Source organism: Acanthochromis polyacanthus, chromosome 1 (genome assembly GCF_021347895.1).
Source record: "Acanthochromis polyacanthus isolate Apoly-LR-REF ecotype Palm Island chromosome 1, KAUST_Apoly_ChrSc, whole genome shotgun sequence".
In the NCBI taxonomy this organism is placed as follows: Eukaryota; Metazoa; Chordata; class Actinopteri; family Pomacentridae; genus Acanthochromis; species Acanthochromis polyacanthus.
In genome coordinates, this window is record NC_067113.1 from 59813611 (window position 1) to 60090718 (window position 277108).

The 277108-nt window shown below is 40.4% G+C and overlaps 6 protein-coding genes and 1 long non-coding RNA gene across 16 annotated transcripts; 1 reads left to right on the forward strand and 6 right to left on the reverse strand.

Moving 5' to 3' along the window:
- Positions 1-28410: 28410 nt before the first annotated feature.
- LOC110966054 (ATP-dependent DNA helicase Q1-like) lies at positions 28411-29451 on the reverse strand (the record flags this gene model as incomplete). The annotated part of the gene is given in 2 exon segments (XM_051951732.1): positions 28411-28642; positions 28644-29451. Coding segments are annotated over 2 exon segments (786 nt in total), but the record flags the coding sequence as incomplete, so codon positions are not given.
- A 9789-nt stretch (positions 29452-39240) lies between these two features.
- On the reverse strand, positions 39241-171791 carry kcnc2 (potassium voltage-gated channel, Shaw-related subfamily, member 2). 9 transcript variants are annotated; one of them, XR_007944996.1, is made up of 6 exons: positions 170480-171791; positions 60060-60993; positions 54288-54458; positions 42913-43561; positions 42344-42438; positions 39241-41076 (listed from the first exon to the last, which is right to left on the reverse strand). XR_007944996.1 is itself a non-coding variant. In XM_022215293.2 (5 exons), the coding sequence occupies exons 1-4, from the start codon at positions 171032-171034 to the stop codon at positions 53858-53860; spliced, it is 1713 nt and encodes a 570-aa protein (XP_022070985.1). In that variant the 5' UTR covers positions 171035-171791; the 3' UTR covers positions 39241-42438; positions 53849-53857. The 9 variants fall into 9 exon arrangements, 4 of the variants coding, with proteins under 4 accessions (XP_022070985.1, XP_022070984.1, XP_022070982.1 ...); XR_007945044.1 differs by lacking the exon at positions 42913-43561 and adding an exon at positions 53849-53910; XR_002596715.2 differs by lacking the exon at positions 42344-42438.
- On the reverse strand, positions 48394-53842 carry LOC127536415 (uncharacterized). Its single transcript, XR_007945415.1, has 2 exons — positions 49276-53842; positions 48394-49132 (listed from the first exon to the last, which is right to left on the reverse strand). It is a non-coding gene; the product is annotated as an uncharacterized LOC127536415 (long non-coding RNA).
- Positions 171792-200425: 28634 nt separating the features above from the next.
- On the reverse strand, positions 200426-216244 carry ccdc107 (coiled-coil domain containing 107). Of its 2 annotated transcripts, none has more exons than XM_022215741.2 (6): positions 215878-216244; positions 211341-211555; positions 211185-211254; positions 210970-211060; positions 207145-207254; positions 200426-204804 (listed from the first exon to the last, which is right to left on the reverse strand). In XM_022215741.2, the coding sequence occupies exons 1-6, from the start codon at positions 216017-216019 to the stop codon at positions 204410-204412; spliced, it is 1023 nt and encodes a 340-aa protein (XP_022071433.1). In that variant the 5' UTR covers positions 216020-216244; the 3' UTR covers positions 200426-204409. The 2 variants fall into 2 exon arrangements, with proteins under 2 accessions (XP_022071433.1, XP_022071432.1); XM_022215740.2 differs by having other exon boundaries at positions 211341-211558.
- Positions 216245-221737: 5493 nt separating this feature from the next.
- Positions 221738-228795, forward strand: glipr1a (GLI pathogenesis-related 1a). Its single transcript, XM_022215738.2, has 6 exons — positions 221738-222277; positions 224102-224350; positions 224483-224595; positions 226695-226780; positions 227081-227107; positions 228632-228795. The coding sequence occupies exons 1-6, from the start codon at positions 222107-222109 to the stop codon at positions 228784-228786; spliced, it is 801 nt and encodes a 266-aa protein (XP_022071430.1). The 5' UTR covers positions 221738-222106; the 3' UTR covers positions 228787-228795.
- Positions 228796-229476: 681 nt separating this feature from the next.
- krr1 (KRR1 small subunit processome component homolog) lies at positions 229477-241852 on the reverse strand. Its single transcript, XM_022215737.2, has 10 exons — positions 241749-241852; positions 240560-240735; positions 238927-239061; positions 238132-238257; positions 235867-235950; positions 234481-234537; positions 231318-231488; positions 230489-230566; positions 230107-230203; positions 229477-230016 (listed from the first exon to the last, which is right to left on the reverse strand). Exons 1-10 carry the CDS (start codon positions 241822-241824, stop codon positions 229868-229870), a joined length of 1149 nt encoding a protein of 382 aa, XP_022071429.1. The 5' UTR covers positions 241825-241852; the 3' UTR covers positions 229477-229867.
- An 8570-nt stretch (positions 241853-250422) lies between these two features.
- Positions 250423-271989, reverse strand: LOC110945865 (uncharacterized). The gene is made up of 19 exons (XM_051954494.1): positions 271877-271989; positions 271732-271790; positions 271562-271622; positions 267681-267835; positions 267520-267584; positions 267315-267408; positions 266288-266551; positions 265339-265632; positions 262895-263146; positions 260008-260322; positions 259811-259920; positions 258438-258657; positions 258141-258293; positions 256133-256323; positions 254973-255124; positions 254591-254848; positions 253061-253214; positions 251456-251585; positions 250423-250563 (listed from the first exon to the last, which is right to left on the reverse strand). Coding segments are annotated over exons 1-19 (3054 nt in total). The 5' UTR covers positions 271879-271989; the 3' UTR covers positions 250423-250438.
- Positions 271990-277108: the final 5119 nt, after the last annotated feature.

A 277108-nucleotide genomic window follows, 5' to 3' on the forward strand; every position in this document is an offset into this window, starting at 1 on the left:
TCTGTGCTAGTCATAGATTGTCCATAACAAACACCATTGTTACGGCCACCAGTACTGGTGTACCATTTTGTTTTTAGGTGGTGTCCTGTTGGGCCTTTGTGTGGGAGAAATTTGTTTCCTCTCCTCCTCCTGTGTGTGTGTGCTTGAGTGGGCGTGGCTTTCCAGCAGAGTCAGTAGCTGTGTCTGTGGATCTGCAGCAGTGATTAGATCCTGGTGCTGGGGCTGATTGGACTGCTGGGAGGATTGCTGCCACCTGAGAGCCTATCTGGAAGTTACAAATACCAGCTGCTGCAACCTGCTCAGTGCTCTCTGGATCCAGCCACCCTTGATGAAGCCGCCCGCTACCAGCTCTGTGTGTCAGTGTGATAGACTTTGAGACTGATTCTGTGGTAGGGGTTAGACTTTGAGACTGATTCTGTGGTAGGGGCAGGAAGCCCAAAAACTTGTTAGTGACTAAGCTTCGGTAACCGTTTATTCCAGGAACCCGTGTTTAGAGTTTGCTTTATAAAATTAGCGTTTTATGTTACTGGGAGTTTTAAGTTACTTTTGTTTGCTCGGTTTGAAAAATAAACTTTTGTACACTTTTGAGGAGTTTTCCCGGTTGGCTTCATTGGGAGTGTCTGAGTCCAGTGCGTATCATGTTGTGTTCATGGTTCCCCCAGACTAGGGACATAACACCATGTTCGAGCATAAGGTTGCTCATAAGTGTACTTGGGACCAGAGCACCTTAGGCCAAAGGTTGATGATCAACTTTATAGTCATATCGTCAGACCTGCGGCCATATGTTTTGGACACTCGGGTGAAGAGAGGTGCAGAGCTGTCAACTGACCACCACCTGGTGGTGAGTTGGATCCGATGGCGGGGAAAACTGCCGGACAGACCTGGTAAACCCAAACGTCTAGTGCGGGTGAACTGGGAACTTCTGGCGGAGGACCCTGTCCATAGGGTTTTCAACTCCCACCTCCGGAAGAGTTTCTCCTGCATCCCGGGGGAGGTTGGGGACATGGATTCTGAGTGGTCCATGTTCAAAGCCTCCATTGCAGAAACAGCTGCTAGGAGCTGTGGTCTGAAGGTCACTGGTGCCTGTCGCGGTAGCAGTCCAGTGGTGAGGGAGGCTGTCAGGCTGGAAAAGGAGACTTTTCGAGCCTGGTTGGCTCGGGGGTCTCCCGAAGCAGCTGACAAGTACTGGCTGGCCAAAAGGGCGGCAGCTGTGGCCGTTGTGGAAGCTAAAACTCGGGTGTGGGAGGAGTTCGGGGAGGCCATGGAGAAGAACTTTCGGTCAGCCTCCGGGAAGTTCTGGCAGACCTTTCGACGTCTCAGGAAGGGGAGGCAGGGCTTCGATCAGGCTGTGTACAGTCGGGGTGGAGAACTGTTGACCTATACTGGGGATATCATCGAGCGGTGGAAAGAGCACTTCGAGGAACTCCTGAACCCTGTAAACACGTCCTCTATGGAGAAGGCAGAGCCTGAAGACTCGGAGGGATCTTCATCCATATCCGTGGCAGAGGTCGCCGAGGTAGTTAAGAAGCTCCTCGGTGCAAGGCGTCAGGTGTGGATGACATTTGCCCTGAGATGCTGAAGGCTCTGGACATTGTTGGACTGTCTTGGTTGACACGTCTATGCAGTGTTGCATGGGCATCGGGTACAGTACCTGGGGAGTGGCAGACCGGGGTTGTGGTCCCTATTTCCAAAAAGGGGGACCGGAGAGTGTGTGCCAACTACCACGGTATCACACTTCTCAGCTTCCCCGGGAAAGTTTACTCTTGGGTGCTGGAAGGGAGGATCCGACCGATAGTCGAACCTCGGATTCAGGAGGAGCAATGCGGGTTCCGTCCCGGTCGTGGAACAGCGGACCAGCTCTTTACCCTTGTGGAGCTGCTGAGGGGGTCATGGGAGTATGACTTGCCAGTCTACATGTGTTTTGTGGATCTGGAGAAGGCCTATGACCGTGTCCCCCAAGGGGCTTTGTGAGGGGCACTGCGGGAGTATGGGGTCCCGGGTTCGTTGCTACGAGCCATTTGGTCCCTGTACGACCAAAGTGAGAGCTGTGTCCACATACTCAGCCCTAAGTCAGACACGTTTCCAGTGGGTGTTGGACTCTGTCAGGGCTGTCCCTTGTCTCCAATCCTGTTTGGGATTTTCATGGACAGGATTTCACGGCGCAGTCCTGGTGGGGAGAGTTTTCGGTTTGGGAGCCTCAGGATCGCATCTCTGCTTTTTGCGGATGATGTGGTTTTGTTGGCATCCTCAGACCGTGATGTCCAGCACGCACTGGAGCGGTTTGCAGGGGAGTGTGAAGCGGCAGGGATGTGGATCAGCACCTCCAAGTCCGAGGCCATGGTTCTCTGCCGGAAACCGGTGGATTGCTCAATCGAGGTTGGAGGGGGAGTTCCTTCCCCAAGCGAGGGAGTTTAAGTATCTCTGTTAGGATCTGCTCCAGCTTCTGCCCTTTTGTCCTTTCCCACTCTTCCTCCCTTTTCCGTCCTTTCCTCATTGTTGCCCTTTGGCAACAATGTGTGTGTTTTGGCTTGTGTGTCTCTGTCTCCCTCTGTCTGTTGTCTTCCCCTTCTGTCTCTCTCCCAGTCGCTCGCCCCCTGGCTCTGTCACCTCATTACTTCATCACTCTCAGCTGTTGCAATCAGCTCAATTCAATCCACCTGGTCTCCCTCCCCTGCTATTTAAGCTCTGCCATTTTCCTCAGTCTTTGCTGGCGTATAGTTGGACACGCACCTGGTTTCAGACTCTGCTCCCCGCTTCTCCTACACCTCCGGATTACTCAGTTTTATGGACTTCATCACTTTCCTCCCTTTTTGTGGATTTAATTCTTTTGGATTCTGTTGTTTTTTGCATGGACCTAAGCCTGTTCGCTTCCCCAGTTTTTGATGCCCTTGTGTGTGAGTTCCTCCCCTTAACATTATTGTTTGCTTCTGTTAGACTTTAGTGCTTCTTCCTCAGTCCGGTTCTTTGTTATTGTAATTTTGATTTTGATTAATAAATCCCTTCTTTTCATTATGCCTGGTGTTCTGTCAGTAATGTCTGTGCCTGGGTTCTCCACACCCCACAATCCTAACAATCTTGGGATCTTGTTCACGAGTGATGGGAAAATGGAGCGAGAGATGGGCAGGCGGATTGGTGCGGCGTCAGCAGTAATGCGGGCGTTGTACCGAACCGTCGTGGTGAAGAGGGAGCTGAGCCGTAAAGCGAAGCTCTCGATTTACCAATCCATCTTCGTTCCAACCCTCACCTATGGTCATGAGCTTTGGGTAGTGACCAAAAGAACAAGATCGCGGATACAAGTGGCCGAAATGAGCTTCCTCCGTAGGGTGGCTGGGCTCAGCCTTAGAGATAGGGTGAGGAGCTCAGACATCCGGAGGGAGCTCGGAGTAGAGCCGCTGCTCCTTCGCATCGAAAGGAGCCAGTTGAGGTGGTTTGGCCATCTGATTCGGATGCCTCCAGGGAGACTTCCTTTGGAGGTTTTCCGAGCACGTCTGTCTGGGGGGAGACCCCGGGGTAGACCCAGAACTCGCTGGAGGGATTATATATCTCGTCTGGCCTGGGAACGCCTCGGGATCCCCCAGGAAGAGCTGGAAAGCGTCGCTGGGGGGAGGGACGTCTGGAACGGCCTGCTGCCTCCGCGACTCGGCCCCGGATAAGTGGAAGAAAATGGATGGATGGACAATAAACTCAGGATGTAGCTTCTCAACGCAAGAAACCAGGCTGCAGTTTGTGTTTACACAGAGCAGAGAGAATACCACGTTGAAGAAAATATCTATAGTATGTCGACATCATAGACTGTATAAGAAAGATGAACATATAACAACTGTGATATCACACGCTGGTTTCTGGACTGAGAAAGTGAAGGACTTTGCGGGGGCAGCAAGGCCTAGTGGGTTGACCGGCCGTCTTGCAACCGGAAGGTTGCCGGTTCGATCCTCGGCCTGTCATGTCGATGATGTCCCTGAGCAAGACACCTGACCCCTACTTGCTCCTGGTGGGTCGTGGTTAGCCTTGCAGGGCAGCTTCTGCCACCAGTGTGTCGGTGTGATTCAGAAATCTTACAAAGAAAAAAAGGACTAAATTGTGGGGGTGTTTCTGAATTCCATCAATTGCTGCCACCTGCTACATATTTAGGTTATGGGTAACCCAAGAAATTAAACTTAGTTTTTTTTTTTGGCTTGTTTTATTGTTGTTTTTTCTTTTTTCTGGATTTATGGTTTTGTGACTTTGTTATATTACGCGAAAGACATTTGAGTTGTAATGTTTCCATAGAAGTGCAGAACTCTATAGCTCACACTGAGTAAAAATGTGAGGAGCAAAAAAAAAAAAAAAAAAAAAAAAGACAACAAAATAACCACCCGCAAACTTGGAATTCATAGGGTTAAACAACCTCAATCAAAATGGACACCTCTTACATCTCCTCCCACATCCCCTTTTCAAAAGATGTCATTTCAGTGGCAATTTTCAGACAGAATTTATAAAAACACAAATCTCATTTCACCAGGACTTTTCCACTATCTTTGTCTACTCGGATTACATATTTATTTCTCTGCTGGTGCACTGTATTCCTCTCTTTGTTCCATCCCCTGTTTTCATGCACTCACTCACTCACTCATACACACTGAGCCTGAGTTGGTGCCAACTGGAAAAGGCCCAGAATCATCCGAAAGCTTTCTGTGAGGCAAAGTTGCCACTCTCAAAGCGATTATGTTTCATTACAGTGGAAATGGGAGAACAGGGTTTCCTGGCGCCTCAAGATCAATAACCCCACCTCCCCCTCTGCACACACACAAACACACACCTTAATACCTGCTAGTCTCTGTGAAAATGCTGAATCTCCTCTGAGGGATGATGCTGATTGTTTATTCTTTGCTGATATTTATCTTTATACGTGTTCATAATTTCACTTCAATTGCATTACTCATCAGCTGATTTAATTTGTGACTCCTGTGTGTATTTTGTGTCGTCATGGGGTGCTGCAGGCAGGAGTGTGTTTGGTGTGTGGATGTAGGCAGAGCTGCCTTGTTGGTCGAGGGGTCACAGTGAGTCAGGGTCTGTTTAGCCGCCGCTTGCATCTCGTTCTGTTTGTACTGACTGTAGGACGTAATCTGTAACTGATTCCAACATCAACTCCTAATGTGGAGCACGGACACAGATTTTTAATTAGCATGTACTCATGTGATCTCTATGAACCGTTTCCTTTAAAATCTCATCGTGTGATTATCTATAAGGTGTTTTTGTGATACAACTAGGATAGAAAAACAGGGCAAGTACAGTAACTTGGGCACATGACCAGGCTCCTAGTTAGTTTATGGCTGTTTGGCTGCATTTAAATCACAGCCATCTGAATTATTCACTTTTCCAGGGAGGGAGGAGGGGAGGGTGTGGGAGGCTTCTCTGCTGTAATTAGTGCTGTTCTTTAACCCAGCATAAGGCTCCAACTGCTATCGAGTACATTCGAATTTATCTGAGACCCGCTCCTGGCAATAATCCAGCAGATAATTAAGAGCAGTAAAAATGGATTCTGTGAATTACAGCTCCCACACCTTTAATTCTATATTAAACATCCATTTTCTAACCCACTTTGCGTTTTATCTCCCAGACGTGAGATGACTAATGGATGCTGCTGAGCCAAGAGCTTCAATTCAAAATTGTAGTTTAGTCCAATTGTTAAAAATTGTGTTTCATGATTAAAGTGAAAAGCGTAAAGCAACACGACTGTAGTGTCTACAGTAGGTTGCTGATGGGATGTTTTGAAACTTGTGCAAATTTCACTGTCAATCAGGGAAAGAAACGCCCACGCATACGGCTGAAAAGTTAAAAAATTTTAACTGTCTGAAACCAAAGCAGTTTCTGGATGTTTTTGGCTCCTGTCACATTATTACTTGGTGTGGGTTCATTTTTCACTGCAATAAAAACTCCTGCACCTCTATGGAAACAGCACAACCAAGACTAAAAACACAGAACTTAAAAATGTCTTCTGTGCAATATGGCACATTTAAAATGCCAGAGTTTTTACTTTTATTTTCTTGATTACATTGCTTATTTTGACTTTAAAAAATGAGCTAGAGTCAATTGCCAAAACTGGAAAAATAGTTGGCTCTACATAATAGATACTTTATTTCTTACATTTTAACTTGTTTTCATACTTATATGCTGCACTAGAGGTGAAAGTCTCTGAATCTTTGTCATGTAACTGTAGATTACAACTGAATCACTAACAGCTTTCAAGTTGTGTTAAGGAGCTCAGAATTTTTAATTTTTTTAAGGAGTTTAAAGTAAAAGATTTATTTCAAGGTAATGTACAAAAACTCAGTTTCAGGGTCAGAGGATTAATTCTGATAAATCTATTTTATCAGAAGTAAAACTGACTGTAAAATAATATTTTTTTCATTTACAAACAAAATGTTGGGTTTTAAATTCAAAAGACGCTTCAACCACTGATCTATAAATAAACCCTGGATGTTGTACTGGGCTGCTGAAGCTGAGGTAACCGGATATACTAAAGCGGCCATCTTGCGAGCCCCAAAACAATGCCCTGCTGTGGTCCCTCGCTGGTTTAAACAAAGCAATCCCATGCACTTGCACGTGTTATTCTTTCTCGATATTTTTATTATTTTACAATGTTTCATACCATTTATGATGCCGTCTTGTGCAGCAATTAACTGTACTTACAGAAAAGGGACAGGAAAGGGGAAAATCTTTCATAACTAAGTTGAATTTATAGTTTATTTTATGTCATTTAATATGTCAGTCAAAAGTCCTGTACAAGGTACATTTTCCAAGCATGGCAGAACAGAGCCCCTTATTATAACCTGTTACTGACAATAATTAATCATTCTGATTGTATTATTTTTTAAATATGCTTTTTAATAAATATTTAGACATATATACCTATAATTATAGAATAAGTTATATTCTGATATAAAGCAAATTATTAAGAAGTAAAAAATTCTTCTTATAATATATATATATATATATATATATATATATATATATATATATATATATATATAAGCGTGAAGCTAAGTCTTTATTTCTATGTTTTGTGACAGATTTCCACAGTCAGCCAGAGCTATTAAAAAAGTGGTTAGTGAACTTGAGAAGGGAAAACTATTTTCCTTCAAAACATGCAGGGCTATAGCCTAGCCGCGCTAGACCCAGCTCTTAAGACACAAGGGTCTGGGAACGCTCGACAGGGAGGGAGGCGGGCTAAAAGGTTGTCTTTCAAATCACTCTGCAGCAATTGGGAAGGTATACAACCAATCAGTGCAACGAATAGGCTGACGTAGTTCCTAGAGCGCCGGCGGATTGTGGCTAAGTCCCATTAGCTTCCCAACCAGAGGAGCCAACTGGTATATTAAGGATTTGCCATATCCCATCGGCATAAGTCCAAATACGTCTTTCTTCTCAATGAAACACTTCAGTGCCGTCCTTTGTTTATCTTTCAAGTTGAATTTTAGCTTCAAATCTTTAAGGGCTGTGGCCAATGCTGAGTCGAAAGATAACTGTTTATTGTGCGCCAGTTGTTTCTGTCAGAATCGTCGCGCCTCTGTCGTCACTGAGTTACGCCCGCCTTCTGACTCTACACTTCATGGTGATTGGTCCGGCCAGTTTTAGGAGCATCCAACCTCGAGCCTTATGGAGGGTAACTAGACCCACCCTGGCAGAGAATTAAATTCGTTGCCGTGGGTTGTCTAGCGTGGCCAGGCTAGCAGGGCTATGTTCTGACCATTTTGAGGGTCATTGGTTTGACAGAACAGGGCAGACAACAAGGCTGCACCAGGGTGCTGTGCCAACATTATTTGATTTTTCTCAACATCTTATAAAGCCTGTAAGTAGCTTCTAGTTAATTATATATATATATATATATATATATATATATATATATATATATATATATATATATATATATATATATTAATGCTTATTAAGTTAACAATTACATGTGTTTTACATTTCAATGTTTGGTATTTATCAGAAATCCTGCTGGTATAATTATTATTTCACACTGTCATTAAGTAATTATTGCTGATAATCACTGACATCATTTCACACATTTGCTGTCTAGACGTCATAAAACAATAAAGTTCCTGGGTTTTATTTACATCTGAAGGGTCATTAATTGTCATGAATGCAGGTGGTGTGAACCCATGCAGCAGGCGACAGAAAGGCAGGATAAATTCATAAGAATTTATTAAACAAAATATTAAACAAAGAAGCACTCCATAAGGGAGGCACGGGGAATTAACAGGAAGGGATGAAACTAAACTAAACTAAGGGCGATGGTTCGGGACCGTGATGGAGGGTTAACTAAACTAAAACAGGGAGAGGAAACTTATGAATATCCAGGGGGGTCAGGGCGAAGGCAGAGCAGATGATCTAGAGGCGGGGAAGTGGTGTGGATGACGGGGCAGACTGACTGGGACAGATGCTGGAGGTTGCTGAGCAGAAGAGGGGTGACGATCAGGCGAAGAATCCGTAATTCCAGTGAGCGGGGTGCTAGCGACAGAGTGCGGCATGTAGCGTGCAGGGTGTGGAGTGTACGAGGGATTCCGGGGTGAAGGGTGTGGACGGAGCCGGCGAGGTAACTCACAGTGAATAGAGTCCAGACGACGGAGTGCGTGTGACGAGGTGCAGCATGTAGCGAGGTGGCAGTCGAGGTGGTCCTATAATCCAGAGAGCTGAGTGCTCACGGCGAGGTACAGCGTATAACAGGCATCAACAGGATGCGGGAGGTATGTGGCAATGACGCAGCAGGGAAATGAGGAGAGCGCCAGGCTTTATACTGAGCTGATTGTCTATTGCGCTCAGCTGTGCTTCTCCCCAGCTGCTCCTAATTAGACGAGTCAGCGCACTGGCACAGGAGAGGTGTGACATTAATAGAGACTTCCTAAACTAACTTTCAACATATCACCAAGTATGTAAAGGGCTATGTGTAGAGTGTTGGCTTATGTGCAGCTGTATTCCTTGCTATTACTTGTATATAATGTATAAAATTTTAAAAACTGTTTAGTATCACATGAAGAATGTATGAAACGTGTTTTTATCCTATGTTAATTATAGTATTGTTGACTTCTGTTGCAAATCCAAAGTTTAAATATTTATTTTTGTATGTGACTTGAAAACATATATATACTGTATATATATATATATATATATATATATTACACCATTTTTTTCCTGATTATGTGTATATATAATAACTTTTCATTGTGCAATTGTGGTAACGGATATTTACATTTTTATTTTCAGCCTCAGAAAAATAGGAAACCACCAGCTCGCAGGGAAGCTTATCCTAGTGAGATGCCCCAGGCACATGGAGAAAATCAATGTTCCCCCCAGAAGGAAGGACCAGTCTCAACACCAAGTACATCAACACTGGATTACAACTACACAGTTTGAAAGCAGCCCCAGGACACTGAAAAGAAGGTTAGATCATGCTGTAGACAATCTGGAAAATGCAAGAAAAAAGTTGAAATTTTCCAATCAGAAGGTACGCAGGTTAAGGAGACAAGTTCTCTCCCTTAAAACACTTGTCAAAGAAATCCGACAGCGAAAACTCATTACAGATGGAGGGTCAGAAGTGCTTGAAAAGACCTTTTCTGGAATACCTCGTGAGGTAATGAAATGGCGTCTAGCTAATAAGGGGAAAAAAACAAATAATAAAAGCTGATGATATGACAAAGTTTTGGGCAATGGGATGTGTAAATGTAATGCCTAAATGTCCTGTTACCAATAGGTGGCGCTATGACTATTTCCAAATGTATGAGTGTGGATGTCTTCAGACTGGTCCTAGTGTCCAGTACATGAAGTTTGGGGCAGATAAGATCTTTTGCAGCTGAGATATGAACACTTAAATTTTCATGGCGAAATATCAAACTTTGCCGCGCCGCCACAGACACGCCTTTTTCTGACACGTCACCATTTTTTCTGGGATTCATCATCAATGTGTTCAGGCTTATGTCACCACATCTGAGGTGAATCTGGCCAACGGACTTACCATAGGACATGAATGTTTAAAAAATGTCAAAGTCCTGATACCACAAGGTGGCGCTGTGTCTGTGAATGAATTTTGCTGTGTGGATGTGATCAGGGCAACTCTCTGATCATACATGTAAAGTTTCATTCAGATTGGAGCATGTCCAGGAGATTTACACAGCATTTCCTGTTTCATGGCGAATGATAAAATTTCTACAAGCCGCCACGACCACACCCTTTAACTATGGAGGAAGATTTTAATAAATTTTTCTGAGAAAGGCCTGCTGTATGTACTGGCAAAATTTCAGATCACTAAGACTTACCTCCGAGGAGGAGTTCATCATAGATTATGTACAGTTAACGCATGATGGCGCACTTCCTGTTGGGTTTAGAGCATGGCTGTAATTGACTTTTTTGCGTTTCCTGATGTGCTGCATATAACTCCAAAATTTTGTAGCTCGAGATCAAATGTCCTCTGCGTTGGCCTAATACCACTTTTTAAAATTTTGTAGGGGGCGCTATGGAGCCATTTTGGCACACACCTCCACATGCACTAAAAATATGAAATTTTTCGCCAGTTCTGATGTGTGTACAAATTTTCATGACTTTTCGAGCATGTTTAGGCCCTGAAAAATGCAGCTGTTTTGGCAGAATAATAATAAAGAAAAAAGAAAAAAAACTCTAGCATTTCAATAGGGTCCGAGGCACCGCTGCCTTGCACCGACTGTCCAAGGCACCAGCGGTGCCTAGGACCCTAAATATTATTTGAATTTTAAACAAATCTGTTCTTATTCATTTTGCATAACCAGAAAACAGTTTCATTGTGCATATAGTACTGTACAGTACTAATTACTGTAACTAAAGCAAGTGTCTGTTTTTTTTTATAGTCTAAGTAGTTTGTTAATTTTTTTGCCTAAAGTTGAAGATATCTCTAATTCTCCCCTCTATATTATAGACATAACTATAATAAGCTGAAGACACGCAGAATTTATTCACAAGAAATAATAGTTGAGGCTGTTATTAAGCAGGCCTTCACATAAAACTACATGCTTAAGCCAAAGCCCGGGACTCTGCAGTACTACTTATTGGGACCCGCAATATGGCGGCTAGCCCAGCCCCGCTTGCCTCAAAGTTTAGCTGCCGGCTTTGTCGGATGCAACATCCAGGGTTTATTTATACACACGTGGACAAAATTGTTGGTACCCCTCAGTTAAAGAAGGAAAAACCCACAATTCTCACTGAAATCACTTGAAACTCACAAAAGTAACAATAAATAAAAATTTATTGAAAATTAAATAATCAAAATCAGCCATCACTTTTGAATTGTTGATTAACATAATTATTTAAAAAAAAAAACTAATGAAATAGGACTGGACAAAAATGATGGTACCCATAACTTAATATTTTGTTGCACAACCTTTTGAGGCAATCACTGCAATTAAACGATTTCTGTATTTGTCAATGAGCGTTCTGCAGCTGTCAACAGGTATTTTGGCCCACTCCTCAAGAGCAAACAGCTCCAGTTGTCTCAGGTTTGATGGGTGTCTTCTCCAAATGGCATGTTTCAGCTCCTTCCACATATGTTCAATGGGATTCAGATCTGGGCTCATAGAAGGCCACTTTAGAATAGTCCAACGCTTTTCTCTCAGCCATTCTTGGGTGTTTTTGGCTGTGTGTTTTGGATCGTTGTCCTGTTGGAAGACCCATGACCTGCGACTGAGACCAAGCTTTCTGACACTAGGCAGCACATTTCTCTCCAGAATGCCTTGATAGTCTTCAGATTTCATCGTACCTTGCACACTTTCAAGACACCCTGTGCCAGATGCAGCAAAGCAGCCCCAAAACATTACTGAGCCTCCTCCATGTTTCACCGTAGGGACAGTGTTCTTTTCTTCGTATGCTTGGTTTTTGAGTCTATGAACATAGAGTTGATGTGCCTTACCAAAAAGCTCCAGTTTGGTCTCATCTGTCCAAAGGACATTCTCCCAGAAGCTTTGTGGCTTGTCAACATGCATTTTTGCAAATTCCAGTCTGGCTTTATTATGAGTTTTTTCAGCAGTGGTGTCCTCCTTGGTCGTCTCCCATGAAGTCCACTTTGGCTCAAACAACGACGAATGGTGCGATCTGACACTGATGTACCTTGGCCTTGGAGTTCACCTTTAATTTCTTTGGAGGTTGCTCTGGGCTCTTTGGATACAATTCCAACGATCCGTCTCTTCAATTTGTCATCAATTTTCCTCTTGCGGCCACGTCCAGGGAGGTTGGCTACTGTCCCGTGGGTCTTGAACTTCTGAATAATATGAGCCACTGTTGTCACAGGAACTTCAAGCTGTTTAGAGATGGTCTTATAGCCTTTACCTTTAAGATGTTTGTCTATAATTTTTTTTCGGATGTCCTGGGACAATTCTCTCCTTCGCTTTCTGTTGTCCATGTTCAGTGTGGTACACACCTTTTCACCAAACAGCAGGGTGACTACTTGTCTCCCTTTAAATAGGCAGACTGACTGATTATGAGTTTGGAAACACCTGTGATGTCAATTAAATGACACACCTGAGTTAATCATGTCACTCTGGTCAAATAGTTTTCAATCTTTTATAGAGGTACCATCATTTTTGTCCAGGCCTGTTTCATTAGTTTGTTTTTTTTAAATAATTATGTTAATCAACAATTCAAAAGTAATGGCTGTTTTTGATTATTTAATTTTCAATAAATTTTTATTTATTGTTACTTTTGTGAGTTTCAAGTGATTTCAGTGAGAATTGTGGGTTTTTCCTTCTTTAACTGAGGGGTACCAACAATTTTGTCCACGTATGTAGATCAGTGGTTTCAACTCATTCAGTATGGTCTCCCAGGATCAAACTGAGGCAGGTGTTACTGATTTGCTGTTAATGAATTAGTTGGAGTAACTCCCTACTTTCCAAGGAAGAAAGAAGTTGTTTTTTTAAATTATTGAAACAAAGCAGCATCAACAGTCATACAAGAGGTACGAAGAGTAACAAAAAAGACGTACAAGATAGAAAGAGAAAGAGTAAATAAAGTATAAATAAAAATAACAAAATAAAAGGAGTCTGTCTGCATGAATGTCCAGTGGGTTAGGGGTTGTCCATGAGTTTGATATCTTCATTCATGTTAAAAAGTTTCACAGCAGTCCGTTTTTTCATATGTTTCAGTGATGAGAAAAATAGAGACATTTCTTTATGAAACATATTAAAAATAGGTTTACATTTTAGAAATCTGCATTTGTGTATGAAAAATTTCCCTAATATTACAATGACATTCCCTAACATGTCGAGCAAAAAGTTATTAATTGCAAATCCATACAAAATATTTTCACATTCAAAAGCAGGAATTGGTACATAGTTAGATAACCAATGATGTATGTCATCCCAAAAGGCTTCAGAATACATACATTCATAGAATAAGTGATCTGTAGTTCCAGTGTGTTCATTACAAAAGGAGCAGTTATTATTCTCAAAACCAAATCGTTTGCTTAAAAAAAATCAGCTGAGGGATAAATTCTATTCAAAATTTTGAAATGATTTTCTCTCATTTTGGGGGCAATAGGAAATTTGAAGAATTTAGATCTTAAAATTTGAGCATCTTTTTTGGAGAAGGAAGAAATAAGTTGCTGCATGTCTCCTCTGGTAAGTTGCTTTGATGAACGTGTTGTGACTCAGTCGGCCTGCTAAGGGCCAGTCATGTTCAGGCAGTTTTGTCAAACATGTACCTTTTATACCTATGCAAACTTCTCCAAAAATACTCCTTATCTGTTCTGGAAAGCCACAACCAATTGTCTTAAGACCCAGTCAGGATAAGAAATTGTAATCGTATCAAAAGTATAATTACCTCCTTATTTATGTTTCTGCTAGGTTAACATTATTTCTGCTTAGCTCAGTGTGACCTTGGTTTCAGCTCAAACAGTGCAGATGAACAGAAGTCATGCACTTCCAGTCTTAACACTTTCAATGGGCTCCATGAGCTTCCATTGGGTTGCTGCTTTCCATAGGATTATTTTGTGTTTTCATAACTTCACTCAACATGTTAGGTCTTCCAATCTAATTGTTTCTTCTAAAATCTGATTTGCACATCCTTTTCGTCTAAATTTAACATTTGTTCAGTTTTAAAATGCCACAACAAACGATGCAGTACAAAGTTGTAAAGATGCTGGTTGAACAGAAGCAGCTGCTGAGTTAAAACAGTGTCAGACATCTTCTAACATTTAAGACTCTGATTACATCAGCTTCCAACGGCATCAAAACTAAACTGATTAACTGTGACAGTGCTTTGAGTGTAATGACATTTTAGAAGTGGCAGTAAATATGAAAAGATTTACTGGACTGACAAAGCCGCTGTGACAGTAGTTGATGACATCTATTGAATGTCAACACTAAACATGCTACTGCAGTTTATGGTTTTCTGTAATATCCGCCAATATCCAGCAACTTTGCACAGCCACTGAAGAGGAGTGGACCCCCCCCCAATAAAACAAAATTGCACCTTTCAGAGTGGCCTTTTATTGTGGGCAGTCTAAGGCACACCTGTGCACTAATCATGGTGTCTAATCAGCATCTTGATATGGCACACCTGTGAGGTGGGATGGATTATCTCAGCAAAGGAGAAGTGCTCACTATCACAGATTTAGACAGATTTGTTAACAATATTTGAGAGAAATGGTGATATTGTGTATGTGGAAAAAGTTTTAGATCTTTGAATTCATCTCATAAAAAAAGGGAGCAAAAACAAGTGTTGCATTTATACTTTTGTTGAGTGTAGAAAAGGCTCAGAGAGAGAAAGAGAGAGAGAGAAAGAGAGCCAGAGAGAGGGAGCCAGGGCAGGACTCTGACACTGATCTTGTTTTTGTCTGCTAACGAAGCCTGGATGATGCTGGTGGTTTGATTGGAAACATATTGGTCGGTCCTGACTGTTCAAACAGAGATCTGGGTGTGTCTTACTGATGTAGCCTTGAGCTATTATAAGGAGTCTTCTACTGCTCAATTCTTTAGTTATTTCAAAATTCAGCTCATAGATTCAATGAGAAATTACACAATCAGTGAAACGTTATTTTCTTGTCCGTTCAAATAATGCTCTGGAGGGTATGGTTCCACAATGTGTTCCAACAGTACTTTTATTCAGACAGAGGGGGTTGAAGTAATCAAGAAAAGTTGGGACACCTGTAGGATTTGGTAGCATCAACTTTCAAGGTTTGATCAAGCTCCATTGCTGCTTAACAGCTTTAAGTTTAAGTTTAAGGCCTTTTTGTAGAATTCTGAAATGTACATTATTTTTTAATTTTGGGTAACCTTACCTTTTTTAAAAAAATTCTCTGGCAGTTCACCACTTACCTTTGTGCAATTTCAAGCGATTCATTGGACTTGAACTACTTGAATTTCAATAAAAATTGGAAAAATTGGGGCGTTTTAAAACCTTTGACCTGGTGTGAACACAAAGACTCAAGAGGCACCAGGGTGAACTGGTCACGTTAAATCCCAGCCCTGACTGAGAGCTTGGTTGAGGACTTATACTCTCCAGGTGTGATGATGCCTGTGGCCAGTTGGCTGAAGGTAGAGGAAACTGTGGTGACCCAATCAGACAGGTCTGGAGGCGGTTAGAACTAAGGCTGGAGTGCAGATTTTCAGCATCCATGGGTGGACCTATGCAGGCCATCTCTCTACACAAAGGCCCAAAAAAATCCACCACAGAAGCAAGACTTCACACAATCACCAGTGGCCGTAACATTACCAAGACTCAGGCATTTCTTGTGTTTCTGCTCCTTCGCTCTACCTGTTGTGTTGAAGCTTTTGTCAGCCAATGATAATCCAGACATGCAGAGAAAATACTGCTCTTTTCAAATCTTTAATAAAGGCCAGCCAACTTAAATGACACACAGGCTGAAATAAATGACACGAGGTCTGTGGATTCAGCGAACGGCAGCCACAGACAACTGATTTCGCCAAATTTAATCACATACTCAATTACAGTTCTGGATTTCAGTGTGTGGAGAGACTCTGATGCCTGCTTGGATTAACATTCATATGTGGTCCATTACAGGAGCCCCTCAGCCCGATGACAGCTTAATCGCCTGCTACTTCATGGACTCATGAAGCCACCATGTCATAAACGACACGGCCGAAATCGTGAGAGTAGTGGAAAGATGAAGATGAAATGAGCAGGCTTGATAATACAAAAATAATTCAATTTATTCAGCATTCAAACACAGGAGAAAATTGCCTCAATTCAGTTTAATTTCCCTTGTTTTAATGCATGTAGTCATTCATAGCTGTGTCTGCACCACTTTGCTCCCTCCTGTGCATACAGATGAAGAGTCCAGCAGCCATTTAATTTATTCATCGTGGAGCACGCCCAATTCCACTTATTTACTTTCTCATTCCTTTGTAGTGTGTCAGCTTTTAAATGTTTTCTGCTAATTACACGTCAGCTGAGAGTCAATGACTGTGAGGAGATAAGCTGAGAATAGATGCTATCAGGCGATTTCAGCGTTCTCTCAGTAATTTGGCGCCTGAATGCATCACAGCACAAATAAACAATGAGACCCAGAGACTCTTGTGGTGTTTAATGTTTTAGTCCAAATCCAGTACTGGGATGTCTGGTTGCATTAGGATGCTACTTAAGCTGCACTACAACAGTATTCACAAACACAGTGGATATTAAATTTTCACAAATGTATAGTGCAGTGTTTTTTTTCCATTTCGTTGTTTGTTTTCAGAAAACGAATAACCCATTTTAATCATTTTTTAATGCTCTGTTTACTTGATGCATATTTTGCAGTCAAATAATGCAAATTTTATCAATATTAATATAAAGTGGAAGTAAAGATGCACCCTATTTCCTCAGTAAAATCAAGGCAACAAGGCAATAAGCAATAAAAGTATTTACATATGGGTCATTCCAGAATTAGAGGCCATTTACGTCTCGCCCATTAAACTTCAAATAAACCATGTACAAAATACTAAAACATGCAGTTGTATAAATTTACTTGCCCTGACACCAAATCTAAAAAAAAAAACTAGGAAAGAATAATGTTTAAAAATGTTTTTAAAAATTAAATAAACCGGGAGTTCCTCTAAAATACCATTTTTCTCTCGTCCCACTCACTGAGGACCAAATTTAATCTCAAATAAAACAGTTCACATGAAATTTAATTCTTCATTTTTTTGGTATAATTTTTTCCATTGATGTTTCGTGTAATTGTTGGAAATGTTTTTTATCACCATAATATTTTAAATAATAATTATTACAACCCTATTACAAACCTTTATAGCTGTTAGAAGATGAAGAAAACAGTGAATCACAGATACACTGTAATTAACATCAAACAGTTTTCTAAAAATTACACAACCAGTCAAAAGTTATAACATTGTCACCTCACATTATCAGGAAAAGACAAATTATTTTTACTTTTTACTTGACTATTTTCCTTCAGTCAGTTTGTCACCTTGGTCAGCAGTAACAGCTAAATATCTAGCTTCTACTGCTGAGAAAAAGCTAACATTAGCATGGATTAGCAACCCTGTTCCTGTGATTAGAGTAGAGTTAGCAAACAACAAAACATGGAATAAAAATGGTACCATTTATGTGTAAGCTGAGCTAATCAAGCCTTTGATAGTTTGCCTATTAATGATGAATATGGAGCAAAAACTTGTAAAAGAGAAGATTAATTTTTCAAAAATTTGAAACCCAAATGCCCTCCAATTCTGGAAGAAGCCATGTACACTGCCGTTCAAATGTTTGGTTAACTTAGAAATGTCCTTATTTTTGAAAGAAAAGCAGTTTTTTTTTCAATCCAGATAACTTGAGATGAATCAGAAATCCAGTGTAGACATTGTTAATGTGATAAATGACTATTCTAGCTGGAAACAGCTGATTTTTAATGGAATATCTCCATAGGGGTACAGAGGAACATTTCCAGCAACCATCACTCCTGTGTTCTAATGCTACATTGTGTTAGCTAATGGTGTTGAAAGGCTAACTGATGATTAGAAAACCCTTGTGCAATTATCTTAGTACATGAATAAAAGTGTGAGTTTTCATGGAAAACCTGAAAATGCCTGAGTGTCCCCAGACGTTTGAATGGTAGTGTATCTATGTTTGTTATGGAGTGAATATAAATTAAATGAGGCCATTTAAAATTTTCCGTTTAAGATATTGCTTTTATTCAATGTCTACTTAAATAACGGACCCCAAAGCAAGGCCACTATTTTATTAAATGGAATTTACCTAATAGAATATTTTAACTTAAAATTTATTTCAGTGTAATAAGAACACAGCAGATATAGACCTTTGTTCATCGATCTATTGGTTAACAATCATATTAGTAGATATATTATCAAATAGATGGATGTTTTGTAAATGATTCAGAAAAGAAAAAAAATTGTGATGTTTAACTTGAAAGAAAGGTGGAATAAAAAGCATTAATGATGGCTCATTTTCATTTAGTAAAGCTATTGAAGCAGCACACACAGCATCAGGACCTCCCCGGGGTTGAATGCATCATTAATGTTATTTAATGCACCTGTAGTTTTACTGCTTTGACATATAAAAATGTCAGCAGCAAAAAGGGTCTGTAAATGGGAGTGTAACGGTCCACAAAATACTCATTTAACAGTTTAATTAAAATGACACAGTGTTCAGGGTGGTACAGTGACAGACATACACACCAATTAAACACAGCATTAAAGCCCTTAGTGTCACCAAAATAGCTTGAACCCTTTGGGTATGTTGACAATGGGAAGTTGGCAGTAGATTCTTTCATTCCTGTTGGTTGTAGGGTGAGGTCACCATGGACTGGACTTGCTCCTTTGGGTGCTTGATCAGTTTGGGATCTTGAGAGTTTAGAGGTCAGCAGCTTGGGCTCTTTGTCGTGCTCCTCTAGCTGTTCCAGGACACACTGTCCTGCTGTCACCGCTGTAAGTAGTGCTGTTGCTACGGCAGTGTTTAATCATACGAACACCAGGACCCGAGGTTTCCAAGATTTGCATTGTAACATGATGATCATTGTTATTGAGGTCATCTGTCAGTAGTTTTAATGTTGTGACTGGTCAGTGTGTATAACGTGTGCAATGAATGAATTTACCTCAGTAGTACTCATGATGCAGTGTTGTGTTTGTGTGTAGTGAGGGTTTGTGTGCATGTTTGTAGCTGAGATGAATGAATGGCAATATTCTACCCTGTAGTTACAGTCTTACATTGTCTGATTAAACGACCATGTCTGAGACACAACATTATGATCACTGACAGCTGAAGTGAATACCATCGATCACCTAGTTTTAAAGCAACGTTCTGCTGGGAAACCTTGAGTCCTGACATTCATGTGGATGAACCCTATCCTCATGTAGTAGACATAGCTAGATGACCACGGGTATTTTAAAGCGCTCAACCAAAACCTTAAACGAACCAACAAGGAAGAAATAAAATGAAACTGAACATGAAACAAAAATGAAAATTTACAGATGTAAGTTGTAAAAGGATTTGATGTCTTGTGTCTCACCTGGAAAGCAGGTGAGAGCAGACAGCAGCAGCAGAGACAAACTATTGAAGTAAAGTCAGACAGTTTGCGGCAGCCTCTAGTCCGTACAGTGTTTTACCGAAACAGTCACATCCTGTTAGGATCTGATTCTGATTTAATAAAATGTTGTAGTTTTAATTAGGGTAGCAAATTGATACAATCTGTGATCTCTGTTCATGGTTCAGCCTCCATCCTCATGTAAATCAGAATCAGATCAGTTTATATTTCAGTCCACTGAGCAGTTCTGTCCGTCTCAAACTAAATAAATAGACTGGAAACATTAACAGTCAAATACAGAGGAAAGAAATACAGGACAACAGCTTTCACGATGCATCTGTCAGACATTCAGACTGTCAGACTGTACAGATATTATTACTTTTATGCTGTTGAATACTTGAATAATTAAATCAGACCACAGTTAATATACAACAGATATGTGTAAATGTACTGTATGCAGTATATGCTAAGATTTGAATATTGTGTGTCATGTATGCAACACTCATGTCTCTCACCTAGTGATGAACTGCTATACTTTCAGTTGTTTTTAGAGATGGTAACTGCTGCTTTGTACTCGTGCTACATTGCGTGACCTGTGTTACCAAACTTTCTGCAGCACCACTGCTATGCACAACAAAAGTGAACGTACAGCCCTGGTGGTGCACGGCTTTGAAGGCTAACCTACTTGCATGCTACAGCTGACAATCCAACAACTGGTTCACTGCCAACACGTTCCAGGTGGAACTGGTTCCGGGAGTGTGAGCACGTAGTCATAAATAGACTTCTGACAGTAACTGTTTGGCTCACAGGGTGATCTCACTTAGAATACATCCTGTGTCCCAACTACACAATATATGCATCCATCCATCCATTCTCTATACACCGCTTTATCCTCATTAGGGTCATGGGGGGTGCTGGAGCCTATCCCAGCTGACTCAGGCGAAGTCAGGGGACACCCTGGACAGGTCGCCAGTCTGTCTCAGGGCTACATATACAGACAAACAATCACACTCACATTCACACCTACAGACAATTTAGAGTCATCAATCAACCTCAGCATATTTTTGGACTGTAGGAGGAAGCCAGAGTATCCGGAGAAAACCCACGCATGCACAGGGAGAACATGCAAACTCCATGCAGAAAGATCCCAGGCTCACCCCGGGATTTGAACCGGGGATCTTCTTGCTGCAAGGCGAAAGTGCTAACCACTATAGCCCACACTATATACAGTCTTAGTAATAGCTGCAGTTTATTTATATCAGGAAATTATAGCCTAATAAAACAAGTGCAGCTGAAAAAGAACCAAAGTGACTGCTCAAAGGAGAAACAGCACAGGTTTTTCACCATGACTGGCTGAAAGCAGTGACACTTGAATATTTACTGTCAAACTACACTACCAGTCAGAAGTTTTAGAACATCCCAATTTGTCCATTTTTTTATTGGAAATTATGCATGTTCATGTCTCATTGTACTCTGAAATGAAAGCACAGAACAAATAAGCAAATGAAGTTAAAAAAAATCAATTTAGAAACCAAAATCAAAAGTACCACCTTTGGCAGATATAACAGCTGAACACATTCGTGGCATTCTTTTCACAATGAAAACCAAATATTCTTCAGAAAATTCTTCCCGTCTCTGCAGCAGAAATTCCTATAAATGTGTGGTTCTTGTAGGTTCTTTGCTTTCACTCTTCTGTCCAGTTCATCCCAAACCAGCTCCATGGGGTTTAAGTCTGGAGACTGTACCGCCACTCCATGTTTTCCAGCTCACCATCTGGTTCTTTATCCTAAGGTAGTTCTGGCATAGCTTGGACTTGTGTTTTAGGTCCTTATCTTGCTGTAGGATGAACCCCTGACTAACTATTCTCATACCAGAGGGTACTGCATGGTGTTGCAGAATGACGTGGTAGCCGTTTGGGTTCAGGGTTCCTCTCACTTTATACAAGTCACTGACCCTGGATCCAGTAAAACAGGCCCAGACCATCACACTCCCTCCTCCATGTTTGACAGTTGATGTCACACACTGAGGTACCGTCCTTTCTCCTACTCGACAGCATAAAAAAAATCCTGCGTGATGAACCAAAGATTTCAAATTCTGATTCATCAGTCCATAAAACCTTCTTCCAGTCTTCAGTAGTCCATTAGTGGTGTTTCATGGCCCAGACAAGCCTCTTTTTCTTATTCTGATGTCTTAGCAATGACTTTCTTGCTGCAGCTCCACCTGTCAAACCTGCAACTCCAAGTCTTCTCTTCACAGTTGAAACTGAGACTTCTTAGTACAACCACTATTAAGCTGTGCTTGAAGCTGCTGTCCTGTGAGCCCCCTATGACCAAGCTGCTGACTCTCAGAAACTTGTCTTCTGATTCTGTTGTTGCTTTGGGTCTTCCAGACCGCTTCCTTAATTGTTATGATGGTTTGTCTCTCTTCTATTGTTATTTGTCTTTTCTTCACCATTTTTATAGCAACACACTATGGTCTGTGGTACAATACTGTTCAGATAAGGCTCTGGAGGGTGTGGTACCACGGTGTGTTCCAACACTACTTTTATGCAGACAGTGCGGGTTGTAAGTAATCAAGAAAAGTAGGGACACCTGTAGGATTTAGTAGCACCAACTTTCAAGACTTGATCAACTTCCATTGCTGCAGAACAGCTTTATGTTGTTAACCCATTGCTTGTTCCCTGAAAAAGGCCTTTTTATATTAGTCTGAAATTATTTTTGGGCAACTTTGCCTTTTTTTCAACCTCTGGCAGTTCACCACCAAATTATTGACCAGTAGTGTAGTTTAGACAAAGAACTGGGTCACAAGTACAGTTTGTTCAACCTTGATGTCAGGTAGAGCTGTGTGTTAACTCAGTACAACGAAATATGAATGGCAAAAAACCCAGATCTTTTTATAGTATCTTGGATCATCACAGAAGAAGAACAATAAAAATATCAATAACAGCATCCTAATTATATAACAGATGATTTAGTCATAGTTTGGTTCATGGTGCTTCACTGACATGGGTGTCTAGCCTAGCCGCGCTAGACAACCCACGGCAACGAATTTAATTCTCTGCCAGGGTGGGTCTAATTACCCTCGGTAAGCCTCGAGGTTGGATGCTCCTAAAACTGGCCGACGAATCACCATGAAGTGCAGAGTCAGAAGGCGGGCGTAACAAAGTGACGACAGAGGCGCGACGATTCTGACAGAAACAACCGGAAACAACTAGCCTAGCCGTGCTAGACAACCCATGACAACGAATTTAATTCTCTGCCAGGGTCGACAACAGTCGTTAAGCTCCATTAGCACTGACTCTGAATAATCTTTCTGTTAACATGTCTGTAATATACTTGAGCTTCACTCATTGACTGTATTAATAAGGCTTCACCGAAAACTCCCGCATCCTCTGATTTCCGGTGCTCTAGGAACTACGTCAGCCTATTCATTGCGCTGATTGGTTGTATACCTACCCAATTGCTGCAGAGTGATTTGAAAGACAACCTTTTAGCCCGCCTCCCTCCCTGTCAAGAGTTCCTAGAAATTTTGTCTCAATAAACAGCAAGGGGAACTTTCCTCCACATTTCAAGGAAACAAGGCCGTTGTTAATTTAATGAGCTCCACCGGGACTTTTCCTGCTATGATAAGTCAAAAAACTTGTTTGTGAAGTGTCTATAGCAACTAAAATGTACACAATAATGAGGCAGATCAGTGATGAAATGATCACTTCCACTATTTCAATGAGCGCTCACAATTTTCTTGAAATTTACCATTTTCATAGAAATGTAATTTTAAGAAGATGCTTTCTCCTCATAATGAGATGGTGTTAGGTAGCAAAAATAACAACATATTTCTTTTTGCAAAATCCATTATAATAGTTGAAGTTAACTTCAGCATGTTTTTTTAAATATATATATAGGATTAGGCACTTTAGTAAAGAAATATCTGCTTTATCACAGCTTGGACCTGCATGAAGATGAAATGATTCACTGTCTCATTTGTGTTCTTGAAGAAGATTTTTGATTTTAAGAATTAAAATCCAGATGAAGGGATTATTCTATATAAGCAACAAATTGAGTTTGTACAACCATTTCAACACACATCCGCATCAACATATAGCAGAGACAGAGCAGCTTGTGTCCATTTTTTGTAGCTTAGAATTAACTGTGAGCACTCAAATCAAATCTTACAAGAAAGGCTTATTGTTGTTTTGCTGTTCCTGCCTGTCCAGGGTTCCCTTTACCATAGATGGGCTTAGGAACAGGGCTGAACTGTTTCCGTGGAGTCAAAACTTCTTTACACTGACTGGGAAAAAACCAAGACAAACTGGAGGGGTGGCTTGATCTGAATCTGAAAGGTCAACGGGCAACAAGATTGACCTGCCAATCGACAATCAGTGTTTGGATGAACTTCTTGGTGATCCCTGTGTGGCAGATTCCCATTACAGCTCATCAAACAACTCATTGGATACTTCTCTGTGTCTGTCGCCACCTCTCAATTCAATTTAATTCAATTCAGAAAACTTTATTTGTCCCCTGGAGGCAATTCAAAGATGGAAGGGAGGATGTCTGGATGGAAGTTACAGCGATCAACTCGTATACACTAGGTAGGAACTCTTGTGGATGTTAAGTATGGAAAAAGCAGATGAAGACATCTATCCATCCATTATCTGTACACGCTGAATCCGCATTATGGTTGTGGGAGGCTGGAGTCTATCCCAGCTGATTTTGGGTGAAGGCAGGAGACACCCTGGAAAGGTCACCAACCTATCACATATAGAAAAATCAATCACACTCACACCTATGGACAGTTATGGAAAATTAACCTGGGCATGTTTTTGGACTGTGGGAGGACGCCGGAGTACCTGGAAAACATCCACGCATGCACAGGAAGAACATGCAAACTCCATGCAGAAAGATGCCGGGCTTATAGGTACACCATTTATATCAACAGATAAAACAAGATCATGTCCCATTCACTACAAAAAAAACACTACAATTGCAATAAAGCATACGTTTACAACAGCCTTATAACTTATGTACACTTCAGTGGCATAGTGTGTACGACACTATCAAAAACTGAATGCAAATCTAAGTAAATCACTTTTTTTATTTAGCTCTCAGTGGATGCTCCAGTTGCCTGTTGATCTGCCAAAATCCTAAAATGTAGATGACTTTTTTGTGTGTGACGTCAAAGATACCAACTAAAAGCAATTTGTATTTAATCCTGCTCCTCCTCATCTATTTGCAGCTCCTCATAACATGTTGCATATTTCATTGAGTTGAGAGTAGCTCCACCAAAGAGTGATTTCCAACATTTGTAAGTTTAAACTTGCCCCTGTCAAAATATTAAGCATTGAAAATGCCTTTTTGGCTTAAATTTCTACACTTAAAATTGAGGCCATACAGCTTTTCTGAGCATTTTTAAAATATCCAACACTAAAAAGAGACTCATCAGGTATGGTAGCTGCTGTGCGAGAGCTTAATTACGACGGAGGGAGGAATAGCTCGTCAACCCCTACGAGATCACAAAACCAGCGTGCTAAATTTAACTTGCTGATAGGAGTGCTGCTCGCGACGCCTGATGCAACGGTGTCCACAGGCTTACCTTAGCTCGACTGGCTCATTAACACTCTGCCGGGCGCACGCTTCCTATGATCTCTCACTGTGTAATGACACGGAGGCAGCTCAGCTGGATAAGAGGCTTCGGCTGATCAATGGAAATGTCTGACGTAAAATATTTAATACTCCATATTCAATACCCCCCCCCCCCCCCCCCCCCGGACCTCCTTCTTATCATCAGGAATCTATGGCTCAGCATGAAGGTGTTTCACCTCTTGAGTACGTTGTGTAACTCTGAGTACCTTAGCCTGTTGAAATTTGTGTTCGCCTTTCTACTCGATATGTTGTAAATCTTCACCGTTTGGTCGGCCGGTGACCTCCCTTGTGGTTTAGCAGAGGCATTTAGAGGTGATTTTGGCAGCAGTACAGGAAGCAAAATAGGCTTAAAGTGAGAGGAGCCCTGAAGATTTATGTTGCTTTACAACAGCTGACACACTCATCTTCATTAACAAGACATTTCTCTGATCTTAACGGTTTCATTCTGTCTCTGTGTATTTATTTCTCATTTGTGGTTACAGTCACAGCTCACCTTACACCGCTCTGCTGCCAGCGTAAACTAAACCCAAACATACTCACTTAGACAGGTGCACTTTATAGAATATATTTTAAAATTCTGTGCACACGGTAATGACATACCAACAAAAAAAGGGCAGTCACAAAAATGTCTTACTGCCTGGGGATCTATTCAGAAAGGGCCACTTTCTCTCTTGAAATAAAAAGTAATTTTTTTCCTCCATCAGACAATATGGCCAGTTCTGGTCCATTTAAATCTCAAGGGCCACACTAGGGCCAGCTGTGACTTTGGAGGGGATGATTAAATTGACCCTGAAGTGCTCATTTGAGCAGTGGGAGGGTGCAGGAAAAATTGTGGGGAAGCAAAGTCAGATAGGTCATCTAAAAACATTTCAGTGTGTTTATTGTGCTTGCTTTGAGACGTGACACAAACCACATTGTCACCACAAGGTCACAACTTACACACACCTGTCTTCGTTGCATAGAAATACACTGATCAGTCATAACTAGAAATGTCCTAGTCAAGGTTTTTTGCAGCCAGTTCACTATTCCAGTCCAGTCCAGTCCAGTGCACATGTGTTACATCAAGCTGGGATCAGTAAGGATGGCATGAACAATGTGAAGACCTGAACGAGTCTGGCATGAGATGAACTTTGATGGCAAAATGTCTGGGTCAGATTATGACCGATGTGAGGGAGCTGTTATTAGCATATACACTGGTTAGTACCTACCAAAAGAGGCTCAAGAAAGAATATCCAGTTAGAGGATGGAAGAGAGTTCCAGAGGGTAGGAGCAGTGACCGAGGTTGGGAGGTTGTGGGGCTGGAGCAGGTCAATGAGGTTCTGGCAGTAGTTGACCATTTGCAGCGGGTTCTGTTGACCAACATTTTCCATTACGACCATGGTGCTGATCCTGAAGGTATCAGCAAAGCCAAAGTAGAACGATGCACTTTGCTGGACGGTCATCTCGACCTGCACGCCCACTCTCTTGGTAATAGTTCTTGATGGACTTGCTGATTGTGTGGTGGATAATAAATCTGACGTTAGGCTTGTTGATGCCCATACCAAATGCTTCTGTAGCTACCACCTCCTGGATTTTGTTGGAGGTCGATCTGCGGTGAACCTGAGACTTATCACCAGGGTTCATGTTAGCATGATACACACGTGGACAAAATTGTTGGTACCCCTCAGTTAAAGAAGGAAAAACCCACAATTCTCACTGAAATCACTTGAAACTCACAAAAGTAACAATAAATAAAAATTTATTGAAAATTAAATAATCAAAATCAGCCATCACTTTTGAATTGTTGATTAACATAATTATTTAAAAAAACAAACTAATGAAATAGGGCTGGACAAAAATGATGGTACCCATAACTTAATATTTTGTTGCACAACCTTTTGAGGCAATCACTGCAATTAAACGATTTCTGTATTTGTCAATGAGCGTTCTGCAGCTGTCAACAGGTATTTTGGCCCACTCCTCATGAGCAAACAGCTCCAGTTGTCTCAGGTTTGATGGGTGTCTTCTCCAAATGGCATGTTTCAGCTCCTTCCACATATGTTCAATGGGATTCAGCTCTGGGCTCATAGAAGGCCACTTTAGAATAGTCCAACGCTTTTCTCTCAGCCATTCTTGGGTGTTTTTGGCTGTGTGTTTTGGATCGTTGTCCTGTTGGAAGACCCATGACCTGCGACTGAGACCAAGCTTTCTGACACTAGGCAGCACATTTCTCTCCAGAATGCCTTGATAGTCTTCAGATTTCATCGTACCTTGCACACTTTCAAGACACCCTGTGCCAGATGCAGCAAAGCAGCCCCAAAACATTACTGAGCCTCCTCCATGTTTCACCGTAGGGACAGTGTTCTTTTCTTCGTATGCTTGGTTTTTGAGTCTATGAACATAGAGTTGATGTGCCTTACCAAAAAGCTCCAGTTTGGTCTCATCTGTCCAAAGGACATTCTCCCAGAAGCTTTGTGGCTTGTCAACATGCATTTTTGCAAATTCCAGTCTGGCTTTTTTATGAGTTTTTTTCAGCAGTGGTGTCCTCCTTGGTCGTCTCCCACGAAGTCCACTTTGGCTCAAACAACGACGAATGGTGCGATCTGACACTGATGTACCTTGGCCTTGGAGTTCACCTTTAATTTCTTTGGAGGTTGCTCTGGGCTCTTTGGATACAATTCCAACGATCCGTCTCTTCAATTTGTCATCAATTTTCCTCTTGCGGCCACGTCCAGGGAGGTTGGCTACTGTCCCGTGGGTCTTGAACTTCTGAATAATATGAGCCACTGTTGTCACAGGAACTTCAAGCTGTTTAGAGATGGTCTTATAGCCTTTACCTTTAAGATGTTTGTCTATCATTTTTTTTCGGATGTCCTGGGACAATTCTCTCCTTCGCTTTCTGTTGTCCATGTTCAGTGTGGTACACACCTTTTCACCAAACAGCAGGGTGACTACTTGTCTCCCTTTAAATAGGCAGACTGACTGATTATGAGTTTGGAAACACCTGTGATGTCAATTAAATGACACACCTGAGTTAATCATGTCACTCTGGTCAAATAGTTTTCAATCTTTTATAGAGGTACCATCATTTTTGTCCAGGCCTGTTTCATTAGTTTGTTTTTTTAAATAATTATGTTAATCAACAATTCAAAAGTAATGGCTGTTTTTGATTATTTAATTTTCAATAAATTTTTATTTATTGTTACTTTTGTGAGTTTCAAGTGATTTCAGTGAGAATTGTGGGTTTTTCCTTCTTTAACTGAGGGGTACCAACAATTTTGTCCACGTGTGTAGGGTTATGACAGGATGTGTCTCTTCTGCATCCCTCTGAGAGAACACATACACGATCCCCGACTGGTCCTTGTATCTGCTCTTGATCAGAGAAGTAATGCCACTTATCGATGAGTCATTGTCAGAATCTTTAATATGAACCTCGTTGTACAGATTAGTTCGATTGAAGGAGGCAGTTAGTGTGGCTGGCTTTGGAACACATAGGATCTTCTCACAGTCCTTGAGGACGCTGCTGCAGACCAAGCAGGGGGACTTTAGGGAACTGCCTCTGCAGGATGCCGAGAAGCTTATAATTTGGCCTGAAGTCATGACTCAACTGGCTGCAGTAGGGCACCTCATCCACAGTGATGCGACTGAGCAGGTTTTCATTGTAGGCTTTCTGCAGACGAGACAACAGCAGCTTGCTCTTAGCAATCCTCTCTGGGGTTACGTACACTATCATGAAAGGGGCATTTGGATCAGTCATTCCAGCCATGACTGTCTTAGCATGGTCCTTGCTACTGGATGCATTCAGCATGACTGTGGACTTCAGATACATGATCTGATCCTCCATCAGGGACACCAGGGGAGTGACAACTAGTGTAAACCCCTTGGAGTAGACTGCCTTGAACTGGTAGCAGAGACATTTTCCCCTTCCAGTAGGCATCACCAAGAACTGATCCCTGACGCTCAAAGTCAGGTTGATAACTCCCAGCTGTAGTGGTCTGAACTTGGAGAGATGGAACAAGTCCTGTAAGTGCTGCTCAACTTCTCTGGACCATGGAAAATCTGCGCCTTCATAGCGTTGCATTTCTTACTTACTTAGTCATTACTAGATCGACTCCAGATGACTTTGATGAAAACATGGGTAAAGAGGCCTCTTCCAGCTGCTGTAGTAGTGCATTTTACCGATACGTCAGCTCAGTCTGCTTCTGCAGGAGCTCTGTGATCTGCAACGCCAACAACTTTAGCTCGTCCTCAACAGAGTCCAGCTCTTCCTGGACATCTGTATTTCCACCATCCATATTCTCTGATTGGTTCGATCAGAAAGACCTTCAGACTGTCACAACTGTTGACAACATTTCCTCAGAATCACAAAGGAGCATATGTGGTGGCTGCTAGAAAGAGAAAAAACAGTTCAACATAATAACGGATGGATGGAAAGGGCTTCACTGTTTATGTCACAGCTGAAGACACTGACAGTGACCCTCAGAATATGATCTGAAAAGCTATTTTGATCCTTTTTAGCCTGCCTGTTTGACAGATCTCAAACCTCAAGATTGGTGTCTCAGAGGGCAATGCTGATCTTTGACTTCTCTCTGTGATAAAAACAGACTCTGCTCTTTTCAATAAATCAATATTGCATATGTATAGATATGAAGACAATTATAATTTTCTTCTTCAGGACCAGCTTATAAATTCCATGTCACCTAAAATACTGTTGTTTTTTATATTTAAAGCAGCACTTTATCCACAAGTTGTCAACGATCATTAAAATCTTAAACGACTTCACAATCTGGCATATAAACAAATATTATGAAACATCTTTAATGTAGCAGAAGAGAACATTTGCATGGTGTCGCCTCCCTCCATCCCTCTTCCTGCAGCTAAATAAAGAATGAAAACTGAAAACTATGGAGGAGTGCACATCAGTATCCCACATACTTACAGCAGTGAAGTGGTGGACAGGATCGCTGAAGGGCCGGTTTCCTGTGTGGACTCACTTCCAACTGCAGTTGGAGTGTCTTCACAGTACAATCCTGGTCTCATCTGTGAAAAATTATTATTTTTCTGTTTTCTCCCAGAGCTGATATGGTATTTACAGCTCTCGTGTGTCCCGGCACTTAGCGCACGCCACTACACGCTGCCCTTGTGGTTGTCAATAAGGGGCTCTATGTCAGCATGTGAGTAATTTAGAGCGTTCCCGTGGGTTTTTGAGTACGCACCTGGAACAAAGCCTGTAAACGGAACCCCCACTCTGCCGCCTGACTCACTCTGCCCTTGTCGGCTACGCCAGTCTCATTACATGGCACTTATCGGGATTTAAATGCCACACCGCAGTACGACAGCTTCACAGCCCAGCATCTTGATTTCATTTACTCAGTGTGTGTGAATATACAAAGGCTGATCATCACTAGAGTGTCATGTCAGGTGTGCTTTTAACAGGACCCCTTAAGGTGGCATCACTGTTATTGTCTCGAGTCAAAAATAGGCCTTGAACTTTGTCTGCTATAATGTGGCAACCCCTGTATTTTCTTCAAACTGCATTTTTTAAACTGTCCAATATCATATCACTTTCTTTTTACTTTTGTGGCTTTATTAGTGTGTTTGGGTAGTTTATGTAATTTGAGACAGTAGCACTGGTACTTTAAACATAATTGAAGTTACTGTAGGAAGTGTTTTTGTATTTAACTGAATGTTTGGGTATATTTAAAAATAATGTACCTTTAAAGTTTTCACTTGGTTTGGAGATAAGGATTGTGAAGCTGGAGTATGAGTTGGCCATGTTTTCATCGAACATGAAGTTCTGACTAATATCTCAAAGAACCCAAATGACGCTCATCTACTGGTTTAGAATTGTATTTTTCGAGTCTACTATGTTCTAGCTGAAATGCTCAGTTTAGCCCCAGCACACTCTGATTGGCCAACTGGAATGTGAGGCATCGTTGGCTGCAGAGGTCAATTCTATATGTTCTATTCATACTACGATATACACGCGATCAGTACGCATCGGCCTGCTACACGGACGGTCATGTTGCCGCACTTAAATCGAACACAGGGCTCCAACACTGAAGATCAGGGACTGAGGATGTTTCTGAAAGCCTGTGATTTTGCACTTTGAACAACAGAATATAGCAGCTGGTTACAGACTGGCCTGTAGCACAATGTGAGTGAGATTACAGTATTTGGTTTGCCAAACAGACATAGTGGACAGACATAGAATAGAAAGTCCAGAGAATTGCAACTGTGTTTGGATGCATGTCCAAATCAACAATAGTGATTCCCTTAATTATATCTCTGTTAATGATGAACTGTAAAGCTGTGGGTCTCTTCATACAGTCTTGCCTCATAATAAACTTTTGTTTTCTTGGCATGTAGGCAGTCAGTGAGCTTGCAGTGGGGACAAATTTTGTGCTGCACATGGACATCTATGGTTGGGGATCCAAAAAGACTTTGTTGATTTGGGTGAATGATGAAATTTACATTCACTTTAGGCTTAAACTGGCATTAGCCTCAGATCTATATAGGCAATGATGTAGCTCTTACAGGGCCAGCTCTACTGAGGACATTATAACTGTGAAAAAGCTGCTCATCCTTTGTTCCACACCAGAGTCGAACATCATCATTAAGTCTGCTGACGACACAGCAGTGGTGGGTCTGATCTCCAACAACAATGAGGAGGATTATTTGATGGAGATCATCCACAGAGTGAAGAGCTTCAAGCACCTGGGTGTTAATAGCACGAAGGACCTGACATGTTCCTGTCACATCAACACCCTGGTGAAGAAAGCTCCACACCGTCTCTACCACCTCAGACACCTGAGGGACTTTAAGCTCCCTCTCAAGGTGCTCAGGACCCATCTGGATGCGCAGCAGCATCCAGTAGGACTTCTTACCTTTGAGGAGGGTGATCCACATGGCTGAGCACAGCATCAGATCCACCCTCCCCAACCTGCAGGACATTTACAAGAAACGATGCAGGTTAAAGACCAGGAAGATCCACCCACCCACGTAACAGACTGTTCTCTCTGCTGCCATCAGGGTGGCATTATGACTGCCTGAAGGCAAACACAGAATGAGGAGGAGTTTCTTCCCGCAGGCTGTCCACCTGCTGAACCTGGAAAAACAGAATCAAGAGACAATCAACTTGCAAATTCTGTTCACTATCCTTTTTGGATTGACCCTTAGCCTTTGACATTTTGATTTTTTTCCTATCTATCTATCTATCTATCTGTCTATCTGTCTATCTGTCTGTCTGTCTGTCTGTCTGTCTGTCTGTCTGTCTGTCTGTCTGTCTGTCTGTCTTGTGTGCTTTTATCTTCTTCACTCCTCCCTCAGTGCCATGCCATGTCTCCCTACTGTCAGGGGTGAGAGTGTTTGTGTTTTAAATGTTGAAAAGCACTTTGTGTTGCATTTTAAATGTAAAAGAAGTGCTATATAAATAAAGGTCGATTTGATTTGATTCTTCTTGTTACTTCCCCATGGAATCGGCATACGTTTGTCCATCTGTCTGTCTGTCTGTTAGCAACATTACTCAAAAACGGACTAACGGATTTGGATGAATTTTTCAGGGAAGGTCAGAAATGACACAAGAACCAAGTGATTAGATTTTGGCATTGATGTAGCTTATAGTCTGGATCCACGGATTTGTTAAAGATTTCTGTATCATTGCGAGATAGAGTCACAGCGTCACTGTAACCATGGCAACAAGTGAACACTACATCAGCTGCCTGCTGACAATCACATGATTGTGATCCTACTACAAATCCACCACTGCAGACTTACTGGGACTTATCCATCAGAAATCAGACAAGGAAAAAGCACTCTTGAACTCTCTCTGAATGCTTTTCTTGTTTTTGTTTTTTCACTCTGGAACAGGTGCTCAATACATTTCACTGTGCGCTATACTGTGTATAATTGTGTTTGTGACAAATAACGGTCTTGACTCTTGACTTTTTAAAAAATTTGCCAAACTTGTCAAAGGCAGGTGCTATGCAAATGTGTTACATGGTGACTTAGATAAATAATGGAAGACAAACCTGGACTTCAAATGAAGTGTTTCAGGCTGGTAAGGAGCAGCGTTTTCTCTGGGAGAGAATAACTCCCTATAGTGTGGACTTTGAACGTTGTTAGTTTGCAGATCTTTTACACACACAAAAAAGATACACACACAAAAGAAAAGCTATAAACTGTAACATGGTCTCTTTGAAACTAGCAATCAGGTCTGATATGGTATTTCTTGGACACATCCATGGCCCACAATAGGTAAAGTTCCTTATTATATATGAGTATATGTTTATGGTATCGTCCTACAGCACTAAATTCAAACATTACAAATTGGAGTTAGCATATAAGAAATCCAACTACACAATTGTAAAGTAAACAGGAATTCACACTGCCAATGCTCTAAGCACCTATAAAACTCACACAGGCAATAAATTAAAGCAAAGATAAGACCTTGGATATCTAGCTTAGGTCGGTCTGGATGAAGTGACTTTCTATGTGTTTCACCAGGCGACAACCAGGAAGTTTAAAGCTGCCACTGATGCAATATTCATGTCACGAATCTGGTATTTTGGATTTTCAGCAGCTGGCACCCCGCACCCTGCCTCCCCCTCCGCTCCCCCCACACAGGGAGCTGGAGGTTAGGTGGGTGAAGGGGAAGGAGCGAAGGGGAGGAGGACAGGGAGAAGGGTCCTGTCCTGAAAAACACACTCCCAGCTCTGGCTGTTTACATCACTTTGGCACGTCTGTGGCTGTTTCCATGGCGACGAGAGTAAAGATAGTCTGGGTGTCTCAGAGATACAGTGCGCTGAGTGCTGCTGATTGCTGGACGTGAGCTGAAGAATGAACAGGGAACACAGGAAGTGGGAGAGGACGGACGGCACCGCTTCACCATTATCTCAGCCTGAACCTGTGGGAGAAATCCAACGCCGGCCGCCAGACAAATGCAAATACTGTTTTTAGGCACCAGCTGCTTTGCTTTCCTTTTACTCTCAACGGGAAATGACATTTAGAGCTAGACTGGGCTAGATGGATGGCTAAAACACACCTCTGTTATTAGAGTAAATGAGAAAGTGCAGCTACAACATCTCCCTCCCCACCGAGGTGCTGCACATTTTACTGAATGGCGTTCCAGCATCAGCTACCTCAGAGAACATGGACATATCTCACATACTTGCGCCATCAGAAGTCAGAATCATAGTATATACTCAGATGCATACACATAAATCTTATTTACATATATGTACATTTTTCATGTCTAATCCAAGTCTGATCTCTAAACAATCAACCTCTACTGCACTGAAGTGTTTTAGCATCTGGTTTGCATCTGTTGCTATGGGAAACGAGACCACCGTAGCTGCATTACAGATCCACGACTTGAATTTGCACTTCGACTCCGCTTGTCTTGTTTTCTGGCTCTTCCTGCAGGAAAAACAAGACTTTCAAAAGAACACACAGACAGTGATCAGAATCGCAGCAGGAGCAGACCGGTAACTGTCACAAATCCTGCAGGAAGGTGGTGGGGAGGAGCAGGACTGAACAAAGAGCCCCGCCGACGGGCTTTATTTTGCTTTTTACAGCCTTTGAATGAGAGAGGTTCAGTTTGGAGTGATGATGTCCACAACTTGTTGGATATCTTCATGTCATTTTAGGATTTTAAGATTACTAATTAAAATTTTGTCCTCAATAAGTTAGATTAACCAAATAACTTGATTTGCTATTATTTCCTTGATTGTGTGGCCAGGGTAGGAATGATGAATGCAAGTTTCTGTCAGCTGCAACCTTTCTTTTACTAAGGTTCACATCCATCCATACATCCATCCATTATCTATGTATCACTTAATCCTCATTAGGGTCACGGGGGGCTTCAGCTCCATTTAGATTAAAGGAGAAGAAAAAGCATGGTGTGTTTAAGATGTACAGGTTGCCACTGTATCACAGAGCATAGCATTCTTAAGTTATCAGTCAGATTATGGTTGTTTTCCAAAAATCAAGAGGGCCAAATTCCAAACTTCCATCCATTCATTATCTATACATAAATATATAATCCTCATGAGGGTCGTGGTGAGGCTGGAGTCTACCCAAGCTGACTGAGGATGAAGACAGGAGATCCTCTGGACAGGTCACCAGTCTGTCACAGGGCTACATGTAGAGACAAACAATCACACTCACATTCACACCTACGGACAATTTAGAGTCATCAATTAACCTCAGCATATTTTTGAACTGTGGGAGGAAGTTGTAGAACCTGGAGAAAACCCAGGCACAGGGAGAACATGCAAACTCCATGCAGAATGATCCCAGGAAGGCAGGGATGTGAACCGGAGATCTTCTAGCTTTAAGCCAACAGTGCTAACCACTATACCACTGTGCAGCCCCAAATTCAAGATCCAACAGTAAATAAATTACAGACTTCCCACTCAACACAAAGCAAAACAGGTGGTTCTAGAAACATTTGTTTGTATTCTCAGAATATATACTTTGCTTAAACATTTCTGCATAAAAATCACATCTTCAACTCAAACTCAAATGCTTGTCTCTGCTTTTCAGGATATTGGTTCTAAGTTTTACAGGATATCTTTCTGAGAAACTGTTTAGGAAACTGGTTTTTAAAAATGCATAACAAAGTTCTGGGAGTTATGGGGATATCAATGCTTTTTAGCTGTTGTTCCAAAATCCTTCAAAACTAATACACGAGAGCTGAAATGATGAGTTGACCACCTAAATGATTAAACCTTGTATCAAGATATTGTTTGTGAAGCTGAAGATAATTTACTCCAAACTGGAACCTGCACTACAAAGCAAGCACAACATAGACAGGTTGTTTTTTATTATTTGGCTTCAATGAGCCTAATACACTCAACAAAAATATAAACGCAACACTTTTGTTTTTGCTCCCATTTTTTATGAGATGAACTCAAAGATCTAAAACTTTTCACATACACAATATCACCATTTCTCTCAAATATTGTTCACAAATCTGTCTAAATCTGTGATAGTGAGCACTTCTCCTTTGCTGAGATAATCCATCCCACCTCACAGGTGTGCCATATCAAGATGCTGATTAGACACCATGATTAGTGCACAGGTGTGCCTTAGACTGCCCACAATAAAAGGCCACTCTGAAAGGTGCAGTTTTATCACAGCACAATGCCACAGATGTGGCAAGATTTGAGGGAGAGTGCAATTGGCATACTGACAGCAGGGATGTCAACCAGAGCTGTTGCTCGTGTATTGAATGCTCATTTCTCTACCATAAGCCGTCTCCAAAGGCGTTTCAAAGAATTTGGCAGTACATCCAACCTACTCATCTCATAAAAAATGGGAGCAAAAACAAAAGTGTTGCGTTTATATTTTTGTTGAGTGTACAGTATATGTATCATGACTGAGCTACCAGGCATGTGCTCTGTTGCCCTCATAATGTAATTCCTGCTAGCGCTAAATTTTATGCTACATGTAGACGTGTGCAGAGAGGTTGTTATGGACTCAGTGAGATGACAAAATTTCTGCCATGGGGAACCCTCATGTGCTCATCAACTGGAAAAGTATGAAACCAGCCAGCAGCCAGTGAACACACATGCTGTTCGAATCATTTCACAATTCAAAATAAAATGATTGACAGTGATCACATTGAGCACAGTAATTAGTTTCAATTAGTTCCAGCAACCATCACTCCTGTGTTCTAATGCTACATTGTGTTAGCTAATGGTGTTGAAAGGCTAATTGATGATTAGAAAACCCTTGTACAATTATGTTAGCACATGAATAAAAGTTTGAGTTTTCATGGAAAACATGAAATTGTCTGGATGAACCCAAACTTTTGAACGGTAGTGTATGTCAACCTATGGTTTCTGAGTCTGGCTTTCAGGAATCACGATGGCACCAGATGACCAATCGCAAACATGAACACATGTAGAACTGCATATTTCTCAGACGAAGAACAGACTAAAATTTTAAACCATTATAAATAATATAAAAGTATAACACAGGCTAAAAGCAACACAGTGGTTGCAGCCAAAGCAGGAAGGAAAGCTGACAAAAAGCTGTCAACTGTGTGATGTTAATAGCCCTATCAATATCACTGCCCCATCATTAAGGCATGGGTAGATCAGACTGTAATTACAACTGTGTATTCCATTAAATGAATGTTTTGCTTAGATGTAGCCTATTCGTCAGACAGTTTGTCTTATTCTTTCAGCTGCAGGCCTGTCAGTGTTAAATGCTTTTGGGAGAAAGTAAGGAACAAATATAAAAACATAATTGAAGCTGATAAGTAGATTTGCTGCATATCTATCGAAGATCAACAAGCATTATCACCATACAAGTGTCTGAAGAACAAAGAAATGGATTTCAATTTGCTTGCAGCTCTAAAATGTCTTTCTCACTAAGTGGAGACAGGATTTTCAGGGACTATGACAATGCTACGTTTCAAGGCTAGATTGGTCAGAAGGTGACATTTGGATATACGATGATCTGTCATCTCATGGAAGAAGTGAACCTCAGTTGTAAAACCTTAAATTTCAGGGTTAAACCTGGAGTAGGGGCTGCACAGTGGTTTGGTGGTTAGCATTTTCATCTTGCAGCTAGAAGATCCCTGATTTGCGTCCCCACCTTCCCAGAATCTTTCTGCATGGAGTTTGCATGTTCTCCCTGTGCATGCGTGGGTTTTCTCCGGGTTCTCTGACTTCCTCGCACAGTCCAAACTGATTCTAAATTGTCCATAGACGTGTTTGTTTCTATATGTAGACCTGTGATAGACTGGAGACTTGTCCAGGGTGTCTCTGCCTAAACGTTGTATAGATAATGGATGGATACCCGTTGATACCCAACACCACTTACTTAGATAAGACTTATTTTAGCCTCTAATGGATGGATGGACTAAATATGACTAGTATTCTAGTGTATATTAGTGATGAGACGTGATTAATAATCTAATCTAAATAATTGGAGGCTCTGTAATTAATTAATCGTATTTAATTGCATTTTTGTCAAATAGCAATATTTGACACAATAAGCAAAGTTTTTCAATTCAAATTAATTTTGATGGATGACTGTATCTATGAATACACATATACGTCAACTTAAACAGCAAAAATGTTTGTTTCATTTATATTTATCTGCATTTGTCATCTACTACATTCACAGATTACTGCAAAGTCGAAGTGCAATTATAGCAATTATATTCAACATTTTAAGACTTTTATAAACTCAAGCACTTTCGATGTCTCAGAACATGGTCTATTAAGAGATGGTTACACTGCTTGCTGGTACTAGGACTGTCATAGTTGATGTGTCCACAGGATTGTTGGTTTCATTGTGTATGTGAAACCCACGGCACTGCATGCTGGTTGCATTGCAGCACGTTTTGACATGTGTTCCAGTGTATCTCCCCAGAGCTCATTTGCATAAAGTAGACTTGACTTCTACTTGATGCAAATTCAGTGCCAGTCAGTGGAGGTCTGGCACCGCAAAATATTCGATAAATGTCTAAACTAGTCATTGTTGAACTAAAACGAGGGCAGATTCAGCAAATGCAGAAATACTTTTTGCTGAAGCGTTTGTGTAATTAAAGAGAAAGTTCGTGGCTGAGCCGCTATTTTGGTCTGACGTTTCTACCGGACTGAAGCTAAAGCACTGTCATGTGATCAGTTAGTAGCACACTCCCTGTGCATCTTTGTCATGGCTGGCAAACAGACTTTAGGTCATTACCGCCACCTACTGGGCTGGAGTGTGCTTCAGTGTTACTGATGTGTCAGAAAAAGTGAGAAAAGTGCGATTAAGTGTGTAATATTCTTTAACGCGTTATTGTTTCTGTAATTAATTATTTGGATGAATTGCGTTAAAGTCCCAGCCCTAGAATATTTATATTTGAATTCAACGTACTATAATAACTGTGTATAGGTACTGGATGGTTGGATGGAAACCTGAAGAAAGCTGAAGTTTATCTTCAATTTCTGAGTCACACCACAGACTTGTGGCATTTGCATTAAAAATGTGATTGTCAGTCATATCTAGATAGTTACTGTTTGAATAATGACTTTAAGTGTGAACTCATACCTGTGTGTTACATTATTCAGTGTATAAATGGAAGAAAACAGGTCACAGGAAACAAAGAAGGACACCATCAGATAAAAGATAAATAGTTTATGTGAATCTCTCACATAGCATTTACCTTTACTCTATACACATTGTTCTGAACGTGATATACAGTATGTCATCTTATTTTTTCTTTTTTTACAATTCGACATGTTTTTTTTTCAGCATGCACTTTAGAATGCCAACAAAAGGCTCCACAAATACAGACTTCAAACTAGAATTTTCCTCACAGTAAAACATACAAAACATGAACTCGGATCAAAATCCTGACAGTTTGAGGACACGATGGAGAAGCACAGCATCAGACTACCATGACTTTTACAGGTAAGAGCAATGTACTCAACAGTAAGACACAAAAATACATGTTCTGGATTAAAAAAAATAAACACCTTTTTTTTTCAAGTTACAACATCATCCTAGAAATACACAAAGAACGGTACCCCTTTGTCAGTTCAAAGAGTAAAGCAGCGTGTGTACACAAGGAGGATTGTGGGTACAGGGTGACACTTGAACAGCTAGCCTACAACTGTGCAGGTCGCAACCAACACGACACACAATATGCTGTGCCACTTGCACATTTGTGTTTTCACTCCATTTTCCATCTGCCTTCGTGTCTGAACGGGCTGCTGAAATCACAGTGTGGATCGGCGCTTTTTGTTTTCGGGTGCTTATTGCAAATCCGATCTGATTGTTTGGGTACATGGGGTTTGCTACTGTGCAGACGTAGCCATTCTAGAAGTCCCGCTTTATAACTTGGTAAACTTCTGCTACACTTTTGCTCCGCCCCCACAGAGGGGAAAAGTTTGGAAGAATCAAGTTATGCAGTATTTTTTTTTTTTTTAGCCACCAGGAGTTATGAGGAATAGTCTGGTAAGAATAATTTGGTTTGTGAAGAGACAAACATCTGCAGCACTAACGCAGGGTAGTTGCATGTTAAATGCACCTTAAGGGGGACTTCTACAACGGCAGCTGCATCACAGGGGAAATCTGTCTCATTCGTGTTAAACCCAACTGGAAGAGTGACAGCTTTGAGTTCACTCACTGGTCTTTGCTGACCTGGTCTTTCAAACTGCAGATCTTACCCTGGAGTTTTAGGATACACACACACACACACACACACACACACACACACACACACACACACACACACACACACACACACACACACACACACACACACACACACACACACACATTAACACACAGCAGAGCAATTAACCTACTGAAATTACCAAGGGAAACGAAAGCAGAGATGACCACAATGTCACATTTATTCAACTTAGCACATTTGTCTCTCTATACTGTATATACTGTATGTAGAATTTCATATATGAATACACTCCATTTTTAGAACACAAAGTGCCTCAACTGATACATCTTAATACACTTATTGCGAGGAGGGATACCACAGCAAGAAAAGTGATTGACTTAGCAACTTAGCAACCAACCACCTTGTTACTTGACTTGCTATCAAAAGACAGATGTGTGGACGGAGCCACTTGGCCCAGGTGTGCTGTGTTGTTGTCATATTTACAGGAGCGATATCTATACAGAAGATAGTCTCTTTAAAGGATGTGTCCTGTTTGCTTTGCTCTCCTTTTTTTTCTCCAGAGTTCAAAAACAGGTAAAGAGAAATCAGGAAATTGTGAATGCAAAGTCCTCGCAGATCTCCTTTTGATCGTTAGATTCCTCTCCTGCTTGCTGAGCCATGAGCTGGGCGGCTGTCAGACAGTGGCTTTTGCGTGCGTCCTCATCCATATTGTCCTGTAGGAGTGGCCTTATGGCTCCAAATGGGGTCTTCCCACTGCAATAGGTCCTCATACTGATGACAGTCTTATCCCACCGTCATTCAAATAGGAAATGAATTGTCTAAATAAAATATAAACACAACTCTAAATAACAGAAATGCATCATCTGTCTGCACCAAATCAGAAGACATTGCCATGCACACATCGGCTGCTTTAGATATATGCACACAAATGAAAACAGTACAAATCAATGGCGCTATATAAGCCAGAATGAGAAAAGCTCTGTTGTATACTGCAGTGGTTGAAATGGGGGCTGATTCAATAATTTGGTGCACAGACAAAGAGAATGTTTGTGAGAGCTTTTTTAATTGTTTGACTTTTTGCCGAGCTATGTGTAAGATGCATCTAGCTGTGAGCCAGTTGCTAAGCAACCTTCTGCTACTGGTATAGACATACTGTAGGGACGGGTGAGGCACAATGCTGCATGGTTATGTCTGCCGTCCCACACCTGTTGGTGTATCGAGGCAATTTATGCCTGTCATGGTGAAAAAAAAGGTCTCATCAATAACAAATGAAGCAGCCTTTCAGCTGAACCAAAAGGCTGCTTCAGTTTAATATGAAATTTGATGTGAGACACTCCAAACTGTTTTAAGCTAATTCAGGTCTAGTCTGTCGAGTTTGGGGATTTGAGAGCAGTTAATAGCCCTTGGCTGGTATGAAGTGCGTTTAAAAGAGGAAAGCTGAAATAAAAAGTCACAGATCTGTTTCTGTATCGCAAAAAATCCACTTTTGAATCATCAGCCAAACCTGGGGGAAAATGCATGTTTTCTCTTTAAAGGGCCATGTTATGCAAAACGCAGTTTTTAAATGGTTTTTGAACTAAATTGTGCATTCCTTGTCTATAATCTCACAAAACATGAAAAACAACTAGCCCCGTGTTTTTTTCCCCTTGCCTTTCCTTTTTGCAGAGTTTACAAAGTGTGTCTCTGACTGAGCTGTTTGGATCCCGTTGTGATGTCACAACAGGATAAGCTCCGCCCCCAACTAATCCCTCCTCCTCAGGGCTCATTTCTGTCACTGACTGGACAGAGTGGATACAGATTAGGGTTATTAAGTTGTTAAAGCATGTTTGGTATGGGACCTTTAATTAAGGCCTTGTTTGTTTAGTATGAAAAATGCTACAAGTTGCATCTTTATCGATGCCTTTAAGAGTGAATGTTTGTCAGAGACTGTGCTCGTCTCTGCAGCCACATACATGTATCTCTCTTTAAAGATTATTGAATAACCCCCATTTTAGCACACAAAAACACAAATCATAATTCATGACCAATGGGGTGAGAGGGTGCTGCTCTGCAATCTGACCCTCACACCTTTTTTCAGACGGTTACCTTTCCGCCATGGCGGTTCCTTCCCTCAAGCCATTAAGATAGAACGCTGCTCTCTGCTTGTGTGAAACCAGTAAAGACAACCTCTTTGCAGTTATCTGTGAGTAAACAACCAGAAACACAACAGCTTTGGTGGCACTCCGTCAAAGAAAAAAAATCAACATGAAGGAGGAGGGGGAGAAAGTTAATCAGAATTAGCAGCAGATGAGCAGAAACCCACATGCAGAGAGAAACGAACACCCGGCTGGCATTCTGTGTGTTTAGTCTCCTTGTTGGTTTGTTGGTGAAAGCCGATGGCAAAATGAGACACGATACAAGTTGAGTGCACCCCTCCCCTCCCATACCCCAACACAATAACGTTTAATTAAAAATGCTCCTTCATGTATATGTGCTGTCGATACAAATCCTCTGTTGGCTGTCTGTCTCGGCCCTCCTCCCCTCGCCACACTGCTTGCAGACGATGGTTACAGGATGATCCATGCAAAAACAAGAGCAAGGCCCAGCAGAGGGTGAAGAGTGACAAACTGCACGTGTGCGTTGTGTGAGTTGAAACAAAATCCTGAAAGACTGACCTTCCATCCCCGCACTTCTTATCTTCTAGCCAAAAATAAAGTACAGACAAAGTCACAGTCGTATGAGGTTAACATGAAGTGACATCTCTCTTTCTTTTTTTGGAAGCACGTCTGTTTCAAGGTATCTAAACATAGCAACATCTAATATCCCTGATTATTAATATGTGTTTTTTTTATTAAATGTTATGGCTGCTACTTCTGAAGCCACCAGTCAGAGTTCTTTTATTGCAATTCTAAAAGTACAACAATATCCAACTAAAGGGAACTCCAAGTGACACAGGAGAACTGACTAGTTACTTAAGGATCTCAGCTAAGCACATGACCTTCAAGGAAAAGGGGACTTGCTCAGGTTGTATTAACATTAGTCTTAGCTACAATGGTAAGTACTTATCCACTAGTCACAATATCTAGAACAGAGTTCAGATATGATGCCAAAGGGAGGCGGTTTGTTAGGGGGTTGGATGTGGGGTGGTTCGGGTCAAAGTGGCCCGAGGTTGGAGGTCTCACAGGATGGAGGGGATGGGGGAGCGAGAGCGCCGCAGCGGGCAGGGTGATCCGTAGGGCGAGGTCACAGGAGACAACCTCAGGGCGTTACCAGCCATGCCAGTCATGCCCGCTATGTTGTTTAAGCTCCGGGATTTCTCATAGCCTTCAGATGAGGGGGCGACAAAAGGTGGTGGTGGTGGTGGAGGTGGTTGTGGTTGTGCAGGAACAGGACATGAACACACACAGGCAGGCAGGCAGGCACGCAGGCAGGCAGGCAACGATCCGAGTCCGAGCCAGCCGAGTGAACCGAGACAAGACAGGAGACAGGAGTGAGACAGAGCAACAGTAACATACTGTATGGTGAGAGCATGCACAGCACATTTCCTGACAGTAGCAGTAAGGCAGATTAAACCCAGGCAAATGCTCAGAATTGGACTGGAGCTGCTTTGGAGGGAGAAACAACCTCATTGGTGGAGTGGGTAGAAATAAAGAATCAGATATTCTGATTTAACATGCATCCAGTCTACACTGTAGACAGATAGTTAGAGCCCATTATTAGTTAGAAATAAGCATAGACTATATATAAAACATGAGTGTGTCCTCTGAGTCTAAAAGTGAAAACAACATAGAAGTGAGCTAAACCTAAACCTACATTGTTTCTAACAGGACTGTCGTAGCTAACGTTAGCTCTGGTGCTAACAGCAACATGTTTTACATTGAGGTGATGCCGTTAAGCTCAATGTGGTCTCGTCTTCCTTTACTGTTCCCCAAACTTCTGACATCACTTAAGGCGTCCTCTACATCTTCTTCACCACGGCAAACAGAGTTTAGGTTCATTACTGCACCTACTGAGATGGAGTGTGCATCAGTGTTACCAGTATACCAGAAATTAGTGAACTCAGAAAGGTGCAATTAAATGTGTTATGTTTTTTACACATTATTTTTTCTTCATTAGTTCATCAAAATGAACACATTAAAGTCCCAGCCCTAGTTTTAGTGCTGGACTACCTTTTCATTTATTCATATCATTGTGCAAAAACTCCTCAACTTCTCAGTCAGAGCTACACCTTGCTCTTTACATGTGATTTGACCACACACAGAGAGGTCCATTTTTAGCAAAATGTCAAACTCGAGTGCTTGAAATGGTTGACCACAAACCAATGGGTTATGTCATATTACCAACTTGGAGGAAACTCGTTTTCCAAATACCTGATTTGTCAAGCACACAAAAACTAATTTTCTCATCGATATCACAATAGGTCATTTAATTTGAAAAAAAAAATTGTTAATTTTGAGTATAATTTTGAGATGGAATCATCCATATCAACCTTCTAATCATATGGTCTAATAACATAACTCTAACATGACTTGGCTGTAACCATCTCCTGGTAGCTACATTTAAATAAAGTTGAGTATTTATTGCAATTTTGTAATAGTTGTGTTTTTTTTTGTTTTTTTTGATTACACTGAGTGCTTCATGTCTCTAGAGGCACTTGATGCTCTTCCACAGAGTCTACAAAGTATTGGATTTCAGCCTAGCTAGCAGGACAAAGCTAATGTGATGATGTCTGAAAATAAAAGAACAAATGCCACGGGTTGTGAATGACTGAACAGAATAAATTCACTTTCATTTTCATTCTGATCTTTTTAAAAAGAAAACTGTTCACTGGCTCCACCCACCAACTCACTCAGCCAATCAAACTGCTTTAACCTCCACAGCAGCTCCGCCCCTGAGAAACACCTGTACAGTTAATAATCCAGAATAAGTAAAGGCAAAACCTTTCAGTTCAATAACAAATACTGTCATTTCTACACATTAGCAAGCATTTATTTTATGGCATCATCATTAGTATTTTATCTCACAAAAATAGTGTGAAGACTAAATTTTGCTAATTAATGAGATAAGATTACGAGTGCTGCTCATTCATATTGACACATTTATTTGAATATGTAATAATCATACACCTTAAAACTATTAGCATGATCACTATGGTTCAAATATTACAGACTAAATCCAGGATACACATACTGATGATGATGATTAAAATGATCTTAATTCAATATTCTGTACAGATTCACACTTTACAACAGCTCAAACTTCCAAAAATGCTGCATGTGACGCACGCTGGCAAATTTGCATTTGGTGCAAATAGAAAAGGAAAAAAAACAAAACAAGCCAAAGCAGACCATTAATGGAGCATGCCAATCAGCTGGCGTAAACACTGATGAGGAACAGCTAATGGAAGCATTGCCTCATTACCGTACTGCATACGCCACCATTTGTTTCTCTGAGAGGAAGGGTGTAAATTAAACTGGGGCTCTTTCAGAACCCCGCTGCAGAACAAAGGGCAGCTTGGGTCTGTGCCAACAGGTAGCAGGTATGAGAAAGGATCCAATATTTTATGCATTAGTGCCAGTGTGGCGGCAAATGCAACCACAACCACCGGCCGAAGCGGCACAGACGAAGGCACAGCTGCTTGGCTGCCTACTCTGAAAATACAATAGTGGCGACGTGCCCTGCTGAGAGAGACCCCACCATGATGTTCCCTGCAGAATATGTGGGTTACATGGAGTTTAACCTGCTGCACTGTTTAAGTAACTATCAACAGGCCATGTACACTACCGTTAAAAACTTTGGGGTCACTTAGAAATGTCCTTATTTTTGAAAGAAAAGCATTTTTTTTTTCCGAGAAGATGACATTAAATTAATCAGAAATCCAGTCTAGACATTATTAATGTGGTAAATGACTATTCTAGCTGTAAACGGCTGATTTTTTACCTCCATAGGGGTACAGAGGAACATTTCCAGCAACCATCACTCCTGTGTTCTAATGCTACATTGTGTTAGCTAATGCTGTTGAAAGGCTCATTGATGATTAGAAAACCCTCGTGCAGTTATGTCAGCACATGAATAAAAGTGTGTTGTCATGTTATGTGTAAAATTGTCTAGGTGACCCCAAACTTTTGAACAGTAGTGTATACTGTATCCTCAGTGCATTCCAAATAAAGCTCCACTCTAAATGATGCATTGTACTCATTAGGATTCTTCTGAAATGCAGGTCGCAATTGCATTTCACAAAAACATTTACAATCTACTGATGGCATTCATTTGCCTGCTGTACAGTTAGTACAGCAGCACTACAAGGCTATAGAGCAATAACACTGGGAGCAGGGCACTTAGCTAGCATCCTGGAGAGGCAGTTAACTCCTGATAGAAGGCAATTAGCTGAGGCTTAACGCTTCTACTTTACAGTGCAGATTAACACAACATTAATGCCTCAAGATGCTGGAGATAAAACAGAGGAATTAGTCTACGAAGCATGCTTCAGGCCCTACATGACGCTCAAATATTATTTAAGTGTGGTCAGAATAAGAATGTGTTTGCATCTAATAAGCCAGAGGCAGCCTGAGCTCATTTCTACTGTGTGGGCTGCTCCATTTATACATTATAGCTCATGACCTTTTCGGCCTTTGAAATCACATGGAACTGAAGTAAGACTTTCTGACGATCCAGCAGGTGTGAACTTAACAATGACCTTTAGCTTAGGCCAGAGTGCTTGGAAGGCCTTTGTGAGTGTGACCTTTCCAAAGATGCACAACACAGAAGGCGACGACTGACGGGCAAATCTGACACCAAAAAAAAGGCTAAATTTGTAGATGCTATTTCTCATTGGAAACAATGTACGCTAATTCAATAGCTAGTGCAGTGAAGCGGTGTGGCTGACAAACTTTGCCGGCAAAGTTTCAACATTGTCCAATCAGAAACAAGAATTACGTTATCCTAATGGTCAACACATAATGCCTGAGTTGGGCAAATTGACTTCTTCATTGCTGTAAAAATTTAAGTTCACAGTAACTATACTATATGGAATTGACTGTTAGCTAAACCCTTTGTCCACGCATCCATTTTTCAGCCCAGTCGGGTTTTGAACAACTCTGTATATTGAAGCAGCAGGCAGATGGCTCAAACTGCTTTTGTGTTACTAGCATGCAACTAGTGTGGACATGCTGACGGGGATTTGCTAAAGGAGATTAAACACTGACATTTAGATGTAATGTTTTGCAGCCACTTTAGTTTAACTTCAAACTGTCCAAATCTACAGCTATTCATTCTACTGTTTGTGTAATGTAGATAACTTTACAGCCTAACATTGTGTTGCTCTGTTGTCTTTGGTAGTGTTTATTGACTCATCAGTGGTTTTCTTAGAGCTACAGCTGTTTAGTCCCAATCCTTTGAGTTCCCTTCGCATAGTGCAAGTAGAAATGCTCTTACTGTCACTATAAACATAGCCGTGGGTTCTACTGTTGATTTCCTACCATCATCTAAGAGTTTGTTCTGTATGGAATGAATTTCCTATCATAATTCAAGAGCATTTTAAATTGATTTGAGGGCAGCATTTATCGATTTCATTCTCAGATTTTGTGATATTGTCTCTCAGAACTCTGCTCTCGCGCTCAAATTTGCTCTGCGCGTGCTCAAACTGTGTCCTCGCACTCGGTTAAGATGGTGCTCGCGCAGATTTCCTGCGCTCAAACTCAAACTCTTCCTCTTGCTCTCACGGAGCTTCTGCTCACGGATCTCTGCTCTGCTCTCAGATTTTTTGTGTATCAACGCTGTCAACCAATAGAAGGCCGGCGAGCTTTGACCAATCAGATTATCCCTGTTTGTATACGGGTGCGTTCGCTGTTTTCCGAGGAGCGTCGCATACGGGCGGGCACTCTTTCAACAGGTTTTATTCACTCCCTACCTCTGGGACTGTAATAAATGTGATTTCTTTTATTTTTTTGACCACTGTTGGAATAAAATATCATTCAATGCATACAACAGCGTCCGAGCTTCTCATTAAAATTGCTATATTGTATAATAATAGCGGCATCGAACACTGCTCTTTGAGGTGTGCTGGTGGAGAAAACAATGTCACTATCCAGAAGCTAGCAGCGGGACAGCAGATGGCTTGCTAAAATGGACCGGCAAAGTCGAAGCGCTCAGGCAAGTTATTTTTATATTAATTTTAATGAAAACTATATAATATTTATTTGATCATATACCTGGTTTTAAATATACATGAACACCATACAAAATGTATTTATATATCCTTGTATTTTCTTTGTTTTGTTTTGAAAACGATTTATATCATTAATAATTGGATCCTATCCTCATCAGGAAGTGGTACTTACATATACTGACTAATGAACACATATTTCTATATAAAACAGTAGAGATAAGTTATATATCAGAGAAAAGGAATATATATAAAAATCATAGATGGAGTATCAACATTCACATATATATGTAAAAGTTATATATATCAGAGAAAATCATACTACATATATAAATCATGTATGTAGAGAGAATAAAATGTAATGTAAATGTAAATTCTCAAGTTAACACAAGAACATGACATCCCTGCCCTAAACCACATTTACACATGTACAAACGTTTTACAGCTAAAACCAATGAAAGAGGACTGTTTTGCAGAGCTTCTTTCTCGTGCTCCCTTTCTGCAGGTCAAGACAGGTAAGTTTGGCAATATGGTGCAGCCACGGACATAACCAATGACAACAAGCTGGAATGATGGTTGTCGATACGAAACTGTCTTTCTTCAATGTGTTCCCCAAGCAGAAAAACCACCTCCATTCCAATCTCCTCCCGAACGTTGTGTGTGACTGTTGACACCTTTGGAGCTTGTTTTGTTGAAGCCTGGCGAATCACCCTCTCTGCAACTCTCAGCACCTTATAATAATAATTTTAAAAAATTATATTTATATAGCGCTTTACACAGTGCTAAAAGACACTTTACAGTCCAGAGAAAATAAAGAACAAAGCAACTTTAACATGCAAATAAAAAAAATATATACAAGATTATAAAATCAAACCTTCACTGTGCCTTGTGATGGAATCAGTAGGCCTCCATTGTTTTTCAGAGCTAGAAGGTGGTAGCTCTCGTCAAATGATGATGGTACAGCATCTCTGACCAAGCTTGCACGGCACACATCACATCACCTTCAAAATGAAAATGGAAGATTTGGGAGAGTCTATACAAAAACATCTTACAAAAGAGGTCAAGAGGTTTTCTTCAAGTTTCTTACAACCTTTCTTCAACAAAACTCCTATTTTTGATGCATATCAGTTGATAATGAACCAAAACTGCTTAAACTGTGAATAAGTTTGTTTGCAAATTATTCTACAGTCAGATGTTCAGTTGTCTGTATTTTTAAGTAAGTGGGTGGGTATGAGACATTAGAGCTAGCTTACTGTTGTTAGGGTGAATTACATGTGAACAATACAGTCTGTGCCACCTGTGTAAAATTCACTGGTCAATGTTATACCAGTAATATATATTTTAGCTTTCCTGTGTCAGTTGTAATCTAAGTCAGTGGAATATGACTTATAAAGTCTCAGTTCACAGACGGGTCAACACCAGCAGTAAACATAGCCTAGCTAGCTGGCCATGATTTCGCTGGTGGGCATAAATACAGCACAGTAATATTCGATTCACAGAATACAACCAATAGTAATGTTCAATCTTACTTGTGAAAAGTAATCCATCGTGCCCTGTTTTCGACGATCCGGCGTTTTGAACACGAATATGCGGCACAGTGCTGTGGCATCTGTTTCTTTCTGCTGCTGAACTGTAAGTACGATGACCGGACCAAGATGGCAGCCGTCCCCGAGCGGCGTCGTGGTGACATTGTTTTCTCCACCAGGACACCTCAAAGAGCAGTGTTCGATGCCGCTATTATTATACAATATAGCAATTTTAATGAGAAGCTCGGACGCTGTTGTATGCATTGAATGATATTTTATTCCAACAGTGGTCAAAAAATAAAAGAAATCACATTTATTACAGTCCCGGAGGTAGGGAGTGGATAAAACCTGTTGAAAGAGTGCCCGCCCGTATGCGACGCTCCTCGGAAAACAGCGAACGCACCCGTATACAAACAGGGATAATCTGATTGGTCAAAGCTCGCCGGCCTTCTATTGGTTGACAGCGTTGATACACAAAAAATCTGAGAGCAGAGATCCGTGAGCAGAAGCTCCGTGAGAGCAAGAGGAAGAGTTTGAGCGCAGGAAATCTGCGCGAGCACCATCTTAACCGAGTGCGAGGACACAGTTTGAGCACGCGCAGAGCAAATTTGAGCGCGAGAGCAGAGTTCTGAGAGACAATATCACAAAATCTGAGAATGAAATCGATAAATGCTGCCCTCAAATCAATTTAAAATGCTCTTGAATTATGATAGGAAATTCATTCCATAGTTCTGACCACATTTGTTCCTGGAAGGTGATGGTTCTCCACTATCCTTACAGGTTTTAAAAATGTGTTGGATTTTTCTTAACCTGATTTTAATAGTTTCAGAAATCTCCTTAGTTGTTTTCTTTGCTTGATGCAGGACAATAATTTCACCATTCTGAAACAGATTAACATCCTTTCCATGATCACAGGATATGTCCTCCAACATGGTTGTTTCAAATAAGTTGTTGCAGCTGAAACATATTCATCACTGCAGTAATTGTCCAGTGGAAGGCTCTTACCTATTTACTTAGTTAAATCCAAGTGGTGACTCTTCTTATGGACAGGCAGTGTACTTTGACCTCAATATTGAAACTTTCTGCATTTTCTTCTTCTTTTATTTCTGCCTAAATTGCTTTAATTCATTGCAACAAATGCTTTTTTTTTTTTGTTGTCATTTTTGGCTCCAGTCACTGGTCAGCTGCAGTCACTGTTACAGTTTTAGACAATGTTAGTTGGCACCAGAGTCTGATTCTGCGCATTGTAAAAGTTTCTGAAGATACAACTCTCTGAGCATAAGGAAGTACTTACACACGTGGACAAAATTGTTGGTACCCCTCAGTTAAAGAAGGAAAAACCCACAATTCTCACTGAAATCACTTGAAACTCACAAAAGTAACAATAAATAAAAATTTATTGAAAATTAAATAATCAAAAACAGCCATTACTTTTGAATTGTTGATTAACATAATTATTAAAAAAAAAAAAACTAATGAAACAGGCCTGGACAAAAATGATGGTACCTCTATAAAAGATTGAAAACTATTTGACCAGAGTGACATGATTAACTCAGGTGTGTCATTTAATTGACATCACAGGTGTTTCCAAACTCATAATCAGTCAGTCTGCCTATTTAAAGGGAGACAAGTAGTCACCCTGCTGTTTGGTGAAAAGGTGTGTACCACACTGAACATGGACAACAGAAAGCAAAGGAGAGAATTGTCCCAGGACATCCGAAAAAAAATGATAGACAAACATCTTAAAGGTAAAGGCTATAAGACCATCTCTAAACAGCTTGAAGTTCCTGTGACAACAGTGGCTCATATTATTCAGAAGTTCAAGACCCATGGGACAGTAGCCAACCTCCCTGGACGTGGCCGCAAGAGGAAAATTGATGACAAATTGAAGAGACGGATCGTTGGAATTGTATCCAAAGAGCCCAGAGCAACCTCCAAAGAAATTAAAGGTGAACTCCAAGGCCAAGGTACATCAGTGTCAGATCGCACCATTCGTCGTTGTTTGAGCCAAAGTGGACTTCATGGGAGACGACCAAGGAGGACACCACTGCTGAAAAAAACTCATAAAAAAGCGAGACTGGAATTTGCAAAAATGCATGTTGACAAGCCATAAAGCTTCTGGGAGAATGTCCTTTGGACAGATGAGACCAAACTGGAGCTTTTTGGTAAGGCACATCAACTCTATGTTCATAGACTCAAAAAGCAAGCATACGAAGAAAAGAACACTGTCCCTACGGTGAAACATGGAGGAGGCTCAGTAATGTTTTGGGGCTGCTTTGCTGCATCTGGCACAGGGTGTCTTGAAAGTGTGCAAGGTACGATGAAATCTGAAGACTATCAAGGCATTCTGGAGAGAAATGTGCTGCCTAGTGTCAGAAAGCTTGGTCTCAGTCGCAGGTCATGGGTCTTCCAACAGGACAACGATCTAAAACACACAGCCAAAAACACCCAAGAATGGCTGAGAGAAAAGCGTTGGACTATTCTAAAGTGGCCTTCTATGAGCCCAGATCTGAATCCCATTGAACATCTGTGGAAGGAGCTGAAACATGCCATTTGGAGAAGACACCCATCAAACCTGAGACAACTGGAGCTGTTTGCTCATGAGGAGTGGGCCAAAATACCTGTTGACAGCTGCAGAACGCTCATTGACAAATACAGAAATCGTTTAATTGCAGTGATTGCCTCAAAAGGTTGTGCAACAAAATATTAAGTTATGGGTACCATCATTTTTGTCCAGCCCTATTTCATTAGTTTGTTTTTTTAAATAATTATGTTAATCAACAATTCAAAAGTGATGGCTGATTTTGATTATTTAATTTTCAATACATTTTTATTTATTGTTACTTTTGTGAGTTTCAAGTGATTTCAGTGAGAATTGTGGGTTTTTCCTTCTTTAACTGAGGGGTACCAACAATTTTGTCCACGTGTGTAAAATGATCAAACAACGAAAAGGTTGGGACACTATGCAGAGTTTTGACAGCAACCCAAGGTGGCACTGTCTGCCGCTTGCTTCTCTCCTGCTCTCTGTGCTGACATACATTGTGTTTTAATACAACTGAATTCCAAACAAAGTTGTTGTATTAATTTGCATTTTTTTTTTAAAATAAATATCTGAATGTTATAGTTCAGATGAGGCTTGCACTACAACACTGATGCTCATTCTTAAAATGCAATACAAGGACAACGCTGTCATGATTTTGATTTTCTTCACGTTTTTTAGACATTATGTTCCTTGTGGTTGAAATGTTTTCAATAGTGAATCTGCCGGCTTTTTATTAAAACTGTGTATAGTCTGTACAAGAATGGGAAGCTTTACCAGCATAGCAACAGTAACTAAGGGGAGCAGGGCTTAGCGAAGGGTCAGATTTCTACATGTGCCTCTTTTTTCTTGCAATTATAGAACAAATACAGTGAAATTAGTTAAATACCATAACTGATAACTGAGAATAGAAGTATCAAATCTGGCATGTCAGATAAAAAGATCAGTGGATTTTATTATCTTAATCTGAATGGAAATTAGTCCACTATAATAAGTAGTCGCTAATTAAAGTAACAGCGCTTGTTGTCAAAAATGAATGAAGAAGTCAAAATGTTTATGAGTTGACAGCATTAATATCTATTCCAGTAGCAGTTTTAATTTCTCTGATAGGTGTATCACCACCTTAGAAGCAGATGATACACTGAGCTATTTCTCCTGGTGCTGTAGATGGGCAGTGAACCTGGCAACGGCCAAAAAAGTGAGACACTGGGTCAGAAATTTATTCAAGTGTTTCCAGGCAACAGGAAACCATGAATAAATTGTGAGGAAAGCAACAGTTCTGAGTCAGCTGCATGGACACGGTTGTCCCTCAGAATTGCCAAAGTCGTCGTGTTGTGTGTCGCTGCTGAGCATCGCAGCAGCAGCTCCACAGGTTACGTTACCTGAGCTGACTACGGCTGAGCATACAGCCTTCCACCCTCCAGGGATGTCGGTGTCCCAGTCACTGAGGACACGGATCAGCCGATGAGGATTCTGATTCATGTCTGTGATTTTAAGATTTTTTTCTATCTTCTAAAATACGAACTGGTCTGACTGCTCTTTCAGTTTCACACTGGAAACAAAAAAACTACATGAAAAGCGAGAGGAAACTAACCCAGACTTACAAGTGATGACTCATGACTCAAACATCAATCAGTATTAATGCACAGTAGCAAGCATGGGTTTCAGAATGATCCACTTAAACAAGAACATTGCATGCTTTTTAAATCACTCTACTTTTATGAAACAACTGACATAATAATTTTGTATTCTATCAGAAATATTTATTCTAAGGCCAATTAAATCACACTGAACACCAGTTGGATTTCCACATGCAGTCACCTGTTTTTCTCATCCCTCCGTCTGCAGGGCAGGTGTAGTCACTCGCAGCAAGCAAGAAACACGTCCCCCCACTCCGGCGGTCCTGTTCCCGGGTGCTGGACCTTCGCATGGGGACCCTCTCCTCTGGGGACATGGTGAGGTCGCTGCCCCCACTGCAGTCTGCTGACAGGACTGTGAGCACAGAAACAGACATGAAACACTCCTGGCAGCCCTTTAACTGGCTCCAGTGGTCCATTTCATATCTACTTTCTTTGATTCACACATTTTATAACGATCTGACGCTGAACATTTCATCAAAGGTCTTCTAACAACACACAAAAATATGATACCTTTGACTGTTCAGTGGAAGCATCATTAATGTCGAATTACAGCGATCCTAAAGAGACAATATTAGATGATAATAGTTATGATTTGTTTTAATCACATCCATCCGTTCATAGATACAAGTTGCCAGGCAACTGAAACTATTCTCCTCCAGTCTGGTTTTTAACCTTGTGCAACTTTAAAGTCAGTAACATTTCTCTGGAAACAGAAAACTTTCTTAGGTGGGAGTTAGTCTAAGCATTTCTTCAGTACATTTCCACAATGAATTTGAGAAAAACATGATCTCTTATTAAAGAGTAACTTGCAGGTTGAACTTTTCACAAAATTTCCCTGCATACTTGTTGGAAGTATTGAAATATAAAGGCACAAGAGCAGTGTTTCTGACAAAGGTCTTTTTGTATTTACAGTGCATCACATTACATCTAATAGACAGCTCTTCAACAGCATAGTGTGCAGTACTGGGTAGTAATGAGTCTGAGTAGGTGAGATTTAAAGAGGTGGTCTTTTTACTCTGCCAAGGAACGCGGTGGAGTTATGTGACTATTGGCGTACATTTGTTTGTCTGTCTGTCTGTCTGTCTGCAACATTTCTCAAAAATGGACAAACAGATTTGAATGAAATTTTTAGGGAAGATCAGAAATGACACAAGGACCCAGTGATAATATTTTGGCAGTGATGCAACTTACAGTCTGGATCCATGCATTTGTTAAATATTTCAGTGTCATAGCGAGATAGCAGCTACATATTTAGGTCACGCTATTCAGTATCTGTACATAATGGTCACAGACATAACACAAGGATGTGCTCAACGCAAGATCTTTTTTTTTTAATCAAGGATTTCATCCGTTGGAAATCATACAACGACTGAGCAGCCTTGGAGGAGTACTGTGCTCTCTGAGTGCTTTTCTTGTTTGTTAATTACTTTGTATTTCACAGTTTTTCACTATGGTAATTTGTTGTGCAGGAAAGTACAGGAAAGTAGGGAGGAGAATGAGGGGTAGACATCCAGTAAAGGGCCGTGAGCTGGAACTGAACCCAGGCGGCTGCATCAGGGACTATAGCCCCTGTTCATAGGTCTAAAACTAAGTTAAAAACAACTCTAAATGGTATTGTGGTGGATTTATAAACATAAAAAAGACCTGGGTTCTGTTCCATTTTCTTAAACATTAATTCACCAACCTGCAAGCTGCTCTTTAAGTTCATGTTCTGGTTGTGACTCAGTAGAAGATAAATTGAATTTGTACTTTGTTGTTGCTGCAATGTCTCTGAAAAAAAAAACTAAAATCATTCATCCATTCTCCATACATCGCTTAATCCTTATTAGGGTGATGGAGGGCTGGAGTCTATCCCAACTGACTTAGGGTGAAGACAGGTCACCTGGACAGGTCACCAGTCTATCACAGGACTACATATAGAGACAAACAATCACAATCACATTCACACGTACAGACGATTTAGAATCACCAATTAACCTTAGCATGTTTTTTGACTGTGGCAGGAAGCCGGAGTACCCAGAGAAAACCTCCATATACACAGGAAGAGCATGCCAACTCCATGCAGAAAGATCCCAGGAAGGCCGTGATAAAAACCGGGGATCTTCCAGCTGCAAGACAAAAGTGCTAACCACTACGCCACTGTGCAGCCCCCAACTAAAATCATATTATCAAAATTACATTTTTCTTCTTGGAATAAAACCTCCATCAACAGTAAACACAAATTCTAAGTACTAAATCTAGATATATCCATTTATAAAATGACGCCAGAGACACACAGTATACTGTTTAAACCAAGGACGGATGCTAACATTAATGTAACAAATTAAGGCATCAATAAAGCTTCTTTAAAACAGGACCACAAATGTTGTACACATGTGAGACCAGCCATGTACCACTAAAATGTTGTAGTTAGTAAAGACTCTCTCTGGGGTGTGATAAATGGAAATATATATTTGCAGTAAGCTGGCAAAAGGGGGTTTGTGGGCGAGGGAACAGGGGAGCGTGGGGTGATGAGGGCATCATTGCAGTCACGACAAATAAAAGCCTCCTGTATAAAAGGCTTGAACCAAATGTCCCAGCAACACCATGCAGCTCAGCAGAGGTCAAAGGTGAGATGGTGTTTAGTTCTCCAGTAGATAATAAATACTCATTGTATTTAACGGTATGAACCAGAGAGAGGTTTTCTACTAAAACAAATCTGCTTTACTCATACAGCACCTGCATATGACATACTTAAATCCATATTTAAAAGATAAGGATGAGATTGATATTTCTAATAGTCTCAACAAATGCTACGAAAAGCAATGATTTTACAATGTCTATCCAGTATCATCTGTGATTCCACAGACGATACAGTGCTCGTCTCTGTAGAAAAACTGTTAAGAGAGTCATCGAGTCGCATTGGGATAACATATTCCATCCATTACAATAAAGGAGGCCAGGGTGATACATTTGTCTCAGCATATAAAGTGGAGCTGTGTCCCTAAGCATGCCCAATAATTGCAGATATGGAGCTGCTCTGCACTTGATTCAAAATACAGCAGCAGTTTCACAACTGGCCAGGTCCATTCTAATCATGGGATAAGCCATAAATTAAATCACTGCGGCTCTTTTATGTGCTTTTAATAGCTTTTGGATGACAGTAGAGGCCTGTGGCACAGTGAAATAAGATATACTAAGCTTTCACTGCAGAGACAACACTGGACAGGAGGATTCATTCATTTTGTTCTTTTGTGCTTAAAATGGAAGCGGTTGATTTAAAAAAAAAAGATTAAATGAAAGCAGTGTGTTGTGTTTATAGGTGAATCTGTCATGGCACATTCTTTACCTCAGTATTTTCTTGGCAATATAAGGCAAGCATTTCACGCTAATCTGTCATTATAGTGTAACCCAAGTGTTTTGAGAGGAAACTACTCCTCTGCAGCTCCTCCCAGCTCAGTTTCAGGCTTTAGAAAATCTAACCCATGACAGGCAGCTTTAGCCAATCACAAGCGTTCTCACTGAACAGATGAGATGGTATAAATAGCAAGAAAGTTCACCAATCAAAGCATGATGTGGTGGCACGTTGGGTTTGATGGAGGACTTTCAATTGGGAGAGTGGCTTTTGAAGCCTGGTTAGGGCCACATATGATTGTTGCCTTTTTGCTTGACTATCAGTGTGCGTTTCAAACCTCTTGTGGTGGGAGGGGCTGAGAACAGAGAGGGAAAACCTGGATGAGGGCTGTATATTTTTAAAGGGTTAGTTAGGGTTTTTTGCATTTTCCAGATTTCTGCTGACTGCAACTTTAATTATTTTTGAAAAATAAGTCCCTGATTCAGACAGAAGTTGTCAAAGTAGACTCTTCATTACTTGGTACCAACTTTCAGTTTTGATGAAATGGCAGTCGTCTTTAGCAAGCTTTGTCATAAGCTAGGCAAATATTAGCTACATGAGGTGGTTCAAAATACTTTCCAGCTGGCTCATTAAAATAGGAATTTTGTAGGGAAAAAATATAGATGTCATACAATCAGCCACCTCCATGACTGCAAATTGAAGCAAATGGGAAGGTGCAAAAGCTGCAGTTCTTCTAACGGCCACTTGAGGCTGGCTCCAAACAAGAGTCAATCCCATTTTAATATGTCCGACTTTACAGCAGATGTAAACATGCTTACAGCCTGTTAGAAAAAAGGTTTCAGTCTCTATAGCTGATTCTGTAATTTATGACAAGTGCAAGGAAGGTAAATTGTAATGCAACTCACCTGTTTAAAATGTATTAAGACTTAAAGGTATGCACAATCAATGATGTGTCTGCTATGAATGATGGGTGGCTCTCATCAAACATAAGGTAGTAAACTGTAGGAGTCAGGTATTGCCAAGACAGCGATGGCTGAAGTCACCATGATGAGCTTCTAAACTGCTCTTCATGAAACTATGGGTCAGACGATGTTTAATACATGATGTTGTTGTTTATATCTAACGTTAAAAATGCATGGCCCAGACAAAAAACAGCCTACTAACCAGATGAGGATCCATGTGGAACTGTCAACTACAGTAACTAATGTTATAAAGAAAGAGGACTGTTTTTGTGTTGTAAAGTCGGGCAAACTCTAGTAATGTAAGTATGATAAGAAAAACTGTGCAGAGGATTGCATTTAATACAACTTCATACATATGATATGAAAAAATCCAAGGTTTGACAGGCCTGCTAAGTCAAATTGTGGTTGCAGATTGAATCTTGGCCTCAGGCCAAATTCTGCAAGCAGACAGCCTTGCAGAATGTTCCAACATTTGGGAACCCGACAGTCTTCCGGAACCCGACAGCCTTCAGGAACCCCGACAACATTCCGGAACTCATCAACATTCTGGACTACAGTACAACTGGAAAACTTTTGTTTGGGAAGTGGACTAGTGAATGGTCAACTACATGTCAGAAATAGTAACATGATACTGCAAGCATAACACTTATCAGTATAATGCAAAAATAACTAAACTGTATTAATCACACAGCAGTCAAAAGGTCATTTTTTTTGCATTAATTTCCCTTCAGGGGTGAATTAACTGATTCTATTCTATTCTATTCTATTCTATTCTATTCTATTCTATTCTATTCTATTCTAAAGCCTTCGTACTAGTCTAAAATCACATATTCTAAAAGCAGGTAACCCCCGTCACATGTAACCAGAATTGGTATGTACTATGTATTAAGACCTTTCACACCAAAACATAAAATATGCAGCAGTCTAAAGGACACTTAATAGGTAAGTAACTCTGCAGACTGTGTTTTAAACGACCTCTAAGGAAATCACACAGGCAGCTAAACTAGATTGATTCTGTTTGTGCATTCAGTCATTCATGAATTATTCTATGCTTATTAAATATAAGTCTCCGAAACCTAGTAAACAAATAGACTGTAAGGAGTCCAGAGTGCATACCTACCCTCAGGAATATCTGCACTAGAATTCAAAGAAAGTCAGTATACGGAGGTCGACACTAATTTCCATCAATATCAGATGTGTCAGAGTAAATTACTGACACGCACCCAGAGGGAAAAACAGCCACCTACAGTCTGAACAACAAATGAACAATCCTTTCTAGAGGAAAGACATGGTCACAAGGACTCTGAATTCTTATCAGCCTGTGCTATTTCACACAGCCATCTCCTTCTTTCTGGACCTTTTGCATTGCCTCTCTTATCACTGTGGCAACTGCAGATGAAGGCTGTGAGGCAGAAGAGCTCGTCTCCTGTGAGGGAGCCGCTGTGGTGCTAGTGGGTCACAAGGGGAAACCATTTCTAGTCTCAGGGGGGAATCTGTCACACGGCCACTGCTTCCTACATGAGATGAGGTCCCTAATGGATTCTCCTTGCTGTCACTACATAAATACCACCCTTGAGCATAATATGAACTCAAGTGCTGAGTGAAGTTCCTCATAATTTTTCCTCCATATGGCCTTTGTCTGGCCAGATGGGCTTACCTGAGCGGTTGCGTTCTAGTACCCTGCTCCCTTTGACGTGGCACAGGTCACCTTGAGTGCTGTTGCAGGTGGTGTTGAGATCAGCTTTGCAGTAGGTGGGGGACCCTCCTTGCACCACCTGTGGGATGTGTTTCTTCCTCTTCTTGGGCAGCTTCTGCTTGGCCATGGCCAGGGAATAGTACATCCCAAAGTTATTGACAATAACGGGCACAGGCATGGCTATCGTCAGCACGCCAGCTAAAGCACACAGCGCACCCACCACCATGCCTGACCAGGTCTCTGGATACATATCACCATAGCCCAGTGTAGTCATGGTTACCACGGCCCACCAGAAGCCAATGGGGATGTTCTTGAACTTGGTGTGGAGGCTTGCAGTGGGGTCATTGGGCTTTGCACCAATTCGTTCAGCATAGTATATCATGGTGGCAAAAATTAACACTCCCAATGCTAGGAAGATGATGAGCAGCAGGAATTCGTTGGTACTAGCCCGTAACGTGTGGCCCAGCACCCTAAGCCCCACGAAATGACGTGTTAGCTTGAAGATACGCAGGATACGAACAAAACGCACCACCCTGAGGAAACCCAACACATCCTTGGCAGCCTTTGAAGAAAGGCCACTGAGCCCTACTTCCAAGTAGAAAGGCAGGATGGCCACAAAGTCGATGATGTTGAGAACGCTCTTAACGAACTCCAACTTCACTGGGCAGAAGGTCACACGCACCAGGAACTCGATGGTGAACCAGAAGACACAAACACCCTCCACATACGTGAGCGCAGGGTCAGTTTCAATCTCGTACTGCGGACCCGAGTCAGGCACGCTGCTGTTCCGCACCGACTCCGTCTTGTTGATGATTTTGTTGAAAGCCTCATGGGTCTCCAAGCAGAAGGTGGTGATGGAGACCAGGATGAAGAACAAAGATGCAAAGGCAATAAACTACAGGGGAGGAAAAGAGAAAAGAGAAAAACACACGTTAATGTCAATCTATCCTTTACATTTTGGGCTATTTGAACCGTGACGGCCTATACAATGGTTGTGGTTACACATAACGCCAAGATCAATCATTTCATTTGCACCTGAGAAAGAGATTGAACCCAGGCAGGTTTAATTAACTTGCATAAATTTGAATGGACTCCAGAGACAGAAGCAATCTATTAGCAAGAGCAACAAATAAACTCACACTTCCCTACGCTCCTGGTGAAAAAGAAACATGGGAATGCAGATGCCGTCAGAATTAATTTGCTGTTGTTGGTATGTTGTGTAGCAGGCAGAAATGCAAACAAGGATGTAGTTAAGTGAACCAACACAACGCTCCAGAGTCAGTGGGGAATAAATAAGTCTTATTTGTGTGCTGTATATATTTTCTGCATTTGCATTTTCAGTATTTACTTAAATCTTTCAATGAGGTTTAGCACAGGAAGTTGATTTGTTTCAAATGTTGGAGTGTTGCAGGATTTACCTGCATTCAAATCATGACTTAAAGTATGAGGTATAACAACACAAACACAGACCAGAAAGACTGTCTACTTCTCATCACACGTTTTATGTTTACATATCGAACAATTCACCAAAAATAGTCTTTTTTATTTCTACTCAGAGATCTGAAGAGGCAAAAGATTGAATTAAAGTAAAAGTATTTATGTCTCGGCCTGGTATTGTGGAACACAAAATTCATGGCTCAGTTTGTACTTTTGGTCTCAGTTTGGAGAAAACAAAAGAAATGCACAAAACAATGTTTTTGTAATTTATGTCAGACTGTATTTACTTCACAGTGTCTCTTTGTTTATACTGTAACAGCTGGGGCAATCAAATGCCAGCGTAACGAACTAAATGTCTTATCGTCTTAGCTCCTTAGGAGAAGAGGGAGCAATCCAACTGCCTTTAAATGATAAGTAACACTCTTTTAAGGACAGCAATGTTTACATTCCGGACAGAGAAGACAGATGGTTTGAGAGAGGAGTGAAGGAAAGTATCTACGTTTAAGTGGAACAGCCATCTCTGAAGAGCGGAGGGATCTATGGCACCATAGTGCAATCCTGACATCTCCTTCCAGTCAGGTTCAAGAACCATTCACACCTTAAATCCAGGTGGTCTGAGAGCATTATTGACTCTTGACATGAGTTCAGTCTAGGTAATGGCCCATAAGTCGCCAGCCACTAAGAACTGAACAAGCTTCTTGGATGAGAGGTAAAGCATCTTCAAGAACCAAAGAGAAGTAAGAAATTCTTGGCATAAAAATCTGAACTCTAGATTCACTGTTTATCTTCTTGGTTTTTTGCCAAACTTCTTACTTCCTTCACACACCCCTCGTTTCTATGAAAGGTTGATCTTTGGTGCTGGATGTGAATGCCGTCCTTGACACATGACAACCTCAAAAAATCCATCCATAGATGAGTAACTAGACTTAAGATCATTTTGTCAAACTCTCAAACACCAAAGCTGTATCTGAAAGATGTTTGTTCTGGACTTGTTTTTCAGTCATTTACTAATAACATATCTGACTACAGTCAAGATTCCTTGGCTGGAACACCTTGCCTTTAGAGTGGAAATCTACAAGGCAACTGGAAAGACTAAAAAAACTTTTCTTAGATCTATAGATCAGCTCCCATTATGACTGAAAAATGTTCCTCATCCCCACCACTGTCTATTTTGGTTCCCATTATAAGACATAACACAGGAGTTACAATGTCAACTTGGCTGCAGATGAAAGCTATCTCTTCTCACTCGCCTCCCTTGTGTTTCTGGGCAGCAGTGTCCAAAGGTAAAGTCAGGAAGAGACAGCAAACCCAAATGGTCCTCTTGGGTGCTGTTTGATTACCCCTACATTCATATTTACTGCCAAAATGAAAAAAATGCAGAAATGAGGGTGTTTTACTGGGACCCTATACAGTCTGTAGCTTCAGGCAAGGTAACAGGGGAAAGAGAAGGCCTGGAATATTCAATTAGTTAAAATGTTATTGACAATGAGGGCAAAAAAGAGGCATAATTGGCAGTGAGCTCGAGGACACTAACAAATAGCATTCATAATTTTTGAGCAAGAAAAGTGACACTAAAATACAATGTCAAAGGTAGAATGCATCGTCTTCTGTTTATTATTAATAGAAAGCTTGATTACACCCTAAAAAGCATTAGTATTCGAAGCTGTTGAAATATAATACTAAATGAGTTTGTTCTTTGAATGGCAAAATAATAACATGTTTATATACTGTAGCTCAGTCTGTATGTCTGCATTAAATGATGAATCAGATATTATTTTTCTCCTTGTATTTGAGTCTTCTTTTGCAAAATGTTTACGGAATCAGCTCCAGATATTCCACTGTCTTGGAGGAACCTCGGGCTGAATTTGCAAACATCCATGGCTTTCTCCAAGAGCTAGACGGAGCAGATTTCCACACACGCAGCCTACTATGCTCCTTCTCCACCTTCCTCCCACAATCCCTCCACCGGTGCGCTCTGCCTACTGAGCTCTGAAGAAGTCGTTTCACACTCTGCCTTGTTTTTGGATTGCATGACTCACGCGCTCTCAAAATATCATTGCCACTATTTGGGTCACCCTGATCCTGAACTGTGTGCGTGCATTCACTCTACAGCTTCTCTTTATATATTATACATGCGTCTTTATTGCCCTGTAAGTGTTTGTGTTCATCCTCCTTGACTGAAGCCGTTTTAAAGCCGAAGCAGGATGCATAATAACACCATCAGTTTATTCAGCGGCGCACAGCTCCATCTACTTTCTCCATCCTGGAACCAAAGATCTCACTTTAAACATACATAGTACATGGTTATACTTTGCTTGCCTGTTTGTGTACACTAACCTACTGAACTTGTTGCACTAGTTAGCAAGTAATATACAGACTGCACTACCTTTTTGTCCAGTGGTTGATGTTAGGATTAGACAGAGATTCTTCTCTGACTACAGACTGATCAATGCTGTAGGTGGAAGTAAACAAACACCTCTTATGCTCTGGCATGTCAGTTGTAAACCCACACAGTAGCATTGTGCAGTATAGTTTATTGTATATTAAGTATTTTACTTCATCTTTGCTGTTTCTAAGAATTATGATAATGACATGGTAAAACAAGAAAAGCACGCAGAGACAGCAGTACTCAGACAAGGCGGTTGAAATCTGGACAAAATCATGGCAGAAATAATGCATTATAGAATTTAACATAGATGTACCCACAAACAAAATGACGTTGTGCTGAGCACAGGCGTGTGTTATGCATGTGTATGTTATGTACAGGTACCGAGTCACATGGGTTAAATATGTAGTGGGCGGTGGGAATTGACTAAGAAACACCCCCACAATTTAATCAAATGTTTCTTGTATTATTTTTGACAGATAAGTCACGATAAGTCCACAGTGGTTGATTTCTACTAGCATCACAATCATGTGATTGTCAGCAAGCAGCTGGTGTAGTGTTCACTTCTTGTCATGGTTACAGTGACCCTGTGCCGCTATCTTGCAATGATACAGAAATCTTTCAATTTGGAGCATAGATCCAGACTATAAGCTGCATCACCGCCAAAATCTGATCACTTGGTCCTTGTGTCATTTCTGACCTTCCCTGAAAATGTCATTAAAATCTGTTGGTCTGTTCTTGAGTAATGTTGCTAACAGAGAGAAAGACAGACAGACAGACGCCGATCGTCACATAATTCTTCCGTTCCTTGGCGAGAGCAATAGAGGTTGTAGAAAAAGTTTCACTCAAAAAGTTAATTTTCGTGCAAATCAAGAAAACTGCACTGACTGCTAACTGCTGCTTCAACTACAACAACAACAAAAATCAACTCTGGAAGGAAAAACTGAAAACAAAAGCTGCTTAATTACATTATTTTAACATGATTGTTCCCTCTAAAAAAAAGCCGCCGTGTTAAAGTTGTGATATGATTTTTAGAAGATTTCATTTCATGGTCTCATGAATTCATGGACTGCAGGTGAGCAAATGTCTTGTTGTTGCTGGCAGCATGTGACTGTCAGATCAATACCTTCAATAGCAATTTTATCGTCCTTTTTCAAGAAGTAATGCAACAAAAATGACTAATAAGATTGCATTTTGAGATTTAAGGGTTTATAGATAGTGCACCTTCAGACAGGATGACCTGGGGCCTGTAGTACTAAGTATGTTGAACAGATCCTGGATATTTTTTTGTTCTGTGGCTTCACCAAATCTAAAATCTGAAGTTAGATTAAGTGGACTCACAAAGCTGCTCATCAACACATTAAGTCAACCCAGAGTTTCTGAATCTAGCTACAAGCACAGTCACACAAAAGGGATGGTGCTGACACCAGACGACCAAACAGACTGGTGTGAAGTTACATATTTCTCACAAAAATAACAAACTATGGGCCTCATTCATGAACGCGTTCGTAGAAAAGCGTTCGTAAGAACGGCTTTAAGAACTCCCAAGAGAAAAGTACGTCGGATTCACGAAGCGTTCTTGACAAGCCAAATCTGTTCTTAGGAGGGAGATGCGCCGGATTCAAGAACAGTCTCTACGAACACCCTCCCCTCTCATTAACATGACATTTACATTGTATTGACTTGTAAATGTAAAAGGTACACCCTCTAAACTTCCTTATAAGGCAGCAGCAAGAGAGTGTTTGAGACACGTGAGCACTGGAGTGCAGGTGAAACTCCGCCCACCAGAGTGATGGTCATTTCTGCAGATGACAGAGCTTCAAACAGCCAATAAAGTCTGACCTGAGACAGCTAAACTTTTATACTCAGAAAGGGTGTGTGTCGTAATAAAACACCCTCTGCCTCTGCTGCAGTGACAGGTAAAACTGCCCAGGCCATGTCCGCCTTGTCTCCCCGGTCAGCGCACGCGTGCACACCGGGGCGCGTGCGCGTGGCGGCGGTCATCGCGCGTGCACGTCGTAGTGGTCATTGCGCTTGTACCTCCCACAGACCTCCAAACATGTTAATGTGACCAAGTGCAGCTTCAAATCTAAAATCTAATTTTGAGTTTAACTGGCACTGAACTATAAAACCATTGATCACTAAAATTCACTTGAATAAATCTAGTTTTAAATTAAATAATTTGTGGTAATATTTGAATCATTTTAAGAAAGAAATTCAAATTTTTGGATCAGTTTTGACTGTAACAAAATTCTAAAAGAGCAGATTTTTTGTGTGTAAGAGTCCTCCTGAGTGTTCTTAGAATTTGTTCTTACTTTTAAGAACAGGTCAGTTAAGAACACGTTCGTGAATGCCAAAAATCTTCTTAAAAAGGCTCTAAGAACAGATTTGTTCTTAAGAACGCTTCATGAATGAGGCCCAATGATCCTAAACTAAATTTGGGGAATTTAAAAATATATCAGCAGGTTAAAAGCAACACAGCTTTTGCAACCAGAGCAGGAAGAAAAGCTGGCAAATAGTAACTATGAGAGTGTGAGAGTTTAATGGGCTTATCAGTATCCCTGTCCCATTGTTAAGGTCAGTAGGTGATGCTTTTATGTTTGTTTATCTGCTCTGGAGCAGGTTATGTTCCTCAGGACCAGACATCAGACATCTCTGATTTCACAGTCAGTGCATATGAAACCACCAGTGACGGCAGCTTTACTGAAGAACCCAGCTGAAAATTCTGATTATTATTTTAATTGTAAGGTGCTCAGGCTGTGACCGAGTTGGTGCTTTCTAATGTGGAACTGCAGACAGGTGACAGTTTAAAGGAAAAACCTGAATAAATGAAGGAACACAATGATTGCTGTTGCTTCCACACAGGTGCACTTCATAGTACAATTAAGCAATTATCATCCAGTCACGCTCTGCAGAATGTATGAAAACGCTGAGCAGGCCCAGTGGATAGCCAGTAGTGATAGGGTGTTTTCACCTTGTGAGCCTGTCGGTGTGTGAGTCATCGCGGCACGATGTGGTTCTGGAGACACCTGCTGCAGCGGAAACTACCTCAAAGGCAGTTTTCAGTACTTTGGCAGGTATTTCTATGTCTGTGGACAGATTTTGCCCATACAAAAGCGAAGAAGAAACAGTCGCCAAACTTTTCTGGTCTAAAGTTGAGATCAAAATGTCCAAATTCGAAGACCGTTGATGGTTGTCTTAACACACGTGATCTCGACTTCTTCTTTAAAACATGCATCATTTCTCTTCCTGTCACTAATTTCTGTCTCTCCTCACCCCTCTCTGTGTCTTCCTCTTATCGTGACATTGACTGAAACCAACAGCAGGACGGCCTGAGCGGTTTCCTTCGGCTGCTAGGATGCTGCGCCAACTAATGACAACTGCCGTCTCATGCTGGGCTGTAATTTTGTTGTGTTCACGTCTGCAGAGCGAGGATATAGCATCTCCCCAGCGCACACCAACCTGTAACAGCTGAATCATGTCACATTACACGAGCCAGACACGAAATGCACACACATGCACTCACTGATGCCCGTTTCTACACACACACACAGCCTCACAAGGTTATTGATGATAGACATTAAAAATGCAAAAGGCGCTAACCTACCATGTGATTGCAAAAGGCACATGCTTCTCGACATCCTGATTCTGAGCACACACACTCTGCATGCTAAATGAGTCCCGTACTTCTATAAATCGCTCCTTGAAGGCAGCGCAGGGCAGATGTAGCACAGACAGTCCATCTCTGAACAATGCAGATCCAATTTAGCCTGAGGACGAGCCCCATTTTCCCGCCATGTTTTTCATCACATTTAAGGCTTTTAGCTTAAGAGTTTTTCAGTCATTGGTGCGGCTGATAATGGCTCAGGTGGCTGTTGCAGAGGTCAGAGCTGTGCCCTTCATGTCTGACGTGCAAAGTTTGCCGTGCAGAGCCACGTGCACGCTGGTTTTTCTCGTAAACAATCATTATCTGATGATTTCACAGATTACCATGAGCTGATGATTGCCTCAGGGAGGAGGTACAGTTTACAGTTCATCCATGACAAGGAGTCAAAGACTGTGGGAGGGGGCAGTGTAGAGACTGATGATTGTCAAGCTGATTGAAAAATCAGGTCATTTTAAAGGTCAGTTCAAATTTTCAGGTACATTACCCACAGTGCAACTCCAGTGATAACAGCTCATGTCAGAGATTAGGATTTGTTACACAGTGGAGTTATGTGACGATCCCTGTATGCTTGTCTGTTTATTTGTCTGTGAACAACATTGCTCAAAAATGTACTAATGGATTTGGGTGAAATTTTCTGGGAAAGTCAGAAATGACACAAGGACCAAGTGATTAGATTTTGGCAGTGATGCAGCTTATAGTCTGGATCCATGGATTTGTTAAAGATTTCTGTATCATTGTGAGATAGCAGCATGTCATCACTGTAACTATGACAACAAGTGAACACTACATCAGCTGCCTGCTGATGATCACATGGCTGTGATCCTGGTACAAATCGACCGCTGCAGACTTATCAGGACTTATCCATCGGGAATGATAGAAGGAACGATTGATAAATTGTGGGGGTGTTTCCGAGACCCATCAATTCCCACCGCCCGCTATATATTTAGGTCACGTGATTCAGTATCCGTACATAATACACACCTGTGCTCAGCGCAAGGTCATTTTTTATCAAAAATTTCATCTGTCTGAAATGATGCAACAACTGAGCAGCTTTGGTGGAGTACTGTGCTCTCTGCTTGCTTTTCTTGTTATACTAGTAATACTAATGTAGTTCAGGAGGTGGCTGTAGAGGTTCTACAAACTTGTAGTCTTTACCCCAACCCAAGCTGACTTAAGTGAAATATATCAGTCGAAAAGTTTCCTGTAGCTTTATAATGTAGCACTATTCCCCTGAACCCTTTATTCAGTGGCTCAGTTAATAGCTGGTTAATGAAGCTGGAGTACCTGGAGAAAACCTACATACACAGGGAGAACATGCAAACTCCATGCAGAAAGAGCCCAGGAAGGCCGGGACGCAAACCGGGGATCGTCTAGCTCAGGGGTCAGCAACCTTTAACACTCAAAGAGCCATTTCGACCCATTTCCCACAGAAAAGAAAACACCGGGAGCCGCAAAATCCTTTAGGCATTTAAAATGAAGACAACACTGCATTTATCGCTTTTTTTTTTTTTTTTTTTTTACCTCTATGCCCTTGTTAATCAGTCATGATTAATTAATTACAAAGCCTCTAAATAGATAGATTCATTTTTTAATTGTGTCCTTCCACTAATATTTATCTTACTTGGTTAATGTCATTTTTGCTCCTGGACCTCATATGTTACGTTGTAGTGGGTTTACATAATTCACCGCGGAATGTTGAGTGTTGTGGTTGTGTTGACACACGGACTGTTGATGCTGTTACGCTGGTTGTTGCAAAGTTACGTTCCACATGTACTGAGAGATTAATTCTACTGATGTCAGTAAAGCAGTTAGCACCTGTATTTGACACTCCGCCTCAGACTCCAGTTCTTCGGCACTACAACGTAATGTTAGCTGGAACTCAATATTTTGCGAATGTCTATTTAACTTGTAAAATCTATTTATCTATTTATCTTAAGCTAATAACTTTTCTCCGGTAAGTCCCTGCCCTATTTTTCCAAGACGACACTCCTCTGACTCTCTGACCTGCTGCCTGGATGTGACATCGAGCCGTGTTCTTGCGAGTAACATGAATTACCCTATCATGAGTACTTTTGACTCAAAGACAAGACGTGTCTTTCTTGGAGTGGAGCTTTAATATACAGGCTTGCCATTCTTGAGTACAAAACGATGTGAAACTACAGGCGTTTCTTCTCCAGGAGTAAAACAAAAAAAAAGGCATGAAACGTGTGGGAATCGGAAGCTCCGTGTTGTCTCTCTGCATCAGCTTTGCGCTCTCATGTCACAGGCACAGCAATCCGGTGGAGTGACACGTCAAAGTAAGAGCGGTAATTTCACAATAAAATTCTCTATATTAAAATGCATTGAAACGCGTCTGAAAGGCAGAACAATGTATTTTCCAAAGTTACAGGGAGCCATAACAGAGGGCTGAAAGAGCCGCATGCGGCTCCGGAGCCACGGGTTGCCGACCCCTGGTCTAGCTGCAGGGTGAAAGTGCTAACCTCCACGTCACTGAAACTGGATCATATTTATTTTTTAAAATATCTTAATCAGGCTGTTGGATCACAGGTTGTCATTTGACTGATAAGCTACTGAGACAATATTGACATAATCCTGAAAAACATCAACATTTCTTTGACCACAACTATATATTTGTATAAAATGGGAACAATTCTCTCACCAAGCAGATGAATATGAGTAAGCCTCCCCATTTTTACTCTCGTGCTACTATTCCACCAGAATATTTACACCTGATAATCACTTTGTGCAACTCTTTCATGCTGCCAGTATGTTCAAGCCCTTTGATTTAAATCACACCAACACTTTTCTCTGCAGCAATGCTGAGGGCTAAATTGACATTCTTAGTTAGACCGTATGTTGTTTGTTCTGTCCAACACATTTATACTGAGCGGATTGAACGTCTCCACGGGCAACTAGTACAGCTTCATTCTTTAGTGTTGCTTTAAGTGTGACTGGAGTGAACTGTCAAGAATCTTTTTCTCTCCCCTAACAACAAACTATTTGCTTTTGTTCACGCTTATTGGCTCGAAACAACAGACTGGATGAATCACAGTAAGCGGGAGAAGGATAAGACCTTCATTTTGTTTAGCCTCCTTCTGTTTTAGCAGCATTTCATTGTGCCTGAATGTTTTCATGCGTCAGATTAAGCTCAGATTCCTTTCAGTTACTAGAAACCAACAGGAAGAGCTGGAAGTGTCTCCCAGCTAAGAATCCATTATACACGTTCCCTTAAACGCATTATTATCAAGTCAATGCCGTCCTCTCCATTGAGGAAAAACTAGAGGCAGAATAATAGTACAGAAAACAACTGGGAACAATAAGAGACGATGTAACTCTAAATGACAATAAGATGCCTCATGTATCTCTTTTAAATGTACTGTACTAACAGAGTGATTTATTAGGACGGAACAGATGCAGTCAGCAGCCCCTTCACCACCTCCAACGCTGATGGGATGAGACCGCTGTCACAGTCCTGAAGCATCGAGGCCTCCCTTATAATCACATCATTTTTCACCAGACGTCTCCGCCACTCCCTGGAAGTCTGCATATCCACAGCCAGCGGAGGAGACACGAGGAAAACGCTAGATCAAACAGTTTCGATCACATGATCCCCTGGCGGATTACATCTGCCGCTTTGCCTGGAGCCTCCGCAGCCGGTGGTCCGAGGCGCTGACACTGGAGCTATGCAGCTTCAGGCTGTAAACGGTAAGCGATACGCTGGCATGGACATCCCATCTGAACGCTAAGAAAGGAGAATGTTGATGGTCTGTCAGCGATCTGTGATAAATCAAATGTGACTGACATGCAGCCTTTAGTCTACAAATAAAATAAGATCAGCTCATATGTTGTTTATTTTCATACATATACACTGCAAAAACTCAAAATCTTACCAAATCTATTTGTCTTATTTTTAGTCAAAATGTGTCATCTCACTTGATTTAAGATAAATTCACTTAACAAGTGACATTTCAGCAAAATGGAGGCACTTGTTTTAAGACAATGCAGCTTAAATACTTTAAGTCAAGCAATCTTGAAATTATCTTGTTTTGAGTTGTATTTTACAAGACAACTCAAAATAGGTTTAATACGTCTCAGATTAGGAGGTTACATGAAAGCAAAAAACTATTTTTGAGTGAAAAACTACAATTTTTTAAGCATGTCTGCCTTATTTTAAGACATCTAAGCTTGACAATTCTGGTAAAATATAGCTTTAATATAAGTCGTCCCAGCTAATTTTAAGATCTCAGTGTTATAAATATCATATCTTATTTCAAGAAATCTTACCAAGCCATCTCTCACTCGTTCTATTGGCAGATTTTTTCCACTTAGTTAAGTAAAAGTTCCTTGAAATCAGTTTTTTTTCTTGTTTTGAGAGGGGCATTTTTTCCAGCGTATCAGAGGATACTATGTTTTCATAAATAGAGGTAATACAAATAAAATATTTGCAGATGGAAGCCCTAAAATGTGCTCCTCATGTACTATAAAGTAAAGTATATTTGTCTCCATCATTAACATTAATAGCAATACGCACAATGCAACATACCACATACATGACAGCACATGATGTCGTAGCTTTGAAGTCGTTTTGAGGATATTTTGAGACTATATTAACAGATCGATAGCAATTACAACTTTTCCTATAAGGACATATCTTATGTTGCTGTAACTGCGTTGTGCTATGTTGTGATTCAGTTACTGTTGATGAACCATCCTCAGGTTACTGCTGCATTGACTTTTGCTCCGTCAAACAGTCGTGCTTCTTGTGTGAGGAATTCATAGGTTGCACATTTTCTATGTCCCTTTTCTTCAGTGCAGTGATGGAGCGGTACATATTTATTTGCAGACACCATGTTTACATGAAAACACTTCATTTAATTTAGTTTTCACATGTTTGTGGCTGGACTGCACAGTGGGGTGGTGGTTAGCACTGTCGCCTTGCAGCAAGAAGATCCTGATTCGCGTTGTGGTCCTACTGGGATCTTTCTGCATGGAGTTTGCATGTTCTCCCTGTGCATGTGTGGGTTTTCTTGGGCACTCCGGCTTCCTCCCACAGTCCAAAAGGTTAATTGATTATTCTAAATTGTCCGTAGGTGTGAATGTGAATGTGATTGTTTGTCTCTATATGTAGCCCTGTGACAGACTGGTGGCCTGTCCAGGTGTCTCCTGTCTTCACCCTAAGTCAGCTGGGATAGACTCCAGCCCCCTGTGAACCTAATGAGGATTAAGCAGTGTATAGATGGATGTTTGTAACTGCAGGGCCTGTTGCTTTATTTTTACTTGCATAGACCTCACCAGCCCGTGTGGTGAATATAACACATCTCTTGTAGCTTTCCATAGGAAGGCCTGATGATGTGTTCAGGCTATCAGTAAAAATGCACCTCATTACATATGTTTTCCAATGAAAGCTGACAACAAAATGCTGCAAACTGACGTGTTGCTGCGTGATGGAAGTGATACACTGTAAATCAAACTTGAGTTTTCCATTGTGAAGCGTCATTCCGTCACGTCTGTTTTTCTCACCCTTTCCACTTCTTCCACTCAAACCAGTCTCTTATTCCATTCTGAGAATCGGGAAAACACATATTCTTCCTGTTAGCCCTTTCTCTTTCTTTCACTGTGACATGTGCTTGACCAACACTTCCACTGCAGCTCTGTGACAATGCAGCTGGCTGCGCTCGGTAACTTTGTCGCTCATCGTGTGAACGTAAGAATAACAGCAAAAAGCATCGACAGAGGATTCTTATTTCAGGAAAATAAGTAATATTTCAACTGTAATTCATTGCTGTTGACTTAAACTACCGTTTAAAGGTTTGGGGTCATCCAGACAATTTCATGTTTTTAATGAAAACTCACACTTTAATTCATGAGCTAATATTATTGCACAAGGGTTCTCTAATCATCAATGAGCCTTTCAACACCATTAGCTAACACAATGTAGCATTAGAACACAGGAGTGATGGCTGCTGGAAATGCTCCTCTGTACCAAATAGAGATATTCCAGTAAAAATCAGCTTTTTTCAGCTAGAATAGTCATTTACCACATTAACAATGTCTCGTCTGGATTTTCTTTCAAAAATAAGGACATTTCTTAGTGGCCCCAAACTTTTCCACGCAGACGAGCAACTGCCTAATTCATACTTTTCAAAAACACTGCTGTGAACATGATAATGGAAATTCTCGTCATCTCCTTCATATTGAGGTGGCAGCATAAATGTCCCAGACAAAAACTAAGCAAATAAACCTTAAATCACCTACATGGCAAAAGATTAACAGCTGTGTGTGAGTAAATGTACAGTTTTGTAATTTGGTTGAACCAACTCTTCAAAATTACTAATTCCATGAATGATTTTTTGTACTGTCACAGAGAGGTAAATCACATCTCGATTAGCTGTCAAGCTGGAAGATACTTTGTCATATGGCTGTGATTAAGACCTGCCAGATTTCGTGTTTAAAATTAACCCTAGAGGTGTTTGAATTATTCGCCGGCAGCTCCAGCCCTCCCTCACGCAGCTAAAAACAGAAGGACCCTCATAGGTCACACATTTTTCCGTGCATCCCTTCATCTGTTGGCGCAGCAACACGTTGGATGGGCAAACCTTGGCAACCGCCCCGCTGTCTCGGCCAATCAGAGCGCTCGCTGTCCTCACCTCCTTGGGACTGAAACCATCTGTTTGACACCATGATGGAAGCTGAGAGCTCCGATCCTGGCCTGAGACCACCACCCACTGTCCTGCTGCCTGGGGCCTGCTGTGACGTCATCCAGCTAAGGGGACCCTGAGGTGCTCACGCTGTCTGAGAGCATCACACACACACACACACACACACACACACACACACACACGTCTGACATAATTAAACCTGTGGGGTTTGGGGCTTTGAGCTTGTATGTGCTTTGACTTCTGTTTCCGCTTGATTGCCCAGTTATAATTTCAATTTGGATTTAGGGCTTTTCCCACTGTGTACACATATGAAGTCTGCAGACGTGTTAAACTGCATGGCCAACTCTGTTCAGTATGCAAAGACAGCACGAGTGCAACACTGTTCAGAGCGTCGACCCACCTTGAGCCACATTTTCTCCAGCCTCTTTCACAGCTCTTTCGGGTTCTTTAGCTATTTTTTTTTTTTTTATTCTGCCTGAGGATAACAGGTGGTTTGTGTTTTTATTTGCTCTTTTAATTCCTCCTCTAATGGGATCATTAACTATGAGCTGTGGGAGCAAACATTCACATTAACAACTGAAATGATTATGTTCGTTTATCACGTAATGAGCTCAATAACTGCAGACGTATATTTGTATTTAGTTGTTTTTGCTGTTTTACACAGTTCCATAGTTCTATTTCCAACTCATCTGACGACAGTGCAGGACTAACAAACTGTCTCACTGCCTCAATAACATTCAAATCTGGATGTCGCAAAACTTTAACAGCAACAGATCTGAGTTGCTCATCGCTGGTGCTATTAAAAGATTCACTTATGAACAAAAAAACATAAAGCTAATAAACTCTGTCATCTCTGATTGTTGTCTATCCTGAGAATCCCAAGTTAGAAGCATCACTGGAAATGCATTTTACCTTCTTAGAAATGTCAACCTAACCTAAAAACACACCGAAAGATTTACTCATGTTTTTATTTTCAGCAGACTGGACTATTGTAAAGCTTTATTTTTTGGCCTTCTAAGGAAATCTTTAAACAATGAATCCAAAATGAGGCATCACAAATTCCCACCAAAACTAAATGCAGAATGCACATTGATCCAGTTTTAAAAGGCTCTGCACTGACTCACCGTTTATTTTAGATTTAGATAAGATTTCGCCTTTAGTTTTAAAATCTCCTAATGAACCTGCTCCTGACTATCAGATGTCAGATATAATCAGATACATTAGGAATGCCACTTTTACATCCCCAAGATCTCTTAACTCACCAGAGTACACCTGAGGCATACAGAGAGGTCCCAGTCGCTGGAAAAAGCTTCCGGTGGAGGACAGAGCATCTGCTTCAGCAAACAGCTTCAAAGCAAACATTTTAAGACTTGTATTTAATTCAATTCAATTTTATTTATACAGTCCCAGCTACAATTCAGATGGTCTCAAGATGCTTTACATTTAAGTATTTCAGTAGTTTTTATGTAATTTAATGGTATCAGACCTATTTCTGATTATTATTTTGGATGTTTTATGACAATTTTATTTAATTTTATTCCCTGCTTTGATCTATGGCACTTTTAGTTACACTGGTGGTATAATCTGTGCTTTATAAATACAACTAGAACAGCACTCAGAGAGCGTGGTACTCCGTCAAGGCTGCTCATTCCCTCATATGGCATTTTCAGAAATGTAGCTTTTTCTTTTGGAAATGCAGCATTTGTTTATTAGGTATTGATCAGAAATCACAGCAACATAGAACATGGTCATTTAATATAGATGTACCCACAATCAAAATGACCTTGCGCTGAGCACAGGTGTGTTTTATGCATGTGCGAGTTATGTACAGATATAGAATCACGTGACCAGAATATGTAGCAGCCGACGGGAATTGATGGGACTCAAAAACACCCCCACAATCTAATCAGTTGTTCCTTGGATCGTTTCCGCTGGATAAGTCCACAGCGGTGGATTTGTAGTAGGATCACAATCACGTGATCGTCATCAGGCAGCTGATGTAGCGTTCACTTGTTGTCATGGTTACAGTGACACCATGCTGCTATCTTGGTATGATACAGAAATCTTTAACAAATCCGTGGATCCAGACTATAAGCTGCATCACTGTCAAAATCTAATCACTTAGTCCTTGTGTCATTTCTGATCTTCACTGAAAATTTTATCCAAATCCGTTATTCTGCTTTTGAGTAATGTTGCTAACAGACAGACAGACAGACAGACAAACTTACGCCGATCGTCACATAACTCCGCTGGTGGAGCTGCACTAGCCACTGTGATTATATGAACAATTAAATTTCTTGCAATAAATAATGACAAAGGTTCTGCTCACCCAGATCTGTATTTCACCCCGGAACATTTTACCATCTTGTAGCTCAGTTTACTGTTTCCAGCAGTGACAGGAAGCTTTTTTTCAGTAAACACACTCCGATAAACCCACATTAGTTACACAGCACCAACAGACAGACAGCAGCTAGCTGGACAGCAAACTGGAGCATTTACCAGCTAAAAGAGCCAGATCGTTCTCTCAAGGAAGAAAAACTGAGCTGAAACCAGAGTGAATATTGGCATCTGTTGAATTGCCAGAAACATGACTCCAAATGAATGCTAATGATGCTCTGTGTGTTCTGGATGTGCAAGTAATTGTTTGTCCACAAGTTAGACAAAACAGCTTTATGAGTCAATAATCAATATTGTGTCAATGCTATGGGATGTTTTCATTGTGTCAGTGTTATATTCATACTACCACGTGATTCTTCACTGTAACTGACTGAGATCAGGTCGTTAAAGTGGAATAAGATACAAACAAACTCACAAAAATACATCTAAATACGTTGCTGATGGTAAAAGTTCACGTTTTTTTCATATTAAATTACCATAATATGATTAGATATGTCCAAAAGTGCCTTCTGTCTGTCTGTCTCCCACAGACTCTGAGTTCAGCTCCAGCTGGAAGCCCAGACCCCCGGGCAGAGATCTCCCTCCGTCTGCTGCTCTGCGTCTGTCACTCAGTGTTGTTGTGCCTCTTCAAAGCGACTCCCCCCCTTCCCTCAGCCTCACATCATGACAACCCACGGCACTGACAACACACCAGGGAGCCACACTTATCACCTACATAATGACAGGAGTGTCTCTCCACGAATCCGTCCCTCTCACCGGCCCTAATTTCCTTCATGCTGCCTGGTAACCAGCGAACCGGGGCTTGTAAACAAAAGTCAAATAGATTCCACAGCTGATTGTTTATGCGTTTTGGCAACCTGTGATCCCACCAGGTTGGAGGTTTTGGCAGCTGGATGGAGATGCAGACAGACAGGTTCCATCTCTTGTGCTAAATTTAGCTTAGCATTTTACCCTGATACGACACTGATACCCGTAACTTCTAAAGCATGAACAGCAACTGGATCAGCACCTATATCAGTAGCACCTCTATAAACCATGTCAGCTTTCAGAATGAAAAGAGGGCTGTTCATGATGGACAAATGTACAGCACACGCAATGATCAGGCCGTTTGGTGTTTTGTGTGATATTCAGCAAGTCAAGGCCACAGTTTAAGTCCCTCACAGTTAGGTTTTCTGAAGGGTCACCATAATGTTTCCTTCCCTTAACCACACTGCAACTACCATGTTTCACTGACAATCACCTGTATTTTGTGAAAGCCTCCAACACTAATATCAGCATTATGAAAAAGTCTCCAACCCAGCTGCCTGGCTTCTAACAGGGACAAAGAAATGGGAGCACATCGCTCCAGTTGTAGCCTCACTCCACCGGCTTCCTGTTTACTTCAGAATTATTGCTTGTTTTTAAGGTGCTAAATGGGTTGGCACCTTCTTACTACCGCCCGGCAAAACTGCGTTTGCTGGAAGGTATTGTTTTCACCTGCATGGTCTTGCTTGCTTGCGTGTTTGTCTGTAACAATTTGGTTTCCGCGCAATAACTCCATAAAATATTGATGTAGCCTCACCATATTTGGTACACAGGTGTACCATAATAAGACACAGGTCAAGTTCGCATTTGGTGACCGTGACCTCATTTTCAAGGTCAAAGGGGTCATCTTGGTCGCTGGGCGGTCCAAGTTTGGCAAAACTTCTAGTTTATCTTAGCTTTTATATGTCCATCCTCCAGTTTCAGTTTCCAGTTTTGAGGTCGGCCAATCAGATGGTCCCTAAAGTTCACAGATTCAGACTCACAAACAGAGGTGACCGAGCCTTTTCTGTAGCTCACCCAGTCTTTGGAACCGTCCACCTGTTCAAATCAGAACCACTCGGTCTCTTGATACCTTCAAGTGCCCACTGAAGACACATATGTACTCTCTGGCTATTAATTGTAGTTGAGTGTTGACACCCTGATATATGGCATTGTTTATCTTGCTCTGTATATTACAGATTATGTCTTCTTTTCTATTTTGAACTGTAAAGCACTTTGGCCAACCTTTGTTATTTTAAAAATGTGCTATATAAATAAAGTAGACTTGACTAACCTCATCCTGATTTCTCACAAATTCTGACGTAACATAAAGGCAAACTGAGCAAAGGCCATTTTTGGTTTCAGCTGTAGTGAAACCAAAAATGCTAAATGTAAACGTGAAAGAATTGTATTTATAGAAGCATAAAGATAATCCAAAACACAAACTACTAGTGTGAAAAAGTGAAAGTGAAATGTTACCTCCCCGAACATCCAAACTTGCAGGAAAAGGAATACATGGAACAGCTTTACGTAATTAGGATACAAAAAAGCAACTACCCATAGGCTGTGTATAGGCAGAGGAAAAAAGGATGGAATCAGATTTCCCATACATTCAGTGAGAATTGGGATTATTAGCACAATTACAATGTCAACATATATATTTGGAATAGGAACAATAGACTACCATGCCAGGATTGCCGACTCTTACACTTTTGGTACGAGACACTTACTTCAGTCTCCCCTAATAAACATCTCCAGCATTAGTCCATAAACATCACAGACAGCATAGAAAGTATAGTTCTGCTGTCTATAATTCACTAAGGTGCACACAAACCCATTGAGATCAGGTGCGGCGCCAGTGTTGCCAACTTAGCGACTTTCTCGCTAAATCTAGTGACTTTCCAAAGCATCCTCGCGACTTTTTTTGTCAAACGCGACTAACCACGAATCTAGTGACTTTTTCTGCCGTTGTGGAGACTGACAGGAAAACTCTGATCATTCTACAGTTACTGTCCTCAACAAGCAACAGGTGCTGCTGTGAGCTTCTTCCCCTCCCAAAGCACAGGCTGTCAGTCCAGTAACCCCACAGCAGTCCCAGTGTCTGATTAGAGGACACATCCCTCCGCGGCCAGGCGGCAGGTGAATCGCGCATATTTTTGCATATTTCACAACTATTTGCATACTTTGCAACTTTCCGCAATTTCCCCGCATAAAATGGCATAAAACCCCCACATATTTATTTGCATAATCAAGGATTTTTGCCTGCATTTTTCTGGAGGGTCTAATTTATTATGATGTACATGTGAATTTACATCGCCGTTGTTGTGTTTATGCTACGTTTACTTTGATGTGAGTGCACTTTCCTGTGAAAATGGTTTGTGTATATTTGGTTGACACTGTGAAATTATCATAGTTACCTGTGAGGATGAGTATGTAGAGAGTGTTGACATATTTTATTTATTTGTAACATATTGTACCTTTTTATTTTTGTTGCAGTTGTACAATATTATAAATGACTAAGAAGACTCAGTAAACACAACTAAACCTCAGTTGAGCCTGCTGGGTCTCTCCTTTTTTTGTTCGCTGTCTGTCTGGAATTACGGGTGGTATAAGGACATTTTTAAGTGACACCAAACGTTTGAACGGGAGCGTTGTGTTGAACAGGTTTCTAGAGGCCAGGGTTGAATTTGAACAACAGTCTGTAACAGTCTTGGGGTTGAACACAGCCTCCTGACAGTCACATACACGCAGATATGTGGTGACATGCACCACAGCACACGTCTTATTAATAGGTTTAAATCCCCTCCAGGTAACTACTACACACTGTGTCCACGCATGGCTGTACAAATGTCAGCTTTTGACGTCACACATGAAAGTGGCATTTTCTCCACCAGCAGTGGCATCAGTGTATAGCAGCAAAACATGCTGGGTCGCGACACTGAATCCACAAACCACAAGTGGAAAGGATTGGCTCCACATGTGCTCATTCACTATCTCAGCCCACTCACATGTAGAAACAGGCGAGAATTGGCACGATCTAGTGTTTTTTACATATGAATGTACGTCTTTGTGCATTAGAAGTGATGTACAGCATACTTTGGAATGTTGAAACTCTTTGAACTGAGGAATTGGGTAAAGCTCGCCTGCAGAGAGCGCGCCTGAAATGATGGATCTCCTAGCCGTCAGTATATCTGCTTAGACATGCTGTGTGATAACTGAGCCAGCCTGTAGGAGGAGAACAGTGCATGCTGGGAAACAGATATGATGTCTGTATTTGCTAGTTCTGTCACATCAAGCTCCCCATTCTAAAATTAAACAGTGGTTAAATCAACATTATGCAGTGTAGTTAGCTGAATGGCTCATTGAAAGACCATCGTAGCGCATACATAATTAAACCACCAAGTAATTGATTTCCATCTGAGCTTTATTCTATAGAGACGAGGCTGAATGATATTTCTTTTATTAAATAAAGCAGGAAAAAAATAAAGTGGGTGCCTGGGAGGACAGTGATGAGTCTCAGGGAATATCAGAGACAGGGAAGAAAAGGAGGCTATTAATGAATTGTCCCACATTACAATGAAGTCCCCAAACAAAAGCATGTTTTAGTCATACACAGGACTGCACTTTTCCCCCCCTTCATCAGCTGCCGCCATGGTAACGGCACCTTCTCCTTTTTTTTGACAGCTCAAGATGGTGAATCGCAAGTGTGAAGAGAGAGAGAGAGAGAGAGAGGAAGGAAAAATGGGAGGTGGAGGAGGCGGCGGAGGGGAAAATGAATGGTTGTGCTCTTTGGCAGGGAAAAGGGTTTCCCCCTCTCTCTCAGTGGCTGCCTCCCCTTTTCCTTCAATATGATAAAAACAATTTTGTTTGTCTTTCACACAGACAGTTGACAAAACAAGAGCGGGCTTCGCTGTCACTCAACTAAAAAGATGGGTTTCAATAAATTGTTTTCGCCGCTAATTGAGAATCAACAACAGACAGAGGACGGATGTGAGTGGGCGTCGCTGAGAACAGATCCCCGGCTTCTAACCACAAACACAGAAGCGTTTCCACATGACAGGACGATGTGCTGTTCCCCTTGTTCTCTCCGCCACCATCTCCCCGACTCACAGACACTTCCTCCTCGTCCTCATTATACAGCTCACTGTGACATGACAGCCAGCTCACTCGGGGAACCCTCCTAAACCCATAGCTTTTGGCAACCAACCACAAGCCGCAGCTAAAAATAGCCTATCAAAAATTTCCAGGCATTCTAATTTGAATAATTCATTGTCACTTTAAGTCAGCGGAGTCGGCTGTCGGAGGGGAGGGAGGGTGGAAGAACAGACGGATGAATCCCTGCAGCCGCTGTCGACTTCATTTGCACAGAGATTCAAAGGGTCACGACACAGCTGCTGAACGGACGGGGTGATGTGTAACATTTTAAGGGATTTAGTTCACCTTGTTTGAGCACAGCTGCACATAAACTGATGTTCAAAGAAACTGTATCACCTTGGCAATTCACATTCCTGACCCTCTTTTTATTGCTTTTTTTTTTTTTTTTTTTGCAATAGTACAGATATAAAGAAAAGATATTAACAAAAAAGCACTCAGTACTCTGCCAAGGCTGCTCAGTCAAAAAATGTAAAAAAAAATTGATGGCAGAAATCACGACACTATACAATGTGTCAATTTACTATAGATGTACCCACAAATAAAATGACCTTGTCCTGAGAACAGGCATGTGCTATGCATGTGTACGTTTTGTGCAGATACTGAGTAACGTGATCTAAGTATGTAGCAGGAATTGATGGGCCTCAGAAACACCTCCACAATTTAATTAATTGTTCCTTGTATCATTTCCGATGGGTAAGTCCTGATAAGTCCACAGTGGTGGATTTGTAGAAGGATCAAAATCATGTGATCGTCATCAAGCACTTGATGTAGCGTTCACTTGTAGTCATAGTTATGTAGTTGTCATTTAGAGTTAATTGTACCTATTTTGGCTGGTTAGCCGTTACTTCAAGCTAACTATTTTAACTTGTTATATTTTTTCAGATATTTTAACTCTTTATCTTTTAAAAATATATATATTTTAGCTTGTTTTATGGTACTTATAAGAAGCTATTTCAACTTGTTAATCATTATTTGTTAACCTTATCTGATAATTTAAGGTAACAAATTTTTATCTGGTTATCTTTTCATCAACATCATCATCAACAGGCAGCCGATGTAGTGTTCACTTGTTGTCATAGTTACAGTGATGCCGTGTCACTATCTTGCATTGATATTGAAATCTTTAACAAATCCATGGATCCAGACTATAAGCCACATCACTGTCAACATCTAATCACTTGGTCCTTGTGTCATTTCTGACCTTCTCCGACAATTTCATCCAAATCTGTTTGTCCATTTTTAAGTAATGTTGCTAACAGACAAACCGACGGACACACAACGATCATCACATCACTCTGTCATTCCCTGGCGAAGAAATAATCCTTAAGGAAAGGATATCTCAGATTTGACAGGTAGTCCAAGAATATTCTAAAATGAATTGCAACCTTTATACCCCAACTCTGGTTAACAAGACATTTATATCTAAAATGTTATCAGAAGTTGACTGGAGTTGCATCAGTTTTAACATCAAGCCATTATCTATACACTGCTTGAATGAATGAATGAATGAATGAATGAATGAATGAATGAATGAATGTTTCTATTTTGGATATGTGAGAAAGCAAACAATAATAGCCCAACATATCCTAAAAGGAATAGGACGGCACTTAGATTTATTTACTCCTACCACCTCTCCGTCTCGACCATCAGTCACTTAATCATCACCCTGGTAACTCTTTTTCTGGGTTAATAGGGTGATGAACCCTGTACTATCTAGTCCATGATTGGTTAGCGGAAAAGGAGCAACAGTTAATGACTGTAATAAATGCCAAAAATATGTTGAAATGTGAGAGAAAATGTGTTTCAGTCAAAGTATAACTGAGTTATATCTTATTTTAATCCAAGCCATGACCTATCCTAACCCTAACACTAATCAAAATGAAGTATTTCTTTTCGTAAACCTTGTGCTGTTATGTAACTGAGTCATCTTTAAACTATGATATGTAATGCTGTTGGTGGGTACAGAAAAGTTAAATCATCAGACCAATCATGACATCAGATAAAATAACACTTTTGCGTCTTTCTAGAGGGAAAAGACCAACATTTCTGGCACAGTTTGAGGACTTTTGTATTATGGGGAAGTGGTTCTCAGAACTTCAAACCAAATGGCTAAAATTTATTTATTTTTTCTAAATCATTCATGAAAACAATGTGTTTGACTCGGTGCTTTATTGGGCTCATGATGCTATTTACCTTTAGTAAGTAAATGTAGGTATGGTCATTTATTATACACAGGACTAAGAGGTCTAATAACGGTGTACTGTGAGCTCTTGAATATTTCACGTCCTACATGTGTTTCAGTGTTGATCTCATTACAGAACACTGCTGGAGCTCAGCTTAAGGTCTTACCAGAGACATTTGACAGCCGTTTAACAAGGTGATATTACAACAACTTCCTTTCGCTTTGATGGGGATGTCACAGTCTAATAGAGTGACTTGTGTTGACTTATGTTGACCAGTTGTCTAAGCTGTCCATCATTGTTCCATTCATTTAGAACCTTTTTGTCTATTAGTTCCAGCGTGTTGGATAACAAGCTGTTGTTGCAAAGTTCCCAAGCTGTCTCTGGCTCATCATTGGTTTGTTGAAATCCAAGATACTCGAATTTGCAAAATGGCTTCTAATGGCACTGGACTTGATTCTGTGGAGTACCACCTCATCACAAGTGGAGTCGTCACTCTGGCCATTGTGGTCCCTGATAGGCCAATAGTCATTTTTGAGCTTTTTCAACTTCTCCCGACACTGCTTCATTGTCCTACTCTACTGGGCAGTCAATTTGCTCTCAGATCTCCTGATAAACTTTCTCCGTCCAGCTCCCTCTGTATTGTTTGGTTTGCCACCAAATACAGAAAAGTCTCAAACCTCTTCATTCACCCATGGTAGAGATGTGATTGCCATATTTTGCCAAGATCCGCGAAGAGCAATGCGCACTGTCACTGTCGCCAGGTTTTGTTTTATTCTAAATGCCGGGTTTGGTTTTCGTGAAGGAGTCACTCTCGTGTGTCATTACCCCCTGTCCAATCAGTGGCCTGCACTCTGTAGACGTTACATTATTGGCTCGACTCAGCTCGCTTGGAACCCTGGCCAAGTAGGCACTAAAACAGTACGTGGTACCAGGTACTACGTCCTAATAGAAAACCTCACAAACCGAGTAGAGTCGAACCAAGTAGGTGCTAATGGAAAAGTGCCATAAGAAACATTTGATCTGGTGGAGTATGATCTGTATACCTTCGCCTCTGTAGCACTGACTTTGACTGTTTTTTGATCTGCCACATTTTACACAAGAGAACAGCTTCAAAGGCATGAGTCACTTTGACAGTGTCCTCCTCAGTCTTTGTATGGAGAGTTTGAGCTTTCCCACTGGAGGGGGCAGCTTCTTTTGTTTGTCTGTCGACAGCTTACAAGTGGTGTTAGGTGATGGTGTCACTGTTTTAACCATGGATGCTTGGGTAGCATAACAGTGCCTGGATGTTCTGGTGTCACTGGTAGACATTGCTTTATCAGAATTTTTTAATCTAGCTTATGTTATTTAGATATACATACTCATTTCCTATGATTTATGTACTTCTTCATGTTTCATTTGACTGCAAGACAAACAAGGACAATGGAAAGTGCTTCATACATTCAACCAGATCAGAAAAGCATTTACATTTTCTGTTTATGACTTTTAGTAGTCTAGAGATGGTTTTCAATTTAAATGCATTTTCTACATAGAGAATATTAGAAAATGCAATGGGGACTGAGAAGACGGGGTGTCCTTTTAAAAATTAACTGCTGGCGATAAAATGTTTATGCACATCTCTTGCATGAACAATGTTTTGGGCAGCAGTGATGAGTTACATTCCTACTAATAGTACAGAAACTGCGTCTAAAAAACCTGTTTCCTGTCACCACCGTCGTCTTGCATCACTCAATTCCAAATATTTCTCTGCCACTGTTTCCTGTCAAAGCTGCCCCAAATAACGCCTGGTAGAAAGCAAAGAATTTAAGACAAAGACTAAAGGGAGCAGCGGGCAGACAGCATCCGAGCGCTTATCGTAACATCACTCAAAAACCTACAACAAAAGCTTTATTCAACCTCTCCAGTCAGACAAAAATACTCCCGCTTGAAGATCCCGGCGAGACTGATACTAAATATAACCAGCACGCCTCTCTCTCACTGCTTCTCTCTTTCATCTGTTCATCTGCCCATCAATATTTTAGTGCGTCGCCTATGGCACAGACTACCCATTGATTCATGAAAGCTGATGTTTATGTGAGCATGACAGCAGTATAGCGACGTAAATATTAGCAAAGGCTGCGCTGATGCGTTTCGTGAGACTCAGTGTTAGAAGAGTATCGGCAGGACATGGCAGGTCTGATTTTAGTGGTTTAGTTTGGAGATGTGACACTGACTAAAAGTGATTTTTAAAAAGAAGCCCAAAATAATTGGAAACATTAAAATATTAAATTAAATGTAAGAGGACATATAAAGCTTCATGCTTTTCTTTTTTTTTTGTTTATTTTTAAGTAATTGATGATCAGAAATCACGGCAACATAGAAAGTGTCCATTTAATATAGATGTACCCACAAAAAAACGACCTTGCGCTGAGCACAAGCTTGTGTTATGCATTTGTATGCTATGTACGGATACAGAATCACGTGACCTAAATATGTAGCTGACAGTGGGAATTGATGGGACTCAGAAACACCCCCCCAATTTAATCAATTTTTCCTTGTATCATTTCGGATGGATAAGTCCCAATAAGTCCATAGTGATTGATTTGTAGTAGGATCGCAATCATGTGATCATAAGCAGGCAGCTGACACAGCATTCACTTGTTGTCATGGTTACAGTGACGGCATGCTGCTATCTCGCAATGATACAGAAATCTTTAATAAATCCGTGGATCCAGACTATAAGTCGCATCACTGCCAAAATCTAATCATTTGGTCCTTGTGCCATTTCTGACCTTCCCTGAAAATGTCATCCAAATCCATTTGTCTGTTTTTGAGTGATGTTGCTAACAGACAGACAGACGGACAAACTTACATTGATCATCATATAACTCCACGTTACTTGGCGGAGTAATAAAGTGAAGTTTGCGGTCAATGCAAGCATAAAATAAACTATTGTTTTTAATTTCTTTTAGCAGCTGACTGGTGGTCAACATTTTATATTTTCTTTTTAAACTACTGTTGTAATTTTGCCTGGTAATTAGTAAATTTTGTTATGGAGTGAATGCATTTGGAAGATTCAAATGGAATTAAACTCTAAACACAATAGATTTTACATGAAGGCACCCTCCAGTAGTTTTTAAAAAACTATTGTTAACATGTTAATAGGCTGACATCACAGGCAAAATCAACGGCCAGCTACAGTTCATGAGTATTTCCGCTGTAACAATGACAGAAACACAGATTCAAACTTCTGCAGCTTAATAAGTAGCAAACCTTAAGAATCTATCCTGTCAGCTGGCAGGTTGAATATTTCTGTATCATTACTCCTCTTCAGAATCAGATTCAGACTTGAACATGTGCAACTGAATTACTGAAAGAGTCACAGGTGAGCTGGTGTGCTTGAGCTGCACCAGGGGGTAAACAGAGAACAAGGCAGGGAGCTTATAGATCCACACATTATAGAGGAAGCAATGGTGTACAAGCCATCTAAGCCATTTTAAAGCAGAGGAGGATTATTTTTGTGTAATTTTTTGAGTTAAAGCAATGGCCATAGAGAAAATTTAAAAAACAGTTCTCTTTGGAACTGCACCAAAACTCAAAACTCTGACACAAACATATCTTTTATCCCTTCTTTCCTAAACATCACAGTAGGATTGCAGCATCCACTCCCTGTCCCCCAGCCACCCTGTCTCTAAAGAAAACTGTCAGTATGCAAATCATTACTAATCTTAATAGCCCCAAAAAAACGCCATTACATCCACCCGTTTCCCGCTGAGGACACTGACTGCCCATATTCCCAATAAAGGACGCAATCCTTTGATTCCATATTCAAATCCCGCTCCCCAATCCTCAGAGACTAAATGTGACATTAATCACATTTCAAGGCTGTGGCACATCTGAGAGTCCAACATGATAATCTGAAACAGAGGAGGATCAGAGAGACAAGGCTCGAATGGAAGACGAGTAGCCTCATTTGACTTAACAGCCTTGATATTTCAGCGGCTTTTGATTCAGCGTGGCACAAAGCGCTCAAGGCCTGGCTGTCTCTTAAGTTGAGGAACCCCAGTTTGACAACAGGACTGTTGTGTGGGCCGAGACGGACATTTAAGGTAGGGTTTTTTGTTTTTGTTTTTGCTGAAAATGTGTGAAGCAGATTGGTGGAGTTTGTTTCAGATTTGTGTGTAAATCCAGGTTGATTCAACACTGTCTGCTTCTGTCAGGAAAAACATTGACAAGTTGAACATCCAGGTGGCTCAGACACACGCTGTGAAAACCAAGCATCCAAGGGGATTGTTTTTGGCATTAAATCCCATCTCTCACTACTTTGACTACCTTGTTACAGCAAAACAAGTAAAAATAGCACCAACGGATCACAGCAAATGTCTCAAAATATTATACAAAGCAAGAAATATGACAAAATCCGGATAACAAAGACGGGAGCTCGCTAGCATGTGTGTATGGAGGCCTGCTATGATAAAGTTATTATTAGAATGACAACACTGGCCTAATTACTGAGAACCGCATGGGCTCAGTGATATGTAGATGGAAGAAGTAAAGACATTAGTTTTAGACTGAAATTGAGAATTTGATTCACTTGAGATTTGACACTTAAGATTTGACTTGACAATTATGAAGTCAAAAAAGAGCATCAGTTTTCACTTGTGTCAATTTCGACTCATCTCATGCAACACCTGATATGGACTTGTCTTGACTGACTTCATACTTGTAGCTGACCTGAGGCTTAACTTGGACTTGTCTAAACTGACTTGAGACTTGACTTTTATTTGTCTCAATCAACCTGATCCTTGACATGGACTTTTCTTGACTGATTTGAGACTTAACATCCATTATCCATCCATTATCTATACACTGCCTAAACCTTATTAGTGTCATGGGGGGCTGGAGTCTATCCCAGCTGACTTAGGGTGAAGGCAGGAGACACCCTGGACAGGCCACCAGTCTATCACAGGACTACGTATAGAGACAAACAATCACACTCACACTGGGAGGAAGCTGGAGTACTGGAGGAAACCCACACATGCACATGGAGAACATGTGAACTTCATGCAGAAAGATCCCAGGCCAAGACGCAAACCAGGGATTTTTCAGCTGCGAGGGAAAAGTGCTAACCACCACGCCACTGTGCAGCCTTGAGACTTAACATGTTTTAAAATTTTAGACTTCAATCTTGTATCTAGTATCTGCTGATGTGATACCCCAGTTGGACTTCTCTCAACTAACCAAACAACTAACTTGAACTTGTTTTGTCTGACTTGACAATCGTAATTGACCCAAAACTCAACTTGGTCTTATCTTGATCAACCTTAATGTTTTACTTTGTCTTGTGTTCACTAGATTAGAACTTGACTGACTTGAGGCTTGACATTAAATTGTTTCAGTTGACCTGAGACCTAACTTTGGATTTGGCTTAAGTGACTTAATTTGTCTTGAGTGATTAAAGACTAAATAAAGGTCACAAACAATACTGCAGATTTGGTTATCATGTACACTACCATTCAAAAGTTTGGGGTCAGCCAGACAATTTCATGTTTTCCATGAAAGCTCACACTTTTATTCATGTGCTAACATAATTGGAAAAGGGTTTTCTAATCATCAATGAGCCTTTCAACACCATTAGCTAACACAATGTAGCATTAGAACACAGGAGTGATGGTTGCTGGAAATGTTCCTCTGTACTCCTATGGAGATATTCCATTAAAAATCAGCCGTTTCCAGCTAGAATAGTCATTTACCACATTAACAGTGTCTAGACTATATTTCTGATTCATTTAATGCCATCTTCATTGAAAAAACAAGTTTTTCTTTCAGAATAAAAGGACATTTCTAAGTGACCCCAAACTTTTGAACGGCAGTATAAGGATTGCAGTTTAGGTGTATCAGTATACTTCAGGATGAAAACACACTTCATAGCACTGCAGTGACTCTGTCTAAAACAGAAATCAGAGCGCTCTTTTCTTCTGTCATTCGTTTCCAGACAACTCGAGAAGAACATATGATCTGTGTGTGTTTGTGTGTCATGTGTCTGAGCCTGTGTGTGTCCATGAGTGTATACATGCTAGAGTGTAAAAACTGATGTCAGTATCCGGGCTTTTTCCTGTTGTGATTAAAAGCCTAGTTGGCAGGCATTTGCTCAGCCCTCCCAAGATTTCCTGAATACATGAATACATTATTGTCATTTAAAAGAAACAAACATGCAATTATATGGAGAATAGGAATAAAGGAGAGAAGCAAGCCCAGTCAATACATACTCTCTTTGTGTACGACCGAGTCCACACACACACACACACACACACACACACACACACACACACACACACACACACACACACACACACACACACACACACTTTACCTCCCGCTGACTCCTGCAGCCCTTCCCTTCAATCACACCCTGCTAAAAACAACATGTACCTTCTCCAATAAACGAGCCTATTATCTGTCACTTTGCTATTGTTCATGCTCTGACGATCTTCCTGCTCCAGATTTCATTGGCTTTATTTAGCCAAAAGCTACACTGAAGTGGGTCACACACACACAAATAGCTGGGCTGACAGGGTCCGAAGCAGAGCGGTCTGGGGAGAAAGTTCTCCTCCCTCATCATGGTGCAGGTATTACCACACTATTGAAATTCAAAAACCAATGTGAGCAGCAGATACAAATTATCTCAGTTTGCTGTCTGGCATGGCGGTGGGGGAGCAGGTATTGTTGAGCTCCAGCTCTGATAAATAAACCATGGGGCGTGATGTCTTGCACAATGGTTGAAGGTCAAATCCGATGGCTCTGCGACGGCTGTGCAGTTTCATTCAATTCTCATGAATTTCAGAGAAATAAAATGCAGAGTTAAATAGCTTTCTCTGTGCAGGACATGTGAGACAGATGCATTAACCTAAAATGAGGGTCTGTGTGCACGGAGCATGACTAGAAATAGGAAGCAGTGACCGTGAAGGACGGGAAGGGAATGTAAGGAGGGGGGAGTTAGTTATCACCAACTCTGGTGACCTCGGTTCAAATCCTGATTCATGCAATGAATTCTAACAGCAGGTTTTCTATCAAGCCACATCGACACTAAAGAAATCATGCACAGTGTTCATGTCGTGTTTGTCAGCCATCTTTGCAGACTGAAGCGCCATTTTGTTTTGCCATTCAGCAACAATCCATCCTTCGTCATTTCTAGTCAGCTTGGATTCTGTGGTAGCAGCTGTTAGGAGCGGTTCACTGAAAGATTTCAACACTGTCTTTGTGAAAAAAGAATAAACTCAATGTCTGTTGTTGTGTTTTCCATCTACATCAGCAGACTGAGTTTGATTATTTGCCACAGAACTCTGGATATTCACATTTCCGTGATTCCAAACAGAGCCGTGAGAGTTCAAACAGGAGTGAACAAATCAATCCCACATCAAGATCCACTCACACGCTTATTCCACAACTTTTGAGTGTATCACAACGTGTTCATCAGCTGCTGTTTTCTCAGTCAGAAGCTGATAATTATATTGTGTTTTACAGAGGGTGAGATGGACTGGTTATACTGTATAAGATTTTGCTTGCTTAGAGTGGTAAAACTGTGAATATGAATGAATACTTGGTGTAATACTGACAGTTTTTTGAGTTTACAAAGGTTTAAACATATAGCAGCTGTAATGTTCATGGTTTTCTGTTGGTTCTTTATAAAAAAAAAAAACGTCATCAAAGTTATTCTGAATAAAATAAGTTACTTCAGCAAAATAAAATAGTAGTAACAATTTACATGGACATTTCTGAGTAGAATGGAAATAAAATATTAGGCTAACCTAGCTTAAATTAGATAATTTGATCATTTAATATCATCATCAAAAACAGAATTGTCATTAATATTTAGTTGGTTCAATTTGAGGTAAAAAGCAAATCATGCTGGTTGTACTGAAATAGCTGAGTTAGTTGAACTAAAAAAGTCTCATAGGATTCACTCAAAAGTTGGTTGAGCTGGAATTACTTAAAAACATCAATGCAAATTGTTACCTCAATTTTCAAAGTTGAGCCAGCGTATTATTTTTTAGAGTGTAGTTGTGATCAGGACTGATGTTGTTTAAGAATTAAACTCAGTGAAAGTGGAAAAAAAAAAATCTGTCATTTTTTAAAAACGTTTTTGACAAGTAAAAAAAATACCAAAATAAATAATGTGTCAGAATTAATGTTGTTATTATCCTAGACTGGGATTGTCCCCCCAGAATTAGAGTGGCCATTTTATATGTAAAAAAAAAAAGGACTTTTATGGGTTTTTCTTATAAAACAACAGTGACATCATGTAAACAAAGAGGCATTTTAAGAGGTAAAATCTTGAAAACGTATGAATAAAATAGAATTTGGCTGTTATGATCAGAACTCCCATTAATTAAAAAAAAATGTAATATTATATATTTATCTCCATTTTTCATCTGTCTCCTACATTCACAGATTACTGCAAATTCAAGCTGCACGTGTAGCCATTATATTCAACATTTTAAGACTTTTTGTAAACTCAAGCACTTTCACCATCTTGAAAAGTACTCTATTATGGGATGGCTACACCGATAGCCGGTACCAGGACCGTTGTAGCTAACGTTAGCTCTGGTGCTAACAGCTACATTTTTAGTATTGAAGTGATGCCATTGGCGTGAAGTGCTGCGGTGATAAGAAAACGTTTTACTGCACAATTTGAACATAGCCACGCTTTTATCCAAGCTGAAAAACAGAAAAAAAAGAAAACATGTTTTAACGTGCTATTTTTTCTGTAATTAATTAATCGAAATTAACGCGTTAAATTCCCAGTCCTATTCTAAACATTTCAGCTATGGAAAAGATGCTGTTGATAAAATCCTGGTATTCAGCTGACAGCATCTTGTAGTTGTTACTACTACATGAGACAAAACATCTCATTAGTTTGACCATTTAAATCAGCACCAAAAAGCTCTGCATGATGAGTACAAAGGCTGATTTGAATGACATCCAAAGTAAAAAAAAAAAAAAGTTGGATGCCTTTGCCAGGGTTACACCACATGAGAAAGGTTCCAACTGGCTTTGTTCAGCTTTTTTTTTTTAATTTTATTTTCGATGCACATGCTGTCCCCTACAAAATCATCCCAATTATTCACGATTGAATAACTCTATCCAAACAGAGCCATTCAAGTCGTCTGGGTAGAATTCCTGCTTTGCCGTAATGTGTGCTTTTCCCATCGTTATGGATTATAGTAAAGTTCCTGAGTTATTGTATTGTGAATAGTGCGATATTTGTAATTTTTTTTATCCTAAAAATCACAAGTGTATCGTCTGCAGATGTGCCATCAGTTCCACAGACTGGAGTCATGTCTGCTGAACTGAAATGAATCATGCTGAACGGTGGATCTCTCATTTCAGGAGACAAACTCATCGCACGGATCAGCATCATCTTCAGGCCCGTGGCTCTCACCGAGACACGAGGTAGGGAAAGCCACTGTTGCTATGGAAATGAGGAACGTGTAAGTGGCGGCTGAGGAGCACCATGACAAAAGACAAGGCCAGATCCGACAACGCCTGCACCGATCGGCCCTGAGCTGAATGCTGATGTGTTTTGACAATACGACGATTTCAAACCAACATTCAAACAGAGTCTCGTACCTGAGACTCTACATTCATTATGTCTGGCAGCACTCAGTGCCCATTATAAGAACTAAAAGCAGCAAACATTTAGACATTTAGACACTGAATGCATGCTGACACAACAGCCGGCACCAAAGTAAAAGTCTGACAAAATAAAAGTCAAAGATAGCTGCAGTCCACTGGCACCGCTGACATGCTGCCTGGTCACTGGCATGGAATGATTTTATATGTCTTGTGCTTGAGCAGCTGCTAACAATTGTTTCCCATTTGAATGAATGTGCTGATGAATTCCTCCATTAATTATTCAGTTTATAAATAAATAGATGCCAATCACGAACAGACCAAAGCTGACATCTTCAGATTGTTTTGTTTGTCCAACATTCCAAAATCCAATGGCATTCAGTTTACTAAGATCTGAGACAAAGAAAAGACACAAAGCCTCAGATCTGAAACGTCCAAAGAAGCAAATATTTGACTGAAGATGATTTGAACAGATGTTGAAAATAGCTGCAGTTTCATTTTTAGTTGATAAATCAGATAATCTGTATATTTACTTCCACTCTAAACTGTATACAGCAAGTTCTTGAATAGGTAGTTTGTCACGTCAGTCAATCTGTTACAAAGATTAACCATAAAATTAATAGATCGCTCATCTGCCAACTACAGTTCAGGTTTAGGTTAAGTGCAGTTTTGAACCACCAGAGTTCAGCTCTCAGGATACATAAAAAGCAACCATTTGTTAAATCCTTTCAACATCCTCATACTGTCGATATTCTGCTGGTCGTGTCATAGAAATGGGATGCCACTCCATGTAGGTTTGGGTACACTGCAATGTCTGTCATTATTCACCATCATGCATAGAATATATCCTCAAAAAAAAGTTGAATCATGGTTGCTTCGAATTTCAAAACACTTTTCTGTCACGACCCCCGACTCAGCTGCCAGGTAGTGGCAGAACGTCCTTCCCTTCACCCATCACTCTCTCCCTCTGCTAGGTGAGCATGGCTTGTGGCAGATGGACAGGTGCTGCTAATCAGCGGAGCCAGTGGGCGAGCAGGTAGGAGGGATCAGCGCATTACCTCCTCCTATAAAAGCCAGACATTGCCACGACTCGTCGCCGGATCATGAACTACGTATTCCATTTGGACTCCTACCTGCTCTCCTTTTCCTGCCCGGATTCTCCAGATCTCTGTGGTTACCTGCCAGAACGCCAATCCCGGTTCATCCTCTCGCCAACGTCAGCAGCACCTGTCCAGATTCCAACCCACACCTGACTACACGCCACCTCACCCGCTCAGTCCTCTGGCATTCAGTTCCCTGTTTTGGACAATTACTTCCCTGCTCATTCAAAGAGCCAGTTCAGCGTGTAACCTTGTTCCTTGAAAGCTAAGCTTGTTACGGTAATTCTAGCTTCTTGGTAGTTTTTGCTCTGTCCCGAATTCTAGGTAGTCGTGTTAATCCTGTACCTGCTCTTTACTTAACTTTCCTGCCATGGTTGCATCAAGTTTTGGGTCAGTCTTTGCTTATTTGTTGTTCTAGTTTATAGAGTCTGGTTTGAGTTTACCTCCGGTCCTTTAGGGGGCCCTGATCCACACTAACGCATTATATGCTACCATCCTATTTCAGTGATCATCAATATATCACTTCCTGTTGTAGTTTTTGTCTAATAAATAAGAGTAAACTCAACGCCTGTCTATCGTATCTCTGTTGTCCTGCATGTGGGTCTCTGACTCAGCACTGTAACATTTTCTCACTGTAAATGGCTAAAGGTCTATATGTTATTCATAATAAACTCGTATTAACAGCGAAGGTTAACTTCCTTCAAAGCACTTTAAGAAAACTGGACAAAATTGGTTCACCAGCATTATTTTTTCCCGAGGTTTGTGTCATAATCAAACAGTCCAAGATCATCAATCTTCAGAGTCGTGCTTCCAGAGAATTCAGTTCAACTTGCACAGTACATGTAGCACCACTAGACAACATATAAATCAACTGGCATATTAGCTTTTGCCCAGAAACCTTCACTTTCTGAGGTGCTGATTGATTCCACACAGCTCTCATCATGGCTGCATTCAAACGAGTGGAGCTGCATATGTGTGGTTTTCTCATGTGGATAAAAAAAAAAACTTTCCCTGAAAATAGAGCTCCTTCACCAATCAGCTTGATGAAACCACCCAGCATGATGTCAGTCCTCATCTCGCTACTCCATGTTTCTGTCCCAGCTGGGCAGCAGGGAGGCCCCTGTTCAGGACTGATTGCAGGGCAGAGCTGGCACAGTGTAACCCCTCCCCCCTCCTCAGGCGAGGTGAAATTGCAGGTCTCACTTTGCCATTATATTTGGCAAGATGGACGCCCACGGGCGAGCTGTGAGTGAGTATCACAGTTTGCCTTATAGAGGAGTCCGGACAGTGATATAATCCCTCGTGGGATTTACTGTTGACCCACTACAGGTCACACAGCATGTAATACAGGCAGGTTATAGAGTGTCATGAAGGGCTTGAGTTTTAATATTGATGCCTGAGTGAAAGCAGTGGTCTGAACAACTTCCAACATTTGTATGCTGGTGATGTTTGATATCCTTCCTTCCCGAAGCAAAACACGATGAAATTAGAACACAATTTACAAGCCAACATAACTAATATGCTAAAGAAAATAGATTTGTATTCTCTTATCATTTGTCATACATTTCTCTTAGAGAAGGTGCTAATACACACCTGCCAACAGATTTTCCAGAAAATGCGTCATATATTGTGGTATACACCAATCAGCCAAAACATTAAAGCACTGACAGGTGAAGTGAATAGCATCGATCGTCTTGTTATAATGCAATGTTATGCTGAGAAATCTTGATTCCTGACTAAAATTTTGAGTCTGCATGAATCTCTTTAGATCTTGCATGTGCTGACACACAGACCAACCAACAGCAGTTCAAGGGTATCCTTACAACAAAACACCACAATGAGTTTCTCACACGTATTCTCCGTCCATCATGTCCTATTGGGATACCAGCTCAGTGTGTGTTTGTCAGGATTCTGTATTTATTGTGTTTTGGTTGTTACTTTTTTCCTGTTTTCCCTTCTGTGGTTTTGGTCTCTTTGTCTCCCCCTGTCTGTTGCTTTCTGTTTTTGGTTACTGATTGCTGTCACCTGACACAATCAGCTCAGAGTCATTTCACCTGTTGCCCTTCTGTATTTAAGTCCGGTCATTGTGTTCAGTGTTGCTGGCTCATCTCTTGTCTTGGACTCACCTTGTTTCCATCTCCGTTCCCTCCTTTTCCCCTGGATTATTTGCTCACAGGATTACACCGTTTTTCCCCCGTTTGGATACATTTTTGGACTTTGTGATTTTCATTTGGCCTTCAGTTAGTTTGTCCCTGGTGTGTGAGTATTTTCCTCAGTTCTTTAGTTTGCTGTTGTTTTGTCATAGAAGCCATCTCAGTCTTGTTTTCAGTTAGTCGTTGTTTTCTTAAATAAATCTATTTTCATAAATTAAGGCCGACTGTCTTGTGTGTCTGCATTTGGGTTCTCCACACGCCACAGTCCCTGACAGTATGAGCCAGCCACAATAGGACCCAGCAGGCACAACTCGTTTTTCCCGGTGCTATAGTTCAGTGCAAGATGGCTATGTTTGATTATGATAAATATGATTCTTTTGTGGGAACTCGTTTGGCCATCAAGTTGCCACCCAGGAGGCGACATGGTCCCCGAGGGAGGAATTCCCAGCCGTCATCCACGTTTTGTGACTACAACAGCTTTTGGGAGGACGGAGCTTCAGGACCCGATGATTTAGACTCTTACCTGGATTATTTTTCGCCGGAATCTGAACTTTCGTTTGTTGATAAGCCTTCTTTTCCGGGAGATTCTGGACAGAAGCGGGGTTCAGGGAAACCACGTACTTTGCTTCAGTACCTGTGCGACTCAGTAAAGCTGCCCCAGTCGCAGCCGTTGAGTGGGTCGTCACTCCGGCCACAGTCCCCGAGTGGGGTTGCTAGTTCTCACCCCAGCCAGGACAATCCTTTGCCGGACTCTGAACTTCAGCTCCCTGATGAGCCCTCTTCGCGAAGGAAATCTAGACGGAAGCGGGGCACTAAGAGACTCTCCACCTCAGCCACAGTTCCCGAGCAGGACGCCGCCGCCGCTTCAGCCTCCGTTCCGGAACGGCTTGACGCCGCTGCTTCAGCCTGGGTTCCTGAGCGGGTCGACGCCGCTACTTCAGCCTTGGTTCCTGAGCAGGTCGACGCCGCTGCTTCAGCCTTGGTTCCTGAGCGGGTCGACGCCGCCGCTTCAGCTTTGGTTCCTGTGCGGGTCGACGCCGCCACTTCAGCCTTGGTTCCCGAGCGGGTCGACGCCGCCACATCAGCCGTGGCTCCCGAGCGGGTCGACGCCGGCACTTCAGCCGTGGCTCCCGAGCAGGTCGACGCCGCCACATCAGCCTTGGTTCTTGAGCGGGTCGACGCCGCCACATCAGCCTTGGTTCTTGAGCGGGTCGACGCCGCCACATCAGCCTTGGTTCCTGAGCGGGTCGACGTTGCCACATCAGCCTTGGTTCCTGAGCGGGTCGACGTCGCCACATCAGCCTTGGTTCCCGAACGGGTCGTGGACTCCGACCCTGCAGCAGCAGCTCCTGAGTGGGTCGTGGACTCCGACCCCGTCACAGTCGCTGCAGTCCAGAGTGTCTACAGTGTCTATGCAGTGGCAGCCGCAGTCCAGAGTGTCTACAGTGTCTCCGCCGCGGCAGCCGCAGTCCAGAGTGTCTACAGTGTCTCCGCCGCTGCAGCCGCAGTTCAGAGTGTGTCAGCCGTCCCTCCAGACGGCCTTCAGAGTGTGTCAGCCGTCCCTCCAGACGGCCTTCAGAGTGTGTCAGCCGCCGACGATCCTCCAGTGGCACCCTCTGTTCCTGCGTTAACTGAGGGGTGCCGCCGACCTCCGGCCCGGCCGCCAGAGGGTCCTCGTCTCGGCCGCCGCCGCCGACCCCCGGCCCGGCCCCCAGAGGGTCCTCGTCTCGGCCGCCGCCGCCGACCCCCGGCCCGGCCTCCAGAGTGTCCTCGTCTCATCGTCCGCCGCCGCCGACCCCCGGCCCGGCCTCCAGAGTGTCCTCGTCTCGTCCGCCGCCGCCGACCCCCGGCCCGGCCTCCAGAGTGGTTTCGCTGCTGGCCTCCAGAGTGGTTTCGCTGCCGGCCTCCAGAGTGGTTTCGCTGCCGGCCTCCAGAGTGGTTTCGCTGCCGGCCTCCAGAGTGGTTTCGCTGCAGCGCCTTTGCCGCCGTTGCCTGACGGCCTTGGAGTTCCTTTTGGGAATTTATTTTTTTGGTTTTTGGATTCACCAGTGACATTGTTTTTTGGATTTGCCTTTGTTTTTTGCATGCTATGATGCTGCTTCAGACTGAGTTGGACTTGTGTTTTTGCCCTCCGTCCGTGCCCCCTCCACCCACCCGACTCCTGTGTCTCGTTTCCGTATCATCCTGTTGAGCAGCTTCTTGTGAAAAATACACCGATCAGCCACAACATTAAACCACTGACAGGTGAAGTGAATAACATCGATCATCTTCTTGTAATGCAATGTTCTACTGGGAAACCTTGAGTCCTGACATTCATGTGGATGTTTGACCTGCAATCCCCCCACCCCCCATGGCAGCAGCCCTTGATGCTAGTTTTCACCCTCAGCAGGACAAAAACTGCTCAGGAGTTTCCCAAGGAACACAGTAGAGCTGAAGTGTTCACCTGGGTTCCACACTCCTCAGATCCAAATCTTACTGAGCATCTGTGGGATGTATCAGGATTAGTCTGATCTAGGTAGGTCCCACCCTGCAACCCACAGGACCCACAGAATTCACTGCCACCCTCCTGGTGCCACAGGACATCCCCAGAGGTCTTGTGCCCATGCTCCACTGGGTCAGAGGAGTTTTAGCAACAGAAAGGAGAACTACACAATCTTAGGAAGATGGTCATAATGTTCTCCCTGATCAGTATATATATTGGGATATAGTAGACATAATCTGAACTGTGGGGTTGCACAGTGGATTGGTGGTTAGAACTTTCACCTTGCAGCTAGAAGATCCCCGGCTTGTGTGCTGGCCTTCCTGGGATCTTTCTGCATGGAGTTTGTGTGTTCTCCCTGTGCATGCGTGGGTTTTCTCCAGGTTCTCTGGCTTCCTCCCACAGTCCAAAAATATGCTGAGGTTAATTAACTCTAAATTGTCCGTAGGTGTGAATGTGAGTGTGATTGTTTGTCTGTATATGAAGCCCTGTGATAAACTGGTGAACTTCTAACACACGCCTGTGCTCAGTGCAAGGTCATTTTGTTTGTGGGTTCATCTATATTAAATGACCACATTCTATGTTGCTGTGATTTCTGATCATCAAAAACTAATAAACAAATGCTGCATTTATGATAATGGCATATGGGGGAATGAGCAGCCTTGGTGGAGTACTGCGCTCTCTGAGTACTATCCGGTTCACGCATGGCAACTAGAATAAAAGTGTGATGCACAAATTGGAGGCTTAGGGCAAGTCAACATTCTCATTGAAAGCTCCAGCTGCTCGTTCACACGGCGAAAAGGGACTGTTCAGAAAAATTCCACTCTGGTGCCATATTTAAAAGTTTGCATTTTAGGTCACCTAAAACGCCGTTTCTGTGTAAACAGGAGGGGGCAACGGAACAAAACCTTTGCGTTTCATCCTACAACCGCTGTCGTGCGTAGTGGTTTCTCTGATGTCCATGAAGTGCAGATGTTGAAGGAAACGTTCGGTGACACTGACTTGCTTAATAATAAGTTTATTATAAGGAAGAACAGCATCGATCATACAGAGAGACTGCCTGGGAGAATTCCACCAAATGAACCTCTCCGAACAACAAACGAAGGTCACTTTTATATGTTTTGAACAAGTGGAACCATATTACAACATGTGATTCCTATTAGAAGACCAAAAAACAAGAGCTTCATTGATAAACCCCATTGGGAATCCATAGGTTAATTCCCTAGACACAGGAACTCCTATCTAATACAACATTGAGTTCTTTCAGCAAGAAGATACATTCCATTCTAACATATAACACGTCTCAGGTTAATAAACAGCACATGTCTAACAACACATCTAGCATCACATGCCTCAGGTCAGATACTACACGTGTAAGCTGGCCCTTAGTTTCAGTAATAACTCACTGAAGATGGGGTGCTGGGTGTGCCGAGGATGCCGAGCTCACTAGTCGGGATTACATCGTTGACTTAGCAGGGACACAAATGTATCATTTTTTCCATCATATCCGATGCTTTGGCCCAGCGAGGGGTCAACTTAGAGTATCACAGGCAATACTCTGATGGGAACCCTGACCTTCTTTCAGGGTTCTGCCTGGATTGAGGCACAGCAGCTCCAGTGATACACCCATCACTATGGTCCAAATTCTGACGGCTAACCACCATGAATCACATTTCCCCTAAATTGGAATTTGATGTCTCTGCCAAACGGAGAAGACCAGGGCTGATTCTACAAGTCTCCCGGGCTTGACAACCTTAACAATGAATAAATTCATGTTTGATGTAGCTGCAGTCACACTCCCCTCTCACCTCCAGCAGCTCTCTCTCTCTCTCTCTCTCTCACACACACACACACACACACACACACACACACACACACACACACACACACACACACACATGGAGGAAGCCCAGAAACCTCAATGTTAATGCAAATGAAAGTCAAAGTAGTGTTTTTTTTTTAAGGCCTGTGCTGGCCTGGGATCTGGGCCTTGTGACTGATGAGTGGCCCCCGGCCAAATGTGAAACACCTCCTTTTCAACCTGATACACCTCACTTCCTGTGTCACAGGGAAATACAGCATTCAGTTTGTCTCCACCCATGGGAGCTATGTGCAAAATAATTGGCCAGAGGATGAATTATTTATCTGTTTTGGTGTCTTAAGGCCGTGTCCTGACAGTAAATAGAATCATTATGAGGTATGACAGAAGCTGCCTGATATTTCCTACTCCTACTTTGTGTCCATCTGAGTGCAGCGTCTTGGGGATACATTTCAGAATGCAGCGATGGAATTAAATGACTACCCAAACGTGTTGCTATTATTTGGTAGCTAAACACTGACAACGCTTCCCAACAAGCGTCACAAATCAAAGCGTCCTGTTCTGCTGAGATGACCTCCACTTGACAGTCCTGCTAATGTGTTATGCTGTCAGGTACAACAATCAGGAGGCTTTTGCTTCTAAAATGATCAAAGCCTCACATCTGACACCACTACAGTAAATCTATTTGTGGCTCGCCCACTGAATTATTCATACCAGATATATATTCTGGTCCTGACTGATCACTCATGAAACAGTGTCATGTTGAAGCACTCGCTGTATTTGCTGAGGTGAATTTCAGAATTTATTTTTAAAAAACCTGGAACAGCATCATTGTTTAGTAAAGATTAGATTAAACTTCACCACCTCAGTGTCATACATATTCAAAGATCTCAGTAAAGACCATTTATTGTTATTCTCAAATGATATATAGATTTATTTTTGTATGATTTTGTACCTTTTGTCTTTAAGGCATATGCATGATGTCATTCTAAAATAAAATTGAGTAATTTACTCCTATTTATTCCCTTCAATAGGATCATACATGCTATGTTGTCATCAGAATGTGGTGCTTTATTACATACATGTTTCAATATCCACACCACCATGCCTTATAGCAGGGGTGTCAAACATGTGGCCCGCGGGCCAAAACCGGACCACCAGAGGGTCCAATGCAGCCTGTGGGATGACTTTGTAAAGTGTAAAAATTACAGAGAAGACACTAACTGCAGATTTTAAATTTGTAAAACTGTAAATTTTAAATTATTTCTAGACCATGACAAGTTGTTTTGATCATAACGTAAAATACCAGATTGTTCATTGTTCTTTTGTGTCTCATTTTTGTAATACTTTGTCTCACCTTTATGTTGATTTTTTTGTCTGACTTTTGCTGTTTGTCTCACGTTTGTGTTGTTTTGTTTCTTATTTTTGTTGTTTTGTGTTTCCCTTTTGTCTCCCTTGTGTGTTTTGTCGTATTTTTGTAATTTTATGTTTACTTTATTCATTGTTTTGCTTGCTCTCGCTTGTGCTGTTTGGTCTCCTTTTTGTCATTTGTATAATTTTTTTTGTCTATTTTTTGTCTTTTGTCCATTTTTTGTCCCTTTGTAACTTTTTTGTCTAACTTTTTGTCCCTTTTTTGTTTTGTTTCAGGTCATTTGTCTACTTTTTTGTCATTTTGCATCTCATTTTTGTACGATTTTGTCTTGTTTTTGTAGTTTTTTTTTGTCTTTTTTATAGTTTTGATCATAAAGTAAAACACTATATTGTTCAGTTTCAGATACCTGTGACTAAATGTTTTACGATTTTGTAGATGAACTGTGATCTGCAAGTTGTAATGTGTAAATGATAAAGTGAGGCATAATGCTGTTGAAATTGAATTTTTTTTCCTTAGGAAATTTCAGGATGTTCTCAATGTTTTGTAAAAATATAATTCCTTAAATGTGAACATTTTCAGAATGTACATTTCTGCAATAACACAAAGTAAAAAACTGGAGTTGTGGTTATTCACAGGTTTTTACGCTCTGATTTTACTGGTCATTTGAGATTACATTCTGCTGAATGTGGCCCCTGGACTAAAATGAATTTGACACCCCTGCTTAATAGTATGAAAGAAAATTATGTTCCAGTACATAGTATGCCACAAATCTGCAAGTCAACATGTTTTCCAGCCATTCTGACCCACAATCCTCTCCACAGTTACATTACATATGTTCCAGTGTAAACAGGCTTGACCGGCCAAGGTGGCACAGACAGATGACAGCTCATTTCACAGTACAGACCGCCATGGTCAAAGTTTAAAGCACATTATTATGACAACGTAGGATGCGACAACTGTATGCATACTACATGAAACAGAATGTAAGCGCAGCTGTAGTACCTGATAAAGTAAAGGAAAGAAAAAAATGCATGTGATCGGGATCGCAAAAAATGCAATTATTCCTTTGTGTCAGCTGGTAGTGGACGTGTTCCATGCTGGCTATGAAATGGAGACAATGACTAAAGCAGAAACATCTGATCAGCCATATGAGGTAAATGTAGGGCTGCAACTAACGATTATTTTGATAATCGATTAATCAGTTGATTATTTTTTCGATTAATCGAATAATCAGTTTATGCACTTACATTTTAGTTTTGCCTTTATTTTCCAATATAAAACGTACATTTTAAGAGCTTTTAACCATGCTACAATGTCCTAAATTCTTCAAAAACCTATCCAGAGTTGGATTTTAGTATGTCTCAATTAGCAGCAATCAAAACACTGACTCATCAACACATACATGCTCATACAACCATCCAACGTCACAAGATCTTAAATGAAGTTTCACCAAGGCAACATTTATACTTTAAAAACATCTTTCCTGTAGAGAAGCATTTTCTGGGCACCCATGTATTTTAAGCTATCCTACAATAATATCACAAGTAAGGGCTCCAAAAGTAGTGAACTAAATTTAAGGTAGTAATTTGAGAACAAAAAGAAAATAAAAATTTTACTGTTAACTGCATTTTATTTTTTCCAAAAAAACACAGATTTTACCTGAGAACGAGTTTTATAGCTTATTAACATGCTGTGAAACTGTAAACAATACTTAAAATAACGTGCCATTTCAGGATCCGAAATGGAAGTCACATTTTTAAGAGTTTAAAAAAAAAAAAAACAACTGAATATTTAGAGAAAACAAGTGCATTTTACAAACAATGTAAACAGTCTAATGAATGAATCATGAACTTTGCATTGCAATGCAAAAATGTTAGCATGTCCACATGCTCTGGGCTAAGGCTAGCTCTCTTTTTAGAGGCTATATTCCCTGCTGCAGAAAACAGCTGCTCTGCTGGTGCAGTAGTGCTTGGTATACAGAGGTAGGACTTTGCTAACCTTGACAAAAAGGGGTATTTCACCTCATTTGAGTTCTACCACTGTAACGGATTTTCTCCCTTTGAAACTGGCTTCTCACCGAAGTATGTGAGGACCTCCTGTCGGACTTTCCCAGTGAGTACACAGCTGCTGAGTGTGAGTCTATGATGCCGAGTGAACATCACGTGACCTAAAGCAAGGCAACCTATTGGTTGTTTGCTTCTTATCCTGCAGTTCTGGTTGCATAAAACCTACACTGGTTCATTACTGCCACACCTGGTCACCGCGATTACAGGCTGGCTTAAAATATGCGTGAATCATGCTGCTTATGGTAAAAATAGACTTATTAGCCAACTAATCGATGACCAAAATAGTTGACAACTATTTTAATAATTGATTTTAATCGAATAAATCGATTAGTTGTTTCAGCTTTAGGTAAATGTATGCTACATTACAACTTGTTCAAAAAAAAGGGGTTTTCATCTCTTAATATGTCCATTAAGTCTTTTGAGAAAAGATCAAAAACCATCACAAGTGAGAGTAAAGATCCTTTTTTTTTTTTTCTGAAACTGGAAAAGTGTTTTCAAATGTTTCCATTACCATTAGCCTCCTCTAATGAGATATTTTAAAATGTGCATAGAAATACGCTACTGTTCAAAAGTTTGGGATCATCCAGACAATTTCATGTTTTCCATGAAAACTCACACTTCTACTCATGTGCTAACATAACTGCACAACGGTTTTCTAATCATCAATGAGCCTTTCAACACCATTAGCTAACACAATGTAGCATTAGAACACAGGAGTGATGGTTGCTGGAAATGTTCCTCTGTACCTCTATGGAGATATTCCATTAAAAATCAGCCGTTTCCAGCTAGAATAGTCATTTACCACATTAACAATGTCTACACTGGATTTCTGATTCATCTATTGTTATCTGTCGTTATTATTCTTTCCAAAATTACTCACTGACCCCAGAGTTTTGAACGGTAGCATATATTACAGAAAGAGTTGTTCAGGTGATGCATTCTAATCTTTGACGCGCATTTCTCCATGACATATTGTTGAAATTTAGACTGCGCATTTCAGCCGTTCTGCAAACACGCTTCTCTGATGTTTGACATTACATTTAAATGCAGAAACATAATTCTACCCTCAGGCATAGTAGCAAAAATGAGATTTTTTTTCCTAACATTCCTCTTAGAACTTTTTTTCCCTACACATTCGCCTCTACAGCTTGTTGAATAACCTCAGGGTATGATGAGGTGCAACAAAAATAAATTTGTTTGCTCGCTTTGGAATTGCACTAAATCTTCATTATCGGATAACTGAAAAAGTGAGTCTGGAACTATTTATTGTCCAACTGCAAACATGAAGTATGCACAATAATTTTTGCTTTACTAGCTTAGAAAATATGTAACATGCATGGAACTGCAGGCAGACATGCAATGATGATGTGCTTGAATATTCATGGTCTCCAGAGCATCCAACACTGATTTCTTTTCTCACATGTAACCATCAGGACAACATTTGAGAACTATTTATCAGTGACACCTCTTCGAAATTAGATTTTCAAGATCCCTAAAGGATGGATCTTTATGATTTAGCTATAATGGTTTGATTAGCATAAAATTATCATTCGTGGCTTCTGGTGGATGAACGCTTTTTATTTTAAACCATCAACTAGCTCTCCTCAGTCACTATCCTGTGCAGAAAATTGTCAATTGAAAGCCTTTTTAATTTTTTCCTTTAGTACTATGGTCTATATTTAGATCATAACTCCACAGTTACTATTTATTTATGACGAGTTGTCCTGGCGGCGTGCCAAAAAGCTCTCTGAGATGAAATATGCCATCAGTTTAATAATTACATTTCTGTCAGATAGCTGATTAGATTAAAATCCTCAGGGAGGAAGAGACAGAAGGAGTGAGTAATAAAGAGACAGAGAGTACAGGAAGGAACGGTGATAAAACGAGGCAAACAGAATCAAAGAGCAGAGGAAAAACTAGGCAGCAGAAATTATAAACGAGAGGAGGAGAGCCACTGAGGAAGTCAGGCAGTGATGAGAATGAATGCTGCTGCTAGCCGTGGCTCACATGCTGCAACCAGTCCTCGTTTAATAATACAGATAAGATGGAAAGGCTCTCATCGTCCACATCCATTTAGCCAAATTGAACTCTATTGTAGAAAAAAAAATGTGCTTAATGATTCATGAAGCAGCTCCCATTACTACTGAACCAACTTCCACAGAGAGTGTGGGCAGGATAGCAACCAGGAGCTGGACTGTCGCAGCTGGGATGTTTTGACTGTCATTAGAAGGAGAAGCGAGGCTGGAGAACAGGTGAATACAAGTGCACACAGTGTGCACGTGCCAGGGCAGAAACATAAATATTTGGTGGAAAAAAACATGAAATTGTCCGGGTGGCCCCCAACGTTTGAACTGTATTGTATAAGGTCAGTGTTCTTCTAAGAAAACACAGCCACAACTTGTAAAAACCAAACAAAGTCCCTTTATGCTCCTCAGTGACTGACTTGAACCTTTTCATGGTGACGTCGTGCCAAACAGCCGACTGATGCAGCTCCCAGACTAGAGCAATTACAATAATGACATTTATTATTTCCAATATTAAGCTTACATAATAAGGTTTGGAATTATGATAATCTGGATAAAGAGAAAGCAAATCTGCATCAATTTCACTACAGTGTGGCTCCTCATCGAATTAGCGTGTTCACTCAGCCCCAGCATGCTGCCAGGCAACCTGCGCAGCACAAAACTGACATTTGGGAGCAGCCAGCGTTCGGTGTGGCAGCGCTGGAGCATGCAGACAGTCTGGCACGCACTTGGAGCAGACACACACGGCAACACAACCTCAGACACACACACACACACACACACACACAGACTGGTAACCCCACCACCACCCAAACACACACACACACCATCTCACACACACTCGGGCTGCTTCTGCTGAAACACAGAAGAGCAGCCCCCAGCGGATAGATATCAGCGCTAGGCATTCTGGGTGAGCCTATCTGACGTTTCAGATCGAGTTAGGGCCAATTAGCCTGTAGGGAGCGAGAGGAGCCGTCGCAAAAGAAGCTGCTGAGGAGAATCGCACACAAATGACTGAAGCCCTGCAACAGTGACTGTAACAGAGACAACTTCATCACAGCAGCATAAACTCAAACCCTCGTCTTGGACACTAACTGAGCACTGAAACGAAAAATAAATATCCTGCAACACAACCAAGAGTCCATACAGTCACTGACTTAGACACCTAATCCAAAAGTATTTCTCGAATTTGTATTATTTTGTATAATTTCCCCACTTAAATGTTTAAGCTCACTGAATAAATATAAATATTGGACAAAGATAACCAAAGTAGACGCAAAATGCAGTTTTTAAATGACGATTTAATGTTTTAAGGGATAGCAGCTATCTAAGCCTACCTGGTCCTGTGTGAAAAAGGAATTGCCCCCCTTATTAAATCATAAATTAACTGTGACTAATCACATTTTTTAAGAATGTGAGTTCAATTTAACTAAACACATCCAAGCCTGATTACCTCCAGACCTGTACAATCAAGAAATCCCCTGTCTGACTAAATGAAGTCGGCAAAAGATCTCAAAAACGCTGCAACAAAATGATCCAAAGAAATTCAAGAACAGATGAGAAATAAAGTAAGTGACATCTGTCAGTCTGGAAATGGTTACAAAGCCATTTCTGAAGCTTTAGGACTCCAGTGAACCACAGTGAGAGCCATTATCCACAAATGAAGAAAAGATAGAACAGTGGTGAACTGTCACTGCCAAAATTACCCCAAGAGCACAACGACGACTCATCCAGGAGGTCACAAAGGAACCAGGACAGTCAGTGTTCATGACTCAGCAATAAGGAAGAGACTGGACAGAAATGGATCCATGGCAAAGGAAAAAAACACTGCTGACCAAATCTTACACATAAACGTGGGGAAAATATGCAAAAAAAAAAATAAAAAAACAATTGAAAAAGGTGCAAATACTTTTTTTACAGCACTGCATAGATCACTTCACTAGCATTGTTTATGATCAAAGTCTGGCTGGTGAACTAGGAATGAATGATAATGGTTGCTGCTTCACTTTTGTAACTGCCCCCTTCCTTTTCCATATAGATACTGGATGGATGAATTGAATGATTCCAACAATATCCAGTTTTAAAGAGCCATGGCTGCAGTTTCAGTGGTCACCGAGACATAAAAACTGCACGTATAGAATCAGCAGTTAAATCTGCTAAAAGCGTTCAAGCTTGGTGAATTTGACCCAAAACCATTTTTAAAAAGCATTCGGTGTGGTCAGTGAAATTGACCTCACTTTCCAAAAAAATTGATTAGCCACAGCTTATTCATGATTTAACCAGGGGGGCAATTACTTTTTCACATATGGCCAGATAGGGTAGATAGCTTTTTTCCCTTAAAACATTAAATCATCATTTAAAAACTGTATTTTCTGTTCACTTTGGTTGTATTTGAATCTGTTTGATGGTCTTGAAAATTTTAGTGGGGGGGGGGGGGGGGGGGGGGGGAGAAGAATTCGAGAAAGGGGTAAATACTTTCTCATGGTACTGTACCTAAGCAGCAAATCAGACAAATAGTGAGGAGCTAGTCTATTAGGAGACCAAAAAACTAAAAGGAAACTCTTACAATGAATTCTAAAACTAACAGAGGGCAATGAGCTGCCTTTAAAACCAGACTAATGCATTGTCTATGTTTAGTTTTGGTGAGAAAATTGCATTTTGGAAATTAAAAGATGTCTTTGGGAGGCCAGAAATCAGATTCTAACAAAGGTCATGTCTACTGGAAATGGAAGCATGACTAAGTCTTTCAGTGTATTCTGTAGACAAGACATACTGCACATGGGTAATATTTCTAAGATGGTAAAATGCATTTGCAGTAGTGTTTCTCAGCTGGGATTTAAAGAACAGGGCACAGACAGAGATGACACTGAGGTTTGCCTTCTCCATATCCAGCAAATCTGTCATGTTTCTGAGTTATCTCAAGCATGAATCTAGCTCTTTTTCTTGCTGTCAAGAGTCTCCTGAATTCACCACTGTGCTGTTTTTCTCTTATCAATGAAACAAACAACGGCAAAAACACAGTTTAAGCTCTACAACATGAAGATATAGATACTGAACACAGCTACCATATCTGGCTTTCTTTTATCTCGTTTCAGACAGCAAATGGTGGCAGTGTCACATTTTTACAAACAATCGTTGGCTGCAAATTTTAGACAAATTTGAAAGTCCTTGCATGCTCCTGCATGAGTCACAAGTATGGCTTTTATTCAGATAAGCGAAAGGTGCCAAACTCAGCAGGAGAGGAAACTCTTATTCTGCAAAACACACCTTGTATCCTGCAAAATTTGGAGAAAACCGGTGCCACAGTTTAAAGTCTACATGTTCAAACGCATAACTGGCGCACAGCAAACACTTTGTTCGGTTTGTTTATCACACATATGTCCCCATTTTACCTCTTCAGAGCCCAGGACAGACAGATGCAGCGTACAGTAAGGCAGCATGAAGCAACCAGCCTCCCTTCAGTGTGGAGGGATCCACAGACACAGCGAGGTGGAGGTGATCTAAGCAGCGAGGCAGGATGGATAGAAACATCATTTGTTTTCCCTGAAGGTGACTGAGATAAGCAGCACAGCGATGGATGGATGTGTGGAGTGAGAGGGCAGTCCTGCAGATTGATGTTGTGTTAACATGAAATGAATTGCCAGAGGGAGGGAAACTGCATAGTGTTCTGAGATATGATAAGCGATCGAGCAGAGAAGGAGGGTGCGGGTGTGTGTGTGTGTGGGTACATGTATTGTTTGTGAATGAGCAGCTCAAAGAGTGAGTGGCATGCAGTTTAACAGTAGTATCTGAATAAATCTGAGCAGCATTTAAGTGAGAGCTGAGAGAGGAGAAAGCGGTGATAAAGAAGTGGAAGTTAGAGAAAGGGAAAGTGAAAGAGATTCCGAAAGAGAATGGCAAAATAAGTATTCTCACATTACCCAGCCTCCATCTGGGCTCCTGTAGCCTTTCTTTTCCTCCTTTGACTCCCTCTCCCTCTAGTCTTTCTCCTTGTCTGTCTGTCTGTCTCCCTCCAGTGGGTCTGAGTATCACCTTCTGTAATGAAAGCACACACTTCCCCTGCTCACACTCCCCAACTTCTAAATGAGGTCCGGGATCCGCCAAGGAAACCAGCGACATCCATCCCTCCCTCGACTCTCTAACGGGTTTGTGATTTCCAAATTCTCCACGGCCTCAAGGTCACTGGCACCAATGGCTCACGGTGTGTCTGTGTGTGTGTGTGTGTGTGTGTGTGTGTGTGTGTGTGTGTGTGTGTGTGTGTGTGTGTGTGTGTGTGTGTGTGTGTGTGTGTGGTAGGGTTGTAATGATTGAAGAAAGGCAAGACAGACAGGACTTAATTGGTTTTTACTCATCTATTCTGCTACAGATCCATCAGGATCAGGGAAAAGCTTTTTCTCAAGTAGAAGCAGGATTAAAGACAGAAGCACACTTAATGCACTTTTATACCACTATGGTTTATTGTAGAGGAATGTGGTGGAGTTATGTGACATACAGTGTATGTTTGTCCGTCTGTTTGTCTGTTAGCAACTTTACTCAAAAACGGACAAACAGATTTGAATGAAATTGTTGGGGAAGGTCAGAAATGACACAAAGGCCAAGTGATTGTATTTTGGCAGTGATGTGGCTTATAGTCTGGATCCATGGATTTGGTAAAGATTTCTGTATCATTGTGAGATAGCAGTACGGCGTCACTGTAACCATGACAACAACTGAACACTACATCATCTGCCTGCTGCCGATCACATGATTGTGATCCTACTACAAATCCACCGCTGCAGATTCAAGGGTGGGCTATGCTTTCTGCAGGAATGTGATGCATGGAAAAGAGAACATGGAAATTCACTGCAGAGACCATTTGTGACATTATACTCCATGCAGCATCTGCTCCCAAACTGCAGGGGGCAGTGTATCACAGACACACATCTACCTAGTGTACTGTAGTACTCAACTAGAGTAGAAGAAGTTTGCTTTTGTTTACACCACTTACAACATGACATTTTACTGAGTAGTTGCACTTCAGCAGTTAGTTTTAATTTCACGCCATGAATTGTTCACAACCCTGTCGTCATGGTGATCTCTGTGTGATGGATTGTATAAATGCCTGTATTTCTGAACCTCTGCTGCTAGGAGCTCCTGTTCTTCCGCCAGTGTTCCGCATGTCTCAGTCTGCATTGCTAGAAAAATTTGGAGGTGCACAACATGGAAATTTTCCTCTGGAGAATGGCCATGTGAAGGGGCGTGGCTGCTGAAATGATGTAATTCGTCTGTAGCGACCTGCACGGACCTCGTGGACGTGTCAAGCACAAAACAAGCTTCATCAGGACTTATTTGTCTGGAATCATACAAGGAACAATCAATTAAATTGTGGGGGTGCTGAGTCCCATCAATTCCCACTGCCTGCTCCATTTTTAGGTGACGTGATTCAGTATCCGCACATAACGTACACATGCATAACACGTGCTCAGCACAGGGTAATCATTTTGTGGGCACATCTATATTAAATGGCCACATTCTATGTTACTGTGATTTCTGATCATCATTAACTAAAAAAATGCCTAATTTATATTTAAAAAAGCTGCATTTCTGACAATGCCATATGGGGGAATGAACAGCCTGGGTGGAGTACTGCACTACTCTGAGTGCTTTTCCAGTTCCAGTTCCACCTTTTAATCTCAAATTTCTATGGTAACCCTGTTACAAAATACAAAGATTGTGCTGCTTGGGCTTAGAGCAAGGTGAATATCTGTTCACACACATGCATTCAGACTGCGAGGGCCCCTCCTTCAAGTGTGAGCTTGTCAGACTCAAAAAGTGCCATTTGTACATAACAGGAAAAGAGGCTCAGCTTTATGCAAATACCTTCTGACACAGTGTGAGCGACAGCTAGACAAGAGGCAGTCGCGATCATCTTGATACCAGCAGAAACGGAACAACGCCAGCACCGGGACTTCTTCCAGCTCAGACACAGAACTGAAATGCCGACCAGACTTGAGAGATTTGGTATCATTGCAGTACTGAGAAGTTTCAGCAAGTGATGTAATGCAGAAAGAGTCAGCAAAAAATAGCTGGAAACAAAATGTACAACACAAAATGTGTAAGTAACAGTAGTACAGCTAATACGACAAAACATTTCCACATGACATCGTTAGATTAATATCTGATAATTGTGTTGTAAGTATTACCTAAGCCAACTCCATCTGCTGCTAAAAACAGAAAATCAAGTTCAAATTCACAAGCAGACCTACAAGAAACTGTTGTTTCACAGGTGAAAAATTTCTCTGTCTGCTGCTTGTAGAAATAGTAGTAAAAGGTGTAGCAGTAGTAGCACAAGTAGTAACAACATAAGCTATAGCACAAATGAAAATAGTAGTGTTTATACGAACATGAGAGACAGCCATGAAGCCACAAAATTGACAATAACAACTACAGTAGTGTTGGGAGGGTTTCGTTAAAAATATAATCTGACACAACAACTAATTACCTGTTAAAAAAATACATACCCTACCGTTCAAAAGTTTAAGTCACTTAGAAATGTCCTTGTTTTTAGAAGAAAAGCTTTTTTTTCAATGAAGATAACATTAAATGAATCAGAAATACAGTCTAGACATTATTAATGTGCTAAATGACTATTCTAGCTGGAAACGGCTGATTTTAATGGAATATCTCCATAGGGCTACAGAGGAACATTTCCAGCAACCATCACTCCTTTGTTCTAATGCTACATTGTGTTAGCTAATGGTGTTGAAAGGCTCATCGATGATTAGAAAACCCTTGTGAAGTTGTGGTAGCACATGAATAAAAGTGAGTTTTGAGGGAAAATATGAAATTGTCTGGGTGACCCCAAACTTTAGAACAGTAGTGTATATATGGACCTCTTGCTGCTGAGATGCATCCCAACACCATGATGCTGCCACCACCATGCTTTACAGTGGGGATCATGAATTGGTGACAGTTTTCCTAATTGCTAAATGCCATTCTACTCCTAGCAAGCACCTGTCGCAGATGCACTATTAAGTGTGATAATAACCAACTGTAGGTGCAGTGATGACAGAAGAAGCACAGATAATGTAAAAACCAAACTAACTTGGTAGCATTTGTAGCAGTAGTAGAAGCAGTACAAATAACAGAGGACTCTTTGTTGTAGAAAGTGATTTTGCACCAGACTCCACAGTATATCACTGCATAACATGATAGATGGCCAGCGACCAATGAGTTTCTTCTTGTGTAAATGGTGACCAATGAGGCTGTCTTCTGAGTGGAGTGCACGCCACGCTTCACTGCACCTGGAGTAAAAACACCTCACCCATCATCCCCCCTCGACCTCCCTTCAGCTTTCATCCTATCCTAACGAGTTCTTTGCCGCAAACCCTCAGAGACACTGAAGACAGCCTCTCTGTTTGTTGTCCCACAGGCTGGTAAACAACACAAGGATTTTCCCAACTGACTCCTGAGTTCTTTTAAGTGAATGACATTACTGCGCTGCCCTTTGACATTTAACCCACAGGAGGACTGAATCTCTTGTGACACCTGTCAGTGATCCACAGTTGCCCATAGCAACCAGGAGCTACAGAAGCAGCAAACATCCCTCACAAACATTTTAAAGCAAATTGATGATACACTCAAGTGTCAGTAAGAAGAGTTCACTAGTGTGAGAAGAGTAGCAGACATTTTTGTAATCATTTATGTCAAGCTCAGCTCCAGATGCTCTGTCACATTTCAGAAGTCTTACTTCATCAATATAACTACAGAGTAAAAGTCAAGTTTGACATGAGTAGAGGCACAGAGCTATCACTGATCCAAGTAGGAAGGCAGTAAAGCAAAGCAGCAACACCTAAAAAAAAGTATCCACAGGTTTATACATTCCTCTGAATATAACTTGTGGAATATTCTCTGAAGCTGCTTATGTCCTTCTATAGTTGGTGAAAATAGACACAGTGGACAGTAAGTAAGCCTACTGGCATGAGTCAGGTACAGTAAATTAAAAATCAATAAAAAGCCTGCAAGGCCAACATCCTGGTCTGCTCCTCAGATGGTAGTTTGATGCTGGCTGCTCTTCAGAGATCCATTAATGCTCATTGCAGTTACATTTGTACATTTTAATGTCAGTGGCTGTGTACTTTTTTCTATTTATATCTAAGAGCCTACCTACGATCCCTATAGGCTATTTCAGGATAACTTTACTGTCTTTACTTGTAAGTTTTTATGTTGGTAATTAGGGCTACTCATACATGCTGTATCTTGTTTAATGATTATTCTCTTTTTAGAACAGTCTCAGCTAATAAGATCTTGCTGAATATATATGTTCCTGAACGCCTTCTTGTGCACAGGTGACCTGCTCTCATCTTTTGAGCACAACTTTTGAATCATTATAATGAAAAGTAAATCCATCATTTTGATGTAATGTCAGCCCTATGTTGAAGACAATGCAGAAACTGCTTTAACTTCTGTAGCGGACTGCTCTTTGTCACACACAGAAACAGCTAGTGTCATTGGGAAGGGTAAATCCTGCTGTTTATTTTTGATATGTTGAACATTATATAGCGAAAGGGACTTTGTGGCCTTTTTAGCTAAGGAACAGGAGTGTGAAAGTGAGTGAACAAATTAATAAAGATATTACTTTGCAGGAGCTTGACCTGTCTTCATAATGTTTTTGATTTACTATGTAAAAAATATACTTGTTTACAAAGCTCTGGTTCCACTCTTTCTGGTGATATGATAATGACATATCATTGCATGCATATTAACATAAGTACACTGCTGTTCAAAAGTTTGGGGTCACTAAGAAATGTCCTTATTTTTGATAGAAAAGCAGTTTTTTTTTCAGTGAAGATAACATTAAATGAATAAGAAGTCCAGTGTAGACATTGTTAATGTGATAAATGACTATTTTAGCTGGAAACGGCTGATTTTTAATGGAATATCTCCATAGGGGTACAGAGGAACATTTCCAGCAAACATCACTCCTGTGTTCTAATGCTACATTGTGTTAGCTAATGGTGTTGAAAGACTCATTGATGATTAGAAAACCCTTGTGCAGTTATGTTAACACATGAATAAAAGTGTGAGTTTATATGGAAAACATGAAATTGTCTGGATGACCCCAAATTTTTCAACGGTAGTGTACATATTAACAAATCTATGCACTGATGAGTATCTATGAATAAATTTGATGCAATTAAAAATTTGTTGTACAGATAAAAAAAAATATTTCTAAAGGTCAAATTGTGTAGTTTTGTTTTGATATACACTAAACCTTGCTGCAATGAATACTTTTGAGAAGAAAGGATTAAAATTTTTATGCAAAGCGTGTTTGTCATTCTGTAAGCATTAAATAATTTCCATCTTGGAATATACTTATTGACATTTGTTTGATCAGAATCACCACTCTTTGGTCTGTTTGTTCAACATACAAGTAGAACCAGAAGACAGTTAGCTTAGCATAAAGACTGGAAGCAGGTCTGACTTGTTAACAGAAGAAGAAATGTTTTCACATAGCCCAGTTAGGGGCATAGCACTGTCATCCATGGTACAGCTCCTCTGGGGCAAGAAGGGTAAAGGGCCTGGCTCAAGGGCAACATGGAGGTGAGTTATGTGGCTGTCCATTTCTTCTCTGGAGGTAATGACTATCTCATGCACTGCTTGGATTAAGCTAAACTTACAGTTTCCGAGCTGCAATTTCAGAATATTATATGTAACACAATTGCTCAAAATGTCAAACTATTCTGTTACAGCAAATGCGTCACCGCCTCCCATTAGCTTTGCTGGAACATGTGACAAAAATAAATTTGATACAGCACAATAAAAGGTAAGAGAGAAAATGTGTGTTGCTTTGTAAATTTGGGTTAACCGACCCTTTAATGCAACCCATTTCTTGTCAAATAGAAACAATTCATTAGTGGGAAGCAAACGGAGCAGGTGGAATACCTGGAAACTGTGGGACAGAAACGAGAGCATGTTTTGCCTGAGGCTCTTTATCCACCACGGGGACTGAAGCCACTTTATATACACTACTGTGCAATACTCACAGGCACCATTAGACAGTTGGGAAAGACATGTTCTTACGGTAGAGGATATTTATGTCTTTGTGTTTGGCGGAAAATGCCTAAGGGCCATGTGTGACAGGAAAAGATGAAGGAGACCCTGGAAGAGATGGAGCGCCTGGCTCCCCAATCTGGCCTGCGAAATACTGGGCCCTCTGGTTCCAGAAGATTGGCTTGAGATGACTTGGCACTCCTAACAAAGCTATTTCCGTCTTTCAAGCTCCCTTACTTCATCCCGATGACAAATGACCAGCGTCTGACCTCCCGTGGCAGCCATTTTACACCTTAACTCAATTCATTAATGTCCTAAAAATACCCGCATTCGAACAACAGCACACCTCCAGGGGTGTGATGGTGGGCAAGCAGAGAAGCCACGTGAGCAAAGCAGCTTAGATTAACAACAAACACCTGAAAAAAAGGGACATACAGGATTTCTGGATATACATCCAGAACTCACGCTGTGTGTAGCTGGAAAGCACGGCCAAACAGGCATTCTCACAGGGATCTTTGGAGTTTCACGCGTCGGGGAGCTTAGCAGAGCCACGCTGTCTTGTTAAAAAGTGTGCAAAAGCTTTCTGTTCAAAAGGAGACTGAAGAACAGACTGCCAGCAGGATCAATGCCAGGCAGACTTGGAGCAATACGGCCACACATCTCGTCTTACCCTGCCTGGTGAGGGGATATGTACCATTTCAGTGGGGATTATATGGGAGATAAAGAACACGGGGAGAGAATAATGACAAGGAAGGGCAGAAGAGAGAGCACAAACAAAGTGAATGTACACGTCTGCCAAAACAATACTTTAGCTTGCATGTTTTACAAAGAGTTTATAGGGTGAGATGGCCCCGAATCACATGCTAGATTCAAAGATAACAACAGACATTAGCTGAAGAAACAGTCCTGAAGATTTCAAATGCGTCATCACACAAAATGACCATCATTAGCACTGATTCACTGATTAGCTCTTCAAGTGTTCAGTTTCTTGGCACCAAAGATTCACTCCTCACATGTACACACCGCACCAGTGCCCCAGTATCCAGCTGACAGAGCGCGTGACAATGTGGGAGAAAAGAGTCGGGTTTGTTTCACAAGTTAGAACTGAGCCCCAGCCTGCAGAGCGCATGAGGCAAACTGAAACTGTAATCACACCAGTGTGAAAATTGGGTTCAATTCATCCCACAGAGGCGCCACGGTCGCCCCCCAAAGAATGACATTCTAAGGATAGTTTGCGTCTAAGAATATCCTGCTTATGGAAAAAGGTTGTGAATGTAGGCCAAAGTCAGTGAGACACAGAGCGTAAAGAGAACACCAGGAGATTTGCCCGGGCTCGAGCTGCTCCCCCGAGGGTCTGTGTTTTCCGCCCCGGTGTTCTTCCTGTTCCTGACTGATCACCCCGGCTTCCTCCACAGGTGAGGCTGCCTGCTCTGCTGCTCTCTCCACTACCTGAGCTGGGAATACATGCTGAGTGCAGAGCTGGAGAGCAGACAGAGTTCTGAGAAACACAACTGAGAATGTGTGACTGTAGGAGCGTATTAGAGAGCATTTCTGCACATTAGCCATGAGTGAAAGTGGTGAAACCGAAAAGAGATGCTTCCAGAGAAAGTAAAGTCTTTTCTTCAATCAACCTCCTTGCAAAATAGAACTCCATTTAAGACCCAGCAGGTGGTTTAGAAAGTTTTAGTCCATTAACTTTAAATCATGTTTTATTTTCAGTACTTTCCAAAGGTGCACTAATTCAGAATGACAGAGACTAGTTTCACTTCGTACATGGGGGAATGTGCCAAATTAGACACAATTGTTAAAGGTGGGTAATCAAAGATACAGTACATTGCCTGTCATGCTACCCACTTTTCAAAGCTAAGAGTTAGCGTACCATTAGTTAGCCACATTATTGTGAGGTGTTACCGGTCCTGATGCCAATAATATCAGAGTGTAATATTGCCTTTTTTAACTGTTTTCTGAAGGCTCTGCCCGATTTCAGTTGGATTTAACGAGGGTGATCCTGAATGACTTCCAGTCTTTGTAGTTAGTCCTAATCTTCAAATTCTTTCCTCTTGTAAAAGTCAGAAATCAGTTATAAGTTATGATGCTATTAAAATATATTGTGCAAATGTAACATTTTCTGGGGTTCTGTTTTCATACACTAATGTTCAAAAGTTTGAGGTCACTTAGAAATGTCCTTTTGTTGAAAGAAAAGCAGTTTTTTTCAATGAAGATAACATTAAATGAAAGATAAATCCAGTCTAGACATTGTTAATGTGGTAAATGACTATTCTAGCTGGAAACGGCTGATTTTTAATGGAATATCTCCATAGGGGTACAGAGGAACATTTCCAGCAACCATCACTCCTGTGTTCTAATGCTACATTGTGTTAGCTAATGGTGTTGAAAGGCTCATTGATGATTAGAAAACCCTTGTGCAGTTATGTTAACACATGAATTAAAGTGTGAGTTTTCATGGAAAACATGAAATTGTCTGGATGACCCCAAACTTTTAGTGTATGAGACGTGAACCAACTCCAGTGCTGACTTTTCACAATAACTGCACTGTTGTGCCTAACATTTTGCGAAACTTTCTGGTTCCAGTAATGCATTTAAAGTGTTACTTTTTAGTGAGTTCTCAAACATATCCGTAATTTAACACATTATATAAATTAGTAAATGAGATGCAGGTAAATGTTTTCTACGTTTATCCCACTCTGGGACTTAAAGTTAGGTGCTATTTAAGGCTTTAATTTGGAATGTCAACGCTCTGACTGCAAAAGCCCTTTTCGCAATAAATGCAATAGATAATGTTGGTCATTTTATCACGTCTGAGGTTGATCATTTATTTGTGGTGGTGGTGGGTGGAGCTATGTGACCAGTGTACGGCAGAGATTTATGTGTATCAGTGCAACCCTCATTGTTTTCTGAAATTACAATTCAAAGATGGCCTACATTCAGGCCATTGGTAGGCACTAGAATTAACCAGAGTGTCCTAAAAGCTTCACCTGCATCAGCAGATCAGGGTCCAGGGAAGCTTCCAGTCTCCCCTGTCAGTTGCTGTGTCACACACAACTCAAACAGGTGTGCAATCAAAACTACTTTAAAGAATGAAATAAGATGTGATGTCAGCTTTACTTCAGTAAATGAGTTTATGTACCTGGGCAGGACGCCCAGAGACACACACAGACAGATCTGCCAAATGTCAGAGCCCTGAAATCACAAAGTTGATTTTAGCTACCTATTTGCAGTCATAAAATCTGCCAGCGACAGTTATTTCAGCCTGGAAAATTGACAGTAACAGCTGAAAAGGTTGGCAAGCTGCTTTTGTCTGAAATCCAAGAGCCACTGTTTCAAAACCACCAAGAATTTGGAGTGGCACACCTCCTGTTGATATCAGTGTCATCTGTACACAAGCAGTCCTGGACAATAACTAATAAAGGTTAATTTAATGTTAAAAACAAAGAAATCTAACAACAAATGCAAAAGAATCTGTAATATCTTCAGACTTTTGTAGCTTGTACTTTCTGCGGTTATCCCCAGTAGCTGGTAGTGATTCATTTTCATTCATAGAAAACTGCACCACAGTTCAGTTGGAGGTGTGCCAGCATGAGCTTTTTCTGTGGCTCAGCGACATTAATTGGTGTCACCTCAGTTTGAATCGTATTGTTGTTTTCTGGCCAAAAACAATCAATGTAAGATTTAACAACTCTACAAATGGAAAAATGCCAAGAAATGACAGTTTTTCAGTCTTTCAGTGCATCAAGTTGGGATCCAGTATGCTATGTGGGGGCATCAGAATGACATCCACATACAGTAATTAATTCATACACAGCCACACATACAGAGAAAGGACATCCAAGGATACTTGGAATGTGTCCAGCCTCCTCCGTCCCAGACAGTTTCATCTGTCTTCTCACAGCAGCGTACATTATGCCATCGTTACGTGGCGACAGCTGCCTGTCCCAAATAAAAATTGATCCCTCTGACGGGTAATCATCTTATGCCCCTGGCTTCTCTTTGTGATGGCTAAACCTCTCTGCTGATTTACTGAGGAAGACGCTTCCCTGGAAACCATGGAGAGGTAATCATCAACGCCAACTTCCTTTTGTTCCTCTCTCAGCAGATTTGTAGTTGACTACACATAAATGCGTCACACCAAGTGGAATGCTACCAGTTCAGCTGCCATTCGAAGCACTTAAACATTCGACTTTCCACTTTAACAGCTATTGATTTAGGCCTCTTGTATTCATACAGCTTTGAATATTGCTCTTATCTCTGTGTTTGGTGAACCACTGCTGCATTTCCAAAAAAAACTCTGCTCTCATAATACATTAAGAGTCAGTTGTAGCTGCTCAGTGGATGGTTTTGGCAGTTATTACAGGTCAGTCACTGACCTTACGTCACTTTCATTTGGTTCCTTTGTTTGACCTATGGAAAGAATCGTCTGCATTACAAACTCAAGCTAAATGCTGCCAGTGTGGGATTAAACACAATATGACCCTGAATTAAATGGAAAGACCAGAGGGCAAGCTTAGAAGCTGCTGACAGATTAGGATTCCGGGAATGGGATCGAAGTGAGGAAAGAAGTGCTATTTTGTAGTAGCACTTTGTACTTGGCAAGAGTACACAGTGGCTCCGATGTGCCTCAGATCTGAGCCCTGTAGCTATCCTTCTACGTCCTGGTGACAGGAACTCCTCGTACCCCATCCTTACGCAGGCTTAAACTCCAAACTTATCCCTTCTGCCCTCCTTGAAATAGAAAATCGAACTGAACTGACTCTCAGTCTTTGCTTTCAAAATGAAATATCTGCTCCTTAAAAAAACTGATACCTAAGGAAGGAGTACAATACTGAGTAGACTGAGGAAGCACTATAAGTAATACAATTCCACTGTTGAGAAGAAGACATACTTTACAGAAAGTCCACGGTGAAGGTCACAACATTATCATGCACTCCATCCAGTATACAGGTGTCTTCTAGAAGTTCAGAGGCATAAATCAATCTATGAATACTGAAAAAATAAGAAATATCATATACAAATTTAGGGCTACACAGTGGTTTGGTGGTTAGCACTTTTGCCTTGCAGCTAGAGGATCCACGGTTCACACCTCCACCTTCCTGGGATCTTTTTACGTAGAGTTTGCATGTTCTCCCTGTGCATGTGTGGGTTCTCACAGGGTTCTCCGGCTTCCTCCCACAGTGTAAAAACATGATGAGGTTAAACGGTAACTCTAAATTGTCCGTAGGTGTGAATGTGAGTGTGATTGTTTGTCTCTATATGTAGTCCTGTTATTGATCTGATCAGTTATTGATTTGAAGGTTTAATGGATCTATGACGCCTCTTCTCATCTTTCACTATCTGTGTGTTTCTATCCTCTGGATTCATCGATCAGCTGTTTGGTCTAAAATGTGGATAAGAGGTTCATCAAACATCTGGTTTAGTCCAAAGATCTTCAGTGTTCTGTCCCAGAGAAAAGATGCTGCTATTTCTGAAATACAAATGTATCTCAGTTTCAGATTTTAACCCCTTGATGCCTGTATTTATTTACAATTACATAAAAAATAACAATTATTTGTGTTTTTGCTTTCCAGCTGATGCTAAATTAACCCTCGTGTTGTCCTTACCAAAAAATGCCGTTGCCTTGCCTGAAAAAAGTCCAAAAATTCAGAAAACCTTTCCCCAAATTTATAAGAAAATTCCTGAAAAGTTTCCCTCAAAAGTTTTGTTTTTGTAAAATTAAAAAAATAAATAAATTTGACAGCGAAATTCACTGGATTTTTTGTTGATTTTTTTCTGAATGTTCTTAAACATTTTTTAATTTGTTTTTTCCACCAAAAAATTTTCAAAAATTTCCTAAAAAAATGTGAAAATGTGGAAGTTTTCACTGTGAAAATATATATGTATTTTTTCCACATTTTTAAAACTTTAAAACAGGTCAATTTGACCCGCAGGACGACAGGAGGGTTAAGTGGAGGTTGTTAATATCTATTACACATACAGATATGTAATAATAATATTAATAATGATAATAATGATAATAATAATAGTAATAATAATAATATAATTTAGGTCCCACTCACCCACATTTCATGAGAAACCAGTGTTTGCAAAATGTTCCAAGGTACGTATTGAATATGCTCAAACTGTCATTGGGGGAATGGATATGCTATCTCGGTTGCAGTCTGAGTGAAAGTGGCACGATGCAAATTTTTGATGATCAGCATCAAAGGGTTAACTCCAAACTTGGGGAAAATAAAACTAAAATAGCGGTTGAAATTTCCCGCATGCCAGACAGGCTGACTGTGGTGTGCATCAAACAACAACACACTGATATCACAACCTGCCTCCATCCATATCAGACGACAGCATGAAGCAGGCTGTTCAGAACAGGTGCATCCCTCACTAGTCATGTCAACAAATGTCTCTGGAGCATTTCAAGGTTGGGGGCCATCATACAAATGGGAGTCACGTTTGTCACGTCAGTAAAACGCTGCATGACTGTTATTATGTGAGCATCAGGTTGAGAAGGAGCGCTGAGGCAGGACAACAGGTCACCGGATACTCGCCCTCCTCCATAATCACCTCTGTTTGGAGGGGTTAAAAGAAGGCCCATAAAACATGACCTTTTCTGAGGCTCTAATCGGTCCGCTCAGGGGCCAAGCAGCTTCCATTCCCAACATGACAGTTTTACAAGTCCCTTCTGACACCATCACCTGTGTTCAGGGACACTAAACACGCATAACTACAGGCCAGCACAGCCGGGGGAGGAACGGGGGGAGAAGGATGAAGGGCGAGGGGAGGATATCCTGGCACACGGTCAAAGTCACTCTCAAGAACATCAAGAAGGACAGATGGAAGAAGACGTCGATTAGCATCAACCCTGTGTGTCAGTTAGCTTTGATTTTTAAATAAACATCCATTAGGACAGACCACGTGTACCAAGATCCAACAGCTGCATGTAGACCAGAAGATGTGTCATCTTCCAATAGTCAGTATCTATTACTAGTCTTGTATTTCTCTGCCCTCGGTGTGTATTAATGTTGGCTTCAGTTGATTTATCCCTTCAAAGTTTCAAAGGCCTTTAGTTCCCTTTATTTAAAGGCTGAACACAGAGACACTTCATGTCTAAGATCTTTTCAAAATGAAGTCATAATGTTTTTCAGTGGTGTTAGGTGTATTATCCACCATTTCTCACTTTTCTCACATTGTATTAAAATGTACAGGCAAGATATGTGTAAAAATTCTGAATCTCGGCCTCTTATTGTCTACTTGGAAGAGCAGTCTTTCCATGTAGGATTTTTTAGAATAGATTTTTTAAGCAAACTACTCGTTGAGCAGATATGTGTTTATGACTTTTTCAAAATTCAAAATCTTTAAACCAGAATTGCTTCTATTTTCATCTCCTGATGTGCCACTTTTGTTGAAGTTTCAGTTGGTTGTGAGGTTATTTATGTGCTTAATACATTGGACTTGCTCAGTGTCACTAGTTATGCTCTTTTTTGTTTGTTTTGGGATTTTTTTCGCTGCACAGTATTGTGTAATTTTACCTTTCATTATCTTACATCTCTGTGATGTGTGTCTCTTTTCAGTAGCAACCACTTTTATTGTAATATTAAGTATTGCCGTCATATAGCCACTGTCAAATGTTGTGAGTTGCTATTGCTAATACTAGCAAGCCAAAATGCTAAAGAAAGCTAACTAACCAGCTACCAACTGAGGTTCTGTTATATAACTTCACTAAATTATGTAAATATTTAATAATTACTCAGCCAAGGAATGTGGCAAAGTTATATGACAGATCTACAGTTAGTTTGCTAGCGACATTGTTATGCTGTTTTGTATTACATTAAGTTTAAACTGTGTTAAAGGAACAGCTGACGTTTGGGTGAATAGCGATTGCAACATCTCCACATAACAGAGATAATATAATATGCTGATGGAGTATTGTCTTTTATTTTGTGACATAAATAAACAACAGTCAAGACTCACACTGCTAACTGAGGTCATTTAACAAACTACAGATTAGCTCTGTATTCCTAGATTTGTTCATCAGTGTTTGAAATTTAAGTGGTACAACAATCCTGAAATTCAAACTGGTTTCTGGAACCTCGCCTTTCATTTTTATTATGATTTTTGTATGTTTTATTTCAGTTCCATTTAATTCAAACCTTAGGTGCATACCATCCAACATGACTGTTTCGTGCTGCAGCTGCACCGTAAATGACCAAGATCTGCTCACTATAGAACATTTGAGTTTAGATTCATTAAATTTCAACAGATGCAAATAAGGTTTGATCACACACTCACTGAAATCTGGATTTATCCCTACATCAAGCACCTGTGAAAAACTTCTCCTTATTTCAGTTCAACTGTGTCAACAACCTGCTAATTTTCTTTTGTAAAATGCATCTAAAATTGCAATCTTCTGAAACAGAAAAGCAGAGGGGGAAAGGTAACAGTTTCACATATAAGACTGTGATGAAATTTATTGAACTGTCATGAATAATGCATTATTTGTCACCTTACAACAAATACTGATGTCTCTGCTTGTATCCAGGCGTTTTGTCAGAATGACTCAGTTTATTGTTTGGTTTTTCGCTGAAATCAGATGTCCCTTGAAGAAACAGAGAAACATTTAGCAGGTGATAGTATTTCCAGGACAGAAATGCAAGGACTTCAAATCAGGGAGAGATGGTAAAAAGGTCTGCAAGTGAATGCATTTTAGTGAGTAAAAGACATGATGAAGCAAAGAGTGGAGCAAAGATCCAGGTGAAAATGGAAAGCATGTCACCTGGATCCTCTCAGGCCTAACTGTTGGTCCTTGTTACGGCCACGAGTATTGGTGTGTCATCTGGTTTTGGGTGGTTTTCTGTTGGGTCTTTTGGTGGGGTGATTGCATGTATGGATTCTTTCTTTCTTTCGTTCTTTTTATTGGCGGTTGGCAACCAACTTTTAGGTGCATTTACCGCCACCTACTGGACTGGAGTGTGAGTCAAGAGATGGTCAGAAAAAAAACAACTAAAAAAAAAACTATATCCTATTTCCTAACCCCGTTGCCCTCAAATAATTCATTAGAACACCTAATCCTTCCTGTAATGCACTCCCTAAAAGACTACCTAAAGTTAACTCCTGTTTTTCTCTCTGCAACATTTGTATCACCCTCTTTCGCTCCTCCCTATACCTACTGCACTCCAGTAATACATGCTGAACTGTCTCTAACTGTGAACACTCTGAGCACAGGCCTGTCGGATGCTTCCCTATTTTATTTAACGTTTGGCTAAGCCCTGCATGCCCTATCCTAAACTGTGTTATGATAATTTCTTCTCTTCTATATGTGTGGGTTCAGCTGTGGCTGTTTGAGTCTCTCCAGCACCCCAGCTGCCAGCCATTCCCACTGACAACTCTGGAGTTGACAACCCACACTGCAGTCTTGTTCTCCCCGCTTCCCAACCTTCCTGATTGGGCCACCCTCCAGCTCCCCTCCACCTCTGACCAACCAGACATAGCCACTGCCACACCTGCAGGCTATATACATGCAACCATGCTGTTAGTCGGGGCAGCTGGTATCTGTGACCAGTCTGCCCTGGTGCCTCTCTCTGTGTGATCACTTGTATTTTTATGTGTTTTGGTCTGTAGGTATGTGTGGTTGTGTTGATGGGTACCACAGACCACTTTGGTCTGTAGACACTCTTGGTGAGTTCTACAGATGCTTCGGGCTCAGTGAAGAAGCCATTCGTTGTTTAGAGCCTTTGTGAACTGTGTAAACAGTGAGTGTGAGGAACCAGTTTTGTTTAGTTTGTTTTTGCACAATTGTATTACTGGTGGTGGGTGTTGCTGATGTATTTAAGTTTGGCTAAGGAGTTTAGTTGCTTTTATTTGGGGTTAGATAGTTTGAGAAACTCTGTTAGCCTTCGTTTTGTTATATTCTGTTCTTTGATTTAGCAATACTCACCAGTTTGAGTTTTTTTTTATTGTCACTTGTGTTCCATTTGCTACTAAGCAATAAATCCCTTCACCTAAACCAACAACATTGTGTTTTTTTTTGTTGCATCCAGCCAACCCCTAGAGGTCGGATCTCTTTCCTTACATTAGAGAGATGTTCTGCTTCAGGCCTGCAGCATCCTCACTGTCCTCTAGCACTACTTTACTACAACCTTTTAGCCTGACTCTCAGAATAGGCTCTTTATAAATATTTCCCCTCGACACACACACACCTATGACCAAACACACATTAACCTTTTAGTCCCTGAGCCTGTTTTTGAGGCACCTACAGCCCCCGCCGGTGGGGGCTGTAGGGACTAAGGGGTTAACATACTGCCTGAAGGACATCGTGCCCTGAGGAAGTTCTTGACTTACATATGCAGCTGCTTCGACCTCTTATGTTCTATGTTGAGCCAGAACCAGCACAACTCATCAGTCAGTCTGACTGATAGCCCTAACAGCAGCATCAGTGGTTTGTGTGACATTAAAAAGTACCTTTCCTCAGAGGAAACTGGCTAATATCCATGCAAATTGACTGGTATTTCTCTGCACATGAAGGAACATGTTAACAGGAATTCTCCTGAAGTCTCGTCTCAGTCCTGGTGGTATCTCAGCCCAGAGCTAAGAAAGAGGCTTTCACTGAAAACGTTTGCTCTGATAAGAAAGCAGTTGTTTTGGGTCATTGAAGTGGCAGGACTGGAAACTGGGCCACCTCTGGGAAAAATAGACTATTTATCCACTTTTAGTTATGCAGACAAATCACTGTTAAAGCCTCAGTTTGGAGAATCACCTGGTCTCGGTATAATCGAAACAATCTACTGATTATTTTGGGCAAGGAAGACATCATTTTCATGGAAGAAACTTCTAAATGGGAAAGTTTCATATACAGAGATCAGTTTTAGTAGTTCAATAAATCACTAGAGAGGAATGTTAATAGAACCAGAAATGCAGGGATGCAAAAAAATCACAATTGATATTAATCCCAATTAAAGTAAAACAGTACTACTTATGTCATGTGCTACACACTAAATGTATTTAAATGGGCAAGTAGGGTCCTTTTAAGAGAAACTAAAAGGTTTTACAATGACAGTACCTGAGATTACTTTGCCAAGGAACCTGGCAAAGCCACTCACTATTTGAGTGTTGGTTTGTATGTCTGTCTGTCTGTCTGTTAGCAACATTACTCAAAAACAGACTAATGTATTTTAATGAAATTTTCAGGGAAGGTCAGAAATGACACGAGGACCAAGTGATTAGATTTTGGTAGTGATGCTGATTATAGTCTGGATCCACAGATTTGCTAAAGATTTCTGTACCATTGTGAGACGGCGTCACTGTAACCATGACAACAAATGAATACTACTTCAGCTGCCTGCTGATGATCACATGATCAACCACTGTGGACTTATTGAGACTTATCTGTTGGAAATTACACAAGAAACAATTGATTAAACTGTTGGGGTGTTTCTAAGTCCCATTAATTCCTGTCACCTGCTACATATTTAAGTTACGTCATTCGGTATCCATACAGAATGTACACATGCATAATGCACACCTCTGTTCTCAGCACAAGGTAATATTGTTTGTGGGTAGATCTATATTAAATAACCACATTCTATGTTGCCGTGATTTCTGATCATCAAAGACTAATAAACAAATGCTGCATTTCTGAAGACAGACAGTTGAGAGAACAAAAACTAATGTTGTATTGGCACTTTTAAGCAGGTTAAAGCGATGCATGAAGAAGCCCGACTGTTTGGCAGCTTGGTTTAGCTAAAAACAACAATTAACAGGTGTAGTGGTTAGTGTAAGTATATTGATATTAGATATATCATTGAGACATTGAATTAAGGCGGAAAGCCCTTTCGTAGATCAACACTCATTATCAGACAATTTCTTGAGTTTGAGTGAGAATCGGAGGAGCATAAGTTGGATCTTCATGTCTGTAAATACTGCGACCGTTTAGTTTAGTGTACACTAATTGATGTGAAAACCAAAAGGTGTTTGGCTGTCAATGTGTTGGTTTAGCTATGACATCCTAAGACAGTTGTTGGGTTATCAGCTTTAACCAACAACTGCTGAGTCTGTGGACAACTGGATGATTCTTGCTCCTACTTTACATGTCACCACATATAAACAACTCCATTAAAGCCCTGTGTCTTAGAATGCAATAAATAAGACTGTAATAATGTCTCTAATTTGTCTGTTAGGTGTGATATGTTCAACATGTGAAATCAAAGGTTGCAGCGGATATTTTTAGATTGAAAGCATTTAGCGTTTCCTGCAGTTTTATTCTTGTCAGTGTGGAAACACCTCCGAGACAGCATTTTGACTATAACAGGACGCTAAAACTGAGTCATACTTTGAGAGCTGGTAAGGCACAGATGATGACTCACCCACATACTCACTGTGAGGGAAACTCTGGGATACATTTCACCTTTCAACAAAGAAATATCCTAGATATTTCTTTTTTTTTAAAGGGAAGAAAAACATTACCGTCATTGCTTGTGTTGTTTGTGTCTGGTTCAATGTGAATTGGGGGAAAATAGCCATTAGATATTATCAGTGGACAACAGTGAATGCTCCATATCTAGTATGTATCTAAGTAGGATGAGGGATTAATGCGTCTTACTGCCCCCTGAGTCTTCCTCTAAGCATTCTGCATCTTTTCCATCTTTCTGCTCTCCACACTAATCGGTACAAATGGAGCTGAACTGAAGGTATTCATACTGAAACACTTTGCTGCACACATGAAAAAGGCATATGCAGTTGTACCAAGAATAAAGAAAATCTCTGCATCAAATGAATGTGAACATCTCCATCCATCCATCCATTCTCTATACACCGCTTTATCCTCACTAGGGTCGCGGGGGGTGCTGCAGCCTGTGACCATCTCCAACTTTCTGAAAATAATGTGACATACTGCCATCAGAAAGGGTGTTTTCAGCTTCTTGGAGACAATCCCTTACATAGATGGCTAAACAGCCTCAAGCAGAGATGAGCAGGAATCTGCAGAGGCCTAGTAAGGTAACATTTTGATGTATTCTTCAAAAACTCCGACTTCACATATGTTCAAACTTGTAATCTTTCACCCTAGTCGAAAATGATTAAAGTGATGCGACCTAACTAACTAACTTACATAAGTTCTTCTGGAGCCACAAAAAGAATTTATAAGTAGAAAAAAAGCACTTTGATTTGTAAAACTGCTAAGGTTTCACTTTAAAGCCCACCTCTACAGAAACAGAGGCTCTTACTGATCTAAGAAGCACTGGGCAGTGGTGGCTCAATAGCTGAGGCTCAGATATCGAGATGCCATTGTTTGGCCCTTGATCAAGACCCTTAACCCTACCTGCTCCAGGGGCCTTATCATAGCTGACCCTGACCCCAACTGGGATATGGTAAAAGAGAACTTCATAGTGTTATAATGTATTTATGACAAATAAAGGGTCTTCTTCATTGACAGTAAAGAGAAGTTCACCTAATCCAATTAAATCCAATGCAAATATACCCCTTGATATGTGGAACCTCGAAAAGAAAGAAAACACCAACAGTGGCAGCAGCATGTATCCTCAATAAATGCTTGTAAAAAGTTGCCAGTTATGTTCTTTTCCATATATGTCACAGTTAACAGTCTCTGATTTACATCTCCTGGACTATGATTTTGAGTCTGCTTTACTCTATTTGAATCTTGCATGTGCTGACACAGAGACCAACCAACAAAAAAACAATGATATCCTTAAAACAAAACACTACAGTAAATTTCTCGCATGTATTCTCCATCCATCATGTCCTACTGGGATACCAACTTGGTGTTTGCTATGCCAGCAGTTCTTTGCTGTTAAAGGGTCTAACAGCTAATAAACATCTCATCATCCGGTCTAGCAGCTTCTTGAATAAAATACACCGATCAGCCACAATATTATGAACACTAGCAAGTGAAATGAAGTGTGCAAAGTTCTCCTGGGAAACCTTGAGTCCTGACATTCATGTGGATGTTTGACATTTACCACCCACCTAAACATTGCAGGTCAAACAACCTCCCAACCCCAATGGCAACAGCAGTCCTTGATCACAGTTGTCACCCTCAGCAGGACAATGCACCTCGAAACACCACGAAAACTGCTCCGGAGTGGCTCGGGGAACACGACAGAGCTAAGATGTTCACCTGGGTTCCACACTCCATCCATCCATCCATCCATCCATCCTTTATCTATACACCACTTAATCCTCAATAGGATCGCAGAAGGGCTGGAGTCTATCCCAGCTGATTTAGGGCAAAGGCAGGGGACACCCTTGGACAGGTTGGCAGTCTATTGCAGGGCTACGTACGCATTCACACCTACAGACAATTTGGAGTTACCAATTAACCTCAGCATATTTTTGGACTGTGGGAGGAAGCTAAAGTACCTGGAGAAAACCCACTCGTGCACAGGGAGAACATGCAAACTCCACGCTGAAAGCAAATCGGGGATCTTCTCGCTGCAAGGTGAAATGTATTAACCACCAAGTCACTGTGCAGCCCGGTTCCACACTTCCCAGATCCAAATCTTGTTTGGGGTGTTACCAGGATTCGTCTGATCTAGGTAGGTCCCCCTGTACAACCCACAGGACCCACAGAATTCACTGCCACCATCCCGGTTCTACAGAACATCCTCAGAGGTCCATAAGGGGGACCAACACAATATTAGGCAGATGATCATAATGTTATGCCTGATTGGTGTATATAAATATCTTTAAATAATCTTGTCAGTCCTCTGTTCTGCAGCATCCTTAAACTCGAATGTCCACTGAACCTTTGCACAAAGGATGTTGTTTGAATCACTGATACTAAGTCATGTTGATAGCTGCTTTGCATAAGAGCATCTGCCACGTGCTGTTCAAGTAAAAGTAGGTTATATGGACTGTAAATGTGTAGTGTTTCTGCATGTGTCTGCCTGACTGTTGCTGCGAGCATTGCTGTGATGTTAGCGTCATCATGTGATGGTGAGTGTGGAGAGCCAGAGCTGCACAGATGGTGTCAAGGCAGGGCTCCTCCAGTGTCAGGGCCCTCCTGCCGTCTGCGCTCACAGACAGGGAGCAAGAGATCAAAAGGCAGAGCGCAGACGCTTCACATGATGGAGACCACGAATGAATTCGCAAGCACACATTCACATTCTGAGGATGATCTTTGTAAACAAGGTCAGCGGCGTAGAATCAGTCGCAGCAAAGATTCTGTCGTCTGAGCGGAAACTGTTGTGGCAAAAACCCAAGCAGCTAATGATTCAGATTAATTTTCTTATTTCAGTCAAAATCAATGCAAGGTCAAAGATGGCACGTTATTTTACATTTGGTAGAATTCTGTAATTCACTCTTCAGACTTTAGAGGATTTTATTTTCCCTCCAGTATGAGCTGCAAAGTGGTGACGAGCATTAACCAGGGGCTTATTGCAGGTGAAATCACTTCTTGTTACTCCGTGAAAATTAGAACTTGCTTTGATATTTAAATTGCTGTCCATTACAGGAGCAATGCTGCCAATTTGCTACAATTTAATAAGGAGAACGAACGAGTCTCACTAACCAAATTTTACCTTCCAGAAATCTACAGGATTTCCTATTTGCTGCTTTTGCATCATGACATGTAATGCAAGTGGACCTCTAAACTGTACTTTATAGAATTATTGCATATGTCTGCTATTAAGATGTAACCTGCCACCATTTTGTGGAGGTTGCACAGTGTTATGGCTAAAATGCATGCAGCAATTTGAGCAGTCACTGTTCTAAAACTGATGTTTGCTGTCTAATTTACTGTTTTGATTATGGCAAAGTCTTTCAAATGTCCCTCTGGCATGCAAATGGGGACACAATGTCTCTTACCTTTAGTGCTCAGGGTTGTTCATTTTGGCCTCACACCTATGGAGCTGGTTCTGACAGAATTTAAGAAGTTACTTTTTGGTGGAACTTTTAAAGGGAGTGCATTTTGTTAGGTGGCAAGGGAACAGTCTGTTCTTGATGCTGATGCACTGTAGGCAGGAAAATGGGCCGCATGAGAATCTAGAGTGGTTCGATCCGCGTCCCCTCCACGAGCCTGAACCACGACACTCCCAATGACAGACTAACACCTTGCATGTTAGCTTGAGTCTGAATGGGTGAAAACACTTTGTAGAACCTAGCTGAGGTTAAAGGTATGGACCATTTGCCATATGGGACAGGAGGACACATGATAAAAGAGTTTACAATGGGCACAAGAGCATCAGAAGTGGATTGTACAATGCAAGTACATCGCAGACCAGCATGATGATACTCCCTGCCACACTGCAGTCATAGTTCAGGAACGGTTTGAGGAACACAAGGTGCTGACTTGACCTCAGGCAGATCCATGGAAGTCTCACTTTTGCAACTTCCAGGACTTAAAGGGTCTGCTGCGGTCATCTTAGTGTCTGATATAACAATCTTAAGCTGATCTCTACATACGTCTTGACATCTTCTCCATGAATGTGCAAATTCCATCTATGGATCATGACCATGACAGGGTTGCGAGCTTCATACAAAACTAAAAACTAAACCTAATCTAATGTCAATACTTCCAATTTGTGAAATATATCATTGGAGGTATCAGTGATTACTGATAATGCATTGGAGAGAAATCAGAATGTGCATCACCCACCAAAAAACCAACACAAACGTGAGTCATCAGAAATGTGTCTGACTGAGACTAAGACTACAGTAACCTTGACTGGATGACAGATACAAATGCATTCATAAATGACCAAATACTAATTTTTGTTGTTGTTGTGATTATGTCATTGTCAAAACAAACTGCATTTAAAGAAGATGTTGCTTAAAATCCACATTTAAAGAGAAAAAAGGGATACCGAGAGCTCGGGGTTTCCTGTGAGCGATCCAGCCAGGTAGCTGAGAGGTGAATGACAGAGGATGAAGATGAAGCTCCTTCTCCTCTTACTCTTATTAAGATTTCTCAGGTTTTGGAAAGCCACTTATACCCACCACCATAAGTGTGTGTGTGTCTGTGTGTATGTGTGAAAGAGACCCTCTCCACAACTCCACTAGTCTCCTCCAGCACGCTGCTTAAGTGACTTCTAATGGGGAGAGAGTCATGGTTCTTGGCAGAGCTTGGCAGAGAATGAATAGCATAATTGCCTGTGTCTGAGGAGGGCGGGAATACGAGGGTGCTACAGAGGAGAGGGTTATATTTACATGCTGGGTTGTGAGCGTGAGCAGACACACCACGGCATTTAAATCTGACACTGCAGCCGGCAGTAAACCTGCAGATCTCACGCAGCGGCTGATTGTTTTTACTCCCATAAATGCTTGTGCATAAATAGTGGAATGATATTGCACTGAATGGCTCGCACTTTGCATGTAGTGCCAACAGAGTGGAATGAAGGAGAACATGTGGAGCTCCATACTGCTGATTTCAAGCTAATGTCCTCAGCGAATGAGTGAGCGGCTAACGGTTTAGCCTGTGTTTGTGTATTAGCGTTTTGTGTGAATTCCTGAGCTGAGCATTCACTGTTCAAGAGAAATAAAATAAATACCTGCCAATCTCTGAAAAAGACACAGGGTCATATTTTCTACTCTTCTCAAGGTGTTTTCGGGTTCATCAAAGATTTTTCTAACTTTCTAGATGAGTAAACATTTCATTTACTGAGGAAAGAATGAAATGTTGCAAAATAACACTTTTTCTTTCGACTGGAAGAAAGCCTAAAAAACTTTTTAATCTCATGGCTGATCGAATGTTCTTCTATAAATATGGCCATGCAGGCTTTTAACTTACTGAGAGGCCAAAATCTGTTGAAGAGGTGGGCATCTCTAACTGGTTCCAAAATATCATACCAAATATCTGATAGTAAAGGAATCATTAAAAAAGTTTCATTCTTATTGTGCCAAATTGTTCTTAAACCAACCAGTTAATAACAGTGAACTGAACTTATCCTGTATATACCGCTATCTGTCTCAAGATTCAATGCCTTTATTTATCCCAAATACAGTTATGCATAATATAATGTGATGTGTGTGTATATATGTGTATATATATATATATATATATATATATGAGGGGTTCTCGGTTTATGACGTCCTCGACCTATGGCGTTTCGTCATTGTGTCAGAACTGGTTACGTTGAACTAGTCAGTGAACAGAGTGGATTAACACATCGTCACACGATGCTTTGTTTACATTCGCCGGTTGTACGCCACCTGGATTGTGCTACATTTGCTAACTTTTTGTTCTTCATTATGGCTCCCAAGCGTAAGACTTTTTTTTGATGGAGTTCCGACTTACGGCAAAAATCGACTTCTGTCGGGCCATAGCAATGGAACTCCGACAGAAGTCGAGGAGCCACTGTATACATATGTACACCACCGTTCAAAAGTTTAGGGCCACTAAGAAATGTCCTTATTTTTTAAAGAAAAGCAGTATTTTTCAGTGAAAATAACATTAAATGAATCAGAAATCCAGTCTACATATTGTTAATGTGGTAAATGACTGTTCTAGCTGGAAACAGCTGATTTTTAATGGAATATCTCCATAGGGGTACAGAGGAACATTTCCAGCAACCATCACTCCTGTGTTCTAATGCTACATTGTGTTAGCTAATGGTGTTGAAAGGCTCATTGATGATTAGAAAACCCTTGTGCAGTTATGTTAACACATGAATAAAAGTGTGAATTTTCATGGAAAACATGAAATTGCCTGGGTGACCCCAAATTTTTCAACGATGGTGTATCTAGACTGTGTGCACCATTAGTCATGTGAGCTGAATTGTGCATTTTCATCCACTGATGCTTTCCCCTAATAAATCATGAGTCATTTTTCTCAGCTACTCATTTGTTGCTGAGTTGCTTGATTTTCAGGGTTAACAGCACAAATGATGTGCTTGCCTTCTGACATTCAGCTTAGTTTAGCAAACGCTACTACAAGACATTTTGCTAGGACTAGACTGAACTCTGCCATAGCTACAGCAAAGCAGTCACAGTAAACATTAAACTAGAAACCAGATGAGAAGGCAGGAGGACGCTGTGGTCACATCACATGAACAACGGCCTGGTACTTCTCTTCTGTGACAGCGAGCACAACACACGCAGACTTTCAGCCACGACTCTGCTTATCAAGTCATATTACATCTGAATAAAAGAACTTTGCTGCTGTTACAGCAACAATGTTCTGCAACATGCTGCTTCTTCCCACACACCAGGAGAGACTGGCTTCAAAACAGACCCCCTATTCTGGGTTCCTTAGAGAAGATGTGCATTAGACTGTAGTTGTGTGTCCTCACTGGTTAAAAACATAGTAACTATAATTATTAAGTGTATGTTTACGTTGACAGATGAATTACCGAAAGTCTCAATTAAGTGGAAGTACTACTACTGCACTGTAAAAGCCCTGCACTGAAGTGTTACTTAAAGTTAATTATGTAAGAAAAACATATTTAATACAGAAAAACATCCCCATGATTATTCTATTATAGTATGCTGTATTATATCATTATTTTATTACTCTGCCAAGGAATGTGACGTTATGTGACGATCGGCATACGTTTGTCTGTCTGTCTGTCTGTCTGTTAGCAACATTACTCAAAAACGGATTAACGGAATTGGAAAAAATTTTGAGGGAAGGTCAGAAATGACACAAGGACCAAGTGATTAGATTTAGGCAGTGATGCAGTTTATAGTCTGGATCCACGGATTTGTTAAAGATTTCTGTATCATTGTGAGATGGCAGTATGGTGTCACTGTTACTATGACAACAAGTGAACACTACATCAGCTGCCTGCTGACGATCACATGACTGTAATCCCACTACAAATCCACCGCTGTCGACCACAGGTTTTTTTTTAAGATTTCATTCATGGGAAATTGTACAACATCTGAGCAGCCTTGGAGGTGTACTACACTCTCTGAGCGCTTTTCTAGTTACTCATGCATTCATGTAAAAATAGGCTTTCACTGTTGTAGGAAGGCTACCCACCTGAACCCTAAAGAATCTCAATCAAAAATTGTTAGAATATAAAAGGAAGCCAACTGTTTACATGCTCTTCAGTAAATTCCTATATTCTGATCATTTGCTGCTATTGTTGAACCCACATTTAAGAAAGAGAGACAGCTGGACCCTGATCCTCTCTGAATCTAACATAGCATGCTAGATCCCTTTACATTGATGATTTGTCTATGTGAACAGACACAGCTCTTCTACTTCCCGGGAGGCTAAAACCTGGAAATTCCCTCAAAAGCTGAAGGTTGCAAAGAGACAGACATGCTAAATGACATATGATACATAACCAACACTTTATAAGAAACAAAAACACCTTGTGTCATTGTTCACTGGCTGATGATGCAGCCTCTAACTCAGAAGTAGACAATAGATGCATAACATATTATTGTACTTTACACTCACTTGCGAAAAATGGAAAAAAAGGTTATAGGGACTTTGCTCAGTGTTGCTTTGAGCCCGGATCATGTCAGATTAGTGCCAGAGCTCTGACTATATGAACTCTGTGACCTGCAGCAGTCTCATAAACACAGCATGTTAACTTTCATTTCTGAGCAGTGGCTGTCTAAATATTGCAGCGTCCTTGAGAATAGTCTCAGTGACTGACACTTGAGTAAGGCTTAGTCTAGCAAGAGCTCCTGCTTTTTGCTACCGCAAGCTCAAAGTGTAATCCTCCCAAAGTCAAGCTGTTTACCTCAACATCAGACCCAATTCAGCATCTGGGTGAACGTGATATCTGAGGTCATTTAGATAAAACTCACAGTGACTTAGCTCTTTTTCTTTTCACCTCAGCTCTCCTTCCTGCTATTTCCTCCTTTCTCGTGTCCTTCTCATAAAATAGCCAAGAGACTGCAGGTATTTTCAGGTGGTGCTTCAGAAAAGTAACCCTGCTCTGAATTGACTTTGTTCATGAAATATGTTCCAAATAAAGGCAGCACCTCTGATGGATCACCACGGCAACAAGAGAGACTTTCATCTGAGAAAACATGGATTTTTGAAATGAAGTTCAAATTTAGGGTCATTTTTCAGACACACTTTGACTTATAATGATAATTTAATGACACAATTCTAAGTGTTTTTCTGCTTGCTGAATGTTAAAAATAATAAGCAGAATCATTATCATTTGTATCGTCTCAAATCCACTAATTCTGAAATATTCTGCCACTATCTCATTTCGTCCCATTTTGCTGCTGCCATTGCTGCTAAAAAATGATATAAATAAGAATCCTATTTCCCATAAACCTCAACGACTTCTGCTTCTCAGAAATAGAAGTCATTGAGGTGTCAGATGATAAATCCAAACGTCTATTCCCCAGTCGACTAATGCACTCCGAGACTTCAAACTTCACTCATCTTCATGGACATCAGAGCAAATTCTTGCCCCATGCGACAGTATTTTCTCTAAAAGGCTTTTAATGCGATTAATGCCATTCATTATGTATCAGGGCGTGCTGCTTTACATTATATAAGACGAAACCTTTCCGTTCCATTTCCATTAGTACTAATATTAACATTAATCCTTTCACTTCTTGGTTTGGACGAAAATTGAAAAAAAATCTTTGCCTGCCTGAATTATTTGGTAGTTAAGCTTCACCAATCGCTTGCACAAAAAATAGACGTCATCAAATATAAATACTGTACATCTGGACTACAGCCAGGATTGTGTGTTGTTCTGCTTTCACTTTAATTTTGTAGTCAGTCCATCCATCCATCCATCCATCCATCACACCGCTTAATCCTCATTAGGGTCGCAGCTAATAGAACATACACTGCCAGTCACAAGCTAGTCATTCAGTGTTTTTTATTTATTTTAATTATTTTCTGCATTGTAGATCAATACTGAAGACTTTCTTGAGTTGAGTGGTTCTTGCCATACTATGGATGACAACAGCACGGCTATCCACTGCACCAAACCTACCTCTGCTCAACACAACTAATGGTCTAAAACGAAAAAAAGAAGGCAAGTAATTCCACAAATTGACTCTTGACAAGACACACCTGTTAATTCAAAACCATTCCAGGAGACTACTTCATGAAGCTGACTGAGAGAATGCCAAGAAAAAAGCAAAAAGGGGGCTGATTTGAGCAATCTAAAATATAAAACATATTCTGGTGTTTGGTTACTACATAATTCAATCTGTGCATGTATGATGGATTGGGAAAAGCTTGGTTACTGCTTTCTTCCTGTTCTTCAGCTTTAAGTTAAAGTCAGTTTCGCTGGTCAGAAGTGGGAAAAACTACTTTGCTTGACTTTTGTGTCATTTATTGTTCTCTTGGACAGCAATGTCTGATCAGGACTTCTATAATAATGAAAAAAGAATCTGATAAAAATAATTGAAATTGCTCTACGGTTGATTTTCCAGACATATACTACCGTTCAAAACTTTAAGGTCACCCAGGCAATTTCATGTATTCCTTGAAAACTCACACTTTTATTGATGGTATGTTGGCTTTGAGATGTAGACATACTTTGACAAAAACCTTGTAAAAAGTAGGCAGTTGAAGTTTTAAAGACTTGATTCTTTAACTGATGGAGTCTAATAGAAGTCACTATCAAGCTGCACCATTTGAATTGTAGGGTCTGGGATTTTTTTAACCTTACACCAGACTAAAAGTCAGGGTGTCTCTGCCTCTACTGTTTTGATTTAGAACATTATTTTTCAAGTCTCTCTTGTTTAAGTTTCCCAACTCAGAGTGCAACACTAACTAATAACTAGAGAGTGAAACAAAAGGTAAAGCTAAGTCAGCAAAGCACGATAGTTTTTAAACTGTAGGTGCTCTTCTGTTGTGAAGTCAAGCGCTCGCTAAGTTGCAATTTTAAAATTCAGGAAAATGGAGGCAAATGTTGCTGATGGCTACTGTTCCTAAAACGTCATTGTCTTTTTCCTCCATGTTACAAAATGTTTAGAATTGTGAAGTGTTTTTGTGTCACAGTGTTGTCAAACTGTTCTGACTGAGAGAACTCCCCACCACTGTGAACAGGTGGTTCAGGTTTATCTTAGGGGATAGATGCAATTTAAAGACCCTGTGGACACTCTAAATCCCTCTTCAGCTGATGTATCAGTATTTCCACTCAGTCCAGTGACATCATTAATGTTCTCAGTGGTGGTAATTGTTGTTAGTGCATTTTTTTTTCTTTCATAATGTATTGATGTGGAGACACAACAGTACATTTACATTTTCAAAACTGGATCATTTGTTCTCACAAAGGCTCATTCTAATTTCTGTCTGCTCACACTTCTTTGAATGGTGATTTTCCACAATGAAGGTTCTCCTGCAGCTGTGCTCAGTGGAACGCCAGTCAGACTGAATTGAATTGTGAAACTAGGTGGTGGCTTAAGCAGTCATTTAGCTGAGACACGTGCTGCCTACAACGCTTCTCTTCCCCTCTGACAGCAAGCAGCAGTGGTAATTTAAGATATATCACATGCCAGCAGGCATTAGTGGCTGGCACACAGTGGCACGCATCTGCTCAGAGGAAGACTCACTCAGTAGAGTATCCTCCCTCTGCACGGCAGAGCCTGAGAGGGATGGAGCTGTCCTTGGATAACAGCAGGCTGACTGCCGAGAGGCTGCATTTCTCGTGCTTGAACAGTGCTGGAGTCGATCTCTTAAAATGGCTCCTCGGCCTGCGGGAGCAGATGCTTGGTTACCCTCTACGCTGAAATGATCTGATTCCCACAGAATTCAGGTTAACTGTCGAGGAACAGGTGGGAGAGCTGAGGCTGGAAACGAACTGCAGATGTATGTGACAAGAAATGATTCACATTTTAAGCCTTTAGTTAACCTTCTTATCTGGAGTGACACACAACTGGAACTTCTGAAAGCTTCATTTTCTGCCTCATCTTATTCACATTACGGTCCCCAGCAGGCTGTGGAGGCTGAGGGTAGAGACCTTCCCAGTATGAGGAGAAAAATAAAATAAGTAGGGAATAAATCTGCAACAAAAGGGCAGCACAGGGGGTTAGTAAAGCAGATTTTCGGGCACCCGTATAGCTGAGCTGACAACCCATAAACAGGGGCTGTAGTCCCTGATGCAGTGGCCTGGGTTTGATTCCAGCTCACGGTCCTTTACTGCAGGTCTTCCCCCTCAGTCTTCTCCCTACTTTCCAGTCTGCCTCTACTAATCTACCGAATGAAGCCAACAAAAAGGCCTAAAAAATAGATCAATAAAGCAGATTTTCAACAAATAAAAATGGAACACAAACAAAAAAACTATTTCTGGCATTCTATAGTGGATTCACATCTACCTACCAACTGTCGATTTGTAGTAGAATCACAATCATGTGATCGTCATCATCAGGACAAGAAGTGGACACTACAGCAGGCAGCTGATGTAGTGTCCACTTCTTGTCATGGTTACAGTGACGCTGTGCTGCTATCTCACAATGATACAGAAATCTTTAACAAAGCCGTGGATCCAGACTATAAGCTGTACAACTGTCAAAATCTAATCACTTGGTCCTTGTTTCATTTCTGATCTTTCCTGAAAATTTCATCTAAATCTCTTAATCTGTTTTTGAGTAATGTTGCACGCAGACAGACAGACAAACCCACGCCGATCGTCACATAACTCCACCATGTTCCTTGGCGGAGTAATAATACAAAATTAATTATAGGACTTTTCATGCGACCTATATGTTTTTGTCTGACTTTCATCATTTGTCTCACGCTTTTACCGCCCGGCAAAACTGCGTTTTCCGGAAGGTATTGTTTTCAGCTGCATGGTCTTGCTTGCTTGCTTGTTTGTCTGTAACAATTTGGTTTCCGCGCGATAACTCGATAAAATATTGATGTACACACAGGTGTACCATAATAAGACACAGGTCAAGTTCACATTTGGTGACCGTGACCTCATTTTCAAGGTCACAGGGGTCATCTTTGTCGCCGGGAGGTCCAAGTTTGGTAAAACTTCTTGTTGTCGTTTTTGTTTCTCATTTTTGTCTTTTTTTGTCTCATTTGTCATTTTGAGTTTTGCTTTTTTCACTATTTTGTGTTTTTGTCATTTTTTGTTTCGTTTGAGTCGTTTGTCAAATTTTTTGTTGCTTTGTAACTTTTTGTCTCATTTCTTGTCTCATTTTTTGTCATTTTGTTGCTCTCTCTTGTTGTTTTATATCTCATTTTTGTAAGATTTTGTCTTGTTTTTATTGTTTTTTCTAAAGTAAAATACGACATCATTCACTTTCAGATACCGGTGACTAAATGCTTTTCTAGATACACTGTGATCATGAGCTGTAATGTGTAAATGATAAACTCAGGCATAATGTTGAAATTGAATTTATTTTTCTTTTCACTTTGTTCATAATGTTTGCAAAAAAGACAGAATGTACTTTTTGCACTAGAACAGAAGGAAATATTGGAATTGTTGTTATTATGTTATGATTTTACTGGTCACTTGAAATCGAATAGGGCTGAAAATGGCCCCTAAACTAAAATGAGTTTGACACACCTTGTCTAAGGAAACAAATGGACCCAAACTACGTCAGTAAAATGCTCTCACAGCGTATCAGAGCCACCAGATCCCCTCCCTGTAGGGGTCAAGAGTTCATGTTTTTCCTTTAATTTGTCACCCATCTGTATGTAGGAAGTTGATTCATGGATATTAAAACCTTCCACCAGGTGGGACCAGTCAGTGACGTGACCTGCAGCAGCTTGGATCTCTCTACAGCACATGGTTAGACGTCACCGGCTTCGACACAGTCATTTGTACTGTAAATGACTTTCAGAGTGTTATCACTAAACAGATTAATTTGGCAGTCATTTATAGAAAGGGCCGGGGGTAATGTTCTCATCCCAGCTTGATTCCTGCAACGCTGAAGATTTGTGAGTCAATGACTAAATTGCTGGTGTGGGAGTGAATCAGCTTTGTACTTTGACACATGTGCTGGGAAAAAAAGCGCATCTCTCTACATCCCATCACTTTAAGTTGCAAAATATTTACAAGAGACCGAGGTACACTCGAAAGAGCAGTTTTCATAAATTGAAGTAATTCAGGCTACGTGTTTCTCCCACTCATGTTTTGAAATGAATGACTTTACTCGCCACCCACTGAGGGTTTTCACCGGCAAAGGCTGATATTGAGGATGATTTTCATTTTACAGACTAATATGAGTCATATCTGTACATAAACACAACAAATGAGAGATGTATTAAAGCAGCGGCCTCCAACCTTTTTTGCACCACGGAGCAGATTCAAGCAAGACAACTTTCTACGGACCGGTCACCACACACATAACAAACAAGAAAAGCAGAGAGCGCAGTACTCCTCCATGGCGGCTCAGTCGTTGTATCATTTCTGATGGATGAAATCTGTAATAAAAAATGACCTGACATGTGTTATGCATCTGTACGTTACCCAGATAGCAAACTATGGGTGAATCAATGTTGAATCTATGTTGAGACCTAACGTAGAAATTATACAGAAAGCACAAGGTTGATAAAATGTTGAGTCAACGTTGGCTTTTCAACAATAAATCACACTTTACCCAGATGGCAAAAGATGTTAAATCAATGTTGAATGAGGGTTAAGAAGGTTGAATTTTGGTTATGGTTGAAGATTGATGGTTGGATCAACGTTGATTCAACAACATTTTGTCAACATTGAAGTTTGTGTTTAAAAGATACCATTGAATCTACATTGTATTTTGGTTTAATTAAAATGTTTGACAGGTCAATGTTTAATTAATGTTGAATCTATGTTTACAAACATGTAATCTATGTAAGCAAACGTTGACTCAACATTTTATCAACCTTGCGCTTTCTGTACACACGTGGACAAAATTGTTGGTACCCCTCAGTTAAAGAAGGAAAAACCCACAATTCTCACTGAAATCACTTGAAACTCACAAAAGTAACAATAAATAAAAATTTATTGAAAATTAAATAATCAAAATCAGCCATCACTTTTGAATTGTTGATTAACATAATTATTTAAAAAAACAAACTAATGAAATAGGGCTGGACAAAAATGATGGTACCCATAACTTAATATTTTGTTGCACAACCTTTTGAGGCAATCACTGCAATTAAACGATTTCTGTATTTGTCAATGAGCGTTCTGCAGCTGTCAACAGGTATTTTGGCCCACTCCTCATGAGCAAACAGCTCCAGTTGTCTCAGGTTTGATGGGTGTCTTCTCCAAATGGCATGTTTCAGCTCCTTCCACATATGTTCAATGGGATTCAGATCTGGGCTCATAGAAGGCCACTTTAGAATAGTCCAACGCTTTTCTCTCAGCCATTCTTGGGTGTTTTTGGCTGTGTGTTTTGGATCGTTGTCCTGTTGGAAGACCCATGACCTGCGACTGAGACCAAGCTTTCTGACACTAGGCAGCACATTTCTCTCCAGAATTCCTTGATAGTCTTCAGATTTCATCGTACCTTGCACACTTTCAAGACACCCTGTGCCAGATGCAGCAAAGCAGCCCCAAAACATTACTGAGCCTCCTCCATGTTTCACCGTAGGGACAGTGTTCTTTTCTTCGTATGCTTGGTTTTTGAGTCTATGAACATAGAGTTGATGTGCCTTACCAAAAAGCTCCAGTTTGGTCTCATCTGTCCAAAGGACATTCTCCCAGAAGCTTTGTGGCTTGTCAACATGCATTTTTGCAAATTCCAGTCTCGCTTTTTTATGAGTTTTTTTCAGCAGTGGTGTCCTCCTTGGTCGTCTCCCATGAAGTCCACTTTGGCTCAAACAACGACGAATGGTGCGATCTGACACTGATGTACCTTGGCCTTGGAGTTCACCTTTAATTTCTTTGGAGGTTGCTCTGGGCTCTTTGGATACAATTCCAACGATCCGTCTCTTCAATTTGTCATCAATTTTCCTCTTGCGGCCACGTCCAGGGAGGTTGGCTACTGTCCCGTGGGTCTTGAACTTCTGAATAATATGAGCCACTGTTGTCACAGGAACTTCAAGCTGTTTAGAGATGGTCTTATAGCCTTTACCTTTAAGATGTTTGTCTATCATTTTTTTTCGGATGTCCTGGGACAATTCTCTCCTTCGCTTTCTGTTGTCCATGTTCAGTGTGGTACACACCTTTTCACCAAACAGCAGGGTGACTACTTGTCTCCCTTTAAATAGGCAGACTGACTGATTATGAGTTTGGAAACACCTGTGATGTCAATTAAATGACACACCTGAGTTAATCATGTCACTCTGGTCAAATAGTTTTCAATCTTTTATAGAGGTACCATCATTTTTGTCCAGGCCTGTTTCATTAGTTTGTATTTTTAAATACTTATGTTAATCAACAATTCAAAAGTAATGGCTGTTTTTGATTATTTCATTTTCAATAAATTTTTATTTATTGTTACTTTTGTGAGTTTCAAGTGATTTCAGTGAGAATTGTGGGTTTTTCCTTCTTTAACTGAGGGGTACCAACAATTTTGTCCACGTGTGTATAATTTCTACGTTAGGTCTCAACATAGATTCAACATTGATTCACCCATAGTTTGCTATCTGGGTATCTACGTAACAAATCCTTGGATCCAGACTATAAGCTGCATCACCACCAAAATCGAATCACTTAGTCTTTGTGTCATTTCTGACCTTCCCTGAGAATTTCATCCAAATCTGTTAGTCTGTTTTTGAGTAATGCTGCTAACAGACAGACAGACAGATATACAAACGTACGTTGATCCTCACATAACTCCACTGCGTTCTTTGAAGGAGTAAAAATTGTTATTTTTTAAATCCTAGACAAATAAAATTACTTGTTCTTGCTAAATACCTACGTAACAGCTGCATTTAACATGAAGTGTGGGAAACAAGGACAGAAGCGATGGGAAGACGATTTAGTCATTTTTCAAAATAAAACACCCTGCAGACTCCACCGCAAATAAAATATAAAATAAATAGTTTTTATTCTCTTTGCGGCCCGATACCAAATGACTCATGGGCCATTGCTGGTCAGTGGCCCAGTGGTTGGACCACTGACCAGCTGTATCACTGTATTAAAGGACACAATTACTATTTGGACAGTTCAGAGTTGATATGAATCTATTGAGAGACAGCAGATGGTTGAGTAGTTCACCCACTATTTTGCACATATGAACCCAACATTTTATCCCAACCTAAACTATACTTAATTTAAAGACCTTTGTTGCACTCTTTTATAAATTAATATTCTGTAGTGCACTTGCACTACAGAATATTAATTTATAAAAGAGTACAGTGGAGTAGTGGTTAGCACTTTTGCCTTGCAGCTAGAAGATCCCTGGTTTATGTCCCAGTCTTCCAGGGATCTTTTTGCATGCAGTTTGCAATCTGGCTTCCTTCCACAGTCCAAAAACATGCATGACAGTGACCCTAATGAATAATGGTTGGATGGATATTTTGATGCCATAGTCTTAGCACTTTATGCAAGTGTGTTGCTACACTAACACTGGTTTTAAGGAAGAAACAAGCCAATTTATACAACATATAAAATGCTGCTAACCCAGAAATTTTTGTTATTTCAGTCCTATGTGAATGCAAAAAAAAAAAGAAGAAAAAACATGGAAAAGACTAAGACGTCCACAAGAACCAAACTCCTCACACTGAGCTGGGATAATAGAGAATTTCAGAGAGACTGGTCTTAGACTCATTCAGGGATTCCACTGGAACTCCACTAAAGGTCTGCAGATGTGGCCCAACTTGAACCCCTTAATAACGCTGATTATGGTGAATTTGCATCCCACTGCTTTCATCCAGACTGCAGCCGAGATAGTGTATCCATTCCCCTAATGCCAGTTTGTGCATATTCAATACATACCTCAGAACCTTTTGCAAGCACTGGTTTCTCATAGGATTGGTCGGAGTGGGACTTAGTTATTATATATCTGTTCTGATTATTATATATAGATTCTATGTGTAATAGACAAATCAACACTCTCCATTTAATTTAGCACCATCTGGAAAGCAAAAACACAAATAATATATTTTTAAAATATAATTGTAATTAAATTCAGGCGTCAGGGGGTTAACAGTGTCAGTAAGTGTTGAGTTTTTGTGACACTTACTTTAGGCAAACAGGTGCAGAGTGCAGAGCCAGTGGTGAGCTGATGCATCTCCAGGACAGCTGCTCAACAACAACCAGAGGTGTTAAATTAACTCTGATGGGTGTAAAAAGGAAAACACTGTCATGGTGGTAATTGTAAAGCTAAAGTTATATTCCTGGGAATATAAATTTGGATCACAGCGATCTAGAGACAGATGCAAACAACAAAAACTAGATTCTCATTGAGAAAAAAAATAAACGCTGATCTGCGTGTCCAAACATTTTTTCCCAGCCCAGGCTCTTCCAAGTCTGTCCTTCCAGACTACATTTTAAATATGGCCTGTGAGAATGATGTCTGGGTAGGATTCATTTTCTCCTGCGGTGGGTCATTAATGCCAAACCTATGGCGATGAACTGATCAGGGGAGAGAAAAGGGGTTCTCGAGGAAAAAAAAAACGCTCCATTCTATTAAGGGCAGGTGAATACTGAGTCATTTCCCTCCAGCTCCGACTTGTCCTGTGGAACATCAAGATTTTTTTCCCCTCTTATAAAGACCCCTCGGGCGAAATGATCAAGAATGATTTACATTACATGTCTAAATTGAAACTTGCTTATTTGCATTAATTGATATGGATTCCTGTAGAAGGCTATGACAGTGATTAGTGTCTTAAATTGGAAAAGTGTGAGGTTCTTCCATGAGAATTAAAAAGTGGCCACCAGGTACGAGCATTAAACCCCTGCTTACTGAAGGCATCATAAAACGTTCCACATCATGTCCATCCAGCTGCAAATGCCACTGTGTAGCATTTAGTAGTTTTAGTGTTTGAGTAGAATCATCGGTGAGCTGGTGTGCTTGAGCTACAGTGAATGTGGAGGTGGCTAGAAAGAAGCAGGAAGTTCATAGATCATCACAGTATAGAGGAAGCTACAGTGTTGAGTCACATCTAAGACATTTAAGGTCAGAAGGAATTATTCATTGAAGAAAAAACTTTTAAATATGTAACTGTTTATAGAAATTAGTTTTTAAGGCCTTAATCAATGACTGGAGGTAGACTTTGGAGACAGACAACAAAGATACAAGGTGTCATTTCGACTAAATCGAAATTATTTCCTTCTTTATTGTTAAGTTCATCTTGCTATAACACACCAAAACATCCATCCATGATCTAAATACTGCTTAATCCTCATTAGGATCAGAGGGGCTGGAGTCTATCCCAGCTGACTTAGTCCATCACAGGGCTACATATACAAACAATCACACTCACATTCACACCTACGGACAATTTAGGATAATCAATTAACGGCAGCATGTTTTTGGACTGTGGGAGGAAGCTGGAGAACCCAGAGAAAACCCACACATGAACAGGGAGAACATGCAAACTCCATGCAGAAAGATCATGGTAAATCCGGGATGCAAACCAGGGATCTTCTAGCTGTAAGACAACAGTGCTAACCACCACAAAGCAGCCCCACAAAAAAAACAGCAGCTCTGAAAATGGCCCCAGTTGGCTTTAAACATGTCTACAATTTCCCTAAATTACATTCCTGCAATTAAGTGAAAAAAGACTTCACCGGCGCCTGTATAGCTCAGTGGGTTAAGCAGGCGAACCATGTATAGGGGCTGGTCTCCGACGCAGCGGCCCAGGTTCGATTCCTGCTTGCAGCCCTTTGCTGCATGTCTTCCCCCATCTCTTCTCCCTATTTCCTGTCTATCTCTACCTCTCCTGTCAAATAAAGCCTAGAAAAGGCCAAAAAAAAATATTAAAAGGAAAAGAAAGACTTCACCCTGGCAACAAAGACAGAGCATCTTAGGCTATGTTCACACTGCAGGCTCAAGTGACCCAAATGCGATTTTTTTTGCCCCTATGCGACCTGTATCTGATCTTTTCATGACAGTCTGAATGACACAGATCCGATTTTTTTCAAATGCGACCCAGGCCACTTGGATATGTGGTCCTAATTCTGATAGGTATCGGATCTTTTGCCATGCGACTTCAGTCTGAACGGCCAGGTCACATTTATCCGACATATACGTCATTGGTACACGACAAACGTCACTATTCTGCGTTCAAGCAAAACACGTCTTCGGACTGCCGAAGACGTGTGTCTTGCCATGAGTGTTAAAAAGAGGCGCTCACATATGTAGGTAAAGGTCGCCCTTGTCATTCGAAAATTCTGAATGAAGTCCGCATCTGTGAAGCCTCTCACATCACTATCCCACCACTCCTGGCTGCGACTCCGCACCCACACAGTTCTCTGGACAGACGTTGCTGCCACTGCCCCACAAAACGCCAGGGCCAAAATCCTGGCTCTCTTCCTTCTTGACCTTCTCTTTAAAACAATTAAGTTATATATATGCTGGCTCCGGCTGGACAACAACTTTAAAATGGCCAGACATGCTCTACTGTTAGCGTCCATGTTTACTTACGTAAACACTGAACACGCTCTCTGCATGTCGTTGTGTCCTCTTCTGCGCATGCGGGACACTTTTGGGTCGTCTGAGGTTCACACAGGAGATCACATACAAGTTGCATTTAATTGGAAATGTGAACGAACTCACAAAAAAATTGGATTTCACAAAAAAATCGGAATTGAGCATTAAGCCCTGCAGTCGGAACGCAGCCCCTTTTCGTCAATCTCATGGCCTCATTAAGTGTGTAGCTGTGACATCAGAGACTCAGATGTGGTTCCATCTACGTTAGACAATCTGCAATGGCTTCTTTCAACTGTGATTTTAATCTTTAAGTAACTCTATAGTAGTTTTAAGATCATATGAAGTGCAGTCTGCTCAAATCTGAGAGCAGTAACAGTGTTGATAACTGTGCCGAACAGCAACACTTAATGATGAGGAGAAAAACCTCCCCTCCATGGCTCAATATCCATTTGTAAAGACATAATGACACACAGTTTTGGGCAATCTCCTCTTGAAAGTATTTATGGCTGCACTCAAATGAAAAGTGATTCAGGTTGAAAAATAAAAACCTGACAGCTTTGAAGAGAAGTTAACACCTGGACAGTTATTGCATAAAGCAGTCATGAATGTTAAATTCACAGCTTCTTGAAGGTAGAAAAACTGCCAGATGCTGGTGTAGAGAATCTAACAATCACCATGAAGGGCTGTATTTGGTATACTGTTGAAAAGTCAATCAAATGACGACCACATGGACTTTAATGTTTTTCCTGATGTGATGTTCTTCAGACAGAATTCTTGTTACTCAAGCCTTATTCTCAATCAACTGACCAGAGCTGTGTTCTGTCTTTTCTGCATGCATCATTTATCCTGTCAGGGGCCTTGGAGCGTGGAGTCACACAAGTTTAGAAATCCAGACGTTAATTTGTTCTGAAAAGACACGCATGGGGAGCCGGTGCCTTTTGTAGGAGTAAGAAAGTGGGTGAAAGCCTCTTCGGCCGAATGGATTGGTTCTCATGTGGCAAAAATTTCAGTGGATTAAACTTTTGCCCCCATCATCTTCCTAAAATGCGTGTTTGATTCTCTCTACAGGACTCCCCACCATGCGCTATGAAGCTAATTTCTATGTCGAGTATAAAAGTGAATTGGACACATTGCAAATGGTGTTCAGCGAGGCTACTCCATCAGCCTCCATGGATAAGAATGTGAGGTAAATGTCGAAAATGCTTGTCTGCCTTAAACAGCTCAGAAAGCTGTTGCAAGCACACAGCGAGGAGAGAGAGATGTCCTCAGGCGGGGGCCCTTTAACCTCTTCCTTCAGAGACGGGACTCTATCTTTGTACTAGCAAACCCCTCGTGGTCCTTACTGAAGAGCAAGCGCACTCAGGCGTGAATATCCTCCGTCTGCGGGGCCGGTGAAGAGGAGATGGTTGCAGGAGCGGAGGGCTCCGCTGGGTCCCCAGGAGCCTGAATCCAGTAGAGAATTACTAATAGGATTGGTTCTGCTAGGTCTGTATCAGTGAACCAGAGAAGACAGCTCAGACAAAGACTCTGGCGCTGCACTGCGGGGTTGGGGTCAGCTCGCTTTCACTTCAGTCGGTCCACAAAGCTGATTCAACACAACAAGAAATTAATCGTTTGCCTCCGCACCATTCTTAGTCATCTGATATGAATCTGGCACTGAAGCAAAAGTCTTCACATCCATATTCAAACCGTCTTTGACTTGTAGCCACCTTCAGCTGAACTCACCATTTAGACCTTTTCAGCTTAAGGAACATTCAAAAGAACTTTTAAAAAATGCAGCTTTTTTGAATAAGACCTTTGAATGTCTGCTGTAAAAATGTTCCTTCTCTCAGAGCTACACAGACTCAAAGGCATACAGAAACATGTCACCTTTGTATTTCATTAAATCTGAGGTATATTCTTTAATCAATGTGTCCAGCACATCTTGTCCTCAGTCTGTAGGTCGGGATCTTCCTAATGTGAAAATTTTAGACCTCTAACAAGGTTAGTTCTCATGAAACAGTTGGAAGTTGTCAAAGGTGTTCCAACCAAATGCACAGTTTAAACCTGATCCTTGCGCTGCCTAATAATAACCATTTTATACAGTGTTTTTCAGAATTGATCTATCAAATAAACACACTCCCAACAGACTGTACTGTACACTGCAGTAGAAAGCCTACCATTGTGTGAGTGGAGTTGGAAATGGAGGATTGTTTAGCGGAGCATGACGTCTACCCAACAATGTTCTCCCTTCAAACCAAACACGCTGCTATTCCCACGAGTCAAACAGCAAAGCAGACTTAACTACAGAGGTCTGCAGTGTGTTAAAGGTACATCGGTGGAGACAACTGATGTTTACAGCATCTAAAGTGGAGAATGTTTCCTCAGTAGTGTGATTCATATAGAAATTGAAGCTTCGGCTATACATCTGAGTCCTGATTTACACTGTTGCAATAGTATGTCTTCTCATCAAAGTCCCTCTTACTCTCAGTGGTCTTAACTCAAAAATATCCATTCAACATTGCATGCAGATTTCTTCCTCAAGGAAGATACAAAAGGAAACATTTTCTGGAGCTCGACTTCATGCCTTACTATGTGTTTTTGTGCCAGAGGGCAGATGTAGAGCACCGACCCTTCGTATACTTAACTTTTTCTCTCTCTCAGAGACAACCTCCTGGGAGGTTTCTGTTACTGACTGCAGTCGATATGAGGCTGGCAGAGGCAGCATTAACATATATCAGCAGCAGCAGCAGCAGCCACAGACCCCTGACAATAATGATAGCAGTTACATTAACTGTATTTACAATTACAGTTCCAGAGAAAAGAGGCGGCAGGCAGAGTCTAGCAGAGCACTTTGAATATTTCATGTTGGTTCTCTGTGAGCCAGACTCTCTTTGACATGCAGTGCAAAGGACAAGACATGAGTCTGAGGAAGAACAACTGATTACAGACCAGATAGGACTCATTACTGGAGTATTTGTTAGGATAACTGGCTTTTTGAGACCTTTTAACGCTACAAAACATAACTCATTGAAGCTAGAACACTATAAGGTAACTGCATTTAACTGCTGACATATTTAACAATATTACGTTTTTAAAAGTAAGACAGAGGAATCAGGACTTTTGTTGTTGTGGGGTTTCTAATTTTACTCATAACAACAGGTGGCATTTTGCAATGAGATCAATATCCAAGTCGAGAGATATGTAAACTTTTCAGACAGGCACTTTCAAACAGCCATCACTGTTTCACCCACAAAACATTAGTGTTTCCTGAATGGACAGATCCAGGACTCCTGAACAGTGTCTACTGCTGCACCCCGTCCTACCTTTAATCTGTGCTAGAAGCTGCTGCTTCACCTAATTTAATCCCCTTGACAGGCATTATAAAGCGTAACTTCCTAAAAAACCCATTCACTGTTGTTGTTCCAGATGCTTACTCAATCCACCGCTGAAAACAGTGGCTGTCTTCAGGACTATTTTCAGTGGTAGATTAATCTATGTTAGTGATGTAGGCAGTATTTTTGGCAGAAGAATGGCGTGCGTGGAATTGAGTCAAATAAACTACAGTGTGCGTTCATGGTCAAAACGTGCAACAGTTCGGTTCATCGATGTGTTTTTAATCTTTTGGACAGTGGACCTCTACAACACAGAGGAATTAGATATACCAGGCTCTGAACACACACACACACACACACACACACACACACACACACACACACACACACACACACACACAGTACTTGTTAGCTAGAAAACGTCATTGGCTTTGTTCGAGATGAACTGCACTTTGTCTGAAAAGCAGACAAGAGCAGGTAGTAAGCAGCCTTCAGTCCATACAGGAACTTACAGTTACACGCATATGCACTGAAATGGTGTCAGACATGGCTTATACTGAATCTCCAGTAGTTTTGATTATGATAGGGCAGCTTGTTAAAACGCTACACAACAGTTCACTTCAAATATACTTAACAAATATTTAAAAACACAACTGATCTATGTTTCATGATTTATTCTTTATATCCAGACGACTGAATTTGTATTATTGTTTTTACTGTCCAAATAGTCCTGCATGACCAAACAATTCCCTAGCGCTTATACGGTGTTGTGTAGAATGGTCTGACTGCACCTCATTATCAAAACAGCCCCGGTGTGTTTGCATTTCTTTAAACCAATAACAGTGGTCTTAGGTGGAGTTAAGAACAGGATGCACCAACAGTGTTCATTCAAAACAGCAACAACAATATTGTGGTGGTGGAACATTTGCATGCATGGAGGTGAGTGCTGTCAGTAAAGCGGAAACAAATATAGCTGGGTTGTTTTTTTGTAGGATCTAAGCCTTTGGCAAAATGTGAAATTTCGGTTTGTCAGGTTGCTGCCTGGAGGTTCTTGTTTCCTGCAGTGAAGGGGATTCTGAAAACAGTGACATGTAAATAGAGGAGGGGGAGGATGAAGCAGAATGCTCTGCTAATAGCAGGCTAATACCTGCAATTTACATCCAGTGATTCACACTACTGTCCAAATTTCTTAGCATCTGTTCGAACAACAAGAATCAAGCTTTCCCTGTGTTGTTTCCAGATTATAATGTGCTTTTTGACATGCAGAGTAGTTTAAAAAACAAAGCAGTGAAAATAAAAAGCATATGAACTCTCCACATGAGCAGTATTTTTTCCATGTAAACTGCAGCTCTGCCGGTTAAACTAGTAGAATGTTCCTACTCTTGGCGCACAATGGGACTCTTCATTACATGTTCGTTATCTGGCTTCACTTGCATGTACTCCCCTTTCCACTGCTATTTCTTCTGTGTGTCCAGCACTCACTTCGACCACCTCTGCTCCTCGGTGCTGGATTTGGCTCCGCATGTCCCCTAATTGAGCCCCGCTTGCTCAGATGTGGCTGCATTAAACAGTGGATCCTCTTTAAAGCCCGAGTTTTTGAACCAGCGTAAATGATCAGTGGGCAGAGCTGAAAGCCAGGGGTTGATCCAGCAGAGTAACCAGGCGCGCAATTAGGCATCAGACAAAGTTACCAAGAAAGCAGCATCATCCAGTTCATTAGCATGCCTCGCTTTGTAGGGACAGAAGTAAACAAGACATTTCACCGCTTCAATCACGACCAAAGCTCTCAGAGAGGATCAGCCTGCAACTAGTCGCTATTATTACAGGATGACTTCTCTTTCTGTGCTCCTGTCTTCTCCTTGCTTGTGTGACATTTTCGGCTTGCAGCCTGACCCTCGTCTGTGTCTAGGAGTGCAGTTTATTAGGGAGCAGTTTTTTTTAAAGCTGTGAGGTTGGCTGAGCAGCGTTCTGTCACCCATGAGCATACCATGCTATAAATGTGACAGTTGGCAGATAAACAAGAGGTCGTGGAGCATAAACACCTCTCTGAAAACGTGGCCCGACCTTTGCCTGTGAAGTCTGGAAGGCTCTGAGGGCGGGTTTCGACCAAATGTGAGTTAGTCTAAGCTGTGGGAAAGAGTTGCTTCAAGACTTACTGTGGCTTAAAGGAAAGAAAGGTCTGAAGGCTTATTAGATTGCATCAGCCTACAGTTGCTAAGTGACTGGATATCAAACCCTCGACAGAGGAGGCAGACAGAATTATTTTTTTTATTTGACCGGTAGCATATTGGTTCTAGGTAAAAAGTTCAGAATGTTCAATTTGTATAAGCAAGAGGAAATGTAGTTTTAAGCTCAATGATGAAGCATTTTTGCATTAACCATCATTATAAACTGATTCATAAAGGATCTTCTCATATACACACGTGGACAAAATTGTTGGTACCCCTCAGTTAAAGAAGGAAAAACCCACAATTCTCACTGAAATCACTTGAAACTCACAAAAGTAACAATAAACAAAAATTTATTGAAAATTAAATAATCAAAATCAGCCATCACTTTTGAATTGTTGATTAACATAATTATTTAAAAAAAAAAACTAATGAAATAGGGCTGGACAAAAATGATGGTACCCATAACTTAATATTTTGTTGCACAACCTTTTGAGGCAATCACTGCAATTAAACGATTTCTGTATTTGTCAATGAGCGTTCTGCAGCTGTCAACAGGTATTTTGGCCCACTCCTCATGAGCAAACAGCTCCAGTTGTCTCAGGTTTGATGGGTGTCTTCTCCAAATGGTATGTTTCAGCTCCTTCCACATATGTTCAATGGGATTCAGTTCTGGGCTCATAGAAGGCCACTTTAGAATAGTCCAACGCTTTTCTCTCAGCCATTCTTGGGTGTTTTTGGCTGTGTGTTTTGGATCGTTGTCCTGTTGGAAGACCCATGACCAGCGACTGAGACCAAGCTTTCTGACACTAGGCAGCACATTTCTCTCCAGAATGCCTTGATAGTCTTCAGATTTCATCGTACCTTGCACACTTTCAAGACACCCTGTGCCAGATGCAGCAAAGCAGCCCCAAAACATTACTGAGCCTCCTCCATGTTTCACCGTAGGGACAGTGTTCTTTTCTTCGTATGCTTGGTTTTTGAGTCTATGAACATAGAGTTGATGTGCCTTACCAAAAAGCTCCAGTTTGGTCTCATCTGTCCAAAGGACATTCTCCCAGAAGCTTTGTGGCTTGTCAACATGCATTTTTGCAAATTCCAGTCTCGCTTTTTTATGAGTTTTTTCAGCAGTGGTGTCCTCCTTGGTCGTCTCCCATGAAGTCCACTTTGGCTCAAACAACGACGAATGGTGCGATCTGACACTGATGTACCTTGGCCTTGGAGTTCACCTTTAATTTCTTTGGAGGTTGCTCTGGGCTCTTTGGATACAATTCGAACAATCCGTCTCTTCAATTTGTCATCAATTTTCCTCTTGCGGCCACGTCCAGGGAGGTTGGCTACTGTCCCGTGGGTCTTGAACTTCTGAATAATATGAGCCACTGTTGTCACAGGAACTTCAAGCTGTTTAGAGATGGTCTTATAGCCTTTACCTTTAAGATGTGTGTCTATGATTTTTTTCGGATGTCCTGGGACAATTCTCTCCTTCGCTTTCTGTTGTCCATGTTCAGTGTGGTACACACCTTTTCACCAAACAGCAGGGTGACTACTTGTCTCCCTTTAAATAGGCAGACTGACTGATTATGAGTTTGGAAACACCTGTGATGTCAATTAAATGACACACCTGAGTTAATCATGTCACTCTGGTCAAATAGTTTTCAATCTTTTATAGAGGTACCATCATTTTTGTCCAGGCCTGTTTCATTAGTTTGTTTTTTTAAATAATTATGTTAATCAACAATTCAAAAGTAATGGCTGTTTTTGATTATTTAATTTTCAATAAATTTTTATTTATTGTTACTTTTGTGAGTTTCAAGTGATTTCAGTGAGAATTGTGGATTTTTCCTTCTTTAACTGAGGGGTACCAACAATTTTGTCCACGTGTGTAACACAATCACCAAAACCAGACATTGTCCCTTAGCAATCTTTTCAATGACGCACAGGAGTCTTTATGCTGACACTCTAACTCTTAAAACCTAAGTTCAATCTAGCACTGATCTGATTATTTGCAGGTCTCTTACATCTATGAGCCACAACATTGAAACCATCCGCCGAATATCGTGTAGACCCAGTTTGTGCCATTAAATCAACTCGGATCAATCAGGACCCCTGAAGGTGTCTTGTGGTGTCTGAAACAGGAGTGCTGACAGTGGATCCTCTGGGCAGGTGAGGCCTCCATGGATCAGTCTGTTTGGGTTAGGTTGTTTTTAAGACTGCTCTATCAGATTAGCATTTCGGGAAGCAGAGCCGACAGTTTGGGCTCCGTGTCGTGCTCCTCTGGGTAAATTCTTCTGATGGGATGTACCATTGCGGCAGTCTGTAAAGATGTTTAGGTGGTGTTATCTGCCAAAGTTACAACCACGTGAATGCCAGGATCCAAGATCTGTCACCAGAACAATGCCAACGTCGCTTCAGCAGATCAGTGCATAGTTATAGTACAGTATAGCATAGCCCGTCCCTTCATGGCAGGCAATTTATCGCAAAGACATAATTTTAAAAGCACAGCTTCGGTGGTTGATTTACCGAAATCCCACCTACTAAGTGTAAGCCTATTTTTGGCCCACTTTGTATAAAGAATGACATACATCTTGTTGTCCTGCCCCCTGTGACCAGAAACAGTAAATGCAGGTTTGACAAAAGAAGCTTGAGTTCGCAAGTACTAAATGAATTCACGTTCTGAAAGTCTTGAGCCCAAGTAAGATAGTGTAAACCATTTGAAGCCAAGTGTAGTCCAGTATTAACCTCACCTAAGTATTTGACACATTGTCATCAGCAGTTATCTTACTTTAAAGTTACCTCATTTAGCTTTTTATATCTTGGAGCATCAACAGTTTTCCATTAGAAGAGAGTGTGCAGACCACTGGCACCAAAAATGTCTGGATGTAACTGTTTCCTCATATTTTGACCCACAAGCTGCACAAAAGATAAGAAAATCCTGTCAAACTCATGTCCAGAGTAATGTGAATACAATCACATTGACCTCTTCATCTAAGAGATAAGTGAAACAGCAGAAACACAGTTGGTTAAACAGAAAGGCTCTCATTGAACTCAGGCTGCATTTTGTTCATCAGCAACAGTCAGCCAAGTGGGGCACAGACTCAAAAAACACAAATCAGCCTGAAAGTCTGATTTATTAAGTACCTTTTATTGCATGAGTCTTGAGGTTCTGCAAACAGCGCCAGAGACAAGAACTTTCAGTAAATCCATTGTCCTTGGGAAGCGCTCGATCTTTGAGAGTGAATGGATGAGCATTAATTATTCAGCATCAGGCCCAAACAAACGGCATATCAGGCCCCTCCTGGCGGTCAGCGGGCAGTGCAGTCAAGACGGAGGAGAACACCTCTAGCATGCATGCTGATACATTCATAAATACATGATACATAACTCTTCTCTAACCCATTCTAAAGTGCACTCATGGAGCATGTCTTACTACTGTATAATGAAGTATCTTTCAGGGTGTCCTCCTGCTCGAGTGGACATCAAAGAACAAGACCTAACTCCTTCTCTTTGATCCGTTCCAGTTTCAGCAGCACTCCTCAGTCTCCCATCGTGATGACACCAATGTCTATTTTGCAAATCGAGCAATAAAGCTCCTCCAAATTGGCTAACATTGACTCATATGCATTTTGTGAAATCCACCCACCACGTCTTCCATTTTGGAGGTGACTGTCACACTGAGAACTCTTCTTCTCTCACTTTTCCACTACATACACACAGCGCTCGAACACTTTGCATGAGCTGATGACTAACCGTTGTGTTGTTGTTTATTTTTCCAGGCGTGCACCTGCAGGACGCCAGCCTGGATGTCACAGGAAGACGGTTAATGGGTGGGAGTGCGAATGCAGCACTCATGTGAGATGCTGTGTTGAATTAACGCCTGTAGGAACCTTTAACAGGACAGAGAGGAGCGCTGCCATCATGGAAAGTCAAACATGCACTTTGTGTCTCATGCTGCAAAATGCTTCTTCATTCAGATCAGATGCACATCATGCTGACTGCTGTCTAATGTCAGTGGATTTGAAAACAAAAACTTTGAAAGTAGAGGCTGCTTTTCATCTATGAGCTAAGACAGATCTCCACAGGAGTTATTACCCACAATCCATCACTCTCTTATCCTTCAAGTTACACCAACGCAGAAGAAACACAACTGTGGCTGCGCTTATAACCAACAGATGAAAGGTGAGGATAAAAAGACAGCTATTTCGGGGGAAAAAACTATTATTATTCTCTCAACGAGCAGTGGAGTTATGTGATGATCGGTGTATGTTTGTCTGTCTGTCAGTCTGTTAGCAACATTACTCAAAACGGATAAACGAATTTTGATTAAATTTTCAGGTAAGGTCGGAAATGACACAAGGACCAAGTGATTAGATTTTGGCAGTGATGCAGCTTATAGTCTGGATCTATGCTCCAAATTCAAAGATTTCTGTATCATTGCCAGATAGCAGCATGGCGTCACTGTAACTATGGCAACAAGTGAACACTACGTCAGCTGCCTGCTGACGATCAAACTATTGTGATCCTACTACAAATTACCCTCCGGACTTTTTGGGACTTATCCATCGGAAATGATACAAGGAACAACTGACTAAATTGTGTGAGTGTTTTCCCGAGTCCATCATTTCTGTCTTCTGTTACATATATTTTGGTCACACAATTCGGTATCCGTACATAACGTACACATGCACAACACACACCTGTGTTCAGCGCGAGGTCATTTTCTTTGTGGGTAAATCTACATTAATGGACACATTCTATGTTGCTGTGGTTTCTGCCACAAATTTTTTCAAGATTTCAGCCGTCAGAAGTGCTCCAACGATTGAGCAGCCTTGGAGGAGTACTGCACCTCTGAGCTTCTAGTTAATAAAAATGATTCAAGTAAATCTGATAAAATATCCATAAAGAACATTATTCTTTTTAAAACGGGTTTCTAATTGCCCCTATGAATATTCTAACAGTGATTACAAAGGCTTCACAAAGGGGAGGAATCAGTCACAGAGACCCAGTTTAAGGTCCTGAGAGTAACACCGGCATGATGTATGCCAAAATCTGGCACTTTAAATCTACTGCGTAATAATTTAAAAGTCCCCTTGCAAGAGGCAGAGAGAGAGCATGTTCTTCATTTCGGTGGAAAGCATGTCACTGTGTGTGCGGGTGAACCGACAGACAGACGGAGAGAGCAAGGATGGGATGCCGTATTATAGCAAAGACTTTGAGGCGAGGGGTACAATCATACATACTGAAGGAGTCGCCTTCATTAACTATCCAGCAGGCCTCTCAGCTTCTCTTCCTTTGTATGCACCAGGCTCATTCTGCACTTTACCATGTGCTGGTGGTGGATGCTCGCCCACTTACTCACGTGAATTAATATCTGTATTTGCTAACCTATTTCGCGCATTCACAGAAAAACAGCAGTGGGAACAAAGCTGCATTATTTCCCTTATTCATAGAAAAAGAATGCCTTATTTTGTCAAATTTTTTATTGTTCTGCTTATCTCTGGGTAAAAACTCAGCTTGAGGCCAGTTTTGAATGAGGCAAACCAAAACACGAAGCAAGCAACGGCAACATCTGCAGTGGCTAATCAAGCAAGCAACCACCTATTGCAATTGCTTAAAGGATAATAAATTTACTCCAACATCTGTAGATCTTATTTTCTTTCTTTTTTTTTTTTTATCTCTGTCTGTTTTGTGTCAATAAGCTTTTTTCCACTGAATGAACTTGCAGGCCATGGTAGGGTGGCTTAAATCTTTCACATCTAGTTACTCCTGTGTGGCGCTATTGAATTAACCCGTAGAGGCCTAAAAGCACCATTTTTTCTCATTTCCCGTTCGTTTCTTTCATTTAGCTGTCTTTCTCTGTTAATATCGCAAACAGTGATGCAAAATAGAGCTCATAGAGTGTCGTTAACATCCAGTAGCTACAATTTGTCATTATCATCAAAAGTTTGGGGTCACCCGCACAATTTCATGTTTTCCATGAAAATTCACTTTTATACATGTTCTAACATAACTGCACAACGGTTTTCTAATCATCAATGAGCCCTTTCAACACCATTAGCTAACACAATGTAGCATTAGAACACAGGAGTGATGGTTGCTGGAAATGTTCCTCTGTATCCCTATGGAGATATTCCATTAAAAATCAGCCGTTTCCAGCTTAGAATAGTCATTTACCACATGAACAATGGTCTAGACTGGACTTCTGATTCATTTTATGTTATCTTCATCGAAAAAAGCTTTTTTTCCCAAAAAATTAGGACATTTCTAAGCTGACCCCAAACTTTTTAATGGCAGTGTGCATGTACAAGTTGAAATCACAGATGTCAATTACACTATATTGTTTGAGTTTTATTGCTGACAACCAGCTTCTAGGTGTACTGTCACCACCTCCTGGAGTGGAGTATGGGACAGCAGGATAAGGAGATAAAAGAAATATTTCTTATCTGTTTTGTTTCTGTGCAGGGCTTTTCCTAACAAACTCTCTACAAAACTAACCATAGACAACCCTGGCTCACCAAAACTGGACAAACTGGCACACTATGTTACTGCAGTGCATGAACACACGGTGATGACCCACTCAGCCAGAAAACACATCACTAAATATTTACCAGAGCATCAAACGTCTCACATTACACCCTTTAACAGAACCAAAGCTGGTATTGTCAGCGTCTCACTCATGCTAACCTCTCCATCCCTAATTAGCGCAGCTGCAGCGCTCCACACTGCTCCTGTACACCGGACTATTATAGTCAACCAAAGCAGCACAGGATGATGATTGGCGCGGGCAGATTAACATGAACTGGCAGTGGCTACAAACATGCCAGCAGCGTGCCGTCACTGCCCAACTCGGGCCAGCCATTTGCCCTGCTCTCCTACCCGGGTGTCAGGTCTGCTGCTGTTTACACGTCAGACCTCTATTTACTCAGTGAGGCTTTGCCGTCTGTTTTGCAGCGTTTCAGCCGCGTTTTCCGGCTTCTACGACCTCAGATTCCAGTAATGAGTCAGTAGGGGCTTTCCCATGTGGCACCGCTAGCCCTGACTTAACACCTGTAGCTCTGGTTAAAGAGGGACAAAAAGTGAAGAAGCTAAATCATCATGTGTCACCTCAGAAAGCAGTTATAGAGATATGCACGCATGGAAAAAAAAACGCCCCTGCTGAAACCTCTTTCAGGGATGGTTTTGGAGGGAAAAAGTTTCCCCTGCAGGGTAGTTACTCCTGTGTGGCACTACTTGGTTCGACTTCTAGAGGCCTATAAGCCACCACTTTTCCTCATTTTCTGTTCTTTTCTCGTCAGGTAGCCGTCTTTCTGTGATATTGCAAACAACGACACAAATGGACCACATGTGCTAACATAACAAACCTGTCTTGTGATATTCCTACGTACTCATAGAGTTGGAAGTTACATCCAGCAGCTACAATTTCTCATTACTGTTCAAAAGTTTGGGGTCTCCCAGACAATTCAATGCTTTCATGAAAACTCACACTTTTATCCATGTGCTAACATAACTGCACAAGGGTTTTCTAATCATCAATGAGCCTCTTCAACACCACTTGCTAACACAATGTAGCATTAGGCTGATGTAGTTCTGGTTAAAAAGGGCAAAAAGTGAAGAAGTTAAATCATGTGTCACCTCTGACAGAAATCAAAATGCCAGTTAAAGAGACATGCAGACATGGTTCGGCTGTGTTAGTGACACTCCCAACAGATCTTTTTCTTGCATTACTGCCTAAAAACTAACAAGCTTAGCACGCAAGGGGTTACTGAGCAATACGGGTTCACAGTCGAGCAGGTTTCTGAAATCAATCAGTTTCACGGACCGGACGGATCTCAATGAAAACAGGCCGTGCGTGATGAGCCGATGATGTTGCCCATGACAACAGGCAGGCTGAGCGTGCAGCCTGGCTTTGGTATCTTCAGGCGTGCGGCAGGCGGCACCCAGACGGTTGGGTTTTAACCTCTTAAGTGGCAGAAAGCAAGCTGCAGTCTCAGATGGATCATGGGAGGACAGTGGGAGAGGGGGGGAATGCGTGGGTGAGGGTGAAGTGTGTGTGTGTGTGTGTGTGTGTGTGTGTGTGTGTTGGGGGTGGAGGGGGAGACTACAAAGTCAGGCATCAGTTAAACCTCTGCCTCAGAGCTCAGACATGGGAAATGAAAAAGGTGGTGGGTGTTATTCTTCTTTTTTTTTTTTGTTACCATCTCAATCCAGCAATCCGGCCAACGACAGAGATATGAGAGGGACAAACAGAGAGATTAACACAAAACACATAGACAACACAAAGAAACAAGCATGCTCAGTCTTTTTTCTGTTCAAAAACACAATCATAAACATGTAGGAAAACCTTCTCCCTCTTTCTATAGCGTCTCACACGGAGCAGTGAACGCACCTCTTAAAGCGGTGCCTGCAGACTGAGAGTGAGGAGAGAACAGGATGGCTACAACAATAGAAACAGCGTGGGGAGCCCAGAGAGCACGCCTGCATACCGCTGACTGCTGGCACACGACACTCGCGGACGAGTTGGTTAATAGGAACAGATCAGACTTTTGGGATTTGAGCTTACCTGGAGAGACACAGACATGAAAGGCTTCCTGACAGCCACAGACTGCTGCTCTGACATCACCTGTTATGCTGCTAATGAAGCTGCTAGGTGGAGAATTAGTTGTAATATAATTAATAGAAACGAGACCATGACAGAGAGGATGGGAGCAGTTCGTAGCTCTGTTGCAGGGTGAATGTTTTTGCTTGTTTCCTCTCATTAAAACTGCTAAAATTATTTTCCACCATTAATCAGCAATAGAAACTTGAAAGTTTTTGCACTGTTTACTCTGAAATAACACGTTCTTCTCACATTCACCAAAACATTTCAGCAGTTTGCTTAATATTTAAATATTTGTGGTTATTTTTTCTGTTAAAAATAATGATGGTGACCTAAGACTTTAACACTCTGAACCCAAAACCTGTGTCTTTTAATTTTTTTAAATTGTTAAAATTGCCACAATTTGTCACGAAATAATAATCAGACTTTTGATATTCTTGAGCTAATTACCTGGAACGTTCCACTGGAAAACTGAACCAAATCTAACCTTAACACGGTGATATCATTTCATTATTAAAGCTTCAATTAAGCATTAGCCAAAATTAAACTGTCGACAGAACAAAAAATACAATAATCTTTGGTGCAATTGTAAAGCAATATTGACTCAGGTGCAACCAACAGTCACCTGTTGTACACTACCATTCAAAAGTTTGGGGTCACTAAATCTCTTCTTTTTTGAAGGAAAAGCATCTTTTTCCCATGAAAATAACATTAAATGAATCATAAATCCAGTGTAGACATTGTTAATGTGGTAAATGACTATTCTAGCTGGAAACGGCTGATTTTTAATGGAATATCTCCATAGGGGTACAGAGGAACATTTCCAGCAACCATCACTCCTCTGTTCTAATGCTACATTGTGTCAGCTAATGGTGTTGAAAGGCTCATTGATGATTAGAAAACCCTTGTGCAATTCTGTTAGCACATGAATTGAAGTGTGAGTTTTCATGGAAAACATGAAATTTCCAAGGTGACCCCAAACTTTTGAACTGTAGTGTAAATGCAGAGGATTTTTAGTTGAACTGGGTTGAACTGCAGGCAGTGTTTATGCAGAGCAGACAGGACAAGCATGGAAACAAATTATCATGTAAGTAGTAAAATATAGCAAGTGTTTTCTTTAGTGTTGTTGAGGGGTCTTGAAAAAATATTGTACATGGTAATTTTCATAAAATAATATAAGGAATTATTTATTTGTGATTGTGGCATTTTATCTTTGTTATAATGCACAAGAGCTGGAAGTGAGCTCTCTCCATTTAGAGACGAGGTTGTGTTGCTTCCAGAGAGATACAGGGCTTTAAACTGAAGTGGAAAAATGAGGAGGGGGTTAACTGCAACAAATGAATCAGCAACACAAAGCGTTTCCTATTACATTTCTGAGTGTAGTGGAGAATATCCCATCGAACGAGACTGAACAGCTTTGTGCAGAAGATATTGGGCCCATTTTACACAAACATGTACAATGTCTTGAATTATAGTAAGCATGAGTTACAGATTCAGAGCCTTTTTGCAAATGGTGTACGATCAGTGTCATGTACACTACTGTTTAAAGGTTTGGAGTCATCCAGGCAAGTTCATGTTTTCCATGAAAGCTCACACTTTTATTCATGTGCTAGCATAACTGCACAAGGGTTTTCTAATCATTAATTAGCCTTTCAACACCATGAGCTAACACAATGTAGCATTAGAACTAGTGGTGTGCGATACTGCAGGATTTGATATCGATCTGATACCAAGTAAATACAGGGCCAGTATTGCCGATATTGATACTGATACTCCAGACTAACTTTCTCAGTAGTTGGGTTTTGAACACAGGATAACTATGGCATATGATCCAGATCTGGAATGAAGATGGGGTTGAAAATGCTCACAGGGTCTAATGAAAACACCAAATCCCAAAGTGAGGGAAAGCCTCCTTAAACAGCATTCATTTTCTTATTATAATATAAGTATCGATATCATTCCACTGGGCTCATTCAATATCAATACCAACTCTGGTATCGATATTATCGTTATTGGGATCGATATGCCCACCTCCAATTAGAACACAGGAGTGATGGTTGCTGGAAATGTTCCTCTGTACCCCTATGGAGATATTCCATTAAAATCAGCCATTTCCAACTAGAATAGTCATTTACCACAATAACAATGTCTAGACTGTATTTCTGATTCATTTAATGTTATCTTCATTGAAAAAAACTACCTTTCTTTTCAAAATGAGGACATTTCTAAGTGACCCTAAACTTTTGAACAGTAGTGTAATGATAAATATTCATTGGAACTCCAGGATCCACCCACCCATCATTTAACTCAGCATCACAACACCAAGGTTAATATCATTTCTGCTTTTAAAGAGCGCTTCACTGTTCATACTGTCCCCTCTGTGGTGTTAAGGTCAGAGGTGAACTGGCTGAAATTGTACCTTTCCTTTCCACAGACGATAATTCCACATTGCTGTCTCCGAATGTCTTGCCAGGGAGCAGATTAATGCTCTGAGGGACTCTTTCAGGCTCACGCACTCCACATTAGCTCTCTTTGTTCCACACAAACACAAAGCCTTCCTCCTGTCTGTATTAAAGGTTAACCAAAAGCCAGCTGGCCTTTAATTCCACAGGAGACGTGAGACACAGAGGAGCTGCCTTATCTGCATCGGCAAATGTGATTCTCCTGCAGATGACAAAGGTTTGAGGGCGCTTATAGAAACAGATGCTCCTGTGCTGTACTGGTGGCAGGGAAGTGTGGTGCGACTTCATTTGTGCGTGTGCATGCTGGGTAAGTGTCGGTGCAGCGAGACAGATGCATGCGTGTTGTAAACACAAGCATTCAGCTCCATCAACTCTCTCCTGCCAGTAAAGCATCGCCGAAACTAACTCAATATTTACCTCCGCTGCATCCCTGCTAGCTCCTCCGTTAGCAGAGTGATCGCCAAGAAACACTTCCAAGAAATTAGCAGTGAAGTCTGGTGAATGAGAACAAGGAACAACAGACTGGCAGAGTTTGGTCCAGATCATTTGGAGTTTGCATTTTAAAAATAACTCTGCGACTGTGGCTGTAAAGCAGACTCTGAGTTAATGTGGCTTTAATTTCACAGGGAATGATGGAGCTGCAGGTGTGATATCAGGTTAAAAGATGGAGCTCTCCTGATTATAAAATAAAGATTCTGGATTAGTATTCTGTTCATACAAAGAGATAAAATCCCCGCCTTCATCCTCACTGAAAGTTTGCTGACGGAATGAAAGAGGAGGACAAGTAACACAGGTTCAAGTTCAGCGCCAACGCCACCCACACATCCTCCCAACACCTCCACTTTCAGTAGAAACATAGATGGAAGTCTGGAATTGGGTGACAAAAGCAATTAAATACTGGTTGAATCAACAGGCACAACTATGACCAACTGATCCTCTGATTCTAGAAGCTGTGCTCATTGAAATTCTGTAGCTTTTCTAATGAGAAGAGCAGAAAACACACTGCATAATTAAAGGTGTATGTTTGTCTCGTCAAATATGACAAAAAATATTTGATGGAGTGTCATGTAGACAAGCTATACTGCTTTTTTTGTTCAAAAATCGGCGTCACATTAAGGCTCATGTTAGTTCTGTTCACCTGTAGATGATGAAGAGCAGGAGGGATGTAATCAGAGGACATGAAACCAAAGATGATCCGGTTACGGAACATAAATAAAGGTCTAATAGTTGGACTGACAATGAGCTGGTTTCACTTCATTGAAAATGTTTCAGCAGTAAAAATATTTGCTAGGCAAAGAAGATTTTTTTCAATGGGGACTTTGTGTTTATTCTGTGCATTACTGTTCAAAAGTTTGGGGTCACCCAGACAATTTCATGTTTTCCATGAAAATTTGCTTTTATTCATGTGCTAACATAACATCACAAGCGGTGGAACACAATTAAAAAAATTATATTTATTTCAGGCTTTGCAATTAATTAATCATGATTTATCACATTTTTGCCAAATAGCAATATTTGCCACAATAAGTAAAGTTTTTTTAATTCAGCTAAATTTTGGTTGATGACTGAATCAATGAATGGACAAATACGTGATCTTAAACAACAAAAATGTTTGTTTCATTTATATTTATCTGTATTTTTCATCTGTTTATTACATTCACAGAAGATTACTGCAAACTCAAAGTGCATTCATTGCAATTCTATTCAACATTTTCAGACTTTTTGTAAACTCAAGTACTTTCAGTGTGTTGAAAAGTTGTCAATTGTGGGATGGCTAGCCGTTAGCGGGACTGTCGTAGCTAATGTTAGCTCTGGTGCTAACAGCAACATGTTTTGCACTGAGGTGATACCATCGGTTTGAAGTGCTGCGGTGATCAGAAAACTCTTTGTTGTAGAATTTTTATCCAAGCTGCCATTGGGAAGATTTATAAAAGAAAACTTTACGCACAGCAAGCTCAATGTGGTCTCGTCTTCCTTCACTGTTCACAACTTTCTTGTGTGCTGACATGAAAAAAATGCTTTTCTATTCAAAAATCAGGACATTTCTAAATGACCCCAAACTTTTGAACAGTAGTGTACATGTGGAAATAATGCAGGACCAATAAAAAGAAGATACATGACAGTAGCCCTGGTACCTGTGTCATATAGCAATACACCTTAAGAAATAAAGATTGGGCTCAAAAAATATATTGCATCATTTTTTTTGTCGTCTTCTAATGAAATAAAGTTGTATGTCTTGTGTATCCACTTGCCACAGTTATGACCACAAGGTTCTGAGTTGACAGATTTGAACAATTAAGTTGCTGCAGTGTGAAGTGGGTATTGACAGGAACTTGATATATTGACCTCAAGGTGAAAAACAATGTTGTTGCCAAGCTGATTTCATTAAGTTACTTTAGCTTGGCTTTAGTCTTAAACCAACAAACTAAATAGCACTATCATTAGCACACTATAAGTTGATCCAATTACCAATTAAAATAAAGCTTGCAATTTAAAAAGTTTTAGTTTTTGCTAGAGAAACAGTGAAGTAAAACGGGTAAATGAACTACAGGTTACCACAAATTGCAGGGGATAGCAATATGCTTTACCTCTAACACAAAAACCTGCAGGCAAGTTTGAAAGGCATGATTTCTTTTTCAAAAAATGACAAAATATTTCAGCAATTTCACCTTATTCTACTTGTCTCAATTTAAAAAAAGATCAAAATGAACCATTTACACCAGATCCTGTAAAAAAAAAATCTAATTTATGACCTACAGTAACGTGGCAACAATTTCAAGACCATTTGGTTGAACTGCAGGCTGTGTTTGTACAGAGCAGAGAGGAGGCAATAAAAGACTGAGAGGAAACTCATTAAACTGGATCATAAAATAAATGCAAGGTTAATAAACAAAAGAATAAAGGAAGCAGGGTGAAATGTCTTTCTCGAGTTGAGGTGCAGAGTGGAGTTTAATTTGTGGAAGTTGTAAAAATATAAATAAAACATCTATTGCATTGAAGCTGACAGGTCTCTGGTAATGAGGACACCTGGGGACACAATGTTCTGTATACTGATTCCAATTATTTTTTTTTACCTTTTTGTAAAAAAAAATTCTAAAAGAAATTCATGTTTTTTTTTCTTTCTTTAAGTGCAATTTATGGTCTCAAACTGGCATGTCTGAGTTCTCTCTACTTCTAATCATGGTTGTGTTGTTTCCATAGAGGTGCAGGATTTGATATTGCAGTGAAACATGAGTCCACAGTGAGTAAAAAATGTGACCAGAGCAAAAAACAGAAACAAACAACAACAACAAAAAGACAACAAGAAGAAACTATTTAACTGCTATTATCATCATCTGGATAGGAAGTTTCTGCCTGACTTACAGATGGACATTTTTGCTTGCCCTACAAACGCTAGAAGATGCAGTAGTATGCAAGACATCTAGCATGAAGACACAGAGAAAGGAGGATTATGTCGGGCTTGGTAGAGCAGTAAAAATGTTCTTCTTTGTATTACTAAAATTGCATGTTATAATGACTTCAATGTCCTCCAAAACAACCAAAAATAAACTGTGTAAAATGTTGATACTTCTTATCTGTTTTCTACAGCTAAAATAGCCTGGGGTCTGATGCATACAACATGCGTACAGGACATTGAGAACATGTCATCACGTTAATGTTATATTACCCAGTTGTCCCCACTAAACTAAGAACATTCATGAAATATGAAGAAAAAGAATGATGCCAATCATTTATTTAGAGACGTTAAACATTGAATGGAGTCAAACTGAAAGTTAGACTTGTCAATTGGTTTAATTTAAAGGACCTGCATCGGTGGAACCTGTGACATTTTATGTGGCTGTTTGGGTGGAACACACCTTTAAAACTACTTGGACAATGTAGTATTTGGGGTGAAACAAGTCTTTAGAGACACAGATTGTTGGACAATGTAGTATTTTTCAAGGAACAAACCTTTAAAACCACAACTACTTGGACAATGAAGTATTCTGGAGTGAAACAAGCCTTTAAAATGAGGAAGTTCTTGGATAATGTAGTATTTTCTATGGAACAAACCTTTAGAAGCACAGTAACTTAGACAATATAGTATTTCAGGTCAGATAAACCTTTAGAACTATTGATGATGTATTATTTAAGGTGGAGCAAACCTTCATGCATTTACATTTGCATGACGTCACAACCAACAGATATTTTTTTCTTCTTGCAACAAGTCAGTCTGCACGTGAGGAAGTGATTTGGTTTTTATTACCCAGAATTCAGCCACCATAACAGAACACTTGTATTTGGAAACTGTTACGGCTTCTTTCATGAGGTCCAGTCCACACACTGACTGTGAACTACTCCACAACTTTTGCTGGTGTGCACATTTCTACTATATCATCGTGTCACAGATGACTTGTTAAATCTACCCTGAAGAAATGCCATAATTTGCATTTGTCAGTGAACACAGCGCCTCGTTGTAAAACAAATAATCAAAGACAAAGAAGCCAAATGTGGCCTGTAAGTCTGCATCTCTGCTCTTCCCACCATGAAGTACTGCACTAATTTTAGCAGAGATAAAAGTCCCACACATTTCTTTTGTGTTTATCTGAGACTGCCTGGATGCAGTTTAATAATAATTTTTAAAAACGAACCCTGACTGAGATCTAAACTAAAACAGAGTGACTGCGGAAATGACATTTCTAGAGCCCATAAACAAAACCTTTAGAGCAGGGAAGCGAGAAGTGACACAGATACAGGATGTGTGGCTCAAATAATCAGCATCAGTGCAACAAATGTAGGCTCCAGCCTGTGTTTGGCTCAGGCCTACACACCTAGAATCCACTGCTGCTGCTATGAATATCCATCCTGACAGTGTTAACACCTTGTTTGCTTTTGGCAAGCGGGAAAAAATCTGCTTATTTTCAAGTGAGATAATGAAACCAGCTTAGAAATAAGGCAGGGAGTTGGAAATAAATGAGACTTCTCACTTTTTTGGGGGGGGAAGCAAGTTTTTGAGACAACTTGTGAATTAATTTGTGGGGATAACTGTAACATAATGTGCTCAGTGTGCGTGTTTTTGTGAATGAGAAGGATTCGGTGGCTGTGGAGTGAAGTGGGGTCGTGGTGTGTGCGTGTTTTGGAGAGCTCCAGACGCAGCGCTGCGCCCTTACCCTCGCCGCCCTGGAGGAGTACGGATCCTCGAATAGATTCCAGATCACCGGCTGCCACTTTCTCCACAGGCTCACATTCCCGTCGGCAGCCACATCCTCTATGCCCAGCCTCTTCCCAATCTCGTCGTCCTCCTCTCCGTTGTCCACGTTGAGCTCGAACACGTCCAGAGCCTCCTCCGCGTCCCGATGCTGCCGGTATGTCATCCAGCAGCAGGGCTCCACGTCCGTCTCATCGATGCCCCAGAAGGAGAGCTCCTCCTCGAACAGCGGTCCGCACACATCCGCCGGGCAGTGGAGCTTCCCGGTGCGGTAGTAGTTGAGCACGTAGGCGAAGACGCCCGGGTGGCGGTCGAAGAAGTACTCGTTGGTTCGCGCGTTGTACTCGATGAAGCCGGGGACTTGTTGCAGCTGATCCAGCACGGAGTCGATGTCCGAGTCGGAGGCGAGCAGGGCCAGTCGCGTCCCCGGCAGGGTCTTCAGGGTGGTTTTGTAGGTTTCGTGCCTGGTGCCCCCGACGTTGAGGATTATCCTCTCGTTGTCGTCAAACTTGCCCATCGCTCTGTATCAGACATGACTTGATGGAAAGCGGGGGAAGTTGGCGAGTGCAGTCCGGAGGTAACGGCGAGCCTGACGCGCACACACACCCACAGTCCTGTTCACGAGAGCTCCGTGGTGCGCAGCATCTCCGAGCTCACTCATCCGTCGCTTTCGCGTGTTTTCCGGGGGCCGAGGAGGGCGTCCATGGTTGGTTCCGAGGAAAGATGTCAGAGACACGGAGGTCGTCGATGCTGTATCCGTCAGTCCGCTCAGACAGGCTGCTGGCTGGGAGTGTTCAGTGATCTCAACCGGTGGCTCCAAACAGACTGCGCTGCTGCTGATGCTGATGCCGTTGCGCGTCTCCGGCGTCCCTGCCCTCTCCAAGACGCACGGCCGCTCGTCAGCGTCGGGGCTCGTTACTCACAAATGTGTAACGCAATATGCAAGCAGAGATTCCTCTCAGGAAGTAATGCAACGGGGAAAGTTACCCGTTACATGTCTGTTCAGCTGCCTTAGAAAAAGCGGAGCGGTGAGCTTCAGGGAAACTGATCAGCGCCTCTCTGCTTTCACAGTTTTTCCTCTATAAAATCATCTGAGGAGCAATTTTCCAGCCTGAGAAAGTCGTCTCTCTTGTTTTAAGCGAGAAGTCAGTCTAGGAATTGTAATTTTAGCATTCTATTCATCAACAGGTCCAGCAGCTTACGTTGCTCTCTCAGTCTGTTCCATCCTTGCAGTGCGCCATGGCTGCTGGTTCCACCTGGTCTAACAGGGTAAATGGATTATTATACCTTCATTGGTGCGTGTTTAATATGAAAAGAGCTTTTCTTCTCAGCACCTCAGTGTGTGAGAACAGCACTGCCTTGTGTTTTAGAGCATAATGTCCCAATTTTCCTATAAATCATGTGTAAATATGGATAAAACAAAGCCTGATTTGGTCGTTTGAACTTCTATACTGTTGAGGTGACCTTGAAGAGGTCACCTTTATCCCTGACAGCTCCGGACTATTACATGACTGTACAGCAGGAATAATTCTGTTTTCTGATGTGTTTTGTCTCAGTATCAGTGCTATATGTCTCCAGCATAAATCTGTCTCTCCTAGACGAGAAGCATTAGTAGTTTAGTCAGACGTACTGAGGTCAAAGAAGCGACCACAGCATCAGATTTTAATCACGTCAGCGATTAACACTTAAGGAGGAAGCTGAGATGGAGAACAGATGAGAGCAGCAGCAGAGCTGAAGGGAGAAGGTTCAGGCTTTAGCTGTGACCTCTCCACCTGTGTGAATATGATGAAGTCGCACGCTGATGATGGAGCACCAGCGCTGAGCTCTATGTACTAACAGTAGTAGAAGTAATGGTGGTGGAGGTCACACTGGTAGAGGTGTGAAGAAGAATAGAGACAGCAGCAGGAAGAAGGAAGTAGCAGTGAAAGTATGCAGGGCCAGACTGAGCTGATGGAGAATCTCAGGGTAACATTGATTCAGGGCCCCCAGTCCTCTCGGTTTCTATGCGTTGTCTGTATAAGGATTGTGTTTTTGCTCATTACTCCGCAAAGGAACAGTGGAGTTGTGCAACAATCAGCATACATTTATTTGTCTGTCTGTCTGTCTGTTGGCAATATTACTCAGAAACTGACAGATTTGGATGAAATTTTCAGGGAAGGTCAGAAACAAGGACCAAGTGATTATCAAGCCACATTACAGCTGAATAAACCAACTTTATAGCAACACTGTTCTGCAACATGCTGCTGAGATTAGCTCCAAAACAGACCCACTAGTCTGGGTCTCCACCTTCCCTAAAGCAGATGTTCATTAGACTGCAGTTGTGTGCCCTCACTGGTTAAAAACATAGTAACTATAATTATTAAACGTATGTTTACCTTGACAGAGGAAGTATCCAAATCCTTAATTCAGTGGAAGTACTACTACCACACTGTAAAAGCCCTGCACTGATGTGTTACTTATCAGGACTTATCAGTCAGAAATGAAACAAGAAGCAATTGATTAAATTGTGGGGGTGTTTCTGAGTCCCGCTACATATTTAGGTCACATGATTCAGTATCCGTACATAACGTACACATGCATAACTGTTGGAAAATTCTAATAATGTTATGATAAAATGCCCTTTATGATTTCAAACTACTGTATAACTGTGTGACTGTGAACTCATACAACCCAATGTGCCCAGTAAATTTCCATGATTTAACTTTGACCAGGAAAATATAACAAGCTGGTCCTGCAAGCATCCGGTTGAAACTGGCAGCTCAGAAACTGATAATACCAATGTAGCTTGTTTATGTGCCTGCGTGAAAACTAAATTGTTTAGACTTCTTGCAAGTCACTAGTTCAGACTCTGCTCTGTTCCAGTGATTCCTTGTGCAAGTAAAACTTTGCTTTGACTTGAGAGACGACTCTGAATATTTATTTAGAGAAGTTAGGACTCCACTGAAGAATTCTCCTGACAAAAACACACGCCTGTACTCAGTGCAAGGTCATTTTTATTAAAGATTTCATCTGTCAGAAATGATACAACGACTGAGCAGCCTTTCTTGTTTGTTATGTGTTCGATAACCGGTCCATAGAAAATTGTCTTGCTTGAATCGGGTCCATGGTCCAAAAAAGGTTGAAGACTGCTGACATACAGGACCAAGACCTTCTACCCAGAAGTCTGCTGATTTACACATCACCTCCAGCCTCCAAATGTGGACATTTGTTCCTCTTTTGTTTCCTCCAAGTGCTAAATGGTAGCTTCATCACCATTAAATGGGGTATTTTCAGGATACTGAGCCAGTTAGAAGCTGGAGAAGATCTCTACATGGCCTGAAATACGAGAGTGATGCACAATGATAGCAGCTGTTGTATGTTATCATAACATCTAAATTACATTACCAGGAAACTACATCTGAACATTCAGGGGCACTGTGACAAGTTCCTACTTTGTCCAAAGTGTAATCAAGTCTTGAGAACATGTAGTAGTAAAATCAGTACAACCAGGATACAGTAGCAATAGTATAAATAATACTAGAAATAGTAGTAGCAGTTGTATAATATATTTGTAGCACTCACTCTGCAATAGTTTATTGTTGGCCATCAAGAACCCAACATGAACAGACACCTGCCAGTCACAGTCAGTCACAGTCAGTCACTTCCATATTATTGGACCTCCTCACTGTCAGTCACAACACCTGAACCAATCACCAGCAGTCTCTCTCCCACCTGGAATCCACCCCATTCCTTTGTTTGAAGCACATCAGCTTCATTCAGTCATACACAGCAGTGACTTGAACAACGGGATCACCCCACACCACTCATCTCTGGAAACCATTCACTTTTCACAAGCCTGGAAACCTGGAAATCACACCATCAAGGAGGAAGTGAGCTCACACTCTTGCTAAGCATCTTGAAAGCTGTTTAGTATCATGCTAATGCTCATGCCAGTGCTAACAGGCCTTCATCACTGGAACCATGCTTCTGGATTTCTGGATGCCACCCACCTGAACCAACACTGTGCTGAACGTTGGTGAGCAATGAATGGAAATGTGATGAGCGACTGATGAAGATGATGAAGATGAGGATGAAGCCTGTCTGCTGAACAGGTTAGGCTCCTGTGGATGAATTGAACTGATGGCGAACTACCTTGGAACGAACTGGAAAACAGTTTGACAAGATTCACCCCTTCACCCACCCCACTCATTGGCAGGCCCCAAGCATCACAGCTTCATCCCTTCCTCAATGGTGCGGTAGGGCTTGCTTGGATTTGCTCCACCTTGTTTGGATTTGTTTCGTTTTGTTAGGATTTGTCCTTGGACTTGTTTCATGGATGAATTATTTTGATTAACACCATTGGCAACAGTGGAACCACGCTCACCTGAATTAAGAACAGTCGTTGGATTGTTGAATTGAACACGACACAGTCACTTTAAATTGTTAAAAGTGAAGCTGCTGAAGCATGATTAAATTGCTTGAATTACAGGTGAATGATTTATTCTGATTTTCTGTTATTTTTCTGTTGTATTATTTTGATCATTGTTCTATCTTGATATATTCAAGTATTTTCTGTTGATTATTTTTAAAATATATTACCAGTAATCTAATTTCTGTGTCTTGTGTTCATTAATTTTCACACAAAGCTCCCAGAGCCGAACCTTTTCCTTAGCCTAGTCCTTAGCCCACCTAATGGTAGTATGTTTCCATTACAAGTGCTACATATTACAGAGCAGCAGCAGGAGTAGTACAAGTGTCTTCCGTTGCTATAGCAGCAGCAGCAAGAGGGCTAATTGTTAAATCACATTTTGTGAGTATGAAGTAATACATTTATTTTATCCTGTCTTTGAGCATTATGTTGCTTAAATATCTGTGTTTCTACCAGACACTCTGATGCTCGTCCTACAGAAACTCTGCAGTCCTGAACTAGAAGATTTAGCAGATAAGAGCAGGAAAGCAGCTGTCAAGCAGACGGCCCGTCATCTGACAGTCTCCACAGCGAACGAGGAGGAAAGAGTGACATCTTTAGGGAATCCAAACACAGCTCAATCAACACGGAGACACGGCAGGCGATTTGCCTATAATTACATGCATCATTATTCCCTGATGCAAGGCTGTTTTGTAAAACTGCAACCTCTGAGTAACCCAATTACTCATTACTTGTCTTTGTCAAATCTGCAGAGAAACACTCTTTCTTTTTCTGCTTTTAAATTCTGGGTTTGAAAGGAGAAATGAACAATGACACATTTTTTTAATGGTCATTTGTATTTCAGATTGGTTACCGTAAGCGGTTTTGTTTTTATCTTACTTTATGGCATCTTAAACAAAATAATTGGGTTTAAAGTTGCACAGGGAGATGATTTACTGTATCAACTGTAATAAAAGACTCTGTAATTAATTAGTCCTTCTACTATTAGGTTCAGACTGACAAATACAAGGGAGAGTTTTATTTATAGTGGCAGCTGTTCACACTTGTGTCCAACATAATGATTTTTACTAAAGCTGTAGAGACAATTTCCAACAAGGTTAACGTGTTGAACGATTAGTGATCACTGCAGCAGGAAGCAGAAGACACAAAAGAACAAGTTTAATCAGTCTGTACTCAGATCTACAGGGCTTTCTTGTGTTTTAATGCACTGATTAGTCAGTTCTATTTTCTCTCATGGAAACATGTGAGTGGTGGTGAGAACATGAGCTGGTTGAATGTTTGAACAGAAACAGGATGACTGCATGACACCAACAGTGACGAATGGTTTTTAATAATGGTCAGGCTTTATTTATTTACTCAGGTTCCACTGAGCTATTCTTGAGTCCTGCTTTATGAACCTTTATTTGTTCTGTTTTAATCATTAAACACATGCAATGCTTGCCAATAGCAGTTCCTGTCTAGACAAACTATCACTGGGTTGCTTTGAAACTCAAGAATATTCATAAAATATGATGAAGCCACGAAAAACATTCTTTTCTCTATGACTGCTATGTTTGTTAGTGAAAAGGCTTCTGAATACTGAATCTGAAAATATACACTAGACAAACAATTTCCTGTTTTCCATGAAAATTTACACTTTTATTCATGTGCTAACATAACTGCACAAGGGTTTTCTAATCATCACCTCCCACGACCCTGGTGAGGATAAAGCGATGTATAGAGGATGGATGGATATTTTTGGACTGTGGGAGGAAGCCGGAGTGCCCGGAGAAAACCCACGCATGCACAGGGAGAACATGCAAACTCCATGCAGAAAGATCCCAGACAAGCTGGGACTCGAACCAGGGATCTTCTTGCTGCAAGGTGAAAGTGCTAACCACTACTCCACTGTGCAGCCCAGACAAAAATATGCTGAGGTTAATTGATCACTCTAAATTGTCCGTAGGTGTGAATGTGAGTGTGATTGTTTGTCTGTATATGTAGCCCTGTGACAGACTGGTGACCTGTCCAGGGTGTCCCCTGCCTTCGCCCGAGTCAGCTGGGATAGACTCCAGCACCCCCCGCGACCCTAGTGAGGATAAAGCGGTGTATAGAGAATGGATGGATGGATCCTTAATGAGGATCCAGCACAGAAATGTTGCAAATAAATGTATTTTGTGAGTTAGACAGACAAATTTTTTGAAATTTTCTACACCACCAAACCTTGCATCCAGAAGATCCAAAGCAAATTTACAAAAATAATAAATGTATTTGTTTTTAGTGTGGTAAAGAAGCAAACTTCTCAATTATTCAGTTACAAATAATAATGAGTTTGTGAAACCATTGAAAGTCCTGATTATCAGCAGGGCCAATCATCCAATCTGTTGTTTTTTTTTTGTTTGTTTGTTTGTTTTGACAATGCAGTTTTCAAAATATTGATGTGGGTAGTTTTTAATAATTTCCTGCTAAAAACAATTTTTAAACATGTGCTAGCCGCCTCTCAGTCTATAGTCCCTTTGTGATCTGAAGCAGTATCTCGCCCACAGCAGCATCTCATTGGTCACATATCAGTAATGGGCAAACAATGGGCAAAAATCTCTTTTAGTGACACATTTGAAAAACATACGTAAAGGCATTGGAGGTTTGTTTGAGTCATTCAGATTGCCAAGATTTTCATTTTGCAAATAAATGATGAGTGGACTGAACAGTGGATTAGTGGTTAGCACTTTCACCTTGCAGCTAGAAGATCCTCGGTTCGCGTCCTTCCCCGGATCTTTCTGCACAGAGTTTGCATGTTGTCCCTGTGCCTCGGTGGGTTTTCTCTGGGTTCTCTGGCTTCCTCCCACAGTCCAAAAACATGCTCAGGTTAATTGCTGACTCTAAAATTATTCATAGGTGTGAACAGTGTTGGGCAAGCTACTTGGAAACTGTAATGAGCTAAGCTACCAGCTACTCAGTGTTAAATCAAGCTTCACTACACTGAAGCTATGACCCACAGAAATGTAGCAAGCTAAGCTACAGCAATACGGCCAAAGTAGCTTAATACATTCAAGTTACTTTTTTTTCTTACCAAAAAATTTCAGGGACTAATGAAGTCAGTCAAACGGAGACAAGAAAATGCTGACTTATTTATTATTAAACCATCATTTTTGTTCTCAGTGCTCCAAAGTTAGTAAGTTGATACACTGAGGAATATGTGGAGCTATATTTAAAATGAATTAACCTTTTTACATTAGAAATCATTGTTCTGATTTTCTTTTTAGTTTGTATTGCAGACATAATGTATCTGATAATTAAGTTGCAGTAGCTTATATTAACACACCACTTACATTGGAGGGTATAATAGGTTACATTTGATATCATTTCCATATAAAGTAAGCAATATTATAGTAAGACAATTTTATACATAATTTGGGTATTCACATTGGGTATTAAATCAAGTTTTATTTCTTAAGTCTAATATCTATGTAAAATCATTCAATGCTTTCCCAAAGTGCTGTATCCACTACTACTTAACTCAATTTTGGTCTTGAGTGTAAGATTAAGATATTTAATCATTTATGCCATCACTTCTGTTTCCCTTTCTGTTATTTTTTTCAGCCATTTGCTCATTAGTGTTAACAGTAATACTGAAGAAGACAGATTTTGGTTTTACTGTTACCTCGTTTTCTCCCATACCTCCCATAATTAAACTGATATGTATCAGTTTAATTATTTAATCCCCCAATTTATACACATTCACACACTGCCACCACAACCTTGCGCTTAATTTAATTAATTTACTGCCACGCGAATTTTAGATGTTGAAAAGTAGCTCGTTTGTGTGTGCATCTTATACTGCGGTTGACATGTGGTGGTTAGCTAACTGCTGCTGGTTGTGCATATTCGGTAGTCACCTGTATATGGGTTCTCAGATTTGTATTTGACGTCTTTGAAGTTGACAGAAACTTCGCATTGGGTTGGCACAGTAGGTATCTGAAAACAACTTTTCTCCGTTTTTTCACAAAAACTCAAAAACTGAAGCGAGCGTCTGTGTGTGTGTGTGTGGATCCAGTGGAAGGGATTGTTGAATGACGACATCAACAGTTCCTCCGCTTCTATTGGTCGACACAGACATGTCGGCGTTTGGAGAGGATGTCACTGTCTGATCCTTAAAAGTGTGAGATGAGACTGCAGCAGAGCAGAAAGCTCCGCTTCAAGCAGTTCAACATTAATCATTTTTAATGTAGCTTTTTGCGTTCGCTACCGCGCTACATGACCAAAAGATTAGCTAAGCTGTTGAAACGTTTTTTTGATTTTGTAAACAACGACGCTACCACGTCGTTACAGAAAAATGTAGTTAAACTACTAACGACGCTATTTGTAGTGACGTTACTGCCCAACACTGGGTGTGAATATGAGTGTGATTGTTTGTCTGCATATGTAGCTCTGTGATAGACTGGTGATCTGTCCATGATGTCCCCTCCCTTCCCCCTAAATCAGCTGTGATAGACTCCAGCCCCCAGCAGTGTATAGATGATGGATGGATGAATATTAGTGCTATATGTCAGTTATCAGTCTCCTTGATTACAAATAATTGATATTGGCCTCGAAAAGGATCCTAAACTCAGCCATATATCTAGAAACCCTAAAAGAGCTGCTGTAAAATAACACAATAAATCAAATAAAATCCTTTTACAATAACTATAGTTTTAACCGAGTCACACATCAGAGAGTAGAAGATTTAACATTCACCTGTCTGACAGGTAGAAAGGGACCGTTCTACATCACCACCTGTCCGTGTAGTTTCAGGACTTTCAGCCTCACTTGGATCCTGATCACCAACAGAGGTCAGCTCAGGTCACAGCGAACATGAACTCTTTGAAAAACTTCCTCTGTGATAACACTCCTCATTTCCCACTACGTGCTGCTTCTCATTTCAATTTCAAATGAACCAGCTGCTGAATTCTGAAACTGGGGTGTCGAGTCCCTTTAATGTTTTGCTAATGAAGCCATTCATCACAGCAGATGAAGTATTGGGGGTTGCAGTGGGTCAACGCACTGCTTGTCTGGAAGCAGCCATAAAGCTCTGAATGATACAGGAAGCAAACAGCATCCAAAGCCGGAGTCTCTTCCCCCTCCTCCTGCCTCCTTGTAATATCTTCACTAAAAATAGAGCAGCCAGATTGGATCTTTATCGGGAACTGCGGAGTAAAGAGAAAAAAAGAAAAGAAAGGGAAAAGTCTATTGGAAAGGCGAGGTCCTTGGCCAGTCCATTTTACCCAATAGAGCCACAGGATCAATCCCTGAGGGGCCACAGGCCAGACTCACAACCTTGGCTGGTTTCACAAGAGCATCAGTCAGAGATGCAAGAATACTTCAACGTCTGATTAAGTTCAATGTTTTCAAGCAGAGACAAGGAAAACCAGTTGCACTTTATTATTATTTTAACCTAGAGCGAATAAAAAATTATGCTCAGTAACATGAAAATCTCATCAAGGCCACAGCTGAAGGAATTCTCCAAATTCATTACAAGAAGCTCAGATTAATATAAAAAAAATGTCAAGTTAATGAGGCAAAAGTAATAGAATAACACAAGTGAACAATGATCCATAGAATGTAAACAACAAGTAACTGATTGTATAACAGTCTGAGCTTCACAGAAAGGAATTGGATGGTGATAAATGCCATTAAAATGTATTTCTTTCACTATACTCCAAAGGCTGTGGTCTTGTCAGACAGAGACAGCAGAGCTCTCTGCCCTTTCAGTCTGAACTTTCAGTACCATTCTGCAAACACTGTCTGCTGGCTTTATATCTGATGAAGCACAGTACCTCTGCCTCCCTCCCAGAGCTCTGACAACACAATCCTGCTGACTTTGAAGACATCCAGGAACCAAAAGGACACCTCTTTGTCTGAAACCTAAAATAAAAACTCTGCTATTTCAAATGTCGCTTCAGATAATGAGAAAAACTGAAAAGCTTGCATGCTGAGATCTTATTTCTGTTAAAGTAAGAGGGGGACATGTGCTGTCTTTAATTCTTTTTGGGGGAAAAACTGGGTGAATGCAATATTTTCATGAAAAACAAATCAAGAAAATACAAGTAGCATCTCCAGCTGTGAGAACCTTCAAGTGCAATATTCCTTAAATGGGTGCTTCAGTATTCCAGTACTGCACTTGCATATAGAGGGGAGACTCACAAGCGACAAAATAACAAAGAAAAACACAAGATTGAAACAGCAAAAGTTGAGTATGTTGACTTCTACTACCTTGCATGGTACAAGCTTCAAAATGCTCAATCCTACATTCCCTATAATGTCACTGAGTGGCATCTTTTCTGTCTATTCTCTACTGCCTGATGAACATCCACGTTTGTCAGTCACACTGCAGTTTTGTAACTTAGGTTTTTTCCACAAACCAAGATTACAATGTCAAGACAGCAAACACCCTGAAGATGTTTTCATGGCTAAAGTTAAGATGTAAATTGTACAATTTACAGTGTGTTTCTGTTTGCCTTCTTAGTTTCTTTCCTTGAGGGCTACAAATACACTAAACACACGCTCCGCCTCACTTAATTTTTGCAAAGCAGGATTTTTTTTGCCTAATTTAAAATCTGCACATCATCCATCCATCCATCCATCCATCCATCCATCCATCCGACCAACTTCACACTCGGCTGCACACTGCTCCAGTGTGTGATGAAGGTTACGGCCTGATGAAGCCAACAGTATCAAATCATCTGCAAAAAGCAGAGACACGTCCTGAGGTCTCCAACCTGGACACCCTCCTCACCCCAGATGTGCTTTGAGATCCTGTCCATGAACACCACAAACATGATCAGAGACAAAGGGAAGCCCTGGTGGAGTCCAACATCCAAGGGAAATCTGTCCCTTGTCTCTGAGGTGCCTAACAGTTTGCCAGAACTTCCTCAAGGCCAACCGAAAGTCCTTCTCCAGAGCCTCTTCAAACTCCTCCCACACCTGACATTTTGCTTCAGTAGCTGCCACAGCTGCAGCCCTTTTGACTGACCAGTACTTATCCGCTGCTTCTGGAGACCCACGAGCAAGCCAGCCTCCTTCTTCAGCCTGATGGCTTCCGTACTGCTGGTGTCCACCAGAAGGGTTGCGACTTTCCACCGTGACAGGCACCAGTGACCTTTTGGCTGCAGCTCCTAACAGCCACCTCTGCAACTGAGGCTTTGAACAGGATCCACTAGGACTTCATGTCCCCAACCTCCCCCAGAATGCAGGAGAAACTCTTCCGGTGGTGGGAGTTGAAAACCCTGCGGACAGGGGGCTGCACCAGACATTCCCAGCTCACCATCGCTACAGGTTTGGTAATTCCAAACCTGTAGTGAGGGGTCTGTCCAGCAACCTTTCCTGCCATTGGATCCAACTCACCACTAGGTGGTGATCAGTTGACAGCTCTCCATCTCTTCCCCCAAGTCTCTGAGACATACAACCTCAGGTCTGAAGATACAACTACGACGACGATTATCAACCTTTGGCCTAAGGTGCTCTGGTACCAGGTACACTTATGAGCAATCTTATGCTTAAACATGGTGTTTGTTATGGCCAATCTATGACTAGCACAGATGTTTAATAACCTGATTATGCAAATTGTTTACAATAGCATTTATTGAACTGTCCCACTTTTATTTACTCTAATTCTTGCAGCAGAATGGCATTACTCAGATTCATAGTGTGCTTAACTGTCTCAGCTTATTTTAATTATACCGACACAATTTGACTGTCAACACAGTCAGACAGTGGCTAGCTAATTTGTTTCTGCAGGTTTCTGGCACACTATGCAGTTGCTACAGTATCGACTGCAATATTTCCAGCATACTTCAGGCAAATTGTGGACTGAATTAACTTTTTTTTAAAAACAGAAAGAGTTTTTCAAACACATCAGAGACCACAGAGGTTCCCATAGGAATTAAGACTGCTGGCATGTGTACACAGAGCTCTTTGTAAATGAGCAGCAAGTCCTACTTCATGAAGCTTCTAATGTTGAGTTTCTGTACGAGAGTTTGAGTCTGTTAAACATGACTATTTTGGAGGATGCAGCCCGGGATCCTGTTGAAATGTGTTTCTGTTATTTAGCCTGACCTTATCATTGTGAATGGGACAGACAAAGCAATCAAAACATCATTCAGATTATTGCAGTAGTCTACAGCTCAACATAACCAAAACCAGAAGCTTCCAAAATGGCCACACAGTTGAATCAACACCTGTTTATAAATGTGATTTTTACTGCAGGACTGTTGTATTAGAGTGCATTGGGCTCAGACAGGTGAAATATATTCTGAGGTGTGTTCAAGACAAAAGGATTGGGGGACGTTTGGGCTGAAGAATTTTTGAATAACAAACCTCTTTTACAATTTTCTGCTCCATATTCATCAGCAATAGGGAATAAACTATCAAAGGCTTGATTGGCTCAGCTTACACATCAATGGTACCATTTTATTTCCATGTTTTACCCCGCCCCCCGTGAAGTGATTGGCCACCCCGTGTGCCCCCATAAAATTTCGAAGAAAATTTACATTACTGATAATCCGATTTCCGACGCTGCTGAACGCAACTTCATTGTCCGACTGCACCTGAATGCACCAATGACGTTAGTTTGATCTTTTGATTGTATTTGTTTGGATTTGAAGAAGCTTTGAAGACGTTTCCTGATGCTGGAGGAGAAGATGAGCAGCTTTGACATTAAAGGATGGTTTTCTTAGGTAAATGAATTTGAGGTTTAATTGAATTAAATCTTTCAGTCAATGTTGTGTTTCTTTCCATTTGAAATATCTGGATTTAATTAATACAGCTACATTTTATATTATTAAGAATTCTTATTCAGACGCAGCAGTTCATTGAGTATTTCAGAGCCAGTTTTTTTCTTTTCAATTATCTGTATTTAAAGTGATATTATATTGAAATATAATTGCAATGAAACAGAAGCAACATTAATGACGAAATATACAAATAAAGTGCAGCTATTTTAATATTTACAAAAAAGATCTATCAGTTAGAACATGATGAAAGTGCAGCTAAAGTTAAGTTAGCGAAACTACGGATAAGCAACGTTTCCTTTTACTTCCAGAAAAATAAAAGCCTCATATTTGTTATTTATTAAAAAATCACTAAAAGCAACACTTCCAGTTTGTATTAGTTTGTTGGTATTTATCGGTGGAGCAGCAGCTCATTTTCCACATACAGTTTTACTGTCCGTTGTCTTGTTTTAATCAGTTTTCAGTTCAGTAATTCAGTCCTTCGGCTGATTGGACCAACAGACACTGAAGGACTAATAAAATAATAAATGATAATTTACTGATTGGTGCCGGTTGTAATGAACTTCATGTTCAACTTTAGGGTCAGATATAATGTGAGCAGTGAACCCCAGGAGTTGGTGGAGTTTATTTGTGTGTGTTGACCAGAGAGTTAGCATCCAGTGAATATTAGCTTTAATGTGAATTAGCGATGCTAACCGAGCTAGCTGACCAGTCCTGATTAGCAGCTAAATGTAGCATCAAGCTAACGATGTTTGTGTTGTTTCCTGTCAGCAGCTGAAGTGTGTTGTGTTCCTGTAATGTGGTTCAATAAGTTCATAAAACTGTGGCTGGTTGACGTTAATGTAATGTTCAGGAAACTTAAATGTGATGAAAACAGTAACGTTAATGTTCTAGTTGTCAGTAATAAGCTTTAATTTGGCACTAAAACAGACTTTGATAGTTTTAAATGACATCAGTTTCATGAATTTGTTGAAAATTGTCTCATTTGTTGTTGTGATGTTGCTGCTGATTCATTAATACCAGATGATCTGTGCTGAAGACACGTTTAGTTCTAGTATCAGAAGTACAAGAAGGAAAATGGAAGTTTAGTTCTGCTACGTCAAAGATTTCAGGAATAAAATAACTAAATGAGTCTTTATGCATCCAACTTTATTTTAAAAAATGAAATAATGACAGATAATAAAAATATAAATAGCAGAGAAAACCTGAGAGAATATTTTCCTGAAAAGTCTAAGAAGGAAAAGCAGCTTTTTATCCTGAAAGATCAGAATCAGCTCCAACATCTGCATCTGACAGCATCAAGTCAACCAGAAAGAAAAGAAAAAAGAAAAGGACTTCTTTCTGATCACATCTGTTCTGCTGCTCACATTCTTCACCTTTATAGTCCACTTTTAAAAGTTCAGCAGACAGGTGCTCTGCTTTGGAGTGTGACGATGTCATCGGTGATGTGGAGACTGAAGTTTCCGTTTCACCCACAGCGTGCTTTAGGACACCCGGGTCGGACTGATGTTTGAAATACTGACCGACAGCTCAGATTTAACTGTCTGCAGTTCCGTTTTGATGGATGTTAAATTTTCACTCAACGCTGCCAGGAGCTGGGTCTTTACAGAGTGAAAGTAGCAGTTCCTCCTTAAGGTCAGAGATTGCAGCATCTGAGGGCTTCTTCAAAAGAAGATGTAGTTAATGAAGGCGTTCTGGAGCAGAAAGACCACGACCAAGCAGCCTGGAGATCTTAGGCAGCGTCTCCCTCAGGTGGGTGTCAACGTTGTTCACGGTCAGGTCTGTGGTAATCCCGTCAAAAAACAAAACAGAAAAAAATCTAGATTATAAATCAACATGTAACCAAAGCACTGTGTGTATAACACCATAGTCTAGGATGTAGTTCAGAAAATGTCAAAGTATAGTATACTTTTTCAAGAATAACATAGTATGGCCTGTAGTTCATAGTATAGCATGTCAGCAAAAAAAGAAAACAGATTATGTGGTTCAAAAAGCACAAAATGATGGGATGTTGCCTAAAATTCTAATGTATGATATGTGGTTAAAAAATGTCATAGTGCAGTATATAGTCAAAATAGTATGTTATTCAAGAAAACACCAGAGTATATGTGGTCTAAAAATGCCATAGAATAATAGTTCATTGCACAAGTAAAAGTATAGTAATTTTTAAAACTGTTCAAATTCTTAAATGTTGCTAAAAACAACAAAAAAACTAAAACAACAAAAAAAATTACAGTAATATGTCAATTTAAAAAAGCCTATAGTGTAGCATGTCGCCCTAAAAACGTCAGAGTTTAGCCTTTGGTCCACAAAACGTTATTTCCCAGCTGTCTGAAGTAGGTGAGGAGCAACACAAAAACAGTCCAAATGCTGGTTTCCAGAGGTTTAGACGAGTATTTATTTGAAAGAGTAAGTTTACAACAACACAACATGTGAGGGGGTTAAAAGCAAATGGGTGTTAGTAAAATAAAAATAAATCAACAGAACTAAAAGTGAACTTCACATTGACATTGATGGGCATTCCAACCAGGAACAAAGTAAAAGATCATCAATACCAAAAAACAAAAAACTCTTCCTGTTCACCCCTTAAAACCTAAAAACACACTGCAGTAGCACCCTAAACTAAAACTACCAGTGGGTTCCCGTTTTCCTTTCTGAACAGTTCAAAGGTCCCTCTCTATCTTCCCACACATCCACCAACCACTGGAACACATCTCCAAAGTTCTGCTGAAGCTCAGCTTCTCCTCAGAAGAAATGTCGCCAGATGAAGGAGCCTTTTGAGAGGCAGCTGGCATCGTGATTGGACGGTACTTTGGTCTGTTCCAATCCAGCTTCAGCTCCAGAGATGGCAGGCGGGACGAGTCAACGGAGGCCGGGTGGACGAAGGCATGGAGCTGAGTACAATCCAGAAAACAACAGAGGGTGAGTGCAGTGGCTCAGGACCAGAACAAACAGAGTAGCATAGCATGTCTCTGAGAAAACATCACAGTATAGCCTTTGGTATGAAAAAAACCCATCATATACATCGTATATTGTACTAATAGCAAGTCAAAGGAAAGAGACATAGATTGTAGAATTGTAGGCTGACTGATTTACTGATTATCAGTATTTTAATTTTTACTGATTTATGGTAATAAATACATTTAAAAATGGCACTACTTTGACTCTGAACCTTTATCTAGCTGTGGTCGCTGTCTTCTGGAGTGATTGGATTGGTTATACGTCACAAATAAAACTCCTTTAACTTAACATCTGTAAACAAAACAAAAACGTATCAACAAAGTTTTCTGTTAGAGTTTGTGTTCTTCTAAGTTTAACTCCAAGATTTTAAATACTTTCATTTACTGCAAATGAATATCTCCTCCAAATGTCTCACTAATAATCATTATCATTCTTAAAAACCTACAAAACACCCCTCTATACTCGACCACACTTAGTACAGTCCAGTCCCCTTCTATAAATCTGCTTGGAATCTTCCACTTCATGTTTATCAAAGTGGCCTTCTACCTGGACAGGTTTTGTTGGAGCTCATGCAACAAACATTTACTGCACTTTAATATGGATGGATGACACTGAATTAAAATCTGTTTTAATGAGACTGAGTTCAGATGTGTAGCTCTGTCATTAACCCTTTGATGCACAGCATGGATCAAAAGTGACCCATATTCAATGGAAAATGTGCATCTCTTCACCTATGTTATGTATCAAAGGGTTAAATAGGAAATTATTTCTCAGAATTCACAGAGAAAAGTCTGAAATGTTTCCTAGGTTAGCGTCCCACATCTTCTTTTTATTGTTTATTGTTTATTGGATCCCCATTAGTTGTCACTATGGTGACGACTATTCTTCCTGGGGTCCCTAAAAAAATAAGACAATTCCCAAAATAGAAATCACGAAAAATACAACATAAAATATAAAACAAGCAATTAAATTATTCTCATAAACTAACTCAAATCATAAAATAAAAATAGATATAAGCATACATCATAACGTGTGCATGCACACACCCTCTCACACACATCAAATTCTGTGGCTCAGCTAAAGCTAACTCTCTCCAACTTCGGGATCTCTTGAGTTGCTTGTTCAAATATCTTGCTCGAGGTGCTGAAGCTCAGAAAGTCTGAGATATTTGTTCAAAATAAGCTCATTCTGAAGTCTGATCTGAACTGTCCTCTTTAGTTTAAACTTTCCCTAAACTTAGGAGTTAATGACAGAGCAGCACATTCAGACTCAGTCTCATTTATGTAGATTAAACTTCAGTGTCATTCATTGATGTTAAAGTGCAGTTTTTCAGATGTTTGTTGCACATGCTCCTGATCAAACCAGTCCAGGTGGAAGACGATGTGAAGAGAAGCTCCAGAGGATGAATATCACACATTTACATTGGAAATAAATGTCCTTTAATTAGACATTGTCATGCAAAAGTTGGATTTCTCTTTAATGATGTTCAAATCTTTGAGTGTTTTGTTGATGTTGGTTTCTAAATGTTCTCTGACACTCGGCCCCAAAGATTAAAACCTTTTACAGCTCACAACCTGCAACAATTCACACATTATCAACTATCTTTCTGACTAAACTAAGATAAAAAGTGAAAAACTGATTCCTGCGTCATGAATGTAGATCTTTTTGGTTTTTATGACAGTAAACTGAATATATTTGGGTTTGACATTTTATAAACCAAAACAAGAAATGAATTACTGGAGAAAACAATCAGCAGATTAATGGATAAAGAAAATGTGTTTTACAACATATATGGCTGACTTCCTCCAACATTACAAGATACATACAATTTAAAGTCAATATATATAATGCCAATTACAGGTCAAATTGTCTCAAGACACTTTATTTTTATATTTATTGTCATTTAAAATATAACAAAGCAAAAAATTGAAACCTCTGGACTAATCCAATTTATTATTTGGTTTTTAAGAGACTAATCGACGACTAAATTAACTTTCTCCACTAAAACTAATAAACATGAGTTCAAATAGAAGGAACAGTTTTAAATCCTGCAGTCCCACGACAACAATAATGTTTCTCAACAAAACCTAAATCTGCTGGTGGATTCCATTAAAGTCCTAATAAATGATAATCAGGGCCGGCCCTAGGACTTTGGTGGCCCTAAGCAAGATTTTTTTTTGTGGCCCCAAAACATGCACAGGGCAACTACCAAATCACGTGCACAGCTTGTAATTGGGTTAAAACAGACATGCACGTGATTAACAGCAAATATTCAGCCCACTCCTGAACTTCCTTTTTGGAGCCATGATGCCATCTCTAGTGCTACTGCTTTTCCATCTGTGGCTTCTCCAGACCAGTGTAATCGATCAAGTTTGAAACGGTGCCGTGGTGTCACAGTGGCCTAACTTACGCACGAAGCATGGAGTCACCAACTGACTGCTGGTTTATTTTTTCTTTCCTGTATTTTTCCCGTATAGTTTTCTAATAAGCCAGTTTAAATTGATATGTTACCATGATGATTTATGTTTTATTGGAATAAAGACAGGCATGGGCGTAACCACCATCTCAGAAGTGAGGGGGACAAATTTTTCAGAGCGATTTATCATTCTCTTACTTTTAATTGCACCGTCCTTAGTGGCTAAAGAACCACATAATCCCTAACAGCCACAGTACAATACCAGGGGACCAACTAGGCTAGTTCTTTAAACTATAAAGTATAAAACTTTAAACTATAAAATCTAAAGTTTTAGTGGCCAAACTCTAGTTGAGTTGACAACAATGTCCCTTGAACATCTACTGGACGAGTAGCCAAAGGTGCCAAACACTGAACATGAAATGATCAGTACTGCCTGGTTTCTCCCTGCAATAGATATCTTATTTTCAGGAAGTTATAATCTCTCCTTACCTGTAAAGACCCTACATCCTTGTCCCTGCTGCTGGCCTCTGATCCATCTCCTCCCTGACTCTGCTCTTTCTGTTATGGCAATAAACATAAAAAATGTGGTAAGAAAAATTCTGAAATAGCATTAGGAAGAGTAAAAATTGCAGTAGAATTTAACCTCAAAATCACTTTAACCCATAGATACATATTTTTTTCTCAGCCACTTATATTTTTTTCACCTCTGCAGACCCTGCATGGTCAACATTACTGCTGGCCGCCGCCTCTGGTCCATCTCCTGCCTGACTCTGCTCTTTGTTATGGAAATAATCATTAAAAAATCTGAAAATCAAAATTCTGAGATAGAATTAGAAAGAGAAGGAGTAAAAAATAGTTGTAAATTTATACCATAGATAGCCTATTCTTTTTTCTCCTCCCTGACTCTCCTCTTTTGGGACCAAAAGACTTAAATTCACGGAGAGCAATTGTGAGCACATCTTCTGCCCAGAAATGAAAGAGGACTGGGTTTATTCCAAGAATAAACTAATTAGCAGTAATGTAACAGAGGCAACAACATTTAAATTATTGTTAACTAGCTTAACATATTGATATATTGCCACGTTTTACCTTGTCATCATTTAGCTAACAAGTCTAACATTGTTTGCATCCAACAAGGTCACACAACTTACACGGTTTGTTTGGAAAAAACTGTGTAAAGTTTTTTGCTTCTTGCTGGCTCTGGCTGGTTTGCTAAACATTACTCCAGACACACGTTCAGCACTGCTCAGCACAGCAGCACGTCTCCTGTGGAACACCTGCGTTAGCATGCGCTCATGGTGCATTCAAAGACGGCTCGGGAAAACACGTTACTGGATGCTAATAACGGGTTTAGCTGTTGTAACGGCTGAAAAAAGTGCGGGGGGACAGAGGGGACAGATGTGGAAAGTGCGGGGGACATGTCCCACGCGTGCCCCGCGTCCGGGGTTAGATGTTAGATGGCAATCTGTGGGTCAGACCATCAGACACAGTCAATTCGGGGGGCCCCTAGTGGCGGCGGAGCCCTAAGCAGCCGCTTAATTCGCGTATAGGGAGAGCCGGCCCTGATGATAATAAAGTGTCATACTAAAGGTTTGTGGTGCTAAAAATCTGAAAGTAAAGATATCAAGTTGAACATCTGGATGGAGGCTGATAAAAGTTGACCTCCCTTCATTTCTCTGGAGTGACTCCATGGATTTTAGGGATGATGGCTGAAGACCTGCTCTTTTAGTCGTCTTCCTTCTAGTCGCTGTAAAAAGTCACTCCATCCTCGCCGACTTCAACACCTCTTCATGACAAGTTCTTCTGCCTCCGACCTGGAGGAAACTCCAGAAACTCAAGAAAACCTGTCAAGATTCGGATTTTCAAAAAACTCGTTGGGCGAGGGAAGGTGTGGCGGGCTGTGGGGGGAGGTGAGGGGTGGAGGGGGGAGGCCGCCACCCACCTCCCCACCTACCTCCCCACCTGACTCCACCCTGACTCTGCCTTGGCTCCACCCATGTGGTCACTTGGAAACTACAATGTCAAAGGCACAATGAATTTGTATGTTTTTATCTAATCTGCAGCTCAGTGAGTTAAGGGTTTGCCTATGGTGCTGCAGGTTGCCAGTTCAAGACATGGACCTTCTTAAATTTTTTGAAAAACTTAGACAAAAGCAAAGAAGAAAATGCTGGTGGTGGGACTCAATCCTACTACTTCCACTTGGTAGTCTCTCTTCTAATCCCCTAAGCTACTCACTCAGACACTAGTTCTTTTTTTTGCGCATTTATCATCGATTTTTTGTCATTTTCAAGTTGTTTTTTTAAACTTGAGTCTCCACTCGACCGTTTTTCTCAGGAGGCTGGACTTCAGCCTTTGTGCTGGAGGGTTGAACCCTCAGTTCCAAGACCTTCCAAAGCCTCCAGACCTCCCGAGTCCTCAGGACCTGAGCTTTCACACAGTCTGAGGGCTGAAATTTTCTAAGTCCCACAGTAGATCTCTGTTAGATTTAACTTTCAGACAGTTGAAGGACTGATATCTTCTAAGTTCCTGAGCAGTTCACTGCTAGTTTGAACCTTCAGACCAGCCTGTCCTCAAAAGAAAAACGACCACATAGGTCGTCTGTACACACCCGTATTACGACCGTATGTTACATTTTGACGTTTCCGACCTCTAGCGGTTGAGTAAATATCGACACTCGGGTGTGTCAGCTGAAATGTCACCATGAACAAACTTTTAACTAACATTATCCCTGTCCCTATCCCTAACCCTAACCTTAACCATAACCCTAAACCCGTGTTGCAAAAGTGAGAAAAAAGCCGTTTCGCGAATTAAATCCTGTAATGCGTTCGTTTTCCCCGTAGGGGCGCAAACGTTCATACGACCGTATAGGTCGTATTCCGGTGCACGGTGCAAACGACCTATATATATATGAATTTGAGGACTTGTTGTTCAGACAGTCTGAGGGCTGAAGTTTTAAAAGTTTCTCAGTACTTTACTGTTAGTTTGAACTTTGTGGTTAACAGAAGCCTTAAAACTTGTGACCATGAGTCTTGATTTCACATTTAGATCATCCATCTGAGTTCTTCTCAGACCTTAACCTGTGGGTTCTTTAGAAATCCTGAACAAACTTTGATTCTCTTCACTGAACAGTAAAGTTTGTGGAGATCAGAAGGTAACATTAGTTTGATCGATGCCTTCAACTACTAGTAGACTTTATCTGGAAAGCAGTTTTCTGAAATGAGCTCTAAGTCAATCTGTCCACAATCAAACCAAGAACACAGAAAGAGGAAATGTCTGAAGAAACAACTTGATGTTTTCATTTCAGACTAGAAAACGCTTTAAGACCTTTTTCTGTTTTTGCTCTTTTTGATCGTTTTATCGTCTCTTCTGTTTAATTTGATCTTCTAAAGTCTAATTGGTGTCTTTTCAAATGTTTTGTCTTTAGTTTGATTCTTCTTAAATGTTTAGTTTTGCTCTTTTCTCACGTTTTATTCTTTTCTAATGTCTGATTTGACTTCGAAATGTTTTGTCTTTTTAATGTTTAATTGTTGTTTCTTCAAATGTTTTATCGGCTTGTTTGAAAAATTTCCTTTTCTTTTCCAATGTTTAATTTTTCAAATAAATCTTAAAGGTTGTTCTTTTTAAATGTTTTACCGCCTTTTAATGTTTAATTTTCTTTTTAAATGCTTCATTGTATTTTCTGTTTAATTCCGATTTAAAGTTTTATTGTCCATAAGATTTGATTTTCTAATTAAATATTTAATTTTTAATTAAATGTTTTGTCTTTTTAAAGGTTTAATAATGTAGTGTAATTTGTATATTTTTTTAAATGTTTAATGTTCTTCTTGTTTAATTGTATTTTTTAAATGTTTAATGATCTAAAATATTTCATCTTTAATATTTTTGTTGAAAAATGTTTAATTTCATAATTACATATTTTATATCTTCTGTTTAATATATTTTGTCTGTTTAATGGTTTTTAATGTTTAATCTTTTTAAAAGTTTTACTGTATTAAGTTTTTTCCTTTGATTTAATTGCTTTTATATGTAGTTTATTTCTTTAATCTTTTTTTCTGTCAAGATTTTAACCCCAACCTTAAAAATGAAACAAACCCTTAAATCATAATGAAAATATTTCTGTTGTCACAATCACCAGTTATTCAGTTTATCAATTCAACTTTATTTGTTCAGAACCTTTCACACAGATGACAAAAATAAACAAGCAAAAAGTATGCTACAACTATTAAAACTCAAAAACATGTTTAAAAAAAAAGATTTAACATGCTAATGAAATATGTTGTGTTCAGGGGATGGAGGGAGTTTATTGAAGTCTTCTTGGGTTCACACGGTAAATCATTTAATATAGAAACTTGATATTAAGCCTAAGGAAAGTGCAGAGTGACAGAAGAACCAACAATATCTAATGTTTTCTCCTTTAATGAGTCGACTCTTCTGGTGCTTTCAGACCAAAGAACTACAGACTCCTCACAACCTGCTCAAACTCATGGTACAGGACCTCACCACACAGGTCAAGAAGGTTTCCTTCTCATTTCTATTCTGAAGCTCATCTTCTCCTGCACAATCTGCTGACAAATGTTTCTGCTGCTCTAAAGTCTGGTCTCCAGAACTTCCTAAAAACTCTCAAAGTCTCTTCTGCTGCAGGTTGCTTTGTAGAACTGTTACAGAAAACCTCACTAAACCACATGAGGGGCCTCAAGATAGTCGTCCAAATGAAACCGTACAAAAACTAAACTAGCACAACCCAAATGTTAAGTCTCCTGCAGCCTACCAGAGAAGCTCTTTAAACAGAGAATCAGGACAGGAACTCTTACCTTCTGGACAACCAACATTGCTTCACAAACAAGAATACAGAATGTGTCTGACCAAAAACCTCTAGACTCACTACAGCCAAGATAAAGACACAACTCAGCTGCACCAAACCCACTAATCGAAGCACACATTAGCACCGTGTGCCAACTGTGGCTACAGAACCACATTTATCAAGACAACTATCCAGTACAAAGCCCTAAAACACACCAAGAAACACATTAAAGACGATTTTACTGCTGGAAGCTGCAAGCCAATACCTAAAGAACAAATTAAAGCAACAGAACCAAACCTGGTTCAGTGAAGAGAAGCAGAGGAAATGTTTGACTGCAGACATAAAGCAGGAAGACACTGAGCTGCTCAGGTGTTCCTGATAACACCAAGCAGCCACCTGGACAGCCAATAGGAACACAGCTTACTGGAAGTCCAGAGGGCTGGCTTAGTGAAGGAAATGTAGTTTAAAGTTGAAGCAGAAAGTTCACAAAGAAAGTTGAAAACCACCTTCTGATACCTGAAATCTCTGAGTTTTCACACATAGAATGCCTGAACATGTCAAACTGGTTCCATAGTAGAACCATCATTGTAAAAATGTCATAGTATGGTGTGTTGCTCAAAAACATTACAACCGGTTGTCTGGGGTCACCGAATAGTGACACAAAAACAGGACAAACACTGGTTTCCAGGGGATTAGGAGGGTATTTATTTGAAAGAGTGAGTTTACAACAACACAACATGTGAGCAGAAAAATCACAAAGTCTGTCTTTAGTTCAGCTGAAAATATTAGTTTTTGTCTTTTTTATTGATCAAATTTTTCAGGAAGTATATGAAGAATAATTAAAGCTCTCATGTAGAACTCCAACTTCTTTTGGATCCTTGTGGAGAGTTTAGTCTTAGAGTTTGTAAAGCTGTTGAGTTTTTAGAGTCACATGGATTGTTTGACATTCAATAATCGAGTCCTGAAATAAAATCACAGTTGTGGATTTCTGTCATTTAGTCTGGACTAAACAAATAACAGCAGCATAAATCTCAAACGCCATTATGAGGAGTCTGGATTGAAGATTCTCACTTGATAATGTTCAAAACATGAAATTTAGGTTGGTTTAAATGAATATTCCACCTAAAACCTCAGCTAGGGCAGTATGTGTAGCAGCGACAGCAGAAAGAGGTCCTCTCTGGGTGCAAGAACTGCGTCCGAGTGGCAGCTCCCTTTCTGCTCTTTTTTTACTCACTAAACTCAAGCGCCACGGAAGACTCAAGTAGTTGACGTTTCCTGCTGCAACCTTTTCTTTTTCAGCTGTCTTCCACGTCTGATCACTCCCGACCCGGTTTTTGTTGATGTTTTTTACCCTTTTTCTGAGCTTTGACCAATCCAAGAACATGAAGTACATCATCGGCATCATAACCGAAGAAAAAGAAACTTCCAAAAGCCACAAATGCAGCAACTTGATTTCAACAACAGAATAAAAAAGAAGGGCGGTTCAGTAGGGGGTCGGCTGGATCTCCATCAACAGGAATGTAGAATGTCATAGGGGCGGGGCCTACAGGGTGGGGGCGTGGCTACAGGAAGCAGGCTGCAGTCTCACCAACCGCATGATCAAGAACCTGCCCAACTGCTGTGTGGTCCATCAGGATGACTTCTTCAAGCCTCAAGATCAGATTGAAGTCGGTGAAGATGGCTTTAAGCAGTATGATATTAACACTGCTCTGGACAAGGATGCCATGATGAGTAGGATCTACGTGTGGCTGGAGAACCCGGTGAAGTTTGAGACGTCTCCTGGTATTAATAACACCCTGGACACAGAGATGGTCCCAAAGTCTGACCACAAGGAGGAGGAGGAGACTCACATCCTCATTGTGGAGGGCTTCCTGCTTTTACACCTACAGACCTTTGATAGACGTGCTAAACCAACGTTAATTTATTTCCATCCCATATGAAGAATGCTAAAAGAGGAGGTGTTCTAGGAAGTCCACGGTGCCAGACCCCCCCAGCCTGTTCGATGGCCACGTCTGAACCATGGACCTGCAACACAAGAACATCTGCTCACTGTGAAAGATTATTGAGAGCAGCTTTTTGTGATTTCTATGCAGAACACTATGATGTTTGCTGAGCTGTGCACTATTGAATTACTTAAGAATGTGGAATATTGCTGCTGTTTATTATTGTTCTCAGGTTTACTATTAAATGTATAGAGTGCTACTTACTGTATTTTAAAATTTACATTACTGCACAGAACATTTCAGATTATTTTACCACAGATCAAGGGTACAGACTGTCGTTGTTCACTGTGTATTGGGTAGTACTCATTTTGATTGACTGATGAGTATACAGAACCTTATGATGTTTCTGGTTTACAGCTGAGAACTAGTTGATAAAAGTACAGAATATTATTTCTTATTTTAGGTGTGATAATTGACAGTAAACATTCTAAGAAGTGGAAATTGACAGGGTTGTATTTAGTGCTGTTCTTGCACAATATTTGTCACTTAATTGCCCTCAGGATACTGTCGTTGAGTTTACCAGTTTTACATAACTGGCAGATGCTGCAGCTGATGATGCTGTAATTCACATAAACAAGGAAACCAGTCCATCATAACTTGAATGTTAACAGTCCAAAATGAAAAGGTCATATACAGCTTTCCTGTTGGGTTAAAGAGCTAAAAAACAAACAAAAAAAACATGAAAAATACTTTGTAAAAGCGAGAGGTTGGTAGCAGCTTTAATTTTTTCTAACAACTTTTCAGTGACCCCCCCCCAAAAAAAATCTGTTGTACCACCCTGTGCCCCCCCCACTAAAATTAATCTGGATTTGCCCCTGTGTTTTTTGTTGTTGTTTGCTAACCCTACTCTAATCACAGTAACAGGGTTGCTAATCCATGCTAAAGTTATTTTTTTCTCAGCAGTAACAGCTAGCTAGCTGTTACTGCTGACCAAGAGGACAAACTTATGGAAAAAAAGTTTTTAAAAAAAATTCTCTTATCCTGATAATATTCAGAACAAGGTTGCATGCTGTAGAGTGAGATGTTTAATCAAAGCTGACAATGTTATAGGGGGAGTGGGTCAAGAGAAAAATGGCATTTTAGGGGATACTCCAGACTTAATTGGTAATTTAAAAAAATATTTTCAAGCATTCTTTGCTTCTATTTTTTTTAGATTTGGCCTCTGGACAAAAACATTTACACAACAACTGCATGTTTCAGTATTTTGTACATGGATTATTTGAAATTTGATGGGTGGGACGGAGAATTTCCTCCAATTCTGGAATGACCTATAAACAAGACCCATTCATAAAAACTCTGTTCTGTAGCACCACAAACAACATGAATGTCACAGGACACCTCTAATCAGATTATGTGCATATTTCTTACATATATCTGACAGTAAATAACCATTAAAGACAGATTTTCCAGCAAACTCGCAGTTCAGCTCAGTGACATTGAGGTTAATTAGCTGCAGACCAGTATGACAGCTCTTCTCCAATATCTGTTTTCCCTCCTAAACGTTTAAATCTGTGCTGCTCAAATGGAGATAGCTCAGACTGTTTGGTGGATAAACTAAAGTCTATCCCAGAACGAATCACTGCCATGTCATCAGATTGATCAAAGAGCATGTAAACCGTGTCAATAAGCACACAAAGCAGCGCTGAGCGAGCCTTAAACATCTCAGTCCTCACTCATAAACACACTTTGCTTTAACACCCTTGAGAAAGCTTCTGGTGTGATTAAAAGTCCACTGGAGCCCTGAAGGGAGCTGTGGAGGGAATTAGATTTTTTTTGCAGCCCATGCAGACTGCACTGCAAACACTTTTAGCTCCATTCACAACTACGGAGTACAATGAAAAAAAACAAATTATCCCGCTAACCACGGGTCTTTGGATGGAATTAGGCAGAAATCCCAGTGGAAGGAGACTGAGCTGATTAAATGTTGCTTCCCTAATTGAGAGAGTCAAACTAATTTGCGATGAATCCCAGATCTTTTTCCTGTGCTGCATGAGAGGAAGTCATTAATAAAGTCTGTACGTCTAATTATAAATTATGATTAGAGGAGGTGGTTTGTTTCTCCAGAATGCTTCAGAGAAATTTTCAAAATGTCTCAAGCTGATTGGATTAAATTAAGAAGGGAGCTCAGATGATGGTTTGATCTTTATTGCTCACGCTTTAAATATTTTTTTGTGTATTTGACTGTAAATAAATCTGCTTGTGAGCCACCATCCACACAGAAAACACAACAGAGCATTTCTAGACGCTGATACACGCTGCAGAAATGAGCCTTCACCACCTGATAAACAGTTCTGTCTTCTTTTCTGTTGCTGTCGCTGCTGTAATCGTGTTCCTTTAGCGCCATCTGCAGGTTACAGCTGGTGCTTCAGCAGTTCCTTCATGCTGTCGTTGACTCTGCAGACACAAACAAGAGGTTTGAAGGCTTCGAGGTGGAGCATGATGACAGAAATGAGAATGATTCAGTTATATGGGTTCTAATAACCAGATTACAAAACAAACGCCAGGACATTTATTGACTCATGGATGCTGGTGGGGAAAAACACACCACGGCTTCTCTAGAGCTCTTCTCGGAACTGATTTTGTGAGCCCGTTCTTCTGATCCAAGTGATGAAAGTACGTCTTAGAACGATCTTGTCCTGTTAGCAGCAATATTGTCAACAACAGTGAACATAACCTGTTGCAGAGACATGAGATAATTCTGACTTAACTGCACTCTTACACTCAATCACATTCAATAGCATACCAGGCTTCTTTTTTATGTGGAAAGAATGGCCATAGGGGAAGAATTGAAGAAAAGTTTCCAGAGTGGTTGCTATTGGTAAAACCAGTGGAACCAGTAGAGTGATGGGTCAACCACAGCTGTTTAATCTAAGCTGACTACATAAAATGTCACATAGCATAATATTTGTTCTTTGGAGTCAATTATTCTTTGAAGACGCACTAGATTAGGGGTGTCAAACTCATTTTTGTCCAGGGTCCGCATACGGCCTAATTTGATCTCAAAGGGGCTGGACCAGTAAACTTATAGCATAATTACCAAGAAGTAACAATAAGTCTAAGTTTTCCGATGTTTTAGTGCAAAGGAGAACAAGTATATTAGAAAAATCTTTATATGTAGTGAACTGTCCTTTTGAAAATTATATTAGAAGCAACCAGAGATTAAAGTAAGTGCAATTCCAACAACACTGTGACTCAGTTTAACATTTATTTGTGTGCATTGTGCATTACAACTGATCACAGTGATTGTACAATGGCACAACATATTTAGTCACAGGTATGTGCAATTTAAAAACAGTCCTGGAATTTAAAAAAAAATCTAACTTATTAAGATATAGAAATTTTTTGAAGTCCATTTTCCACATCTGGAAAGTAATTGTGAACACCTCAATTAACTCTGCACACCTTTAAATCTTAAGTAGCAGCTATTTTATATAGACAGTTAAAGTAGTCACCTGCCTTGTTTGTGTATAAAATGTATATGTAAAATATACATAAAAAAATACATACATAACATGGATGCATCCATTAGAAATAATATTCCACTCAAACAAACACTTTTGTAGTGAATCTGATGACCAACACTGAATTTCACTGTATTTACTACAGCAAGTTTTCATTTAGCAACTGCTTTATTTCCCCTAGAGCAACAATGTTCAAAGCAGCATTTTACAGGATTTATTCTTGCTTCGTATTTGCTCCTGAAACTTGACATCTTTTAGCCTGCACAAGTGCATCAGTATCAGGCATCATTGTTGTACCAACAACAAATTACATTTTCAGCTTATTCACAAATACAAATTTAGACATATTGAGGTACATACGATTGATCCGATGTGTATTTTCATGTCAAGCAGTACAGCTATTTTAATTTTCATGTTCAAACAAATCAAAATACCAACTCTGCTGACCAGACTGTAGTTATCTTGCTTACAGTGCACGAACTCACAAAATTCCTTGCTTAGCTCAAGAACTCTATTGAGAATCTTTCCTGGACTCAGCCAACACACCTCTGTATGATAAGGAATGTCGGCAAATTCTGAATCTATTTCTCACAAAAAAAAGACTGAAATTGCCAGTGGTTCAAACCTTTAGCTCAGATAAAGTTTTCGGTTTGCATTACAGTGCTCATTAAATGCTCCATTTTTAACACTTTACCACACAGCGTTTCCTGATGGATGATGCAGTGATATGCTGTCAACTCACCAGGACACTTCTCCTGCATCTTGACTCGCATCCTCCCCACTTTTTTCACCATACATCGCCGGTGTGCCATCTGTTGTAAGTCCACAACTGATTAAATTGTGGGGATATTTCTGAGTCCTATCAGTTCCCGCCACCCGCTTCATATTTAGGTCACAAGATTCAGTATCCGTACATAACGTACACGTGTAACACACGCCTGTATTCATCGCAAAGTCATTTAGTTTTTGAGTACATCTATATTAAATGGCCACATTCTGCGTTCCTGAGATTTTGCTACGACTTTTTTCAAGATTTTAGTCGTCGGAAATGACGGCAAGAGTTGGTTAAAGCTTTAAAGAAACAGGAGATCAAAAGTCATACAGACCAACAGCATATTTTTTGGTTTTGTTTTATTTTCTACTAAGGCAAACTGAGTCTGTTCACTCAGCAGCCACATGACACACACAACATTCAACACAGAAGTGTAAATATGCATAAAGGGAATTAAAATATACAAAACAACTATTAAATACAGGCAAATTAAGGCAAAGATTTGCAGTTTCCAAGTTGTGGCAATAAATCTAATGTGTAATGTCAGAAATCAGGAGTGAACAGTGAAAATATGAGGCTGAACCAAACATCCTGCATCTACAGATCAGATCTTTCAATGTAAGGCAATGACTGGACAGTAGTAAGAAGTCATGCTTTGGTTTAATATCACCTCACAATAAATGTTATATTACAGGGGCATCTAATTTGGCTAAATACAGTAATGTCCAGTAATTTTTACCACATTAACATTTGGGCTACTATCACAAAGTTTTATCAAAGATTTGTGCTAATCTGTAACAGACATGGGCATAAGATGTGGAAGTGATCAAATATATTGAGTCTGCCCTAACGTGCTTTTTTCCCCACACCGACCGGCTCGGATAGTCTCAATGAGTGTCCCACAACATACTAGAGATGAGAAGTGAACGAAAACCTCCACATTACCTGGCGATCGCTCTTTGTTGTGGTCTGTATCCAAATCTCAGGACGTTAGAAAGCAAATCTCGTTCCGAAATCGCGCGATAGCTTGCGACAAAACCGGTGTTTTGACGCGTCCTGAGATTTGGATACAGACCACAACAAAGAGCGATCGCCAGGTAATGTGGAGGTTTTCGTTCACTTCTCATCTGTGGTATGTTGTGGGACACTCGTTGAGACTATCTGAGCCGGTCAGTGTGGGGAAAAAAAGCACGTTAGGGCAGACTTTGACGCAGGGGGGGGGGGCAAGTTGCCCCATACTTTTCACTAGCCGAGCTGCTAGCTGAGCTGCTAAGCTGCCTGCCTGGCTAAATACTGGAGCTATGTTGAAAAGTCATTTCTCCATCACTCATATGTATGAAATGACATATGAAAACAGACCCCAGGTTGAAAAAAAACGAAGTTCCCCTTTAATGTTACTCTGGAAGTCATACTCACAGTTATGAATGTGCTGTTTGGTACCTTGGTACTTGGCTCTCCTTTTTAAATCCGGACTTAAAAAACGTCTGTTATTTGGAAATTTAGAGTAGCTAGATGTATGTTAGCCAACAGACAGCATAGAAACAACCACAGTGAGCGCTCATCATTACTATTTCAAATAAATAACTGAAATTTAAGGCAAAGATTTAAATGAAGTCAGTATCGAACAATCAAAACCTACTAAAAAAAAAAATCCACTTTAAAAACAAAAAAAAAAAGCAGAAAAATGTGAGATAATGCATTTCTGGCTGACGAAATGATAGTCAATCCTCCTAAATTCAAATGTCATGCAGTCACGATGTGCACACAAATAAAACTCTAAGAAATGAAAAACATGCAGTTATGTTTTGATGTATAAACAAACATGCCACGAGCCTGAATTCACACCTCCACGATACACGGTTATATTCTGCAGCCTAAACAGCAACCAGCAGCAGCATTAGTGTCAGTCCATTTAAGATATATTTAGAACAAAAACAGGGCATTTTCATAGTAAGACTCCACAGTTTTCTCAAACCTCATACAGGAGTAGTGTGAACTGAATAATCATACCTGGCACTGGTTGGATTCTTTCTATTCCAACAGCAACCTGAGGGTGGCAGTGCAGTACGGTGCAGGATTAAGCTGCAAAAGCCCAAAACTCTCAAGCTCATGTCCTACAGCAGGAATCAGGGAGAAACAAAGTGGAACCACAGCAGACATCTGGAGCTGTCAAGAGCAGGATGAGCACCTGAATGCATCATCAGTACCCAGTAGAAGGTTAAAGGCAGACAGACGTGAAATAACCTCTTGGATTATATGTCATTGAAATGTTTGGCTTCAGCATCCAGGCAGGTGTAAATTTAAACAACTAATAAGTGCATATAAACAAAATCTGTTGTAAAATATTAATATTAATGTTATAAAATGACAACAGAACTGTGAAGGATGGTGTTGGCTCTATTTTTACGTCAGCACAAAAACTGAAACAAGTTGTTATGTTGGGATGTTTCAAACTCACACCCCCCTCCAAGGCAAAGGTTTGTCTCCAGTTTCCTACAAATAAGCTGTTATTTACGGCAACAGATTGTGTTGTGAGAGTGTGAAGCATACTTCACATCATGCATACGTGTTTTAGTACAGCTTTCTGTGAGTAAGACAAGGTGGAGATGAAAATTAAGGTGTCATTCAGGTTGGTTCATTCAGTAAAGGTCAAGTATGGACAAAAATGTGACAACAGAATCCTTGAGAATGGGAATTTCTGTCTGGCCTCGCCTCTAACACCCATATTAAAGACCCTTTCCGATGACAATCCCATTTTTCACCTTGTTAGCATGTCCATATGGTGTTTTTTCTATACTAGAGGATACATTATGAGCCAAACACACAGTCGGCACCACGAGGCAGGGACTTGCAGATTCTGAAAGATTCAATGTAGTGTCAAACATAAGGCCTGCGGGCCAAAACCAGCCCAGTAGAGCGGGGGTGTCAAAGGCATTTTAGCTCAGGGGCCACACGAAGCTCAGTTTGATCTCTAATGGGCTGGACCAGTAAAATCATAACAAAATAAACTATAAATAACCACAACTCCAAATATTTCCCTTTGATTTAGTGTAAAACGGTACATTCTGAAAACATTCACATTTAACAAACTTTTGTTTTTACAAATATAATGAACAATCTGAATTTTTTAAAGAAAAATAATTGCAATTTGAACTATATAGTTGGTGCATAATATTGCTGAAATTGTACTTATTGCAACCTCAGTTTGTTCATACTGCTTTGGTAAATCAATGTGAACATTTTCAGAATGTACTTTTTTTTTACACTAAAATAAAAACATTTGGAGTTGTGGTTATTTATAGGTTATTATGCTGTGATTTTACTGGTCTGGCCCACTTTAGATCAAATCAGAGTGAATGTGGCCCCTGAACTGAATTAGTTTGACACCCCTGTTGTAGAGTTACATCTAACATATAATATTTAGGAACAGAGCTGGGGTTACAGGGGATTACTTCATTTAAGCTTTAATATTGAATGTGCAATCTAAAAAAAATAACATTAATGGTTTCGTCACTGCTATAATTCGATCTTATTTGATTTGGGAATTACAGCTCCACATTTCCTTTAGTTTAGCATTAAGTCACTCAGTGAGCTGTTAGCTAGAAATTATATATTTCTCGCAAACTGGCACCCTTAAAAGTAATTAAACGTTCGTGTTTCCAGTGAACCCATGACAACTATCACTGTGTTACTGTGACACTGACGAAAACCTAAAAACATGTACGTTCGCAGGCAAGTTCTTGGGTACTAAGGATGATCTTGAGGTGGATTCATGGACATTTCTTTGTGGAATATATCCCAGAAAATATGATTCTTCCCACCACCCTGATTACACCTCTAAATCCATAGAGCTCCACAACTTTGGAGAATCCATGACAAAGAGCTTTCTAACATCCTACTAAGACTTTATGTTTTCATCTTTGATCTGACATCTGCTCCTATATTGCCACAAACATAACATTTTAAATTTTCACTCCAATTTCACTGACACCTTTCTACATAAAGCACACCGAGCTAAAAGATGTGACGCCTTCAGTGACGTTATGATTCTGTGCTGGTCTGAGTGACTGGAACACAAAAATAGAGCCCTGTGCGTTTGCGGTTAAAGCACTTTCCTCTCCTAATGAATCTGTGCTGGTCTGAGTGACTGGAACACAAAAATAGAGCCCTGTGCGTTTGCGGTTAAAGCACTTTCCTCTCCTAATGAATGCATTATATGATATGGATGCATGTGCAGACAGCTTGTTGGAATGAAAGCATTTGCCATAATAAATATTCATAATAATCTGTCACATTTCTGTACAGTGCAGAAGTCCTGCTGTGAGTTCACTCAGGCCTGTTGCGTCGCCTGAGGCCTGATGCCAGCTGATCCGCTCCAACCTCCTCAATGTTTGTCTCATACAAGTCTTCTAGAGAAGGCATGAGCTCAGAGTGCTCCAATCCTTCCTCCTCCTCCTCCTCCTCTGCTGCTCTGTCATCCTCCTCCTCCTCATCTGCCTCCACATCCTCTTCTTCGATTGCTGCCTCCCCGTCAGATTCCTCTGGTCTGAGCTCCTTCATCTCCTCACCTTCTGCTGCTGCATCATCTCGAGCTTCTGAATGCTTCTCATAAACTTTTTTAGAAGCCTCTGCCGTTACTGCAGAGGATTGTTTGTCGGCTGTGGCGTCGCTGGCCCCGAGGGACTCGATGAGGTCGTCCAGATTACGCTCACAGGAGGATTCTGAAAGACAGAAGATGACATATTCAACTGATAAACAATACTTAAATAAGAAAAGCAATCGGAGAGCGCAGTACTCCACCAAGGCTGTTCATTCCCCTATACGGCATTGTCAGAAATGCAGCATTTGTTTATTAGTTTTTGATGATCAGAAGTCACTGCAACATAGAATGTGTCCATTTAATATAGATGAACCCACAAACAAAATGACCTTGCGCTGAGCACAGGCGTGTGTTATGCATGTGTACGTTATGCACGATACCTAAATATGGCAGGGGGCGGGAATTAATGGGACTTCAAAACACCCCCACAATTTAATCAGTTGTTTCTTGTATCATTTCTGAAGGATAAGTCCTGGTAAGTCCATAGTGATTGATTTGTATTAGGATCATAATCATGTGATCGTCAGCAGGCACCTGACTTATTGTTCATTTTTTGTCACAGTTGCAGTGATGCTGTGCTGCTATCTCGCAATGATGCAGAAATCTTTAACAAATCCGTGGATCCAGACTATAATCCACATCACTGCCAAAATCTAATCACTTGGTCTTTGTGTCATTTCTGACCTTCTCTGAAAATTTCATCCAAATCCAGTATTCCGTTTTTGAGTAATGTTGCTAACAGACAGACAGACAGACAGACAGACACCGATCATCAAATAACTCTCTTTAGTGGAGAAATAAAGTGATGTCTGAGATGCAAATATAAAATAAACAATTATTTTTTAAGTTATTTTATCAGGTGACTGGTAGTCAAAACGTCATATTTTCTGCTAACAGACAGATAAACAGACAAATCAACACCGATCGCTACATAACTCTAATGTTCCTTGGCAGAGTAAGCCGATAACGGAAATTTCTACTAAAAGCAGGCATTTAAATAATGTAATAAAATTTCAAATAACAATTACCTGTAGACTACAGAAGAAAATGTATTCAAATGTAGAAAAATATAACAGTCAAATAAACAGACAAAAAAAACATGAAATAAGTAACTACATGAGAAAATCCCACAATAAATACCTTAATAATGATCAGAGCTACAACTTTTGAGTTCAGTTTAGAGTGTCATTTTTGTCCTTTGGATCACCTCACATCAGTTCAATAAATCATGTCTCGATGGTATTCATATTTTCAAAGCCCTGACATGGCTGATTTAGTGCCATACCCTTTAAATATAAATGACACTTAACTATATATTTTAATTATTTACTTTATAAGCAGCAAACCTTTCTAAATGTCTGATGAGCAGCCAGATTCACTAACAGAGTCTGATTTGTACTGACATACAGATGGCTATGTCGATTCATGACAGAATATATTTGTTTCATTGTGTATTTGACTGGAATTGTTCTGATTTAATTTGTAGATGATTCTCAGCAGCAACACTCATAAGAGGAAATGGGTAAAGTCTGTGTTCTCCTTTTTACTGGATGCATTAAGCTATTGTACTCAAAATGTTTTAGTATCAATTTTTGATTAGCTATAGCAGCCTGGGTTTTACATAGTATCATTTTGGAATGGAGAAAAGTGGCATTGCAAGTTACAAAAACCCACACATGCACAGGAAGAACATGCAAACTCCATGCAGAAAGATCCCAGGCCCATACACAAACCAGGGATCTTCTAGCTGTGAGGCCACAGTGCTAACCACCGAGCTACTGTGCAGCCCACAATATACATTTTCAGATATCAAATTCCACCAACACAGCAGGAAAAATAAAACAGCTTGAGCTTCGGCTTGCATGCTGTATACTGTATGCCGACGTTTCTGTGCTCTGTGAAAGGATTCATGTTTTCTTTCTCGTCATAAAATGTCAAATTAGATTTTCTTAAGTTGAAGGTAGAGACTTTTCTGAGTAGTTTCTTCAGCATCAACCAATCACATTTTAATACACAACCTCACGTTACCAAAAATGCCCTCACATCTTTACATTTTAAATCAGACGCTGCTCAAAGCTCGTGCTCTGATCGTTGTGCAAATGTGACGTCGACCACATTCACAAGTGTAAAATTAGATGCAAAACACATCTCCACAGACGTGTCTCAGCGTAGCCAATCCAGCTGAATTTCAAATTGTGGTTTATCACAACAAGACAGGCATCAGCGATGACACACAGACCCAGTTTGAAGGCTGTGACTGCAGCATGAAGCATGACTGCATTAGCCACACCTCACAATCTGGCCTGCAGTTGGAAATGCATCATCTGGTAATATAAATATCAGCATCGTTACTAGATGTCTAACTGCACTCACTTTAACCTGATCACCAACAAGTAAAATTCTGAAACTCTAAAATTAGAAGCAAACTGCAGTCGAACACAATCAAAAATACTGAGCCCACCGTTGATGTTGAGGGGTGGACAGTCCATTCCTCTCTTCTTCATCAGGTACCGGATGGTTTGGAGTTGAGACATGATCTCATTCTTCTGGTCCTGAGCCACCGACTTCACACTGCAGACAAACAAAAAGAGAATGTTTTCTACATTTATTCTTTTTCAGAAGGATGGTCTTTGAGTTAGTCAAAAGCAACTCTTCCTTGGCAATATCATAAGCAGTGGTAAGTTTTATTATCACATACAACGCTATGCAGATGATACAACCATCATTGGACTTATTACACACGTGGACAAAATTGTTGGTACCCCTCAGTTAAAGAAGGAAAAACCCACAATTCTCACTGAAATCACTTGAAACTCACAAAAGTAACAATAAATAAAAATTTATTGAAAATTAAATAATCAAAATCAGCCATCACTTTTGAATTGTTGATTAACATAATTATTTAAAAAAACAAACTAATGAAATAGGGCTGGACAAAAATGATGGTACCCATAACTTAATATTTTGTTGCACAACCTTTTGAGGCAATCACTGCAATTAAACGATTTCTGTATTTGTCAATGAGCGTTCTGCAGCTGTCAACAGGTATTTTGGCCCACTCCTCATGAGCAAACAGCTCCAGTTGTCTCAGGTTTGATGGGTGTCTTCTCCAAATGGCATGTTTCAGCTCCTTCCACATATGTTCAATGGGATTCAGATCTGGGCTCATAGAAGGCCACTTTAGAATAGTCCAACGCTTTTCTCTCAGCCATTCTTGGGTGTTTTTGGCTGTGTGTTTTGGATCGTTGTCCTGTTGGAAGACCCATGACCTGCGACTGAGACCAAGCTTTCTGACACTAGGCAGCACATTTCTCTCCAGAATTCCTTGATAGTCTTCAGATTTCATCGTACCTTGCACACTTTCAAGACACCCTGTGCCAGATGCAGCAAAGCAGCCCCAAAACATTACTGAGCCTCCTCCATGTTTCACCGTAGGGACAGTGTTCTTTTCTTCGTATGCTTGGTTTTTGAGTCTATGAACATAGAGTTGATGTGCCTTACCAAAAAGCTCCAGTTTGGTCTCATCTGTCCAAAGGACGTTCTCCCAGAAGCTTTGTGGCTTGTCAACATGCATTTTTGCAAATTCCAGTCTGGCTTTTTTATGAGTTTTTTTCAGCAGTGGTGTCCTCCTTGGTCGTCTCCCATGAAGTCCACTTTGGCTCAAACAACGACGAATGGTGCGATCTGACACTGATGTACCTTGGCCTTGGAGTTCACCTTTAATTTCTTTGGAGGTTGCTCTGGGCTCTTTGGATACAATTCCAACGATCCGTCTCTTCAATTTGTCATCAATTTTCCTCTTGCGGCCACGTCCAGGGAGGTTGGCTACTGTCCCGTGGGTCTTGAACTTCTGAATAATATGAGCCACTGTTGTCACAGGAACTTCAAGCTGTTTAGAGATGGTCTTATAGCCTTTACCTTTAAGATGTTTGTCTATCATTTTTTTTCGGATGTCCTGGGACAATTCTCTCCTTCGCTTTCTGTTGTCCATGTTCAGTGTGGTACACACCTTTTCACCAAACAGCAGGGTGACTACTTGTCTCCCTTTAAATAGGCAGACTGACTGATTATGAGTTTGGAAACACCTGTGATGTCAATTAAATGACACACCTGAGTTAATCATGTCACTCTGGTCAAATAGTTTTCAATCTTTTATAGAGGTACCATCATTTTTGTCCAGGCCTGTTTCATTAGTTTGTTTTTTTAAATAATTATGTTAATCAACAATTCAAAAGTGATGGCTGTTTTTGATTATTTAATTTTCAATAAATTTTATTTATTGTTACTTTTGTGAGTTTCAAGTGATTTCAGTGAGAATTGTGGGTTTTTCCTTCTTTAACTGAGGGGTACCAACAATTTTGTCCACGTGTGTAGCTCAAACAACGAATCACATTACCGAGAAGAGGTAGAGAATGTTGTTTGCTGGAGTAAAGAAAAAAACTTGCTTCTAAACACTTCAAAAACTTGTGAGTTGATTATTGATTTTCGTCACAAGAGAAACCATTTGCCCATTACAATTCAGGATACTGAAGTGCAGATTGTTGAAAACTGTAAATTTTTGGGTGTCACTCTTTCAAATGATCTGAGTTGGAACTCAAATACTACCAGCATTGTTAAAAAGGCTAAACAATGCCTCTTCTTCTTGCGCAAGCTTAGGAAATTCACCCAAAAAAAAGATTCTTTTAAACTTTTATCATTGTGTGATTGAAAGTGTGCTAACCAGCTCCTTCATTGTGTGGTTTGGTAATCTCACCTTGAAAGAAAAGAAAGCTTTGGATAAAGTGGTCTGTTCAGCCAGAAGGACAATTGGCTACACCTTGCCGCTCCTGGAGGCCACATATAAAGCGAGACTCTTAAACCGAGCTTTACAGATTGTAAAGGACTCCTCAGGCCATCCTGCCAGGACCATGTTTGAAGTCCTTCCCTCAGGGAAAAGAGATCGCTCAATCAAATGTACCATGTCTCGTCACTTTAAGAGCTTCTTCCCACAAGCTGTGATCACTTTAAATAATGTATCTTGTTTTTAATATGTTTTTATTTCTGTTACGAACTATTTATTGGTTTTTAGCATTTTATTTTTAGGTATTTTATGTGGCATTGTTTGTTATGTTCTCTGTTTTGTTATTGTTTTACTTTCTTCTGTACTGCTGTTGTTTTTTAGATGTTGACAGTGCACTTTGAGCTCTTGCACCTTTTTTTCCAATGTGGTTTTATACTGCAAATGGCAAATAAACTTGAACTTGAACAACAGTCAGTTATATGTCAGTGGGAGGTAATTTGTTGCCATGGAGTCATTTAGTGGACCGTGGATTCAAACTTGAGTCCCAGAAGTCTATTTTGTTTACACTTTGTCAGCTAACTACCATTAAAAGCATGCTGAACTACCTGTAAGCCGGTCATGTTTGTGGTGTGCACATGATTGTACAGACAACTTTCACTTTCCATTAGTTTGACACCGAAGAATTCTAAAAACCTGATGCTTCTCTGACAAGTTCTTGAGCTACAATGAGGTCTTTTGTTATCTCCAAGTAAATATGAATGCTTATTCTCGCAGAACATCAGAAATATCTACACAACAACATATGCCATAGACTTTTCGAAGGAATAGTTTGGGCATTTTGCCAATTAGACTTCTTTGCTTTTTTAAACACTGAGAAGGTGAGAAGAGAATTTTTCAGATTTCCAATAAGGTGCTCTTTTTATTTGAGTATAAAAAACATAACCAGGTCTGCACAGTGGTCGGTGGTTAGCACTTTCACCTCACAGCTAGAAGATCCCCGGTACACGTCCCGGCTTGGGCCTGGGATCTTTCTGCATGGAGTTTGCATGTTCTCCTTGCATGTGTGGGTTTTCTCCGGGTTCTCCAGCTTCCACTCACAGTCCAAAAACATGCTGAGGTTAACTGGTCATTCTAAATTGTCCGTAGGTGTAAATGTGAGTGTGATTGCCCTCTGCCTTCACCATAAGTCAGCTGGGATAGACTCCACTCCCCCAGCGACCCTAATGGCGATTAAGGCGGTGTATAGATGATGATAGATAAAAAATAATCACCATAAATGTACTGAGGTCAGTGCATTTCTTACACCTTACAGATTTCAGGAACGTGGAACACAATTAAAAACAGAACAACCTGCTGGTAAATCTATGATGCCTGTCTGCTGAAAAAGAAGGGACGGGGCTGGGATCACATTTCAAAACCCAACCTGTGTACACAAAGTATGAGGATGAGGTGTGGTGCACACCTGGAGGCTGCAGCATGTGCAAACTAACACGGATCATGACTCACCAGTTAGTCAGCGGGTCCAGCTGGGTGAGGATGGAGTTGAGCATCCTTTCTGTCTGTGCCAGCCTTTGTTCCAGCTCATTCAACTGGTTCTCTGCGTTAAAACAAACACATACACGAGGTGATTAAAAACCCCATATCTAAATCACGCATGTGTGACCAAAGAGCACACGGACAAACATGCAAATAATAGAAGGCTCTGCGTGTGCGATACACACCTGCCTCCACTGATTTTTTGGCCCCTTTTGCAAATTTGTCCTTTTGTGCCTTGTCATCCGCAGACTTGATCTGTAAGATGAAAACAGCGAGTGATTTCCGTTCAGATTTCTAGATTTTATCAATGGCATTCAGTGTTGCATGTGTATTAAAGTTACCTTCAGAAACTTGTAGGCTGCAAACACTCCAACTCCGATGGCGTAGAGAGGCATCAGTGTGAACACGTAGCCCTTGTTGCTGTTGGATTTATATTTGTCACTCTTCAGCTCTTGCTCCATCCGTTTCTTCATCTGCTGCAAGTTCTCGGGGGTCTGATGTGAGCCGGGGCCGTTCACATTGATGGGCTGACCTCTCACTGCACCCGGGCCTGGACCTGCTGCCACAAACACCACATCGTGAAAGGAGCAAGACAGCGGTGACTCATTGTTATTTCATCCCTTTAGCACAGAATAACATTAGAGCCACTGTAATGATAACAGGAAATATGAACTAAAGCATGGGGGAAACCACTTAAGACCACTGAACTCTCTGTGTTTGTGTTTATGAAACCAGTCTGAGATGAAAGCAGCCATTAGAAGATGGTAAACTGAGGCCATAGAGGGATGGTCTGCAACAATACCCAGACAGGCCCAAGCATTTAAACAAGTTTTGTTAGTGGGTCAATACATAATCGTGGGACTTCTTGCAACATAGTTGACATTTTTGTTGATTTCAGGCCCAAAATCAGCATGACTGCCTATAACCAAACACCACATGGCATTTTAACTGAAAGATTCTTCTAAATATTACATATAAAATTGAGTAAAATATATTGAGATATTGCAGTACACCTGTTGACATGCCATAAATCCACACTTGACTCACACACTACTTTATATTAAATTACTCAGAAAGCCTTGGAGTCTTGCCAGTCTTTTCTTCAGGAGGAAATGACATCATGTGGAGCAGGTCATGTGATCTGGAATCAACACACTTCCTTGAGAGGTGTTTTTGTAACTGGGAACTTAGTAGAAAGTGACTTCTCAGACACAGATACAATTTATTTCCCATATAAAATTTGATATATTGCTTAAAAAGAAATGTCTGTCACGATTATCTCAACTTTAAAAAAAACACAAAACAGTTTTTGATTGATCTCACTTTATTATTGGTAAGTTAATTAGAAGGTGGTTGTTATTAAATTCGGACAGTAACTTAGTTGACATTTTAGTGATATCCAGTCATTTTTTTTATTAATAAGTGATTGTTTCCATGATAAATAATAATGGAATTTGTAAAGACATGATCGTAATGAACATATAAAACATTAGCTTTTTTACTTTGAATAAAAACGCATGCAAGATACATCGCATGGACTTCAAAAGTCAGAATATAAATGAAACATTTCCCACAGCGTTGTATCAAAAGAGGAAGCATCTTGGGCTGTTCTCGAGGCAGGTTGACTCCATGGATTCATCCTGTTGACTCCAAAATTGTGAACCGATTATCGACAACCTCTGCAGAAATCTCCGATTCATCAGACCAGAATATGCTTTTCATCATCAGCTGTTTTGGTCAGACTAGTACTGCCAGTTACTAGATGTCTGAAAAAGCTCTACTAACTGGCGCATATTCATGAAGTGCAGCGTTTTCAGACATACTCAAACTAGCCTGTCTGACGATCACTTCACAGTAAAAGTCACTGAGATCCCATTTTGTCTCATTCTCCTGTTTAATGTGTATATTAACTGAAGCTCACGTGTATCTGATGTATATTTTATAGTAGGTAGTGTCTACAGATACGGACCCGTACCCGTAGCCTGTGGCCTACGGATACGGCACTTTCCCTTATTATAAATATTAATGAGATGTACATGAATATTAATGAGCCGGCTGATGAACGCGGTTTGTGATTGGCTGGTAATCCGACGGACATAAATATTAATGAGCCGGTTTGGTAATCCGAGTGATGAAGGCGCTTCCGTGATTCGAGGTGAATCTGCGTGCCGAGCCTGTCATGTCAGTCATCTGCTGTTCTCTTTTCTATCATGCATAATGTCTTATAAATATCATTATCTGACTTTTTCACGGACAGCGATTTGGGGGTTGAAATCAGCACTACTATTAAAAATAGCAAAACTTTTTATTCACGTGACCCTGTTCTAATAAAGCACAAACAGCAAACAAAACAAATGGCAGAACTAACAGCCAGCAAACGAAAAGTATTTTTTTACCTTCAAAAGTAGCGACAGACTATTACATATTAACAACCTAAACAAAACCCTGATGTATTTTCTACGTCTGGCAACACAGACACTGCACGTCAGTCACTTTAATGTTAGCGGACTCTGTTGAATGGCTAAGTTACATAACCACAAACAAATCTCACAATATCACAGTAAATCGAGTTTGTGGGTTTTTTTAATTCATGCCGAATTAAAGAGCTGCTCCTCACCATTCACGAGTGTTTGTTTCATATTCGACATCCTTAACTTTATCTTGTAAATTAGCGTCCGAAATTAAATGGGAACATTTGCAATGGAGTTCGTCAGCCGCTTCCACCACTGAACGCGGTAAACTACTTAATAGGAACTGGACTTCAAACAATTTATACACGGCGTCTAAAAGCGTAAAAACTGCAATGTCTAAAGTGTGAGAGGAGACGGTGTATTTTTGGTTAAATTATACAATGTTCGCCGTCAAAGTCATTCAAATAAACTGCCTGTAATGTGCAGCAAATAGTAGTTAACCGGCGCCAGCTCTTCAGTGACCTTAGTGTACCTCTAGTACAGATGCTACAGGTACGGGTCCGTACCTGTAGCATCAACCTTTATAGTAAACTGCTACCAAGTGACTCGATGAATAAGTAGGTGTACAGACGTTCCTAATAAAGTGCTTAGTGAGAGTATTAAAGAACATAAAAAAATTATAATTCCTCAATCTCAGAAACAAATCAGCAAATCCAAAAACGAGAAGAAAACAAAAATGTGATTAGCCACAGTCAATTCATGATTTAACAAGGGGGGCAATTACTTTTTCACACAGGGCCAGGTAGGGTGGATAGCTTTTTACCCTAAAAACACTGAATTTACAAACTGCATCCTGTGTTTATTTTGGTTATCCTTGTCCAATATTTAAATCCGTTTGATGGTCTTAAACATCCAAAAAAAAAAAAAAAAAAGAATTTGAAAAGGTGACAAACACTTTTTCACATCACTGTATTCATGGCCTGATGTTGTATCTTGTAAGTTTAACATCAGGCCACAGACAACACAGCTGGGAACAAACGCATGTCAGACACGATACTCTATGTTAATCTGGAGGTAAAAACATACACAGACACTAGATACACATGTGGGAGAAGTCAGTCAGTGCAAATGAAGTCCAAACCATAATAATAAGACATCATGACATCAAATGCTATATGTAATGTGGAGGCTAAGCTTCACTTTAAGACAGAGGTGTCAAACATGCGTCCCACGGGCCAAACCGGCCCATCAAAGGGTCCAATCCGGCCCATGGGACAACTTTGTAAAAATTACAGAGACGGCATTAACTTGTAAAACTATAAATTTAAAATAATTCTTAGACCATGACAGGTTGTTTTGAACATGAAGTAAAATATTAGATTGTTCATTGTTCTATTGTCACTGAGTGTCGTATTCTTGTCATGTTTTGTCTTGTTTTTTGTCTCATTTTTGCCTGAGATTTGTCGTTTGTCTCGTGTTTTTATCATTTCGTTTCTCGTTTTTGTCATTTTGTTTCCTTTTTGTTTTGCTATATTCGTTGTTTTGTGTGTCATTGTTGTCATTTTGTGTTTTTTGTCTCACTTGCATTGTTTGTCTATTTTTTGTTGTGATCATTTTTGTAACATTTCTGTCTTTTGTGTAATTTTTTTGTCTTGTTTTTGTACATTTTTGTCACTTTGTAACTTTTTAAATCAAATTTGGTCTCTTTTTTGTTTTGTTTCATGTCATTTGTCCTATTTTTTTGCCATCTTGTTTCTCATTTTTGCAATATTTTGTCTTGTTTTTGTTGTTTTCTGTCTTTTTTTTGTCTGACTTTTGTCGTTTCGATCATAGTAAAATGTTGTATCATTCAGTTCCGGATCCCTGTGACTAAACGTTTTGTGCACATTTTGTAGATACACTGTGATCAGTAGGTTTTAATGTGTAAATGATAAACTGAGGCATAATGTTCTTGAAACTGAATTTATTTTTCTTCAGAAATTTCAGGGTATTGTTCATAATGTTTTGTGAACAGATAGTTCCTTAAATGTGAACATTTTCAGAATGTACTTTTTGGAACGAAAACAAAGGAAAAATCTGGAGTCACTTGTAGATTATTATGCTGTGACTTTACTGGTCTGGTCCACTTCAGATCAAACTGGGCTAAATGTGGTCCATGAACTAAAATTAGTTGTGTATAAAGATGTGTATATTTGTAGATGCTGACTCTACTGTCTTGTATCACCTGAACTAGTATTTTAGAGCAGAATGTACCTTTAAGGAGAGGTTTTATTAGACATTAGCTGTAGATGAATAACCACAGAAGAAGGATATGCAGTCTGTTCGGTCAGGACTTTTATTTTGAGGGAACTAGCCAGTGCACGCGACAGCTAACACGGAGAGGAGAGGAGTAGCTCGAGACAAGCCACACATGCTAACAGGAGCCACGCTAATGTGAAACAGAAGAAAATAAAGAGACGTTTTCTACCTTTTCTGGTGTAACGAGAGTCGAATTTAGCGTCCTTGGCCGCGGTTCCCCCGCCGACACCGAACAGCCTCGGCAGGACGACGAACGTGAAGAGGACGGCCGTGAAAGCCAGAGCGACTTGTTGTGATGCAGACAGAACCATCGTCCGTGAACCGACGACCGCACCGAACACAGCTGTAACCGAGCACAGCTAACGGCGAGAAGAGGCCGTGAGAGGAGACGGTAAACGGAACAGAACCGCTCAGCAGTCAGGTCGAAATGCAGCGAAAACTACGAGACATTAGAGGCTATGAAGCAGAGACTTCGGCCCAAACAGCTGCTGCTGCTGACAGGAGCTCAGAGACGAGCCTTCACAATAAAAGCTTCAACGTAACTACGTAAAAATAAAGTGACGGCAGTAGACTGCTACTACTACTACTACTACTACTACTACTACTACTGCAACAAGTAGTACTAATAATAATACTTAATATTGTTATTATTATTAATATTACTATTGTAAACTTTTGTTTTTGCATTGTATTGAAGTGCTTTTTGTTTCTTTTTTCTTTCATTAGTGAATGAAATAAACTCAGTACATCAAATGATGTTCTTGTCATAATAATAATATTATATTAGCATTGTTACTATTATACTATGCTATACTACTACTTCTACTATTATTATCATCATTATTATTATACTATAATAATAAAATAATCATAATACAGTTATTCTTCCTTTTCTTCTTCTTCTTCTTATTATTATTATTATTATTATAACTGTACGAAACAATCATAACGATAAAAATAAAACTAATAATCATATATATTTTATGTATTTCCAAAAATGATTTACAACGGCATTAAACCAAAAGATACAAAATTAGAAATATTACTGAAATAATAGCAAATGAGACTGAAACACAACTGCACCAAAAACCAGAGCACCCACAATTAAAATGGAATAAAATGCAGTTCGAAAATACTATGATGTAAATCTAGGACTGTCTAACAACACTCGGCTTCTTCCAACATTCTTGATTATACTGTTCTAGTAAGAAGAGACAAGACAAGCATCTTTACTGTCCTTCCATAAGATGTGGTACATAAGAATGAAACTGTTACACAGGTCATCAAGTGCAATATAATGTTGCAATATAAATGAATAAGAATAATGTACATTATATGCAATACATCGGGCCTACAATTGTGGAAAGTTGTTTTATTCCACAGTAAATAAAATAAAAATGTACCAATGTACCCGAAGAGTCCCCTGCAATAAATAAAAGTAGTGGTTTGAAAATTTTGCTTTTTTAATTAAACCTATTTATTTAATTATGGCATGTATTTTCAAATGTATTGTCTGTTTATTTATTTCAGGATTCATTTCATAGCCATGCATTTTGTATCTCAAAAGAATATTTATTTCTATTTAATACTGAACTGAAGGGTCTGACAGCCAGAGTACAGAAAGTCTCTGATGCTGCATAGTGTTCCTCCTGACGTGAGGGGGGCAAACTGTCCATTAACAGGGTGGGTGTGGTCCCTCATGACCACTTCTTGGCTGTGTAGATGTCAGTGATGGAGAGCTGACTGGTTCTAAGACTTCCTGTCCACAGAGGAGCAGTTGTTGTATCACACTGTGTGGCAGGATGTTATGATGCTCTCCACCACCAACCTGTAGAAAGTCGTGAGGACCAGTGTTCCAAGTCCTGCTTTAGACCAGCAATCATCACCTTGTTCTTTTCATATTGATAGAGAAGTTACGGTCTTTGCTAGAGGAGCTTGAGAGCTTGCTGCACATCTATTTTTTTTGTATTGATTTCCAGAGGCAACTGACTGCTGGAGAGATGTTGGTGTTTCCAGAAACCCTGTGTTCCATTAATACTGTCTAATGTTGGAAGTTGTGGTTGTGTGGTTGATCACACCCCAACACTGATGCTGCTGCAATATGAGAACCATATTATTTCAATATTCCATATCACACCACTATAGGAGGTTGAGTCTCTGTGCAGATGGGATATGTTATAATGTCATGCAGAAGTGCATTAATAGAGCAAGTGAAATCCAACGTAATGTGACGCTAAGATAAGCTGACAGATGCTACAGAGAATAGAAACATTTGCATCTCAGACTTTGCATGATAGCAAAAAACAAATAAGGAAAAGCCACCAGCCTGCTGTGGTAGACAATATTTAACACTTTTTTGGCTCAGGTAACAACATGTGGCACTGCAGTGTCAGCTGTTTTCTATGAATGTCACTCTTGTTTAGTCTGGTTGATCAAGAAGGCCAGAAACACTTTGGTGCAAAATAAATGTGTCTGTGTGACAATAAATCTGTTTTCTTAAATGAAGATAACCTTAAATTATTCAGAAATACAGTCCAGACAGTACTGACCCTTAGATGAATGACATTCTTCCATAAATGACCCTTATAAGAATCAATGTGTTTTTATACCATTTCTGTCATTTGGTTAAGAATAATAATTTGTATTATTATTTGTATTACATTTTTGTCCACATAACAACGATTCCACGCTTGAAATATGTATTATTTTTCATTTTATTATTGATTTTGATCATTGAAAAAGAAGAATATTACACAGAGCAGCAACAGAAGAATGTCGACATTCATTTTGTTGACATTTTTCCAGTTTTCCTCCAGCCGTTGCTGCAAGTTTATGCACTGCATTACCTCTGATATTACCATTGATAAAGAGCTTGGGATAGTAATACACATATTACAATTTCTTTAAAAGTATAAAAGGTAACTTAAAAATTTTAATGGAATGGCATCAAAAACATGTTTTTGGGAATAGCTGGAATTTAAAATGATAAAAACTTTTCATTACAACGATATTGTAAGAAAACGACCTCCCTGGGTCAGTTCTGACTCACTTGTGCAACTAAAGGTTAATGTGGTAAATGACTATTCTACTTGGAAACAGCTGATTTTTAATGGAATATCTCCATAGGGCATATTGGACGCGCATCGCGAGGTGCATTTCCTTGAAAACGACCGATTCGTGGATTATATACCGACTTCAAGACATGTTTTGGACAAAATAGTTTACTGGCTTGTGTCGTCTGGATGTCCAAGGTTGGATTATGGCCGTTTTTTGTGGAATATTTTCATCTGTGTGTAATAATGAACCCGGAAATGTGAGTCGTGCTGTGTACGTTGAAGCCGTGTACAGAGAACGGATGGATGGATATTCGTTTTTTGTCGGACAAATGTGTTTATATTACCCGCTGTGGTAATCACATCTGAAAGTGGTTTATACCGGCGGATTCATGAGAATCTAAGCTTTCCATCGGCGTATAATGTTTATATAATCACGTTTGCAGCCTTCGGACATTCTTTAAATTCCTATGCAAATTAGTAAGTGTACCGCCGGCGGTACACTGAAGTTTAACGGGTTAAAAATGCTGGAGTTTGCAGCACAAACTCCCAGCGCAAACTATATACTCCCAATCCCGCTTGACTTCTCGCTCAGCTTTAGCCTCCAGCATAAGCCCCGGCCACAAAAAACGTCACAATGTTTGTAAACAAATAAAGGGTCTATTGTCCCCATCAGACGCCATGGTCTCTCCGACGGGCAGCTTCACTCTTCAGCCCAATGACACGGTGAAGTATAACGCTGTGCGGACGCGTTCATATGATTGGCTGAACAGTACACCCACCCCCACGTGGGGTGAGTTTTTGTGATTGGCTGAAAGGAGGGAGACATCTGATTGGCTACAGAAACTTCCGTGTTGAAAAAAATGCATTTGTGGATCGAGCTGACGGCAGAGCAGTCTCAAAAAAGATTCACACACAAAAGCAGTTTGTGAATGCAGAAATACATTTGTGAACTTTCTTAATTTATTTGTGGATTGCAGTTTACATTTGTGAACCCCAGTTCACATGTGTGAATTCTTCTGTGTGCATTTGTGGATTGCAGTTTACATTTGTGAATTCTTCTGTGTGCATTTGTGAATTATGAGACTGTTCTAACGCCATAAAAGAGAGGCTGTAACTGTACTGTATGTTGGATCTGTGTTAATGTAAGTAGATAGTTACTGAGGCTGGATCATGTGAGATATTTCTATGAATCAATATTTAATTTGTTTTTCTAAAATCTTGGTGATGGTCGGTACTAGTATATTGTGATACCCAAACAAAATATTTAAATACATTTGTGATCTGCTTAGAATCAGCACCGTGCAAGAAAATAAAACAAACTGCATTTGTGAACACGTTGATCCAAGAAAATGTTGAGATTTATCTTTGATGTGGCAGGAGTCTCACCAGCAACCACATCAGAATATTCATGTAAACCCTGCAATGATTCCAGTAAAACATGATTATGTGGCTTTAAAATTCCAGGAACACTTGTGTTTGGTAAGAAGCTGTATCAGTATATTCCACCATATATTTAGAGTCCTCTTTGGAAGAAAAACTTCACATTCAAGCTGATTCTGATACAGAAAGCACAGCTGGTTGCTACTAGCTGACTGCTGTTTGCATCCACTGCTTCTTTGGATTTAGGAGACTCAGCTGAGAAGAGCATAAACAGTGACAAACTGTTACTACCCCAAGAAGTCCAGCGTGTCTCTGACACCGCTAATGTGGTCTGAATTGGAAGCCACACACTGAAAATCCAATTCTGCTCAGGAGCAGAGAACAATGAGCGAGTTTTGAGAGCACTCTGAGCAGCTGGGGGAATTAACTGAGTTACTAATCGATACCCACAAAATGCTGCACATGATGATCATTTTATGCTTGGAGACCGCAGTAATGGCAGTCAGTGCCTCTTAGAGCAGTAGAGTGCTGAAAACATCCTCAAAGCCAGATGCTAAAACCTCAGTGTGGTGTGCAGATACAGTTACAGCAGCTAGGTGGAGTAAGAGTAACACTGGACTGTACGGAGAAGGTGGCAGGGTGTCTTCAGAGTTACACTGAATCCATCATGTGCTGCACAGCTGAACTAATTAAACTGAGTTTAAAAAAAAAAACAAAAAAAAACTGTGTGCACAAAGGCAGGAAGATGCAAAGGCTGTCTTTGTATCCATAAAACTTGACTACAGTAATGGACTGCATACAGCAGAGTCCAAAAATGTGACACCACATAGACAAATACCAGCAATTATGATGTGGAAAATGAAGAGAAATATTTAAGATTGAGGATGCAATTTCTGGAGCGAAATGAATTGTCCACCACTGATCACCATGTGGCTTTGTTTGCATTCTTGACATGCTGTTTGAAAAATAATAAGCAATATCTTAAAAACTAGAAGAGCCCTCAGTAGATGGCAGAACCACGCCCATGCATGATACTCTGTATCAGTTTTGATCACCCTACGTATCTCCCTTCCTACTTGATCTGCTGACCTGTAACTCCACAACTGAGCAGGGGACCTTAGATTGATCTTCAGTGCCAAGTTTGATCATCCTGACTTCAGCACTTGCAGAGATATCTGACCGGACATACCCACACACACACATACATAAGCAATAAGCAATGCCAGCATCAGTTCTGAGGATTGTCTCTGATCTCTGGGGATATATTGTACCTGGGTCAGACTTAGACTACAGATCAATATGGAGACAAGTAGTCTGCTTCGTCATGGCAGAATAAACAATAGCTAATCTCCTGCAGCGTCTGCCTGTCTAAGGTCATTCTGACCTTACAAAGGGGAAAGAGTCATTTTTCCTTCACATTTGCATGTAACATTCAATCATGACTGAGGCAAAAGTATAAGAACAGCCTCCATACATCAGCAGAGATTCTTAAATTGGGCTTAAATAAAGCGAATGCACAAAAAAATTAGGTAAATAACTGTCGTAGTTTCTCTGATGTCTGTGAAGTGCAGGTGGAGAAGAAACGTCTGTTGACACTGACTTTCTTAATAAGTTTTTATTGAAAGAAAGAACAACATCGATACGGACAGAAGTTCCCTGGAAGGAGCCCACCAATTCATTCCTTCTCAAGTATTGAGTACAAACATGTTTTAATTTCACCCCTGTGTGTTACCCCACTCTCTCCAACAGCTTCATTGTGCACTGTCATAATGTTCTTATTGCCCTCTTTTTTCAAAAATAAACATGGTATTGAAAGTGTGACGTATTTTACTCCTCCTAAAACAGCGCACACGTCCTGTTCCTCTTTAGCTGTTATTTCCTGTAGCCGTCTGATAGATGTCAGTGCGATTCAAAAACAACAGTTTTTGTGCGTTAGCTTGTTGCTGATCTATCCACTGCAGTATGGGCAGCGTGGTGGAGGCGCTGCTGTGGGCCTGGGTGTTCCTGGACTCAGGTGTGTCCTCAGGCTCACTGCCCGACATCACTGATGGGAAGTTCATTGAAGAGTGTGTGAGGGAACACAACTGGGCGCGGTCCTCAGTCAGTCCAGCTGCAAGCAACATGCTCTACATGGTAGGCACAGCTGACTCTTGGATTTCTCACCTTTTATCTTAATATTAGTCAGTGGCAGGGTTGCATTTTGGTAAAATAACCTCCAAACACCACATGGGGGGAACAAATCTAATACAGAAGGACTTCATCATTATCAAACCTTAAAAAGATGCTATAGCTCCAGTTGTCCTGATATTTAACACTATTCTTTAGTCATGGAGTGACTTAGAGCAACACTGTAGCAGCTTAAGACTAGAACGTTGCTGGTTGTATTCCTGGAAACTAGGAAATAAGTGCTACTGAAGACTCTGCTAACAAACAGCGTGTCTGTTCAGTGAAGTAGACGATTAAAGAGTCAGATCACCCAAATAAGCAAACAACTTCATAATTTACCTCTAATAGACAGATACTGCTAGATATGAGTGGATTCACTTGTTCAGGTTTTGAAGAAACTGTCTCTGTGGCTTCATACACACTAATGCATTTTAATTGTAAAATGGTGTGTGAAAACTTAATAAATCTCTGTCCAGATGATTTTTTTCATCACTGTGTCAGAAATAATATCAAAAACACAGATGAAAATGCACATTTACCTACACTGTGCTGGTGTAACGTGTCTGTGTTAACTTCTTCAAACGTCTTCATTTCTGTCTCTCAAGATCCTCGAGTTGTTAAAATAAAACACATTCCAGAAGTCTCAGTTTTAGGCAACCTAAAACGCCAGAGTACAGTAAATTTCAGCAGTAATCCTTTATAAAACAAGGAAAGAACTCAGAGAGCACAGTACTCTGCCAAGGCTGCTCAGTTGTTGAATGATTTCCGACGGATGAAATAAAAAATGACCTTGTGCTGAGCGCAGTCATGTGTTCTGCATGTGTATATTATGTTAAGATACCAAATCGCGGAACCTAAATATGTAGCAGACGGCAGGAATTGATGGGACTCAGAAACACCCCCACAATTTAATCAATTTGTTCCTTTTATCATGTCCGCTGGATAAGTCCCGATAAGTCCACAGTAGTGGATTTGTAGTAGGATCACAATCATGTGATCATCAGCAGGCAGCTGATGTATTCTTCACTTGTCATAGTTATAGAGACGCCACGCCACTATCTCATAAAACAGAAATCTTTAACAAATCCATGGATCCAGACTATAAGCCACATCACTGCCAAAGTCTAATCACTTGGTCCTTGAGTCATTTCTGACCGTCAGTGAAAATTTCATCCAAATCCAGTTGTCTGTTTTTGAATAATGCTGCGAACAGACAGACAGACAAACCGACGCCGATTGTCACATAACTCTGCTGTGGAGGAGTAATAACAACATATTAGTGTAGATACAGATTTCTGCTTTTACCTTAAAATGCTTATTGTCTCAGCATATATAATGCAAAACTGTGCTGCAAGCTAATATCTTGATTTTTTGCAAATTTTGCTTTTTCTAATCTCACCTTCTCTAACTGTTTACTAATGAATAATCCTGAGAGCACAATGCTAAGGCAAAACATATTGCACGTTGCGTACAAAGCAAAGCAAACCTCACAGCTAGCAATGCAAGTTGGCGTTACTTTGTTAAGACAGGTTGGGTATTTAACCGTTTCTCTGGAGAAGGAAATCTGCACGGAACGTATTATCACGCTTGAATTTGTTTTATGGCTCTTGCCCAGGTTGTTTTCTCCTGACTAGACCCTTGCTTGTGTTGCATCGACTCTCAGATTAACGCCACTTTTTCATTCTACTTCAATACTTTCATGTAAAACCGTGGTCCATTTCTAATAAAGATGAACTGACACATCAACAGAGGGAGTCTGCTGCTTCATATTTTCTGTATCTGCCTATCTAGACATGGGATGAGGGCCTGGCCATCACTGCCAGAGCATGGGCAAGGAACTGTGTGTTTAAGCACAACATCCACCTCGGTGATGCCCGACGTGTGCACCCTACCTACCCCTCTGTAGGAGAAAACATATGGGCAGGCTACCCACCGTCATCGTTTAACGTAACAAGTGCCATACAAAGATGGGTGAATGAAAAGCTACACTATGTCTACCAAAAGAACACCTGCACAAAAGTCTGCGGCCATTACACACAGGTACTATTTTTACTATTACTGAAAATGTCCTCAGTCTTTAAGAGATGAGAGCCAGTTAAAAGGAATTGCTGGAGCATGTTTTGTTATCTGGTCAGTGTTTCATACTGTAACTAACCTTATTGTTGTTTCCAGGTTGTGTGGGCAACTAGCTACAAGGTCGGTTGTGCTGTGCAGCGGTGCCCAAAAGGAGTCACTCACTTTAGCAATAAAGACGGGGCTGTTTTTGTGTGCAACTACGCCATATCGTAAGTGAAATACTTCTACAAATCGCACTGATATCAACTCTGCTTTCACATGGGTATTTGTGTATATTTCTGACTGATATCGGATCATTGTGGTTGGTTTAAAGGTTAGGCAAGGTGACATGGTTTCCTGTGGAGAGAAGTGTGTGTGTGGGGGGGGATACAGAGAAGCAGGAAGTGGCCTACTGTTGTGTGCATTAACCACAACCGCCTAGCAAGTGCAGTACAGTGAATGCATGAGTTGGAGTAGAGACAAAGAGAGAGAGAAAGTAAACTGTGCAAACCAGGCACTGACTGGGTTCAGATGTCTTCATTAAGTTAACATTTCCAAGCTGGACTCTTATACACTACTGTTCAACTGTTTGGGGTCACTTAGAAATGTCCTCATTTTTGAAAGAAAAGATTTTTTTTCAATGAAGATAGCATTAAATTAATCAGAAATCCAGTCTAGACATTGTTAATTTGGTAAATGATTATTCTAGCTGGAAACGGCTGATCTTTAATGGAATACCTCCATAGGGGTACAGAGGAACATTTCCAGCAACCATCACTCCTCTGTTCTAATGCTACATTGTGTTAGCTAATGTGTTAACTGATGATTAGAAAACCCTTGTGCAGTCATGTTTGAACATGAATAAAAGTGTGAGTTTTCATGGAAAATGTGAAATTGTCTGGGTGACCCCAAACTTTTGAATGATAGTGTACTTTGGTGGGTGAATTTGAAATGTCTCAAACATGGTAATTTGTGCATATATATATATATATATATAGAAAAGTATCCTAAATACATCAGTAGAAGGCAGCTGGACTTTTAGCCTTCATCTAAGAGGCTTCTTCAGTTCTAACCGACTGTCAGGTATTTATTCTCACTCCCAAATCACATGCCTCATGGCCCGTTAACTACCCAAGACTCATGACTCGAGGTGTGAATGCTTGTGAAACTGCCGAGAGAGGGATCTCAGTGCTGTTGTTGTAAGTACCTGATAAATGATGTAGCAGACCTCCTCCTCTGTTTAGAGACGGCTGTTCTATTCTTTAGTCATTCTTCTCCCGGCAGCATCACAACCATTCACACTTCCCAGGGCCAAAAGAAACCCAGCTGCCTCCTGCTGAAGCACTTAGGATTACCATGGCCTGGATAAGTGAGAATCTACACATGTACCAGACATGATTTATACAACATTTGACTGCGATTATCGCCCGCCATCTCCTCAGCTACAATTTTTGAAAAGTTTTCAAACTGGTTGATGGTCCTTCTCCCTTGCTACTCTGCCAAAATGGTGACCATTGAGGGTGAGCAGCGTCCAGGGTTTCACACTCGACTTTTTGACACACTGCATGCTGCTATAACAGTCAGTATAAGAACACTTATGTATTCAAAAAGCAAATGAGAGCACAGAAGAAGATCGTTTGAAGCATTATTTTTCATGCTAATCATACTAAACTGTTACACATAATACATTTTCTTCCATGATATTTTTCCTATGAGTGTGACTATAATACTTGTACAGCCTGTCTTCATGCCTCTGTGTAGCCAAATGCAATGCAAAATAAAAAGCTGTAAAGTTGTCATCACAGATCACAGACTCAAGCCTCACATGATGCACAGCAACAACATGGGTGATTTGGGAGGATAAATACGTGGGACTCCCTGCCAGTCAGTTAGAACTGAGGAAGCTTGTTGGATGAAGGTGAATCTGATTTAAAAACCAAAAGCACTGAGGTTTACTCTGAATTGGAGAATCTACACAGAAACATTCCCAATTAACTTTTTAGGTAAAAAAGAATTGCCTATCTAATATATGCTACCAGTAAAAAAATGAATGAAATGAGCAAACCTAACAAAAAAGGATCAGAAAATAAGGTAAAAGAGCAGTAAGTACAGGGAGCAAGATGAGTGTGTTTCCCTGCTATTTGCTCAAAAATAGAGAAAAGTAAAACAACGCTAGCTCTATCCTTTAAGCTTCAGATTTTAGATCATGTGAGAGCAAACAGTGGGACAGAAAAGAAAGTCGGAAACATAGATGACTCCAGAATGACAAAACTCTTACTCCGTACAATGTGGAAAAGTAATCTAACTTGGACGATGCCTCCTTTTGCAGTGGTAATATGAGAGGAAGCTGGCCATATGAGTCTAAAGGAACAGCCTGCTCAGGATGTGAAGGCACATGTGAGGGAGGTCTCTGCCGTGAGTATCTAGTCTCTCAGTGATTTTCTTATACATCACTGAAATGTTTGCTTATGTTCAGTTAAACCATATTTTGGTTTATTTTCTTACTTGTGTGATATTCAAGACGAGCTATGACTAATTTTAGGAAGCTACGGCTAAAAAAGCTGGAGTTCAGAGTCAACACTGTTGGAAGCATTGACTTTAATGATCCAGTTTAGAAAATACAAGAAGACAGAATGTCTGTTCAAGGAGACGACAAGAAGAGCTGAAAGAATCTGGCATTTCTGCAAATTTCAATGTGCCCTACTGTCTTTGCAGGTAGCCCTGAACGAGATTCACAGAAAAGTAAGTAAGCTGGAGACTAATTATGATTTGAAGATTGAAATGAAGTTTAAGTGGGTGTTAAAATCCAAACACACACTTACATTCACCAGCCATTCTATTAGGTACGCCTGTTCAATTGCTTATTAACACAATCACATGGCAACAACTCAACCCAAACAGATTGGTCTGAGTATTTGAGAAACTGCTGATCTACTGGGATTTTCATGCACAACCACGTCTGTGGTTTACAGAGAATGGTCTAAAAATGAGAAAATATCCAGTGAACAGCAGCTGTTTGGACGAAAATCCGTTGTTGATGTGAGAGGTCAGAGGATAATGGGCAGACTGGTTGGAGATGATAGAAAGACAACAGTAACTCAAATAACCACTGGTTACAACCAAAGAACGCAGAAAACCATCTCTGAACACACAACACGTCCAACCTTGGAGAAGATGGACTACAGCAGCAGCAGACCACTCCTGTCAGCTAAGAACAGGAAACTGAGGCTACAATTCACACAGGATCACCAAAACTGGAAAACAGAAGATTGGAAAAATGTTGCATCTCCATTTCAGATGCGACATGCTACTTCCAGCAGGATAATGCTCCATGTCACAAAGCTCAGATCATCTCAAAGTGGTTTCTTGAACATGACAATGACCAATGGCCTCTACAGTCACCAGATCTCAATCCAGTAGAACCTTTGGGATGTGGTGGAACAGGAGATTAGCATCATGGATGCACAGCCGACAAATGTGCAGCAACTGTGTGATGCTATCATGTCGATACGAACCAAAATCTCTGAGGAATGTTTCCAACACCTTGTTGAAAGTATGCCACCATAGACTGTATATATAGTGGACATAGCATCTGGCTCCAAAAATGAAGCCCACCCTGAAGTGTCAAAAACTTGCAATATCACGCCGTCCGCTAGGGTTGGCTCCTAAAAGCTTTTGCTCCATAGACCCCAATTCATCACCGGAAAAAATAAAATTTGATAGACTGATTTTCTACAGCTCAGGGTTTTTTTCCCGTTAGTTTTCATGGTCAAAATGAGAGATCAGGCGGCTGATCTTAAAATAAATCAATACTGAACTTTAAATAAATCCTTAAAGTTGGCAGAGCCAGGGGGCGTGGCTATACTTGATTGACAGTCTTGTCTGGAATGATTGACAGATCCTTTAGGGCAAGGCTTTCAGCAGTCTAGCTTCAGTCTGGCCCGCCCATAGACTGGTCCTGCCCCTAGTTGCTCTCCGGTCCAGCCTGTTTGATAGCGCTTTTTACGTCACTGGCTCCAAAAAATCCAAAATAGTGACCAGGAAGTAGCAAACCAACGGGTGACGTCACGGTTAGTTCACGCCTGTATGCCACAAAGAATTAAGGCAGTTCAGAAGGCAAAAGGGGTCCAACCTTTAACAAGAAAGGAGTACCTAATAAAGTAGCCAGTGAGTGTATAGACATGTAGTAGTTTTGCTGTGTGGTAGTGAAAACGTGAACAATGTAAAACAACAAACTACTATAGAAACCTCTTTTCTTGTTTCCAGGGTACAACTGGAGCCCAGACTGGGATCCTGCTATGACAAACAGTGACTCTGGCTATGGAGTCATTCTGATCGTCAGACCCATTGCCCTCATCATCACCTTCATCGCTGCGTTTGTAGTCCGCTATTTTTACCCTGATGTCTTCTGCTACGAATAAAGCTGCCGTTTCCACCTGAACATGGACAGATTTTCAACAGTGTTTAAAATAAGTTTTACTTGTTTTGTTCATGGCTGTACACAAACTCTGTAAAGTCTACATGCACAGATAAAAACCATAAAATGTAAGTCACACCTGACAATCTGATCTGTAAAAATGTAATTTTGATTCGCTGCCAACTTGGTTTTACACTGCTGGTGCTGCAGCGAATAGAACACAGACCAGAACATGGATTAGTCTATTAGTATTATAGAGTAATGCAGTAATCACGTCTTCCATTTATTTCACTTTGACTTGGCTAAAGGTGATGTCAATTCTTCATAACTCTCGATCATAAAAATATGTTCCTTTTTACTGCAGTAAGCAACAAACAGTCCATTCAGTGCAGAAGAAGAGTCTGATGATGAAGAAAAGATAGTTAAAGATGAGAACCTTAACAACCAACGTCATGATGCCCATTATCACTAATAGTTTTCGGTTTTGTTGAGCCTGCTAGGCGTTGGTGGAGACCAAACCAGAGGTAAAAGGAGAGAAACTAAACAACTATTCAACAGATGGACAGAAACATGATGAATGTTCCTCCTTATTGCTAAGAGTAACTGTTTGCCAACAACTCAACCAAATCAACACTGAGGTGATAATATAGCAGTGCTGTTGATCACCCATAAATGTGGATGAAAGTAAGATTCATGCCATTAAAAAACCTCCTTTAATGTTAGATTTCTATCAGGATGAGTGGTCCTCCTCCTCCTGAACACACATGAATCCTAACAAACAAGAAAAATACATTGATAAATATAAACACTATCCATTCAAAATCTGGACAATAGCTAACAGCGGATGGGAAGGATAAAGTTCTACTGTTCATCTTCAACACACTTGGTCTCCACATAGAGAATACTAAAACAGGAGAATAAAAAAAGGGACGCTTTTCTTGACAGAACAAGTAGAACAAAGATGTCTGGGAGAGTTTGTGATAGAATCATTCATCTTGATCCAAGCACACACACTGTCTGCGTGACATCCTGTGCACTTCCAGTCTTTATCTGTCCGACAGACACGGTAAACGTTCATGGGTGCTTTAGCCTTTGTTTTTGTTCTTTTTCTTTTTGTTGCTGGTGCTGCTGGTGGGGGGAGCTGGGTTCACTGGTGGGGCACCCAGCTTCTTTGTTTTGGCTTTTTTCACTTTCTCCTTGAGGGCTTCGATGTCCAGCTTACCTTCTGTAGGGGCTGAGACAGAAACAGTCGACAGGAGAGGTTAGCCACACTTTCAGATACATCTACTACACTCCCAGATCAGTGCTGGTTTTTGGCTTCTACCTTTTATAGTCTTCTTCATGAAAGGCTTCTCTTTAGGAGGAATGAAAGCTTTGTTCCGCTCCTCTTGCTTCTTGGTTAGAGCGTCTGCTTGTTTGACCTGGGAAAGAGGAATGATGACTGTCACATATTTGTAACTTGTCATGGTGATGAAACTCTTTAGTTTCTTAGTATTTAAAGCTTTGTTTAAGTAGCTGCAATATAACAGAGCTGCCTGCAGTTAGATCAGCTAAACTAGCTGCTTTGCAATTAAACTTTCACTACGGAACTGAGGAAAGGATAGAAATAAACTGTGATGAGACCAGACGAGCTCTGTGGCTGTGATATCTTTCGTGAACTCTCACTGCAGCCAGAAGGGGGAGATGAAGTCGCTCCAGCAGCTCACCTTGATTTCCTCCATCTTCTTTCTCCTTTTCACACTTTCCCGCAGGAAGAATTCTCCAGTGGCCAGCTCCTTATCAACCTACAAATGAAGCGCAGATTGTAGGAATCTGGTTTAAACTACATTAGTTGTAAATGTCTCTACATGCAGACAGGTCTTGATAACCATGCGCAAAAGTTCGAGGAACATTCTACTAGGTTCCAGAAGTTTATCAGATGTGTCAGCATGTGAGAAAATGTCTGAACTCCAGAACCTGAATGCAGGTGTGAAAGGCACGCTGTGTTAAAAAGAATCACCTAAATTTCACATTTTTTTAGAGGCAGAAACTGTAAAAACAGAAAAAACAAATTAGATTAGGAACTTTCTGACAGTTCTAACACTAATCATGTGTGGGTTTGGTCAAAATGAACCAATTCTATTTCTAAAATCATGATATTTAATCAAAACTACTTAATTCCGAATACAAATCATTTGCACTCGATTCTGTAATAAGAGAAAAAAACAGTCTCCTCCACACAACTGAGAGGCCGAGTTTGACTCTGCTTGAACTTTTCAGCTGAAATGCAGACTGTGTTTATCCAAATTAAACTTTGTTCCTTCTTTTATAATGGAAGGGTTAACTGTGTGAAAGTGCAAACTTCTCTCTACTTCTCGTCACAGTTGTGCTGTGTCCATAGAGGGAGTATTTGGTATTTCAGTGAAAAATAAGTCCATAGGGAATACAAGTGTAACAGGAACAAAAAAAAAAAAAAAAACATGCAGAAAAGTTCTTGGAGTTCAGGAGGTTAAGACAGTTAAACAGGAATTAGCATTTAAACAAACGTCTCTGGACCTTGCTCTCTGGCTGTGCAGGAGGGAACGGCGTGTACTCCTTCTTCACACTCTTCTTCTTGGGCTCCTTACGCTTGGAGAGGTTCTTGTGGCGGAAGTTGGGCAGGAAGCGTTCCCAGGACTGCACCCGCAGCTCGGGGTCTTTGGACAGCTCCCGTTTGATCATCAGTGTCTGACGGCCGTGAGAGGAGAAGGTTTTACAGGGTTACACTGGTGATGATGTACATTCGAGCTATATTCCCTGCCTGCAGTAAAATGCTGTTTTATTACTCTACTAAGAAACACAGCGGAGTTATGTGATGATAGCCATTGGTTTGTCTGTCTGTCTGTTAGCAACTTTACTCAAAAACGGACCAACGGATTTGGATGAAATTTTCAGGGAAAGTCAAAAATGACACAAGGACCAAGTGATTAGATTTTGGCTGTGGTGCAGCTTATAGTCTGGATCCACGGATTTGTTAAAGATTTCTGTTATCATTGTGAGCATCACAGCATCACTGTAACTATGACAACAAGTGAACGCTACATCAGCTGCCTGCTGACGATCACATGATAATGATCCCACTACAAATCCACCACTGTGGACTTATCAGGACTTATCCAGTGTGCGCCAATGACGTCGGACCATCGGTCAAATCCGATTTGTGTACCAAAAATCCGGTAAAACTTACTACATTACCAGTCTCATGTCCGGTGTAATTTTTTTCCTGTAAATCACCCTAAAGTCGCCGAGAATCACCAAGGGATAATGCAACATCGGGGGACAGCAATTTTGTATGATGACGTTATGTCACATCATCACGTCATGATTCCCGGCGCGCACAGAGTGATTTCCGGTTACAAGTACACAGGGATGGGATCAGCAAGTTCTGATTCCAGCGGAAAGTCGTTGACGGGGGGTGGGTGGGTGATGTGATGTGTGCGGCGGTGGCGGCGCAGCGACTTCTGGGCCGTTTACAATTGAACGACAGCTTGTTAACGTCGTTACCATCTCGCGGGAGTATCAGCGACAATAAAGTGTTCAAACTTGAAAGGAAATCCGCGGATCCACGGAAAATTCCCATCCCTGAGTACAAATTCAAGTTTCTGCAGGAGCGTGTGAAAGTAGCGCCAAAACGAAGCTGAGAGCTGTTTTTCTGGTCAAATTGGACATGTATGGTGAGTAATTCAATGGTAAAAGTGGATGGTGGTATAGTAGAATGGTGTGGGAGGGTGTAGTGACGGTGACAGTGCATGTAGATGGTAATTTACCAGGTGTATAATGAGAGAGGGTGGATGCTGAGTTAGATTTGGCTGTTGCTATGAGAGTATGGTAGGTTATTTCATGGATTATGGTATTACATACCATAATCCATGGTATGGTATGCATAAAATATTCGGTCCAGTAAAAACTGTTTCGGTCCAGTAAAAAATTACTGTTTACTGGTCCACGGTCCAGTAATAAATTGTGCCCATTCGCGCAGACTGCTTATCCATCAGAAATGATACAGGGAACAGTTGATTAAATTATGGGGGTGCTTGTGAGTCCCATTAATTCACGCCACCCGCTTCACGCGATTCGGTATCAGTACATAACGTACACATACATGACACAGGGCTGTGCTTAGTGCAAGGTCATTTTGTTTGTGGGTACATCTATATTAAATGACAACATTCTATGTTGCCGTGACTTCTGATCATCAATAACTAATAATTAACTGTTGCATTTCTAAAAAAAAAATGTAATTTCTGACTATGCCTTATGGAGAAATGAACCTTCTTGGCTGATAATTGTGTCCTTTGAGTGCTTTTCTAGTACCACTGTGTTTAAATCACTTTTATTAGTGGTAATGGTTAGACTTTATGGTTAGCTAAGGCTGTTTAAGTTTAACTGGAGGTTTAATGTTATGGCTGTAGCCGCCTCACACAGAACCACAAGAGGTTGTGGCTGCAGATATCTGGCAAGCTCACGTTTTGTAACTCTGTATACACACATTTCTTTTTTATTGGCAAACTTGTTCCTGTTTTTGGTACGAAGATTACATCACTTAAGGACATACATGAGACTTCACACAGCTCCCTCTGCAGACAACGTATGCACAAAATGACCGTTCTGCTTTAATGTTTTAACAGCAACATAATGGTACTTATTCAGTTCATTGCTTCAGGTGTGCTGAAATGGAGTGTTGCATCGCTATGGCTGATTTACTGCACCACTGCTCTGTTAAGCTACAGATGACACCACTGATCACACGAACAAAACACTTCCTGCATGTCAGTATGATAACATCTTACTCTGAATGGAATGGTAGACGCTTGTGGTCAAATAACTGCAGGAGACACAGGAAATGCTGACAGTGTTATTGATGCTATCCAGACTTATCTGAGTAAATTTTATCTCGACTCCTTTTCAGAACTTCTTGTCGACTGTTGAATGGATACAGTGGTTTGTTATTACACCTCTGCCACATCATGATAAAGGAGAGAAAACAGTGAGGGCTGATAACAATGAACTTGGGCATTAAAAAAAAAATCAGACGGTGTTATGTAGGGCTGCAGCTATCGATTGTTTTAGTAACCAAGTATTCTATTGAATATTCTGGGGATTAATTGAGTAATCGGATTCTGCGCTGGTCATTACAGCATCAAAAGAGGAAGTGAGTGCGCTGTACAACATAAATAACCATTTTGATGGAACATGAGTGAACATCTGCAGTGTGCTGTACATATATAGTATAGTACAGGGGTATTATACATACACAGTATAGTAAAGGAGTATTATACATATATAGTATAGTACAGGGGTACCTGCAACCAATCTCTACAGCTCAGTGCAGTTTGTGGGGCAGATTCAGTCTCTCGTGATTCAGCTGTGGCTCCTGCATGTCTTAAATGTATAACAGCAGCTTCATAAAGCTCTTTCATTAACACGATTCAACCAGCAAAACTATAGAGCTAATAGACAGACAGTTGCTTTGAGCACAATTAGTTCTGCAGAACATCTGTTCCTTTTTCATGCCCTCAGCTCCAGGTTGAGCCAGCCTCGGCGTACAAACCCAGAGAGACTTTCTCAGTCAGGAGGTCAAGAACAAGGATGGAAAACATCTTCATTGGGCATGAATGTCACAGTCTGTCTACTATTATTGTTTTTAAACTGTGGCCACATTTCTGTCAGCAGAACTCACCTTGATGTTGTAGATGGGGTGGATGTTCTTCATCGTGTCCATCACCACTTTACGCACCTGAACAACAGAGGAAGACACGACAAAAACTGTTATTTGAGTATTCAGGCACACACACACACACACATTGCACGCTAGTTCTGCTGTGGTGTGTTTTGAGCTGTGATCCGGTGCATCTCCGCGGAGTGGTTAGCAGCTCATTTGCATAAAGTAGACTCTACTTCTACTTTATGCAAATGTGATGCCGTGAGCAGAGGTCTGACATGGTGAAACGTTCATCAAACGTCTAAACTAGCCGTCGTTGAACTGAAATGGGGACAGAGTCAGCAGCTTATTTCCTGCCTCAAATGCTTTCAGTAATATTTGCTGCTGAACTGTTTTCATAACAAAAGAGAAAGTTTGCTGCCGAGCCGCCATGTTGGTCTGACAAATCTGCCACACTGAAGCTAAAGCGCTGTCATGTGACTTGCTAGTGACCCGCAGGCAACCTGCTCACGAAACGGCCGATTTTCAGATGCGATGCGTTTCCATGCGAGAAAAACGGATCCTGTGGATACAGAACATCAATCCGTCAGCAGCTGCAGAGCTTGTTGAGGCTGAGAAAAGATGAATGTAACATTAAGATAAGATAAACTTTATTTATCCCAGTGGGGAAATTTAACCGATACAGCAGCTCCAAGAAGAAAAAAATTGTATAAAGGCCGTGCAGAATAAATTAGAAACACACTGTGCAAAAACGCAGAGATTACTGTTGTGAAATGAGTCTTTATGAAAAAAAAATCAGCCTTATAAAAAACTAAATATTGAAATGAAAAATAATTTGAAAAACAAATCAAGCCCTTAAACTTCTGAAAATAATGAATCTTTCTAAGAAAATTCTTGAAAAATATTTGTACTTGTACACAATATACAATTAATTCATGTGTTCCCCCCCCCCCCCCCCCCTTTCTACTGTTTATTTATTCATAAATAAAGTTCTGTTGTTGGTTGTAAACTTATTTTGTTTTCTTGGCTGGGTCCTGCACTGTACTGGAACCACCCAGATTTCCCAGCAGGGCTCATTAGAGTTTCAGCTCACCTCTGCCCAACTTTTGGCAGAGCCTAATTAAACCTGAGGGGAGTCTGTGCTGCACCTCAACAGAACAGCAGACTCAGAGTTTTAGATGTGAGACGTTGCTTTTGCTCCGGGATGTCATAAAGGACAAACACACATTTATTAATCCCGTCACCGTAGACACATTTTCAGGGGAACCATTCATCTTCTGAATTCACTTTTAATGGTGCTTTAATGATTGTTGCCCTCGGATCACCTCTTGAAGATTATTCCTCCAGCCCTTATATTCACCACCAGGCTGCTGTGGACAGAGCGAGCCCCTGTGATGCTCTTACCTCCTTCAGGCCGCTGTAGGGCCCCAGGGCTGACACCGTGTTTCCCTGCACCATCACGTAGCAGTTGGTCAGCAACTCCAACGCCTGAAGAAAAGAAACAGGAAGACAAAATACAGCATGTAAGTCAAGGCTCAAAAGAAAGGATCTGTTAATAATATTGCAAAGATGCACTCATGCTGACGATGAGGCTGATGACAAGCAATGTTGCCACCTAGTGACATTTGTGTCAAAATGCAGTCTACATGTTCAGTGAGCACAAAACTCTGAGGCTTCATTCACACCAATATGAGACACTTCTCTGGCCCAGGAGCAGAAACACTGAACCCTAGAAATTTCAGACATCAACTTGTTTTTAAAATATAACCCCAACCTTTAAAAGGCATTGGTCACATTTCAAACAATACTAAATGCTTCTTTGACGTCCCTTAGTTCTGCTGCTATAGCCCTAGGCTGCTGGGGGATCTCTCTGGATGCACTGAGCCCTTTTCTCATTACCTTTGTGTTTACTCTGTATACATCAGTATTCCATTGCATCCATTTTGTGTCTCCCTGTGTCCTTTCTCTGAGTGTCCCTGGTTCTGATCTGTGGTTGCTGTCCCACCAGCTGGTCTAGTCTCCATCATGTCCACTGTGGGATACTGCTGCTGTCCTTCCTTCAACCCACTGCTTCCAGCTGCCCATTTCCACCAGTCTACTCTGCATCACCCTTACTATACTTGATATGCTCATCTACACACTGTTTGCATCTTACTACCAGCTATATTTGCAGTGTATTTAACGCCAGAACTTTGCACCATAACAGTAAACTATGAATCAATTTCAATCTTAGCTTGTTCTCTCTATCATTTGTGTTTCTCACACTACACATGTATGTCAGTGTGTGTTTTAGGTTTCCTTGTCCCTCTCAATCATCCGGCCAGCAGCACATAGGATCCCCACATGAAGAGCCAGGTTCTGCTCAAGGTTTCTTCCCTTTAAAGTGAGTTTTTCTTGCCACTGTCGTCTTAGAGCTTGCTCCAGGGGTTCAGAAATATGGGCTCTGATAAAGCGTCTTGAGACAACTGAATTGTAATCGGTGCTATAGAAATAAAATTGAATTGAATTGAATTCAGCTGTGAATCACGAACCAGACTGTGTTAGTAGATTTGAAGGTACTGATGATTATTAGGACAAATGAACTTGTTAACAGACACTAGAGGCAATTTAAGGTGGAATCTTTAGGTTACGGCTTCCGTTTTTTCAGTGCTGCTCTGTGAAAGGTGCATTTTGTCATAATATTAAATGTAAATCCATCATGTTACCCTCTCTGTCAATACCCAGGTATGCACATTTTGTCATCCTTTGATTTCAAACTGCAAATTCTCAAAGAAAGACCACCTGAAACAACACTAACCACCACATGCTGAACCTCCAGCTGATTTTATCACTTGTCTACATAGCACACACTTTGTACATTTATTGTACTTCATTTCCACACAAGGTGGTTGGCAGACATTGAAACTGTGATGTAACTCAGTTTTGCATCAGTCTCTGCCTGCAAACTGCTCATTTCAGCAAACTGCATCCATGTGGGAAGACGGAAAGGACTTACAAATAGTTTGTATGTCACAGAGTTTTTTTGGTTTATGCTTAGAATCTAAAAATAGCTTTGCCAGTTTCCTTGTAATATATTTCTAGATCAGGGAGAAAACAATTCTCAAAGCTTTTCACAAAGCCTCATGTGGTCTTTTCCTCCTCTAAGCCACCCTTGAGAACATTTGGTAAATATTTCCAGCATGAACATAACCTAATGCTGGTATATCTGGTGTCTGGATAACGTCCAGAGATCAGTAGACTTCTTTGTTTATTTTAACAGAGGGTCACTATCATGGTTGGAAAGCATTAAAATCTTCTTTGGCTTGTCGAGCTACAATTCCAAACAGTGTAGAAACCATAACAACCTAAGTTTAATAGTATGGGATGCACTGATAATCCCTGAAGAAAGTCTGAGATCTGCTGATTTTTCTTGTTTTGCTTTACCAGCAAAAAGAAGAAAAACTGAATCCCACCAGACCTCCAGGTAAAACACTATAAACAGTAAAAAGCTCCACTCAGTCTCTTATTGACTCTACAGACACTTGCTAGAAAACTCAATCCCAAAGATGTACGACCTGCATGCCTGACAATAAAGACAAATAAAGACAAAAAGGTGCCTCTGAGCTGCTCCCGGACATAAAACGATACAAAACGTGTTGGAAGAAAGCTGAGCTCTGCTGTGGGACTTACTTTCAGGGTGGAGCCTTTGGGGCCAATCAGGCGCTGCCTTCTCTTCACAAACCGTTCTCTGTTCCTCACCATGGTCCCAATTTTGATGATGTCACAGGCCACGTCGTCCTGTAATATCCGCACGGCCTGGAAGCAACAGCGAGAACAAGAGAATCAAACACCACGATGACAGCAGCTCCTCAAAACAATAAGGAACAAATCTAGACCCGGAAAATGCAGCTAAACTTCTCCTTCATCCACGCATTCATCACATCCTGAACTGACAACTGCAACAGCATTCTCTGTGGTTCATCTTCAAAAGTCCTCAATAACCTTCAGTATATCCTGAACTCTGCTGCCAACACATCCATGACTACACCGACCTGACCGCTTTCAAATCACTCATCAAAACCCTGCATGTTCAGAACTGCTTTTAATATACAGTCAAGCCTGAAATCATTCATTCATTTTGACTTAAAGTTATTTTTATTCAACCAGCAAGTTTTTTTTTTGATTGGAAATGACACGGGTGTTTCCCAAAAGATAATAGGATGATGTACAAGAGGCATCATTGTGGAAAAAAAAAAACATATTTCTCAGCTTTTAATTACATTTAAAAGTAACTTCAAGTCAAAATTTGCTGGGCTTCACTGCATAATATTAATTTATTTTTATGATGTCTTTTATGACTCGTTTTCTGATGCTCCTGTGTTTTAATGTTTGCTGTTTTTCTAATTATGTAAAGAGACATTGAGTATTTTCAAAAGCGCTACACAAATAAAACATATTATTTATTAACAGAGCGGAGATCATTACCTGTTCAAACGGGACGCTCCTTGCCAGCAGCTTAATGAGATCTCTGGCTCTAACGATGGCGTACGGGTCAAACGTTTTCTTCGTGGTGCAGACGGTCATGCTGCCCTCAATCAGGTCCAGAGACGGTTTGATGTACTACAAGAAAGGACAAAGTGTTGTACTGCCAGTAGGAATCAGAGAGCATTAAAAGTTGCTGGAAAAAATAAGTTACAGATTTCTGGATAAAAAGCATCTACAGTCTAACTTAAAATGACTAAATCTACACAGGAGGCAAAGTGCCAGCAGCACATTTACACAGCAGAAGCTTCAGTGCTTCATGTGTGTCTACACAGGAGGTGTAGTACTTAGCTACACGTCGCCTGCGTTTGGTGCAGAACCAAACACACAGTCACTGCTCTTGCAGATGAAAAAGAGCAAAAAATAGACTACAAATATGTATAATAAGAGTAAAACCTGCTCACACAGCCTGTCATGACAGATGGATTAGTCAATATGGAAACATGTCAGTTCCATCTGACAAATGCAGGTCAGACAGGAGAAAAGCAGAAAAATTATGTGGACCCTCTGCTTGACAGCAGGAAATAACAAAACAGCATCAAAATGACACCGTAAACCACAGGACCTCAAGACACTGCTGGCATAAAGACAAAAAAAAATCTAAATTCAAGTATGACAATAAAATTTCAGACCTGGAATAAAATTGATCAAAATATATTAAATGTGAAACTAATTTATGTAAAAAATAAAGACTAAAATAAACACTGTCGGGGTCTGTGTTAATAAAATGAGCAATTTCAAGAGATCAGCTAGGCTCTACTATATTATAACGCAGATAATAAAATTTGAAGATTGAAACAATCCTTGAGACAGGAGAATGTCTGGTGTATAGGTGCAGTCAGCACAGCTAAGTCTTCTTGTTTTGTAGTTTATTTTCATGTGTGCAATAATAATAATAATACAAAATCAACAATATAATCATAAATTTACATCAAAATATGTCATATCTAAAAGGAAATGCCATTTTTTAAAATCATAATCACAATTCCAGTGAGTGTCTCTTGCTTTCAAATATAGATACAGAGCATAATATAGGAAATATAAAAGAAACAGCTTAAAAAGATACCAGAGTGAAGGGGCATATGTACAGATGTACACTAAAGTACACAAAAGTTTGGGGTCACCCAAAAAATTTCATGTTTTCCTTGAAAACTCACACTTTTATTCATGTGGTAACATAACCTCACAAGGGTTTTCTAATCATCAATGAGCCTTTCAACACCATTAGCTAACACAATGTAGCATTAGAACACAGGAGTGATGGTTGCTGGAAATGTTCCTCTGTACCCCTATAGAGATATTCCATTAAAAATCAGCTATTTCCAGCTAGAATAGTCATTTACCACATTAACAATGTCTAGACTGGATTTCTGATCCATCTAATGCTATCTTCTTTGAAAAAAAATGCTTTTCTTTCAAAAATAAGGACATTTCTATGTGACCCCAAACATCTGAACGGTAGTGTAGATTAATGCATAACCAATGACATTTCTATTTCTATTTCAATGACATATTGTGTCAAACACGACTGATTTTATGCTTGTTGTTGCAGGAGACAGTTTGTCCAGACTCTTACCTCTTCCCCTAAAGCCTTCTCTACCAGTGGCCAGCACTCTTTCAGGTAGGCTTCCCTGTATTTGGGGAAGAGAGTAGCAAAGCTGCTCTCCTCCAGCAGACCGCGAGGATTGTCATCCTTGGTGAACGCTGGCTCCTTCCATCCATCAGGAACAGTCAGGAGCTCAGATTCATCCACTGCAAGGACACAAGGATCACAATCATAGAAAAATTATAATTTTATCTCTTGACAGCAATCGGTCATTCACTGTGTTCATATAGAGGAAACGGTCACTGCATGTCCACTTAATGTACAATTAAGCACAAAATCATTCATATCCAGAACAAATTTTGAGTTATACTGATTTTTTTTAACTGATGGACAATTAAAACAAACATGTGGCAAAACATGGGAAGAATTGGTGTTAGAGATGTTAATGAAGAATTTGAAACACTTTTACGAGTCATCACCTCAGTCAAACGCTTTTCAAAATTGCTAGTAATCTTTCTGAATCACTCCACTAGGATTTTGTTCCATTCCTCTTTGTGACGATCTCCAGGTCTTTGACGTTGGAAGGCTTTACTGCTGGTTTTTGGATGCTGCTTGTTAGTAGCCAGAACGTGCAGCTCTGTCTCAGTGATTCACTCTTAGCAGCAAATCACGAAGATTACTGGTTTTGACATGATTTGCAAATGACTAGTAACTCCGCTGCACCAGTTGTTCTCTGTTTATGCTAAAGCAGGGTATCTCAAATGTTGAGCTGTATCCTAAAATTACCTTTAAGTGCAATCCATTGTAGCTTTAGGTCAACATGTAGACAGACGTTCTGCAATAGTTCATTTACAAACTGTGGACAATAATGTAAAATGCAGAAACGTGCATCTGCAATGTGTGAATACAGCAAGACAAGAGGACAGCCAGGCTTTCTTGCGTATTTGACAGTTTCTTGATATGTTATCAGTAAATTTACGGTGTCAGTGGTTTGTCTAGTTTGAAATCCAATCGTAGGCACCGAGGGAAAACAATATTTATTAAAATGATGGTCTGTTTACAACACGAGAGCTCACTTGCTAGCTTAAGGCTAACTCATGCGTGCCTCGCAACTGGCAAGTCAACAGACCAGTTAACGAAGAAAACCCGCTCTGCTTCACAGTGAATGTCAGCTGGTGGTCCGATAAAGGTTTTTGACTCTATAGTATCCATAACTCACCTTGGGTTTTAGTCTTTTGGGATTTTTTTCCTGTTTGTGCGTCGCTCACGCCGTCCGCATTGGAGGAGGACGCCATCTTTGAGCAGAAGCGGAAATGACATGTTCTTCTTCGTGTAACTCTAAGGGTTGGTGCTCAAGCTCAGCTACTGCAGCGCTTTACTGCCTCCGCGACAAGCGTTTGCGCTTTTTCTCCTCACAATATTGTTCTTGCTTTTGAAGATAAAAATGTGAATGAAACAAATATTTTTGCGCCCGCAGCAATTTTCAGGACCTCAGTTGTAAAACGACACTTTTAGGAGCAGCGCCACCTATTGATGGGATGATGCTAAGATGCGCAACTCGTGGTTTTAGGTTAATTTCCATCCAAAATACTACTTTCTGTCAAACTACACATAATTTAAAATATTCATTCTGCATGAAGAATACACTTTGTCATAACAGTTCAACTTGTTTAATCCCTTCTGAACTGATTGTTTTTTTCTGTTGAGCCAAAAATGTTTTGTCCAATTCCTCTGCAATGTAGAAATGCAGGGGGAAAAGACATTTTAAGTAATTTTTTTGTATTTTTACGTGTCCATTACAATGGACCTGAATACATTGCCATAGTTTTTTTTTCTTAACAGTAGGCTACATGTAGCAACTGATCACACAAACAATTGGAACAGACATCAGCTTTTCATCCATACAGCTATTCATTTATTTCAATGAATGGCCTTGAAGCAATTCCTGTGGCACAAAACAAAGGTGGATTTTGCATTTGTTACAAAAGAAGTGTGTTTTTCTAATGCAGTCGGGTCTTTTGCATCTGGTGGCCTCTCTCGTATCATCATAATTAGGCATGTGGTCAACCATGTCAAACTGCACTTCAAATAAAAATAAATGAATATATAAATGAATGAATACATATAAATAAGTAAACTATCAAAGTTTGGCTGTGAAATGTTCAGACACTGCATAACTTTGCATAATGACACTAAATAATCACCTGATGTCCATTGAAAGGGACACTGAACTTTAAAAAAAACAATTCTGGACTTTACAGTTATGAAATATACTCAGAATAACATAAAATATCATCACTTTGAATTCTTAGAATTATGCTGAGTCCAAATTGATTACGCTACAATCAACACAAATTAATATTTATGAGGAATAAAAGGTGCTTCTTCTCCTGTAAAGCTTCAGAGTCCTGCTTGTTTTGTCTGATGTCTGCAGCTCCCAGATCAAGTTACCTGTCAGAACTTTATTGTGATTGGTTTATCAGGAATCAATCAATAACAAAGCATTATTCAAATGACAAAATCACAGATTTTTATTGGTTGAGAACCAAAAATATGCCATGTCCATTTCAGTGGGGACACAGTATTATTTTCATTTCATTATTTTCATTTCTGTATTTTTCAATCAAAGAGCAAGCACTGATAATTACAACAGTCTCTAAACTGTGCAACATTTTGTAGTGATCATACTATCCTCTGTATTTATCCAGAGTTATGACATAAACAGTACTATATTCAAATGTTGCGCGGTTTTAGGATGGCAAACATGTGTTTTAAAGAAACTTGTGGTTTTAGGATACATTTTTTAGGCCAATATATTTTTCAAACCATAAAATATGATTCTCCAAAATCTATCTCACCAAAGAAAGGCCCATAATGTAAAAACATTATAACAGATAAGACTTTGTATTTGAAGAACTCTTTCTGCATTGTTTGATCAGAGCAAATATCAGCAGAAAAGTTGAAGTGAATTTGTTCCCATAAATCTTTAAATAAAGCGTGTACTCAACTGAAATGAAGAGATAGAAATGGTGCAATTCAGTGTTTAAAGTCACCTTTTTATTCAGAGTATTAACTCAAGATATCAGGATATCACAGAGTTTCCATGAAATTACACCTGTGCTGTGCATCTTTTGAAGCTCTCACTGCTCAGCATGACAGATTGTCTTCCTAACAGCTTCAACAGTATCTGTAAAGACACTTTCATTTGGGGTATTACCTTGAGGGTTCCTCATCTTCCGTCTCTCTTTCTGGGTCTGTTTCTTCGTTTCCATTTAGAGCTGTTTGTTGTTTCATCTTAGAGCTGATTCTTCAATCGTGGCTCATCCTGAGGCTCCTGTCACTGTTTCTTTCTTCAATTTTGAAGTCACAGTGTTGGAATAAAAACATCATAGATACGTGTGTGGTTCAGACAGTTGTGTTATGCACTAACACAACACTTTACTATCACAGTGTGCTTACATTAGTATCTTTGTTAGGGTATCAGTGGTCTCAGGGGAAAAAAATCCTTAGGCTGCTCCTCACCAGGTTTTACATCCTTCTTATTGTTGGAGAGAGTTCTAAAGGAAAACAACAGATGTAACACTTTAACTCAGATTAAATACTTAAATTTCAGCTGCAGAATTGCATATTTTCACTTTAAAATGAAGTATTGAATGGGCCAGTTTGCTTCAAGTCATGTGCTGCTCCCAGATTTCTTTGAATTTCTCATTCAGTGGGCTTTCACTTATTTCCTTTTTCTTCTTTAGGATTTTTCATTCTGTTCACCATTGTTAAATTTTTTTCCTGTTGTCGAGACAGTTGTGGAGAAACACGTACAAGTGCATATATAGTTGATTCTGACATTATTGAACTATTTTTTTCCAGACAGCGTTATACTTTATACACTAGTCATGAAAACTTAGAGATATTGGGCTTTTGGTGAAATTTCAGGATGAATCTACAATGCACTATACCTTTTAGATGTGAACTTCATGTGACCTTCTCTAAACCTCTGAATGCACATGTCCAACAGTTCAATGTTTCAGTACTTTCTGCACAACTTGCTGTTCTCTAACAAGGAGCATAATTGCAAAATTCCCAACAGGTGTTTGATCCATGAATAGACCAATAAATTTCCTGGTTTAATTAGATTTGGTATTTAAACAGTCCTCCTCCTCCTCTCTTCACATTTTTACATGTGACCAAGGCGACATCTCAGACTTGATCAACAGTACCTCACCACTGCAAGGCTTCAAACAAGATGTTCTCAGATGGAAGTGGCCACTGAGCTTAGAGCGTCATCAGCAGGTTGCAACAGAGATACAGAGAGACTGGAAGAGTCACAGAAAGGTGGAGAAGTGGACTTCAGTTGGCCACATCCCAAACTGATGACTGCTTCATTGTGCACGGTGCCCTGTGGAACTGGATGATGAATGCCACCGAACTCCAGGCACATTTAAGGGAGGTGAGAGGCATCCAAGTGTAACGTCAGACCATTTGAAACCATTTACATCAGCGCGGTCTGCAAGCTAGACGACCTGCAAGGGTGCCTGAACACACCACCAGGCTCAGGAATCATCGTCTTCACAGGCCAGGGAGCATTTACATTGGATGAGGGACCAGTGGACTTTGGTGCTGTTCTCTGATGAAAGTCGATTCACGCTGAGCAGAAATGATGACCGCCAAAAAATGTTGGAGAAATTGCATCAGTACTGTTGTCACCAGACAAGCCTTTGATGGCGGTCAGGACTTTGTACGGTGACAAGCCTACACTACCTGAATAACAACATTAATCCAGTCATTGTGCCCCTGCATGAACAACACAGGCACAATTTCATCTTCATGGATGTCAATCATCCAGCTCATCTAGGTTGCATTATTAGGGAACGGCTGCTGGAGACTGGGGTGCCTCAGATGGAGTGGTCTTCATTTTCTCCAGACCTGAATCCCTTAGAAAACCTATAGGATCAGCTGAGTCATCGTGTAGAGGCTCGTAACTCTGTACCCCAGAGCCTCAATGACCTAAGCACTGCCCTTCAGAAGAGTGGGATGCCATGCCTCGGCAGACAATAAGTCGACTTGTTAACTGCAAGAGTTGTCATCGTCAGGCTGTAGTTGAGGCTAAAGGGCGCATGACGATTTATTGAGACAATTGACATTGTTTGTTGTGATATACCCACCACTGAATTAGCTTTTGTTTCAATAATAAAGATGAGGAAATCAACATTACATGTTTCTTCCTCAATGCCCAATGCTCATGATATACCACTTTTACATTTTTCATTAATTTAATTAAACTTTTCGTGAGTTGTGTATTAAGCACACGTGTAAGCATGCAGTAGCTGTAGGGTCAGTAACTAAAATCACATTTAAAATAGTGCATCCTGCTCCTTCATGCTCTCTATAAAATAACTCTTTCCATCCCATCCTGTTGCACGTCTCTGGGTATCGTTCATTTCTGGATGGATCAGTCCCTCATCTTTATGTGACTGCTGGAGTTGTCTTATTTCTTTTCTTCTTTAGGATCGTAGTTCATCCTTCTTTTCACTTTGGGTCCTGGACTCATCAGAAGTCAGTGCCAACAGAAAACACAAAGAAAATAACACAACAGCAGAATCAGTTGGAAGCTTTCTCTCTTCCTATTAGAGATTTTTTCAGAGGACATAATATCTGATGTTAATGGAGCAGATGCGGAGGGGCACCGATTAATACAGAAACATTGGTGTTGAAATGGATTATTTAATAGAGTCTAATGTAGAGAGACAATGGCCCCACTCCAAAGCACTATAATTATTCGTCTCCATCTGAAGAGTATTTTTGGCACCTAACAATATCTTCAAAATATCCAAGTGCGTGAAGATTTTAAATCTAGCAGCTATGAAAGTCACCATTTCATGACAGGTGTGCTTCTGACAATTCTTTGTGTTGGTGAGTCAGTGAAGCGTTAGAAGGTGGAGCTCCTACCTGCTCAGTGAGCCTCTGCAAGACTCCACCATGACGAGACAGACAGATTCTTTATTGCCATCGCATATTCTTGTACAACTAAATTTTGCTTGATAGCTCTCTTTGTCACAGCAGCATATAAAATATTGAAAACAATGCAAGGTGTAAAGTTCAAGTTCAGCTCAGGCTTACAACATGACTATTACAGTCCTGGGGAAAAACTTGTTTAAGACTTTCTGTTCCTCATGACCCTGAACCTGCCAGAGGGAAAGGCGTCAAACATAAGGCCCGCAGGCCAAAACCAGTGAGCCAGAGGGTCCAACATGACCTGCAGGATGACTTTGCAAAGTGTAAAAATTAGGTTAAAATGAATACTTACTGTGAAAATATGAAGACAATAACCATTGTGTGATATAATGTGAGTCAGCAGCTTCAGTACGAGAGAGTTTGGTTTGGTTGAACACTATTGTTCATGTACTGCCACAGCTTTTATGCATTTTTGTGTATAAATTTAATATATTTACAAGGCAGGGGAACAACTTAGCCTTCTTCCTTACTAGTTTCTCACTTTATGTGTGTGGTGTATCAGTTCAGGTGGTCATATTACCACACAGCCTCACGTCCCCATCACTCTGGAACAGGGTAAATCTGGGCTCATCAGACCACATGACCTTACTTCACTGCTCAAGAGTCCAGTCTTTATGTTACCTAGCAAACTGAAGTCTTTTTTTCTGATTAGCCTCACTGATCAGTAGTTTTGTTAGAGCTACAGTTGTTTAGTCCCAATCCTTCGAGTTCCCTTCACATTGTGCGAGTAGAAATGTTCTTACTTTCACTATTAAACATAGCCATGAGTTCTACTGTTGATTTCCTACCATCATCTAAGAGTTTGTTCTGACCACATTTGTTCCTTGAAGATGATGGTTCTCCACTATCCTTCAGGTTTTAATAATGTGTTGGACGGTTCTTAACCCAATTTTAGTTTCAGAAATCTACTTTGTTTTCTTTGCTTAATGCAGGCCAATAATTTGACCCTTCTGAAACAGATTAACATCCTTTCCATGAACACAGGATATGTCTACAACATGGTTATTTAAGAAATGAGAAGCTCCTCACTGCATTAGCTAGAGATAAATAAGTTGTTGCAGCTGAAACATATTCATCAATGCAGTAATTATCCAATGGAAGGCTCTTACCCATTTACTTAAATCCAGGGGAGGACTTGTTTTTGAACATCCATCCATCCACCCATTTTCTATACACCGCTTTATCCTCACTAGGGTCGCAGGGGGTGCTGGAGCCTATCCCAGCTGACTCGGGCAAAGGCAGGGGACACCCTGGACAGGTCGCCAGTCTGTCACAGGGCTACATATACAAACAATCACACTCATGTTCACACATACGGGCAATTTAGAGTAACCAATTAACCTCAGCATATTTTTGTACTGTGGGAGGAAGCCGGAGTACCTGAAGAAAACCCACGCATGCACAGGGAGAACATGCAAACTCCATGCAGAAAGATCCCAGGCCGGGATTTAAACCGGGGATCTTCTTGCTGCAAGCCGAAAATGCTAACCACTGCTAACCAGCCTTGTTTTTGAACAGGCAGTGTCTAATGGTGGAAACAAGATAATGGAAAATTACTGAACGAAAGCCATCTTTCAGTCCTGCAGTAGCTGATGCTCAACACAAAGAATCACTGCAGTTCATATCAGTCAGAAAACAAGTAGATAAATCTACAACTGAACCACAATAAGACACCAGTGTATTAAATAACTTACTGTTTTTATCCAAGGGGTTGATCTTTAGCCACAGACTGAGGTCAACTGGAGCTTAACTCTAATCCCACAACACAGTTTAAAACACAGGCGCCAACCTGATTATTGCATTGGAACACCAGAATTAATATACTACTAATGATTAGGTTTTCAAGCATAGCGAGTTTGCATTGGATGATTGATGACTTACTGCAGGTGTTCTTCAGGAAGGCTGCATTACTGTTGTAGCACAGTGGATGAAACTCACAGACTGTTAAATCAGAGGTTTGATCTGGTCCTGGTCATCTTGTCAGAAGGTACACTTTGAAAATTTAATAAAATCCTCATCTGGTCACTGATTTTACTTCCTAAAAACTCATCTCCTTGCATCAAAAAGGTTATTTTCCCCATGAAAACATTCTCTTTCTGCTTTTAAATGGCCTAAATGGAGCTCTACAGTGATCTATAGTAACCTACACGCTCACTGGCCATTTCATTAGGTCTACCTCACCAGTAAAAGGCTGGAACCCCGTTTTTAATTCTTCATGACATACTTTCAACAAGGTGTTGGAAAAATTCCTCTGAGATTTTGGTCCATATTGACCTGATAGCATCATGCAGTTGCTGCAGATTTGTCGGCTGTGCATCCATGATGCCAATCTGCTGTTCCACCACATCCCAAAGGTTCTACTGGATTGAAATCTGGTGACTGTAGAGGCCATTGGAGTACAGTGAAGTCATTGTCATGTTCAAGAAACCACAGATGATCTGAGCTTTGGGACATGGAGCATTATCCTGCTGGAAGTAGCATCAGAACATGGTCCACTGCGGTCATAAAGGGGTGGACATGGTTAGCAACAATACTCTGGTAGGCTGTGGCTTTTAAAAGATGCTGAATTGGTACTAAGGGGCCCAATGTGTGCCAAGAAAATATCCCCTACACCATTATACCACCACCAGCTGCCTGAACTGTTGATACAAGGCAGGATGGATCCATGTTTTCATGTTTACACCAAATTCTGACCATCTGAATGTTGCAGCTGAAATGGAGACTCATCAGATCAGGCAACGTTTTTCCAATTTTAGTGAGCCTGTGTGAATTGCAGCCTCAGTCTCCTGTTCATAGCTGACAGGAGTGGCACCCGGTGTGGTCTTCTGCTGGTGTAGTCTTCTGCTGCTGCAGTCCATCTTCTTCAAAGCTGGATATGTTGTGCATTTACAGATGGCATTCTGTATTCCTTGGTTGTAACCAGTGGTTATTTGAGGTACTGTTGTCTATCATCTCCAACCAGTCTGCCCATTATCCTCTGACCTCTCACATCAACAAGGCATTTTCATCCACACGACTGTCGCTCACTGGATATTTTCTATTTTTTGGACCATTCTCTGTAAACCCTAGAGATGGTTGTGTGTGAAAATTCCAGTAGATCAGCAGTTTCTGAAATACTCAGACCAACAAACATGCCACACTCAAAGTCACTTAAATGCTCTTTCTTCCCCATTCTGATTTTAGTTCTTTAGGTTTGTTAAATTTGACGGTCCAGAGGTCTGAATCTGTGTTCTTGAGATTCTCTTTGGTTCACTGTAGTTTCCAGGTGAAAATACTCAGACATGGCTTTGACTGTTCATTGCTCTCACAATGATATGTCTTCCAGAATATACTAAAAAAATATATTAAAATAACGACATATGACCAGGTTAACAATGTAAACTTGATTGCAAATCGAGGGGTTTCCTTAAACACGGTGGAAAATTTGGTGTAAGGACACATGGGGATGGAAGAACAGTCATTTCTCATTGATCAGCTGGAGAGGCACTGGTGCTTTCAGGGATACGTGACATCACAACATCATCCATCCTCCTCAATAAGCTGAATCTCACCCTTCCAAGTATAACTTTATCAACTGTGTAAATGACAATTAATCCTCAATTTGTCCTTTCTCTGTATTATTACAATACCAGTAATCACATTAAAACCTGACACATTTTGTTAGAACAATAAATTAGCACATGATGTGAAACGCCCCACATTACACCAAGAATCTTAATTTTCAAACTGTTGTCTGCTTGCTCCTGCTTTCTTGTGTACTACAGCTGCATCAAGCTACAGTGAGACATGTAAACAAAAAAACAGATTCTAGAAAAATCCTAGAATTCCTGCTTTGCTTTGTAGTGGAGCCACAGTATTACTGATGGTAGCATAGCATACTCAGATGATGTTCCAAACACTTTATTTCAGCCGTAGCTGTTCATAGTATGCCATGATTGCTTTGGCTGCACTCACTGAGAGCACAGTTACTCCCAAAAAGCCTATTGTACTGGCCACAATGAAGATCATTGTCATGTGCTCTGCCCCTGCAAAGAGACGGACAAATATTATTTCATCACTGTAAAGCACTATTTGACACCTACTGAGTGGAAGATGCAATATACAAAACATAATGTAATACACATAAAGCTCCTCTTTCTTTTTAGCCCTCCGAACTGGAAAGCCAGCATGTTTGAAAGGCGCACCGTCTTTAAAACAAGCTGGTTTTTTTTTTTTTTTTTTTTGCTTGTCTTTAAAAAACAAACAAAAAAAGACAATTCAAAATGGCTGACTTCTTGTTGTGTTTTGGGCATGGGTGTCAATTACACTTTTGTGTGTCTTGACGAGTTCCATACATGTACCAAATTTCATAAGTCTAGGTCACGCATACTGATCATGTCATTCCCCTAAAATATCTAATTTTTCACTGGTCCTGGCATGTGTGCAAATTTTCATGTCTTTTGAGATTTTCAGGGTGTCAAAATGTTTTTGTCCAAAGAAAAAAGTTAAAAAAAAAAAACAACAAAAATCCACAATTCAGAGCCAGAAACTGTGAAAACAAAGAACAGAGTCATCAGATTTTGAATCTCCCAGTTGTGTTCGAACTACTCATTTGTGATGTGGCATTCAGCTAGGATACCAAATTTAAGCTTAAAATCATGATATTTCATTAAAGTCACTTTAATTTATAGGTCTCCTTTTAAAAATTGCCCCCCCCCAAAAAAAAAAAATTGTAAAACCAGTGAAAGCCATTACTGATTAAGCTGCAAATCAACAGTTATCTGACAAAAAAAATCTGGTACTTTTAAACGGATCTGGGTGGAAGTGCAGGAAACAAATTAAAAATAAGTATTGAAATACTTCTACCTATGCTTTCCATTTATTTCCAGTTTTTGTAACACCTGAATCTGAGCAGATGCTCTGTTGACACAAACTCACAGTAAGATGGCCGGATTGACTTCACCCTGGTGTTGACCACCAGAGGCCCGGCAGACACAACAGCAGCTTGTTTCTCTTTTCTGTCCATCTGGCTCTCTGACCGCTTGGTGCGATGCAGATTGGTGCAGTTCTGTAACAAAATAAGGGTGTGTGGCTGATTCTCATACAAACAGGAAAAAAAAAAAAAAAAAAAAAAAAAGAAACACATGCAAATCAGCAGTGAACAATTTGGCCTTTACAAAATTGAAATCCTGGCAGGATGCTTGAACACCACTACCCAAAGTCATTTTAATTACAGAAGTCAACATTTTTAAAACAGCTATTACTACAAGTGGGTGCAGACAGGTATACTGTTCAAATTGTGCCAAATGAAGCAGCATTCTCTCTGTGACAGTTATTTTCCCATGGATTTTGTACACAAATGCTTCCATTCATTCAATCCCCATCTTATTTGGATGATCTGGCAGGAATAATGTTTAAGTGGATTGCAGGAAGAGCGAAGGATCGACTACTCTGTGAGCCAGATTGACTTTTAACAAGAGTTAAACAACAATTGTTGTCAATTCAAACAGTCTGTGCTTTCAAGACGAGATATAGACAATCAAATCAGGCAAGACTTTTCAGGCTAACTAACTCCAAACTTAAGTCACAAAACATGTCATACCACAAGACATGGCATCTATCAGTGATAGTGAATGAGAAATTAAACAAGTCAAACCCCTTGATATTTACTTATCCTGACAGAACAAGCAATATCAGACAAAGACGGAGAAAAGATATCAACTTTACTCAAAATCTGTGTCTTTGTTGCACCTTTTGTACAAAAGAAGTCTATGGCAAATCAATGAAAATGATAACCAATTTTCTTAAAATCATGATTTTTTTTTATCCTGAGATAACAGGATTGAAAACGTGATATAAACACAACTGAAATTCGTGAAATTTGTTGGTGTTAATGCACCAAGAAGTGTGATATCAGGAGAAACAGACGCTGAAATTGTGGTATTAGGATGCACTCTGTTCTGTCTGTGGATGATGGTATCTGATCAGTGAGTCTCTGCAAATACAAATGCCTTATCTTGATCAGCCTGCAGTTTGATCCAATCTCAGTATGCAAATCCATTCAGTGGCGTCAACTGTCTTGTCAACAAACATGGTGCATATCAAGTTAGAGGAGGTGATGCTGCCCTACATTTCCTTAGTTGAGCTAACTTTTCCACTACTACCTGTAGCTTTTCTTGGGCACGTTTAGTTTGCACTTGGATGAAATTTAGTGACTTGTTTTGTAACTTGCAATATCTTATCTGGACACAGATCATATGCTAATAGCAGGTTTAAATGGGCTCTGAATGTAAATGCAGATGACTGAAATGACATCACATCCATCGGTTGAGCATACTGAGATATGATCACAATGAGGATGGAGTCAAGATAACAAGGCTACTGATTAATATCAGGAGGAAATGATACCGGTTGTAGATTCTATTTTACTATCTGGATAGTGTATAGCCAGATATAGAGCACATTAACACCTGGTGGAAATGTGCCCAATATGATAACAGGTCATCTGCAAAACATAACCTTGACAAGACTGTTCCATTTTACCTTAGTGCAGTCTTCATTGTGTCCACATAGGTTGATCAGGCAGTGAAAGTAGAGGGGTAACTCCTTTGGCATGTTGAACATCTCAATGGAAAACCTGCTTGTCTGTGCCATGCCATTAACAGAGTGCCAGTGGAATGTGTTGTCAACAGGACAGCTGGAGAAAAGCGTGACACAAGCATGATCTTCATCACCCAAGGCAGTCAAAGCAGTTAATATATACCGACCAGCCACAACATTAAAACCACGGACAGGTGAGGGAAATAATGCTGATTATCAAGTGGTGGGAAAGATGGCAAGTGAACAGGCAGTTCTTGAAGTTGATGTTGGAAGCAGAAGCAATGGGCAACATGACTATCTGAGCAACTTTAAGAACCAAATTGTCACGGCTGCACAACTGTGAATCTGCAAAACTGCAGGTTTAGTGGGGTGTTCCCAGTGGTCCAAGAAAGGACAACCATAGGGGAGTACCTATCTGTAGATTAGTAAAAGAGCCCATCCTGAGCCCTGTCTACCATTTAAAAAAAAAAAAAAAAGAGTCTACAATACACACATTAAAGTCAGCACGAGACCACACAGCAATGGAAGGAGGTTTTTTGGTCAGATGATTCACATTTTTTTGGGTTTTGTTTTTATACATAATTTGTTGTTTAACCTGGTCAGGACATGGCAGTAGAAAGGCAATGGTGAAGGCAGCAAACCAAAGGAGGCAGTGTGATGCTCTGGACAGTGTTTTTCTGGGAGAGTAGAGTCCAGGTATTCATGAGGATTTTACCTTGATAAATAGCACCTACCTAAAATGGTTGCAGACCACACACACACCTCTCCATGGGCGCAGTATTCCCTGATGGCCATAATAAGCCATGCCACACTGATTATTTTTTCAGGAATGGTTTGAGGAATATCTCAGAGTTCAAGGTGTTGACTCAGTCTCCAAATATCCCAGATTGCATTCAAGTCCAGGATGATCTGTGGTACGTTTCAGAAAAACAGTCTGATCCATGGAAACCTCATCTCAGAACTTCTGGTACCATCAGAAGTCTGAAGTCCAGGCCTTGATAGGCTGTTTCGATGACACGGGGGGGGGGGGGGGGGGGGGGGGGGGGGGGTGTACACAATATGAGGCAAGTGATTTCAATGATGTGGCTGATCAGTGTACTGTACAGCAAACTGTATTTAAGCTCATGAAAGTTGAGACAGCTGTCAAAGTTACATCATGCGCTATTAATTTTCTTCCATGGCATGTTAAATATATAAGCACAAATTTTTAAGATGGAACATTCTTCACTGCTGACGAGTGAAGTCTCGAAACACAAGAAAGAGGATTAATAAATTGCAATGTTTATGATGCATCTAAATAATGGCTAACCATTTAGAAAATACTGTGGAGATTCATATAAACAGTGGTATGATAGGTAAAAGTATCAAAACTGTTGTCAGTTGCACTACTAGATATATTCAACTATGTCTAGAAGTGCAATTGACAACAGTCTATAAACTGGTCGGTTGTTCATGGTCACTTTATAAAAATACCCGTCCTGAAGAAGATCGCCCTTGACGGTATCCTGTGGGTCGGTGCTTTCAGTGGCCCAGCAGGAGTCCACATGTAGGAGCATGTCGGAGACAAAAGAGGTGTTGGTCTGTAGGGCAACCTGGAAGAACAGGATGTCCTCAAACCCCAGAGTTATGGCCTCTCTGTAGCTGTAGGTGTAAAACTGATCCTTATACAGGCTCATGATCAGGCCCAGCTGTAGTGAAGAGTTGACCTCCACCATGGTAATGGAGGAGAGCCTACAACCAAAGAAACAAAGAACTGAAACCAGTTCTTACATATTGCTCCTCATTAAAACACACTGCTTCATTTCACTCCTGGTAATCTTAAATCTTGGACACACAGGAATGGGATTCGTCTCACCACTCCATATCCACACTGACTTGGGCATTGCGGACATAATGTCGTGGGTAGACACACTTCCAGACAACTTTTAGGTCCCGTCGGCTGATGGTCTGCTCTTTGCTTAAGGTGACGGTAAGAGTGTTTTGGAACTTGATGTGAGTTTTGTTGACCTAGACAATGCACACAGATGCTCCTGTTCACTTACAGTTTATTCAGTTCACTTCAAACATCACAGCACATCATTGCTAATGCCAGTGAATAGGTTCACATGGCTGCTAGCATAGCCCTAGTGGAATTGTGTGCAAGTTTACATTTTGTGGGTATTCTGTGCAATTGACTGATCTGTCAAAAAATAGTTGTCTTGCAATACTGGTAAAAATATTTTTGAACAATTATCCACAGCCAATAGTACATATCACACCATAAAATGCATATGATCCTATGTCAAGGCTACTCTTTGCATGCATCCACTGGTTTCCTTGAACTATGTTAGAGGCTGATGATGTACTGTCCATCCCTGCTTGGAGGTTTGAGAAAGAAAACGTATTGAATTTGAAAATGTTTAAAAACCAATGCAATGTCTAATTTCGTGTAGATGTCTCGCTCACTTTAGTGTGTTATTAACCGAGGCTCCAGATTTATCACCACACCAGGTACACTACCCTTCAAAAGTTTGGGGTCACCCAGGTAACTTTGATTCATGTGCTAACATAACTGCACAAGGGTTTTCTAATCATTAATCAGCCGTTCAACACCATTAGCTAACACAATGTAGCATTAGAACACAGGAGTGATGGTTGCTGGAGATGTTCCTCTGTACCCCTATGGAGATATTCCATTAAAAATCAGCTGTTTCCAGCTAGAATAGTCATTTAGCACATTAACAATGAATGGACTGTATTTTTGATTCATTTAATGTTATCTTCATTGAAAAAAAATCCTTTTCTTGACCCCAAACTTTTGAATGGTAGTGTAAAGAAGAAACCATTTCATTCAACAAAGTTCAGCAACAGTAGGGGCTGAAGACTTTTCAGACAGGAACAGTGACAAAACAACAATTTTACGAAACCTGTATCTGTACATTATAAGCATGCTTGTTCTTCTATTGTGGTTTCATCTACCTAAAGACACTTTTCAGAACCAGTAGATCACATGAACTAACTTTCCATTTACTGTACCTGCTTCTCTGTTCCACATTCAAAGGCCTTTCGTGATGTACGGAAGTAGTACATCATGTCATTCTCGTTCACGGTACACCGGCCATCATTCAGCTTCAAATCAACCTTTCCACCGACGTAAGAAGAAAGGTAGGGCTTTGCTATTCCACCCGTCATCAGTTTATCCAAACACTGGCTGAACAGGCCTTTCTCTATTTGAAAAAAAAAAATGGGTTAGAATCTCTCATTGCACTGCTATTCCATGCATTACCATAACTAGAGCTGGCAAAGGCATCAGAACTGAACAGTCTGTAACAGTGCAATTGGGACTCCACCCCAACAACTGCTTCATAAAGCCAGTTCAGAACATACAGTTTGAAGGACTCAGAAGACCTGGAAGAACACTAGGACAGATTTTGATTTTAAGGTCCCACACAACATTTTTAGGGTGTCAAATTTTCAGCAGCAGCCCTACTTGCCCATCTTTGAAGAGTTTTTGTTGGCTTGCCTGGCAGATATCCCAACCAGTCAGTCAGTCAGTAACCCCATTTTTCAGATTTAGATTTTGACTCCGGCATAGCAGTAAGCTATGAACCCAGTTAGGAGGTCGCTTTACAAAGACATAGTGCATTCTTCGGTGTTGACATGTTGCTATGGAGATAGGTCCAGCAAAAGTGAGGCTGCTGTATGTGACTACTGTGTTATCTGTGGCTTATGGTTTTTACTTTTCTGCAGTGTTTACAATAAAATGATTTGGTGTCAAATTGTTTGTCTGAGGTTTTGCACTGTACCAAGCACTTGATTTTACAGTTACCCTGAAAAACTTTGTCATAATTTAATAAAAAAAATAGCTGGAAGTTAACTGTAAATCATAAGGATATTTCCAAGACAGTCTATAACAATGTGGTACTGTTCATGAAGGGAAACTGACAAGGTGGTAATTTTGACAGATCTTAAGAACTGATGTTTTGGGTATGTGAAAGGGTATTTAAAGTGATGTCAATATCCACCAATTTCATTTAGTCATTTTGGTCAGTAATAATTTAGTTTACTTTTACGCTGCATGTTGTTTGAATTGCAGTATTCAAATGCAATAAATATTTATGTTTTGTGTTTCAAACTGATACGATGATCCCCAAATAGAGAACACATATTCTACCTGACTTCCACAGACTCAACATGTACAATAAAATAATTACTCCATCAAGGAGCTGGAGCCTTGGTGGAGTTATGTGACGATAGGCATTGGTTCATCACTCAAAAACGGATTAATGGGTTTAGATGAAATTTTCAGGGAAGTTCAGAAATGACACAAGGACCAAGTGATTAGATTTTGGCAGTGATGGGGCTTACAGTCCAGATTCACATTTTTTTTTAAGGTTTCTGTATCACTGATAACAGGATAGTGTCACTGTAGAACAAGTGAATGCTACGTCAGCTGCCTGCTGACGGTCACATGATTGTGATCCTACTACAAATCCACCGCTGCAAACTTATCCAGACTTATCCATTGGAAATGATACAACGAACAATTGATTAAATTGTGGGGGTGTTTCTGAGTCCCATCAATTCCTGCTGCCTGCTACATATTAAGACCACACAATTCGGTATCCGTACATAATGTACACATGATGAAAATCACATCATGCAAATGATACAAGGAATGAGCAGCCTTGAAGGAGTACTACACTGAGTGCTTTTCTAGTTTATTATGCCACATTTTCTGTCAAATCAGCAATTAAGATTTTTTACCAGTCCATCTATGAAACTGGTGTCAATTTTAGAAGAATTTTCCATTCACCTAATGCAGGATTTAAATTTCATGGAAATATTCTAACAACTTTCTGCCAGATACTGGATGTATTAAAAAAAATTACATAATTTTACAGGAAATTAGCCAGGAAACACAAGAATGTAAAATAAATTACCAAATACTCTTAATTTCAACAGCAACATCTGAAAATGTAACTTGGGTTTGATTCTATAAAATAAGCAGCTTTATGTAATTTACTGGGTTTCATTTCTGTACCTTTGCAGACAGGATGTGAGGCAGCAGGAGGCTCCATGACAGAGCTCACATCATAGAAACCATGATGGCAAACACAAGAATAGGAGCCCAGAGTGTTGATGCACAGAGAATTACGGGGACACACAGTTTGCTTGGAAGCACACAGGTCTGGACCTGAGAAATAAGACATCCAACACAAATAAAATCACAGAAAAGAGGAGATTAGGAACTGACTGAATGCATTACGGGAAAAGCTTTGACTGACAAAGACATATTTGTATGTTGAGACCTGAACATGTTTTTTTAATCATTACTTACCGTCCCAGTAAATGACCCCGTCTCTAACTGTGATGTTTTTGTAATTCAGGGACCTAATGTACCTAAGCTGATCCTCAATAGACAGGGCCACATCTTCTTCAGCATTGGAGGCATCAAAAGACATAAACAGAACCTCTGTTTTGTCTGGCTTGTCTGCGGGTTGAAAGGTTTCCAGCTCGATGCGGACTGGCTGATCGAAATCTTTCAACAGCTCCTGCATCTGAGGACACATAAAGAGATGAAGCTTCAACAAGAACATTAAACTGATTTAGAAAAAATAGAACTTGGCTGAATCATATTAATCCTACCAAGGAAATAAATATTTACCGAGCACAGTTTTTTAAAATGATGATACTAAGTAAAAAAAAATAGCGTAAATAGAGAGTCCAATGGAAGTAATGACATGTATTTTTGTAAAAAAAGGTTCTTTTAAATATTAAGACCCCAGGCTCAATGCCACCCACGGGTGAGCCTCATTTTCTGTCAATTGTTCTGCATGCTGCTAAGTAACAGCTGTGGCTGGTTGGTTTTTGCGGCTCCCAAAACAAGAGTCTGATCTGATAATGGTGCCTCAAGAACATACACTGCAAGTAACATCCACATAAAATGGTTTTATTTTACCAAATGGCAATTCATTCTTTTACAAAGTTACAAAATTAAAACACATTTTTTCTTTATTCTAATCATATTTTTAAAAAGAAATTTTACAGGTATTTACTGTTATTTGAAAGAAGAAATTATGCACATTAAGGATTTGAAAATGGCTGATAATTTTATTAACAGTTACCTTTTCCTGTTCTGTTAAATTACAGATAATATCCAGCAAAATCACTGAAAAACAAAATTGGTCAAAATTGTTCAATACACATCCACAAATATAAATTTGTTCTTTTACATGTAACCACAAAATTACACTGTTTTACTGTATTCAAAATCATTTAAGAATCATTCCAAATATTTCTTTTTATTTCATTTACATTTTTTTGTGTATATACTTTCATAGAAATCTGTAACTTACAGACTTCTATAGTTTATAATCATTTTTCCTGGCATCTTTCCTGCCAGGTTTTCACTGTTTTTCAATGCCAATTTTCTTCTATTTACAGTCTAAACAAGGAAAGATGACATTATCCATTAGTTTTTGGATTACTATGTTGAAGCACTGAGCTTGGAAGTTGGCTATTGTGCTTAATGTGTGAATTAAAATCACACTTAACATGGAATAGATTTAAGACAAAAACAAACTCTACATTTTAAGAAGATAAAAAAAACGCATTAAAACACAGATTCATGTGAGGTGTGTTTTTACATGACACTGTATAAAATCTGAATGAAAACTAGCCAGTAGTCAGTGATTGCTGACTGCTGCCCACCTTATCTTTGAAGATCTGCTCCATCTTGGCTCTGGGTTCTGACACATCGTCCTGTAGAGCGGCAGGCAGTGACCAGGGCACGATCATTGTGAGACCAATGCTTTCCAACTCTACAGATGCCACAAAAATGGAGACACAGTGGGTTAAATTCCCCATGAAAGATAATTTCCACTCTTGTATTGGCAGCTCAGACTGACCTGGATCGTGAGCATTTCGGTGAGTTCTCACGTCAAACCCGGTGGATGAATTTGCTCCTTTAAAATACAAATGAGAGTGTTCAGACTCCCACTGGCCATTGCACTCCTCCCACACGTCTAAGATGTAGGTCATCCCCTCCTCTAGTCCTGGGAGGCGCAGCTCTGAACTGGTCACTCGGCTGCTTTGGATAGTTGAGCCGTCATCCAGGGACAGCTCGTATAAAAAGGCCACGGCTGACCGCTCAGGGTTGCTGGGTGTCCACATGACGGTGGAGTCATTAGCGCGGTACCTGAGCTCAGACACACCACGAGGTCCTGAATACACAAACAACATGCATAGAGTAAACATACACAATAGCGTAACAAAAAAGAACACCACACAAAAGCCCTGGAATAACCCTGCAGGCTGATATAGAGAGCCCAAGAAGGTAAAAACGTTATCATTAAGAAGTGAGATTAAAGGATACTAAAAGTCTTTTTATTACATTGGTTTAACCATCTTTCCAATTCATTTTTCTTCACAGAGTCAGTGGTGTAATTGTGTCTTGTAGGTGCTAGATTGTACTAGGAAATATTGAAGTGGTCTTCCGTTGCCGCCTTCAGCTGCAGTGTCCATACTAGACTTGTAACATTGGTCTATGATCTATGGATCCCTGTGCCCAGCGTTACGATTATACAACCATTTATTCACTTTAACTGAATCTGCTTGTGCAATCATCCATCCTCCTGCACGTCATGGTTTCATGAAAGCCTGGTTGGGAGGCTAAACAGATACCACACCTTGCACAAGGGTGATCTTCACCATTTATCCTCATTAAGTCTGTTGTACCGTCTTCTTCAGGAGGTTTGATTCCCTTCAGCAGGGAGTAATCAGATATTTTTTCATGTGGGTAAAAGTATAAAGACACACTCGCTGTTTGCTTACATTTTGTCACTTTCCTAAAGTAATGGCCCCAAGTCCTTTTTTGACAGAAGTTATTGTTTTGCCTAAATCATCCCTCATGATGCTGGTCACCTCTGGTAAAAATCGCCTACATCCTCAGTTGAACAGATCATGCAGTTCTGCCCCTGTAGTGAACTGTTCAAGGTTCAGTGTTGTGTGGTTCAGTTTTTTGTATTTTTCGAACAACCTGAAAAATTACTTTAACCAATATTTCAGAGGGTGAAGATTTATTCTTGAGAGTTACAAAGTCTGAAAGTAATGGACAGGAAAGGAACATTTGTTCTTAAGACAACATGTCTCTCAAGACTTGGTGCAATTTTAACAGGATACTTAAATACCGAAATGAGGGAAGAAAAGTGTCTGTGTAGCTGACTGTAACATGAAAAGTTGCCTTACTCTGAAAGATGTGTTTTGAAATGAATCTGCGGCTGTTCAGGCAAGTGTATGACAGATCCCTACGCACAGAGGAAGGTACGTGCTGGATATAAAGCATTCACATAACAGTTCAAAATACACATAACAGTTCAAAATACAAACTATTTTAATTAATGTGATCTAATCCAAGATGACGACTGTTGGTGACTTGCTCTTGTTTGTCAGTAAACCTTCAATAAGAGAGATCTGCAGCAGTCGACAGCTTTTTATTAAAGTGCAGAAGCATGCATACAAGTAGAGAAGTTATTACTTGGACTGATTTGTAGGTCTGCCTGATACGCTCAGACACCCATTTGCTTCCTGCGTTGACATACAGGGTCAGTGAGTCCCTATTCAATCACTGGAGTTGAAGTGGACAATATACAGTGGTGGAAAAAAGCTTTCAGACACCCCATGCATTTGTGAAATATTGCATTAAGAATCACTCTTAGGTCATCAAGTGCAATTTTGTAGGTTTGTTGTTCTCATGTGCGCATATTTTATCTAGGATGGGCAGTCCAGTCTGTTAGTCTATTTATTGTTCATGTTTTTATTGTGTACTTTACCTTTAGTTCTATTATTTTTACCTAGTTCTATTGTTTTAATCTTAGTTATATATTGTTTTTATCTTGGTTTTATTATTGTGATCATGTTTTTTACACTTCAGTACAGCACCTTGGTCAGTTGTTTTAAAGTGCCTTGTAAATACATTTTTGATTTACTTTTGTTACTTTTTGTTGTGAACAATAAACAAAAAAATATCATTTGCATTCGTTTGTGTCCGTCTGTCTAAAGCGACCACAGCTTTTGAAACACACAAAAAGATTTTTCCACAAATATTTCATGATAATATTTGAGATTATGTATAATTTTCAAGGGTATCCAAAAACTTTTTTCCCACCACTATATATACAATGAGTCTTGACTGGATGTCAGATACAGGAGAAATCATAACTTCCATTTGATCTGTACCTGTACTCTCCCCTCACTGTCTTCTCATAGTAGGTTGTAAAGTTAGAAGAGAAACTGTCCACTAATGATGTAAAAGAACATATCACATGGACATTCAGTAACTCAAGTGCATCAGTATCCATGGTGATTGATGTACTTATGATGAAAGGCACAGAATACATCCTGCAGTTTAACTATAATTACAGCCTCTTTTAATACAGTGTCCAAGTGTGATGTTCTGCAGAGTGACAGGAATGGTGTTTGAGTGATTTTATTCTTTGCAGTGCAGGTAACAACCCCTGCATGTGCTTTTTTTTTTTTCTTCAGAAAAACTCTGTACCAAACGTTGTCCAGAGTGTTGTGTAAATGTCCTCAAGTGATGTTTCTTGCGTCAGCAGCGGTTAAGCTAGAAAGAAGTGAGCTTACCTAGCTTTTATAAACTTCATAGACATTTCTTTGCATGTTGACCTTATCCATTGCAAAGTAGTTATACTATTAAATGGTGCAAACCCAACAGTAGCATTACTTGTACTACTTTTCCTCCCACTCCGTGCTGCTGCATGCTCAGGTTTTTCTTACCTGTGTGTGCTGTGGCTGTCTTGGCACCCATGAGGACACCGTATCCACACAACGCCTCCACCTTGGCCTGGTACTTGTGGCAGGGTAGCAGTCCTCCCACTGTGTAGTCGGTGGTCAGCGTGGTGCCCTGCAGCGCCCCCTCATGGTAAACTCTGAACGTGGAGATGGACGAGGTGTTCCTCACCTCCCAGCTCAGGGTGTAGTTGTCTGGGCCGAAGGACGTCTGTTGCAAAGTCTTGATACTGGAGTGGACTGAGAAGCAGAGTGATCCGTTAAAGCAGAGGTGTCAAATTCATCTTAGTTCAGGGAACACATTCAGCCCAATATGATCTCAAGTGGGCTGGAGCAGTAAAATCACAACATATTGGCTGATAAATAATGACAATTCCAAATTTCTCCCTTGGTTTTCATGCGAAAAAGTACAATTCCGAAAATGCTCACATTTAATGAACTCTCTTTTCAGAAAACATTATGAACAACATTATGAAAAATTTGTAATTTCAACAGTATTATGCCTCAGTTTATCATTTCCACATTACAGCTTACAGTTCACAGTGTGTCTACAAAGGGACACAACATTTAGTGACAGGTTTACAAGCGCTGTAGATCTGGAAATTATTTAAAATATACAGTTGTACAAATTTCCAATTTGCAGTTGGTGTCTTCTCTGTGATTTTTATACTTTGCAAAGTCATCCCATGGGCCGGATTAGACTCACTGGCAGCTTTTTGTTTGGTTTGACATCCCTGCATTAAAGGGTTCTCAGGAATTTTAACTTCTCTTGAGCAGCTGCGATACTAAGTTTCAATAAATGTTGGAATTATGTAAAAAAGGAAAATGATGTTATTGATCATGGAAATATCCACTTATCAAGGATCTGTGGAAGAAAGTGCCACCTTATATCACTCATACTCTTAATTAGATCATCCTTTAGGTGCTGAGTTGTGTCTATATGGTATATTCCCGATATTATGAAACCTACATTATGAAAATTAAAAACATGTTTCAAGCTGATTGCATATACATGCACGTAAGCCCAAAATTATTATTTATTTCTATAATTAATCAAAATATTTCTTCTGTCTAAAAATCACACAAGCGACTGACGAAAGACAGCAAGACCTGGGGATAGAAATGGTAAAGTTAAGTTTGAAGTTTGTTTTTAACATTTACTAAAATGCCAAGTTCTGATATATTTATACTCTTTTGCAGTAACCAACAAAACCTTTTTCTGCCACCACAGTAATTAAACAGTTCTTGTAATCACTAAAAGTCTTGGGATTTAGCTCCTCTCCTCTTCAGTGATGATCTCCAAGTCTTTGATATTGAACGCTTCAGGGTGTTTTTGGGGTTAAATGCCTCTTCTTCCCTTCACAAAGCAAACGCTACAGTGCCCAAACGGCTCCATCCATCTCATCTGACCACTGAATGGATGATCAGAAACCTTCTCCTCGGGCGCCCAGATATCACAGCTGGCTGATCAGGTGACCCATAAACAGGGCCTATAGTTCCCAATGCAGCAGCCTGGGTTTGATTCCAGCTCATGGCCCTTTGCTGCAGGTCTTTGCCCCGTTCTTCTCCCTACTCTTCTGTCTGCTTCTCTACTAACCTGTCTAATAAAGCCAACAAATAGCCAAAAAAAAAAAAAAAAGAAACCTTCTCCTTTGTCCTGATGACATTTTGCTGAGGCCTACAAGTGGAGTCCTTGCTGGTCTGTGTCCATGGTGAGTATAAATGAAAAACCAACCTCACATTCTGTGCCTCTGCCATTCTTTCAAACCCAGGGGTCACTTTTGACTTCCTATGATGCCCATTGAGATTTTTCACAGTGTGGAACTCTGTGCACACTGGCACTTAAAAAAACACTTGGATATGGTTTTATAGCCTTTCCTGATCTTGTGTGAAGCCACTGTGTGCAGCTCTCTCTTAGTGACCCTAACAGCAAACTCAGAAAGCTCGATGGTTTTAGACATGGCTTGCAATTGAGAACAGCTACATTGAATGTTTGAAATTTATCATGCATTAGAAGCCTCGAGAACAAGGCAGAAATTACCAGAACCCTTGGTGATGGTACATAAGCAGCATTTTCTCTAAAACTGAAAACACTTTGAAAGGAATATGAATAATTTTGGAGGTGACATTTTTAGTGAAAATACAAAAAACTACATATAGAAATAGTTCAAATTTGTCATTAACATCTCTAGCACAATGTCTTAGTGTCTTTTATCATTTGTTTCTTTTATTTCCACCCTGCAAACACTGATTAGATAGACAAATATGGCTTTTGACTAATAGGGTAAATAAACTGAAATTAAATGTGTTTCAGTTTTCAAAGTAATTTAAAAAGAATCTCAGCAATATCAGAGTAAATTGGTGACCACAAAATATTTCTGTTTCACATCAATTTAATCTATAATAGGTAGAGACTGGTGGTTTAGACTTACACGAGTTTCCATCATTCAGGACCATCTTGCTGTAGCGGGACTCCATCCCTGCCTGGCAAACAGTCTGCAGGCCAAACTTGACCCTGGTGCAGGGCGGCATGTCGGATAATGTGAACTCGAAGCTGCCCTCATTGAGCCACACAGCGACCTCCTCTGTGATGTGGTCGGTACCGTTGAGGTAGAAGGTGGTGAGGAGGAAGGAGGAGTACTTGCGGTTCATAGGGCAGTCCCAGGCCAGCGATATGCTGCTGCTGTTCCATGACATGACCTCAAAGTCCTGAGGAATGTCAGGGTCTGGGGGACAAAGAACACCAACAAACTATAGCAGCAGCTTCTTATGAAACATGGTTGTTAGAAGTGTAGCATGTTTACCATCCAGGGATTATTCCATGTTTCTGTCACTAATTCCATGTTAAGTGTACTTTACATGACTAATTTATTTCTGACACTAGTTTATTCTAAAAATAAATACTTACAGAAACATTAGACTACTTTAAAAGCTTAGTTCATTCAAATGATTATTATTTTTACTAGTAAAACACATTGCTCTACATTTGCATAAAAAAATTCAGACATACACTACCACTCAAGAGTTTGAGGTCACTTAGAAATGTCCTTATTTTGGAAAGAAAAACAGTTTGTTTTTTTCAGTGACAATAACATTAAATTAATCATACATCCAGTCTAGACATTGCTAATGTGGTAAATGACTATTCTAGCTAGATTGATGATTTTTTTTTTTAAATTGATGATTTTTAATGGAATATCTCCATAGGGGTACAGAGGAACATTTCCAGTAACCATCACTCCTGTGTTCTAATGCTACATTGTGTTAGCTGATGGTGTTGAAAGGCTCATTGATGATTAGAAAACCCTTGTGCAGTTGTGTTAGCACATGAATAAAAGTGTGCGAACGGTAGTGTATGTCGATTTCATTAGCAGTCCGTACCAGTAATAGTAGCAAGGCAGGTGAAGGAGTGAGTCTCCTCTATCTCCACACAGGCCACATAGCAGCTACATGAGTCCAATGCAGAGAAGCGGTAGTGGTTATGGGTGGTAGTATCCATACTGAGTGTGTTGTAGGAGCCCAGTTCAATGTGGTACAGCGTCACAGTGTGACTGCGGATAATATTTGGGTGATTCTCTACCCAGGAGACCAGCAACATGGAAGGACTCCTGGATTCCAGTTTGAGAGGGAGACGCTTAGTGTGTCCTAGAAGGAGAGAAACGGTTTTAGAGAAAAGCAAAGCAACAAAAAAACACAAACAATAAACACATTCTTGGCCCAGCAAAAGTCATTGCAGTCTGTGCTAATATATCTTGACCTTTTGGCCTGTTTGCAGTGCTAAACTAAAGGGGAAGTAGGCACCAAACAGATTTAGATTCATCCTCTGGGAAGCATGAATATCCAATTCCTGAATATTCATGATCATGAATATGCAACTTGAAAGTCAACTGTGGTCAACAGTTGGAGAGCAAACCCATGAATTAGTGGTCATCTTCACAATTGAGCCCATGAGGCAACCAAACTTTAACACAAGGGAAGAGGAGGAAAGGAATCAAGGAAGAGTTAGATATTTTTGAGAATATGGTCATTTGCTTTCATGTTGAGTTCTGATGAAAAGCTCGATGCCAGCCTTGTGTCAGTTCATTTTTCATGGAGCTGAGCATACAGGCTTCACACACAGAAGGAGAAAGCTAACTAAGGCAGAAGAATGTGTGGGTTTTAGTGTGTGGGTGTATTTCTGGCTGGGTGCAGGGACTTCCTTGTTGTAACTCCACTGTTTTCATACTTAAAATGCAGGCAGATTTTGTTAAACAGGGTCTGGCTGGCTGATTCTCCTCATTTCCAGCCTTTATGCTCAGCTCAGCTCACTGGTTGCAACTCCGTGAAAGTCGAATCTAAGCATTTAATACTCCACAAAACAAAAGATGAAAATATTTTCCCAACACACGACTAAAGAAGGGATTCTCACCAACTGCGAGGAAGAAGTCTTCATCCTGGTGGAAGAATAATGCGCCATTTTCACACGCAAACACCTCAGTGGGACTCAACAGCTCCACGAGACCCTGAGGAACAACTGGATCATGAAAGCAGTCAAACTTTGCACCACGATGTACTGTGAATAAATTTGAACAGAGTCATCCATTAGTGATAAAGTATAGTCACGTAAAAAGTACCTTGGTGGAGTTTGCTGGATGTTGCGAGGGTTTCTGTCTGCCTCTGACTTCAATGTACTTTGTACCTAAATGTGACGTGAACACATTTCGTTTCATATAGAAGAACTACTGAAGGTTGCAAGGTAAAAATATTCAACCGAGAGTGAATCTGTGAGGCTTACGTGGGCTGATTGTTAAAGTCCAAGTCTGTACAGAGCCTCCATACTGGAGTGTTAGCTTGTTTTTTACAACCGGAAACACTGTCAGGGAGGTAACTTTGTCCACCTTTCTGATGGATTTTAATGACGTGTCGTTGAGCCATATGTTTCCATTTTTCCTGAAAGAATGAAAACTAATTAAGCATTTTCTCCCTTGTATACGAGGATCATTCCAAATTATTTCTAAACATCTGCTGGTTTTGCGTGACTCTGTTGCAAACATGAACACCACATCACTTTAACCCATTTTATCACTGAACATCAGATCTTTATTTTTGATCTAATACAATAAGTCAGCTTGGCAAAGAAGGACTATTTTGTGAAAGGTTTATGGACAGGTCAAACACCGTTAAACTTTTAGTCTGCAGGCTATTTTTTCAGATTTGGCCTGAACTCCTTCATTCTATTAGGGGAAATATGAATGCTCCAGCACACAATGACAGCCTGACCTTTACTCTCTACACCACTGCACAGAGCAAATTCCTGTTGCTAGATTCCAACATTTGGTAAAAAAAAATTCCTTCCAGGGGAATAGGCAGTGTTGCAGCAGGAGATTGATGGTATTTTGAACACTCGCATATACAGTGGAGCTAAAATTAGTCATAAGCATAACAATTTTGATTTAGAATGAAGTCTTATTGGACCAGTGGGTTTCTCTGGCTGGAAATGACATGAACAAGTGGCAAAAGATAATTTTGAGAAAATGCAACTCCTACGTCACTCAAAATGATCCTGGTAATTATTCCACCAAGAAGGCGGTGCTTCGGCAAAGTTATACCACAGCTGTCTGTCTGTCTGTCTGTTAGCGACATTACTCAAAAACAGACTAACAGATTTGGATAAAATTTTCAGGTAAGGTCAGAAATGACAAGGACCAAATGATTAGATTTTGGAAGTGATGCAGCTTTTAGTATGGATCCACAGATTTGTTACGGATTTCTGCATCATTGCCAGATAGCAGCACGGCCACACAGTAACTATGACAATAACACTATAGTATATGAGAGCTGCCTGCTGATGATCACATGATTGTGATCCTACTATAAATCCACTGCTGCAGACTTATTGAGACTTATCCATCCGAAATGAAACAAGGAACAACTGATTAAATTGTGGGGGTGTTTCTGAGTCTCATCAGTTCACACCAAATGCTACACATTTAGGTCACGTGATTCGTTATCTGTACATAGCGTACAAATGCATAACACATGCCTGTGCTCAGTGCAAGGTCATTTTGTTTGTGGGTCCATCTATCATTCTATAGTGCCGTAATTTCTGTCACCAATTTTTTCATGATTTCAGCCATTGGAAATAATACGACTGAGCAGCCTTGACGGACTGCTGCACTCTCAAGAGTGCTTTTCTTGTTCTTTTAATTACTTTTTTTCTGATCTTGTCATTTTTACTCCCATTTGGTTTCTGCTGACATATTTTCATAATAATTGAAAAGGCAGTGATTTAAAGGTAGGATAGGAGCTTTTTAGCTGTAGCTGTATGGTGCATGTGCTGTGAGATAGCAGCACAGCCTCACTGTAACCATGACAACAAGTGAACACTACATCAACTGCCTGCTGATGATCACATGATTGTGATCCTGCTACAAATCGACTGCGGTGGATTTATCAGGACTTATCCGTCCGAAATGATACAAGGAACAACTGGTTAAACTGTGGGGGTGTTTCTGAGTCCCATCAATTCCTGCTGCCTGCTACATATTTAGGTCACACAATTCAGTATCCATACATAACGTACACATGCATAACACACGCCTGTGCTCAGCGCAAGATCATTTTGTTTGTGGATACATCTATATTAAATGGACACATTCTATAGTGCCGTGATTTCTGCTCCGACTTTTTTCTACATTTCATCCATTGGAAATGATAGACTGTTCAGCCTTGCTATAGTACTGTGCTCTCTGAGTGCTTTTCTTGTTTCTACTGTGATCTAGAGGATTCTAATAGCCTATAAAGCGAGAACAGCGGGTTCTCTCGTCAGTTACAAGTTAAGGCTAAAATCAAAGAGCTTAGAGCTATAACAGTCTGTCACTAAGAAGAAGCTGTGCACTGTGGCTGCTTACAAGACATGAAAAGATTATGAATCCATATACTAGTGGTCACATGGTCACAGTGCAAGGCATCAAAAAGAAGAGATAGCTCCATGCTGAAATTCTCAAAAGCGTTTGTGGCTGGAGGCCAAAAGAGACCCCCGCTCTGGAAAGAATGGAAGAAGACACAGAGAATCAAAGTATAACCACCAGTGTCATCTTGATGAGTATGTATTCTGGCAGCAACATCACTGAACGATGCTGGTGTCCATAGATGCAGACCCAGGAGGATTTTACTTCTCCAAGACAAATGCACAAGAACTCAGCTGGACAAAGAAGACGGTGTTTGGTTATCAGTTTCTTGTTGTAGATGAGAGACAGGGATGTGGCTTCCATTTAGCACAATAAAGGAGAAGCATTCAACTCCAAGTAGACCATCCCCAGCGTTAATCATACTGTTGAGAATGCAGTGCTTTAAGGGAGTCTTTCAGCCAATGCTCAAAGTTGTCAAATACATCACGAATGGGTCTTTTTAATATAGATTGTGGAGGAAAATATCAGGCAGTCTGCAAAAAACTTGGCTTGTAGCAGCACTGAATCTTCAAATAAGACCATGTTCTGAAACGCACAGCCAAAGTGATCAAGAACAGAACTCAGTCAACAGGCTGGAGAATCCCACTGAGGATATATGGAGAGAACTGAAGACCAGAGTGATGACAAAGAAGTCTTCAACCTACAAAACTCTGGAGATCATCACAAAAGTGGAGAGAAACAAATCCCAGCATTTTATCTCCTTTTGTCAACAATTTATGTGATTTCCAGTTAGAAGAAGATAATGATCACATAAAATTCTGCATAAATCGGTATGAAAAATTTGGGGCTGAATTAAACGTTTACTGTTCCTGTATCCACATATTTGTGGACTTCAGAAAACTCCAAATAAAAATGTTTTAGTCTGTGGCTGGACCTTCAATTTCTTGGTCTAATGCTGCAATGACAGGATTCAAAATAAAACTTTTGTGCTTTGTCTTCAATCTTATTTCACAGCAGTGTGAGGTGTAGCTAAAGTTTGTACCCTCATGTATTTGTATGGACTAAGTCCACACAACTAATCATTGGATTTTCTACAATTAACAGTCAGTATCTGACAAAACCAGAAAGTCTCTAAAAAGCATTTTCTGTTATTGGAAAGGTGTTTTCAGACTCCTCAAAGACTCTTTTTTACCATGGCTGTATAAACCCTCTCCACTGAATGATTAAGAAAAATATATTTTTGCTCTTTTTTCAAGTTGCCACACTTTTTTTTAAATCCAGGTAGCAGTTGGACACCATCTTCATCATCTGTTATGATTAGGAAACAGATTTAAGAAGGGAAAACCATGTCTTTTTTTTGGTTTCTTGGTAGATAGAATTTTTTCATACAGACACTTGAGAGTTTTTAAGAATCCCATTGATGCTTTAACAACACCAGTAAGTGTTTTACACACATCTACTGGGGAATCTAATTTTAAAAAAAAATCACCTCAACGTGTGCCTAATAACATAAACAGAAGGGGCAAAACTAGAACCAATTTAAAGAGAAATTTTTCTAAAAAAAAAACTTCTATGCCGACATTGAGAGGAAAGTATACTGAGTTGGAACATCTCTAAAGTAAAGTTCTGCCATTGCTCTAGATTTGAAAGGACACTAAATTGCCATTTTGTGAATGCACTTTGGCCTGAGTTGCGCAGAAACGCACCTGAATGAGCAGCACTTTAAACCACACAGTCCAAAAAAACCATTTCTACTCGGGTTTACCTTTCCAGAGTGTCCCCCCTGCTCATCCAGCATATAGAGAAGGAAATATCGTCGCAGCGCCCTGAAATGAAATCAGCGAGAATCTCTGTAAATATAAACAAAACGACAACCTTCTTCATCTTCTATCGGCAGCCGCAGCAGCGTGTCGGCTGCAGGTTGGACCCACTCACCTAGAGATATGGTGTGAGGCACCAGCACGAAAAACACGAACAAATACTCCAATGAGTTCCTGAAAACATTAAAAGCTGGTTAATCCGCTGAATTCGGCCGCGATAAGTGACTTCAAACTGGCCGCGGATAGTTATTTTTTCTTACATTTTCTCGGTGAATTCCTGCAGAGATCATATGTTGTGTTTATTAAGGCGGAGCCCAGCAGGAATAGACAGACTGTTAATAAGAGGCAGGTGTGTGCTGCCATCACTCACCTGCTCCCATCAAGTGGGAAACCCTTTGTTTTGAATGGAAATAAACATGGTAATGTCTAATTTTGCACAATCTATACTGCATTATATTATTCTGAATTACTTTATTTCATGTAGACCGTGTCAGTTTCATAATATTGTGGGAAAAACTATATGAGGATCAATATATAGTTGAGGGATTTTGAAGTCTATGGGACATTTTTATTAAAAGTACAAAAAAACTACTGTTTTTCAAGTTCATTATGAGCATGTCTTCACAAATTACATAATATTTTATCAAGGAAACAATCACTTATCAATAAAAAATGACTGGATATGACTAAAATGTCAACTAAATAACCACCTAAATTTAATAACAACCACCTTCTAATTAGCTAAACAATAATAAAATGAGCTGATTCAGAAATAGTTTTGATTGTGTTCTTTTATTAAGTTGAGATAATCATGACAGATATTTTCTTTTTAGCAATATATCAAATTTTATATGGAAAACAACAAATTGTATCACGGGCTGCACAGTGGAGTAGTGGTTAGGACTTTCGCCTTTCAGCAAGAAGATCCCCAATTCGAATCCCGGCCTGGGCCTGGGATCTTTCTGCATGGAGTTTGCATGTTCTCCCTGTGCATGCGTGGGTTTTCTCCGGGCACTCTGGCTTCCTCCCACAGTCCAAAAATATGCTGAGCTTAATTGATTACTCTAAATTGCCTGTAGGTGTGAATGTGAGTGTGATTGTCTGTCTGTATATGTAGCCCTGAGACAGACTGGCGACCTGTCCAGGGTGTCCCCTGCCTTCACCCGAGTCAGCTGGGATAGGCTCCAGCACCCCTAGTGAGGATAAAGCGGTGTATAGAGAATGGATGGATGGAAATTGTATCACTTTCTACTAAGTTCCCCATTACAAAAACACCTCTCAAGGATGTGTGTTGATTCCAGATCACATGACCTGCTCCACATGATGTCATTTCCTCCTGAAGAAAAGACTGGCAAGACTCCAAGACTTTCTGAGTTATTTAATATAAATTAGTGTGTGAGTCAAGTGTGGATTTATGGCATGTCAACAGGTTTACTACAATATCTTTATGAATAACTTTCAGTTTCATTTTTACTCATTTGTATCTATAATATTTAGAAGAATCTTTCTGTAAAAATGGCATGTGGTGTTGATTTTCGGCCTGAAAACAGCAAAAATGTCAAATATGATATCTATCTGCTATGTTACAAAAAGTCCTGCAATTATATACTGACCCATTTACTCTCCAACATGCTCATTTGTACCATATTATCTGCATGTTCTCCTTACATGGTGGTGAATTATAATGATTTTTAGAGTACTTTATTATTTCAAATGTAAATTCATTCAACTTATCTTTGGTGGCATCAACACATTTGTCCTTCTTATGTATTATCAGGGACATCATAGAAAACACACTCTGTTCATTCTATCCTTCTCTGATTCCTATATTATCAGATTATTATTTATTTGTGTCTTTGACGCCTCTATACTGCACAAATTACAGTCTCTGTCAATCAATCAGTCAGTTTCAATTAAGTGAACCACTTACATTTAGATGCTTAATCTTCATCCTGTCACTATATTTGACATGACTTAGAGCCCCGTGGACCCAAACAATAATTTACTGTAAAAGCCATCAAAGCAGAAACACGAATTGACTATCAATTATGTAATTATTGTAATCTGATTTTCCTTGATACAAATTGCAGCTTTCATCCCTAGTACAATCCAAAGTAGCAATTCACATTTTAGGTAACCTTCTTTAAGTCCAGTATCGCTCTATTTTCAGTCATTTCAATTAAATGTTACTTGTGGTGTGTATTTATGTGTGGGCTGACACTGTCACTTCACAGCTAGAAAGTCCTGGATTTGAATCTTGGCCTGGGATCGTTCTGTGTGGAGTTTGCATGTTCTCCTTGTGGGAGTTTTCTCCATCTTCCTCCCACAGTCCAAAAACATGATGAGGTTAACTGATGATTCTAAATTGTCGGCTGGTGGGAGCGTCGCCCTGTGATAGACTGGAGATCTGTCCAGGATGTCCCCTGCCTTCACCCTAAGTCAGCTGAAATAGACTCCAGCCCCACTGTGACCCAACAGAGGATTAAGCAGTGTATAGAAAAAGATTGAATGGATTGACAGCTTTATTTAATGTTTTTATTATTATATTTATCATTGAGTTACTGTCAACAATTCACCAACAGAGGATATAGTGGTGTATAGAAAATGGATGGATGAATATTTATGTCTCAGAATTTCATCTATGCCAAATCTTGCTGATCCTGACTTGCTTGCCATTGTTCCCCAAAGATCAGCACTGATGTCATCCAAAATTGTACACACGTGGACAAAATTGTTGGTACCCCTCAGTTAAAGAAGGAAAAACCCACAATTCTCACTGAAATCACTTGAAACTCACAAAAGTAACAATAAATAAAAATTTATTGAAAATTAAATAATCAAAATCAGCCATTACTTTTGAATTGTTGATTAACATAATTATTTAAAAAAACAAACTAATGAAATAGGGCTGGACAAAAATGATGGTACCCATAACTTAATATTTTGTTGCACAACCTTTTGAGGCAATCACTGCAATTAAACGATTTCTGTATTTGTCAATGAGCGTTCTGCAGCTGTCAACAGGTATTTTGGCCCACTCCTCATGAGCAAACAGCTCCAGTTGTCTCAGGTTTGATGGGTGTCTTCTCCAAATGGCATGTTTCAGCTCCTTCCACATATGTTCAATGGGATTCAGATCTGGGCTCATAGAAGGCCACTTTAGAATAGTCCAACGCTTTTCTCTCAGCCATTCTTGGGTGTTTTTGGCTGTGTGTTTTGGATGGTTGTCCTGTTGGAAGACCCATGACCTGCGACTGAGACCAAGCTTTCTGACACTAGGCAGCACATTTCTCTCCAGAATGCCTTGATAGTCTTCAGATTTCATCGTACCTTGCACACTTTCAAGACACCCTGTGCCAGATGCAGCAAAGCAGCCCCAAAACATTACTGAGCCTCCTCCATGTTTCACCGTAGGGACAGTGTTCTTTTCTTCGTATGCTTGGTTTTTGAGTCTATGAACATAGAGTTGATGTGCCTTACCAAAAAGCTCCAGTTTGGTCTCATCTGTCCAAAGGACATTCTCCCAGAAGCTTTGTGGCTTGTCAACATGCATTTTTGCAAATTCCAGTCTGGCTTTTTTATGAGTTTTTTTCAGCAGTGGTGTCCTCCTTGGTCGTCTCCCATGAAGTCCACTTTGGCTCAAACAACGACGAATGGTGCGATCTGACACTGATGTACCTTGGCCTTGGAGTTCACCTTTAATTTCTTTGGAGGTTGCTCTGGGCTCTTTGGATACAATTCCAACGATCCGTCTCTTCAATTTGTCATCAATTTTCCTCTTGCGGCCACGTCCAGGGAGGTTGGCTACTGTCCCGTGGGTCTTGAACTTCTGAATAATATGAGCCACTGTTGTCACAGGAACTTCAAGCTGTTTAGAGATGGTCTTATAGCCTTTACCTTTAAGATGTTTGTCTATCATTTTTTTTCGGATGTCCTGGGACAATTCTCTCCTTCGCTTTCTGTTGTCCATGTTCAGTGTGGTACACACCTTTTCACCAAACAGCAGGGTGACTACTTGTCTCCCTTTAAATAGGCAGACTGACTGATTATGAGTTTGGAAACACCTGTGATGTCAATTAAATGACACACCTGAGTTAATCATGTCACTCTGGTCAAATAGTTTTCAATCTTTTATAGAGGTACCATCATTTTTGTCCAGGCCTGTTTCATTAGTTTGTTTTTTTAAATAATTATGTTAATCAACAATTCAAAAGTGATGGCTGTTTTTGATTATTTAATTTTCAATAAATTTTTATTTATTGTTACTTTTGTGAGTTTCAAGTGATTTCAGTGAGAATTGTGGGTTTTTCCTTCTTTAACTGAGGGGTACCAACAATTTTGTCCACGTGTGTATTACAGAGATATAGCCCAGATTTATCTCAGCCAAACATCTCTGAGAAACAGAGCAAACCTAATCAATTCTTTCTTCTTGCATAAACCCTTTCTTTCCATGTCTTCCATGCGAAGCCTCAAAAACAGCTACTTTTGAGCTTTTTCCTGCACTGACACCATCTCCTCATCGTGTTTCCTACTACATGTCAATCATGTGTTTTACCCACTGTTTTAGTCTCAGCTATATAATAGATCACACACACTTAATTTGTCATAAAAGATTATTTAGTCTGTGACTCTAACCATAATTTTGCTTGAGAAAGAACAGTACTTAGGGTCATCAGCAGAGTATATGAGGAAATCTGTGTCTGTCTCCTTCAAAGTGGCTACCAGAAAGCCTCTCAATCCTCTGATAGTATGTGATAACTTAAATTAGGGCCCAAGGCAAACAGGAGGTCACTAAAGAGTTCTATCTATTAAACCTGAATAGATGGGATTGGCTGAGATCCCAATACACTGATATTTTAAAAAGCACTGATCAAAACAGAAATATGAAGTCATCAGGAACAAAATGACCAACAAAAGTAATTACAAATTGGACAGTTTTAATAATTAAACATCGTGACTTTTGACTAAATTCCACTTTTCTGAATTCAGTGCTGAATTTAGTGCTTTTAAAGACATTTTAAGATTAAGATATATATTAAACATTTCATAAGAAAAAACTAAAAACCTGAAATGGAAGGTAGAAAAAAATGAGTAGTATTACATGTAGCGTATTCGCGTTTTCATTCAGTAAATGTCTGATCCGATCATGACCTACAGACCTCGGAGATGGTAATCAGTGTTGCATGTTGTGATGCAAATGCCCTGTAGGTGGCACTGTGCACTTTAATGCACTTTAATGCACTTTAGCTGTCCTCAATCAGCAGTGAAAAAACACATCAGTGAATGTTTGTATTTTAATTCAGCATTAGTAACTCATAAAACTGAACACTAACAGAGGGACTTTTTTAAATAAAAGCACCAAAAAGAACACGTTTACCATCATGAAGAATGCAGGATGTCTTATCCCCACTTACCTTTTGCATGCAACTGTTATTACATTAAGCAAAGGAAAGACGACTTGTCCTCTATTAGTGGTCCTGCATCACAATGTC

Excerpts from the sequence above, each read along its gene's own strand:
- LOC110945865 (XM_051954494.1), bottom strand. Across the intron at positions 263,147-265,338 it reads CCTGAATGATGGAAACTCGT|TCCACTCCAGTATCAAGACT; the intron begins GTAAGTCTAAAC and ends TCTGCTTCTCAG. Across the intron at positions 258,294-258,437 it reads CGGGGTCATTTACTGGGACG|GTCCAGACCTGTGTGCTTCC; the intron begins GTAAGTAATGAT and ends CTTATTTCTCAG.
- kcnc2 (XM_022215290.2), bottom strand. The coding sequence starts at position 171,034 with ATGGGCAAGTTTGACGACAACGAGAGGATAATCCTCAACGTCGGGGGC. Across the intron at positions 60,994-170,479 it reads ACTCCTCCAGGGCGGCGAGG|TTTATTGCCTTTGCATCTTT; the intron begins GTAAGGGCGCAG and ends CCTCCCCTGTAG. Across the intron at positions 43,562-54,287 it reads CGGAGGGATGAGAAAAACAG|GCTATGAGAAATCCCGGAGC; the intron begins GTGACTGCATGT and ends CCTCATCTGAAG.
- glipr1a (XM_022215738.2), top strand. The coding sequence starts at position 222,107 with ATGGGCAGCGTGGTGGAGGCGCTGCTGTGGGCCTGGGTGTTCCTGGAC. Across the intron at positions 224,596-226,694 it reads GTGTGCAACTACGCCATATC|TGGTAATATGAGAGGAAGCT; the intron begins GTAAGTGAAATA and ends CTCCTTTTGCAG. Across the intron at positions 226,781-227,080 it reads ATGTGAGGGAGGTCTCTGCC|GTAGCCCTGAACGAGATTCA; the intron begins GTGAGTATCTAG and ends CTGTCTTTGCAG.
- krr1 (XM_022215737.2), bottom strand. The coding sequence starts at position 241,824 with ATGGCGTCCTCCTCCAATGCGGACGGCGTGAGCGACGCACAAACAGGA. Across the intron at positions 239,062-240,559 it reads AGAAGGCTTTAGGGGAAGAG|TACATCAAACCGTCTCTGGA; the intron begins GTAAGAGTCTGG and ends CCTTTCTTGTAG. Across the intron at positions 234,538-235,866 it reads CCTACAGCGGCCTGAAGGAG|GTGCGTAAAGTGGTGATGGA; the intron begins GTAAGAGCATCA and ends TCTGTTGTTCAG.
- ccdc107 (XM_022215740.2), bottom strand. The coding sequence starts at position 216,019 with ATGGTTCTGTCTGCATCACAACAAGTCGCTCTGGCTTTCACGGCCGTC. Across the intron at positions 211,559-215,877 it reads CTCTCGTTACACCAGAAAAG|CAGGTCCAGGCCCGGGTGCA; the intron begins GTAGAAAACGTC and ends TGTTTGTGGCAG. Across the intron at positions 211,061-211,184 it reads CAAAAAATCAGTGGAGGCAG|AGAACCAGTTGAATGAGCTG; the intron begins GTGTGTATCGCA and ends GTTTTAACGCAG.